Genomic DNA, 286,644 nt, shown 5'->3' with positions numbered 1-286,644 from the left:
AATGAATATATTCAGGAAAAAACGCATACGCCCTTTTTGGCCAACCGCATCATTGTCCACGTTCTGGCGCTTTTCATGTGCTATCGGGGCGATTCCGATGTACCCGTTGACATCCGTTTCCTGCAATTCTGCCTTGCGTTCAACGCCTCTTCGTAGCCTGACCTCAATATATTTTGGGGCGATAGTTATCGTTTAGAACTCTGCAGGTTTGGGAAGTGCAGTGCCCCTGAGCTCCATTTCCCAAGTCGCTTTTTTGTGAGTGGGTCGCATCACGGCTGGATGGCTTCACGCCCTATTGTCGATCCGCGGTGGCAGGCTGAACCGCTGGTGAATTCTTCTTCGTGATGGGAAATGAGAGTGACATGTGCCCGACCAAACACCTCCAGCGAGTCTCTCATTGGTCCCCCCTCTTGCAGTTCATCCTGCGGACAAATTGCAGACGGTACGAAAGAGGCATGGAAAGGCGCCGAGTCTCCAAGTGGGGAGATTGTTAGTAAGGGGGCCTGAATGGAGAACACGAGCACCAGGAGATGAAAACTGAGGTGAGTTTCAGAAAGCTTTCCCGATCCCACGGTGTAGCATCCGCTGGGTTTCCAATGAGTGCTTTCGCTGTCGGAAGATTGCGTTGAACCTGGAGAGTTGGGACCCATGGAATGGGGAGCACGCAGGATTCCTTTCAAGGGTCTGCATTTGCTTTCCCAACCTCACCAATCGTCTCAGCCCCAAGAGTGTCCAGCCTTATGTCTTCTGCCGCTGGGGCTGTAGATGTGGTCAATCCTGGTTGCATGCCAGTCCCTGAACGCATTTTGGAAGAATTTCTCTCTGTTTTGCCCTGCTTGTTTCTTCTTTATGTTGGAAATGTATCCTCAGAATGGGTCTGAGCTGATTTTCCCTGCTGGTTTTAGGCCGCTTTACACACACTTGATGCACTTACACAGAGATATCAAGACTTAGCTTTTAAGATGCTTACTAGTCGGATAGATACTTGTGCGATGAACAGGGTCTGGTGAGTCCAGTTGATTGAGCAAGGAGTAGGTCGTGTCCATTCCATATTCGGTTTTCGGAAGGGTATCTGTGCTCATTTCAAACTCGAGTTTTATGCGTCACCCCACCTCACCTTTCCCCTGAAGCAGGCATAAGTGTGTTTTCTAAAAGCGTGACTCTGTTCTGTTTGGGGATTCCGTTCATGGGGAGCGATTTTTACATTCCCTCGATAAGTGATATCATAAGTTTCTTTTTGTGTGGGACTTATTTCACTGAGGATGATCGTACCTAAATCCACTCAGGATGCTGCTACCAGCCTCATAACGTGGATTTCATGGCTGAGTGAAACTCCATTGGACCTACGTAGCACCACTTGTCCACTTGTCGTTGTCCACTTGTCCACTCGTCTTTGTCCACTTGGCTCTTTCCTGGGATATGAAACGTGTACCGGAGTGGAGGTTCTTGTCAAGACAGGAGCCCTCAACTTTGGGGTCCCTGTGTCTGGTTGATTTTTTCATTTTCCCAAGGTCAACGCCCATGTGTGGAAGTGCCCTATGCTCTGTGGTTCTGTGTTTTCCATGGTTTGGGAAAGAGGATACACTTGTGAAGATTGGCTGTTGGCCATTGACATCCCGCCCATCAGCTTAACAAGGTTCCCTTGACTCCGTGGGCTGTCCTGCCTTTCTGGTTTTTAGACTTTTTTCGCCTGGCCCTTTTGCCCCGGGCGGGGGCGAGAGATTTCTTTGTAGTGCTGATTTGCTCTCCCAGGTTGCTTGGTTGGCCAAAAAGGGCATATGCGTTTTTTCCTGAATATATTCAGGAAAAAACGCATACGCCCTTTTTGGCCAACCGCATCATTGTCCACGTTCTGGCGCTTTTCATGTGCTATCGGGGCGATTCCGATGTACCCGTTGACATCCGTTTCCTGCAATTCTGCCTTGCGTTCAACGCCTCTTCGTAGCCTGACCTCAATATATTTTGGGGCGATAGTTATCGTTTAGAACTCTGCAGGTTTGGGAAGTGCAGTGCCCCTGAGCTCCATTTCCCAAGTCGCTTTTTTGTGAGTGGGTCGCATCACGGCTGGATGGCTTCACGCCCTATTGTCGATCCGCGGTGGCAGGCTGAACCGCTGGTGAATTCTTCTTCGTGATGGGAAATGAGAGTGACATGTGCCCGACCAAACACCTCCAGCGAGTCTCTCATTGGTCCCCCCTCTTGCAGTTCATCCTGCGGACAAATTGCAGACGGTACGAAAGAGGCATGGAAAGGCGCCGAGTCTCCAAGTGGGGAGATTGTTAGTAAGGGGGCCTGAATGGAGAACACGAGCACCAGGAGATGAAAACTGAGGTGAGTTTCAGAAAGCTTTCCCGATCCCACGGTGTAGCATCCGCTGGGTTTCCAATGAGTGCTTTCGCTGTCGGAAGATTGCGTTGAACCTGGAGAGTTGGGACCCATGGAATGGGGAGCACGCAGGATTCCTTTCAAGGGTCTGCATTTGCTTTCCCAACCTCACCAATCGTCTCAGCCCCAAGAGTGTCCAGCCTTATGTCTTCTGCCGCTGGGGCTGTAGATGTGGTCAATCCTGGTTGCATGCCAGTCCCTGAACGCATTTTGGAAGAATTTCTCTCTGTTTTGCCCTGCTTGTTTCTTCTTTATGTTGGAAATGTATCCTCAGAATGGGTCTGAGCTGATTTTCCCTGCTGGTTTTAGGCCGCTTTACACACACTTGATGCACTTACACAGAGATATCAAGACTTAGCTTTGAAGATGCTTACTAGTCGGATAGATACTTGTGCGATGAACAGGGTCTGGTGAGTCCAGTTGATTGAGCAAGGAGTAGGTCGTGTCCATTCCATATTCGGTTTTCGGAAGGGTATCTGTGCTCATTTCAAACTCGAGTTTTATGCGTCACCCCACCTCACCTTTCCCCTGAAGCAGGCATAAGTGTGTTTTCTAAAAGCGTGACTCTGTTCTGTTTGGGGATTCCGTTCATGGGGAGCGATTTTTACATTCCCTCGATAAGTGATATCATAAGTTTCTTTTTGTGTGGGACTTATTTCACTGAGGATGATCGTACCTAAATCCACTCAGGATGCTGCTACCAGCCTCATGACGTGGATTTCATGGCTGAGTGACACTCCATTGGACCTACGTAGCACCACTTGTCCACTTGTCGTTGTCCACTTGTCCACTCGTCTTTGTCCACTTGGCTCTTTCCTGGGATATGAAACGTGTACCGGAGTGGAGGTTCTTGTCAAGACAGCAGCCCTCAACTTTGGGGTCCCTGTGTCTGGTTGATTTTTTCATTTTCCCAAGGTCAACGCCCATGTGTGGAAGTGCCCTATGCTCTGTGGTTCTGTGTTTTCCATGGTTTGGGAAAGAGGATACACTTGTGAAGATTGGCTGTTGGCCATTGACATCCCGCCCATCAGTTTAACAAGGCTCCCTTGACTCCGTGGCCTCTACTGCCTTTCTGGTTTTTAGACTTTTTTCGCCTGGCCCTTTTGCCCCGGGGGGGGGGGCCGAGAGATTTCTTTGTAGTGCTTATTTGCTCTCCCAGGTTGCTTGGTTGGCCAAAAAGGGCGTATGCGTTTTTTCCTGAATATATTCAGGAAAAAACGCATACGCCCTTTTTGGCCAACCGCATCATTGTCCACGTTCTGGCGCTTTTCATGTGCTATCGGGGCCATTCCGATGTACCCGTTGACATCCGTTTCCTGCAGTTCTGCCTTGCGTTCAGCGCCTCTTCGTAGCCTGACCTCAATATATTTTGGGGCGATAGTTATCGTTTAGAACTCTGTAGGTTTGGGAAGTGCAGTGCCCCTGAGCTCCATTTCCCAAGTCGCTTTTTTGTGAGTGGGACGCAACACGGCTGGATGGCTTCACGCCCTATTGTCGATCCGGGGTGGCAGGCTGAACCTCTGGTGAATTCTTCTTCGTGATGGGAAATGAGAGTGACATGTGCCCGACCAAACACCTCCAGCGAGTCTCTCATTGGTTCCCCCTCTTGCAGTTCATCCTGCGGACAAATTGCAGACGGTAAGAAAGAGGCATGGAAAGGCGCCGAGTCTCCAAGTGGGGAGATTGTTAGTAAGGGGGCCTGAATGGAGAACACGAGCACCAGGAGATGAAAACTGAGGTGAGTTTCAGAAAGCTTTCCCGATCCCACGGTGTAGCATCCGCTGGGTTTCCAATGAGTGCTTTCGCTGTCGGAAGATTGCGTTGAACCTGGAGAGTTGGGACCCATGGAATGGGGAGCACGCAGGATTCCTTTCAAGGGTCTGCATTTGCTTTCCCAACCTCACCAATCGTCTCAGCCCCAAGAGTGTCCAGCCTTATGTCTTCTGCCGCTGGGGCTGTAGATGTGGTCAATCCTGGTTGCATGCCAGTCCCTGAACGCATTTTGGAAGAATTTCTCTCTGTTTTGCCCTGCTTGTTTCTTCTTTATGTTGGAAATGTATCCTAAGAATGGGTCTGAGCTGATTTTCCCTGCTGGTTTTAGGCCGCTTTACACACACTTGATGCACTTACACAGAGATATCAAGACTTAGTTTTAAGATGCTTACTAGTCGGATAGATACTTGTGCGATGAACAGGGTCTGGTGAGTCCAGTTGATTGAGCAAGGAGTAGGTCGTGTCCATTCCATATTCGGTTTTCGGAAAGGTACCTGTGCTCATTTCAAACTGGAGTTTTATGCGTCACCCCACCTCACCTTTCCCCTGAAGCAGGCATAAATGTGTTTTCTAAAAGCGTGACTCTGTTCTGTTTGGGGATTCCGTTCATGGGGAGCGATTTTTACATTCCCTCGATAAGTGATATCATAAGTTTCTTTTTTTGTGGGACTTATTTCACTGAGGATGATCGTACCTAAATCCACTCAGGATGCTGCTACCAGCCTCATGACGTGGATTTCATGGCTGAGTGACACTCCATTGGACCTACGTAGCACCACTTGTCCACTTGTCCACTTGTCTTTGTCCACTTGTCCACTTGGCTCTTTCCTGGGATATGAAACGTCTACTGGTGTGGAGGTTCTTGTCAAGACAGCAGCCCTCAACTTTGGGGTCCCTGTGTCTGGTTGATTTTTTCATTTTCCCAAGGTCAACGCCCATGTGTGGAAGTGCCCTATGCTCTGTGGTTCTGTGTCTTACATGGTTTGGGAAAGAGGATACACTTGTGAAGATTGGCTGTTGGCCATTGACATCCCGCCCATCAGCTTAACAAGGCTCCCTTGACTCCGTGGGCTGTCCTGCCTTTCTGGTTTTTAGACTTTTTTCGCCTGGCCCTTTTGCCCCGGGGGGGGGGGGGGCGAGAGATTTCTTTGTAGTGCTGATTTGCTCTCCCAGGTTGCTTGGTTGGCCAAAAAGGGCGTATGCGTTTTTTCCTGAATATATTCAGGATAAAACGCATACGCCCTTTTTGGCCAACCGCATCATTGTCCACGTTCTGGCGCTTTTCATGTGCTATCGGGGCCATTCCGATGTACCCGTTGACATCCGTTTCCTGCAGTTCTGCCTTGCCTTCAGCGCCTCTTCGTAGCCTGACCTCAATATATTTTGGGGCGATAGTTATCGTTTAGAACTCTGCAGGTTTGGGAAGTGCAGTGCCTCTGAGCTCCATTTCCCAAGTCGCTTTTTTGTGAGTGGGACGCAACACGGCTGGATGGCTTCACGCCCTATTGTCGATCCTCGGTGGCAGGCTGAACCTCTGGTGAATTCTTCTTCGTGATGGGAAATGAGAGTGACATGTGCTCGACCAAACACCTCCAGCGAGTCTCTCATTGGTTCCCCCTCTTGCAGTTCATCCTGCGGACAAATTGCAGACGGTACGAAAGAGGCATGGAAAGGCGCCGAGTCTCCAAGTGGGGAGATTGTTAGTAAGGGGGCCTGAATGGAGAACACGAGCACCAGGAGATGAAAACTGAGGTGAGTTTCAGAAAGCTTTCCCGATCCCACGGTGTAGCATCCGCTGGGTTTCCAATGAGTGCATTCGCTGTCGGAAGATTGCGTTGAACCTGGAGAGTTGGGACCCATGGAATGGGGAGCACGCAGGATTTCTTTCAGGGGTCTGCATTTGCTTTCCCAACCTCACCAATCGTCTCAGCCCCAAGAGTGTCCAGCCTTATGTCTTCTGCCACTGGGGCTGTAGATGTGGTCAATCCTGGTTGCATGCCAGTCCCTGAACGCATTTTGGAAGAATTTCTCTCTGTTTTGCCCTGCTTGTTTCTTCTTTATGTTGGAAATGTATCCTCAGAATGGGTCTGAGCTGATTTTCCCTGCTGGTTTTAGGCCGCTTTACACACACTTGATGCACTTACACAGAGATATCAAGACTTAGCTTTGAAGATGCTTACTAGTCGGATAGATACTTGTGCGATGAACAGGGTCTGGTGAGTCCAGTTGATTGAGCAAGGAGTAGGTCGTGTCCATTCCATATTCGGTTTTCGGAAGGGTATCTGTGCTCATTTTAAACTCGAGTTTTATGCGTCACCCCACCTCACCTTTCCCCTGAAGCAGGCATAAGTGTGTTTTCTAAAAGCGTGACTCTGTTCTGTTTGGGGATTCCGTTCATGGGGAGCGATTTTTACATTCCCTCGATAAGTGATATCATAAGTTTCTTTTTTTGTGGGACTTATTTCACTGAGGATGATCGTACCTAAATCCACTCAGGATGCTGCTACCAGCCTCATGACGTGGATTTCATGGCTGAGTGACACTCCATTGGACCTACGTAGCACCACTTGTCCACTTGTCCACTTGTCTTTGTCCACTTGTCCACTCGTCTTTGTCCACTTGGCTCTTTCCTGGGATATGAAACGTGTACCGGAGTGGAGGTTCTTGTCAAGACAGCAGCCCTCAACTTTGGGGTCCCTGTGTCTGGTTGATTTTTTCATTTTCCCAAGGTCAACGCCCATGTGTGGAAGTGCCCTATGCTCTGTGGTTCTGTGTTTTCCATGGTTTGGGAAAGAGGATACACTTGTGAAGATTGGCTGTTGGCCATTGACATCCCGCCCATCAGCTTAACAAGGCTCCCTTGACTCCGTGGGCTGTCCTGCCTTTCTGGTTTTTAGACTTTTTTCGCCTGGCCCTTTTGCCCCCGGGGGGGGGGGCGAGAGATTTCTTTGTAGTGCTGATTTGCTCTCCCAGGTTGCTTGGTTGGCCAAAAAGGGCGTATGCGTTTTTTCCTGAATATATTCAGGAAAAAACGCATACGCCCTTTTTGGCCAACCGCATCATTGTCCACGTTCTGGCGCTTTTCATGTGCTATCGGGGCGATTCCGATGTACCCGTTGACATCCGTTTCCTGCAATTCTGCCTTGCGTTCAACGCCTCTTCGTAGCCTGACCTCAATATATTTTGGGGCGATAGTTATCGTTTAGAACTCTGCAGGTTTGGGAAGTGCAGTGCCCCTGAGCTCCATTTCCCAAGTCGCTTTTTTGTGAGTGGGTCGCATCACGGCTGGATGGCTTCACGCCCTATTGTCGATCCGGGGTGGCAGGCTGAACCGCTGGTGAATTCTTCTTCGTGATGGGAAATGAGAGTGACATGTGCCCGACCAAACACCTCCAGCGAGTCTCTCATTGTTCCCCCGTCTTGCAGTTCATCCTGCGGACAAATTGCAGACGGTACGAAAGAGGCATGGAAAGGCGCCGAGTCTCCAAGTGGGGAGATTGTTAGTAAGGGGGCCTGAATGGAGAACACGAGCACCAGGAGATGAAAACTGAGGTGAGTTTCAGAAAGCTTTCCCGATCCCACGGTGTAGCATCCGCTGGGTTTCCAATGAGTGCTTTCGCTGTCGGAAGATTGCGTTGAACCTGGAGAGTTGGGACCCATGGAATGGGGAGCACGCAGGATTCCTTTCAAGGGTCTGCATTTGCTTTCCCAACCTCACCAATCGTCTCAGCCCCAAGAGTGTCCAGCCTTATGTCTTCTGCCGCTGGGGCTGTAGATGTGGTCAATCCTGGTTGCATGCCAGTCCCTGAACGCATTTTGGAAGAATTTCTCTCTGTTTTGCCCTGCTTGTTTCTTCTTTATGTTGGAAATGTATCCTCAGAATGGGTCTGAGCTGATTTTCCCTGCTGGTTTTAGGCCGCTTTACACACACTTGATGCACTTACACAGAGATATCAAGACTTAGCTTTTAAGATGCTTACTAGTCGGATAGATACTTGTGCGATGAACAGGGTCTGGTGAGTCCAGTTGATTGAGCAAGGAGTAGGTCGTGTCCATTCCATATTCGGTTTTCGGAAGGGTATCTGTGCTCATTTCAAACTCGAGTTTTATGCGTCACCCCACCTCACCTTTCCCCTGAAGCAGGCATAAGTGTGTTTTCTAAAAGCGTGACTCTGTTCTGTTTGGGGATTCCGTTCATGGGGAGCGATTTTTACATTCCCTCGATAAGTGATATCATAAGTTTCTTTTTGTGTGGGACTTATTTCACTGAGGATGATCGTACCTAAATCCACTCAGGATGCTGCTACCAGCCTCATGACGTGGATTTCATGGCTGAGTGACACTCCATTGGACCTACGTAGCACCACTTGTCCACTTGTCGTTGTCCACTTGTCCACTCGTCTTTGTCCACTTGGCTCTTTCCTGGGATATGAAACGTGTACCGGAGTGGAGGTTCTTGTCAAGACAGAAGCCCTCAACTTTGGGGTCCCTGTGTCTGGTTGATTTTTTCATTTTCCCAAGGTCAACGCCCATGTGTGGAAGTGCCCTATGCTCTGTGGTTCTGTGTTTTACATGGTTTGGGAAAGAGGATACACTTGTGAAGATTGGCTGTTGGCCATTGACATCCCGCCCATCAGCTTAACAAGGCTCCCTTGACTCCGTGGCCTCTACTGCCTTTCTGGTTTTTAGACTTTTTTCGCCTGGCCCTTTTGCCCCGGGGGGGGGGGCGAGAGATTTCTTTGTAGTGCTGATTTGCTCTCCCAGGTTGCTTGGTTGGCCAAAAAGGGCGTATGCGTTTTTTCCTGAATATATTCAGGAAAAAACGCATACGCCCTTTTTGGCCAACCGCATCATTGTCCACGTTCTGGCGCTTTTCATGTGCTATCGAGGCCATTCCGATGTACCCGTTGACATCCGTTTCCTGCAGTTCTGCCTTGCGTTCAGCGCCTCTTCGTAGCCTGACCTCAATATATTTTGGGGCGATAGTTTTCGTTTAGAACTCTGCAGGTTTGGGAAGTGCAGGGCCCCTGAGCTCCATTTCCCAAGTCGCTTTTTTGTGAGTGGGACGCAACACGGCTGGATGGCTTCACGCCCTATTGTCGATCCGGGGTGGCAGGCTGAACCGCTGGTGAATTCTTCTTCGTGATGGGAAATGAGAGTGACATGTGCCCGACCAAACACCTCCAGCGAGTCTCTCATTGGTTCCCCCTCTTGCAGTTCATCCTGTGGACAAATTGCAGACGGTACGAAAGAGGCATGGAAAGGCGCCGAGTCTCCAAGTGGGGAGATTGTTAGTAAGGGGGCCTGAATGGAGAACACGAGCACCAGGAGATGAAAACTGAGGTGAGTTTCAGAAAGCTTTCCCGATCCCAGGGTGTAGCATCCGCTGGGTTTCCAATGAGTGCTTTCGCTGTCGGAAGATTGCGTTGAACCTGGAGAGTTGGGACCCATGGAATGGGGAGCACGCAGGATTCCTTTCAAGGGTCTGCATTTGCTTTCCCAACCTCACCAATCGTCTCAGCCCCAAGAGTGTCCAGCCTTATGTCTTCTGCCGCTGGGGCTGTAGATGTGGTCAATCCTGGTTGCATGCCAGTCCCTGAACGCATTTTGGAAGAATTTCTCTCTGTTTTGCCCTGCTTGTTTCTTCTTTATGTTGGAAATGTATCCTCAGAATGGGTCTGAGCTGATTTTCCCTGCTGGTTTTAGGCCGCTTTACACACACTTGATGCACTTACACAGAGATATCAAGACTTAGCTTTGAAGATGCTTACTAGTCGGATAGATACTTGTGCGATGAACAGGGTCTGGTGAGTCCAGTTGATTGAGCAAGGAGTAGGTCGTGTCCATTCCATATTCGGTTTTCGGAAGGGTATGTGTGCTCATTTCAAACTCGAGTTTTATGCGTCACCCCACCTCACCTTTCCCCTGAAGCAGGCATAAGTGTGTTTTCTAAAAGCGTGACTCTGTTCTGTTTGGGGATTCAGTGCATGGGGAGCGATTTTTACATTCCCTCGATAAGTGATATCATAAGTTTCTTTTTTTGTGGGACTTATTTCACTGAGGATGATCGTACCTAAATCCACTCAGGATGCTGCTACCAGCCTCATGACGTGGATTTCATGGCTGAGTGACACTCCATTGGACCTACGTAGCACCACTTGTCCACTTGTCTTTGTCCACTTGTCCACTCGTCTTTGTCCACTTGGCTCTTTCCTGGGATATGAAACGTGTACCGGAGTGGAGGTTCTTGTCAAGACAGCAGCCCTCAACTTTGGGGTCCCTGTGTCTGGTTGATTTTTTCATTTTCCCAAGGTCAACGCCCATGTGTGGAAGTGCCCTATGCTCTGTGGTTCTGTGTTTTCCATGGTTTGGGAAAGAGGATACACTTGTGAAGATTGGCTGTTGGCCATTGACATCCCGCCCATCAGCTTAACAAGGCTCCCTTGACTCCGTGGCCTCTACTGCCTTTCTGGTTTTTAGACTTTTTTCGCCTGGCCCTTTTGCCCCGGGTGGCGGGGCGAGAGATTTCTTTGTAGTGCTGATTTGCTCTCCCAGGTTGCTTGGTTGGCCAAAAAGGGCGTATGCGTTTTTTCCTGAATATATTCAGGAAAAAACGCATACGCCCTTTTTGGCCAACCGCATCATTGTCCACGTTCTGGCGCTTTTCATGTGCTATCGGGGCCATTCCGATGTACCCGTTGACATCCGTTTCCTGCAGTTCTGCCTTGCGTTCAGCGCCTCTTCGTAGCCTGACCTCAATATATTTTGGGGCGATAGTTATCGTTTAGAACTCTGCAGGTTTGGGAAGTGCAGTGCCCCTGAGCTCCATTTCCCAAGTCGCTTTTTTGTGAGTGGGACGCAACACGGCTGGATGGCTTCACGCCCTATTGTCGATCCGGGGTGGCAGGCTGAACCGCTGGTGAATTCTTCTTCGTGATGGGAAATGAGAGTGACATGTGCCCGACCAAACACCTCCAGCGAGTCTCTCATTGGTTCCCCCTCTTGCAGTTCATCCTGCGGACAAATTGCAGACGGTACGAAAGAGGCATGGAAAGGCGCCGAGTCTCCAAGTGGGGAGATTGTTAGTAAGGGGGCCTGAATGGAGAACACGAGCACCAGGAGATGAAAACTGAGGTGAGTTTCAGAAAGCTTTCCCGATCCCAGGGTGTAGCATCCGCTGGGTTTCCAATGAGTGCTTTCGCTGTCGGAAGATTGCGTTGAACCTGGAGAGTTGGGACCCATGGAATGGGGAGCACGCAGGATTCCTTTCAAGGGTCTGCATTTGCTTTCCCAACCTCACCAATCGTCTCAGCCCCAAGAGTGTCCAGCCTTATGTCTTCTGCCGCTGGGGCTGTAGATGTGGTCAATCCTGGTTGCATGCCAGTCCCTGAACGCATTTTGGAAGAATTTCTCTCTGTTTTGCCCTGCTTGTTTCTTCTTTATGTTGGAAATGTATCCTCAGAATGGGTCTGAGCTGATTTTCCCTGCTGGTTTTAGGCCGCTTTACACACACTTGATGCACTTACACAGAGATATCAAGACTTAGCTTTGAAGATGCTTACTAGTCGGATAGATACTTGTGCGATGAACAGGGTCTGGTGAGTCCAGTTGATTGAGCAAGGAGTAGGTCGTGTCCATTCCATATTCGGTTTTCGGAAGGGTATGTGTGCTCATTTCAAACTCGAGTTTTATGCGTCACCCCACCTCACCTTTCCCCTGAAGCAGGCATAAGTGTGTTTTCTAAAAGCGTGACTCTGTTCTGTTTGGGGATTCAGTGCATGGGGAGCGATTTTTACATTCCCTCGATAAGTGATATCATAAGTTTCTTTTTTTGTGGGACTTATTTCACTGAGGATGATCGTACCTAAATCCACTCAGGATGCTGCTACCAGCCTCATGACGTGGATTTCATGGCTGAGTGACACTCCATTGGACCTACGTAGCACCACTTGTCCACTTGTCTTTGTCCACTTGTCCACTCGTCTTTGTCCACTTGGCTCTTTCCTGGGATATGAAACGTGTACCGGAGTGGAGGTTCTTGTCAAGACAGCAGCCCTCAACTTTGGGGTCCCTGTGTCTGGTTGATTTTTTCATTTTCCCAAGGTCAACGCCCATGTGTGGAAGTGCCCTATGCTCTGTGGTTCTGTGTTTTCCATGGTTTGGGAAAGAGGATACACTTGTGAAGATTGGCTGTTGGCCATTGACATCCCGCCCATCAGCTTAACAAGGCTCCCTTGACTCCGTGGCCTCTACTGCCTTTCTGGTTTTTAGACTTTTTTCGCCTGGCCCTTTTGCCCCGGGTGGCGGGGCGAGAGATTTCTTTGTAGTGCTTATTTGCTCTCCCAGGTTGCTTGGTTGGCCAAAAAGGGCGTATGCGTTTTTTCCTGAATATATTCAGGAAAAAACGCATACGCCCTTTTTGGCCAACCGCATCATTGTCCACGTTCTGGCGCTTTTCATGTGCTATCGGGGCCATTCCGATGTACCCGTTGACATCCGTTTCCTGCAGTTCTGCCTTGCGTTCAGCGCCTCTTCGTAGCCTGACCTCAATATATTTTGGGGCGATAGTTATCGTTTAGAACTCTGCAGGTTTGGGAAGTGCAGTGCCCCTGAGCTCCATTTCCCAAGTCGCTTTTTTGTGAGTGGGACGCAACACGGCTGGATGGCTTCACGCCCTATTGTCGATCCGGGGTGGCAGGCTGAACCGCTGGTGAATTCTTCTTCGTGATGGGAAATGAGAGTGACATGTGCCCGACCAAACACCTCCAGCGAGTCTCTCATTGGTTCCCCCTCTTGCAGTTCATCCTGCGGACAAATTGCAGACGGTACGAAAGAGGCATGGAAAGGCGCCGAGTCTCCAAGTGGGGAGATTGTTAGTAAGGGGGCCTGAATGGAGAACACGAGCACCAGGAGATGAAAACTGAGGTGAGTTTCAGAAAGCTTTCCCGATCCCACGGTGTAGCATCCGCTGGGTTTCCAATGAGTGCTTTCGCTGTCGGAAGATTGCGTTGAACCTGGAGAGTTGGGACCCATGGAATGGGGAGCACGCAGGATTCCTTTCAAGGGTCTGCATTTGCTTTCCCAACCTCACCAATCGTCTCAGCCCCAAGAGTGTCCAGCCTTATGTCTTCTGCCGCTGGGGCTGTAGATGTGGTCAATCCTGGTTGCATGCCAGTCCCTGAACGCATTTTGGAAGAATTTCTCTCTGTTTTGCCCTGCTTGTTTCTTCTTTATGTTGGAAATGTATCCTCAGAATGGGTCTGAGCTGATTTTCCCTGCTGGTTTTAGGCCGCTTTACACACACTTGATGCACTTACACAGAGATATCAAGACTTAGTTTTAAGATGCTTACTAGTCGGATAGATACTTGTGCGATGAACAGGGTCTGGTGAGTCCAGTTGATTGAGCAAGGAGTAGGTCGTGTCCATTCCATATTCGGTTTTCGGAAAGGTATCTGTGCTCATTTCAAACTCGAGTTTTATGCGTCACCCCACCTCACCTTTCCCCTGAAGCAGGCATAAATGTGTTTTCTAAAAGCGTGACTCTGTTCTGTTTGGGGATTCCGTTCATGGGGAGCGATTTTTACATTCCCTCGATAAGTGATATCATAAGTTTCTTTTTTTGTGGGACTTATTTCACTGAGGATGATCGTACCTAAATCCACTCAGGATGCTGCTACCAGCCTCATGACGTGGATTTCATGGCTGAGTGACACTCCATTGGACCTACGTAGCACCACTTGTCCACTTGTCCACTTGCCTTTGTCCACTTGTCCACTTGGCTCTTTCCTGGGATATGAAACGTGTACCGGTGTGGAGGTTCTTGTCAAGACAGCAGCCCTCAACTTTGGGGTCCCTGTGTCTGGTTGATTTTTTCATTTTCCCAAGGTCAACGCCCATGTGTGGAAGTGCCCTATGCTCTGTGGTTCTGTGTCTTACATGGTTTGGGAAAGAGGATACACTTGTGAAGATTGGCTGTTGGCCATTGACATCCCGCCCATCAGCTTAACAAGGCTCCCTTGACTCCGTGGGCTGTCCTGCCTTTCTGGTTTTTAGACTTTTTTCGCCTGGCCCTTTTGCCCCGGGGGGGGGGGGGGCGAGAGATTTCTTTGTAGTGCTGATTTGCTCTCCCAGGTTGCTTGGTTGGCCAAAAAGGGCGTATGCGTTTTTTCCTGAATATATTCAGGATAAAACGCATACGCCCTTTTTGGCCAACCGCATCATTGTCCACGTTCTGGCGCTTTTCATGTGCTATCGGGGCCATTCCGATGTACCCGTTGACATCCGTTTCCTGCAGTTCTGCCTTGCCTTCAGCGCCTCTTCGTAGCCTGACCTCAATATATTTTGGGGCGATAGTTATCGTTTAGAACTCTGCAGGTTTGGGAAGTGCAGTGCCCCTGAGCTCCATTTCCCAAGTCGCTTTTTTGTGAGTGGGACGCAACACGGCTGGATGGCTTCACGCCCTATTGTCGATCCGGGGTGGCAGGCTGAACCTCTGGTGAATTCTTCTTCGTGATGGGAAATGAGAGTGACATGTGCCCGACCAAACACCTCCAGCGAGTCTCTCATTGGTTCCCCCTCTTGCAGTTCATCCTGCGGACAAATTGCAGACGGTACGAAAGAGGCATGGAAAGGCGCCGAGTCTCCAAGTGGGGAGATTGTTAGTAAGGGGGCCTGAATGGAGAACACGAGCACCAGGAGATGAAAACTGAGGTGAGTTTCAGAAAGCTTTCCCGATCCCACGGTGTAGCATCCGCTGGGTTTCCAATGAGTGCATTCGCTGTCGGAAGATTGCGTTGAACCTGGAGAGTTGGGACCCATGGAATGGGGAGCACGCAGGATTTCTTTCAGGGGTCTGCATTTGCTTTCCCAACCTCACCAATCGTCTCAGCCCCAAGAGTGTCCAGCCTTATGTCTTCTGCCGCTGGGGCTGTAGATGTGGTCAATCCTGGTTGCATGCCAGTCCCTGAACGCATTTTGGAAGAATTTCTCTCTGTTTTGCCCTGCTTGTTTCTTCTTTATGTTGGAAATGTATCCTCAGAATGGGTCTGAGCTGATTTTCCCTGCTGGTTTTAGGCCGCTTTACACACACTTGATGCACTTACACAGAGATATCAAGACTTAGTTTTAAGATGCTTATTAGTCGGATAGATACTTGTGCGATGAACAGGGTCTGGTGAGTCCAGTTGATTGAGCAAGGAGTAGGTCGTGTCCATTCCATATTCGGTTTTCGGAAGGGTATCTGTGCTCATTTCAAACTCGAGTTTTATGCGTCACCCCACCTCACCTTTCCCCTGAAGCAGGCATAAGTGTGTTTTCTAAAAGCGTGACTCTGTTCTGTTTGGGGATTCAGTGCATGGGGAGCGATTTTTACATTCCCTCGATAAGTGATATCATAAGTTTCTTTTTTTGTGGGACTTATTTCACTGAGGATGATCGTACCTAGATCCACTCAGGATGCTGCTACCAGCCTCATGACGTGGATTTCATGGCTGAGTGACACTCCATTGGACCTACGTAGCACCCCTTGTCCACTTGTCCACTTGTCTTTGTCCACTTGTCCACTTGGCTCTTTCCTGGGATATGAAACGTGTACCGGTGTGGAGGTTCTTGTCAAGACAGCAGCCCTCAACTTTGGGGTCCCTGTGTCTGGTTGATTTTCTCATTTTCCCAAGGTCAACGCCCATGTGTGGAAGTGCCCTATGCTCTGTGGTTCTGTGTTTTCCATGGTTTGGGAAAGAGGATACACTTGTGAAGATTGGCTGTTGGCCATTGACACCCCGCCCATCAGCTTAACAAGGCTCCCTTGACTCCGTGGGCTGTCCTGCCTTTCTGGTTTTTAGACTTTTTTCGCCTGGCCCTTTTGCCCCGGGGGGGGGGGCGAGAGATTTCTTTGTAGTGCTGATTTGCTCTCCCAGGTTGCTTGGTTGGCCAAAAAGGGCGTATGCGTTTTTTCCTGAATATATTCAGGAAAAAACGCATACGCCCTTTTTGGCCAACCGCATCATTGTCCACGTTCTGGCGCTTTTCATGTGCTATCGGGGCCATTCCGATGTACCCGTTGACATCCGTTTCCTGCAGTTCTGCCTTGCGTTCAGCGCCTCTTCGTAGCCTGACCTCAATATATTTGGGGGCGATAGTTATCGTTTAGAACTCTGCAGGTTTGGGAAGTGCAGTGCCCCTGAGCTCCATTTCCCAAGTCGCTTTTTTGTGAGTGGGTCGCAACACGGCTGGATGGCTTCACGCCCTATTGTCGATCCGCGGTGGCAGGCTGAACCGCTGGTGAATTCTTCTTCGTGATGGGAAATGAGAGTGACATGTGCCCGACCAAACACCTCCAGCGAGTCTCTCATTGGTTCCCCCTCTTGCAGTTCATCCTGCGGACAAATTGCAGACGGTACGAAAGAGGCATGGAAAGGCGCCGAGTCTCCAAGTGGGGAGATTGTTAGTAAGGGGGCCTGAATGGAGAACACGAGCACCAGGAGATGAAAACTGAGGTGAGTTTCAGAAAGCTTTCCCGATCCCACGGTGTAGCATCCGCTGGGTTTCCAATGAGTGCTTTCACTGTCGGAAGATTGCGTTGAACCTGGAGAGTTGGGACCAATGGAATGGGGAGCACGCAGGATTTCTTTCAAGGGTCTGCATTTGCTTTCCCAACCTCACCAATCGTCTCAGCCCCAAGAGTGTCCAGCCTTATGTCTTCTGCCGCTGGGGCTGTAGATGTGGTCAATCCTGGTTGCTTGCCAGTCCCTGAACGCATTTTGGAAGAATTTCTCTCTGTTTTGCCCTGCTTGTTTCTTCTTTATGTTGGAAATGTATCCTCAGAATGGGTCTGAGCTGATTTTCCCTGCTGGTTTTAGGCCGCTTTACACACACTTGATGCACTTACACAGAGATATCAAGACTTAGCTTTGAAGATGCTTACTAGTCGGATAGATACTTGTGCGATGAACAGGGTCTGGTGAGTCCAGTTGATTGAGCAAGGAGTAGGTCGTGTCCATTCCATATTCGGTTTTCGGAAGGGTATCTGTGCTCATTTCAAACTCGAGTTTTATGCGTCACCCCACCTCACCTTTCCCCTGAAGCAGGCATAAGTGTGTTTTCTAAAAGCGTGACTCTGTTCTGTTTGGGGATTCCGTTCATGGGGAGCGATTTTTACATTCCCTCGATAAGTGATATCATAAGTTTCTTTTTTTGTGGGACTTATTTCACTGAGGATGATCGTACCTAAATCCACTCAGGATGCTGCTACCAGCCTCATGACGTGGATTTCATGGCTGAGTGACACTCCATTGGACCTATGTAGCACCACTTGTCCACTTGTCCACTTGTCTTTGTCCACTTGTCCACTCGTCTTTGTCCACTTGGCTCTTTCCTGGGATATGAAACGTGTACCGGAGTGGAGGTTCTTGTCAAGACAGCAGCCCTCAACTTTGGGGTCCCTGTGTCTGGTTGATTTTTTCATTTTCCCAAGGTCAACGCCCATGTGTGGAAGTGCCCTATGCTCTGTGGTTCTGTGTTTTACATGGTTTGGGAAAGAGGATACACTTGTGAAGATTGGCTGTTGGCCATTGACATCCCGCCCATCAGCTTAACAAGGCTCCCTTGACTCCGTGGGCTGTCCTGCCTTTCTGGTTTTTAGACTTTTTTCGCCTGGCCCTTTTGCCCCGGGGGGGGGGGCGAGAGATTTCTTTGTAGTGCTGATTTGCTCTCCCAGGTTGCTTGGTTGGCCAAAAAGGGCGTATGCGTTTTTTCCTGAATATATTCAGGAAAAAACGCATACGCCCTTTTTGGCCAACCGCATCATTGTCCACGTTCTGGCGCTTTTCATGTGCTATCGGGGCCATTCCGATGTACCCGTTGACATCCGTTTCCTGCAATTCCGCCTTGCGTTCAACGCCTCTTCGTAGCCTGACCTCAATATATTTTGGGGCGATAGTTATCTTTTAGAGCTCTGCAGGTTTGGGAAGTGCAGTGCCCCTGAGCTCCATTTCCCAAGTCGCTTTTTTGTGAGTGGGTCGCAACACGGCTGGATGGCTTCACGCCCTATTGTCGATCCGCGGTGGCAGGCTGAACCGCTGGTGAATTCTTCTTCGTGATGGGAAATGAGAGTGACATGTGCCCGACCAAACACCTCCAGCGAGTCTCTCATTGGTTCCCCCTCTTGCAGTTCATCCTGCGGACAAATTGCAGACGGTACGAAAGAGGCATGGAAAGGCGCCGAGTCTCCAAGTGGGGAGATTGTTAGTAAGGGGGCCTGAATGGAGAACACGAGCACCAGGAGATGAAAACTGAGGTGAGTTTCAGAAAGCTTTCCCGATCCCACGGTGTAGAATCCGCTGGGTTTCCAATGCGTGCATTCGCTGTCGGAAGATCGCGTTGAACCTGGAGAGTTGGGACCCATGGAATGGGGAGCACGCAGGATTTCTTTCAGGGGTCTGCATTTGCTTTCCCAACCTCACCAATCGTCTCAGCCCCAAGAGTGTCCAGCCTTATGTCTTCCGCCGCTGGGGCTGTAGATGTGGTCAATCCCGGTTGCATGCCAGTCCCTGAACGCATTTTGGAAGAATTTCTCTCTGTTTTGCCCTGCTTGTTTCTTCTTTGTGTTGGAAATGTATCCTCAGAATGGGTCTGAGCTGATTTTCCCTGCTGGTTTTAGGCCGCTTTACACACACTTGATGCACTTACACAGAGATATCAAGACTTAGTTTTAAGATTCTTACTAGTCGGATAGATACTTGTGCGATGAACAGGGTCTGGTGAGTCCAGTTGATTGAGCAAGGAGTATGTCGTGTCCATTCCATATTCGGTTTTCGGAAAGGTATCTGTGCTCATTTCAAACTGGAGTTTTATGCGTCACCCCACCTCACCTTTCCCCTGAAGCAGGCATAAGTGTGTTTTCTAAAAGCGTGACTCTGTTCTGTTTGGGGATTCCGTTCATGGGGAGCGATTTTTACATTCCCTCGATAAGTGATATCATAAGTTAATTTTTTTGTGGGACTTATTTCACTGAGGATGATCGTACCTAAATCCACTCAGGATGCTGCTACCAGCCTCATGACGTGGATTTCATGGCTGAGTGACACTCCATTGGACCTACGTAGCACCACTTGTCCACTTGTCCACTTGTCTTTGTCCACTTGTCCACTTGGCTCTTTCCTGGGATATGAAACGTGTACCGGTGTGGAGGTTCTTGTCAAGACAGCAGCCCTCAACTTTGGGGTCCCTGTGTCTGGTTGATTTTTTCATTTTCCCAAGGTCAACGCCCATGTGTGGAAGTGCCCTATGCTCTGTGGTTCTGTGTTTTCCATGGTTTGGGAAAGAGGATACACTTGTGAAGATTGGCTGTTGGCCATTGACATCCCGCCCATCAGCTTAACAAGGCTCCCTTGACTCCGTGGCCTGTCCTGCCTTTCTGGTTTTTAGACTTTTTTCGCCTGGCGCTTTTGCCCCAGGGGGGGGGGGGCGAGAGATTTCTTTGTAGTGCTGATTTGCTCTCCCAGGTTGCTTGGTTGGCCAAAAAGGGCGTATGCGTTTTTTCCTGAATATATTCAGGAAAAAACGCATACGCCCTTTTTGGCCAACCGCATCATTGTCCACGTTCTGGCGCTTTTCATGTGCTATCGGGGCGATTCCGATGTACCCGTTGACATCCGTTTCCTGCAATTCTGCCTTGCGTTCAACGCCTCTTCGTAGCCTGACCTCAATATATTTTGGGGCGATAGTTATCGTTTAGAACTCTGAAGGTTTGGGAAGTGCAGTGCCCCTGAGCTCCATTTCCCAAGTCGCTTTTTTGTGAGTGGGTCGCAACACGGCTGGATGGCTTCACGCCCTATTGTTGATCCGCGGTGGCAGGCTGAACCGCTGGTGAATTCTTCTTCGTGATGGGAAATGAGAGTGACATGTGCCCGACCAAACACCTCCAGCGAGTCTCTCATTGGTTCCCCCTCTTGCAGTTCATCCTGCGGACAAATTGCAGACGGTACGAAAGAGGCATGGAAAGGCGCCGAGTCTCCAAGTGGGGAGATTGTTAGTAAGGGGGCCTGAATGGAGAACACGAGCACCAGGAGATGAAAACTGAGGTGAGTTTCAGAAAGCTTTCCCGATCCCACGGTGTAGCATCCGCTGGGTTTCCAATGAGTGCTTTCGCTGTCGGAAGATTGCGTTGAACCTGGAGAGTTGGGACCCATGGAATGGGGAGCACGCAGGATTCCTTTCAAGGGTCTGCATTTGCTTTCCCAACCTCACCAATCGTCTCAGCCCCAAGAGTGTCCAGCCTTATGTCTTCTGCCGCTGGGGCTGTAGATGTGGTCAATCCTGGTTGCATGCCAGTCCCTGAACGCATTTTGGAAGAATTTCTCTCTGTTTTGCCCTGCTTGTTTCTTCTTTATGTTGGAAATGTATCCTCAGAATGGGTCTGAGCTGATTTTCCCTGCTGGTTTTAGGCCGCTTTACACACACTTGATGCACTTACACAGAGATATCAAGACTTAGCTTTGAAGATGCTTACTAGTCGGATAGATACTTGTGCGATGAACAGGGTCTGGTGAGTCCAGTTGATTGAGCAAGGAGTAGGTCGTGTCCATTCCATATTCGGTTTTCGGAAGGGTATCTGTGCTCATTTCAAACTCGAGTTTTATGCGTCACCCCACCTCACCTTTCCCCTGAAGCAGGCATAAGTGTGTTTTCTAAAAGCGTGACTCTGTTCTGTTTGGGGATTCAGTGCATGGGGAGCGATTTTTACATTCCCTCGATAAGTGATATCATAAGTTTCTTTTTTTGTGGGACTTATTTCACTGAGGATGATCGTACCTAAATCCACTCAGGATGCTGCTACCAGCCTCATGACGTGGATTTCATGGCTGAGTGACACTCCATTAGACCTACGTAGCACCACTTCTGCACTTGTCCACTTGTCCACTCGTCTTTGTCCACTTGGCTCTTTCCTGGGATATGAAACGTGTACCGGAGTGGAGGTTCTTGTCAAGACAGCAGCCCTCAACTTTGGGGTCCCTGTGTCTGGTTGATTTTTTCATTTTCCCAAGGTCAACGCCCATGTGTGGAAGTGCCCTATGCTCTGTGGTTCTGTGTTTTCCATGGTTTGGGAAAGAGGATACACTTGTGAAGATTGGCTGTTGGCCATTGACATCCCGCCCATCAGCTTAACAAGGCTCCCTTGACTCCGTGGGCTGTCCTGCCTTTCTGGTTTTTAGACTTTTTTCGCCTGGCCCTTTTGCCCCGGGGGGGGGGGGGGCGAGAGATTTCTTTGTAGTGCTGATTTGCTCTCCCAGGTTGCTTGGTTGGCCAAAAAGGGCGTATGCGTTTTTTCCTGAATATATTCAGGAAAAAACGCATACGCCCTTTTTGGCCAACCGCATCATTGTCCACGTTCTGGCGCTTTTCATGTGCTATCGGGGCCATTCCGATGTACCCGTTGACATCCGTTTCCTGCAGTTCTGCCTTGCGTTCAGCGCCTCTTCGTAGCCTGACCTCAATATATTTTGGGGCGATAGTTATCGTTTAGAACTCTGCAGGTTTGGGAAGTGCAGTGCCCCTGAGCTCCATTTCCCAAGTCGCTTTTTTGTGAGTGGGTCGCAACACGGCTGGATGGCTTCACGCCCTATTGTCGATCCGCGGTGGCAGGCTGAACCGCTGGTGAATTCTTCTTCGTGATGGGAAATGAGAGTGACATGTGCCCGACCAAACACCTCCAGCGAGTCCCTCATTGGTTCCCCCTCTTGCAGTTCATCCTGCGGACAAATTGCAGACGGTACGAAAGAGGCATGGAAAGGCGCCGAGTCTCCAAGTGGGGAGATTGTTAGTAAGGGGGCCTGAATGGAGAACACGAGCACCAGGAGATGAAAACTGAGGTGAGTTTCAGAAAGCTTTCCCGATCCCACGGTGTAGCATCCGCTGGGTTTCCAATGAGTGCTTTCGCTGTCGGAAGATTGCGTTGAACCTGGAGAGTTGGGACCCATGGAATGGGGAGCACGCAGGATTCCTTTCAAGGGTCTGCATTTGCTTTCCCAACCTCACCAATCGTCTCAGCCCCAAGAGTGTCCAGCCTTATGTCTTCTGCCGCTGGGGCTGTAGATGTGGTCAATCCTGGTTGCATGCCAGTCCCTGAACGCATTTTGGAAGAATTTCTCTCTGTTTTGCCCTGCTTGTTTCTTCTTTATGTTGGAAATGTATCCTCAGAATGGGTCTGAGCTGATTTTCCCTGCTGGTTTTAGGCCGCTTTACACACACTTGATGCACTTACACAGAGATATCAAGACTTAGCTTTGAAGATGCTTACTAGTCGGATAGATACTTGTGCGATGAACAGGGTCTGGTGAGTCCAGTTGATTGAGCAAGGAGTAGGTCGTGTCCATTCCATATTCGGTTTTCGGAAGGGTATCTGTGCTCATTTCAAACTCGAGTTTTCTGCATCACCCCACCTCACCTTTCCCCTGAAGCAGGCATAAGTGTGTTTTCTAAAAGCGTGACTCTGTTCTGTTTGGGGATTCAGTGCATGGGGAGCGATTTTTACATTCCCTCGATAAGTGATATCATAAGTTTCTTTTTTTGTGGGACTTATTTCACTGAGGATGATCGTACCTAAATCCACTCAGGATGCTGCTACCAGCCTCATGACGTGGATTTCATGGCTGAGTGATACTCCATTGGACCTACGTAGCACCACTTGTCCACTTGTCCACTTGTCGTTGTCCACTTGTCCACTCGTCTTTGTCCACTTGGCTCTTTCCTGGGATATGAAACGTGTACCGGAGTGGAGGTTCTTGTCAAGACAGCAGCCCTCAACTTTGGGGTCCCTGTGTCTGGTTGATTTTTTCATTTTCCCAAGGTCAACGCCCATGTGTGGAAGTGCCCTATGCTCTGTGGTTCTGTGTTTTCCATGGTTTGGGAAAGAGGATACACTTGTGAAGATTGGCTGTTGGCCATTGACATCCCGCCCATCAGCTTAACAAGGCTCCCTTGACTCCGTGGGCTGTCCTGCCTTTCTGGTTTTTAGACTTTTTTCGCCTGGACCTTTTGCCCCGGGGGGCGGCGAGAGATTTCTTTGTAGTGCTGATTTGCTCTCCCAGGTTGCTTGGTTGGCCAAAAAGGGCGTATGCGTTTTTTCCTGAGGAAAAAACGCATACGCCCTTTTTGGCCAACCGCATCATTGTCCACGTTCTGGCGCTTTTCATGTGCTATCGGGGCGATTCCGATGTACCCGTTGACATCCGTTTCCTGCAATTCTGCCTTGCGTTCAACGCCTCTTCGTAGCCTGACCTCAATATATTTTGGGGCGATAGTTATCGTTTAGAACTCTGCAGGTTTGGGAAGTGCAGTGCCCCTGAGCTCCATTTCCCAAGTCGCTTTTTTGTGAGTGGGTCGCAACACGGCTGGATGGCTTCACGCCCTATTGTCGATCCGCGGTGGCAGGCTGAACCGCTGGTGAATTCTTCTTCGTGATGGGAAATGAGAGTGACATGTGCCCGACCAAACACCTCCAGCGAGTCCCTCATTGGTTCCCCCTCTTGCAGTTCATCCTGCGGACAAATTGCAGACGGTACGAAAGAGGCATGGAAAGGCGCCGAGTCTCCAAGTGGGGAGATTGTTAGTAAGGGGGCCTGAATGGAGAACACGAGCACCAGGAGATGAAAACTGAGGTGAGTTTCAGAAAGCTTTCCCGATCCCACGGTGTAGCATCCGCTGGGTTTCCAATGAGTGCTTTCGCTGTCGGAAGATTGCGTTGAACCTGGAGAGTTGGGACCCATGGAATGGGGAGCACGCAGGATTCCTTTCAAGGGTCTGCATTTGCTTTCCCAACCTCACCAATCGTCTCAGCCCCAAGAGTGTCCAGCCTTATGTCTTCTGCCGCTGGGGCTGTAGATGTGGTCAATCCTGGTTGCATGCCAGTCCCTGAACGCATTTTGGAAGAATTTCTCTCTGTTTTGCCCTGCTTGTTTCTTCTTTATGTTGGAAATGTATCCTCAGAATGGGTCTGAGCTGATTTTCCCTGCTGGTTTTAGGCCGCTTTACACACACTTGATGCACTTACACAGAGATATCAAGACTTAGCTTTGAAGATGCTTACTAGTCGGATAGATACTTGTGCGATGAACAGGGTCTGGTGAGTCCAGTTGATTGAGCAAGGAGTAGGTCGTGTCCATTCCATATTCGGTTTTCGGAAGGGTATCTGTGCTCATTTCAAACTCGAGTTTTCTGCATCACCCCACCTCACCTTTCCCCTGAAGCAGGCATAAGTGTGTTTTCTAAAAGCGTGACTCTGTTCTGTTTGGGGATTCAGTGCATGGGGAGCGATTTTTACATTCCCTCGATAAGTGATATCATAAGTTTCTTTTTTTGTGGGACTTATTTCACTGAGGATGATCGTACCTAAATCCACTCAGGATGCTGCTACCAGCCTCATGACGTGGATTTCATGGCTGAGTGATACTCCATTGGACCTACGTAGCACCACTTGTCCACTTGTCCACTTGTCGTTGTCCACTTGTCCACTCGTCTTTGTCCACTTGGCTCTTTCCTGGGATATGAAACGTGTACCGGAGTGGAGGTTCTTGTCAAGACAGCAGCCCTCAACTTTGGGGTCCCTGTGTCTGGTTGATTTTTTCATTTTCCCAAGGTCAACGCCCATGTGTGGAAGTGCCCTATGCTCTGTGGTTCTGTGTTTTCCATGGTTTGGGAAAGAGGATACACTTGTGAAGATTGGCTGTTGGCCATTGACATCCCGCCCATCAGCTTAACAAGGCTCCCTTGACTCCGTGGGCTGTCCTGCCTTTCTGGTTTTTAGACTTTTTTCGCCTGGACCTTTTGCCCCGGGGGGCGGCGAGAGATTTCTTTGTAGTGCTGATTTGCTCTCCCAGGTTGCTTGGTTGGCCAAAAAGGGCGTATGCGTTTTTTCCTGAGGAAAAAACGCATACGCCCTTTTTGGCCAACCGCATCATTGTCCACGTTCTGGCGCTTTTCATGTGCTATCGGGGCGATTCCGATGTACCCGTTGACATCCGTTTCCTGCAATTCTGCCTTGCGTTCAACGCCTCTTCGTAGCCTGACCTCAATATATTTTGGGGCGATAGTTATCGTTTAGAACTCTGCAGGTTTGGGAAGTGCAGTGCCCCTGAGCTCCATTTCCCAAGTCGCTTTTTTGTGAGTGGGTCGCAACACGGCTGGATGGCTTCACGCCCTATTGTCGATCCGCGGTGGCAGGCTGAACCGCTGGTGAATTCTTCTTCGTGATGGGAAATGAGAGTGACATGTGCCCGACCAAACACCTCCAGCGAGTCTCTCATTGGTTCCCCCTCTTGCAGTTCATCCTGCGGACAAATTGCAGACGGTACGAAAGAGGCATGGAAAGGCGCCGAGTCTCCAAGTGGGGAGATTGTTAGTAAGGGGGCCTGAATGGAGAACACGAGCACCAGGAGATGAAAACTGAGGTGAGTTTCAGAAAGCTTTCCCGATCCCACGGTGTAGCATCCGCTGGGTTTCCAATGAGTGCTTTCGCTGTCGGAAGATTGCGTTGAACCTGGAGAGTTGGGACCCATGGAATGGGGAGCACGCAGGATTCCTTTCAAGGGTCTGCATTTGCTTTCCCAACCTCACCAATCGTCTCAGCCCCAAGAGTGTCCAGCCTTATGTCTTCTGCCGCTGGGGCTGTAGATGTGGTCAATCCTGGTTGCATGCCAGTCCCTGAACGCATTTTGGAAGAATTTCTCTCTGTTTTGCCCTGCTTGTTTCTTCTTTATGTTGGAAATGTATCCTCAGAATGGGTCTGAGCTGATTTTCCCTGCTGGTTTTAGGCCGCTTTACACACACTTGATGCACTTACACAGAGATATCAAGACTTAGCTTTTAAGATGCTTACTAGTCGGATAGATACTTGTGCGATGAACAGGGTCTGGTGAGTCCAGTTGATTGAGTAAGTAGTAGGTCGTGTCCATTCCATATTCGGTTTTCGGAAGGGTATCTGTGCTCATTTCAAACTCGAGTTTTATGCGTCACCCCACCTCACCTTTCCCCTGAAGCAGGCATAAGTGTGTTTTCTAAAAGCGTGACTCTGTTCTGTTTGGGGATTCAGTGCATGGGGAGCGATTTTTACATTCCCTCGATAAGTGATATCATAAGTTTCTTTTTTTGTGGGACTTATTTCACTGAGGATGATCGTACCTAAATCCACTCAGGATGCTGCTACGAGCCTCATGACGTGGATTTCATGGCTGAGTGACACTCCATTGGACCTACGTAGCACCACTTGTCCACTTGTCCACTTGTCGTTGTCCACTTGTCCTCTGATCTTTGTCCACTTGGTTCTTTCCTAGGATATGAAACGTGTACCGGAGTGGAGGTTCTTGTCAAGACAGCAGCCCTCAACTTTGGGGTCCCTGTGTCTGGTTGATTTTTTCATTTTCCCAAGGTCAACGCCCATGTGTGGAAGTGCCCTATGCTCTGTGGTTCTGTGTTTTCCATGGTTTGGGAAAGAGGATACACTTGTGAAGATTGGCTGTTGGCCATTGACATCCCGCCCATCAGCTTAACAAGGTTCCCTTGACTCCGTGGGCTGTCCTGCCTTTCTGGTTTTTAGACTTTTTTCGCCTGGCCCTTTTGCCCCGGGGGGGGGCGAGAGATTTCTTTGTAGTGCTGATTTGCTCTCCCAGGTTGCTTGGTTGGCCAAAAAGGGCGTATGCGTTTTTTCCTGAATGAATATATTCAGGAAAAAACGCATACGCCCTTTTTGGCCAACCGCATCATTGTCCACGTTCTGGCGCTTTTCATGTGCTATCGGGGCGATTCCGATGTACCCGTTGACATCCGTTTCCTGCAATTCTGCCTTGCGTTCAACGCCTCTTCGTAGCCTGACCTCAATATATTTTGGGGCGATAGTTATCGTTTAGAACTCTGCAGGTTTGGGAAGTGCAGTGCCCCTGAGCTCCATTTCCCAAGTCGCTTTTTTGTGAGTGGGTCGCATCACGGCTGGATGGCTTCACGCCCTATTGTCGATCCGCGGTGGCAGGCTGAACCGCTGGTGAATTCTTCTTCGTGATGGGAAATGAGAGTGACATGTGCCCGACCAAACACCTCCAGCGAGTCTCTCATTGGTTCCCCCTCTTGCAGTTCATCCTGTGGACAAATTGCAGACGGTACGAAAGAGGCATGGAAAGGCGCCGAGTCTCCAAGTGGGGAGATTGTTAGTAAGGGGGCCTGAATGGAGAACACGAGCACCAGGAGATGAAAACTGAGGTGAGTTTCAGAAAGCTTTCCCGATCCCACGGTGTAGCATCCGCTGGGTTTCCAATGAGTGCTTTCGCTGTCGGAAGATTGCGTTGAACCTGGAGAGTTGGGACCCATGGAATGGGGAGCACGCAGGATTCCTTTCAAGGGTCTGCATTTGCTTTCCCAACCTCACCAATCGTCTCAGCCCCAAGAGTGTCCAGCCTTATGTCTTCTGCCGCTGGGGCTGTAGATGTGGTCAATCCTGGTTGCATGCCAGTCCCTGAACGCATTTTGGAAGAATTTCTCTCTGTTTTGCCCTGCTTGTTTCTTCTTTATGTTGGAAATGTATCCTCAGAATGGGTCTGAGCTGATTTTCCCTGCTGGTTTTAGGCCGCTTTACACACACTTGATGCACTTACACAGAGATATCAAGACTTAGCTTTGAAGATGCTTACTAGTCGGATAGATACTTGTGCGATGAACAGGGTCTGGTGAGTCCAGTTGATTGAGCAAGGAGTAGGTCGTGTCCATTCCATATTCGGTTTTCGGAAGGGTATGTGTGCTCATTTCAAACTCGAGTTTTATGCGTCACCCCACCTCACCTTTCCCCTGAAGCAGGCATAAGTGTGTTTTCTAAAAGCGTGACTCTGTTCTGTTTGGGGATTCAGTGCATGGGGAGCGATTTTTACATTCCCTCGATAAGTGATATCATAAGTTTCTTTTTTTGTGGGACTTATTTCACTGAGGATGATCGTACCTAAATCCACTCAGGATGCTGCTACCAGCCTCATGACGTGGATTTCATGGCTGAGTGACACTCCATTGGACCTACGTAGCACCACTTGTCCACTTGTCTTTGTCCATTTGTCCACTCGTCTTTGTCCACTTGGCTCTTTCCTGGGATATGAAACGTGTACCGGAGTGGAGGTTCTTGTCAAGACAGCAGCCCTCAACTTTGGGGTCCCTGTGTCTGGTTGATTTTTTCATTTTCCCAAGGTCAACGCCCATGTGTGGAAGTGCCCTATGCTCTGTGGTTCTGTGTTTTCCATGGTTTGGGAAAGAGGATACACTTGTGAAGATTGGCTGTTGGCCATTGACATCCCGCCCATCAGCTTAACAAGGCTCCCTTGACTCCGTGGCCTCTACTGCCTTTCTGGTTTTTAGACTTTTTTCGCCTGGCCCTTTTGCCCCGGGTGGCGGGGCGAGAGATTTCTTTGTAGTGCTGATTTGCTCTCCCAGGTTGCTTGGTTGGCCAAAAAGGGCGTATGCGTTTTTTCCTGAATATATTCAGGAAAAAACGCATACGCCCTTTTTGGCCAACCGCATCATTGTCCACGTTCTGGCGCTTTTCATGTGCTATCGGGGCCATTCCGATGTACCCGTTGACATCCGTTTCCTGCAGTTCTGCCTTGCGTTCAGCGCCTCTTCGTAGCCTGACCTCAATATATTTTGGGGCGATAGTTATCGTTTAGAACTCTGCAGGTTTGGGAAGTGCAGTGCCCCTGAGCTCCATTTCCCAAGTCGCTTTTTTGTGAGTGGGACGCAACACGGCTGGATGGCTTCACGCCCTATTGTCGATCCGCGGTGGCAGGCTGAACCGCTGGTGAATTCTTCTTCGTGATGGGAAATGAGAGTGACATGTGCCCGACCAAACACCTCCAGCGAGTCTCTCATTGGTTCCCCCTCTTGCAGTTCATCCTGCGGACAAATTGCAGACGGTACGAAAGAGGCATGGAAAGGCGCCGAGTCTCCAAGTGGGGAGATTGTTAGTAAGGGGGCCTGAATGGAGAACACGAGCACCAGGAGATGAAAACTGAGGTGAGTTTCAGAAAGCTTTCCCGATCCCACGGTGTAGCATCCGCTGGGTTTCCAATGAGTGCTTTCGCTGTCGGAAGATTGCGTTGAACCTGGAGAGTTGGGACCCATGGAATGGGGAGCACGCAGGATTCCTTTCAAGGGTCTGCATTTGCTTTCCCAACCTCACCAATCGTCTCAGCCCCAAGAGTGTCCAGCCTTATGTCTTCTGCCGCTGGGGCTGTAGATGTGGTCAATCCTGGTTGCATGCCAGTCCCTGAACGCATTTTGGAAGAATTTCTCTCTGTTTTGCCCTGCTTGTTTCTTCTTTATGTTGGAAATGTATCCTCAGAATGGGTCTGAGCTGATTTTCCCTGCTGGTTTTAGGCCGCTTTACACACACTTGATGCACTTACACAGAGATATCAAGACTTAGTTTTAAGATGCTTACTAGTCGGATAGATACTTGTGCGATGAACAGGGTCTGGTGAGTCCAGTTGATTGAGCAAGGAGTAGGTCGTGTCCATTCCATATTCGGTTTTCGGAAAGGTATCTGTGCTCATTTCAAACTCGAGTTTTATGCGTCACCCCACCTCACCTTTCCCCTGAAGCAGGCATAAATGTGTTTTCTAAAAGCGTGACTATGTTCTGTTTGGGGATTCCGTTCATGGGGAGCGATTTTTACATTCCCTCGATAAGTGATATCATAAGTTTCTTTTTTTGTGGGACTTATTTCACTGAGGATGATCGTACCTAAATCCACTCAGGATGCTGCTACCAGCCTCATGACGTGGATTTCATGGCTGAGTGACACTCCATTGGACCTACGTAGCACCACTTGTCCACTTGTCCACTTGCCTTTGTCCACTTGTCCACTTGGCTCTTTCCTGGGATATGAAACGTGTACCGGTGTGGAGGTTCTTGTCAAGACAGCAGCCCTCAACTTTGGGGTCCCTGTGTCTGGTTGATTTTTTCATTTTCCCAAGGTCAACGCCCATGTGTGGAAGTGCCCTATGCTCTGTGGTTCTGTGTCTTACATGGTTTGGGAAAGAGGATACACTTGTGAAGATTGGCTGTTGGCCATTGACATCCCGCCCATCAGCTTAACAAGGCTCCCTTGACTCCGTGGGCTGTCCTGCCTTTCTGGTTTTTAGACTTTTTTCGCCTGGCCCTTTTGCCCCGGGGGGGGGGGCGAGAGATTTCTTTGTAGTGCTGATTTCCTCTCCCAGGTTGCTTGGTTGGCCAAAAAGGGCGTATGCGTTTTTTCCTGAATATATTCAGGAAAAAACGCATACGCCCTTTTTGGCCAACCGCATCATTGTCCACGTTCTGGCGCTTTTCATGTGCTATCGGGGCCATTCCGATGTACCCGTTGACATCCGTTTCCTGCAGTTCTGCCTTGCGTTCAGCGCCTCTTCGTAGCCTGACCTCAATATATTTGGGGGCGATAGTTATCGTTTAGAACTCTGCAGGTTTGGGAAGTGCAGTGCCCCTGAGCTCCATTTCCCAAGTCGCTTTTTTGTGAGTGGGACGCAACACGGCTGGATGGCTTCACGCCCTATTGTCGATCCGGGGTGGCAGGCTGAACCGCTGGTGAATTCTTCTTCGTGATGGGAAATGAGAGTGACATGTGCCCGACCAAACACCTCCAGCGAGTCTCTCATTGGTTCCCCCTCTTGCAGTTCATCCTGCGGACAAATTGCAGACGGTACGAAAGAGGCATGGAAAGGCGCCGAGTCTCCAAGTGGGGAGATTGTTAGTAAGGGGGCCTGAATGGAGAACACGAGCACCAGGAGATGAAAACTGAGGTGAGTTTCAGAAAGCTTTCCCGATCCCACGGTGTAGCATCCGCTGGGTTTCCAATCAGTGCTTTCACTGTCGGAAGATTGCGTTGAACCTGGAGAGTTGGGACCCATGGAATGGGGAGCACGCAGGATTTCTTTCAAGGGTCTGCATTTGCTTTCCCAACCTCACCAATCGTCTCAGCCCCAAGAGTGTCCAGCCTTATGTCTTCTGCCGCTGGGGCTGTAGATGTGGTCAATCCTGGTTGCTTGCCAGTCCCTGAACGCATTTTGGAAGAATTTCTCTCTGTTTTGCCCTGCTTGTTTCTTCTTTATGTTGGAAATGTATCCTCAGAATGGGTCTGAGCTGATTTTCCCTGCTGGTTTTAGGCCGCTTTACACACACTTGATGCACTTACACAGAGATATCAAGACTTAGCTTTGAAGATGCTTACTAGTCGGATAGATACTTGTGCGATGAACAGGGTCTGGTGAGTCCAGTTGATTGAGCAAGGAGTAGGTCGTGTCCATTCCATATTCGGTTTTCGGAAGGGTATCTGTGCTCATTTCAAACTCGAGTTTTATGCGTCACCCCACCTCACCTTTCCCCTGAAGCAGGCATAAGTGTGTTTTCTAAAAGCGTGACTCTGTTCTGTTTGGGGATTCCGTTCATGGGGAGCGATTTTTACATTCCCTCGATAAGTGATATCATAAGTTTCTTTTTTTGTGGGACTTATTTCACTGAGGATGATCGTACCTAAATCCACTCAGGATGCTGCTACCAGCCTCATGACGTGGATTTCATGGCTGAGTGACACTCCATTGGACCTACGTAGCACCACTTGTCCACTTGTCCACTTGTCTTTGTCCACTTGTCCACTTGGCTCTTTCCTGGGATATGAAACGTGTACCGGAGTGGAGGTTCTTGTCAAGACAGCAGCCCTCAACTTTGGGGTCCCTGTGTCTGGTTGATTTTTTCATTTTCCCAAGGTCAACGCCCATGTGTGGAAGTGCCCTATGCTCTGTGGTTCTGTGTTTTACATGGTTTGGGAAAGAGGATACACTTGTGAAGATTGGCTGTTGGCCATTGACATCCCGCCCATCAGCTTAACAAGGCTCCCTTGACTCCGTGGGCTGTCCTGCCTTTCTGGTTTTTAGACTTTTTTCGCCTGGCCCTTTTGCCCCGGGGGGGGGGGGGCGAGAGATTTCTTTGTAGTGCTGATTTGCTCTCCCAGGTTGCTTGGTTGGCCAAAAAGGGCGTATGCGTTTTTTCCTGAATATATTCAGGAAAAAACGCATACGCCCTTTTTGGCCAACCGCATCATTGTCCACGTTCTGGCGCTTTTCATGTGCTATCGGGGCCATTCCGATGTACCCGTTGACATCCGTTTCCTGCAATTCCGCCTTGCGTTCAACGCCTCTTCGTAGCCTGACCTCAATATATTTTGGGGCGATAGTTATCTTTTAGAACTCTGCAGGTTTGGGAAGTGCAGTGCCCCTGAGCTCCATTTCCCAAGTCGCTTTTTTGTGAGTGGGTCGCAACACGGCTGGATGGCTTCACGCCCTATTGTCGATCCGCGGTGGCAGGCTGAACCGCTGGTGAATTCTTCTTCGTGATGGGAAATGAGAGTGACATGTGCCCGACCAAACACCTCCAGCGAGTCTCTCATTGGTTCCCCCTCTTGCAGTTCATCCTGCGGACAAATTGCAGACGGTACGAAAGAGGCATGGAAAGGCGCCGAGTCTCCAAGTGGGGAGATTGTTAGTAAGGGGGCCTGAATGGAGAACACGAGCACCAGGAGATGAAAACTGAGGTGAGTTTCAGAAAGCTTTCCCGATCCCACGGTGTAGAATCCGCTGGGTTTCCAATGCGTGCATTCGCTGTCGGAAGATCGCGTTGAACCTGGAGAGTTGGGACCCATGGAATGGGGAGCACGCAGGATTTCTTTCAGGGGTCTGCATTTGCTTTCCCAACCTCACCAATCGTCTCAGCCCCAAGAGTGTCCAGCCTTATGTCTTCCGCCGCTGGGGCTGTAGATGTGGTCAATCCTGGTTGCATGCCAGTCCCTGAACGCATTTTGGAAGAATTTCTCTCTGTTTTGCCCTGCTTGTTTCTTCTTTGTGTTGGAAATGTATCCTCAGAATGGGTCTGAGCTGATTTTCCCTGCTGGTTTTAGGCCGCTTTACACACACTTGATGCACTTACACAGAGATATCAAGACTTAGTTTTAAGATTCTTACTAGTCGGATAGATACTTGTGCGATGAACAGGGTCTGGTGAGTCCAGTTGATTGAGCAAGGAGTAGGTCGTGTCCATTCCATATTCGGTTTTCGGAAAGGTATCTGTGCTCATTTCAAACTGGAGTTTTATGCGTCAACCCACCTCACCTTTCCCCTGAAGCAGGCATAAGTGTGTTTTCTAAAAGCGTGACTCTGTTCTGTTTGGGGATTCCGTTCATGGGGAGCGATTTTTACATTCCCTCGATAAGTGATATCATAAGTTAATTTTTTTGTGGGACTTATTTCACTGAGGATGATCGTACCTAAATCCACTCAGGATGCTGCTACCAGCCTCATGACGTGGATTTCATGGCTGAGTGACACTCCATTGGACCTACGTAGCACCACTTGTCCACTTGTCCACTTGTCTTTGTCCACTTGTCCACTTGGCTCTTTCCTGGGATATGAAACGTGTACCGGTGTGGAGGTTCTTGTCAAGACAGCAGCCCTCAACTTTGGGGTCCCTGTGTCTGGTTGATTTTTTCATTTTCCCAAGGTCAACGCCCATGTGTGGAAGTGCCCTATGCTCTGTGGTTCTGTGTTTTCCATGGTTTGGGAAAGAGGATACACTTGTGAAGATTGGCTGTTGGCCATTGACATCCCGCCCATCAGCTTAACAAGGCTCCCTTGACTCCGAGGGCTGTCCTGCCTTTCTGGTTTTTAGACTTTTTTCGCCTGGCCCTTTTGCCCCGTGGGGGGGGGCGAGAGATTTCTTTGTAGTGCTGATTTGCTCTCCCAGGTTGCTTGGTTGGCCAAAAAGGGCGTATGCGTTTTTTCCTGAATATATTCAGGAAAAAACGCATACGCCCTTTTTGGCCAACCGCATCATTGTCCACGTTCTGGCGCTTTTCATGTGCTATCGGGGCCATTCCGATGTACCCTTTTGACATCCGTTTCCTGCAGTTCTGCCTTGCGTTCAGCGCCTCTTCGTAGCCTGACCTCAATATATTTTGGGGCGATAGTTATCGTTTAGAACTCTGCAGGTTTGGGAAGTGCAGTGCCCCTGAGCTCCATTTCCCAAGTCGCTTTTTTGTGAGTGGGACGCAACACGGCTGGATGGCTTCACGCCCTATTGTCGATCCGCGGTGGCAGGCTGAACCTCTGGTGAATTCTTCTTCGTGATGGGAAATGAGAGTGACATGTGCTCGACCAAACACCTCCAGCGAGTCTCTCATTGGTTCCCCCTCTTGCAGTTCATCCTGCGGACAAATTGCAGACGGTACGAAAGAGGCATGGAAAGGCGCCGAGTCTCCAAGTGGGGAGATTGTTAGTAAGGGGGCCTGAATGGAGAACACGAGCACCAGGAGATGAAAACTGAGGTGAGTTTCAGAAAGCTTTCCCGATCCCACGGTGTAGCATCCGCTGGGTTTCCAATGAGTGCTTTCGCTGTCGGAAGATTGCGTTGAACCTGGAGAGTTGGGACCCATGGAATGGGGAGCACGCAGGATTCCTTTCAAGGGTCTGCATTTGCTTTCCCAACCTCACCAATCGTCTCAGCCCCAAGAGTGTCCAGCCTTATGTCTTCTGCCACTGGGGCTGTAGATGTGGTCAATCCTGGTTGCATGCCAGTCCCTGAACGCATTTTGGAAGAATTTCTCTCTGTTTTGCCCTGCTTGTTTCTTCTTTATGTTGGAAATGTATCCTCAGAATGGGTCTGAGCTGATTTTCCCTGCTGGTTTTAGGCCGCTTTACACACACTTGATGCACTTACACAGAGATATCAAGACTTAGCTTTGAAGATGCTTACTAGTCGGATAGATACTTGTGCGATGAACAGGGTCTGGTGAGTCCAGTTGATTGAGCAAGGAGTAGGTCGTGTCCATTCCATATTCGGTTTTCGGAAGGGTATCTGTGCTCATTTCAAACTCGAGTTTTATGCGTCACCCCACCTCACCTTTCCCCTGAAGCAGGCATAAGTGTGTTTTCTAAAAGCGTGACTCTGTTCTGTTTGGGGATTCAGTGCATGGGGAGCGATTTTTACATTCCCTCGATAAGTGATATCATAAGTTTCTTTTTTTGTGGGACTTATTTCACCGAGGATGATCGTACCTAGATCCACTCAGGATGCTGCTACCAGCCTCATGACGTGGATTTCATGGCTGAGTGACACTCCATTGGACCTACGTAGCACCACTTGTCCACTTGTCCACTTGTCTTTGTCCACTTGTCCACTCGTCTTTGTCCACTTGGCTCTTTCCTGGGATATGAAACGTGTACCGGAGTGGAGGTTCTTGTCAAGACAGCAGCCCTCAACTTTGGGGTCCCTGTGTCTGGTTGATTTTTTGATTTTCCCAAGGTCAACGCCCATGTGTGGAAGTGCCCTATGCTCTGTGGTTCTGTGTTTTACATGGTTTGGGAAAGAGGATACACTTGTGAAGATTGGCTGTTGGCCATTGACATCCCGCCCATCAGCTTAACAAGGCTCCCTTGACTCCGTGGGCTGTCCTGCCTTTCTGGTTTTTAGACTTTTTTCGCCTGGCCCTTTTGCCCCGGGGGGGGGGGGGGCGAGAGATTTCTTTGTAGTGCTGATTTGCTCTCCCAGGTTGCTTGGTTGGCCAAAAAGGGCGTATGCGTTTTTTCCTGAATATATTCAGGAAAAAACGCATACGCCCTTTTTGGCCAACCGCATCATTGTCCACGTTCTGGCGCTTTTCATGTGCTATCGGGGCCATTCCGATGTACCCGTTGACATCCGTTTCCTGCAGTTCTGCCTTGCGTTCAGCGCCTCTCCGTAGCCTGACCTCAATATATTTTGGGGCGATAGATATCGTTTAGAACTCTGCAGGTTTGGGAAGTGCAGTGCCCCTGAGCTCCATTTCCCAAGTCGCTTTTTTGTGAGTGGGACGCAACACGGCTGGATGGCTTCACGCCCTATTGTCGATCCGCGGTGGCAGGCTGAACCGCTGGTGAATTCTTCTTCGTGATGGGAAATGAGAGTGACATGTGCCCGACCAAACACCTCCAGCGAGTCTCTCATTGGTTCCCCCTCTTGCAGTTCATCCTGCGGACAAATTGCAGACGGTACGAAAGAGGCATGGAAAGGCGCCGAGTCTCCAAGTGGGGAGATTGTTAGTAAGGGGGCCTGAATGGAGAACACGAGCACCAGGAGATGAAAACTGAGGTGAGTTTCAGAAAGCTTTCCCGATCCCACGGTGTAGCATCCGCTGGGTTTCCAATGAGTGCTTTCGCTGTCGGAAGATTGCGTTGAACCTGGAGAGTTGGGACCCATGGAATGGGGAGCACGCAGGATTCCTTTCAAGGGTCTGCATTTGCTTTCCCAACCTCACCAATCGTCTCAGCCCCAAGAGTGTCCAGCCTTATGTCTTCTGCCGCTGGGGCTGTAGATGTGGTCAATCCTGGTTGCATGCCAGTCCCTGAACGCATTTTGGAAGAATTTCTCTCTGTTTTGCCCTGCTTGTTTCTTCTTTATGTTGGAAATGTATCCTCAGAATGGGTCTGAGCTGATTTTCCCTGCTGGTTTTAGGCCGCTTTACACACACTTGATGCACTTACACAGAGATATCAAGACTTAGCTTTTAAGCTTACTAGTCGGATAGATACTTGTGCGATGAACAGGGTCTTGTGAGTCCAGTTGATTGAGCAAGGAGTAGGTCGTGTCCATTCCATATTCGGTTTTCGGAAGGGTATCTGTTCTCATTTCAAACTCGAGTTTTATGCGTCACCCCACCTCACCTTTCCCCTGAAGCAGGCATAAGTGTGTTTTCTAAAAGCGTGACTCTGTTCTGTTTGGGGATTCAGTGCATGGGGAGCGATTTTTACATTCCCTCGATAAGTGATATCATAAGTTTCTTTTTTTGTGGGACTTATTTCACTGAGGATGATCGTACCTAAATCCACTCAGGATGCTGCTACCAGCCTCATGACGTGGATTTCATGGCTGAGTGACACTCCATTGGACCTACGTAGCACCACTTGTCCACTTGTCCACTTGTCTTTGTCCACTTGTCCACTCGTCTTTGTCCACTTGGCTCTTTCCTGGGATATGAAACGTGTACCGGAGTGGAGGTTCTTGTCAAGACAGCAGCCCTCAACTTTGGGGTCCCTGTGTCTGGTTGATTTTTTCATTTTCCCAAGGTCAACGCCCATGGGTGGAAGTGCCCTATGCTCTGTGGTTCTGTGTTTTCCATGGTTTGGGAAAGAGGATACACTTGTGAAGATTGGCTGTTGGCCATTGACACCCCGCCCATCAGCTTAACAAGGCTCCCTTGACTCCGTGGGCTGTCCTGCCTTTCTGGTTTTTAGACTTTTTTCGCCTGGCCCTTTTGCCCCGGGGGGGGGGCGAGAGATTTCTTTGTAGTGCTGATTTGCTCTCCCAGGTTGCTTGGTTGGCCAAAAAGGGCGTATGCGTTTTTTCCTGAATATATTCAGGAAAAAACGCATACGCCCTTTTTGGCCAACCGCATCATTGTCCACGTTCTGGCGCTTTTCATGTGCTATCGGGGCCATTCCGATGTACCCGTTGACATCCGTTTCCTGCAGTTCTGCCTTGCGTTCAGCGCCTCTTCGTAGCCTGACCTCAATATATTTGGGGGCGATAGTTATCGTTTAGAACTCTGCAGGTTTGGGAAGTGCAGTGCCCCTGAGCTCCATTTCCCAAGTCGCTTTTTTGTGAGTGGGACGCAACACGGCTGGATGGCTTCACGCCCTATTGTCGATCCGGGGTGGCAGGCTGAACCGCTGGTGAATTCTTCTTCGTGATGGGAAATGAGAGTGACATGTGCCCGACCAAACACCTCCAGCGAGTCTCTCATTGGTTCCCCCTCTTGCAGTTCATCCTGCGGACAAATTGCAGACGGTACGAAAGAGGCATGGAAAGGCGCCGAGTCTCCAAGTGGGGAGATTGTTAGTAAGGGGGCCTGAATGGAGAACACGAGCACCAGGAGATGAAAACTGAGGTGAGTTTCAGAAAGCTTTCCCGATCCCACGGTGTAGCATCCGCTGGGTTTCCAATCAGTGCTTTCACTGTCGGAAGATTGCGTTGAACCTGGAGAGTTGGGACCAATGGAATGGGGAGCACGCAGGATTTCTTTCAAGGGTCTGCATTTGCTTTCCCAACCTCACCAATCGTCTCAGCCCCAAGAGTGTCCAGCCTTATGTCTTCTGCCGCTGGGGCTGTAGATGTGGTCAATCCTGGTTGCTTGCCAGTCCCTGAACGCATTTTGGAAGAATTTCTCTCTGTTTTGCCCTGCTTGTTTCTTCTTTATGTTGGAAATGTATCCTCAGAATGGGTCTGAGCTGATTTTCCCTGCTGGTTTTAGGCCGCTTTACACACACTTGATGCACTTACACAGAGATATCAAGACTTAGCTTTGAAGATGCTTACTAGTCGGATAGATACTTGTGCGATGAACAGGGTCTGGTGAGTCCAGTTGATTGAGCAAGGAGTAGGTCGTGTCCATTCCATATTCGGTTTTCGGAAGGGTATCTGTGCTCATTTCAAACTCGAGTTTTATGCGTCACCCCACCTCACCTTTCCCCTGAAGCAGGCATAAGTGTGTTTTCTAAAAGCGTGACTCTGTTCTGTTTGGGGATTCCGTTCATGGGGAGCGATTTTTACATTCCCTCGATAAGTGATATCATAAGTTTCTTTTTTTGTGGGACTTATTTCACTGAGGATGATCGTACCTAAATCCACTCAGGATGCTGCTACCAGCCTCATGACGTGGATTTCATGGCTGAGTGACACTCCATTGGACCTACGTAGCACCACTTGTCCACTTGTCCACTTGTCTTTGTCCACTTGTCCACTTGGCTCTTTCCTGGGATATGAAACGTGTACCGGAGTGGAGGTTCTTGTCAAGACAGCAGCCCTCAACTTTGGGGTCCCTGTGTCTGGTTGATTTTTTCATTTTCCCAAGGTCAACGCCCATGTGTGGAAGTGCCCTATGCTCTGTGGTTCTGTGTTTTACATGGTTTGGGAAAGAGGATACACTTGTGAAGATTGGCTGTTGGCCATTGACATCCCGCCCATCAGCTTAACAAGGCTCCCTTGACTCCGTGGGCTGTCCTGCCTTTCTGGTTTTTAGACTTTTTTCGCCTGGCCCTTTTGCCCCGGGGGGGGGGGGGCGAGAGATTTCTTTGTAGTGCTGATTTGCTCTCCCAGGTTGCTTGGTTGGCCAAAAAGGGCGTATGCGTTTTTTCCTGAATATATTCAGGAAAAAACGCATACGCCCTTTTTGGCCAACCGCATCATTGTCCACGTTCTGGCGCTTTTCATGTGCTATCGGGGCCATTCCGATCTACCCGTTGACATCCGTTTCCTGCAATTCCGCCTTGCGTTCAACGCCTCTTCGTAGCCTGACCTCAATATATTTTGGGGCGATAGTTATCTTTTAGAACTCTGCAGGTTTGGGAAGTGCAGTGCCCCTGAGCTCCATTTCCCAAGTCGCTTTTTTGTGAGTGGGTCGCAACACGGCTGGATGGCTTCACGCCCTATTGTCGATCCGCGGTGGCAGGCTGAACCGCTGGTGAATTCTTCTTCGTGATGGGAAATGAGAGTGACATGTGCCCGACCAAACACCTCCAGCGAGTCTCTCATTGGTTCCCCCTCTTGCAGTTCATCCTGCGGACAAATTGCAGACGGTACGAAAGAGGCATGGAAAGGCGCCGAGTCTCCAAGTGGGGAGATTGTTAGTAAGGGGGCCTGAATGGAGAACACGAGCACCAGGAGATGAAAACTGAGGTGAGTTTCAGAAAGCTTTCCCGATCCCACGGTGTAGCATCCGCTGGGTTTCCAATGCGTGCATTCGCTGTCGGAAGATCGCGTTGAACCTGGAGAGTTGGGACCCATGGAATGGGGAGCACGCAGGATTTCTTTCAGGGGTCTGCATTTGCTTTCCCAACCTCACCAATCGTCTCAGCCCCAAGAGTGTCCAGCCTTATGTCTTCCGCCGCTGGGGCTGTAGATGTGGTCAATCCTGGTTGCATGCCAGTCCCTGAACGCATTTTGGAAGAATTTCTCTCTGTTTTGCCCTGCTTGTTTCTTCTTTGTGTTGGAAATGTATCCTCAGAATGGGTCTGAGCTGATTTTCCCTGCTGGTTTTAGGCCGCTTTACACACACTTGATGCACTTACACAGAGATATCAAGACTTAGTTTTAAGATTCTTACTAGTCGGATAGATACTTCTGCGATGAACAGGGTCTGGTGAGTCCAGTTGATTGAGCAAGGAGTAGGTCGTGTCCATTCCATATTCGGTTTTCGGAAAGGTATCTGTGCTCATTTCAAACTGGAGTTTTATGCGTCAACCCACCTCACCTTTCCCCTGAAGCAGGCATAAGTGTGTTTTCTAAAAGCGTGACTCTGTTCTGTTTGGGGATTCCGTTCATGGGGAGCGATTTTTACATTCCCTCGATAAGTGATATCATAAGTTAATTTTTTTGTGGGACTTATTTCACTGAGGATGATCGTACCTAAATCCACTCAGGATGCTGCTACCAGCCTCATGACGTGGATTTCATGGCTGAGTGACACTCCATTGGACCTACGTAGCACCACTTGTCCACTTGTCCACTTGTCTTTGTCCACTTGTCCACTTGGCTCTTTCCTGGGATATGAAACGTGTACCGGTGTGGAGGTTCTTGTCAAGACAGCAGCCCTCAACTTTGGGGTCCCTGTGTCTGGTTGATTTTTTCATTTTCCCAAGGTCAACGCCCATGTGTGGAAGTGCCCTATGCTCTGTGATTCTGTGTTTTACATGGTTTGGGAAAGAGGATACACTTGTGAAGATTGGCTGTTGGCCATTGACATCCCGCCCATCAGCTTAACAAGGCTCCCTTGACTCCGAGGGCTGTCCTGCCTTTCTGGTTTTTAGACTTTTTTCGCCTGGCCCTTTTGCCCCGTGGGGGGGGGCGAGAGATTTCTTTGTAGTGCTGATTTGCTCTCCCAGGTTGCTTGGTTGGCCAAAAAGGGCGTATGCGTTTTTTCCTGAATATATTCAGGAAAAAACGCATACGCCCTTTTTGGCCAACCGCATCATTGTCCACGTTCTGGCGCTTTTCATGTGCTATCGGGGCCATTCCGATGTACCCTTTTGACATCCGTTTCCTGCAGTTCTGCCTTGCGTTCAGCGCCTCTTCGTAGCCTGACCTCAATATATTTTGGGGCGATAGTTATCGTTTAGAACTCTGCAGGTTTGGGAAGTGCAGTGCCCCTGAGCTCCATTTCCCAAGTCGCTTTTTTGTGAGTGGGACGCAACACGGCTGGATGGCTTCACGCCCTATTGTCGATCCGCGGTGGCAGGCTGAACCTCTGGTGAATTCTTCTTCGTGATGGGAAATGAGAGTGACATGTGCTCGACCAAACACCTCCAGCGAGTCTCTCATTGGTTCCCCCTCTTGCAGTTCATCCTGCGGACAAATTGCAGACGGTACGAAAGAGGCATGGAAAGGCGCCGAGTCTCCAAGTGGGGAGATTGTTAGTAAGGGGGCCTGAATGGAGAACACGAGCACCAGGAGATGAAAACTGAGGTGAGTTTCAGAAAGCTTTCCCGATCCCACGGTGTAGCATCCGCTGGGTTTCCAATGAGTGCTTTCGCTGTCGGAAGATTGCGTTGAACCTGGAGAGTTGGGACCCATGGAATGGGGAGCACGCAGGATTCCTTTCAAGGGTCTGCATTTGCTTTCCCAACCTCACCAATCGTCTCAGCCCCAAGAGTGTCCAGCCTTATGTCTTCTGCCACTGGGGCTGTAGATGTGGTCAATCCTGGTTGCATGCCAGTCCCTGAACGCATTTTGGAAGAATTTCTCTCTGTTTTGCCCTGCTTGTTTCTTCTTTATGTTGGAAATGTATCCTCAGAATGGGTCTGAGCTGATTTTCCCTGCTGGTTTTAGGCCGCTTGACACACACTTGATGCACTTACACAGAGATATCAAGACTTAGCTTTGAAGATGCTTACTAGTCGGATAGATACTTGTGCGATGAACAGGGTCTGGTGAGTCCAGTTGATTGAGCAAGGAGTAGGTCGTGTCCATTCCATATTCGGTTTTCGGAAGGGTATCTGTGCTCATTTCAAACTCGAGTTTTATGCGTCACCCCACCTCACCTTTCCCCTGAAGCAGGCATAAGTGTGTTTTCTAAAAGCGTGACTCTGTTCTGTTTGGGGATTCAGTGCATGGGGAGCGATTTTTACATTCCCTCGATAAGTGATATCATAAGTTTCTTTTTTTGTGGGACTTATTTCACCGAGGATGATCGTACCTAGATCCACTCAGGATGCTGCTACCAGCCTCATGACGTGGATTTCATGGCTGAGTGACACTCCATTGGACCTACGTAGCACCACTTGTCCACTTGTCCACTTGTCTTTGTCCACTTGTCCACTCGTCTTTGTCCACTTGGCTCTTTCCTGGGATATGAAACGTGTACCGGAGTGGAGGTTCTTGTCAAGACAGCAGCCCTCAACTTTGGGGTCCCTGTGTCTGGTTGATTTTTTGATTTTCCCAAGGTCAACGCCCATGTGTGGAAGTGCCCTATGCTCTGTGGTTCTGTGTTTTACATGGTTTGGGAAAGAGGATACACTTGTGAAGATTGGCTGTTGGCCATTGACATCCCGCCCATCAGCTTAACAAGGCTCCCTTGACTCCGTGGGCTGTCCTGCCTTTCTGGTTTTTAGACTTTTTTCGCCTGGCCCTTTTGCCCCGGGGGGGGGGGCGAGAGATTTCTTTGTAGTGCTGATTTGCTCTCCCAGGTTGCTTGGTTGGCCAAAAAGGGCGTATGCGTTTTTTCCTGAATATATTCAGGAAAAAACGCATACGCCCTTTTTGGCCAACCGCATCATTGTCCACGTTCTGGCGCTTTTCATGTGCTATCGGGGCCATTCCGATGTACCCGTTGACATCCGTTTCCTGCAGTTCTGCCTTGCGTTCAGCGCCTCTCCGTAGCCTGACCTCAATATATTTTGGGGCGATAGATATCGTTTAGAACTCTGCAGGTTTGGGAAGTGCAGTGCCCCTGAGCTCCATTTCCCAAGTCGCTTTTTTGTGAGTGGGACGCAACACGGCTGGATGGCTTCACGCCCTATTGTCGATCCGCGGTGGCAGGCTGAACCGCTGGTGAATTCTTCTTCGTTATGGGAAATGAGAGTGACATGTGCCCGACCAAACACCTCCAGCGAGTCTCTCATTGGTTCCCCCTCTTGCAGTTCATCCTGCGGACAAATTGCAGACGGTACGAAAGAGGCATGGAAAGGCGCCGAGTCTCCAAGTGGGGAGATTGTTAGTAAGGGGGCCTGAATGGAGAACACGAGCACCAGGAGATGAAAACTGAGGTGAGTTTCAGAAAGCTTTCCCGATCCCACGGTGTAGCATCCGCTGGGTTTCCAATGAGTGCTTTCGCTGTCGGAAGATTGCGTTGAACCTGGAGAGTTGGGACCCATGGAATGGGGAGCACGCAGGATTCCTTTCAAGGGTCTGCATTTGCTTTCCCAACCTCACCAATCGTCTCAGCCCCAAGAGTGTCCAGCCTTATGTCTTCTGCCGCTGGGGCTGTAGATGTGGTCAATCCTGGTTGCATGCCAGTCCCTGAACGCATTTTGGAAGAATTTCTCTCTGTTTTGCCCTGCTTGTTTCTTCTTTATGTTGGAAATGTATCCTCAGAATGGGTCTGAGCTGATTTTCCCTGCTGGTTTTAGGCCGCTTTACACACACTTGATGCACTTACACAGAGATATCAAGACTTAGCTTTTAAGCTTACTAGTCGGATAGATACTTGTGCGATGAACAGGGTCTTGTGAGTCCAGTTGATTGAGCAAGGAGTAGGTCGTGTCCATTCCATATTCGGTTTTCGGAAGGGTATCTGTGCTCATTTCAAACTCGAGTTTTATGCGTCACCCCACCTCACCTTTCCCCTGAAGCAGGCATAAGTGTGTTTTCTAAAAGCGTGACTCTGTTCTGTTTGGGGATTCAGTGCATGGGGAGCGATTTTTACATTCCCTCGATAAGTGATATCATAAGTTTCTTTTTTTGTGGGACTTATTTCACTGAGGATGATCGTACCTAAATCCACTCAGGATGCTGCTACCAGCCTCATGACGTGGATTTCATGGCTGAGTGACACTCCATTGGACCTACGTAGCACCACTTGTCCACTTGTCCACTTGTCTTTGTCCACTTGTCCACTCGTCTTTGTCCACTTGGCTCTTTCCTGGGATATGAAACGTGTACCGGAGTGGAGGTTCTTGTCAAGACAGCAGCCCTCAACTTTGGGGTCCCTGTGTCTGGTTGATTTTTTCATTTTCCCAAGGTCAACGCCCATGTGTGGCAGTGCCCTATGCTCTGTGGTTCTGTGTTTTACATGGTTTGGGAAAGAGGATACACTTGTGAAGATTGGCTGTTGGCCATTGACATCCCGCCCATCAGCTTAAGAAGGCTCCCTTGACTCCGTGGCCTGTCCTGCCTTTCTGGTTTTTAGACTTTTTTCGCCTGGCCCTTTTGCCCCGGGGGGGGCGAGAGATTTCTTTGTAGTGCTGATTTGCTCTCCCAGGTTGCTTGGTTGGCCAAAAAGGGCGTATGCGTTTTTTCCTGAATATATTCAGGAAAAAACGCATACGGCCTTTTTGGCCAACCGCATCATTGTCCACGTTCTGGCGCTTTTCATGTGCTATCGGGGCCATTCCGATGTACCCGTTGACATCCGTTTCCTGCAGTTCTGCCTTGCGTTCAGCGCCTCTTCGTAGCCTGACCTCAATATATTTTGGGGCGATAGTTATCATTTAGAACTCTGCAGGTTTGGGAAGTGCAGTGCCCCTGAGCTCCATTTCCCAAGTCGCATTTTTGTGAGTGGGACGCAACACGGCTGGATGGCTTCACGCCCTATTGTCGATCCGCGGTGGCAGGCTGAACCGCTGGTGAATTCTTCTTCGTGATGGGAAATGAGAGTGACATGTACCCGACCAAACACCTCCAGCGAGTCTCTCATTGGTTCCCCCTCTTGCAGTTCATCCTGCGGACAAATTGCAGACGGTACGAAAGAGGCATGGAAAGGCGCCGAGTCTCCAAGTGGGGAGATTGTTAGTAAGGGGGCCTGAATGGAGAACACGAGCACCAGGAGATGAAAACTGAGGTGAGTTTCAGAAAGCTTTCCCGATCCCACGGTGTAGCATCCGCTGGGTTTCCAATGAGTGCTTTCGCTGTCGGAAGATTGCGTTGAACCTGGAGAGTTGGGACCCATGGAATGGGGAGCACGCAGGATTCCTTTCAAGGGTCTGCATTTGCTTTCCCAACCTCACCAATCGTCTCAGCCCCAAGAGTGTCCAGCCTTATGTCTTCTGCCGCTGGGGCTGTAGATGTGGTCAATCCTGGTTGCATGCCAGTCCCTGAACGCATTTTGGAAGAATTTCTCTCTGTTTTGCCCTGCTTGTTTCTTCTTTATGTTGGAAATGTATCCTCAGAATGGGTCTGAGCTGATTTTCCCTGCTGGTTTTAGGCCGCTTTACACACACTTGATGCACTTACACAGAGATATCAAGACTTAGCTTTGAAGATGCTTACTAGTCGGATAGATACTTGTGCGATGAACAGGGTCTGGTGAGTCCAGTTGATTGAGCAAGGAGTAGGTCGTGTCCATTCCATATTCGGTTTTCGGAAGGGTATCTGTGCTCATTTCAAACTCGAGTTTTATGCGTCACCCCACCTCACCTTTCCCCTGAAGCAGGCATAAGTGTGTTTTCTAAAAGCGTGACTCTGTTCTGTTTGGGGATTCAGTGCATGGGGAGCGATTTTTACATTCCCTCGATAAGTGATATCATAAGTTTCTTTTTTTGTGGGACTTATTTCACTGAGGATGATCGTACCTAAATCCACTCAGGATGCTGCTACCAGCCTCATGACGTGGATTTCATGGCTGAGTGACACTCCATTGGACCTACGTTGCACCACTTGTACACTTGTCCACTTGTCTTTGTCCACTTGTCCACTTGGCTCTTTCCTGGGATATGAAACGTGTACCGGAGTGGAGGTTCTTGTCAAGACAGCAGCCCTCAACTTTGGGGTCCCTGTGTCTGGTTGATTTTTTCATTTTCCCAAGGTCAACGCCCATGGGTGGAAGTGCCCTATGCTCTGTGGTTCTGTGTTTTACATGGTTTGGGAAAGAGGATACACTTGTGAAGATTGGCTGTTGGCCATTGACATCCCGCCCATCAGCTTAACAAGGCTCCCTTGACTCCGTGGGCTGTCCTGCCTTTGTGGTTTTTAGACTTTTTTCGCCTGGCCCTTTTGCCCCCGGGGGGGGGCGAGAGATTTCTTTGTAGTGCTGATTTGCTCTCCCAGGTTGCTTGGTTGGCCAAAAAGGGCGTATGCGTTTTTTCCTGAATATATTCAGGAAAAAACGCATACGCCCTTTTTGGCCAACCGCATCATTGTCCACGTTCTGGCGCTTTTCATGTGCTATCGGGGCCATTCCGATGTACCCTTTTGACATCCGTTTCCTGCAGTTCTGCCTTGCGTTCAGCGCCTCTTCGTAGCCTAACCTCAATATATTTTGGGGCGATAGTTATCGTTTAGAACTCTGCAGGTTTGGGAAGTGCAGGGCCCCTGAGCTCCATTTCCCAAGTCGCTTTTTTGTGAGTGGGACGCAACACGGCTGGATGGCTTCACGCCCTATTGTCGATCCGGGGTGGCAGGCTGAACCGCTGGTGAATTCTTCTTCGTGATGGGAAATGAGAGTGACATGTGCCCGACCAAACACCTCCAGCGAGTCTCTCATTGGTTCCCCCTCTTGCAGTTCATCCTGCGGACAAATTGCAGACGGTACGAAAGAGGCATGGAAAGGCGCCGAGTCTCCAAGTGGGGAGATTGTTAGTAAGGGGGCCTGAATGGAGAACACGAGCACCAGGAGATGAAAACTGAGGTGAGTTTCAGAAAGCTTTCCCGATCCCACGGTGTAGCATCCGCTGGGTTTCCAATGAGTGCTTTCGCTGTCGGAAGATTGCGTTGAACCTGGAGAGTTGGGACCCATGGAATGGGGAGCACGCAGGATTCCTTTCAAGGGTCTGCATTTGCTTTCCCAACCTCACCAATCGTCTCAGCCCCAAGAGTGTCCAGCCTTATGTCTTCTGCCGCTGGGGCTGTAGATGTGGTCAATCCTGGTTGCATGCCAGTCCCTGAACGCATTTTGGAAGAATTTCTCTCTGTTTTGCCCTGCTTGTTTCTTCTTTATGTTGGAAATGTATCCTCAGAATGGGTCTGAGCTGATTTTCCCTGCTGGTTTTAGGCCGCTTTACACACACTTGATGCACTTACACAGAGATATCAAGACTTAGCTTTGAAGATGCTTACTAGTCGGATAGATACTTGTGCGATGAACAGGGTCTGGTGAGTCCAGTTGATTGAGCAAGGAGTAGGTCGTGTCCATTCCATATTCGGTTTTCGGAAGGGTATCTGTGCTCATTTCAAACTCGAGTTTTATGCGTCACCCCACCTCACCTTTCCCCTGAAGCAGGCATAAGTGTGTTTTCTAAAAGCGTGACTCTGTTCTGTTTGGGGATTCAGTGCATGGGGAGCGATTTTTACATTCCCTCGATAAGTGATATCATAAGTTTCTTTTTTTGTGGGACTTATTTCACTGAGGATGATCGTACCTAAATCCACTCAGGATGCTGCTACCAGCCTCATGACGTGGATTTCATGGCTGAGTGACACTCCATTGGACCTACGTTGCACCACTTGTACACTTGTCCACTTGTCTTTGTCCACTTGTCCACTCGTCTTTGTCCACTTGGCTCTTTCCTGGGATATGAAACGTGTACCGGAGTGGAGGTTCTTGTCAAGACAGCAGCCCTCAACTTTGGGGTCCCTGTGTCTGGTTGATTTTTTCATTTTCCCAAGGTCAACGCCCATGTGTGGAAGTGCCCTATGCTCTGTGGTTCTGTGTTTTACATGGTTTGGGAAAGAGGATACACTTGTGAAGATTGGCTGTTGGCCATTGACATCCCGCCCATCAGCTTAACAAGGCTCCCTTGACTCCGTGGGCTGTCCTGCCTTTCTGGTTTTTAGACTTTTTTCGCCTGGCCCTTTTGCCCCGGGGGGGGGGGGCGAGAGATTTCTTTGTAGTGCTGATTTGCTCTCCCAGGTTGCTTGGTTGGCCAAAAAGGGCGTATGCGTTTTTTCCTGAATATATTCAGGAAAAAACGCATACGCCCTTTTTGGCCAACCGCATCATTGTCCACGTTCTGGCGCTTTTCATGTGCTATCGGGGCCATTCCGATCTACCCGTTGACATCCGTTTCCTGCAGTTCTGCCTTGCGTTCAGCGCCTCTTCGTAGCCTGACCTCAATATATTTTGGGGCGATAGTTATCGTTTAGAACTCTGCAGGTTTGGGAAGTGCAGGGCCCCTGAGCTCCATTTCCCAAGTCGCTTTTTTGTGAGTGGGACGCAACACGGCTGGATGGCTTCACGCCCTATTGTCGATCCGGGGTGGCAGGCTGAACCGCTGGTGAATTCTTCTTCGTGATGGGAAATGAGAGTGACATGTGCCCGACCAAACACCTCCAGCGAGTCTCTCATTGGTTCCCCCTCTTGCAGTTCATCCTGCGGACAAATTGCAGACGGTACGAAAGAGGCATGGAAAGGCGCCGAGTCTCCAAGTGGGGAGATTGTTAGTAAGGGGGCCTGAATGGAGAACACGAGCACCAGGAGATGAAAACTGAGGTGAGTTTCAGAAAGCTTTCCCGATCCCACGGTGTAGCATCCGCTGGGTTTCCAATGAGTGCTTTCGCTGTCGGAAGATTGCGTTGAACCTGGAGAGTTGGGACCCATGGAATGGGGAGCACGCAGGATTCCTTTCAAGGGTCTGCATTTGCTTTCCCAACCTCACCAATCGTCTCAGCCCCAAGAGTGTCCAGCCTTATGTCTTCTGCCGCTGGGGCTGTAGATGTGGTCAATCCTGGTTGCATGCCAGTCCCTGAACGCATTTTGGAAGAATTTCTCTCTGTTTTGCCCTGCTTGTTTCTTCTTTATGTTGGAAATGTATCCTCAGAATGGGTCTGAGCTGATTTTCCCTGCTGGTTTTAGGCCGCTTTACACACACTTGATGCACTTACACAGAGATATCAAGACTTAGCTTTGAAGATGCTTACTAGTCGGATAGATACTTGTGCGATGAACAGGGTCTGGTGAGTCCAGTTGATTGAGCAAGGAGTAGGTCGTGTCCATTCCATATTCGGTTTTCGGAAGGGTATCTGTGCTCATTTCAAACTCGAGTTTTATGCGTCACCCCACCTCACCTTTCCCCTGAAGCAGGCATAAGTGTGTTTTCTAAAAGCGTGACTCTGTTCTGTTTGGGGATTCAGTGCATGGGGACCGATTTTTACATTCCCTCGATAAGTGATATCATAAGTTTCTTTTTTTGTGGGACTTATTTCACTGAGGATGATCGTACCTAAATCCACTCAGGATGCTGCTACCAGCCTCATGACGTGGATTTCATGGCTGAGTGACACTCCATTGGACCTACGTTGCACCACTTGTACACTTGTCCACTTGTCTTTGTCCACTTGTCCACTTGGCTCTTTCCTGGGATATGAAACGTGTACCGGAGTGGAGGTTCTTGTCAAGACAGCAGCCCTCAACTTTGGGGTCCCTGTGTCTGGTTGATTTTTTCATTTTCCCAAGGTCAACGCCCATGGGTGGAAGTGCCCTATGCTCTGTGGTTCTGTGTTTTACATGGTTTGGGAAAGAGGATACACTTGTGAAGATTGGCTGTTGGCCATTGACATCCCGCCCATCAGCTTAACAAGGCTCCCTTGACTCCGTGGGCTGTCCTGCCTTTGTGGTTTTTAGACTTTTTTCGCCTGGCCCTTTTGCCCCCGGGGGGGGGCGAGAGATTTCTTTGTAGTGCTGATTTGCTCTCCCAGGTTGCTTGGTTGGCCAAAAAGGGCGTATGCGTTTTTTCCTGAATATATTCAGGAAAAAACGCATACGCCCTTTTTGGCCAACCGCATCATTGTCCACGTTCTGGCGCTTTTCATGTGCTATCGGGGCCATTCCGATGTACCCTTTTGACATCCGTTTCCTGCAGTTCTGCCTTGCGTTCAGCGCCTCTTCGTAGCCTAACCTCAATATATTTTGGGGCGATAGTTATCGTTTAGAACTCTGCAGGTTTGGGAAGTGCAGGGCCCCTGAGCTCCATTTCCCAAGTCGCTTTTTTGTGAGTGGGACGCAACACGGCTGGATGGCTTCACGCCCTATTGTCGATCCGGGGTGGCAGGCTGAACCGCTGGTGAATTCTTCTTCGTGATGGGAAATGAGAGTGACATGTGCCCGACCAAACACCTCCAGCGAGTCTCTCATTGGTTCCCCCTCTTGCAGTTCATCCTGCGGACAAATTGCAGACGGTACGAAAGAGGCATGGAAAGGCGCCGAGTCTCCAAGTGGGGAGATTGTTAGTAAGGGGGCCTGAATGGAGAACACGAGCACCAGGAGATGAAAACTGAGGTGAGTTTCAGAAAGCTTTCCCGATCCCACGGTGTAGCATCCGCTGGGTTTCCAATGAGTGCTTTCGCTGTCGGAAGATTGCGTTGAACCTGGAGAGTTGGGACCCATGGAATGGGGAGCACGCAGGATTCCTTTCAAGGGTCTGCATTTGCTTTCCCAACCTCACCAATCGTCTCAGCCCCAAGAGTGTCCAGCCTTATGTCTTCTGCCGCTGGGGCTGTAGATGTGGTCAATCCTGGTTGCATGCCAGTCCCTGAACGCATTTTGGAAGAATTTCTCTCTGTTTTGCCCTGCTTGTTTCTTCTTTATGTTGGAAATGTATCCTCAGAATGGGTCTGAGCTGATTTTCCCTGCTGGTTTTAGGCCGCTTTACACACACTTGATGCACTTACACAGAGATATCAAGACTTAGCTTTGAAGATGCTTACTAGTCGGATAGATACTTGTGCGATGAACAGGGTCTGGTGAGTCCAGTTGATTGAGCAAGGAGTAGGTCGTGTCCATTCCATATTCGGTTTTCGGAAGGGTATCTGTGCTCATTTCAAACTCGAGTTTTATGCGTCACCCCACCTCACCTTTCCCCTGAAGCAGGCATAAGTGTGTTTTCTAAAAGCGTGACTCTGTTCTGTTTGGGGATTCAGTGCATGGGGAGCGATTTTTACATTCCCTCGATAAGTGATATCATAAGTTTCTTTTTTTGTGGGACTTATTTCACTGAGGATGATCGTACCTAAATCCACTCAGGATGCTGCTACCAGCCTCATGACGTGGATTTCATGGCTGAGTGACACTCCATTGGACCTACGTTGCACCACTTGTACACTTGTCCACTTGTCTTTGTCCACTTGTCCACTCGTCTTTGTCCACTTGGCTCTTTCCTGGGATATGAAACGTGTACCGGAGTGGAGGTTCTTGTCAAGACAGCAGCCCTCAACTTTGGGGTCCCTGTGTCTGGTTGATTTTTTCATTTTCCCAAGGTCAACGCCCATGTGTGGAAGTGCCCTATGCTCTGTGGTTCTGTGTTTTACATGGTTTGGGAAAGAGGATACACTTGTGAAGATTGGCTGTTGGCCATTGACATCCCGCCCATCAGCTTAACAAGGCTCCCTTGACTCCGTGGGCTGTCCTGCCTTTCTGGTTTTTAGACTTTTTTCGCCTGGCCCTTTTGCCCCGGGGGGGGGGGGCGAGAGATTTCTTTGTAGTGCTGATTTGCTCTCCCAGGTTGCTTGGTTGGCCAAAAAGGGCGTATGCGTTTTTTCCTGAATATATTCAGGAAAAAACGCATACGCCCTTTTTGGCCAACCGCATCATTGTCCACGTTCTGGCGCTTTTCATGTGCTATCGGGGCCATTCCGATCTACCCGTTGACATCCGTTTCCTGCAGTTCTGCCTTGCGTTCAGCGCCTCTTCGTAGCCTGACCTCAATATATTTTGGGGCGATAGTTATCGTTTAGAACTCTGCAGGTTTGGGAAGTGCAGGGCCCCTGAGCTCCATTTCCCAAGTCGCTTTTTTGTGAGTGGGACGCAACACGGCTGGATGGCTTCACGCCCTATTGTCGATCCGGGGTGGCAGGCTGAACCGCTGGTGAATTCTTCTTCGTGATGGGAAATGAGAGTGACATGTGCCCGACCAAACACCTCCAGCGAGTCTCTCATTGGTTCCCCCTCTTGCAGTTCATCCTGCGGACAAATTGCAGACGGTACGAAAGAGGCATGGAAAGGCGCCGAGTCTCCAAGTGGGGAGATTGTTAGTAAGGGGGCCTGAATGGAGAACACGAGCACCAGGAGATGAAAACTGAGGTGAGTTTCAGAAAGCTTTCCCGATCCCACGGTGTAGCATCCGCTGGGTTTCCAATGAGTGCTTTCGCTGTCGGAAGATTGCGTTGAACCTGGAGAGTTGGGACCCATGGAATGGGGAGCACGCAGGATTCCTTTCAAGGGTCTGCATTTGCTTTCCCAACCTCACCAATCGTCTCAGCCCCAAGAGTGTCCAGCCTTATGTCTTCTGCCGCTGGGGCTGTAGATGTGGTCAATCCTGGTTGCATGCCAGTCCCTGAACGCATTTTGGAAGAATTTCTCTCTGTTTTGCCCTGCTTGTTTCTTCTTTATGTTGGAAATGTATCCTCAGAATGGGTCTGAGCTGATTTTCCCTGCTGGTTTTAGGCCGCTTTACACACACTTGATGCACTTACACAGAGATATCAAGACTTAGCTTTGAAGATGCTTACTAGTCGGATAGATACTTGTGCGATGAACAGGGTCTGGTGAGTCCAGTTGATTGAGCAAGGAGTAGGTCGTGTCCATTCCATATTCGGTTTTCGGAAGGGTATCTGTGCTCATTTCAAACTCGAGTTTTATGCGTCACCCCACCTCACCTTTCCCCTGAAGCAGGCATAAGTGTGTTTTCTAAAAGCGTGACTCTGTTCTGTTTGGGGATTCAGTGCATGGGGAGCGATTTTTACATTCCCTCGATAAGTGATATCATAAGTTTCTTTTTTTGTGGGACTTATTTCACTGAGGATGATCGTACCTAAATCCACTCAGGATGCTGCTACCAGCCTCATGACGTGGATTTCATGGCTGAGTGACACTCCATTGGACCTACGTAGCACCACTTGTCCACTTGTCCACTTGTCTTTGTCCACTTGTCCACTTGGCTCTTTCCTGGGATATGAAACGTGTACCGGAGTGGAGGTTCTTGTCAAGACAGCAGCCCTCAACTTTGGGGTCCCTGTGTCTGGTTGATTTTTTCATTTTCCCAAGGTCAACGCCCATGTGTGGAAGTGCCCTATGCTCTGTGGTTCTGTGTTTTACATGGTTTGGGAAAGAGGATACACTTGTGAAGATTGGCTGTTGGCCATTGACATCCCGCCCATCAGCTTAACAAGGCTCCCTTGACTCCGTGGGCTGTCCTGCCTTTCTGGTTTTTAGACTTTTTTCGCCTGGCCCTTTTGCCCCGGGTTGGGGGGGGCGAGAGATTTCTTTGTAGTGCTGATTTGCTCTCCCAGGTTGCTTGGTTGGCCAAAAAGGGCGTATGCGTTTTTTCCTGAATATATTCAGGAAAAAACGCATACGCCCTTTTTGGCCAACCGCATCATTGTCCACGTTCTGGCGCTTTTCATGTGCTATCGGGGCCATTCCGATGTACCCGTTGACATCCGTTTCCTGCAGTTCTGCCTTGCGTTCAGCGCCTCTTCGTAGCCTGACCTCAATATATTTGGGGGCGATAGTTATCGTTTAGAACTCTGCAGGTTTGGGAAGTGCAGTGCCCCTGAGCTCCATTTCCCAAGTCGCTTTTTTGTGAGTGGGACGCAACACGGCTGGATGGCTTCACGCCCTATTGTCGATCCGGGGTGGCAGGCTGAACCGCTGGTGAATTCTTCTTCGTGATGGGAAATGAGAGTGACATGTGCCCGACCAAACACCTCCAGCGAGTCTCTCATTGGTTCCCCCTCTTGCAGTTCATCCTGCGGACAAATTGCAGACGGTACGAAAGAGGCATGGAAAGGCGCCGAGTCTCCAAGTGGGGAGATTGTTAGTAAGGGGGCCTGAATGGAGAACACGAGCACCAGGAGATGAAAACTGAGGTGAGTTTCAGAAAGCTTTCCCGATCCCACGGTGTAGCATCCGCTGGGTTTCCAATGAGTGCTTTCGCTGTCGGAAGATTGCGTTGAACCTGGAGAGTTGGGACCCATGGAATGGGGAGCACGCAGGATTCCTTTCAAGGGTCTGCATTTGCTTTCCCAACCTCACCAATCGTCTCAGCCCCAAGAGTGTCCAGCCTTATGTCTTCTGCCGCTGGGGCTGTAGATGTGGTCAATCCTGGTTGCATGCCAGTCCCTGAACGCATTTTGGAAGAATTTCTCTCTGTTTTGCCCTGCTTGTTTCTTCTTTATGTTGGAAATGTATCCTCAGAATGGGTCTGAGCTGATTTTCCCTGCTGGTTTTAGGCCGCTTTACACACACTTGATGCACTTACACAGAGATATCAAGACTTAGCTTTGAAGATGCTTACTAGTCGGATAGATACTTGTGCGATGAACAGGGTCTGGTGAGTCCAGTTGATTGAGCAAGGAGTAGGTCGTGTCCATTCCATATTCGGTTTTCGGAAGGGTATCTGTGCTCATTTCAAACTCGAGTTTTATGCGTCACCCCACCTCACCTTTCCCCTGAAGCAGGCATAAGTGTGTTTTCTAAAAGCGTGACTCTGTTCTGTTTGGGGATTCAGTGCATGGGGAGCGATTTTTACATTCCCTCGATAAGTGATATCATAAGTTTCTTTTTTTGTGGGACTTATTTCACTGAGGATGATCGTACCTAAATCCACTCAGGATGCTGCTACCAGCCTCATGACGTGGATTTCATGGCTGAGTGACACTCCATTGGACCTACGTTGCACCACTTGTACACTTGTCCACTTGTCTTTGTCCACTTGTCCACTTGGCTCTTTCCTGGGATATGAAACGTGTACCGGAGTGGAGGTTCTTGTCAAGACAGCAGCCCTCAACTTTGGGGTCCCTGTGTCTGGTTGATTTTTTGATTTTCCCAAGGTCAACGCCCATGTGTGGAAGTGCCCTATGCTCTGTGGTTCTGTGTTTTACATGGTTTGGGAAAGAGGATACACTTGTGAAGATTGGCTGTTGGCCATTGACATCCCGCCCATCAGCTTAACAAGGCTCCCTTGACTCCGTGGGCTCTCCTGCCTTTCTGGTTTTTAGACTTTTTTCGCCTGGCCCTTTTGCCCCGGGGGGGGGCGAGAGATTTCTTTGTAGTGCTGATTTGCTCTCCCAGGTTGCTTGGTTGGCCAAAAAGGGCGTATGCGTTTTTTCAGGAAAAAACGCATACGCCCTTTTTGGCCAACCGCATCATTGTCCACGTTCTGGCGCTTTTCATGTGCTATCGGGGCGATTCCGATGTACCCGTTGACATCCGTTTCCTGCAGTTCTGCCTTGCGTTCAGCGCCTCTTCGTAGCCTGACCTCAATATATTTTGGGGGGATAGTTATCGTTTAGAACTCTGCAGGTTTGGGAAGTGCAGTGCCCCTGAGCTCCATTTCCCAAGTCGCTTTTTTGTGAGTGGGACGCAACACGGCTGGATGGCTTCACGCCCTATTGTCGATCCGGGGTGGCAGGCTGAACCGCTGGTGAATTCTTCTTCGTGATGGGAAATGAGAGTGACATGTGCCCGACCAAACACCTCCAGCGAGTCTCTCATTGGTTCCCCCTCTTGCAGTTCATCCTGCGGACAAATTGCAGACGGTACGAAAGAGGCATGGAAAGGCGCCGAGTCTCCAAGTGGGGAGATTGTTAGTAAGGGGGCCTGAATGGAGAACACGAGCACCAGGAGATGAAAACTGAGGTGAGTTTCAGAAAGCTTTCCCGATCCCACGGTGTAGCATCCGCTGGGTTTCCAATGAGTGCTTTCGCTGTCGGAAGATTGCGTTGAACCTGGAGAGTTGGGACCCATGGAATGGGGAGCACGCAGGATTCCTTTCAAGGGTCTGCATTTGCTTTCCCAACCTCACCAATCGTCTCAGCCCCAAGAGTGTCCAGCCTTATGTCTTCTGCCGCTGGGGCTGTAGATGTGGTCAATCCTGGTTGCATGCCAGTCCCTGAACGCATTTTGGAAGAATTTCTCTCTGTTTTGCCCTGCTTGTTTCTTCTTTATGTTGGAAATGTATCCTCAGAATGGGTCTGAGCTGATTTTCCCTGCTGGTTTTAGGCCGCTTTACACACACTTGATGCACTTACACAGAGATATCAAGACTTAGCTTTGAAGATGCTTACTAGTCGGATAGATACTTGTGCGATGAACAGGGTCTGGTGAGTCCAGTTGATTGAGCAAGGAGTAGGTCGTGTCCATTCCATATTCGGTTTTCGGAAGGGTATCTGTGCTCATTTCAAACTCGAGTTTTATGCGTCACCCCACCTCACCTTTCCCCTGAAGCAGGCATAAGTGTGTTTTCTAAAAGCGTGACTCTGTTCTGTTTGGGGATTCAGTGCATGGGGAGCGATTTTTACATTCCCTCGATAAGTGATATCATAAGTTTCTTTTTTTGTGGGACTTATTTCACTGAGGATGATCGTACCTAAATCCACTCAGGATGCTGCTACCAGCCTCATGACGTGGATTTCATGGCTGAGTGACACTCCATTGGACCTACGTAGCACCACTTCTGCACTTGTCCACTTGTCTTTGTCCACTTGTCCACTCGTCTTTGTCCACTTGGCTCTTTCCTGGGATATGAAACGTGTACCGGAGTGGAGGTTCTTGTCAAGACAGCAGCCCTCAACTTTGGGGTCCCTGTGTCTGGTTGATTTTTTGATTTTCCCAAGGTCAACGCCCATGTGTGGAAGTGCCCTATCCTCTGTGGTTCTGTGTTTTACATGGTTTGGGAAAGAGGATACACTTGTGAAGATTGGCTGTTGGCCATTGACATCCCGCCCATCAGCTTAACAAGGCTCCCTTGACTCCGTGGGCTGTCCTGCCTTTGTGGTTTTTAGACTTTTTTCGCCTGGCCCTTTTGCCCCGGGGGGGGGGGCGAGAGATTTCTTTGTAGTGCTGATTTGCTCTCCCAGGTTGCTTGGTTGGCCAAAAAGGGCGTATGCGTTTTTTCCTGAATATATTCAGGAAAAAACGCATACGCCCTTTTTGGCCAACCGCATCATTGTCCACGTTCTGGCGCTTTTCATGTGCTATCGGGGCCATTCCGATGTACCCTTTTGACATCCGTTTCCTGCAGTTCTGCCTTGCGTTCAGCGCCTCTTCGTAGCCTAACCTCAATATATTTTGGGGCGATAGTTATCGTTTAGAACTCTGCAGGTTTGGGAAGTGCAGTGCCCCTGAGCTCCATTTCCCAAGTCGCTTTTTTGTGAGTGGGACGCAACACGGCTGGATGGCTTCACGCCCTATTGTCGATCCGGGGTGGCAGGCTGAACCGCTGGTGAATTCTTCTTCGTGATGGGAAATGAGAGTGACATGTGCCCGACCAAACACCTCCAGCGAGTCTCTCATTGGTTCCCCCTCTTGCAGTTCATCCTGCGGACAAATTGCAGACGGTACGAAAGAGGCATGGAAAGGCGCCGAGTCTCCAAGTGGGGAGATTGTTAGTAAGGGGGCCTGAATGGAGAACACGAGCACCAGGAGATGAAAACTGAGGTGAGTTTCAGAAAGCTTTCCCGATCCCACGGTGTAGCATCCGCTGGGTTTCCAATGAGTGCTTTCGCTGTCGGAAGATTGCGTTGAACCTGGAGAGTTGGGACCCATGGAATGGGGAGCACGCAGGATTCCTTTAAAGGGTCTGCATTTGCTTTCCCAACCTCACCAATCGTCTCAGCCCCAAGAGTGTCCAGCCTTATGTCTTCTGCCGCTGGGGCTGTAGATGTGGTCAATCCTGGTTGCATGCCAGTCCCTGAACGCATTTTGGAAGAATTTCTCTCTGTTTTGCCCTGCTTGTTTCTTCTTTATGTTGGAAATGTATCCTCAGAATGGGTCTGAGCTAATTTTCCCTGCTGGTTTTAGGCCGCTTTACACACACTTGATGCACTTACACAGAGATATCAAGACTTAGCTTTTAAGATGCTTACTAGTCGGATAGATACTTGTGCGATGAAGAGGGTCTGGTGAGTCCAGTTGATTGAGCAAGGAGTAGGTCGTGTCCATTCCATATTCGGTTTTCGGAAGGGTATCTGTGCTCATTTCAAACTCGAGTTTTATGCGTCACCCCACCTCACCTTTCCCCTGAAGCAGGCATAAGTGTGTTTTCTAAAAGCGTGACTCTGTTCTGTTTGGGGATTCAGTGCATGGGGAGCGATTTTTACATTCCCTCGATAAGTGATATCATAAGTTTCTTTTTTTGTGGGACTTATTTCACTGAGGATGATCGTACCTAAATCCACTCAGGATGCTGCTACCAGCCTCATGACGTGGATTTCATGGCTGAGTGACACTCCATTGGACCTACGTTGCACCACTTGTACACTTGTCCACTTGTCTTTGTCCACTTGTCCACTCGTCTTTGTCCACTTGGCTCTTTCCTGGGATATGAAACGTGTACCGGAGTGGAGGTTCTTGTCAAGACAGCAGCCCTCAACTTTGGGGTCCCTGTGTCTGGTTGATTTTTTCATTTTCCCAAGGTCAACGCCCATGGGTGGAAGTGCCCTATGCTCTGTGGTTCTGTGTTTTCCATGGTTTGGGAAAGAGGATACACTTGTGAAGATTGGCTGTTGGCCATTGACATCCCGCCCATCAGCTTAACAAGGCTCCCTTGACTCCGTGGGCTGTCCTGCCTTTCTGGTTTTTAGACTTTTTTCGCCTGGCCCTTTTGCCCCGGGGGGGGGGCGAGAGATTTCTTTGTAGTGCTGATTTGCTCTCCCAGGTTGCTTGGTTGGCCAAAAAGGGCGTATGCGTTTTTTCCTGAATATATTCAGGAAAAAACGCATACGCCCTTTTTGGCCAACCGCATCATTGTCCACGTTCTGGCGCTTTTCATGTGCTATCGGGGCCATTCCGATCTACCCGTTGACATCCGTTTCCTGCAGTTCTGCCTTGCGTTCAGCGCCTCTTCGTAGCCTGACCTCAATATATTTTGGGGCGATAGTTATCGTTTAGAACTCTGCAGGTTTGGGAAGTGCAGGGCCCCTGAGCTCCATTTCCCAAGTCGCTTTTTTGTGAGTGGGACGCAACACGGCTGGATGGCTTCACGCCCTATTGTCGATCCGGGGTGGCAGGCTGAACCGCTGGTGAATTCTTCTTCGTGATGGGAAATGAGAGTGACATGTGCCCGACCAAACACCTCCAGCGAGTCTCTCATTGGTTCCCCCTCTTGCAGTTCATCCTGCGGACAAATTGCAGACGGTACGAAAGAGGCATGGAAAGGCGCCGAGTCTCCAAGTGGGGAGATTGTTAGTAAGGGGGCCTGAATGGAGAACACGAGCACCAGGAGATGAAAACTGAGGTGAGTTTCAGAAAGCTTTCCCGATCCCACGGTGTAGCATCCGCTGGGTTTCCAATGAGTGCTTTCGCTGTCGGAAGATTGCGTTGAACCTGGAGAGTTGGGACCCATGGAATGGGGAGCACGCAGGATTCCTTTCAAGGGTCTGCATTTGCTTTCCCAACCTCACCAATCGTCTCAGCCCCAAGAGTGTCCAGCCTTATGTCTTCTGCCGCTGGGGCTGTAGATGTGGTCAATCCTGGTTGCATGCCAGTCCCTGAACGCATTTTGGAAGAATTTCTCTCTGTTTTGCCCTGCTTGTTTCTTCTTTATGTTGGAAATGTATCCTCAGAATGGGTCTGAGCTGATTTTCCCTGCTGGTTTTAGGCCGCTTTACACACACTTGATGCACTTACACAGAGATATCAAGACTTAGCTTTGAAGATGCTTACTAGTCGGATAGATACTTGTGCGATGAACAGGGTCTGGTGAGTCCAGTTGATTGAGCAAGGAGTAGGTCGTGTCCATTCCATATTCGGTTTTCGGAAGGGTATCTGTGCTCATTTCAAACTCGAGTTTTATGCGTCACCCCACCTCACCTTTCCCCTGAAGCAGGCATAAGTGTGTTTTCTAAAAGCGTGACTCTGTTCTGTTTGGGGATTCAGTGCATGGGGAGCGATTTTTACATTCCCTCGATAAGTGATATCATAAGTTTCTTTTTTTGTGGGACTTATTTCACTGAGGATGATCGTACCTAAATCCACTCAGGATGCTGCTACCAGCCTCATGACGTGGATTTCATGGCTGAGTGACACTCCATTGGACCTACGTAGCACCACTTGTCCACTTGTCCACTTGTCTTTGTCCACTTGTCCACTTGGCTCTTTCCTGGGATATGAAACGTGTACCGGAGTGGAGGTTCTTGTCAAGACAGCAGCCCTCAACTTTGAGGTCCCTGTGTCTGGTTGATTTTTTCATTTTCCCAAGGTCAACGCCCATGTGTGGAAGTGCCCTATGCTCTGTGGTTCTGTGTTTTCCATGGTTTGGGAAAGAGGATACACTTGTGAAGATTGGCTGTTGGCCATTGACATCCCGCCCATCAGCTTAACAAGGCTCCCTTGACTCCGTGGGCTGTCCTGCCTTTCTGGTTTTTAGACTTTTTTCGCCTGGCCCTTTTGCCCCGGGTTGGGGGGGGCGAGAGATTTCTTTGTAGTGCTGATTTGCTCTCCCAGGTTGCTTGGTTGGCCAAAAAGGGCGTATGCGTTTTTTCCTGAATATATTCAGGAAAAAACGCATACGCCCTTTTTGGCCAACCGCATCATTGTCCACGTTCTGGTGCTTTTCATGTGCTATCGGGGCCATTCCGATGTACCCGTTGACATCCGTTTCCTGCAGTTCTGCCTTGCGTTCAGCGCCTCTTCGTAGCCTGACCTCAATATATTTGGGGGCGATAGTTATCGTTTAGAACTCTGCAGGTTTGGGAAGTGCAGTGCCCCTGAGCTCCATTTCCCAAGTCGCTTTTTTGTGAGTGGGACGCAACACGGCTGGATGGCTTCACGCCCTATTGTCGATCCGGGGTGGCAGGCTGAACCGCTGGTGAATTCTTCTTCGTGATGGGAAATGAGAGTGACATGTGCCCGACCAAACACCTCCAGCGAGTCTCTCATTGGTTCCCCCTCTTGCAGTTCATCCTGCGGACAAATTGCAGACGGTACGAAAGAGGCATGGAAAGGCGCCGAGTCTCCAAGTGGGGAGATTGTTAGTAAGGGGGCCTGAATGGAGAACACGAGCACCAGGAGATGAAAACTGAGGTGAGTTTCAGAAAGCTTTCCCGATCCCACGGTGTAGCATCCGCTGGGTTTCCAATGAGTGCTTTCGCTGTCGGAAGATTGCGTTGAACCTGGAGAGTTGGGACCCATGGAATGGGGAGCACGCAGGATTCCTTTCAAGGGTCTGCATTTGCTTTCCCAACCTCACCAATCGTCTCAGCCCCAAGAGTGTCCAGCCTTATGTCTTCTGCCGCTGGGGCTGTAGATGTGGTCAATCCTGGTTGCATGCCAGTCCCTGAACGCATTTTGGAAGAATTTCTCTCTGTTTTGCCCTGCTTGTTTCTTCTTTATGTTGGAAATGTATCCTCAGAATGGGTCTGAGCTGATTTTCCCTGCTGGTTTTAGGCCGCTTTACACACACTTGATGCACTTACACAGAGATATCAAGACTTAGCTTTGAAGATGCTTACTAGTCGGATAGATACTTGTGCGATGAACAGGGTCTGGTGAGTCCAGTTGATTGAGCAAGGAGTAGGTCGTGTCCATTCCATATTCGGTTTTCGGAAGGGTATCTGTGCTCATTTCAAACTCGAGTTTTATGCGTCACCCCACCTCACCTTTCCCCTGAAGCAGGCATAAGTGTGTTTTCTAAAAGCGTGACTCTGTTCTGTTTGGGGATTCAGTGCATGGGGAGCGATTTTTACATTCCCTCGATAAGTGATATCATAAGTTTCTTTTTTTGTGGGACTTATTTCACTGAGGATGATCGTACCTAAATCCACTCAGGATGCTGCTACCAGCCTCATGACGTGGATTTCATGGCTGAGTGACACTCCATTGGACCTACGTTGCACCACTTGTACACTTGTCCACTTGTCTTTGTCCACTTGTCCACTTGGCTCTTTCCTGGGATATGAAACGTGTACCGGAGTGGAGGTTCTTGTCAAGACAGCAGCCCTCAACTTTGGGGTCCCTGTGTCTGGTTGATTTTTTCATTTTCCCAAGGTCAACGCCCATGTGTGGAAGTGCCCTATGCTCTGTGGTTCTGTGTTTTACATGGTTTGGGAAAGAGGATACACTTGTGAAGATTGGCTGTTGGCCATTGACATCCCGCCCATCAGCTTAACAAGGCTCCCTTGACTCCGTGGGCTCTCCTGCCTTTCTGGTTTTTAGACTTTTTTCGCCTGGCCCTTTTGCCCCGGGGGGGGGCGAGAGATTTCTTTGTAGTGCTGATTTGCTCTCCCAGGTTGCTTGGTTGGCCAAAAAGGGCGTATGCGTTTTTTCAGGAAAAAACGCATACGCCCTTTTTGGCCAACCGCATCATTGTCCACGTTCTGGCGCTTTTCATGTGCTATCGGGGCGATTCCGATGTACCCGTTGACATCCGTTTCCTGCAGTTCTGCCTTGCGTTCAGCGCCTCTTCGTAGCCTGACCTCAATATATTTTGGGGGGATAGTTATCGTTTAGAACTCTGCAGGTTTGGGAAGTGCAGTGCCCCTGAGCTCCATTTCCCAAGTCGCTTTTTTGTGAGTGGGACGCAACACGGCTGGATGGCTTCACGCCCTATTGTCGATCCGGGGTGGCAGGCTGAACCGCTGGTGAATTCTTCTTCGTGATGGGAAATGAGAGTGACATGTGCCCGACCAAACACCTCCAGCGAGTCTCTCATTGGTTCCCCCTCTTGCAGTTCATCCTGCGGACAAATTGCAGACGGTACGAAAGAGGCATGGAAAGGCGCCGAGTCTCCAAGTGGGGAGATTGTTAGTAAGGGGGCCTGAATGGAGAACACGAGCACCAGGAGATGAAAACTGAGGTGAGTTTCAGAAAGCTTTCCCGATCCCACGGTGTAGCATCCGCTGGGTTTCCAATGAGTGCTTTCGCTGTCGGAAGATTGCGTTGAACCTGGAGAGTTGGGACCCATGGAATGGGGAGCACGCAGGATTCCTTTCAAGGGTCTGCATTTGCTTTCCCAACCTCACCAATCGTCTCAGCCCCAAGAGTGTCCAGCCTTATGTCTTCTGCCGCTGGGGCTGTAGATGTGGTCAATCCTGGTTGCATGCCAGTCCCTGAACGCATTTTGGAAGAATTTCTCTCTGTTTTGCCCTGCTTGTTTCTTCTTTATGTTGGAAATGTATCCTCAGAATGGGTCTGAGCTGATTTTCCCTGCTGGTTTTAGGCCGCTTTACACACACTTGATGCACTTACACAGAGATATCAAGACTTAGCTTTGAAGATGCTTACTAGTCGGATAGATACTTGTGCGATGAACAGGGTCTGGTGAGTCCAGTTGATTGAGCAAGGAGTAGGTCGTGTCCATTCCATATTCGGTTTTCGGAAGGGTATCTGTGCTCATTTCAAACTCGAGTTTTATGCGTCACCCCACCTCACCTTTCCCCTGAAGCAGGCATAAGTGTGTTTTCTAAAAGCGTGACTCTGTTCTGTTTGGGGATTCAGTGCATGGGGAGCGATTTTTACATTCCCTCGATAAGTGATATCATAAGTTTCTTTTTTTGTGGGACTTATTTCACTGAGGATGATCGTACCTAAATCCACTCAGGATGCTGCTACCAGCCTCATGACGTGGATTTCATGGCTGAGTGACACTCCATTGGACCTACGTAGCACCACTTCTGCACTTGTCCACTTGTCTTTGTCCACTTGTCCACTCGTCTTTGTCCACTTGGCTCTTTCCTGGGATATGAAACGTGTACCGGAGTGGAGGTTCTTGTCAAGACAGCAGCCCTCAACTTTGGGGTCCCTGTGTCTGGTTGATTTTTTGATTTTCCCAAGGTCAACGCCCATGTGTGGAAGTGCCCTATGCTCTGTGGTTCTGTGTTTTCCATGGTTTGGGAAAGAGGATACACTTGTGAAGATTGGCTGTTGGCCATTGACATCCCGCCCATCAGCTTAACAAGGCTCCCTTGACTCCGTGGGCTGTCCTGCCTTTGTGGTTTTTAGACTTTTTTCGCCTGGCCCTTTTGCCCCGGGGGGGGGGGCGAGAGATTTCTTTGTAGTGCTGATTTGCTCTCCCAGGTTGCTTGGTTGGCCAAAAAGGGCGTATGCGTTTTTTCCTGAATATATTCAGGAAAAAACGCATACGCCCTTTTTGGCCAACCGCATCATTGTCCACGTTCTGGCGCTTTTCATGTGCTATCGGGGCGATTCCGATGTACCCGTTGACATCCGTTTCCTGCAATTCTGCCTTGCGTTCAACGCCTCTTCGTAGCCTGACCTCAATATATTTTGGGGCGATAGTTATCGTTTAGAACTCTGAAGGTTTGGGAAGTGCAGTGCCCCTGAGCTCCATTTCCCAAGTCGCTTTTTTGTGAGTGGGTCGCAACACGGCTGGATGGCTTCACGCCCTATTGTCGATCCGCGGTGGCAGGCTGAACCGCTGGTGAATTCTTCTTCGTGATGGGAAATGAGAGTGACATGTGCCCGACCAAACACCTCCAGCGAGTCTCTCATTGGTTCCCCCTCTTGCAGTTCATCCTGCGGACAAATTGCAGACGGTAAGAAAGAGGCATGGAAAGGCGCCGAGTCTCCAAGTGGGGAGATTGTTAGTAAGGGGGCCTGAATGGAGAACACGAGCACCAGGAGATGAAAACTGAGGTGAGTTTCAGAAAGCTTTCCCGATCCCACGGTGTAGCAACCGCTGGGTTTCCAATGAGTGCTTTCGCTGTCGGAAGATTGCGTTGAACCTGGAGAGTTGGGACCCATGGAATGGGGAGCACGCAGGATTCCTTTCAAGGGTCTGCATTTGCTTTCCCAACCTCACCAATCGTCTCAGCCCCAAGAGTGTCCAGCCTTATGTCTTCTGCCGCTGGGGCTGTAGATGTGGTCAATCCTGGTTGCATGCCAGTCCCTGAACGCATTTTGGAAGAATTTCTCTCTGTTTTGCCCTGCTTGTTTCTTCTTTATGTTGGAAATGTATCCTCAGAATGGGTCTGAGCTGATTTTCCCTGCTGGTTTTAGGCCACTTTACACACGCTTGATGCACTTACACAGAGATATCAAGACTTAGCTTTTAAGATGCTTACTAGTCGGATAGATACTTGTGCGATGAACAGGGTCTGGTGAGTCCAGTTGATTGAGCAAGGAGTAGGTCGTGTCCATTCCATATTCGGTTTTCGGAAGGGTATCTGTGCTCATTTCAAACTCGAGTTTTATGCGTCACCCCACCTCACCTTTCCCCTGAAGCAGGCATAAGTGTGTTTTCTAAAAGCGTGACTCTGTTCTGTTTGGGGATTCAGTGCATGGGGAGCGATTTTTACATTCCCTCGATAAGTGATATCATAAGTTTCTTTTTTTGTGGGACTTATTTCACTGAGGATGATCGTACCTAAATCCACTCAGGATGCTGCTACCAGCCTCATGACGTGGATTTCATGGCTGAGTGACACTCCATTAGACCTACGTAGCACCACTTCTGCACTTGTCCACTTGTCCACTCGTCTTTGTCCACTTGGCTCTTTCCTGGGATATGAAACGTGTACCGGAGTGGAGGTTCTTGTCAAGACAGCAGCCCTCAACTTTGGGGTCCCTGTGTCTGGTTGATTTTTTCATTTTCCCAAGGTCAACGCCCATGTGTGGAAGTGCCCTATGCTCTGTGGTTCTGTGTTTTACATGGTTTGGGAAAGAGGATACACTTGTGAAGATTGGCTGTTGGCCATTGACATCCCGCCCATCAGCTTAACAAGGCTCCCTTGACTCCGTGGGCTGTCCTGCCTTTCTGGTTTTTAGACTTTTTTCGCCTGGCCCTTTTGCCCCGGGGGGGGGGGGCGAAAGATTTCTTTGTAGTGCTGATTTGCTCTCCCAGGTTGCTTGGTTGGCCAAAAAGGGCGTATGCGTTTTTTCCTGAATATATTCAGGAAAAAACGCATACGCCCTTTTTGGCCAACCGCATCATTGTCCACGTTCTGGCGCTTTTCATGTGCTATCGGGGCCATTCCGATGTACCCGTTGACATCCGTTTCCTGCAGTTCTGCCTTGCGTTCAGCGCCTCTTCGTAGCCTGACCTCAATATATTTTGGGGCGATAGTTATCGTTTAGAACTCTGCAGGTTTGGGAAGTGCAGTGCCCCTGAGCTCCATTTCCCAAGTCGCTTTTTTGTGAGTGGGACGCAACACGGCTGGATGGCTTCACGCCCTATTGTCGATCCGGGGTGGCAGGCTGAACCGCTGGTGAATTCTTCTTCGTGATGGGAAATGAGAGTGACATGTGCCCGACCAAACACCTCCAGCGAGTCTCTCATTGGTTCCCCCTCTTGCAGTTCATCCTGCGGACAAATTGCAGACGGTACGAAAGAGGCATGGAAAGGCGCCGAGTCTCCAAGTGGGGAGATTGTTAGTAAGGGGGCCTGAATGGAGAACACGAGCACCAGGAGATGAAAACTGAGGTGAGTTTCAGAAAGCTTTCCCGATCCCACGGTGTAGCATCCGCTGGGTTTCCAATGAGTGCTTTCGCTGTCGGAAGATTGCGTTGAACCTGGAGAGTTGGGACCCATGGAATGGGGAGCACGCAGGATTCCTTTCAAGGGTCTGCATTTGCTTTCCCAACCTCACCAATCGTCTCAGCCCCAAGAGTGTCCAGCCTTATGTCTTCTGCCGCTGGGGCTGTAGATGTGGTCAATCCTGGTTGCATGCCAGTCCCTGAACGCATTTTGGAAGAATTTCTCTCTGTTTTGCCCTGCTTGTTTCTTCTTTATGTTGGAAATGTATCCTCAGAATGGGTCTGAGCTGATTTTCCCTGCTGGTTTTAGGCCGCTTTACACACACTTGATGCACTTACACAGAGATATCAAGACTTAGCTTTGAAGATGCTTACTAGTCGGATAGATACTTGTGCGATGAACAGGGTCTGGTGAGTCCAGTTGATTGAGCAAGGAGTAGGTCGTGTCCATTCCATATTCGGTTTTCGGAAGGGAATCTGTGCTCATTTCAAACTCGAGTTTTATGCGTCACCCCACCTCACCTTTCCCCTGAAGCAGGCATAAGTGTGTTTTCTAAAAGCGTGACTCTGTTCTGTTTGGGGATTCCGTTCATGGGGAGCGATTTTTACATTCCCTCGATAAGTGATATCATAAGTTTCTTTTTTTGTGGGACTTATTTCACTGAGGATGATCGTACCTAAATCCACTCAGGATGCTGCTACCAGCCTCATGACGTGGATTTCATGGCTGAGTGATACTCCATTGGACCTACGTAGCACCACTTGTCCACTTGTCCACTTGTCGTTGTCCACTTGTCCACTCGTCTTTGTCCACTTGGCTCTTTCCTGGGATATGAAACGTGTACCGGAGTGGAGGTTCTTGTCAAGACAGCAGCCCTCAACTTTGGGGTCCCTGTGTCTGGTTGATTTTTTCATTTTCCCAAGGTCAACGCCCATGTGTGGAAGTGCCCTATGCTCTGTGGTTCTGTGTTTTCCATGGTTTGGGAAAGAGGATACACTTGTGAAGATTGGCTGTTGGCCATTGACATCCCGCCCATCAGCTTAACAAGGCTCCCTTGACTCCGTGGGCTGTCCTGCCTTTCTGGTTTTTAGACTTTTTTCGCCTGGACCTTTTGCCCCGGGGGGCGGCGAGAGATTTCTTTGTAGTGCTGATTTGCTCTCCCAGGTTGCTTGGTTGGCCAAAAAGGGCGTATGCGTTTTTTCCTGAATATATTCAGGAAAAAACGCATACGCCCTTTTTGGCCAACCGCATCATTGTCCACGTTCTGGCGCTTTTCATGTGCTATCGGGGCGATTCCGATGTACCCGTTGACATCCGTTTCCTGCAATTCTGCCTTGCGTTCAACGCCTCTTCGTAGCCTGACCTCAATATATTTTGGGGCGATAGTTATCGTTTAGAACTCTGCAGGTTTGGGAAGTGCAGTGCCCCTGAGCTCCATTTCCCAAGTCGCTTTTTTGTGAGTGGGTCGCAACACGGCTGGATGGCTTCACGCCCTATTGTCGATCCGCGGTGGCAGGCTGAACCGCTGGTGAATTCTTCTTCGTGATGGGAAATGAGAGTGACATGTGCCCGACCAAACACCTCCAGCGAGTCTCTCATTGGTTCCCCCTCTTGCAGTTCATCCTGCGGACAAATTGCAGACGGTAAGAAAGAGGCATGGAAAGGCGCCGAGTCTCCAAGTGGGGAGATTGTTAGTAAGGGGGCCTGAATGGAGAACACGAGCACCAGGAGATGAAAACTGAGGTGAGTTTCAGAAAGCTTTCCCGATCCCACGGTGTAGCATCCGCTGGGTTTCCAATGAGTGCTTTCGCTGTCGGAAGATTGCGTTGAACCTGGAGAGTTGGGACCCATGGAATGGGGAGCACGCAGGATTCCTTTCAAGGGTCTGCATTTGCTTTCCCAACCTCACCAATCGTCTCAGCCCCAAGAGTGTCCAGCCTTATGTCTTCTGCCGCTGGGGCTGTAGATGTGGTCAATCCTGGTTGCATGCCAGTCCCTGAACGCATTTTGGAAGAATTTCTCTCTGTTTTGCCCTGCTTGTTTCTTCTTTATGTTGGAAATGTATCCTCAGAATGGGTCTGAGCTGATTTTCCCTGCTGGTTTTAGGCCGCTTTACACACACTTGATGCACTTACACAGAGATATCAAGACTTAGCTTTGAAGATGCTTACTAGTCGGATAGATACTTGTGCGATGAACAGGGTCTGGTGAGTCCAGTTGATTGAGCAAGGAGTAGGTCGTGTCCATTCCATATTCGGTTTTCGGAAGGGTATCTGTGCTCATTTCAAACTCGAGTTTTATGCGTCACCCCACCTCACCTTTCCCCTGAAGCAGGCATAAGTGTGTTTTCTAAAAGCGTGACTCTGTTCTGTTTGGGGATTCAGTGCATGGGGAGCGATTTTTACATTCCCTCGATAAGTGATATCATAAGTTTCTTTTTTTGTGGGACTTATTTCACTGAGGATGATCGTACCTAAATCCACTCAGGATGCTGCTACCAGCCTCATGACGTGGATTTCATGGCTGAGTGACACTCCATTGGACCTACGTAGCACCACTTGTCCACTTGTCCACTTGTCTTTGTCCACTTGTCCACTCGTCTCTGTCCTCTTGGCTCTTTCCTGGGATATGAAACGTGTACCGGAGTGGAGGTTCTTGTCAAGACAGCAGCCCTCAACTTTGGGGTCCCTGTGTCTGGTTGATTTTTTCATTTTCCCAAGGTCAACGCCCATGTGTGGAAGTGCCCTATGCTCTGTGGTTCTGTGTTTTACATGGTTTGGGAAAGAGGATACACTTGTGAAGATTGGCTTTTGGCCATTGACACCCCGCCCATCAGCTTAACAAGGCTCCCTTGACTCCGTGGGCTGTCCTGCCTTTCTGGTTTTTAGACTTTTTTCGCCTGGCCCTTTTGCCCCGGGGGGGGGGGGCGAGAGATTTCTTTGTAGTGCTGATTTGCTCTCCCAGGTTGCTTGGTTGGCCAAAAAGGGCGTATGCGTTTTTTCCTGAATATATTCAGGAAAAAACGCATACGCCCTTTTTGGCCAACCGCATCATTGTCCACGTTCTGGCGCTTTTCATGTGCTATCGGGGCCATTCCGATGTACCCGTTGACATCCGTTTCCTGCAGTTCTGCCTTGCGTTCAGCGCCTCTTCGTAGCCTGACCTCAATATATTTGGGGGCGATAGTTATCGTTTAGAACTCTGCAGGTTTGGGAAGTGCAGTGCCCCTGAGCTCCATTTCCCAAGTCGCTTTTTTGTGAGTGGGACGCAACACGGCTGGATGGCTTCACGCCCTATTGTCGATCCGGGGTGGCAGGCTGAACCGCTGGTGAATTCTTCTTCGTGATGGGAAATGAGAGTGACATGTGCCCGACCAAACACCTCCAGCGAGTCTCTCATTGGTTCCCCCTCTTGCAGTTCATCCTGCGGACAAATTGCAGACGGTACGAAAGAGGCATGGAAAGGCGCCGAGTCTCCAAGTGGGGAGATTGTTAGTAAGGGGGCCTGAATGGAGAACACGAGCACCAGGAGATGAAAACTGAGGTGAGTTTCAGAAAGCTTTCCCGATCCCACGGTGTAGCATCCGCTGGGTTTCCAATGAGTGCTTTCGCTGTCGGAAGATTGCGTTGAACCTGGAGAGTTGGGACCCATGGAATGGGGAGCACGCAGGATTCCTTTCAAGGGTCTGCATTTGCTTTCCCAACCTCACCAATCGTCTCAGCCCCAAGAGTGTCCAGCCTTATGTCTTCTGCCGCTGGGGCTGTAGATGTGGTCAATCCTGGTTGCATGCCAGTCCCTGAACGCATTTTGGAAGAATTTCTCTCTGTTTTGCCCTGCTTGTTTCTTCTTTATGTTGGAAATGTATCCTCAGAATGGGTCTGAGCTGATTTTCCCTGCTGGTTTTAGGCCGCTTTACACACACTTGATGCACTTACACAGAGATATCAAGACTTAGCTTTGAAGATGCTTACTAGTCGGATAGATACTTGTGCGATGAACAGGGTCTGGTGAGTCCAGTTGATTGAGCAAGGAGTAGGTCGTGTCCATTCCATATTCGGTTTTCGGAAGGGTATCTGTGCTCATTTCAAACTCGAGTTTTATGCGTCACCCCACCTCACCTTTCCCCTGAAGCAGGCATAAGTGTGTTTTCTAAAAGCGTGACTCTGTTCTGTTTGGGGATTCAGTGCATGGGGAGCGATTTTTACATTCCCTCGATAAGTGATATCATAAGTTTCTTTTTTTGTGGGACTTATTTCACTGAGGATGATCGTACCTAAATCCACTCAGGATGCTGCTACCAGCCTCATGACGTGGATTTCATGGCTGAGTGACACTCCATTGGACCTACGTTGCACCACTTGTACACTTGTCCACTTGTCTTTGTCCACTTGTCCACTTGGCTCTTTCCTGGGATATGAAACGTGTACCGGAGTGGAGGTTCTTGTCAAGACAGCAGCCCTCAACTTTGGGGTCCCTGTGTCTGGTTGATTTTTTCATTTTCCCAAGGTCAACGCCCATGTGTGGAAGTGCCCTATGCTCTGTGGTTCTGTGTTTTACATGGTTTGGGAAAGAGGATACACTTGTGAAGATTGGCTGTTGGCCATTGACATCCCGCCCATCAGCTTAACAAGGCTCCCTTGACTCCGTGGGCTCTCCTGCCTTTCTGGTTTTTAGACTTTTTTCGCCTGGCCCTTTTGCCCCGGGGGGGGGCGAGAGATTTCTTTGTAGTGCTGATTTGCTCTCCCAGGTTGCTTGGTTGGCCAAAAAGGGCGTATGCGTTTTTTCAGGAAAAAACGCATACGCCCTTTTTGGCCAACCGCATCATTGTCCACGTTCTGGCGCTTTTCATGTGCTATCGGGGCGATTCCGATGTACCCGTTGACATCCGTTTCCTGCAGTTCTGCCTTGCGTTCAGCGCCTCTTCGTAGCCTGACCTCAATATATTTTGGGGGGATAGTTATCGTTTAGAACTCTGCAGGTTTGGGAAGTGCAGTGCCCCTGAGCTCCATTTCCCAAGTCGCTTTTTTGTGAGTGGGACGCAACACGGCTGGATGGCTTCACGCCCTATTGTCGATCCGGGGTGGCAGGCTGAACCGCTGGTGAATTCTTCTTCGTGATGGGAAATGAGAGTGACATGTGCCCGACCAAACACCTCCAGCGAGTCTCTCATTGGTTCCCCCTCTTGCAGTTCATCCTGCGGACAAATTGCAGACGGTACGAAAGAGGCATGGAAAGGCGCCGAGTCTCCAAGTGGGGAGATTGTTAGTAAGGGGGCCTGAATGGAGAACACGAGCACCAGGAGATGAAAACTGAGGTGAGTTTCAGAAAGCTTTCCCGATCCCACGGTGTAGCATCCGCTGGGTTTCCAATGAGTGCTTTCGCTGTCGGAAGATTGCGTTGAACCTGGAGAGTTGGGACCCATGGAATGGGGAGCACGCAGGATTCCTTTCAAGGGTCTGCATTTGCTTTCCCAACCTCACCAATCGTCTCAGCCCCAAGAGTGTCCAGCCTTATGTCTTCTGCCGCTGGGGCTGTAGATGTGGTCAATCCTGGTTGCATGCCAGTCCCTGAACGCATTTTGGAAGAATTTCTCTCTGTTTTGCCCTGCTTGTTTCTTCTTTATGTTGGAAATGTATCCTCAGAATGGGTCTGAGCTGATTTTCCCTGCTGGTTTTAGGCCGCTTTACACACACTTGATGCACTTACACAGAGATATCAAGACTTAGCTTTGAAGATGCTTACTAGTCGGATAGATACTTGTGCGATGAACAGGGTCTGGTGAGTCCAGTTGATTGAGCAAGGAGTAGGTCGTGTCCATTCCATATTCGGTTTTCGGAAGGGTATCTGTGCTCATTTCAAACTCGAGTTTTATGCGTCACCCCACCTCACCTTTCCCCTGAAGCAGGCATAAGTGTGTTTTCTAAAAGCGTGACTCTGTTCTGTTTGGGGATTCAGTGCATGGGGAGCGATTTTTACATTCCCTCGATAAGTGATATCATAAGTTTCTTTTTTTGTGGGACTTATTTCACTGAGGATGATCGTACCTAAATCCACTCAGGATGCTGCTACCAGCCTCATGACGTGGATTTCATGGCTGAGTGACACTCCATTGGACCTACGTAGCACCACTTCTGCACTTGTCCACTTGTCTTTGTCCACTTGTCCACTCGTCTTTGTCCACTTGGCTCTTTCCTGGGATATGAAACGTGTACCGGAGTGGAGGTTCTTGTCAAGACAGCAGCCCTCAACTTTGGGGTCCCTGTGTCTGGTTGATTTTTTGATTTTCCCAAGGTCAACGCCCATGTGTGGAAGTGCCCTATGCTCTGTGGTTCTGTGTTTTCCATGGTTTGGGAAAGAGGATACACTTGTGAAGATTGGCTGTTGGCCATTGACATCCCGCCCATCAGCTTAACAAGGCTCCCTTGACTCCGTGGGCTGTCCTGCCTTTGTGGTTTTTAGACTTTTTTCGCCTGGCCCTTTTGCCCCGGGGGGGGGGGCGAGAGATTTCTTTGTAGTGCTGATTTGCTCTCCCAGGTTGCTTGGTTGGCCAAAAAGGGCGTATGCGTTTTTTCCTGAATATATTCAGGAAAAAACGCATACGCCCTTTTTGGCCAACCGCATCATTGTCCACGTTCTGGCGCTTTTCATGTGCTATCGGGGCGATTCCGATGTACCCGTTGACATCCGTTTCCTGCAATTCTGCCTTGCGTTCAACGCCTCTTCGTAGCCTGACCTCAATATATTTTGGGGCGATAGTTATCGTTTAGAACTCTGAAGGTTTGGGAAGTGCAGTGCCCCTGAGCTCCATTTCCCAAGTCGCTTTTTTGTGAGTGGGTCGCAACACGGCTGGATGGCTTCACGCCCTATTGTCGATCCGCGGTGGCAGGCTGAACCGCTGGTGAATTCTTCTTCGTGATGGGAAATGAGAGTGACATGTGCCCGACCAAACACCTCCAGCGAGTCTCTCATTGGTTCCCCCTCTTGCAGTTCATCCTGCGGACAAATTGCAGACGGTAAGAAAGAGGCATGGAAAGGCGCCGAGTCTCCAAGTGGGGAGATTGTTAGTAAGGGGGCCTGAATGGAGAACACGAGCACCAGGAGATGAAAACTGAGGTGAGTTTCAGAAAGCTTTCCCGATCCCACGGTGTAGCAACCGCTGGGTTTCCAATGAGTGCTTTCGCTGTCGGAAGATTGCGTTGAACCTGGAGAGTTGGGACCCATGGAATGGGGAGCACGCAGGATTCCTTTCAAGGGTCTGCATTTGCTTTCCCAACCTCACCAATCGTCTCAGCCCCAAGAGTGTCCAGCCTTATGTCTTCTGCCGCTGGGGCTGTAGATGTGGTCAATCCTGGTTGCATGCCAGTCCCTGAACGCATTTTGGAAGAATTTCTCTCTGTTTTGCCCTGCTTGTTTCTTCTTTATGTTGGAAATGTATCCTCAGAATGGGTCTGAGCTGATTTTCCCTGCTGGTTTTAGGCCACTTTACACACGCTTGATGCACTTACACAGAGATATCAAGACTTAGCTTTTAAGATGCTTACTAGTCGGATAGATACTTGTGCGATGAACAGGGTCTGGTGAGTCCAGTTGATTGAGCAAGGAGTAGGTCGTGTCCATTCCATATTCGGTTTTCGGAAGGGTATCTGTGCTCATTTCAAACTCGAGTTTTATGCGTCACCCCACCTCACCTTTCCCCTGAAGCAGGCATAAGTGTGTTTTCTAAAAGCGTGACTCTGTTCTGTTTGGGGATTCAGTGCATGGGGAGCGATTTTTACATTCCCTCGATAAGTGATATCATAAGTTTCTTTTTTTGTGGGACTTATTTCACTGAGGATGATCGTACCTAAATCCACTCAGGATGCTGCTACCAGCCTCATGACGTGGATTTCATGGCTGAGTGACACTCCATTAGACCTACGTAGCACCACTTCTGCACTTGTCCACTTGTCCACTCGTCTTTGTCCACTTGGCTCTTTCCTGGGATATGAAACGTGTACCGGAGTGGAGGTTCTTGTCAAGACAGCAGCCCTCAACTTTGGGGTCCCTGTGTCTGGTTGATTTTTTCATTTTCCCAAGGTCAACGCCCATGTGTGGAAGTGCCCTATGCTCTGTGGTTCTGTGTTTTACATGGTTTGGGAAAGAGGATACACTTGTGAAGATTGGCTGTTGGCCATTGACATCCCGCCCATCAGCTTAACAAGGCTCCCTTGACTCCGTGGGCTGTCCTGCCTTTCTGGTTTTTAGACTTTTTTCGCCTGGCCCTTTTGCCCCGGGGGGGGGGGGCGAAAGATTTCTTTGTAGTGCTGATTTGCTCTCCCAGGTTGCTTGGTTGGCCAAAAAGGGCGTATGCGTTTTTTCCTGAATATATTCAGGAAAAAACGCATACGCCCTTTTTGGCCAACCGCATCATTGTCCACGTTCTGGCGCTTTTCATGTGCTATCGGGGCCATTCCGATGTACCCGTTGACATCCGTTTCCTGCAGTTCTGCCTTGCGTTCAGCGCCTCTTCGTAGCCTGACCTCAATATATTTTGGGGCGATAGTTATCGTTTAGAACTCTGCAGGTTTGGGAAGTGCAGTGCCCCTGAGCTCCATTTTCCAAGTCGCTTTTTTGTGAGTGGGACGCAACACGGCTGGATGGCTTCACGCCCTATTGTCGATCCGGGGTGGCAGGCTGAACCGCTGGTGAATTCTTCTTCGTGATGGGAAATGAGAGTGACATGTGCCCGACCAAACACCTCCAGCGAGTCTCTCATTGGTTCCCCCTCTTGCAGTTCATCCTGCGGACAAATTGCAGACGGTACGAAAGAGGCATGGAAAGGCGCCGAGTCTCCAAGTGGGGAGATTGTTAGTAAGGGGGCCTGAATGGAGAACACGAGCACCAGGAGATGAAAACTGAGGTGAGTTTCAGAAAGCTTTCCCGATCCCACGGTGTAGCATCCGCTGGGTTTCCAATGAGTGCTTTCGCTGTCGGAAGATTGCGTTGAACCTGGAGAGTTGGGACCCATGGAATGGGGAGCACGCAGGATTCCTTTCAAGGGTCTGCATTTGCTTTCCCAACCTCACCAATCGTCTCAGCCCCAAGAGTGTCCAGCCTTATGTCTTCTGCCGCTGGGGCTGTAGATGTGGTCAATCCTGGTTGCATGCCAGTCCCTGAACGCATTTTGGAAGAATTTCTCTCTGTTTTGCCCTGCTTGTTTCTTCTTTATGTTGGAAATGTATCCTCAGAATGGGTCTGAGCTGATTTTCCCTGCTGGTTTTAGGCCGCTTTACACACACTTGATGCACTTACACAGAGATATCAAGACTTAGCTTTGAAGATGCTTACTAGTCGGATAGATACTTGTGCGATGAACAGGGTCTGGTGAGTCCAGTTGATTGAGCAAGGAGTAGGTCGTGTCCATTCCATATTCGGTTTTCGGAAGGGAATCTGTGCTCATTTCAAACTCGAGTTTTATGCGTCACCCCACCTCACCTTTCCCCTGAAGCAGGCATAAGTGTGTTTTCTAAAAGCGTGACTCTGTTCTGTTTGGGGATTCCGTTCATGGGGAGCGATTTTTACATTCCCTCGATAAGTGATATCATAAGTTTCTTTTTTTGTGGGACTTATTTCACTGAGGATGATCGTACCTAAATCCACTCAGGATGCTGCTACCAGCCTCATGACGTGGATTTCATGGCTGAGTGATACTCCATTGGACCTACGTAGCACCACTTGTCCACTTGTCCACTTGTCGTTGTCCACTTGTCCACTCGTCTTTGTCCACTTGGCTCTTTCCTGGGATATGAAACGTGTACCGGACTGGAGGTTCTTGTCAAGACAGCAGCCCTCAACTTTGGGGTCCCTGTGTCTGGTTGATTTTTTCATTTTCCCAAGGTCAACGCCCATGTGTGGAAGTGCCCTATGCTCTGTGGTTCTGTGTTTTCCATGGTTTGGGAAAGAGGATACACTTGTGAAGATTGGCTGTTGGCCATTGACATCCCGCCCATCAGCTTAACAAGGCTCCCTTGACTCCGTGGGCTGTCCTGCCTTTCTGGTTTTTAGACTTTTTTCGCCTGGACCTTTTGCCCCGGGGGGCGGCGAGAGATTTCTTTGTAGTGCTGATTTGCTCTCCCAGGTTGCTTGGTTGGCCAAAAAGGGCGTATGCGTTTTTTCCTGAATATATTCAGGAAAAAACGCATACGCCCTTTTTGGCCAACCGCATCATTGTCCACGTTCTGGCGCTTTTCATGTGCTATCGGGGCGATTCCGATGTACCCGTTGACATCCGTTTCCTGCAATTCTGCCTTGCGTTCAACGCCTCTTCGTAGCCTGACCTCAATATATTTTGGGGCGATAGTTATCGTTTAGAACTCTGCAGGTTTGGGAAGTGCAGTGCCCCTGAGCTCCATTTCCCAAGTCGCTTTTTTGTGAGTGGGTCGCAACACGGCTGGATGGCTTCACGCCCTATTGTCGATCCGCGGTGGCAGGCTGAACCGCTGGTGAATTCTTCTTCGTGATGGGAAATGAGAGTGACATGTGCCCGACCAAACACCTCCAGCGAGTCTCTCATTGGTTCCCCCTCTTGCAGTTCATCCTGCGGACAAATTGCAGACGGTAAGAAAGAGGCATGGAAAGGCGCCGAGTCTCCAAGTGGGGAGATTGTTAGTAAGGGGGCCTGAATGGAGAACACGAGCACCAGGAGATGAAAACTGAGGTGAGTTTCAGAAAGCTTTCCCGATCCCACGGTGTAGCATCCGCTGGGTTTCCAATGAGTGCTTTCGCTGTCGGAAGATTGCGTTGAACCTGGAGAGTTGGGACCCATGGAATGGGGAGCACGCAGGATTCCTTTCAAGGGTCTGCATTTGCTTTCCCAACCTCACCAATCGTCTCAGCCCCAAGAGTGTCCAGCCTTATGTCTTCTGCCGCTGGGGCTGTAGATGTGGTCAATCCTGGTTGCATGCCAGTCCCTGAACGCATTTTGGAAGAATTTCTCTCTGTTTTGCCCTGCTTGTTTCTTCTTTATGTTGGAAATGTATCCTCAGAATGGGTCTGAGCTGATTTTCCCTGCTGGTTTTAGGCCGCTTTACACACACTTGATGCACTTACACAGAGATATCAAGACTTAGCTTTGAAGATGCTTACTAGTCGGATAGATACTTGTGCGATGAACAGGGTCTGGTGAGTCCAGTTGATTGAGCAAGGAGTAGGTCGTGTCCATTCCATATTCGGTTTTCGGAAGGGTATCTGTGCTCATTTCAAACTCGAGTTTTATGCGTCACCCCACCTCACCTTTCCCCTGAAGCAGGCATAAGTGTGTTTTCTAAAAGCGTGACTCTGTTCTGTTTGGGGATTCAGTGCATGGGGAGCGATTTTTACATTCCCTCGATAAGTGATATCATAAGTTTCTTTTTTTGTGGGACTTATTTCACTGAGGATGATCGTACCTAAATCCACTCAGGATGCTGCTACCAGCCTCATGACGTGGATTTCATGGCTGAGTGACACTCCATTGGACCTACGTAGCACCACTTGTCCACTTGTCCACTTGTCTTTGTCCACTTGTCCACTCGTCTCTGTCCTCTTGGCTCTTTCCTGGGATATGAAACGTGTACCGGAGTGGAGGTTCTTGTCAAGACAGCAGCCCTCAACTTTGGGGTCCCTGTGTCTGGTTGATTTTTTCATTTTCCCAAGGTCAACGCCCATGTGTGGAAGTGCCCTATGCTCTGTGGTTCTGTGTTTTACATGGTTTGGGAAAGAGGATACACTTGTGAAGATTGGCTTTTGGCCATTGACACCCCGCCCATCAGCTTAACAAGGCTCCCTTGACTCCGTGGGCTGTCCTGCCTTTCTGGTTTTTAGACTTTTTTCGCCTGGCCCTTTTGCCCCGGGGGGGGGGGGCGAGAGATTTCTTTGTAGTGCTGATTTGCTCTCCCAGGTTGCTTGGTTGGCCAAAAAGGGCGTATGCGTTTTTTCCTGAATATATTCAGGAAAAAACGCATACGCCCTTTTTGGCCAACCGCATCATTGTCCACGTTCTGGCGCTTTTCATGTGCTATCGGGGCCATTCCTATGTACCCGTTGACATACGTTTCCTGCAGTTCTGCCTTGCGTTCAGCGCCTCTTCGTAGCCTGACCTCAATATATTTTGGGGCGATAGTTATCGTTTAGAACTCTGCAGGTTTGGGAAGTGCAGTGCCCCTGAGCTCCATTTCCCAAGTCACTTTTTTGTGAGTGGGACGCAACACGGCTGGATGGCTTCACGCCCTATTGTCGATCCGCGGTGGCAGGCTGAACCGCTGGTGAATTCTTCTTCGTGATGGGAAATGAGAGTGACATGTGCCCGACCAAACACCTCCAGCGAGTCTCTCATTGGTCCCCCCTCTTGCAGTTCATCCTGCGGACAAATTGCAGACGGTACGAAAGAGGCATGGAAAGGCGCCGAGTCTCCAAGTGGGGAGATTGTTAGTAAGGGGGCCTGAATGGAGAACACGAGCACCAGGAGATGAAAACTGAGGTGAGTTTCAGAAAGCTTTCCCGATCCCACGGTGTAGCATCCGCTGGGTTTCCAATGAGTGCTTTCGCTGTCGGAAGATTGCGTTGAACCTGGAGAGTTGGGACCCATGGAATGGGGAGCACGCAGGATTCCTTTCAAGGGTCTGCATTTGCTTTCCCAACCTCACCAATCGTCTCAGCCCCAAGAGTGTCCAGCCTTATGTCTTCTGCCGCTGGGGCTGTAGATGTGGTCAATCCTGGTTGCATGCCAGTCCCTGAACGCATTTTGGAAGAATTTCTCTCTGTTTTGCCCTGCTTGTTTCTTCTTTATGTTGGAAATGTATCCTCAGAATGGGTCTGAGCTGATTTTCCCTGCTGGTTTTAGGCCGCTTTACACACACTTGATGCACTTACACAGAGATATCAAGACTTAGCTTTGAAGATGCTTACTAGTCGGATAGATACTTGTGCGATGAACAGGGTCTGGTGAGTCCAGTTGATTGAGCAAGGAGTAGGTCGTGTCCATTCCATATTCGGTTTTCGGAAGGGTATCTGTGCTCATTTCAAACTCGAGTTTTATGCGTCACCCCACCTCACCTTTCCCCTGAAGCAGGCATAAGTGTGTTTTCTAAAAGCGTGACTCTGTTCTGTTTGGGGATTCCGTTCATGGGGAGCGATTTTTACATTCCCTCGATAAGTGATATCATAAGTTTCTTTTTTTGTGGGACTTATTTCACTGAGGATGATCGTACGTAAATCCACTCAGGATGCTGCTACCAGCCTCATGACGTGGATTTCATGGCTGAGTGAAACTCCATTGGACCTACGTAGCACCACTTGTCCACTTGTCGTTGTCCACTTGTCCACTCGTCTTTGTCCACTTGGCTCTTTCCTGGGATATGAAACGTGTACCGGAGTGGAGGTTCTTGTCAAGACAGCAGCCCTCAACTTTGGGGTCCCTGTGTCTGGTTGATTTTTTCATTTTCCCAAGGTCAACGCCCATGTGTGGAAGTGCCCTATGCTCTGTGGTTCTGTGTTTTCCATGGTTTGGGAAAGAGGATACACTTGTGAAGATTGGCTGTTGGCCATTGACATCCCGCCCATCAGCTTAACAAGGTTCCCTTGACTCCGTGGGCTGTCCTGCCTTTCTGGTTTTTAGACTTTTTTCGCCTGGCCCTTTTGCCCCGGGGGGGGGGGGCGAGAGATTTCTTTGTAGTGCTGATTTGCTCTCCCAGGTTGCTTGGTTGGCCAAAAAGGGCGTATGCGTTTTTTCCTGAATATATTCAGGAAAAAACGCATACGCCCTTTTTGGCCAACCGCATCATTGTCCACGTTCTGGCGCTTTTCATGTGCTATCGGGGCCATTCCGATGTACCCGTTGACATCCGTTTCCTGCAATTCTGCCTTGCGTTCAACGCCTCTTCGTAGCCTGACCTCAATATATTTTGGGGCGATAGTTGTCGTTTAGAACTCTGCAGGTTTGGGAAGTGCAGTGCCCCTGAGCTCCATTTCCCAAGTCGCTTTTTTGTGAGTGGGTCGCATCACGGCTGGATGGCTTCACGCCCTATTGTCGATCCGCGGTGGCAGGCTGAACCGCTGGTGAATTCTTCTTCGTGATGGGAAATGAGAGTGACATGTGCCCGACCAAACACCTCCAGCGAGTCTCTCATTGGTCCCCCCTCTTGCAGTTCACCCTGCGGACAAATTGCAGACGGTACGAAAGAGGCATGGAAAGGCGCCGAGTCTCCAAGTGGGGAGATTGTTAGTAAGGGGGCCTGAATGGAGAACACGAGCACCAGGAGATGAAAACTGAGGTGAGTTTCAGAAAGCTTTCCCGATCCCACGGTGTAGCATCCGCTGGGTTTCCAATGAGTGCTTTCGCTCTCGGAAGATTGCGTTGAACCTGGAGAGTTGGGACCCATGGAATGGGGAGCACGCAGGATTCCTTTCAAGGGTCTGCATTTGCTTTCCCAACCTCACCAATCGTCTCAGCCCCAAGAGTGTCCAGCCTTATGTCTTCTGCCGCTGGGGCTGTAGATGTGGTCAATCCTGGTTGCATGCCAGTCCCTGAACGCATTTTGGAAGAATTTCTCTCTGTTTTGCCCTGCTTGTTTCTTCTTTATGTTGGAAATGTATCCTCAGAATGGGTCTGAGCTGATTTTCCCTGCTGGTTTTAGGCCGCTTTACACACACTTGATGCACTTACACAGAGATATCAAGACTTAGCTTTGAAGATGCTTACTAGTCGGATAGATACTTGTGCGATGAACAGGGTCTGGTGAGTCCAGTTGATTGAGCAAGGAGTAGGTCGTGTCCATTCCATATTCGGTTTTCGGAAGGGTATCTGTGCTCATTTCAAACTCGAGTTTTATGCGTCACCCCACCTCACCTTTCCCCTGAAGCAGGCATAAGTGTGTTTTCTAAAAGCGTGACTCTGTTCTGTTTGGGGATTCCGTTCATGGGGAGCGATTTTTACATTCCCTCGATAAGTGATATCATAAGTTTCTTTTTGTGTGGGACTTATTTCACTGAGGATGATCGTACCTAAATCCACTCAGGATGCTGCTACCAGCCTCATGACGTGGATTTCATGGCTGAGTGACACTCCATTGGACCTACGTAGCACCACTTGTCCACTTGTCCACTTGTCTTTGTCCACTTGTCCACTCGTCTTTATCCACTTGGCTCTTTCCTGGGATATGAAACGTGTACCGGAGTGGAGGTTCTTGTCAAGACAGCAGCCCTCAACTTTGGGGTCCCTGTGTCTGGTTGATTTTTTCATTTTCCCAAGGTCAACGCCCATGTGTGGAAGTGCCCTATGCTCTGTGGTTCTGTGTTTTACATGGTTTGGGAAAGAGGATACACTTGTGAAGATTGGCTGTTGGCCATTGACATCCCGCCCATCAGCTTAACAAGGCTCCCTTGACTCCGTGGCCTCTACTGCCTTTCTGGTTTTTAGACTTTTTTCGCCTGGCCCTTTTGCCCCGGGGGGGGGGGCGAGAGATTTCTTTGTAGTGCTGATTTGCTCTCCCAGGTTGCTTGGTTGGCCAAAAAGGGCGTATGCGTTTTTTCCTGAATATATTCAGGAAAAAACGCATACGCCCTTTTTGGCCAACCGCATCATTGTCCACGTTCTGGCGCTTTTCATGTGCTATCGGGGCCATTCCGATGTAGCCGTTGACATCCGTTTCCTGCAGTTCTGCCTTGCGTTCAGCGCCTCTTCGTAGCCTGACCTCAATATATTTTGGGGCGATAGTTATCGTTTAGAACTCTGCAGGTTTGGGAAGTGCAGTGCCCCTGAGCTCCATTTCCCAAGTCGCTTTTTTGTGAGTGGGACGCAACACGGCTGGATGGCTTCACGCCCTATTGTCGATCCGGGGTGGCAGGCTGAACCGCTGGTGAATTCTTCTTCGTGATGGGAAATGAGAGTGACATGTGCCCGACCAAACACCTCCAGCGAGTCTCTCATTGGTTCCCCCTCTTGCAGTTCATCCTGTGGACAAATTGCAGACGGTACGAAAGAGGCATGGAAAGGCGCCGAGTCTCCAAGTGGGGAGATTGTTAGTAAGGGGGCCTGAATGGAGAACACGAGCACCAGGAGATGAAAACTGAGGTGAGTTTCAGAAAGCTTTCCCGATCCCAGGGTGTAGCATCCGCTGGGTTTCCAATGAGTGCTTTCGCTGTCGGAAGATTGCGTTGAACCTGGAGAGTTGGGACCCATGGAATGGGCAGCACGCAGGATTCCTTTCAAGGGTCTGCATTTGCTTTCCCAACCTCACCAATCGTCTCAGCCCCAAGAGTGTCCAGCCTTATGTCTTCTGCCGCTGGGGCTGTAGATGTGGTCAATCCTGGTTGCATGCCAGTCCCTGAACGCATTTTGGAAGAATTTCTCTCTGTTTTGCCCTGCTTGTTTCTTCTTTATGTTGGAAATGTATCCTCAGAATGGGTCTGAGCTGATTTTCCCTGCTGGTTTTAGGCCGCTTTACACACACTTGATGCACTTACACAGAGATATCAAGACTTAGCTTTGAAGATGCTTACTAGTCGGATAGATACTTGTGCGATGAAGAGGGTCTGGTGAGTCCAGTTGATTGAGCAAGGAGTAGGTCGTGTCCATTCCATATTCGGTTTTCGGAAGGGTATCTGTGCTCATTTCAAACTCGAGTTTTATGCGTCACCCCACCTCACCTTTCCCCTGAAGCAGGCATAAGTGTGTTTTCTAAAAGCGTGACTCTGTTCTGTTTGGGGATTCAGTGCATGGGGAGCGATTTTTACATTCCCTCGATAAGTGATATCATAAGTTTCTTTTTTTGTGGGACTTATTTCACTGAGGATGATCGTACCTAAATCCACTCAGGATGCTGCTACCAGCCTCATGACGTGGATTTCATGGCTGAGTGACACTCCATTGGACCTACGTAGCACCACTTCTGCACTTGTCCACTTGTCCACTCGTCTTTGTCCACTTGGCTCTTTCCTGGGATATGAAACGTGTACCGGAGTGGAGGTTCTTGTCAAGACAGCAGCCCTCAACTTTGGGGTCCCTGTGTCTGGTTGATTTTTTCATTTTCCCAAGGTCAACGCCCATGTGTGGAAGTGCCCTATGCTCTGTGGTTCTGTGTTTTCCATGGTTTGGGAAAGAGGATACACTTGTGAAGATTGGCTGTTGGCCATTGACATCCCGCCCATCAGCTTAACAAGGCTCCCTTGACTCCGTGGCCTGTCCTGCCTTTCTGGTTTTTAGACTTTTTTCGCCTGGCCCTTTTGCCCCGGGGGGGGGGGGCGAGAGATTTCTTTGTAGTGCTGATTTGCTCTCCCAGGTTGCTTGGTTGGCCAAAAAGGGCGTATGCGTTTTTTCCTGAATATATTCAGGAAAAAACACATACGCCCTTTTTGGCCAACCGCATCATTGTCCACGTTCTGGCGCTTTTCATGTGCTATCGGGGCGATTCCGATGTACCCGTTGACATCCGTTTCCTGCAATTCTGCCTTGCGTTCAACGCCTCTTCGTAGCCTGACCTCAATATATTTTGGGGCGATAGTTATCGTTTAGAACTCTGAAGGTTTGGGAAGTGCAGTGCCCCTGAGCTCCATTTCCCAAGTCGCTTTTTTGTGAGTGGGTCGCAACACGGCTGGATGGCTTCACGCCCTATTGTCGATCCGCGGTGGCAGGCTGAACCGCTGGTGAATTCTTCTTCGTGATGGGAAATGAGAGTGACATGTGCCCGACCAAACACCTCCAGCGAGTCTCTCATTGGTTCCCCCTCTTGCAGTTCATCCTGCGGACAAATTGCAGACGGTACGAAAGAGGCATGGAAAGGCGCCGAGTCTCCAAGTGGGGAGATTGTTAGTAAGGGGGCCTGAATGGAGAACACGAGCACCAGGAGATGAAAACTGAGGTGAGTTTCAGAAAGCTTTCCCGATCCCACGGTGTAGCAACCGCTGGGTTTCCAATGAGTGCTTTCGCTGTCGGAAGATTGCGTTGAACCTGGAGAGTTGGGACCCATGGAATGGGGAGCACGCAGGATTCCTTTCAAGGGTCTGCATTTGCTTTCCCAACCTCACCAATCGTCTCAGCCCCAAGAGTGTCCAGCCTTATGTCTTCTGCCGCTGGGGCTGTAGATGTGGTCAATCCTGGTTGCATGCCAGTCCCTGAACGCATTTTGGAAGAATTTCTCTCTGTTTTGCCCTGCTTGTTTCTTCTTTATGTTGGAAATGTATCCTCAGAATGGGTCTGAGCTGATTTTCCCTGCTGGTTTTAGGCCACTTTACACACGCTTGATGCACTTACACAGAGATATCAAGACTTAGCTTTTAAGATGCTTACTAGTCGGATAGATACTTGTGCGATGAACAGGGTCTGGTGAGTCCAGTTGATTGAGCAAGGAGTAGGTCGTGTCCATTCCATATTCGGTTTTCGGAAGGGTATCTGTGCTCATTTCAAACTCGAGTTTTATGCGTCACCCCACCTCACCTTTCCCCTGAAGCAGGCATAAGTGTGTTTTCTAAAAGCGTGACTCTGTTCTGTTTGGGGATTCAGTGCATGGGGAGCGATTTTTACATTCCCTCGATAAGTGATATCATAAGTTTCTTTTTTTGTGGGACTTATTTCACTGAGGATGATCGTACCTAAATCCACTCAGGATGCTGCTACCAGCCTCATGACGTGGATTTCATGGCTGAGTGACACTCCATTAGACCTACGTAGCACCACTTCTGCACTTGTCCACTTGTCCACTCGTCTTTGTCCACTTGGCTCTTTCCTGGGATATGAAACGTGTACCGGAGTGGAGGTTCTTGTCAAGACAGCAGCCCTCAACTTTGGGGTCCCTGTGTCTGGTTGATTTTTTCATTTTCCCAAGGTCAACGCCCATGTGTGGAAGTGCCCTATGCTCTGTGGTTCTGTGTTTTCCATGGTTTGGGAAAGAGGATACACTTGTGAAGATTGGCTGTTGGCCATTGACATCCCGCCCATCAGCTTAACAAGGCTCCCTTGACTCCGTGGGCTGTCCTGCCTTTCTGGTTTTTAGACTTTTTTCGCCTGGCCCTTTTGCCCCGGGGGGGGGGGGCGAAAGATTTCTTTGTAGTGCTGATTTGCTCTCCCAGGTTGCTTGGTTGGCCAAAAAGGGCGTATGCGTTTTTTCCTGAATATATTCAGGAAAAAACGCATACGCCCTTTTTGGCCAACCGCATCATTGTCCACGTTCTGGCGCTTTTCATGTGCTATCGGGGCCATTCCGATGTACCCGTTGACATCCGTTTCCTGCAATTCTGCCTTGCGTTCAACGCCTCTTCGTAGCCTGACCTCAATATATTTTGGGGCGATAGTTATCGTTTAGAACTCTGAAGGTTTGGGAAGTGCAGTGCCCCTGAGCTCCATTTCCCAAGTCGCTTTTTTGTGAGTGGGTCGCAACACGGCTGGATGGCTTCACGCCCTATTGTCGATCCGCGGTGGCAGGCTGAACCGCTGGTGAATTCTTCTTCGCGATGGGAAATGAGAGTGACATGTGCCCGACCAAACACCTCCAGCGAGTCTCTCATTGGTTCCCCCTCTTGCAGTTCATCCTGTGGACAAATTGCAGACGGTACGAAAGAGGCATGGAAAGGCGCCGAGTCTCCAAGTGGGGAGATTGTTAGTAAGGGGGCCTGAATGGAGAACACGAGCACCAGGAGATGAAAACTGAGGTGAGTTTCAGAAAGCTTTCCCGATCCCACGGTGTAGCATCCGCTGGGTTTCCAATGAGTGCTTTCGCTGTCGGAAGATTGCGTTGAACCTGGAGAGTTGGGACCCATGGAATGGGGAGCACGCAGGATTCCTTTCAAGGGTCTGCATTTGCTTTCCCAACCTCACCAATCGTCTCAGCCCCAAGAGTGTCCAGCCTTATGTCTTCTGCCGCTGGGGCTGTAGATGTGGTCAATCCTGGTTGCATGCCAGTCCCTGAACGCATTTTGGAAGAATTTCTCTCTGTTTTGCCCTGCTTGTTTCTTCTTTATGTTGGAAATGTATCCTCAGAATGGGTCTGAGCTGATTTTCCCTGCTGGTTTTAGGCCGCTTTACACACACTTGATGCACTTACACAGAGATATCAAGACTTAGCTTTGAAGATGCTTACTAGTCGGATAGATACTTGTGCGATGAAGAGGGTCTGGTGAGTCCAGTTGATTGAGCAAGGAGTAGGTCGTGTCCATTCCATATTCGGTTTTCGGAAGGGTATCTGTGCTCATTTCAAACTCGAGTTTTATGCGTCACCCCACCTCACCTTTCCCCTGAAGCAGGCATAAGTGTGTTTTCTAAAAGCGTGACTCTGTTCTGTTTGGGGATTCAGTGCATGGGGAGCGATTTTTACATTCCCTCGATAAGTGATATCATAAGTTTCTTTTTTTGTGGGACTTATTTCACTGAGGATGATCGTACCTAAATCCACTCAGGATGCTGCTACCAGCCTCATGACGTGGATTTCATGGCTGAGTGACACTCCATTGGACCTACGTAGCACCACTTCTGCACTTGTCCACTTGTCCACTCGTCTTTGTCCACTTGGCTCTTTCCTGGGATATGAAACGTGTACCGGAGTGGAGGTTCTTGTCAAGACAGCAGCCCTCAACTTTGGGGTCCCTGTGTCTGGTTGATTTTTTCATTTTCCCAAGGTCAACGCCCATGTGTGGAAGTGCCCTATGCTCTGTGGTTCTGTGTTTTCCATGGTTTGGGAAAGAGGATACACTTGTGAAGATTGGCTGTTGGCCATTGACATCCCGCCCATCAGCTTAACAAGGCTCCCTTGACTCCGTGGCCTGTCCTGCCTTTCTGGTTTTTAGACTTTTTTCGCCTGGCCCTTTTGCCCCGGGGGGGGGGGGCGAGAGATTTCTTTGTAGTGCTGATTTGCTCTCCCAGGTTGCTTGGTTGGCCAAAAAGGGCGTATGCGTTTTTTCCTGAATATATTCAGGAAAAAACGCATACGCCCTTTTTGGCCAACCGCATCATTGTCCACGTTCTGGCGCTTTTCATGTGCTATCGGGGCGATTCCGATGTACCCGTTGACATCCGTTTCCTGCAGTTCTGCCTTGCGTTCAACGCCTCTTCGTAGCCTGACCTCAATATATTTTGGGGCGATAGTTATCGTTTAGAACTCTGAAGGTTTGGGAAGTGCAGTGCCCCTGAGCTCCATTTCCCAAGTCGCTTTTTTGTGAGTGGGTCGCAACACGGCTGGATGGCTTCACGCCCTATTGTCGATCCGCGGTGGCAGGCTGAACCGCTGGTGAATTCTTCTTCGTGATGGGAAATGAGAGTGACATGTGCCCGACCAAACACCTCCAGCGAGTCTCTCATTGGTTCCCCCTCTTGCAGTTCATCCTGCGGACAAATTGCAGACGGTACGAAAGAGGCATGGAAAGGCGCCGAGTCTCCAAGTGGGGAGATTGTTAGTAAGGGGGCCTGAATGGAGAACACGAGCACCAGGAGATGAAAACTGAGGTGAGTTTCAGAAAGCTTTCCCGATCCCACGGTGTAGCAACCGCTGGGTTTCCAATGAGTGCTTTCGCTGTCGGAAGATTGCGTTGAACCTGGAGAGTTGGGACCCATGGAATGGGGAGCACGCAGGATTCCTTTCAAGGGTCTGCATTTGCTTTCCCAACCTCACCAATCGTCTCAGCCCCAAGAGTGTCCAGCCTTATGTCTTCTGCCGCTGGGGCTGTAGATGTGGTCAATCCTGGTTGCATGCCAGTCCCTGAACGCATTTTGGAAGAATTTCTCTCTGTTTTGCCCTGCTTGTTTCTTCTTTATGTTGGAAATGTATCCTCAGAATGGGTCTGAGCTGATTTTCCCTGCTGGTTTTAGGCCACTTTACACACGCTTGATGCACTTACACAGAGATATCAAGACTTAGCTTTTAAGATGCTTACTAGTCGGATAGATACTTGTGCGATGAACAGGGTCTGGTGAGTCCAGTTGATTGAGCAAGGAGTAGGTCGTGTCCATTCCATATTCGGTTTTCGGAAGGGTATCTGTGCTCATTTCAAACTCGAGTTTTATGCGTCACCCCACCTCACCTTTCCCCTGAAGCAGGCATAAGTGTGTTTTCTAAAAGCGTGACTCTGTTCTGTTTGGGGATTCAGTGCATGGGGAGCGATTTTTACATTCCCTCGATAAGTGATATCATAAGTTTCTTTTTTTGTGGGACTTATTTCACTGAGGATGATCGTACCTAAATCCACTCAGGATGCTGCTACCAGCCTCATGACGTGGATTTCATGGCTGAGTGACACTCCATTAGACCTACGTAGCACCACTTCTGCACTTGTCCACTTGTCCACTCGTCTTTGTCCACTTGGCTCTTTCCTGGGATATGAAACGTGTACCGGAGTGGAGGTTCTTGTCAAGACAGCAGCCCTCAACTTTGGGGTCCCTGTGTCTGGTTGATTTTTTCATTTTCCCAAGGTCAACGCCCATGTGTGGAAGTGCCCTATGCTCTGTGGTTCTGTGTTTTCCATGGTTTGGGAAAGAGGATACACTTGTGAAGATTGGCTGTTGGCCATTGACATCCCGCCCATCAGCTTAACAAGGCTCCCTTGACTCCGTGGGCTGTCCTGCCTTTCTGGTTTTTAGACTTTTTTCGCCTGGCCCTTTTGCCCCGGGGGGGGGGGGGCGAAAGATTTCTTTGTAGTGCTGATTTGCTCTCCCAGGTTGCTTGGTTGGCCAAAAAGGGCGTATGCGTTTTTTCCTGAATATATTCAGGAAAAAACGCATACGCCCTTTTTGGCCAACCGCATCATTGTCCACGTTCTGGCGCTTTTCATGTGCTATCGGGGCCATTCCGATGTACCCGTTGACATCCGTTTCCTGCAGTTCTGCCTTGCGTTCAGCGCCTCTTCGTAGCCTGACCTCAATATATTTTGGGGCGATAGTTATCGTTTAGAACTCTGCAGGTTTGGGAAGTGCAGTGCCCCTGAGCTCCATTTCCCAAGTCGCTTTTTTGTGAGTGGGTCGCAACACGGCTGGATGGCTTCACGCCCTATTGTCGATCCGCGGTGGCAGGCTGAACCGCTGGTGAATTCTTCTTCGTGATGGGAAATGAGAGTGACATGTGCCCGACCAAACACCTCCAGCGAGTCTCTCATTGGTTCCCCCTCTTGCAGTTCATCCTGTGGACAAATTGCAGACGGTACGAAAGAGGCATGGAAAGGCGCCGAGTCTCCAAGTGGGGAGATTGTTAGTAAGGGGGCCTGAATGGAGAACACGAGCACCAGGAGATGAAAACTGAGGTGAGTTTCAGAAAGCTTTCCCGATCCCACGGTGTAGCATCCGCTGGGTTTCCAATGAGTGCTTTCGCTGTCGGAAGATTGCGTTGAACCTGGAGAGTTGGGACCCATGGAATGGGGAGCACGCAGGATTCCTTTCAAGGGTCTGCATTTGCTTTCCCAACCTCACCAATCGTCTCAGCCCCAAGAGTGTCCAGCCTTATGTCTTCTGCCGCTGGGGCTGTAGATGTGGTCAATCCTGGTTGCATGCCAGTCCCTGAACGCATTTTGGAAGAATTTCTCTCTGTTTTGCCCTGCTTGTTTCTTCTTTATGTTGGAAATGTATCCTCAGAATGGGTCTGAGCTGATTTTCCCTGCTGGTTTTAGGCCGCTTTACACACACTTGATGCACTTACACAGAGATATCAAGACTTAGCTTTGAAGATGCTTACTAGTCGGATAGATACTTGTGCGATGAACAGGGTCTGGTGAGTCCAGTTGATTGAGCAAGGAGTAGGTCGTGTCCATTCCATATTCGGTTTTCGGAAGGGTATCTGTGCTCATTTCAAACTCGAGTTTTATGCGTCACCCCACCTCACCTTTCCCCTGAAGCAGGCATAAGTGTGTTTTCTAAAAGCGTGACTCTGTTCTGTTTGGGGATTCAGTGCATGGGGAGCGATTTTTACATTCCCTCGATAAGAGATATCATAAGTTTCTTTTTTTGTGGGACTTATTTCACTGAGGATGATCGTACCTAAATCCACTCAGGATGCTGCTACCAGCCTCATGACGTGGATTTCAAGGCTGAGTGACACTCCATTGGACCTACGTAGCACCACTTGTCCACTTGTCCACTTGTCTTTGTCCACTTGTCCACTCGTCTTTGTCCACTTGGCTCTTTCCTGGGATATGAAACGTGTACCGGAGTGGAGGTTCTTGTCAAGACAGCAGCCCTCAACTTTGGGGTCCCTGTGTCTGGTTGATTTTTTCATTTTCCCAAGGTCAACGCCCATGTGTGGAAGTGCCCTATGCTCTGTGGTTCTGTGTTTTACATGGTTTGGGAAAGAGGATACACTTGTGAAGATTGGCTGTTGGCCATTGACATCCCGCCCATCAGCTTAACAAGGCTCCCTTAACTCCGTGGGCTGTCCTGCCTTTCTGGTTTTTAGACTTTTTTCGCCTGGCCCTTTTGCCCCGGGGGGGGCGAGAGATTTCTTTGTAGTGCTGATTTGCTCTCCCAGGTTGCTTGGTTGGCCAAAAAGGGCGTATGCGTTTTTTCCTGAATATATTCAGGAAAAAACGCATACGCCCTTTTTGGCCAACCGCATCATTGTCCACGTTCTGGCGCTTTTCATGTGCTATCGGGGCCATTCCGATGTACCCTTTTGACATCCGTTTCCTGCAGTTCTGCCTTGCGTTCAGCGCCTCTTCGTAGCCTAACCTCAATATATTTTGGGGCGATAGTTATCGTTTAGAACTCTGCAGGTTTGGGAAGTGCAGTGCCCCTGAGCTCCATTTCCCAAGTCGCTTTTTTGTGAGTGGGACGCAACACGGCTGGATGGCTTCACGCCCTATTGTCGATCCGGGGTGGCAGGCTGAACCGCTGGTGAATTCTTCTTCGTGATGGGAAATGAGAGTGACATGTGCCCGACCAAACACCTCCAGCGAGTCTCTCATTGGTTCCCCCTCTTGCAGTTCATCCTGCGGACAAATTGCAGACGGTACGAAAGAGGCATGGAAAGGCGCCGAGTCTCCAAGTGGGGAGATTGTTAGTAAGGGGGCCTGAATGGAGAACACGAGCACCAGGAGATGAAAACTGAGGTGAGTTTCAGAAAGCTTTCCCGATCCCACGGTGTAGCATCCGCTGTGTTTCCAATGAGTGCTTTCGCTGTCGGAAGATTGCGTTGAACCTGGAGAGTTGGGACCCATGGAATGGGGAGCACGCAGGATTCCTTTCAAGGGTCTGCATTTGCTTTCCCAACCTCACCAATCGTCTCAGCCCCAAGAGTGTCCAGCCTTATGTCTTCTGCCGCTGGGGCTGTAGATGTGGTCAATCCTGGTTGCATGCCAGTCCCTGAACGCATTATGGAAGAATTTCTCTCTGTTTTGCCCTGCTTGTTTCTTCTTTATGTTGGAAATGTATCCTCAGAATGGGTCTGAGCTAATTTTCCCTGCTGGTTTTAGGCCGCTTTACACACACTTGATGCACTTACACAGAGATATCAAGACTTAGCTTTTAAGATGCTTACTAGTCGGATAGATACTTGTGCGATGAACAGGGTCTGGTGAGTCCAGTTGATTGAGCAAGGAGTAGGTCGTGTCCATTCCATATTCGGTTTTCGGAAGGGTATCTGTGCTCATTTCAAACTCGAGTTTTATGCGTCACCCCACCTCACCTTTCCCCTGAAGCAGGCATAAGTGTGTTTTCTAAAAGCGTGACTCTGTTCTGTTTGGGGATTCAGTGCATGGGGAGCGATTTTTACATTCCCTCGATAAGTGATATCATAAGTTTCTTTTTTTGTGGGACTTATTTCACTGAGGATGATCGTACCTAAATCCACTCAGGATGCTGCTACCAGCCTCATGACGTGGATTTCATGGCTGAGTGACACTCCATTGGACCTACGTTGCACCACTTGTACACTTGTCAACTTGTCTTTGTCCACTTGTCCACTCGTCTTTGTCCACTTGGCTCTTTCCTGGGATATGAAACGTGTACTGGAGTGGAGGTTCTTGTCAAGACAGCAGCCCTCAACTTTGGGGTCCCTGTGTCTGGTTGATTTTTTCATTTTCCCAAGGTCAACGCCCATGGGTGGAAGTGCCCTATGCTCTGTGGTTCTGTGTTTTCCATGGTTTGGGAAAGAGGATACACTTGTGAAGATTGGCTGTTGGCCATTGACATCCCGCCCATCAGCTTAACAAGGCTCCCTTGACTCCGTGGGCTGTCCTGCCTTTCTGGTTTTTAGACTTTTTTCGCCTGGCCCTTTTGCCCCGGGGGGGGGGCGAGAGATTTCTTTGTAGTGCTGATTTGCTCTCCCAGGTTGCTTGGTTGGCCAAAAAGGGCGTATGCGTTTTTTCCTGAATATATTCAGGAAAAAACGCATACGCCCTTTTTGGCCAACCGCATCATTGTCCACGTTCTGGCGCTTTTCATGTGCTATCGGGGCCATTCCGATGTACCCGTTGACATCCGTTTCCTGCAGTTCTGCCTTGCGTTCAGCGCCTCTTCGTAGCCTGACCTCAATATATTTTGGGGGGATAGTTATCGTTTAGAACTCTGCAGGTTTAGGAAGTGCAGTGCCCCTGAGCTCCATTTCCCAAGTCGCTTTTTTGTGAGTGGGACGCAACACGGCTGGATGGCTTCACGCCCTATTGTCGATCCGGGGTGGCAGGCTGAACCGCTGGTGAATTCTTCTTCGTGATGGGAAATGAGAGTGACATGTGCCCGACCAAACACCTCCAGCGAGTCTCTCATTGGTTCCCCCTCTTGCAGTTCATCCTGCGGACAAATTGCAGACGGTACGAAAGAGGCATGGAAAGGCGCCGAGTCTCCAAGTGGGGAGATTGTTAGTAAGGGGGCCTGAATGGAGAACACGAGCACCAGGAGATGAAAACTGAGGTGAGTTTCAGAAAGCTTTCCCGATCCCACGGTGTAGCATCCGCTGGGTTTCCAATGAGTGCTTTCGCTGTCGGAAGATTGCGTTGAACCTGGAGAGTTGGGACCCATGGAATGGGGAGCACGCAGGATTCCTTTCAAGGGTCTGCATTTGCTTTCCCAACCTCACCAATCGTCTCAGCCCCAAGAGTGTCCAGCCTTATGTCTTCTGCCGCTGGGGCTGTAGATGTGGTCAATCCTGGTTGCATGCCAGTCCCTGAACGCATTTTGGAAGAATTTCTCTCTGTTTTGCCCTGCTTGTTTCTTCTTTATGTTGGAAATGTATCCTCAGAATGGGTCTGAGCTGATTTTCCCTGCTGGTTTTAGGCCGCTTTACACACGCTTGATGCACTTACACAGAGATATCAAGACTTAGCTTTGAAGATGCTTACTAGTCGGATAGATACTTGTGCGATGAACAGGGTCTGGTGAGTCCAGTTGATTGAGCAAGGAGTAGGTCGTGTCCATTCCATATTCGGTTTTCGGAAGGGTATCTGTGCTCATTTCAAACTCGAGTTTTATGCGTCACCCCACCTCACCTTTCCCCTGAAGCAGGCATAAGTGTGTTTTCTAAAAGCGTGACTCTGTTCTGTTTGGGGATTCAGTGCATGGGGAGCGATTTTTACATTCCCTCGATAAGTGATATCATAAGTTTCTTTTTTTGTGGGACTTATTTCACTGAGGATGATCGTACCTAAATCCACTCAGGATGCTGCTACCAGCCTCATGACGTGGATTTCATGGCTGAGTGACACTCCATTGGACCTACGTAGCACCACTTCTGCACTTGTCCACTTGTCCACTCGTCTTTGTCCACTTGGCTCTTTCCTGGGATATGAAACGTGTACCGGAGTGGAGGTTCTTGTCAAGACAGCAGCCCTCAACTTTGGGGTCCCTGTGTCTGGTTGATTTTTTCATTTTCCCAAGGTCAACGCCCATGTGTGGAAGTGCCCTATGCTCTGTGGTTCTGTGTTTTCCATGGTTTGGGAAAGAGGATACACTTGTGAAGATTGGCTGTTGGCCATTGACATCCCGCCCATCAGCTTAACAAGGCTCCCTTGACTCCGTGGCCTGTCCTGCCTTTCTGGTTTTTAGACTTTTTTCGCCTGGCCCTTTTGCCCCGGGGGGGGGGGGCGAGAGATTTCTTTGTAGTGCTGATTTGCTCTCCCAGGTTGCTTGGTTGGCCAAAAAGGGCGTATGCGTTTTTTCCTGAATATATTCAGGAAAAAACGCATACGCCCTTTTTGGCCAACCGCATCATTGTCCACGTTCTGGCGCTTTTCATGTGCTATCGGGGCCATTCCGATGTACCCGTTGACATCCGTTTCCTGCAATTCTGCCTTGCGTTCAACGCCTCTTCGTAGCCTGACCTCAATATATTTTGGGGCGATAGTTATCGTTTAGAACTCTGCAGGTTTGGGAAGTGCAGTGCCCCTGAGCTCCATTTCCCAAGTCGCTTTTTTGTGAGTGGGTCGCAACACGGCTGGATGGCTTCACGCCCTATTGTCGATCCGCGGTGGCAGGCTGAACCGCTGGTGAATTCTTCTTCGTGATGGGAAATGAGAGTGACATGTGCCCGACCAAACACCTCCAGCGAGTCTCTCATTGGTTCCCCCTCTTGCAGTTCATCCTGCGGACAAATTGCAGACGGTACGAAAGAGGCATGGAAAGGCGCCGAGTCTCCAAGTGGGGAGATTGTTAGTAAGGGGGCCTGAATGGAGAACACGAGCACCAGGAGATGAAAACTGAGGTGAGTTTCAGAAAGCTTTCCCGATCCCACGGTGTAGCATCCGCTGGGTTTCCAATGAGTGCTTTCGCTGTCGGAAGATTGCGTTGAACCTGGAGAGTTGGGACCCATGGAATGGGGAGCACGCAGGATTCCTTTCAAGGGTCTGCATTTGCTTTCCCAACCTCACCAATCGTCTCAGCCCCAAGAGTGTCCAGCCTTATGTCTTCTGCCGCTGGGGCTGTAGATGTGGTCAATCCTGGTTGCATGCCAGTCCCTGAACGCATTTTGGAAGAATTTCTCTCTGTTTTGCCCTGCTTGTTTCTTCTTTATGTTGGAAATGTATCCTCAGAATGGGTCTGAGCTGATTTTCCCTGCTGGTTTTAGGCCGCTTTACACACACTTGATGCACTTACACAGAGATATCAAGACTTAGCTTTGAAGATGCTTACTTGTCGGATAGATACTTGTGCGATGAACAGGGTCTGGTGAGTCCAGTTGATTGAGCAAGGAGTAGGTCGTGTCCATTCCATATTCGGTTTTCGGAAGGGTATCTGTGCTCATTTCAAACTCGAGTTTTATGCGTCACCCCACCTCACCTTTCCCCTGAAGCAGGCATAAGTGTGTTTTCTAAAAGCGTGACTCTGTTCTGTTTGGGGATTCCGTTCATGGGGAGCGATTTTTACATTCCCTCGATAAGTGATATCATAAGTTTCTTTTTGTGTGGGACTTATTTCACTGAGGATGATCGTACCTAAATCCACTCAGGATGCTGCTACCAGCCTCATGACGTGGATTTCATGGCTGAGTGACACTCCATTGGACCTACGTAGCACCACTTGTCCACTTGTCCACTTGTCTTTGTCCACTTGTCCACTCGTCTCTGTCCTCTTGGCTCTTTCCTGGGATATGAAACGTGTACCGGAGTGGAGGTTCTTGTCAAGACAGCAGCCCTCAACTTTGGGGTCCCTGTGTCTGGTTGATTTTTTCATTTTCCCAAGGTCAACGCCCATGTGTGGAAGTGCCCTATGCTCTGTGGTTCTGTGTTTTACATGGTTTGGGAAAGAGGATACACTTGTGAAGATTGGCTGTTGGCCATTGACATCCCGCCCATCAGCTTAACAAGGCTCCCTTGACTCCGTGGGCTGTCCTGCCTTTCTGGTTTTTAGACTTTTTTCGCCTGGCCCTTTTGCCCCGGGGTGGGGGGGGCGAGAGATTTCTTTGTAGTGCTGATTTGCTCTCCCAGGTTGCTTGGTTGGCCAAAAAGGGCGTATGCGTTTTTTCCTGAATATATTCAGGAAAAAACGCATACGCCCTTTTTGGCCAACCGCATCATTGTCCACGTTCTGGCGCTTTTCATGTGCTATCGGGGCCATTCCGATGTACCCGTTGACATCCGTTTCCTGCAGTTCTGCCTTGCGTTCAGCGCCTCTTCGTAGCCTGACCTCAATATATTTTGGGGCGATAGTTATCGTTTAGAACTCTGCAGGTTTGGGAAGTGCAGTGCCCCTGAGCTCCATTTCCCAAGTCGCTTTTTTGTGAGTGGGACGCAACACGGCTGGATGGCTTCACGCCCTATTGTCGATCCGGGGTGGCAGGCTGAACCGCTGGTGAATTCTTCTTCGTGATGGGAAATGAGAGTGACATGTGCCCGACCAAACACCTCCAGCGAGTCTCTCATTGGTTCCCCCTCTTGCAGTTCATCCTGCGGACAAATTGCAGACGGTACGAAAGAGGCATGGAAAGGCGCCGAGTCTCCAAGTGGGGAGATTGTTAGTAAGGGGGCCTGAATGGAGAACACGAGCACCAGGAGATGAAAACTGAGGTGAGTTTCAGAAAGCTTTCCCGATCCCACGGTGTAGCATCCGCTGGGTTTCCAATGAGTGCTTTCGCTGTCGGAAGATTGCGTTGAACCTGGAGAGTTGGGACCCATGGAATGGGGAGCACGCAGGATTCCTTTCAAGGGTCTGCATTTGCTTTCCCAACCTCACCAATCGTCTCAGCCCCAAGAGTGTCCAGCCTTATGTCTTCTGCCGCTGGGGCTGTAGATGTGGTCAATCCTGGTTGCATGCCAGTCCCTGAACGCATTTTGGAAGAATTTCTCTCTGTTTTGCCCTGCTTGTTTCTTCTTTATGTTGGAAATGTATCCTCAGAATGGGTCTGAGCTGATTTTCCCTGCTGGTTTTAGGCCGCTTTACACACACTTGATGCACTTACACAGAGATATCAAGACTTAGCTTTGAAGATGCTTACTAGTCGGATAGATACTTGTGCGATGAACAGGGTCTGGTGAGTCCAGTTGATTGAGCAAGGAGTAGGTCGTGTCCATTCCATATTCGGTTTTCGGAAGGGTATCTGTGCTCATTTCAAACTCGAGTTTTATGCGTCACCCCACCTCACCTTTCCCCTGAAGCAGGCATAAGTGTGTTTTCTAAAAGCGTGACTCTGTTCTGTTTGGGGATTCAGTGCATGGGGAGCGATTTTTACATTCCCTCGATAAGTGATATCATAAGTTTCTTTTTTTGTGGGACTTATTTCACTGAGGATGATCGTACCTAAATCCACTCAGGATGCTGCTACCAGCCTCATGACGTGGATTTCATGGCTGAGTGACACTCCATTGGACCTACGTAGCACCACTTGTCCACTTGTCCACTTGTCGTTGTCCACTTGTCCACTGATCTTTGTCCACTTGGCTCTTTCCTAGGATATGAAACGTGTACCGGAGTGGAGGTTCTTGTCAAGACAGCAGCCCTCAACTTTGGGGTCCCTGTGTCTGGTTGATTTTTTCATTTTCCCAAGGTCAACGCCCATGTGTGGAAGTGCCCTATGCTCTGTGGTTCTGTGTTTTCCATGGTTTGGGAAAGAGGATACACTTGTGAAGATTGGCTGTTGGCCATTGACATCCCGCCCATCAGCTTAACAAGGTTCCCTTGACTCCGTGGGCTGTCCTGCCTTTCTGGTTTTTAGACTTTTTTCGCCTGGCCCTTTTGCCCCGGGGGGGGGCGAGAGATTTCTTTGTAGTGCTGATTTGCTCTCCCAGGTTGCTTGGTTGGCCAAAAAGGGCGTATGCGTTTTTTCCTGAATGAATATATTCAGGAAAAAACGCATACGCCCTTTTTGGCCAACCGCATCATTGTCCACGTTCTGGCGCTTTTCATGTGCTATCGGGGCGATTCCGATGTACCCGTTGACATCCGTTTCCTGCAATTCTGCCTTGCGTTCAACGCCTCTTCGTAGCCTGACCTCAATATATTTTGGGGCGATAGTTATCGTTTAGAACTCTGCAGGTTTGGGAAGTGCAGTGCCCCTGAGCTCCATTTCCCAAGTCGCTTTTTTGTGAGTGGGTCGCATCACGGCTGGATGGCTTCACGCCCTATTGTCGATCCGCGGTGGCAGGCTGAACCGCTGGTGAATTCTTCTTCGTGATGGGAAATGAGAGTGACATGTGCCCGACCAAACACCTCCAGCGAGTCTCTCATTGGTCCCCCCTCTTGCAGTTCATCCTGCGGACAAATTGCAGACGGTACGAAAGAGGCATGGAAAGGCGCCGAGTCTCCAAGTGGGGAGATTGTTAGTAAGGGGGCCTGAATGGAGAACACGAGCACCAGGAGATGAAAACTGAGGTGAGTTTCAGAAAGCTTTCCCGATCCCACGGTGTAGCATCCGCTGGGTTTCCAATGAGTGCTTTCGCTGTCGGAAGATTGCGTTGAACCTGGAGAGTTGGGACCCATGGAATGGGGAGCACGCAGGATTCCTTTCAAGGGTCTGCATTTGCTTTCCCAACCTCACCAATCGTCTCAGCCCCAAGAGTGTCCAGCCTTATGTCTTCTGCCGCTGGGGCTGTAGATGTGGTCAATCCTGGTTGCATGCCAGTCCCTGAACGCATTTTGGAAGAATTTCTCTCTGTTTTGCCCTGCTTGTTTCTTCTTTATGTTGGAAATGTATCCTCAGAATGGGTCTGAGCTGATTTTCCCTGCTGGTTTTAGGCCGCTTTACACACACTTGATGCACTTACACAGAGATATCAAGACTTAGCTTTTAAGCTTACTAGTCGGATAGATACTTGTGCGATGAACAGGGTCTTGTGAGTCCAGTTGATTGAGCAAGGAGTAGGTCGTGTCCATTCCATATTCGGTTTTCGGAAGGGTATCTGTTCTCATTTCAAACTCGAGTTTTATGCGTCACCCCACCTCACCTTTCCCCTGAAGCAGGCATAAGTGTGTTTTCTAAAAGCGTGACTCTGTTCTGTTTGGGGATTCAGTGCATGGGGAGCGATTTTTACATTCCCTCGATAAGTGATATCATAAGTTTCTTTTTTTGTGGGACTTATTTCACTGAGGATGATCGTACCTAAATCCACTCAGGATGCTGCTACCAGCCTCATGACGTGGATTTCATGGCTGAGTGACACTCCATTGGACCTACGTAGCACCACTTGTCCACTTGTCCACTTGTCTTTGTCCACTTGTCCACTCGTCTTTGTCCACTTGGCTCTTTCCTGGGATATGAAACGTGTACCGGAGTGGAGGTTCTTGTCAAGACAGCAGCCCTCAACTTTGGGGTCCCTGTGTCTGGTTGATTTTTTCATTTTCCCAAGGTCAACGCCCATGTGTGGAAGTGCCCTATGCTCTGTGGTTCTGTGTTTTCCATGGTTTGGGAAAGAGGATACACTTGTGAAGATTGGCTGTTGGCCATTGACATCCCGCCCATCAGCTTAACAAGGCTCCCTTGACTCCGTGGCCTGTCCTGCCTTTCTGGTTTTTAGACTTTTTTCGCCTGGCCCTTTTGCCCCGGGGGGGGGGGGCGAGAGATTTCTTTGTAGTGCTGATTTGCTCTCCCAGGTTGCTTGGTTGGCCAAAAAGGGCGTATGCGTTTTTTCCTGAATATATTCAGGAAAAAACGCATACGCCCTTTTTGGCCAACCGCATCATTGTCCACGTTCTGGCGCTTTTCATGTGCTATCGGGGCGATTCCGATGTACCCGTTGACATCCGTTTCCTGCAGTTCTGCCTTGCGTTCAACGCCTCTTCGTAGCCTGACCTCAATATATTTTGGGGCGATAGTTATCGTTTAGAACTCTGAAGGTTTGGGAAGTGCAGTGCCCCTGAGCTCCATTTCCCAAGTCGCTTTTTTGTGAGTGGGTCGCAACACGGCTGGATGGCTTCACGCCCTATTGTCGATCCGCGGTGGCAGGCTGAACCGCTGGTGAATTCTTCTTCGTGATGGGAAATGAGAGTGACATGTGCCCGACCAAACACCTCCAGCGAGTCTCTCATTGGTTCCCCCTCTTGCAGTTCATCCTGCGGACAAATTGCAGACGGTACGAAAGAGGCATGGAAAGGCGCCGAGTCTCCAAGTGGGGAGATTGTTAGTAAGGGGGCCTGAATGGAGAACACGAGCACCAGGAGATGAAAACTGAGGTGAGTTTCAGAAAGCTTTCCCGATCCCACGGTGTAGCAACCGCTGGGTTTCCAATGAGTGCTTTCGCTGTCGGAAGATTGCGTTGAACCTGGAGAGTTGGGACCCATGGAATGGGGAGCACGCAGGATTCCTTTCAAGGGTCTGCATTTGCTTTCCCAACCTCACCAATCGTCTCAGCCCCAAGAGTGTCCAGCCTTATGTCTTCTGCCGCTGGGGCTGTAGATGTGGTCAATCCTGGTTGCATGCCAGTCCCTGAACGCATTTTGGAAGAATTTCTCTCTGTTTTGCCCTGCTTGTTTCTTCTTTATGTTGGAAATGTATCCTCAGAATGGGTCTGAGCTGATTTTCCCTGCTGGTTTTAGGCCACTTTACACACGCTTGATGCACTTACACAGAGATATCAAGACTTAGCTTTTAAGATGCTTACTAGTCGGATAGATACTTGTGCGATGAACAGGGTCTGGTGAGTCCAGTTGATTGAGCAAGGAGTAGGTCGTGTCCATTCCATATTCGGTTTTCGGAAGGGTATCTGTGCTCATTTCAAACTCGAGTTTTATGCGTCACCCCACCTCACCTTTCCCCTGAAGCAGGCATAAGTGTGTTTTCTAAAAGCGTGACTCTGTTCTGTTTGGGGATTCAGTGCATGGGGAGCGATTTTTACATTCCCTCGATAAGTGATATCATAAGTTTCTTTTTTTGTGGGACTTATTTCACTGAGGATGATCGTACCTAAATCCACTCAGGATGCTGCTACCAGCCTCATGACGTGGATTTCATGGCTGAGTGACACTCCATTAGACCTACGTAGCACCACTTCTGCACTTGTCCACTTGTCCACTCGTCTTTGTCCACTTGGCTCTTTCCTGGGATATGAAACGTGTACCGGAGTGGAGGTTCTTGTCAAGACAGCAGCCCTCAACTTTGGGGTCCCTGTGTCTGGTTGATTTTTTCATTTTCCCAAGGTCAACGCCCATGTGTGGAAGTGCCCTATGCTCTGTGGTTCTGTGTTTTCCATGGTTTGGGAAAGAGGATACACTTGTGAAGATTGGCTGTTGGCCATTGACATCCCGCCCATCAGCTTAACAAGGCTCCCTTGACTCCGTGGGCTGTCCTGCCTTTCTGGTTTTTAGACTTTTTTCGCCTGGCCCTTTTGCCCCGGGGGGGGGGGGGCGAAAGATTTCTTTGTAGTGCTGATTTGCTCTCCCAGGTTGCTTGGTTGGCCAAAAAGGGCGTATGCGTTTTTTCCTGAATATATTCAGGAAAAAACGCATACGCCCTTTTTGGCCAACCGCATCATTGTCCACGTTCTGGCGCTTTTCATGTGCTATCGGGGCCATTCCGATGTACCCGTTGACATCCGTTTCCTGCAGTTCTGCCTTGCGTTCAGCGCCTCTTCGTAGCCTGACCTCAATATATTTTGGGGCGATAGTTATCGTTTAGAACTCTGCAGGTTTGGGAAGTGCAGTGCCCCTGAGCTCCATTTCCCAAGTCGCTTTTTTGTGAGTGGGTCGCAACACGGCTGGATGGCTTCACGCCCTATTGTCGATCCGCGGTGGCAGGCTGAACCGCTGGTGAATTCTTCTTCGTGATGGGAAATGAGAGTGACATGTGCCCGACCAAACACCTCCAGCGAGTCTCTCATTGGTTCCCCCTCTTGCAGTTCATCCTGTGGACAAATTGCAGACGGTACGAAAGAGGCATGGAAAGGCGCCGAGTCTCCAAGTGGGGAGATTGTTAGTAAGGGGGCCTGAATGGAGAACACGAGCACCAGGAGATGAAAACTGAGGTGAGTTTCAGAAAGCTTTCCCGATCCCACGGTGTAGCATCCGCTGGGTTTCCAATGAGTGCTTTCGCTGTCGGAAGATTGCGTTGAACCTGGAGAGTTGGGACCCATGGAATGGGGAGCACGCAGGATTCCTTTCAAGGGTCTGCATTTGCTTTCCCAACCTCACCAATCGTCTCAGCCCCAAGAGTGTCCAGCCTTATGTCTTCTGCCGCTGGGGCTGTAGATGTGGTCAATCCTGGTTGCATGCCAGTCCCTGAACGCATTTTGGAAGAATTTCTCTCTGTTTTGCCCTGCTTGTTTCTTCTTTATGTTGGAAATGTATCCTCAGAATGGGTCTGAGCTGATTTTCCCTGCTGGTTTTAGGCCGCTTTACACACACTTGATGCACTTACACAGAGATATCAAGACTTAGCTTTGAAGATGCTTACTAGTCGGATAGATACTTGTGCGATGAACAGGGTCTGGTGAGTCCAGTTGATTGAGCAAGGAGTAGGTCGTGTCCATTCCATATTCGGTTTTCGGAAGGGTATCTGTGCTCATTTCAAACTCGAGTTTTATGCGTCACCCCACCTCACCTTTCCCCTGAAGCAGGCATAAGTGTGTTTTCTAAAAGCGTGACTCTGTTCTGTTTGGGGATTCAGTGCATGGGGAGCGATTTTTACATTCCCTCGATAAGAGATATCATAAGTTTCTTTTTTTGTGGGACTTATTTCACTGAGGATGATCGTACCTAAATCCACTCAGGATGCTGCTACCAGCCTCATGACGTGGATTTCAAGGCTGAGTGACACTCCATTGGACCTACGTAGCACCACTTGTCCACTTGTCCACTTGTCTTTGTCCACTTGTCCACTCGTCTTTGTCCACTTGGCTCTTTCCTGGGATATGAAACGTGTACCGGAGTGGAGGTTCTTGTCAAGACAGCAGCCCTCAACTTTGGGGTCCCTGTGTCTGGTTGATTTTTTCATTTTCCCAAGGTCAACGCCCATGTGTGGAAGTGCCCTATGCTCTGTGGTTCTGTGTTTTACATGGTTTGGGAAAGAGGATACACTTGTGAAGATTGGCTGTTGGCCATTGACATCCCGCCCATCAGCTTAACAAGGCTCCCTTAACTCCGTGGGCTGTCCTGCCTTTCTGGTTTTTAGACTTTTTTCGCCTGGCCCTTTTGCCCCGGGGGGGGCGAGAGATTTCTTTGTAGTGCTGATTTGCTCTCCCAGGTTGCTTGGTTGGCCAAAAAGGGCGTATGCGTTTTTTCCTGAATATATTCAGGAAAAAACGCATACGCCCTTTTTGGCCAACCGCATCATTGTCCACGTTCTGGCGCTTTTCATGTGCTATCGGGGCCATTCCGATGTACCCTTTTGACATCCGTTTCCTGCAGTTCTGCCTTGCGTTCAGCGCCTCTTCGTAGCCTAACCTCAATATATTTTGGGGCGATAGTTATCGTTTAGAACTCTGCAGGTTTGGGAAGTGCAGTGCCCCTGAGCTCCATTTCCCAAGTCGCTTTTTTGTGAGTGGGACGCAACACGGCTGGATGGCTTCACGCCCTATTGTCGATCCGGGGTGGCAGGCTGAACCGCTGGTGAATTCTTCTTCGTGATGGGAAATGAGAGTGACATGTGCCCGACCAAACACCTCCAGCGAGTCTCTCATTGGTTCCCCCTCTTGCAGTTCATCCTGCGGACAAATTGCAGACGGTACGAAAGAGGCATGGAAAGGCGCCGAGTCTCCAAGTGGGGAGATTGTTAGTAAGGGGGCCTGAATGGAGAACACGAGCACCAGGAGATGAAAACTGAGGTGAGTTTCAGAAAGCTTTCCCGATCCCACGGTGTAGCATCCGCTGTGTTTCCAATGAGTGCTTTCGCTGTCGGAAGATTGCGTTGAACCTGGAGAGTTGGGACCCATGGAATGGGGAGCACGCAGGATTCCTTTCAAGGGTCTGCATTTGCTTTCCCAACCTCACCAATCGTCTCAGCCCCAAGAGTGTCCAGCCTTATGTCTTCTGCCGCTGGGGCTGTAGATGTGGTCAATCCTGGTTGCATGCCAGTCCCTGAACGCATTATGGAAGAATTTCTCTCTGTTTTGCCCTGCTTGTTTCTTCTTTATGTTGGAAATGTATCCTCAGAATGGGTCTGAGCTAATTTTCCCTGCTGGTTTTAGGCCGCTTTACACACACTTGATGCACTTACACAGAGATATCAAGACTTAGCTTTTAAGATGCTTACTAGTCGGATAGATACTTGTGCGATGAACAGGGTCTGGTGAGTCCAGTTGATTGAGCAAGGAGTAGGTCGTGTCCATTCCATATTCGGTTTTCGGAAGGGTATCTGTGCTCATTTCAAACTCGAGTTTTATGCGTCACCCCACCTCACCTTTCCCCTGAAGCAGGCATAAGTGTGTTTTCTAAAAGCGTGACTCTGTTCTGTTTGGGGATTCAGTGCATGGGGAGCGATTTTTACATTCCCTCGATAAGTGATATCATAAGTTTCTTTTTTTGTGGGACTTATTTCACTGAGGATGATCGTACCTAAATCCACTCAGGATGCTGCTACCAGCCTCATGACGTGGATTTCATGGCTGAGTGACACTCCATTGGACCTACGTTGCACCACTTGTACACTTGTCAACTTGTCTTTGTCCACTTGTCCACTCGTCTTTGTCCACTTGGCTCTTTCCTGGGATATGAAACGTGTACTGGAGTGGAGGTTCTTGTCAAGACAGCAGCCCTCAACTTTGGGGTCCCTGTGTCTGGTTGATTTTTTCATTTTCCCAAGGTCAACGCCCATGGGTGGAAGTGCCCTATGCTCTGTGGTTCTGTGTTTTCCATGGTTTGGGAAAGAGGATACACTTGTGAAGATTGGCTGTTGGCCATTGACATCCCGCCCATCAGCTTAACAAGGCTCCCTTGACTCCGTGGGCTGTCCTGCCTTTCTGGTTTTTAGACTTTTTTCGCCTGGCCCTTTTGCCCCGGGGGGGGGGCGAGAGATTTCTTTGTAGTGCTGATTTGCTCTCCCAGGTTGCTTGGTTGGCCAAAAAGGGCGTATGCGTTTTTTCCTGAATATATTCAGGAAAAAACGCATACGCCCTTTTTGGCCAACCGCATCATTGTCCACGTTCTGGCGCTTTTCATGTGCTATCGGGGCCATTCCGATGTACCCGTTGACATCCGTTTCCTGCAGTTCTGCCTTGCGTTCAGCGCCTCTTCGTAGCCTGACCTCAATATATTTTGGGGGGATAGTTATCGTTTAGAACTCTGCAGGTTTAGGAAGTGCAGTGCCCCTGAGCTCCATTTCCCAAGTCGCTTTTTTGTGAGTGGGACGCAACACGGCTGGATGGCTTCACGCCCTATTGTCGATCCGGGGTGGCAGGCTGAACCGCTGGTGAATTCTTCTTCGTGATGGGAAATGAGAGTGACATGTGCCCGACCAAACACCTCCAGCGAGTCTCTCATTGGTTCCCCCTCTTGCAGTTCATCCTGCGGACAAATTGCAGACGGTACGAAAGAGGCATGGAAAGGCGCCGAGTCTCCAAGTGGGGAGATTGTTAGTAAGGGGGCCTGAATGGAGAACACGAGCACCAGGAGATGAAAACTGAGGTGAGTTTCAGAAAGCTTTCCCGATCCCACGGTGTAGCATCCGCTGGGTTTCCAATGAGTGCTTTCGCTGTCGGAAGATTGCGTTGAACCTGGAGAGTTGGGACCCATGGAATGGGGAGCACGCAGGATTCCTTTCAAGGGTCTGCATTTGCTTTCCCAACCTCACCAATCGTCTCAGCCCCAAGAGTGTCCAGCCTTATGTCTTCTGCCGCTGGGGCTGTAGATGTGGTCAATCCTGGTTGCATGCCAGTCCCTGAACGCATTTTGGAAGAATTTCTCTCTGTTTTGCCCTGCTTGTTTCTTCTTTATGTTGGAAATGTATCCTCAGAATGGGTCTGAGCTGATTTTCCCTGCTGGTTTTAGGCCGCTTTACACACGCTTGATGCACTTACACAGAGATATCAAGACTTAGCTTTGAAGATGCTTACTAGTCGGATAGATACTTGTGCGATGAACAGGGTCTGGTGAGTCCAGTTGATTGAGCAAGGAGTAGGTCGTGTCCATTCCATATTCGGTTTTCGGAAGGGTATCTGTGCTCATTTCAAACTCGAGTTTTATGCGTCACCCCACCTCACCTTTCCCCTGAAGCAGGCATAAGTGTGTTTTCTAAAAGCGTGACTCTGTTCTGTTTGGGGATTCAGTGCATGGGGAGCGATTTTTACATTCCCTCGATAAGTGATATCATAAGTTTCTTTTTTTGTGGGACTTATTTCACTGAGGATGATCGTACCTAAATCCACTCAGGATGCTGCTACCAGCCTCATGACGTGGATTTCATGGCTGAGTGACACTCCATTGGACCTACGTAGCACCACTTCTGCACTTGTCCACTTGTCCACTCGTCTTTGTCCACTTGGCTCTTTCCTGGGATATGAAACGTGTACCGGAGTGGAGGTTCTTGTCAAGACAGCAGCCCTCAACTTTGGGGTCCCTGTGTCTGGTTGATTTTTTCATTTTCCCAAGGTCAACGCCCATGTGTGGAAGTGCCCTATGCTCTGTGGTTCTGTGTTTTCCATGGTTTGGGAAAGAGGATACACTTGTGAAGATTGGCTGTTGGCCATTGACATCCCGCCCATCAGCTTAACAAGGCTCCCTTGACTCCGTGGCCTGTCCTGCCTTTCTGGTTTTTAGACTTTTTTCGCCTGGCCCTTTTGCCCCGGGGGGGGGGGGCGAGAGATTTCTTTGTAGTGCTGATTTGCTCTCCCAGGTTGCTTGGTTGGCCAAAAAGGGCGTATGCGTTTTTTCCTGAATATATTCAGGAAAAAACGCATACGCCCTTTTTGGCCAACCGCATCATTGTCCACGTTCTGGCGCTTTTCATGTGCTATCGGGGCCATTCCGATGTACCCGTTGACATCCGTTTCCTGCAATTCTGCCTTGCGTTCAACGCCTCTTCGTAGCCTGACCTCAATATATTTTGGGGCGATAGTTATCGTTTAGAACTCTGCAGGTTTGGGAAGTGCAGTGCCCCTGAGCTCCATTTCCCAAGTCGCTTTTTTGTGAGTGGGTCGCAACACGGCTGGATGGCTTCACGCCCTATTGTCGATCCGCGGTGGCAGGCTGAACCGCTGGTGAATTCTTCTTCGTGATGGGAAATGAGAGTGACATGTGCCCGACCAAACACCTCCAGCGAGTCTCTCATTGGTTCCCCCTCTTGCAGTTCATCCTGCGGACAAATTGCAGACGGTACGAAAGAGGCATGGAAAGGCGCCGAGTCTCCAAGTGGGGAGATTGTTAGTAAGGGGGCCTGAATGGAGAACACGAGCACCAGGAGATGAAAACTGAGGTGAGTTTCAGAAAGCTTTCCCGATCCCACGGTGTAGCATCCGCTGGGTTTCCAATGAGTGCTTTCGCTGTCGGAAGATTGCGTTGAACCTGGAGAGTTGGGACCCATGGAATGGGGAGCACGCAGGATTCCTTTCAAGGGTCTGCATTTGCTTTCCCAACCTCACCAATCGTCTCAGCCCCAAGAGTGTCCAGCCTTATGTCTTCTGCCGCTGGGGCTGTAGATGTGGTCAATCCTGGTTGCATGCCAGTCCCTGAACGCATTTTGGAAGAATTTCTCTCTGTTTTGCCCTGCTTGTTTCTTCTTTATGTTGGAAATGTATCCTCAGAATGGGTCTGAGCTGATTTTCCCTGCTGGTTTTAGGCCGCTTTACACACACTTGATGCACTTACACAGAGATATCAAGACTTAGCTTTGAAGATGCTTACTTGTCGGATAGATACTTGTGCGATGAACAGGGTCTGGTGAGTCCAGTTGATTGAGCAAGGAGTAGGTCGTGTCCATTCCATATTCGGTTTTCGGAAGGGTATCTGTGCTCATTTCAAACTCGAGTTTTATGCGTCACCCCACCTCACCTTTCCCCTGAAGCAGGCATAAGTGTGTTTTCTAAAAGCGTGACTCTGTTCTGTTTGGGGATTCCGTTCATGGGGAGCGATTTTTACATTCCCTCGATAAGTGATATCATAAGTTTCTTTTTGTGTGGGACTTATTTCACTGAGGATGATCGTACCTAAATCCACTCAGGATGCTGCTACCAGCCTCATGACGTGGATTTCATGGCTGAGTGACACTCCATTGGACCTACGTAGCACCACTTGTCCACTTGTCCACTTGTCTTTGTCCACTTGTCCACTCGTCTCTGTCCTCTTGGCTCTTTCCTGGGATATGAAACGTGTACCGGAGTGGAGGTTCTTGTCAAGACAGCAGCCCTCAACTTTGGGGTCCCTGTGTCTGGTTGATTTTTTCATTTTCCCAAGGTCAACGCCCATGTGTGGAAGTGCCCTATGCTCTGTGGTTCTGTGTTTTACATGGTTTGGGAAAGAGGATACACTTGTGAAGATTGGCTGTTGGCCATTGACATCCCGCCCATCAGCTTAACAAGGCTCCCTTGACTCCGTGGGCTGTCCTGCCTTTCTGGTTTTTAGACTTTTTTCGCCTGGCCCTTTTGCCCCGGGGTGGGGGGGGCGAGAGATTTCTTTGTAGTGCTGATTTGCTCTCCCAGGTTGCTTGGTTGGCCAAAAAGGGCGTATGCGTTTTTTCCTGAATATATTCAGGAAAAAACGCATACGCCCTTTTTGGCCAACCGCATCATTGTCCACGTTCTGGCGCTTTTCATGTGCTATCGGGGCCATTCCGATGTACCCGTTGACATCCGTTTCCTGCAGTTCTGCCTTGCGTTCAGCGCCTCTTCGTAGCCTGACCTCAATATATTTTGGGGCGATAGTTATCGTTTAGAACTCTGCAGGTTTGGGAAGTGCAGTGCCCCTGAGCTCCATTTCCCAAGTCGCTTTTTTGTGAGTGGGACGCAACACGGCTGGATGGCTTCACGCCCTATTGTCGATCCGGGGTGGCAGGCTGAACCGCTGGTGAATTCTTCTTCGTGATGGGAAATGAGAGTGACATGTGCCCGACCAAACACCTCCAGCGAGTCTCTCATTGGTTCCCCCTCTTGCAGTTCATCCTGCGGACAAATTGCAGACGGTACGAAAGAGGCATGGAAAGGCGCCGAGTCTCCAAGTGGGGAGATTGTTAGTAAGGGGGCCTGAATGGAGAACACGAGCACCAGGAGATGAAAACTGAGGTGAGTTTCAGAAAGCTTTCCCGATCCCACGGTGTAGCATCCGCTGGGTTTCCAATGAGTGCTTTCGCTGTCGGAAGATTGCGTTGAACCTGGAGAGTTGGGACCCATGGAATGGGGAGCACGCAGGATTCCTTTCAAGGGTCTGCATTTGCTTTCCCAACCTCACCAATCGTCTCAGCCCCAAGAGTGTCCAGCCTTATGTCTTCTGCCGCTGGGGCTGTAGATGTGGTCAATCCTGGTTGCATGCCAGTCCCTGAACGCATTTTGGAAGAATTTCTCTCTGTTTTGCCCTGCTTGTTTCTTCTTTATGTTGGAAATGTATCCTCAGAATGGGTCTGAGCTGATTTTCCCTGCTGGTTTTAGGCCGCTTTACACACACTTGATGCACTTACACAGAGATATCAAGACTTAGCTTTGAAGATGCTTACTAGTCGGATAGATACTTGTGCGATGAACAGGGTCTGGTGAGTCCAGTTGATTGAGCAAGGAGTAGGTCGTGTCCATTCCATATTCGGTTTTCGGAAGGGTATCTGTGCTCATTTCAAACTCGAGTTTTATGCGTCACCCCACCTCACCTTTCCCCTGAAGCAGGCATAAGTGTGTTTTCTAAAAGCGTGACTCTGTTCTGTTTGGGGATTCAGTGCATGGGGAGCGATTTTTACATTCCCTCGATAAGTGATATCATAAGTTTCTTTTTTTGTGGGACTTATTTCACTGAGGATGATCGTACCTAAATCCACTCAGGATGCTGCTACCAGCCTCATGACGTGGATTTCATGGCTGAGTGACACTCCATTGGACCTACGTAGCACCACTTGTCCACTTGTCCACTTGTCGTTGTCCACTTGTCCACTGATCTTTGTCCACTTGGCTCTTTCCTAGGATATGAAACGTGTACCGGAGTGGAGGTTCTTGTCAAGACAGCAGCCCTCAACTTTGGGGTCCCTGTGTCTGGTTGATTTTTTCATTTTCCCAAGGTCAACGCCCATGTGTGGAAGTGCCCTATGCTCTGTGGTTCTGTGTTTTCCATGGTTTGGGAAAGAGGATACACTTGTGAAGATTGGCTGTTGGCCATTGACATCCCGCCCATCAGCTTAACAAGGTTCCCTTGACTCCGTGGGCTGTCCTGCCTTTCTGGTTTTTAGACTTTTTTCGCCTGGCCCTTTTGCCCCGGGGGGGGGCGAGAGATTTCTTTGTAGTGCTGATTTGCTCTCCCAGGTTGCTTGGTTGGCCAAAAAGGGCGTATGCGTTTTTTCCTGAATGAATATATTCAGGAAAAAACGCATACGCCCTTTTTGGCCAACCGCATCATTGTCCACGTTCTGGCGCTTTTCATGTGCTATCGGGGCGATTCCGATGTACCCGTTGACATCCGTTTCCTGCAATTCTGCCTTGCGTTCAACGCCTCTTCGTAGCCTGACCTCAATATATTTTGGGGCGATAGTTATCGTTTAGAACTCTGCAGGTTTGGGAAGTGCAGTGCCCCTGAGCTCCATTTCCCAAGTCGCTTTTTTGTGAGTGGGTCGCATCACGGCTGGATGGCTTCACGCCCTATTGTCGATCCGCGGTGGCAGGCTGAACCGCTGGTGAATTCTTCTTCGTGATGGGAAATGAGAGTGACATGTGCCCGACCAAACACCTCCAGCGAGTCTCTCATTGGTCCCCCCTCTTGCAGTTCATCCTGCGGACAAATTGCAGACGGTACGAAAGAGGCATGGAAAGGCGCCGAGTCTCCAAGTGGGGAGATTGTTAGTAAGGGGGCCTGAATGGAGAACACGAGCACCAGGAGATGAAAACTGAGGTGAGTTTCAGAAAGCTTTCCCGATCCCACGGTGTAGCATCCGCTGGGTTTCCAATGAGTGCTTTCGCTGTCGGAAGATTGCGTTGAACCTGGAGAGTTGGGACCCATGGAATGGGGAGCACGCAGGATTCCTTTCAAGGGTCTGCATTTGCTTTCCCAACCTCACCAATCGTCTCAGCCCCAAGAGTGTCCAGCCTTATGTCTTCTGCCGCTGGGGCTGTAGATGTGGTCAATCCTGGTTGCATGCCAGTCCCTGAACGCATTTTGGAAGAATTTCTCTCTGTTTTGCCCTGCTTGTTTCTTCTTTATGTTGGAAATGTATCCTCAGAATGGGTCTGAGCTGATTTTCCCTGCTGGTTTTAGGCCGCTTTACACACACTTGATGCACTTACACAGAGATATCAAGACTTAGCTTTGAAGATGCTTACTAGTCGGATAGATACTTGTGCGATGAACAGGGTCTGGTGAGTCCAGTTGATTGAGCAAGGAGTAGGTCGTGTCCATTCCATATTCGGTTTTCGGAAGGGTATCTGTGCTCATTTCAAACTCGAGTTTTATGCGTCACCCCACCTCACCTTTCCCCTGAAGCAGGCATAAGTGTGTTTTCTAAAAGCGTGACTCTGTTCTGTTTGGGGATTCCGTTCATGGGGAGCGATTTTTACATTCCCTCGATAAGTGATATCATAAGTTTCTTTTTTTGTGGGACTTATTTCACTGAGGATGATCGTACCTAAATCCACTCAGGATGCTGCTACCAGCCTCATGACGTGGATTTCATGGCTGAGTGAAACTCCATTGGACCTACGTAGCACCACTTGTCCACTTGTCGTTGTCCACTTGTCCACTCGTCTTTGTCCACTTGGCTCTTTCCTGGGATATGAAACGTGTACCGGAGTGGAGGTTCTTGTCAAGACAGCAGCCCTCAACTTTGGGGTCCCTGTGTCTGGTTGATTTTTTCATTTTCCCAAGGTCAACGCCCATGTGTGGAAGTGCCCTATGCTCTGTGGTTCTGTGTTTTACATGGTTTGGGAAAGAGGATACACTTGTGAAGATTGGCTGTTGGCCATTGACATCCCGCCCATCAGCTTAACAAGGTTCCCTTGACTCCGTGGGCTGTCCTGCCTTTCTGGTTTTTAGACTTTTTTCGCCTGGCCCTTTTGCCCCGGGCGGGGGCGAGAGATTTCTTTGTAGTGCTGATTTGCTCTCCCAGGTTGCTTGGTTGGCCAAAAAGGGCGTATGCGTTTTTTCCTGAATATATTCAGGAAAAAACGCATACGCCCTTTTTGGCCAACCGCATCATTGTCCACGTTCTGGCGCTTTTCATGTGCTATCGGGGCGATTCCGATGTACCCGTTGACATCCGTTTCCTGCAATTCTGCCTTGCGTTCAACGCCTCTTCGTAGCCTGACCTCAATATATTTTGGGGCGATAGTTGTCGTTTAGAACTCTGCAGGTTTGGGAAGTGCAGTGCCCCTGAGCTCCATTTCCCAAGTCGCTTTTTTGTGAGTGGGTCGCATCACGGCTGGATGGCTTCACGCCCTATTGTCGATCCGCGGTGGCAGGCTGAACCGCTGGTGAATTCTTCTTCGTGATGGGAAATGAGAGTGACATGTGCCCGACCAAACACCTCCAGCGAGTCTCTCATTGGTCCCCCCTCTTGCAGTTCACCCTGCGGACAAATTGCAGACGGTACGAAAGAGGCATGGAAAGGCGCCGAGTCTCCAAGTGGGGAGATTGTTAGTAAGGGGGCCTGAATGGAGAACACGAGCACCAGGAGATGAAAACTGAGGTGAGTTTCAGAAAGCTTTCCCGATCCCACGGTGTAGCATCCGCTGGGTTTCCAATGAGTGCTTTCGCTGTCGGAAGATTGCGTTGAACCTGGAGAGTTGGGACCCATGGAATGGGGAGCACGCAGGATTCCTTTCAAGGGTCTGCATTTGCTTTCCCAACCTCACCAATCGTCTCAGCCCCAAGAGTGTCCAGCCTTATGTCTTCTGCCGCTGGGGCTGTAGATGTGGTCAATCCTGGTTGCATGCCAGTCCCTGAACGCATTTTGGAAGAATTTCTCTCTGTTTTGCCCTGCTTGTTTCTTCTTTATGTTGGAAATGTATCCTCAGAATGGGTCTGAGCTGATTTTCCCTGCTGGTTTTAGGCCGCTTTACACACACTTGATGCACTTACACAGAGATATCAAGACTTAGCTTTGAAGATGCTTACTAGTCGGATAGATACTTGTGCGATGAACAGGGTCTGGTGAGTCCAGTTGATTGAGCAAGGAGTAGGTCGTGTCCATTCCATATTCGGTTTTCGGAAGGGTATCTGTGCTCATTTCAAACTCGAGTTTTATGCGTCACCCCACCTCACCTTTCCCCTGAAGCAGGCATAAGTGTGTTTTCTAAAAGCGTGACTCTGTTCTGTTTGGGGATTCAGTGCATGGGGAGCGATTTTTACATTCCCTCGATAAGTGATATCATAAGTTTCTTTTTTTGTGGGACTTATTTCACTGAGGATGATCGTACCTAAATCCACTCAGGATGCTGCTACCAGCCTCATGACGTGGATTTCATGGCTGAGTGACACTCCATTGGACCTACGTAGCACCACTTGTCCACTTGTCCACTTGTCTTTGTCCACTTGTCCACTCGTCTCTGTCCTCTTGGCTCTTTCCTGGGATATGAAACGTGTACCGGAGTGGAGGTTCTTGTCAAGACAGCAGCCCTCAACTTTGGGGTCCCTGTGTCTGGTTGATTTTTTCATTTTCCCAAGGTCAACGCCCATGTGTGGAAGTGCCCTATGCTCTGTGGTTCTGTGTTTTACATGGTTTGGGAAAGAGGATACACTTGTGAAGATTGGCTGTTGGCCATTGACACCCCGCCCATCAGCTTAACAAGGCTCCCTTGACTCCGTGGGCTGTCCTGCCTTTCTGGTTTTTAGACTTTTTTCGCCTGGCCCTTTTGCCCCGGGGGGGGGGGGGCGAGAGATTTCTTTGTAGTGCTGATTTGCTCTCCCAGGTTGCTTGGTTGGCCAAAAAGGGCGTATGCGTTTTTTCCTGAATATATTCAGGAAAAAACGCATACGCCCTTTTTGGCCAACCGCATCATTGTCCACGTTCTGGCGCTTTTCATGTGCTATCGGGGCCATTCCTATGTACCCGTTGACATACGTTTCCTGCAGTTCTGCCTTGCGTTCAGCGCCTCTTCGTAGCCTGACCTCAATATATTTTGGGGCGATAGTTATCGTTTAGAACTCTGCAGGTTTGGGAAGTGCAGTGCCCCTGAGCTCCATTTCCCAAGTCACTTTTTTGTGAGTGGGACGCAACACGGCTGGATGGCTTCACGCCCTATTGTCGATCCGGGGTGGCAGGCTGAACCGCTGGTGAATTCTTCTTCGTGATGGGAAATGAGAGTGACATGTGCCCGACCAAACACCTCCAGCGAGTCTCTCATTGGTTCCCCCTCTTGCAGTTCATCCTGCGGACAAATTGCAGACGGTACGAAAGAGGCATGGAAAGGCGCCGAGTCTCCAAGTGGGGAGATTGTTAGTAAGGGGGCCTGAATGGAGAACACGAGCACCAGGAGATGAAAACTGAGGTGAGTTTCAGAAAGCTTTCCCGATCCCACGGTGTAGCATCCGCTGGGTTTCCAATGAGTGCTTTCGCTGTCGGAATATTGCGTTGAACCTGGAGAGTTGGGACCCATGGAATGGGGAGCACGCAGGATTCCTTTCAAGGGTCTGCATTTGCTTTCCCAACCTCACCAATCGTCTCAGCCCCAAGAGTGTCCAGCCTTATGTCTTCTGCCGCTGGGGCTGTAGATGTGGTCAATCCTGGTTGCATGCCAGTCCCTGAACGCATTTTGGAAGAATTTCTCTCTGTTTTGCCCTGCTTGTTTCTTCTTTATGTTGGAAATGTATCCTCAGAATGGGTCTGAGCTGATTTTCCCTGCTGGTTTTAGGCCGCTTTACACACACTTGATGCACTTACACAGAGATATCAAGACTTAGCTTTGAAGATGCTTACTAGTCGGATAGATACTTGTGCGATGAACAGGGTCTGGTGAGTCCAGTTGATTGAGCAAGGAGTAGGTCGTGTCCATTCCATATTCGGTTTTCGGAAGGGTATCTGTGCTCATTTCAAACTCGAGTTTTATGCGTCACCCCACCTCACCTTTCCCCTGAAGCAGGCATAAGTGTGTTTTCTAAAAGCGTGACTCTGTTCTGTTTGGGGATTCAGTGCATGGGGAGCGATTTTTACATTCCCTCGATAAGTGATATCATAAGTTTCTTTTTTTGTGGGACTTATTTCACTGAGGATGATCGTACCTAAATCCACTCAGGATGCTGCTACCAGCCTCATGACGTGGATTTCATGGCTGAGTGACACTCCATTGGACCTACGTAGCACCACTTGTCCACTTGTCCACTTGTCGTTGTCCACTTGTCCACTGATCTTTGTCCACTTGGCTCTTTCCTAGGATATGAAACGTGTACCGGAGTGGAGGTTCTTGTCAAGACAGCAGCCCTCAACTTTGGGGTCCCTGTGTCTGGTTGATTTTTTCATTTTCCCAAGGTCAACGCCCATGTGTGGAAGTGCCCTATGCTCTGTGGTTCTGTGTTTTCCATGGTTTGGGAAAGAGGATACACTTGTGAAGATTGGCTGTTGGCCATTGACATCCCGCCCATCAGCTTAACAAGGTTCCCTTGACTCCGTGGGCTGTCCTGCCTTTCTGGTTTTTAGACTTTTTTCGCCTGGCCCTTTTGCCCCGGGGGGGGGCGAGAGATTTCTTTGTAGTGCTGATTTGCTCTCCCAGGTTGCTTGGTTGGCCAAAAAGGGCGTATGCGTTTTTTCCTGAATGAATATATTCAGGAAAAAACGCATACGCCCTTTTTGGCCAACCGCATCATTGTCCACGTTCTGGCGCTTTTCATGTGCTATCGGGGCGATTCCGATGTACCCGTTGACATCCGTTTCCTGCAATTCTGCCTTGCGTTCAACGCCTCTTCGTAGCCTGACCTCAATATATTTTGGGGCGATAGTTATCGTTTAGAACTCTGCAGGTTTGGGAAGTGCAGTGCCCCTGAGCTCCATTTCCCAAGTCGCTTTTTTGTGAGTGGGTCGCATCACGGCTGGATGGCTTCACGCCCTATTGTCGATCCGCGGTGGCAGGCTGAACCGCTGGTGAATTCTTCTTCGTGATGGGAAATGAGAGTGACATGTGCCCGACCAAACACCTCCAGCGAGTCTCTCATTGGTCCCCCCTCTTGCAGTTCACCCTGCGGACAAATTGCAGACGGTACGAAAGAGGCATGGAAAGGCGCCGAGTCTCCAAGTGGGGAGATTGTTAGTAAGGGGGCCTGAATGGAGAACACGAGCACCAGGAGATGAAAACTGAGGTGAGTTTCAGAAAGCTTTCCCGATCCCACGGTGTAGCATCCGCTGGGTTTCCAATGAGTGCTTTCGCTGTCGGAAGATTGCGTTGAACCTGGAGAGTTGGGACCCATGGAATGGGGAGCACGCAGGATTCCTTTCAAGGGTCTGCATTTGCTTTCCCAACCTCACCAATCGTCTCAGCCCCAAGAGTGTCCAGCCTTATGTCTTCTGCCGCTGGGGCTGTAGATGTGGTCAATCCTGGTTGCATGCCAGTCCCTGAACGCATTTTGGAAGAATTTCTCTCTGTTTTGCCCTGCTTGTTTCTTCTTTATGTTGGAAATGTATCCTCAGAATGGGTCTGAGCTGATTTTCCCTGCTGGTTTTAGGCCGCTTTACACACACTTGATGCACTTACACAGAGATATCAAGACTTAGCTTTGAAGATGCTTACTAGTCGGATAGATACTTGTGCGATGAACAGGGTCTGGTGAGTCCAGTTGATTGAGCAAGGAGTAGGTCGTGTCCATTCCATATTCGGTTTTCGGAAGGGTATCTGTGCTCATTTCAAACTCGAGTTTTATGCGTCACCCCACCTCACCTTTCCCCTGAAGCAGGCATAAGTGTGTTTTCTAAAAGCGTGACTCTGTTCTGTTTGGGGATTCCGTTCATGGGGAGCGATTTTTACATTCCCTCGATAAGTGATATCATAAGTTTCTTTTTGTGTGGGACTTATTTCACTGAGGATGATCGTACCTAAATCCACTCAGGATGCTGCTACCAGCCTCATGACGTGGATTTCATGGCTGAGTGACACTCCATTGGACCTACGTAGCACCACTTGTCCACTTGTCCACTTGTCTTTGTCCACTTGTCCACTCGTCTCTGTCCTCTTGGCTCTTTCCTGGGATATGAAACGTGTACCGGAGTGGAGGTTCTTGTCAAGACAGCAGCCCTCAACTTTGGGGTCCCTGTGTCTGGTTGATTTTTTCATTTTCCCAAGGTCAACGCCCATGTGTGGAAGTGCCCTATGCTCTGTGGTTCTGTGTTTTACATGGTTTGGGAAAGAGGATACACTTGTGAAGATTGGCTGTTGGCCATTGACATCCCGCCCATCAGCTTAACAAGGCTCCCTTGACTCCGTGGGCTGTCCTGCCTTTCTGGTTTTTAGACTTTTTTCGCCTGGCCCTTTTGCCCCGGGGGGGGCCGAGAGATTTCTTTGTAGTGCTCATTTGCTCTCCCAGGTTGCTTGGTTGGCCAAAAAGGGCGTATGCGTTTTTTCCTGAATATATTCAGGAAAAAACGCATACGCCCTTTTTGGCCAACCGCATCATTGTCCACGTTCTGGCGCTTTTCATGTGCTATCGGGGCCATTCCTATGTACCCGTTGACATACGTTTCCTGCAGTTCTGCCTTGCGTTCAGCGCCTCTTCGTAGCCTGACCTCAATATATTTTGGGGCGATAGTTATCGTTTAGAACTCTGCAGGTTTGGGAAGTGCAGTGCCCCTGAGCTCCATTTCCCAAGTCACTTTTTTGTGAGTGGGACGCAACACGGCTGGATGGCTTCACGCCCTATTGTCGATCCGGGGTGGCAGGCTGAACCGCTGGTGAATTCTTCTTCGTGATGGGAAATGAGAGTGACATGTGCCCGACCAAACACCTCCAGCGAGTCTCTCATTGGTTCCCCCTCTTGCAGTTCATCCTGCGGACAAATTGCAGACGGTACGAAAGAGGCATGGAAAGGCGCCGAGTCTCCAAGTGGGGAGATTGTTAGTAAGGGGGCCTGAATGGAGAACACGAGCACCAGGAGATGAAAACTGAGGTGAGTTTCAGAAAGCTTTCCCGATCCCACGGTGTAGCATCCGCTGGGTTTCCAATGAGTGCTTTCGCTGTCGGAATATTGCGTTGAACCTGGAGAGTTGGGACCCATGGAATGGGGAGCACGCAGGATTCCTTTCAAGGGTCTGCATTTGCTTTCCCAACCTCACCAATCGTCTCAGCCCCAAGAGTGTCCAGCCTTATGTCTTCTGCCGCTGGGGCTGTAGATGTGGTCAATCCTGGTTGCATGCCAGTCCCTGAACGCATTTTGGAAGAATTTCTCTCTGTTTTGCCCTGCTTGTTTCTTCTTTATGTTGGAAATGTATCCTCAGAATGGGTCTGAGCTGATTTTCCCTGCTGGTTTTAGGCCGCTTTACACACACTTGATGCACTTACACAGAGATATCAAGACTTAGCTTTGAAGATGCTTACTAGTCGGATAGATACTTGTGCGATGAACAGGGTCTGGTGAGTCCAGTTGATTGAGCAAGGAGTAGGTCGTGTCCATTCCATATTCGGTTTTCGGAAGGGTATCTGTGCTCATTTCAAACTCGAGTTTTATGCGTCACCCCACCTCACCTTTCCCCTGAAGCAGGCATAAGTGTGTTTTCTAAAAGCGTGACTCTGTTCTGTTTGGGGATTCAGTGCATGGGGAGCGATTTTTACATTCCCTCGATAAGTGATATCATAAGTTTCTTTTTTTGTGGGACTTATTTCACTGAGGATGATCGTACCTAAATCCACTCAGGATGCTGCTACCAGCCTCATGACGTGGATTTCATGGCTGAGTGACACTCCATTGGACCTACGTAGCACCACTTGTCCACTTGTCCACTTGTCGTTGTCCACTTGTCCACTGATCTTTGTCCACTTGGCTCTTTCCTAGGATATGAAACGTGTACCGGAGTGGAGGTTCTTGTCAAGACAGCAGCCCTCAACTTTGGGGTCCCTGTGTCTGGTTGATTTTTTCATTTTCCCAAGGTCAACGCCCATGTGTGGAAGTGCCCTATGCTCTGTGGTTCTGTGTTTTCCATGGTTTGGGAAAGAGGATACACTTGTGAAGATTGGCTGTTGGCCATTGACATCCCGCCCATCAGCTTAACAAGGTTCCCTTGACTCCGTGGGCTGTCCTGCCTTTCTGGTTTTTAGACTTTTTTCGCCTGGCCCTTTTGCCCCGGGGGGGGGCGAGAGATTTCTTTGTAGTGCTGATTTGCTCTCCCAGGTTGCTTGGTTGGCCAAAAAGGGCGTATGCGTTTTTTCCTGAATGAATATATTCAGGAAAAAACGCATACGCCCTTTTTGGCCAACCGCATCATTGTCCACGTTCTGGCGCTTTTCATGTGCTATCGGGGCGATTCCGATGTACCCGTTGACATCCGTTTCCTGCAATTCTGCCTTGCGTTCAACGCCTCTTCGTAGCCTGACCTCAATATATTTTGGGGCGATAGTTATCGTTTAGAACTCTGCAGGTTTGGGAAGTGCAGTGCCCCTGAGCTCCATTTCCCAAGTCGCTTTTTTGTGAGTGGGTCGCATCACGGCTGGATGGCTTCACGCCCTATTGTCGATCCGCGGTGGCAGGCTGAACCGCTGGTGAATTCTTCTTCGTGATGGGAAATGAGAGTGACATGTGCCCGACCAAACACCTCCAGCGAGTCTCTCATTGGTCCCCCCTCTTGCAGTTCATCCTGCGGACAAATTGCAGACGGTACGAAAGAGGCATGGAAAGGCGCCGAGTCTCCAAGTGGGGAGATTGTTAGTAAGGGGGCCTGAATGGAGAACACGAGCACCAGGAGATGAAAACTGAGGTGAGTTTCAGAAAGCTTTCCCGATCCCACGGTGTAGCATCCGCTGGGTTTCCAATGAGTGCTTTCGCTGTCGGAAGATTGCGTTGAACCTGGAGAGTTGGGACCCATGGAATGGGGAGCACGCAGGATTCCTTTCAAGGGTCTGCATTTGCTTTCCCAACCTCACCAATCGTCTCAGCCCCAAGAGTGTCCAGCCTTATGTCTTCTGCCGCTGGGGCTGTAGATGTGGTCAATCCTGGTTGCATGCCAGTCCCTGAACGCATTTTGGAAGAATTTCTCTCTGTTTTGCCCTGCTTGTTTCTTCTTTATGTTGGAAATGTATCCTCAGAATGGGTCTGAGCTGATTTTCCCTGCTGGTTTTAGGCCGCTTTACACACACTTGATGCACTTACACAGAGATATCAAGACTTAGCTTTGAAGATGCTTACTAGTCGGATAGATACTTGTGCGATGAACAGGGTCTGGTGAGTCCAGTTGATTGAGCAAGGAGTAGGTCGTGTCCATTCCATATTCGGTTTTCGGAAGGGTATCTGTGCTCATTTCAAACTCGAGTTTTATGCGTCACCCCACCTCACCTTTCCCCTGAAGCAGGCATAAGTGTGTTTTCTAAAAGCGTGACTCTGTTCTGTTTGGGGATTCCGTTCATGGGGAGCGATTTTTACATTCCCTCGATAAGTGATATCATAAGTTTCTTTTTTTGTGGGACTTATTTCACTGAGGATGATCGTACCTAAATCCACTCAGGATGCTGCTACCAGCCTCATGACGTGGATTTCATGGCTGAGTGAAACTCCATTGGACCTACGTAGCACCACTTGTCCACTTGTCGTTGTCCACTTGTCCACTCGTCTTTGTCCACTTGGCTCTTTCCTGGGATATGAAACGTGTACCGGAGTGGAGGTTCTTGTCAAGACAGCAGCCCTCAACTTTGGGGTCCCTGTGTCTGGTTGATTTTTTCATTTTCCCAAGGTCAACGCCCATGTGTGGAAGTGCCCTATGCTCTGTGGTTCTGTGTTTTACATGGTTTGGGAAAGAGGATACACTTGTGAAGATTGGCTGTTGGCCATTGACATCCCGCCCATCAGCTTAACAAGGTTCCCTTGACTCCGTGGGCTGTCCTGCCTTTCTGGTTTTTAGACTTTTTTCGCCTGGCCCTTTTGCCCCGGGCGGGGGCGAGAGATTTCTTTGTAGTGCTGATTTGCTCTCCCAGGTTGCTTGGTTGGCCAAAAAGGGCGTATGCGTTTTTTCCTGAATATATTCAGGAAAAAACGCATACGCCCTTTTTGGCCAACCGCATCATTGTCCACGTTCTGGCGCTTTTCATGTGCTATCGGGGCGATTCCGATGTACCCGTTGACATCCGTTTCCTGCAATTCTGCCTTGCGTTCAACGCCTCTTCGTAGCCTGACCTCAATATATTTTGGGGCGATAGTTGTCGTTTAGAACTCTGCAGGTTTGGGAAGTGCAGTGCCCCTGAGCTCCATTTCCCAAGTCGCTTTTTTGTGAGTGGGTCGCATCACGGCTGGATGGCTTCACGCCCTATTGTCGATCCGGGGTGGCAGGCTGAACCGCTGGTGAATTCTTCTTCGTGATGGGAAATGAGAGTGACATGTGCCCGACCAAACACCTCCAGCGAGTCTCTCATTGGTCCCCCCTCTTGCAGTTCACCCTGCGGACAAATTGCAGACGGTACGAAAGAGGCATGGAAAGGCGCCGAGTCTCCAAGTGGGGAGATTGTTAGTAAGGGGGCCTGAATGGAGAACACGAGCACCAGGAGATGAAAACTGAGGTGAGTTTCAGAAAGCTTTCCCGATCCCACGGTGTAGCATCCGCTGGGTTTCCAATGAGTGCTTTCGCTGTCGGAAGATTGCGTTGAACCTGGAGAGTTGGGACCCATGGAATGGGGAGCACGCAGGATTCCTTTCAAGGGTCTGCATTTGCTTTCCCAACCTCACCAATCGTCTCAGCCCCAAGAGTGTCCAGCCTTATGTCTTCTGCCGCTGGGGCTGTAGATGTGGTCAATCCTGGTTGCATGCCAGTCCCTGAACGCATTTTGGAAGAATTTCTCTCTGTTTTGCCCTGCTTGTTTCTTCTTTATGTTGGAAATGTATCCTCAGAATGGGTCTGAGCTGATTTTCCCTGCTGGTTTTAGGCCGCTTTACACACACTTGATGCACTTACACAGAGATATCAAGACTTAGCTTTGAAGATGCTTACTAGTCGGATAGATACTTGTGCGATGAACAGGGTCTGGTGAGTCCAGTTGATTGAGCAAGGAGTAGGTCGTGTCCATTCCATATTCGGTTTTCGGAAGGGTATCTGTGCTCATTTCAAACTCGAGTTTTATGCGTCACCCCACCTCACCTTTCCCCTGAAGCAGGCATAAGTGTGTTTTCTAAAAGCGTGACTCTGTTCTGTTTGGGGATTCCGTTCATGGGGAGCGATTTTTACATTCCCTCGATAAGTGATATCATAAGTTTCTTTTTGTGTGGGACTTATTTCACTGAGGATGATCGTACCTAAATCCACTCAGGATGCTGCTACCAGCCTCATGACGTGGATTTCATGGCTGAGTGACACTCCATTGGACCTACGTAGCACCACTTGTCCACTTGTCCACTTGTCTTTGTCCACTTGTCCACTCGTCTTTGTCCACTTGGCTCTTTCCTGGGATATGAAACGTGTACCGGAGTGGAGGTTCTTGTCAAGACAGCAGCCCTCAACTTTGGGGTCCCTGTGTCTGGTTGATTTTTTCATTTTCCCAAGGTCAACGCCCATGTGTGGAAGTGCCCTATGCTCTGTGGTTCTGTGTTTTACATGGTTTGGGAAAGAGGATACACTTGTGAAGATTGGCTGTTGGCCATTGACATCCCGCCCATCAGCTTAACAAGGCTCCCTTGACTCCGTGGCCTCTACTGCCTTTCTGGTTTTTAGACTTTTTTCGCCTGGCCCTTTTGCCCCGGGGGGGGGGGCGAGAGATTTCTTTGTAGTGCTGATTTGCTCTCCCAGGTTGCTTGGTTGGCCAAAAAGGGCGTATGCGTTTTTTCCTGAATATATTCAGGAAAAAACGCATACGCCCTTTTTGGCCAACCGCATCATTGTCCACGTTCTGGCGCTTTTCATGTGCTATCGGGGCCATTCCGATGTAGCCGTTGACATCCGTTTCCTGCAGTTCTGCCTTGCGTTCAGCGCCTCTTCGTAGCCTGACCTCAATATATTTTGGGGCGATAGTTATCGTTTAGAACTCTGCAGGTTTGGGAAGTGCAGTGCCCCTGAGCTCCATTTCCCAAGTCGCTTTTTTGTGAGTGGGACGCAACACGGCTGGATGGCTTCACGCCCTATTGTCGATCCGGGGTGGCAGGCTGAACCGCTGGTGAATTCTTCTTCGTGATGGGAAATGAGAGTGACATGTGCCCGACCAAACACCTCCAGCGAGTCTCTCATTGGTTCCCCCTCTTGCAGTTCATCCTGTGGACAAATTGCAGACGGTACGAAAGAGGCATGGAAAGGCGCCGAGTCTCCAAGTGGGGAGATTGTTAGTAAGGGGGCCTGAATGGAGAACACGAGCACCAGGAGATGAAAACTGAGGTGAGTTTCAGAAAGCTTTCCCGATCCCAGGGTGTAGCATCCGCTGGGTTTCCAATGAGTGCTTTCGCTGTCGGAAGATTGCGTTGAACCTGGAGAGTTGGGACCCATGGAATGGGCAGCACGCAGGATTCCTTTCAAGGGTCTGCATTTGCTTTCCCAACCTCACCAATCGTCTCAGCCCCAAGAGTGTCCAGCCTTATGTCTTCTGCCGCTGGGGCTGTAGATGTGGTCAATCCTGGTTGCATGCCAGTCCCTGAACGCATTTTGGAAGAATTTCTCTCTGTTTTGCCCTGCTTGTTTCTTCTTTATGTTGGAAATGTATCCTCAGAATGGGTCTGAGCTGATTTTCCCTGCTGGTTTTAGGCCGCTTTACACACACTTGATGCACTTACACAGAGATATCAAGACTTAGCTTTGAAGATGCTTACTAGTCGGATAGATACTTGTGCGATGAACAGGGTCTGGTGAGTCCAGTTGATTGAGCAAGGAGTAGGTCGTGTCCATTCCATATTCGGTTTTCGGAAGGGTATGTGTGCTCATTTCAAACTCGAGTTTTATGCGTCACCCCACCTCACCTTTCCCCTGAAGCAGGCATAAGTGTGTTTTCTAAAAGCGTGACTCTGTTCTGTTTGGGGATTCAGTGCATGGGGAGCGATTTTTACATTCCCTCGATAAGTGATATCATAAGTTTCTTTTTTTGTGGGACTTATTTCACTGAGGATGATCGTACCTAAATCCACTCAGGATGCTGCTACCAGCCTCATGACGTGGATTTCATGGCTGAGTGACACTCCATTGGACCTACGTAGCACCACTTGTCCACTTGTCTTTGTCCACTTGTCCACTCGTCTTTGTCCACTTGGCTCTTTCCTGGGATATGAAACGTGTACCGGAGTGGAGGTTCTTGTCAAGACAGCAGCCCTCAACTTTGGGGTCCCTGTGTCTGGTTGATTTTTTCAATTTCCCAAGGTCAACGCCCATGTGTGGAAGTGCCCTATGCTCTGTGGTTCTGTGTTTTCCATGGTTTGGGAAAGAGGATACACTTGTGAAGATTGGCTGTTGGCCATTGACATCCCGCCCATCAGCTTAACAAGGCTCCCTTGACTCCGTGGCCTCTACTGCCTTTCTGGTTTTTAGACTTTTTTCGCCTGGCCCTATTGCCCCGGGGGGGGGGCGAGAGATTTCTTTGTAGTGCTTATTTGCTCTCCCAGGTTGCTTGGTTGGCCAAAAAGGGCGTATGCGTTTTTTCCTGAATATATTCAGGAAAAAACGCATACTCCCTTTTTGGCCAACCGCATCATTGTCCACGTTCTGGCGCTTTTCATGTGCTATCGGGGCCATTCCGATGTACCCGTTGACATCCGTTTCCTGCAGTTCTGCCTTGCGTTCAGCGCCTCTTCGTAGCCTGACCTCAATATATTTTGGGGCGATAGTTATCGTTTAGAACTCTGCAGGTTTGGGAAGTGCAGTGCCCCTGAGCTCCATTTCCCAAGTCGCTTTTTTGTGAGTGGGACGCAACACGGCTGGATGGCTTCACGCCCTATTGTCGATCCGGGGTGGCAGGCTGAACCGCTGGTGAATTCTTCTTCGTGATGGGAAATGAGAGTGACATGTGCCCGACCAAACACCTCCAGCGAGTCTCTCATTGGTTCCCCCTCTTGCAGTTCATCCTGCGGACAAATTGCAGACGGTACGAAAGAGGCATGGAAAGGCGCCGAGTCTCCAAGTGGGGAGATTGTTAGTAAGGGGGCCTGAATGGAGAACACGAGCACCAGGAGATGAAAACTGAGGTGAGTTTCAGAAAGCTTTCCCGATCCCACGGTGTAGCATCCGCTGGGTTTCCAATGAGTGCTTTCGCTGTCGGAAGATTGCGTTGAACCTGGAGAGTTGGGACCCATGGAATGGGGAGCACGCAGGATTCCTTTCAAGGGTCTGCATTTGCTTTCCCAACCTCACCAATCGTCTCAGCCCCAAGAGTGTCCAGCCTTATGTCTTCTGCCGCTGGGGCTGTAGATGTGGTCAATCCTGGTTGCATGCCAGTCCCTGAACGCATTTTGGAAGAATTTCTCTCTGTTTTGCCCTGCTTGTTTCTTCTTTATGTTGGAAATGTATCCTCAGAATGGGTCTGAGCTGATTTTCCCTGCTGGTTTTAGGCCGCTTTACACACACTTGATGCACTTACACAGAGATATCAAGACTTAGCTTTGAAGATGCTTACTAGTCGGATAGATACTTGTGCGATGAACAGGGTCTGGTGAGTCCAGTTGATTGAGCAAGGAGTAGGTCGTGTCCATTCCATATTCGGTTTTCGGAAGGGTATCTGTGCTCATTTCAAACTCGAGTTTTATGCGTCACCCCACCTCACCTTTCCCCTGAAGCAGGCATAAGTGTGTTTTCTAAAAGCGTGACTCTGTTCTGTTTGGGGATTCCGTTCATGGGGAGCGATTTTTACATTCCCTCGATAAGTGATATCATAAGTTTCTTTTTTTGTGGGACTTATTTCACTGAGGATGATCGTACCTAAATCCACTCAGGATGCTGCTACCAGCCTCATGACGTGGATTTCATGGCTGAGTGAAACTCCATTGGACCTACGTAGCACCACTTGTCCACTTGTCGTTGTCCACTTGTCCACTCGTCTTTGTCCACTTGGCTCTTTCCTGGGATATGAAACGTGTACCGGAGTGGAGGTTCTTGTCAAGACAGCAGCCCTCAACTTTGGGGTCCCTGTGTCTGGTTGATTTTTTCATTTTCCCAAGGTCAACGCCCATGTGTGGAAGTGCCCTATGCTCTGTGGTTCTGTGTTTTACATGGTTTGGGAAAGAGGATACACTTGTGAAGATTGGCTGTTGGCCATTGACATCCCGCCCATCAGCTTAACAAGGTTCCCTTGACTCCGTGGGCTGTCCTGCCTTTCTGGTTTTTAGACTTTTTTCGCCTGGCCCTTTTGCCCCGGGCGGGGGCGAGAGATTTCTTTGTAGTGCTGATTTGCTCTCCCAGGTTGCTTGGTTGGCCAAAAAGGGCGTATGCGTTTTTTCCTGAATATATTCAGGAAAAAACGCATACGCCCTTTTTGGCCAACCGCATCATTGTCCACGTTCTGGCGCTTTTCATGTGCTATCGGGGCGATTCCGATGTACCCGTTGACATCCGTTTCCTGCAATTCTGCCTTGCGTTCAACGCCTCTTCGTAGCCTGACCTCAATATATTTTGGGGCGATAGTTGTCGTTTAGAACTCTGCAGGTTTGGGAAGTGCAGTGCCCCTGAGCTCCATTTCCCAAGTCCCTTTTTTGTGAGTGGGTCGCATCACGGCTGGATGGCTTCACGCCCTATTGTCGATCCGCGGTGGCAGGCTGAACCGCTGGTGAATTCTTCTTCGTGATGGGAAATGAGAGTGACATGTGCCCGACCAAACACCTCCAGCGAGTCTCTCATTGGTCCCCCCTCTTGCAGTTCACCCTGCGGACAAATTGCAGACGGTACGAAAGAGGCATGGAAAGGCGCCGAGTCTCCAAGTGGGGAGATTGTTAGTAAGGGGGCCTGAATGGAGAACACGAGCACCAGGAGATGAAAACTGAGGTGAGTTTCAGAAAGCTTTCCCGATCCCACGGTGTAGCATCCGCTGGGTTTCCAATGAGTGCTTTCGCTGTCGGAAGATTGCGTTGAACCTGGAGAGTTGGGACCCATGGAATGGGGAGCACGCAGGATTCCTTTCAAGGGTCTGCATTTGCTTTCCCAACCTCACCAATCGTCTCAGCCCCAAGAGTGTCCAGCCTTATGTCTTCTGCCGCTGGGGCTGTAGATGTGGTCAATCCTGGTTGCATGCCAGTCCCTGAACGCATTTTGGAAGAATTTCTCTCTGTTTTGCCCTGCTTGTTTCTTCTTTATGTTGGAAATGTATCCTCAGAATGGGTCTGAGCTGATTTTCCCTGCTGGTTTTAGGCCGCTTTACACACACTTGATGCACTTACACAGAGATATCAAGACTTAGCTTTGAAGATGCTTACTAGTCGGATAGATACTTGTGCGATGAACAGGGTCTGGTGAGTCCAGTTGATTGAGCAAGGAGTAGGTCGTGTCCATTCCATATTCGGTTTTCGGAAGGGTATCTGTGCTCATTTCAAACTCGAGTTTTATGCGTCACCCCACCTCACCTTTCCCCTGAAGCAGGCATAAGTGTGTTTTCTAAAAGCGTGACTCTGTTCTGTTTGGGGATTCAGTGCATGGGGAGCGATTTTTACATTCCCTCGATAAGTGATATCATAAGTTTCTTTTTTTGTGGGACTTATTTCACTGAGGATGATCGTACCTAAATCCACTCAGGATGCTGCTACCAGCCTCATGACGTGGATTTCATGGCTGAGTGACACTCCATTGGACCTACGTAGCACCACTTGTCCACTTGTCCACTTGTCTTTGTCCACTTGTCCACTCGTCTCTGTCCTCTTGGCTCTTTCCTGGGATATGAAACGTGTACCGGAGTGGAGGTTCTTGTCAAGACAGCAGCCCTCAACTTTGGGGTCCCTGTGTCTGGTTGATTTTTTCATTTTCCCAAGGTCAACGCCCATGTGTGGAAGTGCCCTATGCTCTGTGGTTCTGTGTTTTACATGGTTTGGGAAAGAGGATACACTTGTGAAGATTGGCTGTTGGCCATTGACACCCCGCCCATCAGCTTAACAAGGCTCCCTTGACTCCGTGGGCTGTCCTGCCTTTCTGGTTTTTAGACTTTTTTCGCCTGGCCCTTTTGCCCCGGGGGGGGGGGCGAGAGATTTCTTTGTAGTGCTGATTTGCTCTCCCAGGTTGCTTGGTTGGCCAAAAAGGGCGTATGAGTTTTTTCCTGAATATATTCAGGAAAAAACGCATACGCCCTTTTTGGCCAACCGCATCATTGTCCACGTTCTGGCGCTTTTCATGTGCTATCGGGGCCATTCCTATGTACCCGTTGACATACGTTTCCTGCAGTTCTGCCTTGCGTTCAGCGCCTCTTCGTAGCCTGACCTCAATATATTTTGGGGCGATAGTTATCGTTTAGAACTCTGCAGGTTTGGGAAGTGCAGTGCCCCTGAGCTCCATTTCCCAAGTCACTTTTTTGTGAGTGGGACGCAACACGGCTGGATGGCTTCACGCCCTATTGTCGATCCGGGGTGGCAGGCTGAACCGCTGGTGAATTCTTCTTCGTGATGGGAAATGAGAGTGACATGTGCCCGACCAAACACCTCCAGCGAGTCTCTCATTGGTTCCCCCTCTTGCAGTTCATCCTGCGGACAAATTGCAGACGGTACGAAAGAGGCATGGAAAGGCGCCGAGTCTCCAAGTGGGGAGATTGTTAGTAAGGGGGCCTGAATGGAGAACACGAGCACCAGGAGATGAAAACTGAGGTGAGTTTCAGAAAGCTTTCCCGATCCCACGGTGTAGCATCCGCTGGGTTTCCAATGAGTGCTTTCGCTGTCGGAATATTGCGTTGAACCTGGAGAGTTGGGACCCATGGAATGGGGAGCACGCAGGATTCCTTTCAAGGGTCTGCATTTGCTTTCCCAACCTCACCAATCGTCTCAGCCCCAAGAGTGTCCAGCCTTATGTCTTCTGCCGCTGGGGCTGTAGATGTGGTCAATCCTGGTTGCATGCCAGTCCCTGAACGCATTTTGGAAGAATTTCTCTCTGTTTTGCCCTGCTTGTTTCTTCTTTATGTTGGAAATGTATCCTCAGAATGGGTCTGAGCTGATTTTCCCTGCTGGTTTTAGGTCGCTTTACACACACTTGATGCACTTACACAGAGATATCAAGACTTAGCTTTGAAGATGCTTACTAGTCGGATAGATACTTGTGCGATGAACAGGGTCTGGTGAGTCCAGTTGATTGAGCAAGGAGTAGGTCGTGTCCATTCCATATTCGGTTTTCGGAAGGGTATCTGTGCTCATTTCAAACTCGAGTTTTATGCGTCACCCCACCTCACCTTTCCCCTGAAGCAGGCATAAGTGTGTTTTCTAAAAGCGTGACTCTGTTCTGTTTGGGGATTCAGTGCATGGGGAGCGATTTTTACATTCCCTCGATAAGTGATATCATAAGTTTCTTTTTTTGTGGGACTTATTTCACTGAGGATGATCGTACCTAAATCCACTCAGGATGCTGCTACCAGCCTCATGACGTGGATTTCATGGCTGAGTGACACTCCATTGGACCTACGTAGCACCACTTGTCCACTTGTCCACTTGTCGTTGTCCACTTGTCCACTGATCTTTGTCCACTTGGCTCTTTCCTAGGATATGAAACGTGTACCGGAGTGGAGGTTCTTGTCAAGACAGCAGCCCTCAACTTTGGGGTCCCTGTGTCTGGTTGATTTTTTCATTTTCCCAAGGTCAACGCCCATGTGTGGAAGTGCCCTATGCTCTGTGGTTCTGTGTTTTCCATGGTTTGGGAAAGAGGATACACTTGTGAAGATTGGCTGTTGGCCATTGACATCCCGCCCATCAGCTTAACAAGGTTCCCTTGACTCCGTGGGCTGTCCTGCCTTTCTGGTTTTTAGACTTTTTTCGCCTGGCCCTTTTGCCCCGGGGGGGGGCGAGAGATTTCTTTGTAGTGCTGATTTGCTCTCCCAGGTTGCTTGGTTGGCCAAAAAGGGCGTATGCGTTTTTTCCTGAATGAATATATTCAGGAAAAAACGCATACGCCCTTTTTGGCCAACCGCATCATTGTCCACGTTCTGGCGCTTTTCATGTGCTATCGGGGCGATTCCGATGTACCCGTTGACATCCGTTTCCTGCAATTCTGCCTTGCGTTCAACGCCTCTTCGTAGCCTGACCTCAATATATTTTGGGGCGATAGTTATCGTTTAGAACTCTGCAGGTTTGGGAAGTGCAGTGCCCCTGAGCTCCATTTCCCAAGTCGCTTTTTTGTGAGTGGGTCGCATCACGGCTGGATGGCTTCACGCCCTATTGTCGATCCGCGGTGGCAGGCTGAACCGCTGGTGAATTCTTCTTCGTGATGGGAAATGAGAGTGACATGTGCCCGACCAAACACCTCCAGCGAGTCTCTCATTGGTCCCCCCTCTTGCAGTTCATCCTGCGGACAAATTGCAGACGGTACGAAAGAGGCATGGAAAGGCGCCGAGTCTCCAAGTGGGGAGATTGTTAGTAAGGGGGCCTGAATGGAGAACACGAGCACCAGGAGATGAAAACTGAGGTGAGTTTCAGAAAGCTTTCCCGATCCCACGGTGTAGCATCCGCTGGGTTTCCAATGAGTGCTTTCGCTGTCGGAAGATTGCGTTGAACCTGGAGAGTTGGGACCCATGGAATGGGGAGCACGCAGGATTCCTTTCAAGGGTCTGCATTTGCTTTCCCAACCTCACCAATCGTCTCAGCCCCAAGAGTGTCCAGCCTTATGTCTTCTGCCGCTGGGGCTGTAGATGTGGTCAATCCTGGTTGCATGCCAGTCCCTGAACGCATTTTGGAAGAATTTCTCTCTGTTTTGCCCTGCTTGTTTCTTCTTTATGTTGGAAATGTATCCTCAGAATGGGTCTGAGCTGATTTTCCCTGCTGGTTTTAGGCCGCTTTACACACACTTGATGCACTTACACAGAGATATCAAGACTTAGCTTTGAAGATGCTTACTAGTCGGATAGATACTTGTGCGATGAACAGGGTCTGGTGAGTCCAGTTGATTGAGCAAGGAGTAGGTCGTGTCCATTCCATATTCGGTTTTCGGAAGGGTATCTGTGCTCATTTCAAACTCGAGTTTTATGCGTCACCCCACCTCACCTTTCCCCCGAAGCAGGCATAAGTGTGTTTTCTAAAAGCGTGACTCTGTTCTGTTTGGGGATTCCGTTCATGGGGAGCGATTTTTACATTCCCTCGATAAGTGATATCATAAGTTTCTTTTTTTGTGGGACTTATTTCACTGAGGATGATCGTACCTAAATCCACTCAGGATGCTGCTACCAGCCTCATGACGTGGATTTCATGGCTGAGTGAAACTCCATTGGACCTACGTAGCACCACTTGTCCACTTGTCGTTGTCCACTTGTCCACTCGTCTTTGTCCACTTGGCTCTTTCCTGGGATATGAAACGTGTACCGGAGTGGAGGTTCTTGTCAAGACAGCAGCCCTCAACTTTGGGGTCCCTGTGTCTGGTTGATTTTTTCATTTTCCCAAGGTCAACGCCCATGTGTGGAAGTGCCCTATGCTCTGTGGTTCTGTGTTTTCCATGGTTTGGGAAAGAGGATACACTTGTGAAGATTGGCTGTTGGCCATTGACATCCCGCCCATCAGCTTAACAAGGTTCCCTTGACTCCGTGGGCTGTCCTGCCTTTCTGGTTTTTAGACTTTTTTCGCCTGGCCCTTTTGCCCCGGGCGGGGGCGAGAGATTTCTTTGTAGTGCTGATTTGCTCTCCCAGGTTGCTTGGTTGGCCAAAAAGGGCGTATGCGTTTTTTCCTGAATATATTCAGGAAAAAACGCATACGCCCTTTTTGGCCAACCGCATCATTGTCCACGTTCTGGCGCTTTTCATGTGCTATCGGGGCGATTCCGATGTACCCGTTGACATCCGTTTCCTGCAATTCTGCCTTGCGTTCAACGCCTCTTCGTAGCCTGACCTCAATATATTTTGGGGCGATAGTTGTCGTTTAGAACTCTGCAGGTTTGGGAAGTGCAGTGCCCCTGAGCTCCATTTCCCAAGTCGCTTTTTTGTGAGTGGGTCGCATCACGGCTGGATGGCTTCACGCCCTATTGTCGATCCGGGGTGGCAGGCTGAACCGCTGGTGAATTCTTCTTCGTGATGGGAAATGAGAGTGACATGTGCCCGACCAAACACCTCCAGCGAGTCTCTCATTGGTCCCCCCTCTTGCAGTTCACCCTGCGGACAAATTGCAGACGGTACGAAAGAGGCATGGAAAGGCGCCGAGTCTCCAAGTGGGGAGATTGTTAGTAAGGGGGCCTGAATGGAGAACACGAGCACCAGGAGATGAAAACTGAGGTGAGTTTCAGAAAGCTTTCCCGATCCCACGGTGTAGCATCCGCTGGGTTTCCAATGAGTGCTTTCGCTGTCGGAAGATTGCGTTGAACCTGGAGAGTTGGGACCCATGGAATGGGGAGCACGCAGGATTCCTTTCAAGGGTCTGCATTTGCTTTCCCAACCTCACCAATCGTCTCAGCCCCAAGAGTGTCCAGCCTTATGTCTTCCGCCGCTGGGGCTGTAGATGTGGTCAATCCTGGTTGCATGCCAGTCCCTGAACGCATTTTGGAAGAATTTCTCTCTGTTTTGCCCTGCTTGTTTCTTCTTTGTGTTGGAAATGTATCCTCAGAATGGGTCTGAGCTGATTTTCCCTGCTGGTTTTAGGCCGCTTTACACACACTTGATGCACTTACACAGAGATATCAAGACTTAGCTTTGAAGATGCTTACTAGTCGGATAGATACTTGTGCGATGAACAGGGTCTGGTGAGTCCAGTTGATTGAGCAAGGAGTAGGTCGTGTCCATTCCATATTCGGTTTTCGGAAGGGTATCTGTGCTCATTTCAAACTCGAGTTTTATGCGTCACCCCACCTCACCTTTCCCCTGAAGCAGGCATAAGTGTGTTTTCTAAAAGCGTGACTCTGTTCTGTTTGGGGATTCAGTGCATGGGGAGCGATTTTTACATTCCCTCGATAAGTGATATCATAAGTTTCTTTTTTTGTGGGACTTATTTCACTGAGGATGATCGTACCTAAATCCACTCAGGATGCTGCTACCAGCCTCATGACGTGGATTTCATGGCTGAGTGACACTCCATTGGACCTACGTAGCACCACTTGTCCACTTGTCCACTTGTCGTTGTCCACTTGTCCACTGATCTTTGTCCACTTGGCTCTTTCCTAGGATATGAAACGTGTACCGGAGTGGAGGTTCTTGTCAAGACAGCAGCCCTCAACTTTGGGGTCCCTGTGTCTGGTTGATTTTTTCATTTTCCCAAGGTCAACGCCCATGTGTGGAAGTGCCCTATGCTCTGTGGTTCTGTGTTTTCCATGGTTTGGGAAAGAGGATACACTTGTGAAGATTGGCTGTTGGCCATTGACATCCCGCCCATCAGCTTAACAAGGTTCCCTTGACTCCGTGGGCTGTCCTGCCTTTCTGGTTTTTAGACTTTTTTCGCCTGGCCCTTTTGCCCCGGGGGGGGGCGAGAGATTTCTTTGTAGTGCTGATTTGCTCTCCCAGGTTGCTTGGTTGGCCAAAAAGGGCGTATGCGTTTTTTCCTGAATGAATATATTCAGGAAAAAACGCATACGCCCTTTTTGGCCAACCGCATCATTGTCCACGTTCTGGCGCTTTTCATGTGCTATCGGGGCGATTCCGATGTACCCGTTGACATCCGTTTCCTGCAATTCTGCCTTGCGTTCAACGCCTCTTCGTAGCCTGACCTCAATATATTTTGGGGCGATAGTTATCGTTTAGAACTCTGCAGGTTTGGGAAGTGCAGTGCCCCTGAGCTCCATTTCCCAAGTCGCTTTTTTGTGAGTGGGTCGCATCACGGCTGGATGGCTTCACGCCCTATTGTCGATCCGCGGTGGCAGGCTGAACCGCTGGTGAATTCTTCTTCGTGATGGGAAATGAGAGTGACATGTGCCCGACCAAACACCTCCAGCGAGTCTCTCATTGGTCCCCCCTCTTGCAGTTCATCCTGCGGACAAATTGCAGACGGTACGAAAGAGGCATGGAAAGGCGCCGAGTCTCCAAGTGGGGAGATTGTTAGTAAGGGGGCCTGAATGGAGAACACGAGCACCAGGAGATGAAAACTGAGGTGAGTTTCAGAAAGCTTTCCCGATCCCACGGTGTAGCATCCGCTGGGTTTCCAATGAGTGCTTTCGCTGTCGGAAGATTGCGTTGAACCTGGAGAGTTGGGACCCATGGAATGGGGAGCACGCAGGATTCCTTTCAAGGGTCTGCATTTGCTTTCCCAACCTCACCAATCGTCTCAGCCCCAAGAGTGTCCAGCCTTATGTCTTCTGCCGCTGGGGCTGTAGATGTGGTCAATCCTGGTTGCATGCCAGTCCCTGAACGCATTTTGGAAGAATTTCTCTCTGTTTTGCCCTGCTTGTTTCTTCTTTATGTTGGAAATGTATCCTCAGAATGGGTCTGAGCTGATTTTCCCTGCTGGTTTTAGGCCGCTTTACACACACTTGATGCACTTACACAGAGATATCAAGACTTAGCTTTGAAGATGCTTACTAGTCGGATAGATACTTGTGCGATGAACAGGGTCTGGTGAGTCCAGTTGATTGAGCAAGGAGTAGGTCGTGTCCATTCCATATTCGGTTTTCGGAAGGGTATCTGTGCTCATTTCAAACTCGAGTTTTATGCGTCACCCCACCTCACCTTTCCCCTGAAGCAGGCATAAGTGTGTTTTCTAAAAGCGTGACTCTGTTCTGTTTGGGGATTCCGTTCATGGGGAGCGATTTTTACATTCCCTCGATAAGTGATATCATAAGTTTCTTTTTTTGTGGGACTTATTTCACTGAGGATGATCGTACCTAAATCCACTCAGGATGCTGCTACCAGCCTCATGACGTGGATTTCATGGCTGAGTGAAACTCCATTGGACCTACGTAGCACCACTTGTCCACTTGTCGTTGTCCACTTGTCCACTCGTCTTTGTCCACTTGGCTCTTTCCTGGGATATGAAACGTGTACCGGAGTGGAGGTTCTTGTCAAGACAGCAGCCCTCAACTTTGGGGTCCCTGTGTCTGGTTGATTTTTTCATTTTCCCAAGGTCAACGCCCATGTGTGGAAGTGCCCTATGCTCTGTGGTTCTGTGTTTTCCATGGTTTGGGAAAGAGGATACACTTGTGAAGATTGGCTGTTGGCCATTGACATCCCGCCCATCAGCTTAACAAGGTTCCCTTGACTCCGTGGGCTGTCCTGCCTTTCTGGTTTTTAGACTTTTTTCGCCTGGCCCTTTTGCCCCGGGCGGGGGCGAGAGATTTCTTTGTAGTGCTGATTTGCTCTCCCAGGTTGCTTGGTTGGCCAAAAAGGGCGTATGCGTTTTTTCCTGAATATATTCAGGAAAAAACGCATACGCCCTTTTTGGCCAACCGCATCATTGTCCACGTTCTGGCGCTTTTCATGTGCTATCGGGGCGATTCCGATGTACCCGTTGACATCCGTTTCCTGCAATTCTGCCTTGCGTTCAACGCCTCTTCGTAGCCTGACCTCAATATATTTTGGGGCGATAGTTGTCGTTTAGAACTCTGCAGGTTTGGGAAGTGCAGTGCCCCTGAGCTCCATTTCCCAAGTCGCTTTTTTGTGAGTGGGTCGCATCACGGCTGGATGGCTTCACGCCCTATTGTCGATCCGGGGTGGCAGGCTGAACCGCTGGTGAATTCTTCTTCGTGATGGGAAATGAGAGTGACATGTGCCCGACCAAACACCTCCAGCGAGTCTCTCATTGGTCCCCCCTCTTGCAGTTCACCCTGCGGACAAATTGCAGACGGTACGAAAGAGGCATGGAAAGGCGCCGAGTCTCCAAGTGGGGAGATTGTTAGTAAGGGGGCCTGAATGGAGAACACGAGCACCAGGAGATGAAAACTGAGGTGAGTTTCAGAAAGCTTTCCCGATCCCACGGTGTAGCATCCGCTGGGTTTCCAATGAGTGCTTTCGCTGTCGGAAGATTGCGTTGAACCTGGAGAGTTGGGACCCATGGAATGGGGAGCACGCAGGATTCCTTTCAAGGGTCTGCATTTGCTTTCCCAACCTCACCAATCGTCTCAGCCCCAAGAGTGTCCAGCCTTATGTCTTCTGCCGCTGGGGCTGTAGATGTGGTCAATCCTGGTTGCATGCCAGTCCCTGAACGCATTTTGGAAGAATTTCTCTCTGTTTTGCCCTGCTTGTTTCTTCTTTATGTTGGAAATGTATCCTCAGAATGGGTCTGAGCTGATTTTCCCTGCTGGTTTTAGGCCGCTTTACACACACTTGATGCACTTACACAGAGATATCAAGACTTAGCTTTGAAGATGCTTACTAGTCGGATAGATACTTGTGCGATGAACAGGGTCTGGTGAGTCCAGTTGATTGAGCAAGGAGTAGGTCGTGTCCATTCCATATTCGGTTTTCGGAAGGGTATCTGTGCTCATTTCAAACTCGAGTTTTATGCGTCACCCCACCTCACCTTTCCCCTGAAGCAGGCATAAGTGTGTTTTCTAAAAGCGTGACTCTGTTCTGTTTGGGGATTCCGTTCATGGGGAGCGATTTTTACATTCCCTCGATAAGTGATATCATAAGTTTCTTTTTGTGTGGGACTTATTTCACTGAGGATGATCGTACCTAAATCCACTCAGGATGCTGCTACCAGCCTCATGACGTGGATTTCATGGCTGAGTGACACTCCATTGGACCTACGTAGCACCACTTGTCCACTTGTCCACTTGTCTTTGTCCACTTGTCCACTCGTCTTTGTCCACTTGGCTCTTTCCTGGGATATGAAACGTGTACCGGAGTGGAGGTTCTTGTCAAGACAGCAGCCCTCAACTTTGGGGTCCCTGTGTCTGGTTGATTTTTTCATTTTCCCAAGGTCAACGCCCATGTGTGGAAGTGCCCTATGCTCTGTGGTTCTGTGTTTTACATGGTTTGGGAAAGAGGATACACTTGTGAAGATTGGCTGTTGGCCATTGACATCCCGCCCATCAGCTTAACAAGGCTCCCTTGACTCCGTGGCCTCTACTGCCTTTCTGGTTTTTAGACTTTTTTCGCCTGGCCCTTTTGCCCCGGGGGGGGGGCGAGAGATTTCTTTGTAGTGCTGATTTGCTCTCCCAGGTTGCTTGGTTGGCCAAAAAGGGCGTATGCGTTTTTTCCTGAATATATTCAGGAAAAAACGCATACGCCCTTTTTGGCCAACCGCATCATTGTCCACGTTCTGGCGCTTTTCATGTGCTATCGGGGCCATTCCGATGTAGCCGTTGACATCCGTTTCCTGCAGTTCTGCCTTGCGTTCAGCGCCTCTTCGTAGCCTGACCTCAATATATTTTGGGGCGATAGTTATCGTTTAGAACTCTGCAGGTTTGGGAAGTGCAGTGCCCCTGAGCTCCATTTCCCAAGTCGCTTTTTTGTGAGTGGGACGCAACACGGCTGGATGGCTTCACGCCCTATTGTCGATCCGGGGTGGCAGGCTGAACCGCTGGTGAATTCTTCTTCGTGATGGGAAATGAGAGTGACATGTGCCCGACCAAACACCTCCAGCGAGTCTCTCATTGGTTCCCCCTCTTGCAGTTCATCCTGTGGACAAATTGCAGACGGTACGAAAGAGGCATGGAAAGGCGCCGAGTCTCCAAGTGGGGAGATTGTTAGTAAGGGGGCCTGAATGGAGAACACGAGCACCAGGAGATGAAAACTGAGGTGAGTTTCAGAAAGCTTTCCCGATCCCAGGGTGTAGCATCCGCTGGGTTTCCAATGAGTGCTTTCGCTGTCGGAAGATTGCGTTGAACCTGGAGAGTTGGGACCCATGGAATGGGCAGCACGCAGGATTCCTTTCAAGGGTCTGCATTTGCTTTCCCAACCTCACCAATCGTCTCAGCCCCAAGAGTGTCCAGCCTTATGTCTTCTGCCGCTGGGGCTGTAGATGTGGTCAATCCTGGTTGCATGCCAGTCCCTGAACGCATTTTGGAAGAATTTCTCTCTGTTTTGCCCTGCTTGTTTCTTCTTTATGTTGGAAATGTATCCTCAGAATGGGTCTGAGCTGATTTTCCCTGCTGGTTTTAGGCCGCTTTACACACACTTGATGCACTTACACAGAGATATCAAGACTTAGCTTTGAAGATGCTTACTAGTCGGATAGATACTTGTGCGATGAACAGGGTCTGGTGAGTCCAGTTGATTGAGCAAGGAGTAGGTCGTGTCCATTCCATATTCGGTTTTCGGAAGGGTATGTGTGCTCATTTCAAACTCGAGTTTTATGCGTCACCCCACCTCACCTTTCCCCTGAAGCAGGCATAAGTGTGTTTTCTAAAAGCGTGACTCTGTTCTGTTTGGGGATTCAGTGCATGGGGAGCGATTTTTACATTCCCTCGATAAGTGATATCATAAGTTTCTTTTTTTGTGGGACTTATTTCACTGAGGATGATCGTACCTAAATCCACTCAGGATGCTGCTACCAGCCTCATGACGTGGATTTCATGGCTGAGTGACACTCCATTGGACCTACGTAGCACCACTTGTCCACTTGTCTTTGTCCACTTGTCCACTCGTCTTTGTCCACTTGGCTCTTTCCTGGGATATGAAACGTGTACCGGAGTGGAGGTTCTTGTCAAGACAGCAGCCCTCAACTTTGGGGTCCCTGTGTCTGGTTGATTTTTTCAATTTCCCAAGGTCAACGCCCATGTGTGGAAGTGCCCTATGCTCTGTGGTTCTGTGTTTTCCATGGTTTGGGAAAGAGGATACACTTGTGAAGATTGGCTGTTGGCCATTGACATCCCGCCCATCAGCTTAACAAGGCTCCCTTGACTCCGTGGCCTCTACTGCCTTTCTGGTTTTTAGACTTTTTTCGCCTGGCCCTATTGCCCCGGGGGGGGGGCGAGAGATTTCTTTGTAGTGCTTATTTGCTCTCCCAGGTTGCTTGGTTGGCCAAAAAGGGCGTATGCGTTTTTTCCTGAATATATTCAGGAAAAAACGCATACGCCCTTTTTGGCCAACCGCATCATTGTCCACGTTCTGGCGCTTTTCATGTGCTATCGGGGCCATTCCGATGTACCCGTTGACATCCGTTTCCTGCAGTTCTGCCTTGCGTTCAGCGCCTCTTCGTAGCCTGACCTCAATATATTTTGGGGCGATAGTTATCGTTTAGAACTCTGCAGGTTTGGGAAGTGCAGGGCCCCTGAGCTCCATTTCCCAAGTCGCTTTTTTGTGAGTGGGACGCAACACGGCTGGATGGCTTCACGCCCTATTGTCGATCCGGGGTGGCAGGCTGAACCGCTGGTGAATTCTTCTTCGTGATGGGAAATGAGAGTGACATGTGCCCGACCAAACACCTCCAGCGAGTCTCTCATTGGTTCCCCCTCTTGCAGTTCATCCTGCGGACAAATTGCAGACGGTACGAAAGAGGCATGGAAAGGCGCCGAGTCTCCAAGTGGGGAGATTGTTAGTAAGGGGGCCTGAATGGAGAACACGAGCACCAGGAGATGAAAACTGAGGTGAGTTTCAGAAAGCTTTCCCGATCCCACGGTGTAGCATCCGCTGGGTTTCCAATGAGTGCTTTCGCTGTCGGAAGATTGCGTTGAACCTGGAGAGTTGGGACCCATGGAATGGGGAGCACGCAGGATTCCTTTCAAGGGTCTGCATTTGCTTTCCCAACCTCACCAATCGTCTCAGCCCCAAGAGTGTCCAGCCTTATGTCTTCTGCCGCTGGGGCTGTAGATGTGGTCAATCCTGGTTGCATGCCAGTCCCTGAACGCATTTTGGAAGAATTTCTCTCTGTTTTGCCCTGCTTGTTTCTTCTTTATGTTGGAAATGTATCCTCAGAATGGGTCTGAGCTGATTTTCCCTGCTGGTTTTAGGCCGCTTTACACACACTTGATGCACTTACACAGAGATATCAAGACTTAGCTTTGAAGATGCTTACTAGTCGGATAGATACTTGTGCGATGAACAGGGTCTGGTGAGTCCAGTTGATTGAGCAAGGAGTAGGTCGTGTCCATTCCATATTCGGTTTTCGGAAGGGTATCTGTGCTCATTTCAAACTCGAGTTTTATGCGTCACCCCACCTCACCTTTCCCCTGAAGCAGGCATAAGTGTGTTTTCTAAAAGCGTGACTCTGTTCTGTTTGGGGATTCCGTTCATGGGGAGCGATTTTTACATTCCCTCGATAAGTGATATCATAAGTTTCTTTTTTTGTGGGACTTATTTCACTGAGGATGATCGTACCTAAATCCACTCAGGATGCTGCTACCAGCCTCATGACGTGGATTTCATGGCTGAGTGAAACTCCATTGGACCTACGTAGCACCACTTGTCCACTTGTCGTTGTCCACTTGTCCACTCGTCTTTGTCCACTTGGCTCTTTCCTGGGATATGAAACGTGTACCGGAGTGGAGGTTCTTGTCAAGACAGCAGCCCTCAACTTTGGGGTCCCTGTGTCTGGTTGATTTTTTCATTTTCCCAAGGTCAACGCCCATGTGTGGAAGTGCCCTATGCTCTGTGGTTCTGTGTTTTCCATGGTTTGGGAAAGAGGATACACTTGTGAAGATTGGCTGTTGGCCATTGACATCCCGCCCATCAGCTTAACAAGGTTCCCTTGACTCCGTGGGCTGTCCTGCCTTTCTGGTTTTTAGACTTTTTTCGCCTGGCCCTTTTGCCCCGGGCGGGGGCGAGAGATTTCTTTGTAGTGCTGATTTGCTCTCCCAGGTTGCTTGGTTGGCCAAAAAGGGCGTATGCGTTTTTTCCTGAATATATTCAGGAAAAAACGCATACGCCCTTTTTGGCCAACCGCATCATTGTCCACGTTCTGGCGCTTTTCATGTGCTATCGGGGCGATTCCGATGTACCCGTTGACATCCGTTTCCTGCAATTCTGCCTTGCGTTCAACGCCTCTTCGTAGCCTGACCTCAATATATTTTGGGGCGATAGTTGTCGTTTAGAACTCTGCAGGTTTGGGAAGTGCAGTGCCCCTGAGCTCCATTTCCCAAGTCGCTTTTTTGTGAGTGGGTCGCATCACGGCTGGATGGCTTCACGCCCTATTGTCGATCCGCGGTGGCAGGCTGAACCGCTGGTGAATTCTTCTTCGTGATGGGAAATGAGAGTGACATGTGCCCGACCAAACACCTCCAGCGAGTCTCTCATTGGTCCCCCCTCTTGCAGTTCACCCTGCGGACAAATTGCAGACGGTACGAAAGAGGCATGGAAAGGCGCCGAGTCTCCAAGTGGGGAGATTGTTAGTAAGGGGGCCTGAATGGAGAACACGAGCACCAGGAGATGAAAACTGAGGTGAGTTTCAGAAAGCTTTCCCGATCCCACGGTGTAGCATCCGCTGGGTTTCCAATGAGTGCTTTCGCTGTCGGAAGATTGCGTTGAACCTGGAGAGTTGGGACCCATGGAATGGGGAGCACGCAGGATTCCTTTCAAGGGTCTGCATTTGCTTTCCCAACCTCACCAATCGTCTCAGCCCCAAGAGTGTCCAGCCTTATGTCTTCTGCCGCTGGGGCTGTAGATGTGGTCAATCCTGGTTGCATGCCAGTCCCTGAACGCATTTTGGAAGAATTTCTCTCTGTTTTGCCCTGCTTGTTTCTTCTTTATGTTGGAAATGTATCCTCAGAATGGGTCTGAGCTGATTTTCCCTGCTGGTTTTAGGCCGCTTTACACACACTTGATGCACTTACACAGAGATATCAAGACTTAGCTTTGAAGATGCTTACTAGTCGGATAGATACTTGTGCGATGAACAGGGTCTGGTGAGTCCAGTTGATTGAGCAAGGAGTAGGTCGTGTCCATTCCATATTCGGTTTTCGGAAGGGTATCTGTGCTCATTTCAAACTCGAGTTTTATGCGTCACCCCACCTCACCTTTCCCCTGAAGCAGGCATAAGTGTGTTTTCTAAAAGCGTGACTCTGTTCTGTTTGGGGATTCCGTTCATGGGGAGCGATTTTTACATTCCCTCGATAAGTGATATCATAAGTTTCTTTTTGTGTGGGACTTATTTCACTGAGGATGATCGTACCTAAATCCACTCAGGATGCTGCTACCAGCCTCATGACGTGGATTTCATGGCTGAGTGACACTCCATTGGACCTACGTAGCACCACTTGTCCACTTGTCCACTTGTCTTTGTCCACTTGTCCACTCGTCTTTGTCCACTTGGCTCTTTCCTGGGATATGAAACGTGTACCGGAGTGGAGGTTCTTGTCAAGACAGCAGCCCTCAACTTTGGGGTCCCTGTGTCTGGTTGATTTTTTCATTTTCCCAAGGTCAACGCCCATGTGTGGAAGTGCCCTATGCTCTGTGGTTCTGTGTTTTACATGGTTTGGGAAAGAGGATACACTTGTGAAGATTGGCTGTTGGCCATTGACATCCCGCCCATCAGCTTAACAAGGTTCCCTTGACTCCGTGGGCTGTCCTGCCTTTCTGGTTTTTAGACTTTTTTCGGCTGGCCCTTTTGCCCCGGGCGGGGGCGAGAGATTTCTTTGTAGTGCTGATTTGCTCTCCCAGGTTGCTTGGTTGGCCAAAAAGGGCGTATGCGTTTTTTCCTGAATATATTCAGGAAAAAACGCATACGCCCTTTTTGGCCAACCGCATCATTGTCCACGTTCTGGCGCTTTTCATGTGCTATCGGGGCGATTCCGATGTACCCGTTGACATCCGTTTCCTGCAATTCTGCCTTGCGTTCAACGCCTCTTCGTAGCCTGACCTCAATATATTTTGGGGCGATAGTTGTCGTTTAGAACTCTGCAGGTTTGGGAAGTGCAGTGCCCCTGAGCTCCATTTCCCAAGTCGCTTTTTTGTGAGTGGGTCGCATCACGGCTGGATGGCTTCACGCCCTATTGTCGATCCGCGGTGGCAGGCTGAACCGCTGGTGAATTCTTCTTCGTGATGGGAAATGAGAGTGACATGTGCCCGACCAAACACCTCCAGCGAGTCTCTCATTGGTCCCCCCTCTTGCAGTTCACCCTGCGGACAAATTGCAGACGGTACGAAAGAGGCATGGAAAGGCGCCGAGTCTCCAAGTGGGGAGATTGTTAGTAAGGGGGCCTGAATGGAGAACACGAGCACCAGGAGATGAAAACTGAGGTGAGTTTCAGAAAGCTTTCCCGATCCCACGGTGTAGCATCCGCTGGGTTTCCAATGAGTGCTTTCGCTGTCGGAAGATTGCGTTGAACCTGGAGAGTTGGGACCCATGGAATGGGGAGCACGCAGGATTCCTTTCAAGGGTCTGCATTTGCTTTCCCAACCTCACCAATCGTCTCAGCCCCAAGAGTGTCCAGCCTTATGTCTTCTGCCACTGGGGCTGTAGATGTGGTCAATCCTGGTTGCATGCCAGTCCCTGAACGCATTTTGGAAGAATTTCTCTCTGTTTTGCCCTGCTTGTTTCTTCTTTATGTTGGAAATGTATCCTCAGAATGGGTCTGAGCTGATTTTCCCTGCTGGTTTTAGGCCGCTTTACACACACTTGATGCACTTACACAGAGATATCAAGACTTAGCTTTGAAGATGCTTACTAGTCGGATAGATACTTGTGCGATGAACAGGGTCTGGTGAGTCCAGTTGATTGAGCAAGGAGTAGGTCGTGTCCATTCCATATTCGGTTTTCGGAAGGGTATCTGTGCTCATTTCAAACTCGAGTTTTATGCGTCACCCCACCTCACCTTTCCCCTGAAGCAGGCATAAGTGTGTTTTCTAAAAGCGTGACTCTGTTCTGTTTGGGGATTCCGTTCATGGGGAGCGATTTTTACATTCCCTCGATAAGTGATATCATAAGTTTCTTTTTGTGTGGGACTTATTTCACTGAGGATGATCGTACCTAAATCCACTCAGGATGCTGCTACCAGCCTCATGACGTGGATTTCATGGCTGAGTGACACTCCATTGGACCTACGTAGCACCACTTGTCCACTTGTCCACTTGTCTTTGTCCACTTGTCCACTCGTCTTTGTCCACTTGGCTCTTTCCTGGGATATGAAACGTGTACCGGAGTGGAGGTTCTTGTCAAGACAGCAGCCCTCAACTTTGGGGTCCCTGTGTCTGGTTGATTTTTTCATTTTCCCAAGGTCAACGCCCATGTGTGGAAGTGCCCTATGCTCTGTGGTTCTGTGTTTTACATGGTTTGGGAAAGAGGATACACTTGTGAAGATTGGCTGTTGGCCATTGACATCCCGCCCATCAGCTTAACAAGGCTCCCTTGACTCCGTGGCCTCTACTGCCTTTCTGGTTTTTAGACTTTTTTCGCCTGGCCCTTTTGCCCCGGGGGGGGGGGGCGAGAGATTTCTTTGTAGTGCTGATTTGCTCTCCCAGGTTGCTTGGTTGGCCAAAAAGGGCGTATGCGTTTTTTCCTGAATATATTCAGGAAAAAACGCATACGCCCTTTTTGGCCAACCGCATCATTGTCCACGTTCTGGCGCTTTTCATGTGCTATCGGGGCCATTCCGATGTAGCCGTTGACATCCGTTTCCTGCAGTTCTGCCTTGCGTTCAGCGCCTCTTCGTAGCCTGACCTCAATATATTTTGGGGCGATAGTTATCGTTTAGAACTCTGCAGGTTTGGGAAGTGCAGGGCCCCTGAGCTCCATTTCCCAAGTCGCTTTTTTGTGAGTGGGACGCAACACGGCTGGATGGCTTCACGCCCTATTGTCGATCCGGGGTGGCAGGCTGAACCGCTGGTGAATTCTTCTTCGTGATGGGAAATGAGAGTGACATGTGCCCGACCAAACACCTCCAGCGAGTCTCTCATTGGTTCCCCATCTTGCAGTTCATCCTGTGGACAAATTGCAGACGGTACGAAAGAGGCATGGAAAGGCGCCGAGTCTCCAAGTGGGGAGATTGTTAGTAAGGGGGCCTGAATGGAGAACACGAGCACCAGGAGATGAAAACTGAGGTGAGTTTCAGAAAGCTTTCCCGATCCCAGGGTGTAGCATCCGCTGGGTTTCCAATGAGTGCTTTCGCTGTCGGAAGATTGCGTTGAACCTGGAGAGTTGGGACCCATGGAATGGGCAGCACGCAGGATTCCTTTCAAGGGTCTGCATTTGCTTTCCCAACCTCACCAATCGTCTCAGCCCCAAGAGTGTCCAGCCTTATGTCTTCTGCCGCTGGGGCTGTAGATGTGGTCAATCCTGGTTGCATGCCAGTCCCTGAACGCATTTTGGAAGAATTTCTCTCTGTTTTGCCCTGCTTGTTTCTTCTTTATGTTGGAAATGTATCCTCAGAATGGGTCTGAGCTGATTTTCCCTGCTGGTTTTAGGCCGCTTTACACACACTTGATGCACTTACACAGAGATATCAAGACTTAGCTTTGAAGATGCTTACTAGTCGGATAGATACTTGTGCGATGAACAGGGTCTGGTGAGTCCAGTTGATTGAGCAAGGAGTAGGTCGTGTCCATTCCATATTCGGTTTTCGGAAGGGTATGTGTGCTCATTTCAAACTCGAGTTTTATGCGTCACCCCACCTCACCTTTCCCCTGAAGCAGGCATAAGTGTGTTTTCTAAAAGCGTGACTCTGTTCTGTTTGGGGATTCAGTGCATGGGGAGCGATTTTTACATTCCCTCGATAAGTGATATCATAAGTTTCTTTTTTTGTGGGACTTATTTCACTGAGGATGATCGTACCTAAATCCACTCAGGATGCTGCTACCAGCCTCATGACGTGGATTTCATGGCTGAGTGACACTCCATTGGACCTACGTAGCACCACTTGTCCACTTGTCTTTGTCCACTTGTCCACTCGTCTTTGTCCACTTGGCTCTTTCCTGGGATATGAAACGTGTACCGGAGTGGAGGTTCTTGTCAAGACAGCAGCCCTCAACTTTGGGGTCCCTGTGTCTGGTTGATTTTTTCAATTTCCCAAGGTCAACGCCCATGTGTGGAAGTGCCCTATGCTCTGTGGTTCTGTGTTTTCCATGGTTTGGGAAAGAGGATACACTTGTGAAGATTGGCTGTTGGCCATTGACATCCCGCCCATCAGCTTAACAAGGCTCCCTTGACTCCGTGGCCTCTACTGCCTTTCTGGTTTTTAGACTTTTTTCGCCTGGCCCTATTGCCCCGGGGGGGGGGGGCGAGAGATTTCTTTGTAGTGCTTATTTGCTCTCCCAGGTTGCTTGGTTGGCCAAAAAGGGCGTATGCGTTTTTTCCTGAATATATTCAGGAAAAAACGCATACGCCCTTTTTGGCCAACCGCATCATTGTCCACGTTCTGGCGCTTTTCATGTGCTATCGGGGCCATTCCGATGTACCCGTTGACATCCGTTTCCTGCAGTTCTGCCTTGCGTTCAGCGCCTCTTCGTAGCCTGACCTCAATATATTTTGGGGCGATAGTTATCGTTTAGAACTCTGCAGGTTTGGGAAGTGCAGTGCCCCTGAGCTCCATTTCCCAAGTCGCTTTTTTGTGAGTGGGACGCAACACGGCTGGATGGCTTCACGCCCTATTGTCGATCCGCGGTGGCAGGCTGAACCGCTGGTGAATTCTTCTTCGTGATGGGAAATGAGAGTGACATGTGCCCGACCAAACACCTCCAGCGAGTCTCTCATTGGTTCCCCCTCTTGCAGTTCATCCTGCGGACAAATTGCAGACGGTACGAAAGAGGCATGGAAAGGCGCCGAGTCTCCAAGTGGGGAGATTGTTAGTAAGGGGGCCTGAATGGAGAACACGAGCACCAGGAGATGAAAACTGAGGTGAGTTTCAGAAAGCTTTCCCGATCCCAGGGTGTAGCATCCGCTGGGTTTCCAATGAGTGCTTTCGCTGTCGGAAGATTGCGTTGAACCTGGAGAGTTGGGACCCATGGAATGGGGAGCACGCAGGATTCCTTTCAAGGGTCTGCATTTGCTTTCCCAACCTCACCAATCGTCTCAGCCCCAAGAGTGTCCAGCCTTATGTCTTCTGCCGCTGGGGCTGTAGATGTGGTCAATCCTGGTTGCATGCCAGTCCCTGAACGCATTTTGGAAGAATTTCTCTCTGTTTTGCCCTGCTTGTTTCTTCTTTATGTTGGAAATGTATCCTCAGAATGGGTCTGAGCTGATTTTCCCTGCTGGTTTTAGGCCGCTTTACACACACTTGATGCACTTACACAGAGATATCAAGACTTAGTTTTAAGATGCTTACTAGTCGGATAGATACTTGTGCGATGAACAGGGTCTGGTGAGTCCAGTTGATTGAGCAAGGAGTAGGTCGTGTCCATTCCATATTCGGTTTTCGGAAAGGTATCTGTGCTCATTTCAAACTGGAGTTTTATGCGTCACCCCACCTCACCTTTCCCCTGAAGCAGGCATAAATGTGTTTTCTAAAAGCGTGACTCTGTTCTGTTTGGGGATTCCGTTCATGGGGAGCGATTTTTACATTCCCTCGATAAGTGATATCATAAGTTTCTTTTTTTGTGGGACTTATTTCACTGAGGATGATCGTACCTAAATCCACTCAGGATGCTGCTACCAGCCTCATGACGTGGATTTCATGGCTGAGTGACACTCCATTGGACCTACGTAGCACCACTTGTCCACTTGTCCACTTGTCTTTGTCCACTTGTCCACTTGGCTCTTTCCTGGGATATGAAACGTGTACCGGTGTGGAGGTTCTTGTCAAGACAGCAGCCCTCAACTTTGGGGTCCCTGTGTCTGGTTGATTTTTTCATTTTCCCAAGGTCAACGCCCATGTGTGGAAGTGCCCTATGCTCTGTGGTTCTGTGTCTTACATGGTTTGGGAAAGAGGATACACTTGTGAAGATTGGCGGTTGGCCATTGACATCCCGCCCATCAGCTTAACAAGGCTCCCTTGACTCCGTGGGCTGTCCTGCCTTTCTGGTTTTTAGACTTTTTTCGCCTGGCCCTTTTGCCCCGGGGGGGGGGGGCGAGAGATTTCTTTGTAGTGCTGATTTGCTCTCCCAGGTTGCTTGGTTGGCCAAAAAGGGCGTATGCGTTTTTTCCTGAATATATTCAGGATAAAACGCATACGCCCTTTTTGGCCAACCGCATCATTGTCCACGTTCTGGCGCTTTTCATGTGCTATCGGGGCCATTCCGATGTACCCGTTGACATCCGTTTCCTGCAGTTCTGCCTTGCCTTCAGCGCCTCTTCGTAGCCTGACCTCAATATATTTTGGGGCGATAGTTATCGTTTAGAACTCTGCAGGTTTGGGAAGTGCAGTGCCCCTGAGCTCCATTTCCCAAGTCGCTTTTTTGTGAGTGGGACGCAACACGGCTGGATGGCTTCACGCCCTATTGTCGATCCGGGGTGGCAGGCTGAACCTCTGGTGAATTCTTCTTCGTGATGGGAAATGAGAGTGACATGTGCCCGACCAAACACGTCCAGCGAGTCTCTCATTGGTTCCCCCTCTTGCAGTTCATCCTGCGGACAAATTGCAGACGGTACGAAAGAGGCATGGAAAGGCGCCGAGTCTCCAAGTGGGGAGATTGTTAGTAAGGGGGCCTGAATGGAGAACACGAGCACCAGGAGATGAAAACTGAGGTGAGTTTCAGAAAGCTTTCCCGATCCCACGGTGTAGCATCCGCTGGGTTTCCAATGAGTGCTTTCGCTGTCGGAAGATTGCGTTGAACCTGGAGAGTTGGGACCCATGGAATGGGGAGCACGCAGGATTTCTTTCAGGGGTCTGCATTTGCTTTCCCAACCTCACCAATCGTCTCAGCCCCAAGAGTGTCCAGCCTTATGTCTTCTGCCGCTGGGGCTGTAGATGTGGTCAATCCTGGTTGCATGCCAGTCCCTGAACGCATTTTGGAAGAATTTCTCTCTGTTTTGCCCTGCTTGTTTCTTCTTTATGTTGGAAATGTATCCTCAGAATGGGTCTGAGCTGATTTTCCCTGCTGGTTTTAGGCCGCTTTACACACACTTGATGCACTTACACAGAGATATCAAGACTTAGCTTTGAAGATGCTTACTAGTCGGATAGATACTTGTGCGATGAACAGGGTCTGGTGAGTCCAGTTGATTGAGCAAGGAGTAGGTCGTGTCCATTCCATATTCGGTTTTCGGAAGGGTATCTGTGCTCATTTCAAACTCGAGTTTTATGCGTCACCCCACCTCACCTTTCCCCTGAAGCAGGCATAAGTGTGTTTTCTAAAAGCGTGACTCTGTTCTGTTTGGGGATTCCGTTCATGGGGAGCGATTTTTACATTCCCTCGATAAGTGATATCATAAGTTTCTTTTTGTGTGGGACTTATTTCACTGAGGATGATCGTACCTAAATCCACTCAGGATGCTGCTACCAGCCTCATGACGTGGATTTCATGGCTGAGTGACACTCCATTGGACCTACGTAGCACCACTTGTCCACTTGTCGTTGTCCACTTGTCCACTCGTCTTTGTCCACTTGGCTCTTTCCTGGGATATGAAACGTGTACCGGAGTGGAGGTTCTTGTCAAGACAGCAGCCCTCAACTTTGGGGTCCCTGTGTCTGGTTGATTTTTTCATTTTCCCAAGGTCAACGCCCATGTGTGGAAGTGCCCTATGCTCTGTGGTTCTGTGTTTTCCATGGTTTGGGAAAGAGGATACACTTGTGAAGATTGGCTGTTGGCCATTGACATCCCGCCCATCAGCTTAACAAGGTTCCCTTGACTCCGTGGGCTGTCCTGCCTTTCTGGTTTTTAGACTTTTTTCGCCTGGCCCTTTTGCCCCGGGCGGGGGCGAGAGATTTCTTTGTAGTGCTGATTTGCTCTCCCAGGTTGCTTGGTTGGCCAAAAAGGGCGTATGCGTTTTTTCCTGAATATATTCAGGAAAAAACGCATACGCCCTTTTTGGCCAACCGCATCATTGTCCACGTTCTGGCGCTTTTCATGTGCTATCGGGGCGATTCCGATGTACCCGTTGACATCCGTTTCCTGCAATTCTGCCTTGCGTTCAACGCCTCTTCGTAGCCTGACCTCAATATATTTTGGGGCGATAGTTATCGTTTAGAACTCTGCAGGTTTGGGAAGTGCAGTGCCCCTGAGCTCCATTTCCCAAGTCGCTTTTTTGTGAGTGGGTCGCATCACGGCTGGATGGCTTCACGCCCTATTGTCGATCCGCGGTGGCAGGCTGAACCGCTGGTGAATTCTTCTTCGTGATGGGAAATGAGAGTGACATGTGCCCGACCAAACACCTCCAGCGAGTCTCTCATTGGTCCCCCCTCTTGCAGTTCATCCTGCGGACAAATTGCAGACGGTACGAAAGAGGCATGGAAAGGCGCCGAGTCTCCAAGTGGGGAGATTGTTAGTAAGGGGGCCTGAATGGAGAACACGAGCACCAGGAGATGAAAACTGAGGTGAGTTTCAGAAAGCTTTCCCGATCCCACGGTGTAGCATCCGCTGGGTTTCCAATGAGTGCTTTCGCTGTCGGAAGATTGCGTTGAACCTGGAGAGTTGGGACCCATGGAATGGGGAGCACGCAGGATTCCTTTCAAGGGTCTGCATTTGCTTTCCCAACCTCACCAATCGTCTCAGCCCCAAGAGTGTCCAGCCTTATGTCTTCTGCCGCTGGGGCTGTAGATGTGGTCAATCCTGGTTGCATGCCAGTCCCTGAACGCATTTTGGAAGAATTTCTCTCTGTTTTGCCCTGCTTGTTTCTTCTTTATGTTGGAAATGTATCCTCAGAATGGGTCTGAGCTGATTTTCCCTGCTGGTTTTAGGCCGCTTTACACACACTTGATGCACTTACACAGAGATATCAAGACTTAGCTTTGAAGATGCTTACTAGTCGGATAGATACTTGTGCGATGAACAGGGTCTGGTGAGTCCAGTTGATTGAGCAAGGAGTAGGTCGTGTCCATTCCATATTCGGTTTTCGGAAGGGTATCTGTGCTCATTTCAAACTCGAGTTTTATGCGTCACCCCACTTCACCTTTCCCCTGAAGCAGGCATAAGTGTGTTTTCTAAAAGCGTGACTCTGTTCTGTTTGGGGATTCCGTTCATGGGGAGCGATTTTTACATTCCCTCGATAAGTGATATCATAAGTTTCTTTTTTTGTGGGACTTATTTCACTGAGGATGATCGTACCTAAATCCACTCAGGATGCTGCTACCAGCCTCATGACGTGGATTTCATGGCTGAGTGACACTCCATTGGACCTACGTAGCACCACTTGTCCACTTGTCTTTGTCCACTTGTCCACTCGTCTTTGTCCACTTGGCTCTTTCCTGGGATATGAAACGTGTACCGGAGTGGAGGTTCTTGTCAAGACAGCAGCCCTCAACTTTGGGGTCCCTGTGTCTGGTTGATTTTTTCATTTTCCCAAGGTCAACGCCCATGTGTGGAAGTGCCCTATGCTCTGTGGTTCTGTGTTTTCCATGGTTTGGGAAAGAGGATACACTTGTGAAGATTGGCTGTTGGCCATTGACATCCCGCCCATCAGCTTAACAAGGCTCCCTTGACTCCGTGGCCTCTACTGCCTTTCTGGTTTTTAGACTTTTTTCGCCTGGCCCTTTTGCCCCGGGGGGGGGGGGGCGAGAGATTTCTTTGTAGTGCTTATTTGCTCTCCCAGGTTGCTTGGTTGGCCAAAAAGGGCGTATGCGTTTTTTCCTGAATATATTCAGGAAAAAACGCATACGCCCTTTTTGGCCAACCGCATCATTGTCCACGTTCTGGCGCTTTTCATGTGCTATCGGGGCCATTCCGATGTACCCGTTGACATCCGTTTCCTGCAGTTCTGCCTTGCGTTCAGCGCCTCTTCGTAGCCTGACCTCAATATATTTTGGGGCGATAGTTATCGTTTAGAACTCTGCAGGTTTGGGAAGTGCAGTGCCCCTGAGCTCCATTTCCCAAGTCGCTTTTTTGTGAGTGGGACGCAACACGGCTGGATGGCTTCACGCCCTATTGTCGATCCGGGGTGGCAGGCTGAACCGCTGGTGAATTCTTCTTCGTGATGGGAAATGAGAGTGACATGTGCCCGACCAAACACCTCCAGCGAGTCTCTCATTGGTTCCCCCTCTTGCAGTTCATCCTGCGGACAAATTGCAGACGGTAAGAAAGAGGCATGGAAAGGCGCCGAGTCTCCAAGTGGGGAGATTGTTAGTAAGGGGGCCTGAATGGAGAACACGAGCACCAGGAGATGAAAACTGAGGTGAGTTTCAGAAAGCTTTCCCGATCCCAGGGTGTAGCATCCGCTGGGTTTCCAATGAGTGCTTTCGCTGTCGGAAGATTGCGTTGAACCTGGAGAGTTGGGACCCATGGAATGGGGAGCACGCAGGATTCCTTTCAAGGGTCTGCATTTGCTTTCCCAACCTCACCAATCGTCTCAGCCCCAAGAGTGTCCAGCCTTATGTCTTCTGCCGCTGGGGCTGTAGATGTGGTCAATCCTGGTTGCATGCCAGTCCCTGAACGCATTTTGGAAGAATTTCTCTCTGTTTTGCCCTGCTTGTTTCTTCTTTATGTTGGAAATATATCCTCAGAATGGGTCTGAGCTGATTTTCCCTGCTGGTTTTAGGCCGCTTTACACACACTTAATGCACTTACACAGAGATATCAAGAGTTAGTTTTAAGATGCTTACTAGTCGGATAGATACTTGTGCGATGAACAGGGTCTGGTGAGTCCAGTTGATTGAGCAAGGAGTAGGTCGTGTCCATTCCATATTCGGTTTTCGGAAAGGTATCTGTGCTCATTTCAAACTGGAGTTTTATGCGTCACCCCACCTCACCTTTCCCCTGAAGCAGGCATAAATGTGTTTTCTAAAAGCGTGACTCTGTTCTGTTTGGGGATTCCGTTCATGGGGAGCGATTTTTACATTCCCCCGATAAGTGATATCATAAGTTTCTTTTTGTGTGGGACTTATTTCACTGAGGATGATCGTACCTAAATCCACTCAGGATGCTGCTACCAGCCTCATGACGTGGATTTCATGGCTGAGTGACACTCCATTGGACCTACGTAGCACCACTTGTCCACTTGTCCACTTGTCTTTGTCCACTTGTCCACTTGGCTCTTTCCTGGGATATGAAACGTGTACCGGTGTGGAGGTTCTTGTCAAGACAGCAGCCCTCAACTTTGGGGTCCCTGTGTCTGGTTGATTTTTTCATTTTCCCAAGGTCAACGCCCATGTGTGGAAGTGCCCTATGCTCTGTGGTTCTGTGTCTTACATGGTTTGGGAAAGAGGATACACTTGTGAAGATTGGCTGTTGGCCATTGACATCCCGCCCATCAGCTTAACAAGGCTCCCTTGACTCCGTGGGCTGTCCTGCCTTTCTGGTTTTTAGACTTTTTTCGCCTGGCCCTTTTGCCCCGGGGGGTGGGGCGAGAGATTTCTTTGTAGTGCTGATTTGCTCTCCCAGGTTGCTTGGTTGGCCAAAAAGGGCGTATGCGTTTTTTCCTGAATATATTCAGGATAAAACGCATACGCCCTTTGTGTCCAACCGCATCATTGTCCACGTTCTGGCGCTTTTCATGTGCTATCGGGGCCATTCCGATGTACCCGTTGACATCCGTTTCCTGCAGTTCTGCCTTGCCTTCAGCGCCTCTTCGTAGCCTGACCTCAATATATTTTGGGGCGATAGTTATCGTTTAGAACTCTGCAGGTTTGGGAAGTGCAGTGCCCCTGAGCTCCATTTCCCAAGTCGCTTTTTTGTGAGTGGGACGCAACACGGCTGGATGGCTTCACGCCCTATTGTCGATCCGCGGTGGCAGGCTGAACCGCTGGTGAATTCTTCTTCGTGATGGGAAATGAGAGTGACATGTGCCCGACCAAACACCTCCAGCGAGTCTCTCATTGGTTCCCCCTCTTGCAGTTCATCCTGCGGACAAATTGCAGACGGTACGAAAGAGGCATGGAAAGGCGCCGAGTCTCCAAGTGGGGAGATTGTTAGTAAGGGGGCCTGAATGGAGAACACGAGCACCAGGAGATGAAAACTGAGGTGAGTTTCAGAAAGCTTTCCCGATCCCACGGTGTAGCATCCGCTGGGTTTCCAATGAGTGCATTCGCTGTCGGAAGATTGCGTTGAACCTGGAGAGTTGGGACCCATGGAATGGGGAGCACGCAGGATTTCTTTCAGGGGTCTGCATTTGCTTTCCCAACCTCACCAATCGTCTCAGCCCCAAGAGTGTCCAGCCTTATGTCTTCTGCCGCTGGGGCTGTAGATGTGGTCAATCCTGGTTGCATGCCAGTCCCTGAACGCATTTTGGAAGAATTTCTCTCTGTTTTGCCCTGCTTGTTTCTTCTTTATGTTGGAAATGTATCCTCAGAATGGGTCTGAGCTGATTTTCCTGCTGGTTTTAGGCCGCTTTACACACACTTGATGCACTTACACAGAGATATCAAGACTTAGTTTTAAGATGCTTATTAGTCGGATAGATACTTGTGCGATGAACAGGGTCTGGTGAGTCCAGTTGATTGAGCAAGGAGTAGGTCGTGTCCATTCCATATTCGGTTTTCGGAAGGGTATCTGTGCTCATTTCAAACTCGAGTTTTATGCGTCACCCCACCTCACCTTTCCCCTGAAGCAGGCATAAGTGTGTTTTCTAAAAGCGTGACTCTGTTCTGTTTGGGGATTCAGTGCATGGGGAGCGATTTTTACATTCCCTCGATAAGTGATATCATATGTTTCTTTTTTTGTGGGACTTATTTCACTGAGGATGATCGTACCTAGATCCACTCAGGATGCTGCTACCAGCCTCATGACGTGGATTTCATGGCTGAGTGACACTCCATTGGACCTACGTAGCACCCCTTGTCCACTTGTCCACTTGTCTTTGTCCACTTGTCCACTTGGCTCTTTCCTGGGATATGAAACGTGTACCGGAGTGGAGGTTCTTGTCAAGACAGCAGCCCTCAACTTTGGGGTCCCTGTGTCTGGTTGATTTTTTCATTTTCCCAAGGTCAACGCCCATGTGTGGAAGTGCCCTATGCTCTGTGGTTCTGTGTTTTCCATGGTTTGGGAAAGAGGATACACTTGTGAAGATTGGCTGTTGGCCATTGACACCCCGCCCATCAGCTTAACAAGGCTCCCTTGACTCCGTGGGCTGTCCTGCCTTTCTGGTTTTTAGACTTTTTTCGCCTGGCCCTTTTGCCCCGGGGGGGGGGGGCGAGAGATTTCTTTGTAGTGCTGATTTGCTCTCCCAGGTTGCTTGGTTGGCCAAAAAGGGCGTATGCCTTTTTTCCTGAATATATTCAGGAAAAAACGCATACGCCCTTTTTGGCCAACCGCATCATTGTCCACGTTCTGGCGCTTTTCATGTGCTATCGGGGCCATTCCGATGTACCCGTTGACATCCGTTTCCTGCAGTTCTGCCTTGCGTTCAGCGCCTCTTCGTAGCCTGACCTCAATATATTTTGGGGCGATAGTTATCGTTTAGAACTCTGCAGGTTTGGGAAGTGCAGTGCCCCTGAGCTCCATTTCCCAAGTCGCTTTTTTGTGAGTGGGACGCAACACGGCTGGATGGCTTCACGCCCTATTGTCGATCCGGGGTGGCAGGCTGAACCGCTGGTGAATTCTTCTTCGTGATGGGAAATGAGAGTGACATGTGCCCGACCAAACACCTCCAGCGAGTCTCTCATTGGTTCCCCCTCTTGCAGTTCATCCTGCGGACAAATTGCAGACGGTACGAAAGAGGCATGGAAAGGCGCCGAGTCTCCAAGTGGGGAGATTGTTAGTAAGGGGGCCTGAATGGAGAACACGAGCACCAGGAGATGAAAACTGAGGTGAGTTTCAGAAAGCTTTCCCGATCCCACGGTGTAGCATCCGCTGGGTTTCCAATGAGTGCTTTCGCTGTCGGAAGATTGCGTTGAACCTGGAGAGTTGGGACCCATGGAATGGGGAGCACGCAGGATTCCTTTCAAGGGTCTGCATTTGCTTTCCCAACCTCACCAATCGTCTCAGCCCCAAGAGTGTCCAGCCTTATGTCTTCCGCCGCTGGGGCTGTAGATGTGGTCAATCCTGGTTGCATGCCAGTCCCTGAACGCATTTTGGAAGAATTTCTCTCTGTTTTGCCCTGCTTGTTTCTTCTTTGTGTTGGAAATGTATCCTCAGAATGGGTCTGAGCTGATTTTCCCTGCTGGTTTTAGGCCGCTTTACACACACTTGATGCACTTACACAGAGATATCAAGACTTAGCTTTTAAGATGCTTACTAGTCGGATAGATACTTGTGCGATGAACAGGGTCTGGTGAGTCCAGTTGATTGAGCAAGGAGTAGGTCGTGTCCATTCCATATTCGGTTTTCGGAAGGGTATCTGTGCTCATTTCAAACTGGAGTTTTATGCGTCACCCCACCTCACCTTTCCCCTGAAGCAGGCATAAGTGTGTTTTCTAAAAGCGTGACTCTGTTCTGTTTGGGGATTCAGTGCATGGGGAGCGATTTTTACATTCCCTCGATAAGTGATATCATAAGTTTCTTTTTTTGTGGGACTTATTTCACTGAGGATGATCGTACCTAAATCCACTCAGGATGCTGCTACCAGCCTCATGACGTGGATTTCATGGCTGAGTGACACTCCATTGGACCTACGTAGCACCACTTGTCCACTTGTCCACTTGTCTTTGTCCACTTGTCCACTCGTCTCTGTCCACTTGGCTCTTTCCTGGGATATGAAACGTGTACCGGAGTGGAGGTTCTTGTCAAGACAGCAGCCCTCAACTTTGGGGTCCCTGTGTCTGGTTGATTTTTTCATTTTCCCAAGGTCAACGCCCATGTGTGGAAGTGCCCTATGCTCTGTGGTTCTGTGTTTTCCATGGTTTGGGAAAGAGGATACACTTGTGAAGATTGGCTGTTGGCCATTGACACCCCGCCCATCAGCTTAACAAGGCTCCCTTGACTCCGTGGGCTGTCCTGCCTTTCTGGTTTTTAGACTTTTTTCGCCTGGCCCTTTTGCCCCGGGGGGGGGGGCGAGAGATTTCTTTGTAGTGCTGATTTGCTCTCCCAGGTTGCTTGGTTGGCCAAAAAGGGCGTATGCGTTTTTTCCTGAATATATTCAGGAAAAAACGCATACGCCCTTTTTGGCCAACCGCATCATTGTCCACGTTCTGGCGCTTTTCATGTGCTATCGGGGCCATTCCTATGTACCCGTTGACATACGTTTCCTGCAGTTATGCCTTGCGTTCAGCGCCTCTTCGTAGCCTGACCTCAATATATTTTGGGGCGATAGTTATCGTTTAGAACTCTGCAGGTTTGGGAAGTGCAGTGCCCCTGAGCTCCATTTCCCAAGTCGCTTTTTTGTGAGTGGGACGCAACACGGCTGGATGGCTTCACGCCCTATTGTCGATCCGCGGTGGCAGGCTGAACCTCTGGTGAATTCTTCTTCGTGATGGGAAATGAGAGTGACATGTGCCCAACCAAACACCTCCAGCGAGTCTCTCATTGGTTCCCCCTCTTGCAGTTCATCCTGTGGACAAATTGCAGACGGTACGAAAGAGGCATGGAAAGGCGCCGAGTCTCCAAGTGGGGAGATTGTTAGTAAGGGGGCCTGAATGGAGAACACGAGCACCAGGAGATGAAAACTGAGGTGAGTTTCAGAAAGCTTTCCCGATCCCAGGGTGTAGCATCCGCTGGGTTTCCAATGAGTGCTTTCGCTGTCGGAAGATTGCGTTGAACCTGGAGAGTTGGGACCCATGGAATGGGGAGCACGCAGGATTCCTTTCAAGGGTCTGCATTTGCTTTCCCAACCTCACCAATCGTCTCAGCCCCAAGAGTGTCCAGCCTTATGTCTTCTGCCGCTGGGGCTGTAGATGTGGTCAATCCTGGTTGCATGCCAGTCCCTGAACGCATTTTGGAAGAATTTCTCTCTGTTTTGCCCTGCTTGTTTCTTCTTTATGTTGGAAATGTATCCTCAGAATGGGTCTGAGCTGATTTTCCCTGCTGGTTTTAGGCCGCTTTACACACACTTGATGCACTTACACAGAGATATCAAGACTTAGTTTTAAGATGCTTACTAGTCGGATAGATACTTGTGCGATGAACAGGGTCTGGTGAGTCCAGTTGATTGAGCAAGGAGTAGGTCGTGTCCATTCCATATTCGGTTTTCGGAAAGGTATCTGTGCTCATTTCAAACTGGAGTTTTATGCGTCACCCCACCTCACCTTTCCCCTGAAGCAGGCATAAATGTGTTTTCTAAAAGCGTGACTCTGTTCTGTTTGGGGATTCCGTTCATGGGGAGCGATATTTACATTCCCTCGATAAGTGATATCATAAGTTTCTTTTTTTGTGGGACTTATTTCACTGAGGATGATCGTACCTAAATCCACTCAGGATGCTGCTACCAGCCTCATGACGTGGATTTCATGGCTGAGTGACACTCCATTGGACCTACGTAGCACCACTTGTCCACTTGTCCACTTGTCTTTGTCCACTTGTCCACTTGGCTCTTTCCTGGGATATGAAACGTGTACCGGTGTGGAGGTTCTTGTCAAGACAGCAGCCCTCAACTTTGGGGTCCCTGTGTCTGGTTGATTTTTTCATTTTCCCAAGGTCAACGCCCATGTGTGGAAGTGCCCTATGCTCTGTGGTTCTGTGTCTTACATGGTTTGGGAAAGAGGATACACTTGTGAAGATTGGCTGTTGGCCATTGACATCCCGCCCATCAGCTTAACAAGGCTCCCTTGACTCCGTGGGCTGTCCTGCCTTTCTGGTTTTTGGACTTTTTTCGCCTGGCCCTTTTGCCCCGGGGGGGGGGGGGGCGAGAGATTTCTTTGTAGTGCTGATTTGCTCTCCCAGGTTGCTTGGTTGGCCAAAAAGGGCGTATGCGTTTTTTCCTGAATATATTCAGGATAAAACGCATACGCCCTTTGTGGCCAACCGCATCATTGTCCACGTTCTGGCGCTTTTCATGTGCTATCGGGGCCATTCCGATGTACCCGTTGACATCCGTTTCCTGCAGTTCTGCCTTGCCTTCAGCGCCTCTTCGTAGCCTGACCTCAATATATTTTGGGGCGATAGTTATCGTTTAGAACTCTGCAGGTTTGGGAAGTGCAGTGCCCCTGAGCTCCATTTCCCAAGTCGCTTTTTTGTGAGTGGGACGCAACACGGCTGGATGGCTTCACGCCCTATTGTCGATCCGGGGTGGCAGGCTGAACCTCTGGTGAATTCTTCTTCGTGATGGGAAATGAGAGTGACATGTGCCCGACCAAACACCTCCAGCGAGTCTCTCATTGGTTCCCCCTCTTGCAGTTCATCCTGCGGACAAATTGCAGACGGTACGAAAGAGGCATGGAAAGGCGCCGAGTCTCCAAGTGGGGAGATTGTTAGTAAGGGGGCCTGAATGGAGAACACGAGCACCAGGAGATGAAAACTGAGGTGAGTTTCAGAAAGCTTTCCCGATCCCACGGTGTAGCATCCGCTGGGTTTCCAATGAGTGCATTCGCTGTCGGAAGATTGCGTTGAACCTGGAGAGTTGGGACCCATGGAATGGGGAGCACGCAGGATTTCTTTCAGGGGTCTGCATTTGCTTTCCCAACCTCACCAATCGTCTCAGCCCCAAGAGTGTCCAGCCTTATGTCTTCTGCCGCTGGGGCTGTAGATGTGGTCAATCCTGGTTGCATGCCAGTCCCTGAACGCATTTTGGAAGAATTTCTCTCTGTTTTGCCCTGCTTGTTTCTTCTTTATGTTGGAAATGTATCCTCAGAATGGGTCTGAGCTGATTTTCCCTGCTGGTTTTAGGCCGCTTTACACACACTTGATGCACTTACACAGAGATATCAAGACTTAGTTTTAAGATGCTTATTAGTCGGATAGATACTTGTGCGATGAACAGGGTCTGGTGAGTCCAGTTGATTGAGCAAGGAGTAGGTCGTGTCCATTCCATATTCGGTTTTCGGAAGGGTATCTGTGCTCATTTCAAACTCGAGTTTTATGCGTCACCCCACCTCACCTTTCCCCTGAAGCAGGCATAAGTGTGTTTTCTAAAAGCGTGACTCTGTTCTGTTTGGGGATTCAGTGCATGGGGAGCGATTTTTACATTCCCTCGATAAGTGATATCATAAGTTTCTTTTTTTGTGGGACTTATTTCACTGAGGATGATCGTACCTAGATCCACTCAGGATGCTGCTACCAGCCTCATGACGTGGATTTCATGGCTGAGTGACACTCCATTGGACCTACGTAGCACCCCTTGTCCACTTGTCCACTTGTCTTTGTCCACTTGTCCACTTGGCTCTTTCCTGGGATATGAAACGTGTACCGGTGTGGAGGTTCTTGTCAAGACAGCAGCCCTCAACTTTGGGGTCCCTGTGTCTGGTTGATTTTTTCATTTTCCCAAGGTCAACGCCCATGTGTGGAAGTGCCCTATGCTCTGTGGTTCTGTGTTTTCTATGGTTTGGGAAAGAGGATACACTTGTGAAGATTGGCTGTTGGCCATTGACATCCCGCCCATCAGCTTAACAAGGTTCCCTTGACTCCGTGGGCTGTCCTGCCTTTCTGGTTTTTAGACTTTTTTCGCCTGGCCCTTTTGCCCCGGGCGGGGGCGAGAGATTTCTTTGTAGTGCTGATTTGCTCTCCCAGGTTGCTTGGTTGGCCAAAAAGGGCGTATGCGTTTTTTCCTGAATATATTCAGGAAAAAACGCATACGCCCTTTTTGGCCAACCGCATCATTGTCCACGTTCTGGCGCTTTTCATGTGCTATCGGGGCCATTCCGATGTACCCGTTGACATCCGTTTCCTGCAATTCTGCCTTGCGTTCAACGCCTCTTCGTAGCCTGACCTCAATATATTTTGGGGCGATAGTTATCGTTTAGAACTCTGCAGGTTTGGGAAGTGCAGTGCCCCTGAGCTCCATTTCCCAAGTCGCTTTTTTGTGAGTGGGTCGCATCACGGCTGGATGGCTTCACGCCCTATTGTCGATCCGCGGTGGCAGGCTGAACCGCTGGTGAATTCTTCTTCGTGATGGGAAATGAGAGTGACATGTGCCCGACCAAACACCTCCAGCGAGTCTCTCATTGGTCCCCCCTCTTGCAGTTCATCCTGCGGACAAATTGCAGACGGTACGAAAGAGGCATGGAAAGGCGCCGAGTCTCCAAGTGGGGAGATTGTTAGTAAGGGGGCCTGAATGGAGAACACGAGCACCAGGAGATGAAAACTGAGGTGAGTTTCAGAAAGCTTTCCCGATCCCACGGTGTAGCATCCGCTGGGTTTCCAATGAGTGCTTTCGCTGTCGGAAGATTGCGTTGAACCTGGAGAGTTGGGACCCATGGAATGGGGAGCACGCAGGATTCCTTTCAAGGGTCTGCATTTGCTTTCCCAACCTCACCAATCGTCTCAGCCCCAAGAGTGTCCAGCCTTATGTCTTCTGCCGCTGGGGCTGTAGATGTGGTCAATCCTGGTTGCATGCCAGTCCCTGAACGCATTTTGGAAGAATTTCTCTCTGTTTTGCCCTGCTTGTTTCTTCTTTATGTTGGAAATGTATCCTCAGAATGGGTCTGAGCTGATTTTCCCTGCTGGTTTTAGGCCGCTTTACACACACTTGATGCACTTACACAGAGATATCAAGACTTAGCTTTGAAGATGCTTACTAGTCGGATAGATACTTGTGCGATGAACAGGGTCTGGTGAGTCCAGTTGATTGAGCAAGGAGTAGGTCGTGTCCATTCCATATTCGGTTTTCGGAAGGGTATCTGTGCTCATTTCAAACTCGAGTTTTATGCGTCACCCCACTTCACCTTTCCCCTGAAGCAGGCATAAGTGTGTTTTCTAAAAGCGTGACTCTGTTCTGTTTGGGGATTCCGTTCATGGGGAGCGATTTTTACATTCCCTCGATAAGTGATATCATAAGTTTCTTTTTTTGTGGGACTTATTTCACTGAGGATGATCGTACCTAAATCCACTCAGGATGCTGCTACCAGCCTCATGACGTGGATTTCATGGCTGAGTGACACTCCATTGGACCTACGTAGCACCACTTGTCCACTTGTCTTTGTCCACTTGTCCACTCGTCTTTGTCCACTTGGCTCTTTCCTGGGATATGAAACGTGTACCGGAGTGGAGGTTCTTGTCAAGACAGCAGCCCTCAAATTTGGGGTCCCTGTGTCTGGTTGATTTTTTCATTTTCCCAAGGTCAACGCCCATGTGTGGAAGTGCCCTATGCTCTGTGGTTCTGTGTTTTCCATGGTTTGGGAAAGAGGATACACTTGTGAAGATTGGCTGTTGGCCATTGACATCCCGCCCATCAGCTTAACAAGGCTCCCTTGACTCCGTGGCCTCTACTGCCTTTCTGGTTTTTAGACTTTTTTCGCCTGGCCCTTTTGCCCCGGGGGGGGGGGGGGGGGGAGAGATTTCTTTGTAGTGCTTATTTGCTCTCCCAGGTTGCTTGGTTGGCCAAAAAGGGCGTATGCGTTTTTTCCTGAATATATTCAGGAAAAAACGCATACGCCCTTTTTGGCCAACCGCATCATTGTCCACGTTCTGGCGCTTTTCATGTGCTATCGGGGCCATTCCGATGTACCCGTTGACATCCGTTTCCTGCAGTTCTGCCTTGCGTTCAGCGCCTCTTCGTAGCCTGACCTCAATATATTTTGGGGCGATAGTTATCGTTTAGAACTCTGCAGGTTTGGGAAGTGCAGTGCCCCTGAGCTCCATTTCCCAAGTCGCTTTTTTGTGAGTGGGACGCAACACGGCTGGATGGCTTCACGCCCTATTGTCGATCCGGGGTGGCAGGCTGAACCGCTGGTGAATTCTTCTTCGTGATGGGAAATGAGAGTGACATGTGCCCGACCAAACACCTCCAGCGAGTCTCTCATTGGTTCCCCCTCTTGCAGTTCATCCTGCGGACAAATTGCAGACGGTAAGAAAGAGGCATGGAAAGGCGCCGAGTCTCCAAGTGGGGAGATTGTTAGTAAGGGGGCCTGAATGGAGAACACGAGCACCAGGAGATGAAAACTGAGGTGAGTTTCAGAAAGCTTTCCCGATCCCAGGGTGTAGCATCCGCTGGGTTTCCAATGAGTGCTTTCGCTGTCGGAAGATTGCGTTGAACCTGGAGAGTTGGGACCCATGGAATGGGGAGCACGCAGGATTCCTTTCAAGGGTCTGCATTTGCTTTCCCAACCTCACCAATCGTCTCAGCCCCAAGAGTGTCCAGCCTTATGTCTTCTGCCGCTGGGGCTGTAGATGTGGTCAATCCTGGTTGCATGCCAGTCCCTGAACGCATTTTGGAAGAATTTCTCTCTGTTTTGCCCTGCTTGTTTCTTCTTTATGTTGGAAATATATCCTCAGAATGGGTCTGAGCTGATTTTCCCTGCTGGTTTTAGGCCGCTTTACACACACTTAATGCACTTACACAGAGATATCAAGACTTAGTTTTAAGATGCTTACTAGTCGGATAGATACTTGTGCGATGAACAGGGTCTGGTGAGTCCAGTTGATTGAGCAAGGAGTAGGTCGTGTCCATTCCATATTCGGTTTTCGGAAAGGTATCTGTGCTCATTTCAAACTGGAGTTTTATGCGTCACCCCACCTCACCTTTCCCCTGAAGCAGGCATAAATGTGTTTTCTAAAAGCGTGACTCTGTTCTGTTTGGGGATTCCGTTCATGGGGAGCGATTTTTACATTCCCCCGATAAGTGATATCATAAGTTTCTTTTTGTGTGGGACTTATTTCACTGAGGATGATCGTACCTAAATCCACTCAGGATGCTGCTACCAGCCTCATGACGTGGATTTCATGGCTGAGTGACACTCCATTGGACCTACGTAGCACCACTTGTCCACTTGTCCACTTGTCTTTGTCCACTTGTCCACTTGGCTCTTTCCTGGGATATGAAACGTGTACCGGTGTGGAGGTTCTTGTCAAGACAGCAGCCCTCAACTTTGGGGTCCCTGTGTCTGGTTGATTTTTTCATTTTCCCAAGGTCAACGCCCATGTGTGGAAGTGCCCTATGCTCTGTGGTTCTGTGTCTTACATGGTTTGGGAAAGAGGATACACTTGTGAAGATTGGCTGTTGGCCATTGACATCCCGCCCATCAGCTTAACAAGGCTCCCTTGACTCCGTGGGCTGTCCTGCCTTTCTGGTTTTTAGACTTTTTTCGCCTGGCCCTTTTGCCCCGGGGGGTGGGGCGAGAGATTTCTTTGTAGTGCTGATTTGCTCTCCCAGGTTGCTTGGTTGGCCAAAAAGGGCGTATGCGTTTTTTCCTGAATATATTCAGGATAAAACGCATACGCCCTTTGTGTCCAACCGCATCATTGTCCACGTTCTGGCGCTTTTCATGTGCTATCGGGGCCATTCCGATGTACCCGTTGACATCCGTTTCCTGCAGTTCTGCCTTGCCTTCAGCGCCTCTTCGTAGCCTGACCTCAATATATTTTGGGGCGATAGTTATCGTTTAGAACTCTGCAGGTTTGGGAAGTGCAGTGCCCCTGAGCTCCATTTCCCAAGTCGCTTTTTTGTGAGTGGGACGCAACACGGCTGGATGGCTTCACGCCCTATTGTCGATCCGCGGTGGCAGGCTGAACCGCTGGTGAATTCTTCTTCGTGATGGGAAATGAGAGTGACATGTGCCCGACCAAACACCTCCAGCGAGTCTCTCATTGGTTCCCCCTCTTGCAGTTCATCCTGCGGACAAATTGCAGACGGTACGAAAGAGGCATGGAAAGGCGCCGAGTCTCCAAGTGGGGAGATTGTTAGTAAGGGGGCCTGAATGGAGAACACGAGCACCAGGAGATGAAAACTGAGGTGAGTTTCAGAAAGCTTTCCCGATCCCACGGTGTAGCATCCGCTGGGTTTCCAATGAGTGCATTCGCTGTCGGAAGATTGCGTTGAACCTGGAGAGTTGGGACCCATGGAATGGGGAGCACGCAGGATTTCTTTCAGGGGTCTGCATTTGCTTTCCCAACCTCACCAATCGTCTCAGCCCCAAGAGTGTCCAGCCTTATGTCTTCTGCCGCTGGGGCTGTAGATGTGGTCAATCCTGGTTGCATGCCAGTCCCTGAACGCATTTTGGAAGAATTTCTCTCTGTTTTGCCCTGCTTGTTTCTTCTTTATGTTGGAAATGTATCCTCAGAATGGGTCTGAGCTGATTTTCCTGCTGGTTTTAGGCCGCTTTACACACACTTGATGCACTTACACAGAGATATCAAGACTTAGTTTTAAGATGCTTATTAGTCGGATAGATACTTGTGCGATGAACAGGGTCTGGTGAGTCCAGTTGATTGAGCAAGGAGTAGGTCGTGTCCATTCCATATTCGGTTTTCGGAAGGGTATCTGTGCTCATTTCAAACTCGAGTTTTATGCGTCACCCCACCTCACCTTTCCCCTGAAGCAGGCATAAGTGTGTTTTCTAAAAGCGTGACTCTGTTCTGTTTGGGGATTCAGTGCATGGGGAGCGATTTTTACATTCCCTCGATAAGTGATATCATATGTTTCTTTTTTTGTGGGACTTATTTCACTGAGGATGATCGTACCTAGATCCACTCAGGATGCTGCTACCAGCCTCATGACGTGGATTTCATGGCTGAGTGACACTCCATTGGACCTACGTAGCACCCCTTGTCCACTTGTCCACTTGTCTTTGTCCACTTGTCCACTTGGCTCTTTCCTGGGATATGAAACGTGTACCGGAGTGGAGGTTCTTGTCAAGACAGCAGCCCTCAACTTTGGGGTCCCTGTGTCTGGTTGATTTTTTCATTTTCCCAAGGTCAACGCCCATGTGTGGAAGTGCCCTATGCTCTGTGGTTCTGTGTTTTCCATGGTTTGGGAAAGAGGATACACTTGTGAAGATTGGCTGTTGGCCATTGACACCCCGCCCATCAGCTTAACAAGGCTCCCTTGACTCCGTGGGCTGTCCTGCCTTTCTGGTTTTTAGACTTTTTTCGCCTGGCCCTTTTGCCCCGGGGGGGGGGGCGAGAGATTTCTTTGTAGTGCTGATTTGCTCTCCCAGGTTGCTTGGTTGGCCAAAAAGGGCGTATGCGTTTTTTCCTGAATATATTCAGGAAAAAACGCATACGCCCTTTTTGGCCAACCGCATCATTGTCCACGTTCTGGCGCTTTTCATGTGCTATCGGGGCCATTCCGATGTACCCGTTGACATCCGTTTCCTGCAGTTCTGCCTTGCGTTCAGCGCCTCTTCGTAGCCTGACCTCAATATATTTTGGGGCGATAGTTATCGTTTAGAACTCTGCAGGTTTGGGAAGTGCAGTGCCCCTGAGCTCCATTTCCCAAGTCGCTTTTTTGTGAGTGGGACGCAACACGGCTGGATGGCTTCACGCCCTATTGTCGATCCGGGGTGGCAGGCTGAACCAATGGTGAATTCTTCTTCGTGATGGGAAATGAGAGTGACATGTGCCCGACCAAACACCTCCAGCGAGTCTCTCATTGGTTCCCCCTCTTGCAGTTCATCCTGCGGACAAATTGCAGACGGTACGAAAGAGGCATGGAAAGGCGCCGAGTCTCCAAGTGGGGAGATTGTTAGTAAGGGGGCCTGAATGGAGAACACGAGCACCAGGAGATGAAAACTGAGGTGAGTTTCAGAAAGCTTTCCCGATCCCACGGTGTAGCATCCGCTGGGTTTCCAATGAGTGCTTTCGCTGTCGGAAGATTGCGTTGAACCTGGAGAGTTGGGACCCATGGAATGGGGAGCACGCAGGATTCCTTTCAAGGGTCTGCATTTGCTTTCCCAACCTCACCAATCGTCTCAGCCCCAAGAGTGTCCAGCCTTATGTCTTCCGCCGCTGGGGCTGTAGATGTGGTCAATCCTGGTTGCATGCCAGTCCCTGAACGCATTTTGGAAGAATTTCTCTCTGTTTTGCCCTGCTTGTTTCTTCTTTGTGTTGGAAATGTATCCTCAGAATGGGTCTGAGCTGATTTTCCCTGCTGGTTTTAGGCCGCTTTACACACACTTGATGCACTTACACAGAGATATCAAGACTTAGCTTTTAAGATGCTTACTAGTCGGATAGATACTTGTGCGATGAACAGGGTCTGGTGAGTCCAGTTGATTGAGCAAGGAGTAGGTCGTGTCCATTCCATATTCGGTTTTCGGAAGGGTATCTGTGCTCATTTCAAACTGGAGTTTTATGCGTCACCCCACCTCACCTTTCCCCTGAAGCAGGCATAAGTGTGTTTTCTAAAAGCGTGACTCTGTTCTGTTTGGGGATTCAGTGCATGGGGAGCGATTTTTACATTCCCTCGATAAGTGATATCATAAGTTTCTTTTTTTGTGGGACTTATTTCACTGAGGATGATCGTACCTAAATCCACTCAGGATGCTGCTACCAGCCTCATGACGTGGATTTCATGGCTGAGTGACACTCCATTGGACCTACGTAGCACCACTTGTCCACTTGTCCACTTGTCTTTGTCCACTTGTCCACTCGTCTCTGTCCACTTGGCTCTTTCCTGGGATATGAAACGTGTACCGGAGTGGAGGTTCTTGTCAAGACAGCAGCCCTCAACTTTGGGGTCCCTGTGTCTGGTTGATTTTTTCATTTTCCCAAGGTCAACGCCCATGTGTGGAAGTGCCCTATGCTCTGTGGTTCTGTGTTTTCCATGGTTTGGGAAAGAGGATACACTTGTGAAGATTGGCTGTTGGCCATTGACACCCCGCCCATCAGCTTAACAAGGCTCCCTTGACTCCGTGGGCTGTCCTGCCTTTCTGGTTTTTAGACTTTTTTCGCCTGGCCCTTTTGCCCCGGGGGGGGGGCGAGAGATTTCTTTGTAGTGCTGATTTGCTCTCCCAGGTTGCTTGGTTGGCCAAAAAGGGCGTATGCGTTTTTTCCTGAATATATTCAGGAAAAAACGCATACGCCCTTTTTGGCCAACCGCATCATTGTCCACGTTCTGGCGCTTTTCATGTGCTATCGGGGCCATTCCTATGTACCCGTTGACATACGTTTCCTGCAGTTATGCCTTGCGTTCAGCGCCTCTTCGTAGCCTGACCTCAATATATTTTGGGGCGATAGTTATCGTTTAGAACTCTGCAGGTTTGGGAAGTGCAGTGCCCCTGAGCTCCATTTCCCAAGTCGCTTTTTTGTGAGTGGGACGCAACACGGCTGGATGGCTTCACGCCCTATTGTCGATCCGCGGTGGCAGGCTGAACCTCTGGTGAATTCTTCTTCGTGATGGGAAATGAGAGTGACATGTGCCCAACCAAACACCTCCAGCGAGTCTCTCATTGGTTCCCCCTCTTGCAGTTCATCCTGTGGACAAATTGCAGACGGTACGAAAGAGGCATGGAAAGGCGCCGAGTCTCCAAGTGGGGAGATTGTTAGTAAGGGGGCCTGAATGGAGAACACGAGCACCAGGAGATGAAAACTGAGGTGAGTTTCAGAAAGCTTTCCCGATCCCAGGGTGTAGCATCCGCTGGGTTTCCAATGAGTGCTTTCGCTGTCGGAAGATTGCGTTGAACCTGGAGAGTTGGGACCCATGGAATGGGGAGCACGCAGGATTCCTTTCAAGGGTCTGCATTTGCTTTCCCAACCTCACCAATCGTCTCAGCCCCAAGAGTGTCCAGCCTTATGTCTTCTGCCGCTGGGGCTGTAGATGTGGTCAATCCTGGTTGCATGCCAGTCCCTGAACGCATTTTGGAAGAATTTCTCTCTGTTTTGCCCTGCTTGTTTCTTCTTTATGTTGGAAATGTATCCTCAGAATGGGTCTGAGCTGATTTTCCCTGCTGGTTTTAGGCCGCTTTACACACACTTGATGCACTTACACAGAGATATCAAGACTTAGTTTTAAGATGCTTACTAGTCGGATAGATACTTGTGCGATGAACAGGGTCTGGTGAGTCCAGTTGATTGAGCAAGGAGTAGGTCGTGTCCATTCCATATTCGGTTTTCGGAAAGGTATCTGTGCTCATTTCAAACTGGAGTTTTATGCGTCACCCCACCTCACCTTTCCCCTGAAGCAGGCATAAATGTGTTTTCTAAAAGCGTGACTCTGTTCTGTTTGGGGATTCCGTTCATGGGGAGCGATATTTACATTCCCTCGATAAGTGATATCATAAGTTTCTTTTTTTGTGGGACTTATTTCACTGAGGATGATCGTACCTAAATCCACTCAGGATGCTGCTACCAGCCTCATGACGTGGATTTCATGGCTGAGTGACACTCCATTGGACCTACGTAGCACCACTTGTCCACTTGTCCACTTGTCTTTGTCCACTTGTCCACTTGGCTCTTTCCTGGGATATGAAACGTGTACCGGTGTGGAGGTTCTTGTCAAGACAGCAGCCCTCAACTTTGGGGTCCCTGTGTCTGGTTGATTTTTTCATTTTCCCAAGGTCAACGCCCATGTGTGGAAGTGCCCTATGCTCTGTGGTTCTGTGTCTTACATGGTTTGGGAAAGAGGATACACTTGTGAAGATTGGCTGTTGGCCATTGACATCCCGCCCATCAGCTTAACAAGGCTCCCTTGACTCCGTGGGCTGTCCTGCCTTTCTGGTTTTTAGACTTTTTTCGCCTGGCCCTTTTGCCCCGGGGGGGGGGGGGGGCGAGAGATTTCTTTGTAGTGCTGATTTGCTCTCCCAGGTTGCTTGGTTGGCCAAAAAGGGCGTATGCGTTTTTTCCTGAATATATTCAGGATAAAACGCATACGCCCTTTGTGGCCAACCGCATCATTGTCCACGTTCTGGCGCTTTTCATGTGCTATCGGGGCCATTCCGATGTACCCGTTGACATCCGTTTCCTGCAGTTCTGCCTTGCCTTCAGCGCCTCTTCGTAGCCTGACCTCAATATATTTTGGGGCGATAGTTATCGTTTAGAACTCTGCAGGTTTGGGAAGTGCAGTGCCCCTGAGCTCCATTTCCCAAGTCGCTTTTTTGTGAGTGGGACGCAACACGGCTGGATGGCTTCACGCCCTATTGTCGATCCGGGGTGGCAGGCTGAACCTCTGGTGAATTCTTCTTCGTGATGGGAAATGAGAGTGACATGTGCCCGACCAAACACCTCCAGCGAGTCTCTCATTGGTTCCCCCTCTTGCAGTTCATCCTGCGGACAAATTGCAGACGGTACGAAAGAGGCATGGAAAGGCGCCGAGTCTCCAAGTGGGGAGATTGTTAGTAAGGGGGCCTGAATGGAGAACACGAGCACCAGGAGATGAAAACTGAGGTGAGTTTCAGAAAGCTTTCCCGATCCCACGGTGTAGCATCCGCTGGGTTTCCAATGAGTGCATTCGCTGTCGGAAGATTGCGTTGAACCTGGAGAGTTGGGACCCATGGAATGGGGAGCACGCAGGATTTCTTTCAGGGGTCTGCATTTGCTTTCCCAACCTCACCAATCGTCTCAGCCCCAAGAGTGTCCAGCCTTATGTCTTCTGCCGCTGGGGCTGTAGATGTGGTCAATCCTGGTTGCATGCCAGTCCCTGAACGCATTTTGGAAGAATTTCTCTCTGTTTTGCCCTGCTTGTTTCTTCTTTATGTTGGAAATGTATCCTCAGAATGGGTCTGAGCTGATTTTCCCTGCTGGTTTTAGGCCGCTTTACACACACTTGATGCACTTACACAGAGATATCAAGACTTAGTTTTAAGATGCTTATTAGTCGGATAGATACTTGTGCGATGAACAGGGTCTGGTGAGTCCAGTTGATTGAGCAAGGAGTAGGTCGTGTCCATTCCATATTCGGTTTTCGGAAGGGTATCTGTGCTCATTTCAAACTCGAGTTTTATGCGTCACCCCACCTCACCTTTCCCCTGAAGCAGGCATAAGTGTGTTTTCTAAAAGCGTGACTCTGTTCTGTTTGGGGATTCAGTGCATGGGGAGCGATTTTTACATTCCCTCGATAAGTGATATCATAAGTTTCTTTTTTTGTGGGACTTATTTCACTGAGGATGATCGTACCTAGATCCACTCAGGATGCTGCTACCAGCCTCATGACGTGGATTTCATGGCTGAGTGACACTCCATTGGACCTACGTAGCACCCCTTGTCCACTTGTCCACTTGTCTTTGTCCACTTGTCCACTTGGCTCTTTCCTGGGATATGAAACGTGTACCGGTGTGGAGGTTCTTGTCAAGACAGCAGCCCTCAACTTTGGGGTCCCTGTGTCTGGTTGATTTTTTCATTTTCCCAAGGTCAACGCCCATGTGTGGAAGTGCCCTATGCTCTGTGGTTCTGTGTTTTCCATGGTTTGGGAAAGAGGATACACTTGTGAAGATTGGCTGTTAGCCATTGACACCCCGCCCATCAGCTTAACAAGGCTCCCTTGACTCCGTGGGCTGTCCTGCCTTTCTGGTTTTTAGACTTTTTTCGCCTGGCCCTTTTGCCCCGGGGGGGGGGGGCGAGAGATTTCTTTGTAGTGCTGATTTGCTCTCCCAGGTTGCTTGGTTGGCCAAAAAGGGCGTATGCGTTTTTTCCTGAATATATTCAGGAAAAAACGCATACGCCCTTTTTGGCCAACCGCATCATTGTCCACGTTCTGGCGCTTTTCATGTGCTATCGGGGCCATTCCGATGTACCCGTTGACATCCGTTTCCTGCAGTTCTGCCTTGCGTTCAGCGCCTCTTCGTAGCCTGACCTCAATATATTTTGGGGCGATAGTTATCGTTTAGAACTCTGCAGGTTTGGGAAGTGCAGTGCCCCTGAGCTCCATTTCCCAAGTCGCTTTTTTGTGAGTGGGACGCAACACGGCTGGATGGCTTCACGCCCTATTGTCGATCCGGGGTGGCAGGCTGAACCTCTGGTGAATTCTTCTTCGTGATGGGAAATGAGAGTGACATGTGCCCAACCAAACACCTCCAGCGAGTCTCTCATTGGTTCCCCCTCTTGCAGTTCATCCTGTGGACAAATTGCAGACGGTACGAAAGAGGCATGGAAAGGCGCCGAGTCTCCAAGTGGGGAGATTGTTAGTAAGGGGGCCTGAATGGAGAACACGAGCACCAGGAGATGAAAACTGAGGTGAGTTTCAGAAAGCTTTCCCGATCCCAGGGTGTAGCATCCGCTGGGTTTCCAATGAGTGCTTTCGCTGTCGGAAGATTGCGTTGAACCTGGAGAGTTGGGACCCATGGAATGGGGAGTACGCAGGATTCCTTTCAAGGGTCTGCATTTGCTTTCCCAACCTCACCAATCGTCTCAGCCCCAAGAGTGTCCAGCCTTATGTCTTCTGCCGCTGGGGCTGTAGATGTGGTCAATCCTGGTTGCATGCCAGTCCCTGAACGCATTTTGGAAGAATTTCTCTCTGTTTTGCCCTGCTTGTTTCTTCTTTGTGTTGGAAATGTATCCTCAGAATGGGTCTGAGCTGATTTTCCCTGCTGGTTTTAGGCCGCTTTACAAACACTTGATGCACTTACACAGAGATATCAAGACTTAGCTTTTAAGATGCTTACTAGTCGGATAGATACTTGTGCGATGAACAGGGTCTGGTGAGTCCAGTTGATTGAGCAAGGAGTAGGTCGTGTCCATTCCATATTCGGTTTTCGGAAAGGTATCTGTGCTCATTTCAAACTGGAGTTTTATGCGTCACCCCACCTCACCTTTCCCCTGAAGCAGGCATAAATGTGTTTTCTAAAAGCGTGACTCTGTTCTGTTTGGGGATTCCGTTCATGGGGAGCGATTTTTACATTCCCCCGATAAGTGATATCATAAGTTTCTTTTTGTGTGGGACTTATTTCACTGAGGATGATCGTACCTAAATCCACTCAGGATGCTGCTACCAGCCTCATGACGTGGATTTCATGGCTGAGTGACACTCCATTGGACCTACGTAGCACCACTTGTCCACTTGTCCACTTGTCTTTGTCCACTTGTCCACTTGGCTCTTTCCTGGGATATGAAACGTGTACCGGTGTGGAGGTTCTTGTCAAGACAGCAGCCCTCAACTTTGGGGTCCCTGTGTCTGGTTGATTTTTTCATTTTCCCAAGGTCAACGCCCATGTGTGGAAGTGCCCTATGCTCTGTGGTTCTGTGTCTTACATGGTTTGGGAAAGAGGATACACTTGTGAAGATTGGCTGTTGGCCATTGACATCCCGCCCATCAGCTTAACAAGGCTCCCTTGACTCCGTGGGCTGTCCTGCCTTTCTGGTTTTTAGACTTTTTTCGCCTGGCCCTTTTGCCCCGGGGGGTGGGGCGAGAGATTTCTTTGTAGTGCTGATTTGCTCTCCCAGGTTGCTTGGTTGGCCAAAAAGGGCGTATGCGTTTTTTCCTGAATATATTCAGGATAAAACGCATACGCCCTTTGTGTCCAACCGCATCATTGTCCACGTTCTGGCGCTTTTCATGTGCTATCGGGGCCATTCCGATGTACCCGTTGACATCCGTTTCCTGCAGTTCTGCCTTGCCTTCAGCGCCTCTTCGTAGCCTGACCTCAATATATTTTGGGGCGATAGTTATCGTTTAGAACTCTGCAGGTTTGGGAAGTGCAGTGCCCCTGAGCTCCATTTCCCAAGTCGCTTTTTTGTGAGTGGGACGCAACACGGCTGGATGGCTTCACGCCCTATTGTCGATCCGCGGTGGCAGGCTGAACCGCTGGTGAATTCTTCTTCGTGATGGGAAATGAGAGTGACATGTGCCCGACCAAACACCTCCAGCGAGTCTCTCATTGGTTCCCCCTCTTGCAGTTCATCCTGCGGACAAATTGCAGACGGTACGAAAGAGGCATGGAAAGGCGCCGAGTCTCCAAGTGGGGAGATTGTTAGTAAGGGGGCCTGAATGGAGAACACGAGCACCAGGAGATGAAAACTGAGGTGAGTTTCAGAAAGCTTTCCCGATCCCACGGTGTAGCATCCGCTGGGTTTCCAATGAGTGCATTCGCTGTCGGAAGATTGCGTTGAACCTGGAGAGTTGGGACCCATGGAATGGGGAGCACGCAGGATTTCTTTCAGGGGTCTGCATTTGCTTTCCCAACCTCACCAATCGTCTCAGCCCCAAGAGTGTCCAGCCTTATGTCTTCTGCCGCTGGGGCTGTAGATGTGGTCAATCCTGGTTGCATGCCAGTCCCTGAACGCATTTTGGAAGAATTTCTCTCTGTTTTGCCCTGCTTGTTTCTTCTTTATGTTGGAAATGTATCCTCAGAATGGGTCTGAGCTGATTTTCCTGCTGGTTTTAGGCCGCTTTACACACACTTGATGCACTTACACAGAGATATCAAGACTTAGTTTTAAGATGCTTATTAGTCGGATAGATACTTGTGCGATGAACAGGGTCTGGTGAGTCCAGTTGATTGAGCAAGGAGTAGGTCGTGTCCATTCCATATTCGGTTTTCGGAAGGGTATCTGTGCTCATTTCAAACTCGAGTTTTATGCGTCACCCCACCTCACCTTTCCCCTGAAGCAGGCATAAGTGTGTTTTCTAAAAGCGTGACTCTGTTCTGTTTGGGGATTCAGTGCATGGGGAGCGATTTTTACATTCCCTCGATAAGTGATATCATATGTTTCTTTTTTTGTGGGACTTATTTCACTGAGGATGATCGTACCTAGATCCACTCAGGATGCTGCTACCAGCCTCATGACGTGGATTTCATGGCTGAGTGACACTCCATTGGACCTACGTAGCACCCCTTGTCCACTTGTCCACTTGTCTTTGTCCACTTGTCCACTTGGCTCTTTCCTGGGATATGAAACGTGTACCGGAGTGGAGGTTCTTGTCAAGACAGCAGCCCTCAACTTTGGGGTCCCTGTGTCTGGTTGATTTTTTCATTTTCCCAAGGTCAACGCCCATGTGTGGAAGTGCCCTATGCTCTGTGGTTCTGTGTTTTCCATGGTTTGGGAAAGAGGATACACTTGTGAAGATTGGCTGTTGGCCATTGACACCCCGCCCATCAGCTTAACAAGGCTCCCTTGACTCCGTGGGCTGTCCTGCCTTTCTGGTTTTTAGACTTTTTTCGCCTGGCCCTTTTGCCCCGGGGGGGGGGGGCGAGAGATTTCTTTGTAGTGCTGATTTGCTCTCCCAGGTTGCTTGGTTGGCCAAAAAGGGCGTATGCGTTTTTTCCTGAATATATTCAGGAAAAAACGCATACGCCCTTTTTGGCCAACCGCATCATTGTCCACGTTCTGGCGCTTTTCATGTGCTATCGGGGCCATTCCGATGTACCCGTTGACATCCGTTTCCTGCAGTTCTGCCTTGCGTTCAGCGCCTCTTCGTAGCCTGACCTCAATATATTTTGGGGCGATAGTTATCGTTTAGAACTCTGCAGGTTTGGGAAGTGCAGTGCCCCTGAGCTCCATTTCCCAAGTCGCTTTTTTGTGAGTGGGACGCAACACGGCTGGATGGCTTCACGCCCTATTGTCGATCCGGGGTGGCAGGCTGAACCAATGGTGAATTCTTCTTCGTGATGGGAAATGAGAGTGACATGTGCCCGACCAAACACCTCCAGCGAGTCTCTCATTGGTTCCCCCTCTTGCAGTTCATCCTGCGGACAAATTGCAGACGGTACGAAAGAGGCATGGAAAGGCGCCGAGTCTCCAAGTGGGGAGATTGTTAGTAAGGGGGCCTGAATGGAGAACACGAGCACCAGGAGATGAAAACTGAGGTGAGTTTCAGAAAGCTTTCCCGATCCCACGGTGTAGCATCCGCTGGGTTTCCAATGAGTGCTTTCGCTGTCGGAAGATTGCGTTGAACCTGGAGAGTTGGGACCCATGGAATGGGGAGCACGCAGGATTCCTTTCAAGGGTCTGCATTTGCTTTCCCAACCTCACCAATCGTCTCAGCCCCAAGAGTGTCCAGCCTTATGTCTTCCGCCGCTGGGGCTGTAGATGTGGTCAATCCTGGTTGCATGCCAGTCCCTGAACGCATTTTGGAAGAATTTCTCTCTGTTTTGCCCTGCTTGTTTCTTCTTTGTGTTGGAAATGTATCCTCAGAATGGGTCTGAGCTGATTTTCCCTGCTGGTTTTAGGCCGCTTTACACACACTTGATGCACTTACACAGAGATATCAAGACTTAGCTTTTAAGATGCTTACTAGTCGGATAGATACTTGTGCGATGAACAGGGTCTGGTGAGTCCAGTTGATTGAGCAAGGAGTAGGTCGTGTCCATTCCATATTCGGTTTTCGGAAGGGTATCTGTGCTCATTTCAAACTGGAGTTTTATGCGTCACCCCACCTCACCTTTCCCCTGAAGCAGGCATAAGTGTGTTTTCTAAAAGCGTGACTCTGTTCTGTTTGGGGATTCAGTGCATGGGGAGCGATTTTTACATTCCCTCGATAAGTGATATCATAAGTTTCTTTTTTTGTGGGACTTATTTCACTGAGGATGATCGTACCTAAATCCACTCAGGATGCTGCTACCAGCCTCATGACGTGGATTTCATGGCTGAGTGACACTCCATTGGACCTACGTAGCACCACTTGTCCACTTGTCCACTTGTCTTTGTCCACTTGTCCACTCGTCTCTGTCCACTTGGCTCTTTCCTGGGATATGAAACGTGTACCGGAGTGGAGGTTCTTGTCAAGACAGCAGCCCTCAACTTTGGGGTCCCTGTGTCTGGTTGATTTTTTCATTTTCCCAAGGTCAACGCCCATGTGTGGAAGTGCCCTATGCTCTGTGGTTCTGTGTTTTCCATGGTTTGGGAAAGAGGATACACTTGTGAAGATTGGCTGTTGGCCATTGACACCCCGCCCATCAGCTTAACAAGGCTCCCTTGACTCCGTGGGCTGTCCTGCCTTTCTGGTTTTTAGACTTTTTTCGCCTGGCCCTTTTGCCCCGGGGGGGGGGCGAGAGATTTCTTTGTAGTGCTGATTTGCTCTCCCAGGTTGCTTGGTTGGCCAAAAAGGGCGTATGCGTTTTTTCCTGAATATATTCAGGAAAAAACGCATACGCCCTTTTTGGCCAACCGCATCATTGTCCACGTTCTGGCGCTTTTCATGTGCTATCGGGGCCATTCCTATGTACCCGTTGACATACGTTTCCTGCAGTTATGCCTTGCGTTCAGCGCCTCTTCGTAGCCTGACCTCAATATATTTTGGGGCGATAGTTATCGTTTAGAACTCTGCAGGTTTGGGAAGTGCAGTGCCCCTGAGCTCCATTTCCCAAGTCGCTTTTTTGTGAGTGGGACGCAACACGGCTGGATGGCTTCACGCCCTATTGTCGATCCGCGGTGGCAGGCTGAACCTCTGGTGAATTCTTCTTCGTGATGGGAAATGAGAGTGACATGTGCCCAACCAAACACCTCCAGCGAGTCTCTCATTGGTTCCCCCTCTTGCAGTTCATCCTGTGGACAAATTGCAGACGGTACGAAAGAGGCATGGAAAGGCGCCGAGTCTCCAAGTGGGGAGATTGTTAGTAAGGGGGCCTGAATGGAGAACACGAGCACCAGGAGATGAAAACTGAGGTGAGTTTCAGAAAGCTTTCCCGATCCCAGGGTGTAGCATCCGCTGGGTTTCCAATGAGTGCTTTCGCTGTCGGAAGATTGCGTTGAACCTGGAGAGTTGGGACCCATGGAATGGGGAGCACGCAGGATTCCTTTCAAGGGTCTGCATTTGCTTTCCCAACCTCACCAATCGTCTCAGCCCCAAGAGTGTCCAGCCTTATGTCTTCTGCCGCTGGGGCTGTAGATGTGGTCAATCCTGGTTGCATGCCAGTCCCTGAACGCATTTTGGAAGAATTTCTCTCTGTTTTGCCCTGCTTGTTTCTTCTTTATGTTGGAAATGTATCCTCAGAATGGGTCTGAGCTGATTTTCCCTGCTGGTTTTAGGCCGCTTTACACACACTTGATGCACTTACACAGAGATATCAAGACTTAGTTTTAAGATGCTTACTAGTCGGATAGATACTTGTGCGATGAACAGGGTCTGGTGAGTCCAGTTGATTGAGCAAGGAGTAGGTCGTGTCCATTCCATATTCGGTTTTCGGAAAGGTATCTGTGCTCATTTCAAACTGGAGTTTTATGCGTCACCCCACCTCACCTTTCCCCTGAAGCAGGCATAAATGTGTTTTCTAAAAGCGTGACTCTGTTCTGTTTGGGGATTCCGTTCATGGGGAGCGATATTTACATTCCCTCGATAAGTGATATCATAAGTTTCTTTTTTTGTGGGACTTATTTCACTGAGGATGATCGTACCTAAATCCACTCAGGATGCTGCTACCAGCCTCATGACGTGGATTTCATGGCTGAGTGACACTCCATTGGACCTACGTAGCACCACTTGTCCACTTGTCCACTTGTCTTTGTCCACTTGTCCACTTGGCTCTTTCCTGGGATATGAAACGTGTACCGGTGTGGAGGTTCTTGTCAAGACAGCAGCCCTCAACTTTGGGGTCCCTGTGTCTGGTTGATTTTTTCATTTTCCCAAGGTCAACGCCCATGTGTGGAAGTGCCCTATGCTCTGTGGTTCTGTGTCTTACATGGTTTGGGAAAGAGGATACACTTGTGAAGATTGGCTGTTGGCCATTGATATCCCGCCCATCAGCTTAACAAGGCTCCCTTGACTCCGTGGCCTGTCCTGCCTTTCTGGTTTTTAGACTTTTTTCGCCTGGCCCTTTTGCCCCGGGGGGGGGGGGGGCGAGAGATTTCTTTGTAGTGCTGATTTGCTCTCCCAGGTTGCTTGGTTGGCCAAAAAGGGCGTATGCGTTTTTTCCTGAATATATTCAGGATAAAACGCATACGCCCTTTGTGGCCAACCGCATCATTGTCCACGTTCTGGCGCTTTTCATGTGCTATCGGGGCCATTCCGATGTACCCGTTGACATCCGTTTCCTGCAGTTCTGCCTTGCCTTCAGCGCCTCTTCGTAGCCTGACCTCAATATATTTTGGGGCGATAGTTATCGTTTAGAACTCTGCAGGTTTGGGAAGTGCAGTGCCCCTGAGCTCCATTTCCCAAGTCGCTTTTTTGTGAGTGGGACGCAACACGGCTGGATGGCTTCACGCCCTATTGTCGATCCGGGGTGGCAGGCTGAACCTCTGGTGAATTCTTCTTCGTGATGGGAAATGAGAGTGACATGTGCCCGACCAAACACCTCCAGCGAGTCTCTCATTGGTTCCCCCTCTTGCAGTTCATCCTGCGGACAAATTGCAGACGGTACGAAAGAGGCATGGAAAGGCGCCGAGTCTCCAAGTGGGGAGATTGTTAGTAAGGGGGCCTGAATGGAGAACACGAGCACCAGGAGATGAAAACTGAGGTGAGTTTCAGAAAGCTTTCCCGATCCCACGGTGTAGCATCCGCTGGGTTTCCAATGAGTGCATTCGCTGTCGGAAGATTGCGTTGAACCTGGAGAGTTGGGACCCATGGAATGGGGAGCACGCAGGATTTCTTTCAGGGGTCTGCATTTGCTTTCCCAACCTCACCAATCGTCTCAGCCCCAAGAGTGTCCAGCCTTATGTCTTCTGCCGCTGGGGCTGTAGATGTGGTCAATCCTGGTTGCATGCCAGTCCCTGAACGCATTTTGGAAGAATTTCTCTCTGTTTTGCCCTGCTTGTTTCTTCTTTATGTTGGAAATGTATCCTCAGAATGGGTCTGAGCTGATTTTCCCTGCTGGTTTTAGGCCGCTTTACACACACTTGATGCACTTACACAGAGATATCAAGACTTAGTTTTAAGATGCTTATTAGTCGGATAGATACTTGTGCGATGAACAGGGTCTGGTGAGTCCAGTTGATTGAGCAAGGAGTAGGTCGTGTCCATTCCATATTCGGTTTTCGGAAGGGTATCTGTGCTCATTTCAAACTCGAGTTTTATGCGTCACCCCACCTCACCTTTCCCCTGAAGCAGGCATAAGTGTGTTTTCTAAAAGCGTGACTCTGTTCTGTTTGGGGATTCAGTGCATGGGGAGCGATTTTTACATTCCCTCGATAAGTGATATCATAAGTTTCTTTTTTTGTGGGACTTATTTCACTGAGGATGATCGTACCTAGATCCACTCAGGATGCTGCTACCAGCCTCATGACGTGGATTTCATGGCTGAGTGACACTCCATTGGACCTACGTAGCACCCCTTGTCCACTTGTCCACTTGTCTTTGTCCACTTGTCCACTTGGCTCTTTCCTGGGATATGAAACGTGTACCGGTGTGGAGGTTCTTGTCAAGACAGCAGCCCTCAACTTTGGGGTCCCTGTGTCTGGTTGATTTTTTCATTTTCCCAAGGTCAACGCCCATGTGTGGAAGTGCCCTATGCTCTGTGGTTCTGTGTTTTCCATGGTTTGGGAAAGAGGATACACTTGTGAAGATTGGCTGTTAGCCATTGACACCCCGCCCATCAGCTTAACAAGGCTCCCTTGACTCCGTGGGCTGTCCTGCCTTTCTGGTTTTTAGACTTTTTTCGCCTGGCCCTTTTGCCCCGGGGGGGGGGCGAGAGATTTCTTTGTAGTGCTGATTTGCTCTCCCAGGTTGCTTGGTTGGCCAAAAAGGGCGTATGCGTTTTTTCCTGAATATATTCAGGAAAAAACGCATACGCCCTTTTTGGCCAACCGCATCATTGTCCACGTTCTGGCGCTTTTCATGTGCTATCGGGGCCATTCCGATGTACCCGTTGACATCCGTTTCCTGCAGTTCTGCCTTGCGTTCAGCGCCTCTTCGTAGCCTGACCTCAATATATTTTGGGGCGATAGTTATCGTTTAGAACTCTGCAGGTTTGGGAAGTGCAGTGCCCCTGAGCTCCATTTCCCAAGTCGCTTTTTTGTGAGTGGGACGCAACACGGCTGGATGGCTTCACGCCCTATTGTCGATCCGGGGTGGCAGGCTGAACCTCTGGTGAATTCTTCTTCGTGATGGGAAATGAGAGTGACATGTGCCCAACCAAACACCTCCAGCGAGTCTCTCATTGGTTCCCCCTCTTGCAGTTCATCCTGTGGACAAATTGCAGACGGTACGAAAGAGGCATGGAAAGGCGCCGAGTCTCCAAGTGGGGAGATTGTTAGTAAGGGGGCCTGAATGGAGAACACGAGCACCAGGAGATGAAAACTGAGGTGAGTTTCAGAAAGCTTTCCCGATCCCAGGGTGTAGCATCCGCTGGGTTTCCAATGAGTGCTTTCGCTGTCGGAAGATTGCGTTGAACCTGGAGAGTTGGGACCCATGGAATGGGGAGTACGCAGGATTCCTTTCAAGGGTCTGCATTTGCTTTCCCAACCTCACCAATCGTCTCAGCCCCAAGAGTGTCCAGCCTTATGTCTTCTGCCGCTGGGGCTGTAGATGTGGTCAATCCTGGTTGCATGCCAGTCCCTGAACGCATTTTGGAAGAATTTCTCTCTGTTTTGCCCTGCTTGTTTCTTCTTTGTGTTGGAAATGTATCCTCAGAATGGGTCTGAGCTGATTTTCCCTGCTGGTTTTAGGCCGCTTTACAAACACTTGATGCACTTACACAGAGATATCAAGACTTAGCTTTTAAGATGCTTACTAGTCGGATAGATACTTGTGCGATGAACAGGGTCTGGTGAGTCCAGTTGATTGAGCAAGGAGTAGGTCGTGTCCATTCCATATTCGGTTTTCGGAAGGGTATCTGTGCTCATTTCAAACTGGAGTTTTATGCGTCACCCCACCTCACCTTTCCCCTGAAGCAGGCATAAGTGTGTTTTCTAAAAGCGTGACTCTGTTCTGTTTGGGGATTCAGTGCATGGGGAGCGATTTTTACATTCCCTCGATAAGTGATATCATAAGTTTCTTTTTTTGTGGGACTTATTTCACTGAGGATGATCGTACCTAAATCCACTCAGGATGCTGCTACCAGCCTCATGACGTGGATTTCATGGCTGAGTGACACTCCATTGGACCTACGTAGCACCACTTGTCCACTTGTCTTTGTCCACTTGTCCACTCGTCTTTGTCCACTTGGCTCTTTCCTGGGATATGAAACGTGTACCGGAGTGGAGGTTCTTGTCAAGACAGCAGCCCTCAACTTTGGGGTCCCTGTGTCTGGTTGATTTTTTGATTTTCCCAAGGTCAACGCCCATGTGTGGAAGTGCCCTATGCTCTGTGGTTCTGTGTTTTACATGGTTTGGGAAAGAGGATACACTTGTGAAGATTGGCTGTTGGCCATTGACATCCCGCCCATCAGCTTAACAAGGCTCCCTTGACTCCGTGGGCTGTCCTGCCTTTGTGGTTTTTAGACTTTTTTCGCCTGGCCCTTTTGCCCCGGGGGGGGGGGGCGAGAGATTTCTTTGTAGTGCTGATTTGCTCTCCCAGGTTGCTTGGTTGGCCAAAAAGGGCGTATGCGTTTTTTCCTGAATACATTCAGGAAAAAACGCATACGCCCTTTTTGGCCAACCGCATCATTGTCCACGTTCTGGCGCTTTTCATGTGCTATCGGGGCCATTCCGATGTACCCGTTGACATCCGTTTCCTGCAGTTCTGCCTTGCGTTCAGCGCCTCTTCCTAGCCTGACCTCAATATATTTTGGGGCGATAGTTATCGTTTAGAACTCTGCAGGTTTGGGAAGTGCAGTGCCCCTGAGCTCCATTTCCCAAGTCGCTTTTTTGTGAGTGGGACGCAACACGGCTGGATGGCTTCACGCCCTATTGTCGATCCGCGGTGGCAGGCTGAACCTCTGGTGAATTCTTCTTCGTGATGGGAAATGAGAGTGACATGTGCCCAACCAAACACCTCCAGCGAGTCTCTCATTGGTTCCCCCTCTTGCAGTTCATCCTGTGGACAAATTGCAGACGGTACGAAAGAGGCATGGAAAGGCGCCGAGTCTCCAAGTGGGGAGATTGTTAGTAAGGGGGCCTGAATGGAGAACACGAGCACCAGGAGATGAAAACTGAGGTGAGTTTCAGAAAGCTTTCCCGATCCCAGGGTGTAGCATCCGCTGGGTTTCCAATGAGTGCTTTCGCTGTCGGAAGATTGCGTTGAACCTGGAGAGTTGGGACCCATGGAATGGGGAGTACGCAGGATTCCTTTCAAGGGTCTGCATTTGCTTTCCCAACCTCACCAATCGTCTCAGCCCCAAGAGTGTCCAGCCTTATGTCTTCTGCCGCTGGGGCTGTAGATGTGGTCAATCCTGGTTGCATGCCAGTCCCTGAACGCATTTTGGAAGAATTTCTCTCTGTTTTGCCCTGCTTGTTTCTTCTTTGTGTTGGAAATGTATCCTCAGAATGGGTCTGAGCTGATTTTCCCTGCTGGTTTTAGGCCGCTTTACAAACACTTGATGCACTTACACAGAGATATCAAGACTTAGCTTTTAAGATGCTTACTAGTCGGATAGATACTTGTGCGATGAACAGGGTCTGGTGAGTCCAGTTGATTGAGCAAGGAGTAGGTCGTGTCCATTCCATATTCGGTTTTCGGAAGGGTATCTGTGCTCCTTTCAAACTGGAGTTTTATGCGTCACCCCACCTCACCTTTCCCCTGAAGCAGGCATAAGTGTGTTTTCTAAAAGCGTGACTCTGTTCTGTTTGGGGATTCAGTGCATGGGGAGCGATTTTTACATTCCCTCGATAAGTGATATCATAAGTTTCTTTTTTTGTGGGACTTATTTCACTGAGGATGATCGTACCTAAATCCACTCAGGATGCTGCTACCAGCCTCATGACGTGGATTTCATGGCTGAGTGACACTCCATTGGACCTACGTAGCACCACTTGTCCACTTGTCTTTGTCCACTTGTCCACTCGTCTTTGTCCACTTGGCTCTTTCCTGGGATATGAAACGTGTACCGGAGTGGAGGTTCTTGTCAAGACAGCAGCCCTCAACTTTGGGGTCCCTGTGTCTGGTTGATTTTTTGATTTTCCCAAGGTCAACGCCCATGTGTGGAAGTGCCCTATGCTCTGTGGTTCTGTGTTTTACATGGTTTGGGAAAGAGGATACACTTGTGAAGATTGGCTGTTGGCCATTGACATCCCGCCCATCAGCTTAACAAGGCTCCCTTGACTCCGTGGGCTGTCCTGCCTTTGTGGTTTTTAGACTTTTTTCGCCTGGCCCTTTTGCCCCGGGGGGGGGGGGCGAGAGATTTCTTTGTAGTGCTGATTTGCTCTCCCAGGTTGCTTGGTTGGCCAAAAAGGGCGTATGCGTTTTTTCCTGAATACATTCAGGAAAAAACGCATACGCCCTTTTTGGCCAACCGCATCATTGTCCACGTTCTGGCGCTTTTCATGTGCTATCGGGGCCATTCCGATGTACCCGTTGACATCCGTTTCCTGCAGTTCTGCCTTGCGTTCAGCGCCTCTTCCTAGCCTGACCTCAATATATTTTGGGGCGATAGTTATCGTTTAGAACTCTGCAGGTTTGGGAAGTGCAGTGCCCCTGAGCTCCATTTCCCAAGTCGCTTTTTTGTGAGTGGGACGCAACACGGCTGGATGGCTTCACGCCCTATTGTCGATCCGGGGTGGCAGGCTGAACCGCTGGTGAATTCTTCTTCGTGATGGGAAATGAGAGTGACATGTGCCCGACCAAACACGTCCAGCGAGTCTCTCATTGGTTCCCCCTCTTGCAGTTCATCCTGCGGACAAATTGCAGACGGTACGAAAGAGGCATGGAAAGGCGCCGAGTCTCCAAGTGGGGAGATTGTTAGTAAGGGGGCCTGAATGGAGAACACGAGCACCAGGAGATGAAAACTGAGGTGAGTTTCAGAAAGCTTTCCCGATCCCACGGTGTAGCATCCGCTGGGTTTCCAATCAGTGCTTTCACTGTCGGAAGATTGCGTTGAACCTGGAGAGTTGGGACCCATGGAATGGGGAGCACGCAGGATTTCTTTCAAGGGTCTGCATTTGCTTTCCCAACCTCACCAATCGTCTCAGCCCCAAGAGTGTCCAGCCTTATGTGTTCTGCCGCTGGGGCTGTAGATGTGGTCAATCCTGGTTGCATGCCAGTCCCTGAACGCATTTTGGAAGAATTTCTCTCTGTTTTGCCCTGCTTGTTTCTTCTTTATGTTGGAAATGTATCCTCAGAATGGGTCTGAGCTGATTTTCCCTGCTGGTTTTAGGCCGCTTTACACACACTTGATGCACTTACACAGAGATATCAAGACTTAGCTTTTAAGATGCTTACTAGTCGGATAGATACTTGTGCGATGAACAGGGTCTGGTGAGTCCAGTTGATTGAGCAAGGAGTAGGTCGTGTCCATTCCATATTCGGTTTTCGGAAGGGTATCTGTGCTCATTTCAAACTCGAGTTTTATGCGTCACCCCACCTCACCTTTCCCCTGAAGCAGGCATAAGTGTGTTTTCTAAAAGCGTGACTCTGTTCTGTTTGGTGATTCAGTGCATGGGGAGCGATTTTTACATTCCCTCGATAAGTGATATCATAAGTTTCTTTTTTTGTGGGACTTATTTCACTGAGGATGATCGTACCTAAATCCACTCAGGATGCTGCTACCAGCCTCATGACGTGGATTTCATGGCTGAGTGACACTCCATTGGACCTACGTAGCACCACTTGTCCACTTGTCCACTTGTCTTTGTCCACTTGTCCACTCGTCTTTGTCCACTTGGCTCTTTCCTGGGATATGAAACGTGTACCGGAGTGGAGGTTCTTGTCAAGACAGCAGCCCTCAACTTTGGGGTCCCTGTGTCTGGTTGATTTTTTCATTTTCCCAAGGTCAACGCCCATGTGTGGAAGTGCCCTATGCTCTGTGGTTCTGTGTTTTACATGGTTTGGGAAAGAGGATACACTTGTGAAGATTGGCTGTTGGCCATTGACATCCCGCCCATCAGCTTAACAAGGCTCCCTTGACTCCGTGGCCTGTCCTGCCTTTCTGGTTTTTAGACTTTTTTCGCCTGGCCCTTTTGCCCCGGGGGGGGGGGCGAGAGATTTCTTTGTAGTGCTGATTTGCTCTCCCAGGTTGCTTGGTTGGCCAAAAAGGGCGTATGCGTTTTTTCCTGAATATATTCAGGAAAAAACGCATACGCCCTTTTTGGCCAACCGCATCATTGTCCACGTTCTGGCGCTTTTCATGTGCTATCGGGGCCATTCCGATGTACCCGTTGACATCCGTTTCCTGCAATTCCGCCTTTTGTTCAACGCCTCTTCGTAGCCTGACCTCAATATATTTTGGGGCGATAGTTATCTTTTAGAACTCTGCAGGTTTGGGAAGTGCAGTGCCCCTGAGCTCCATTTCCCAAGTCGCTTTTTTGTGAGTGGGTCGCAACACGGCTGGATGGCTTCACGCCCTATTGTCGATCCGCGGTGGCAGGCTGAACCGCTGGTGAATTCTTCTTCGTGATGGGAAATGAGAGTGACATGTGCCCGACCAAACACCTCCAGCGAGTCTCTCATTGGTTCCCCCTCTTGCAGTTCATCCTGCGGACAAATTGCAGACGGTACGAAAGAGGCATGGAAAGGCGCCGAGTCTCCAAGTGGGGAGATTGTTAGTAAGGGGGCTTGAATGGAGAACACGAGCACCAGGAGATGAAAACTGAGGTGAGTTTCAGAAAGCTTTCCCGATCCCACGGTGTAGAATCCGCTGGGTTTCCAATGCGTGCATTCGCTGTCGGAAGATTGCGTTGAACCTGGAGAGTTGGGACCCATGGAATGGGGAGCACGCAGGATTTCTTTCAGGGGTCTGCATTTGCTTTCCCAACCTCACCAATCGTCTCAGCCCCAAGAGTGTCCAGCCTTATGTCTTCTGCCGCTGGGGCTGTAGATGTGGTCAATCCTGGTTGCATGCCAGTCCCTGAACGCATTTTGGAAGAATTTCTCTCTGTTTTGCCCTGCTTGTTTCTTCTTTGTGTTGGAAATGTATCCTCAGAATGGGTCTGAGCTGATTTTCCCTGCTGGTTTTAGGCCGCTTTACACACACTTGATGCACTTACACAGAGATATCAAGACTTAGTTTTAAGATTCTTACTAGTCGGATAGATACTTGTGCGATGAACAGGGTCTGGTGAGTCCAGTTGATTGAGCAAGGAGTAGGTCGTGTCCATTCCATATTCGGTTTTCGGAAAGGTATCTGTGCTCATTTCAAACTGGAGTTTTATGCGTCAACCCACCTCACCTTTCCCCTGAAGCAGGCATAAGTGTGTTTTCTAAAAGCGTGACTCTGTTCTGTTTGGGGATTCCGTTCATGGGGAGCGATTTTTACATTCCCTCGATAAGTGATATCATAAGTTTCTTTTTTTGTGGGACTTATTTCACTGAGGATGATCGTACCTAAATCCACTCAGGATGCTGCTACCAGCCTCATGACGTGGATTTCATGGCTGAGTGACACTCCATTGGACCTACGTAGCACCACTTGTCCACTTGTCCACTTGTCTTTGTCCACTTGTCCACTTGGCTCTTTCCTGGGATATGAAACGTGTACCGGTGTGGAGGTTCTTGTCAAGACAGCAGCCCTCAACTTTGGGGTCCCTGTGTCTGGTTGATTTTTTCATTTTCCCAAGGTCAACGCCCATGTGTGGAAGTGCCCTATGCTCTGTGGTTCTGTGTTTTACATGGTTTGGGAAAGAGGATACACTTGTGAAGATTGGCTGTTGGCCATTGACATCCCGCCCATCAGCTTAACAAGGCTCCCTTGACTCCGAGGGCTGTCCTGCCTTTCTGGTTTTTAGACTTTTTTCGCCTGGCCCTTTTGCCCCGTGGGGGGGGGCGAGAGATTTCTTTGTAGTGCTGATTTGCTCTCCCAGGTTGCTTGGTTGGCCAAAAAGGGCGTATGCGTTTTTTCCTGAATATATTCAGGAAAAAACGCATACGCCCTTTTTGGCCAACCGCATCATTGTCCACGTTCTGGCGCTTTTCATGTGCTATCGGGGCCATTCCGATGTACCCGTTGACATCCGTTTCCTGCAGTTCTGCCTTGCGTTCAGCGCCTCTCCGTAGCCTGACCTCAATATATTTTGGGGCGATAGATATCGTTTAGAACTCTGCAGGTTTGGGAAGTGCAGTGCCCCTGAGCTCCATTTCCCAAGTCGCTTTTTTGTGAGTGGGACGCAACACGGCTGGATGGCTTCACGCCCTATTGTCGATCCGCGGTGGCAGGCTGAACCGCTGGTGAATTCTTCTTCGTGATGGGAAATTAGAGTGACATGTGCCCGACCAAACACCTCCAGCGAGTCTCTCATTGGTTCCCCCTCTTGCAGTTCATCCTGCGGACAAATTGCAGACGGTACGAAAGAGGCATGGAAAGGCGCCGAGTCTCCAAGTGGGGAGATTGTTAGTAAGGGGGCCTGAATGGAGAACACGAGCACCAGGAGATGAAAACTGAGGTGAGTTTCAGAAAGCTTTCCCGATCCCACGGTGTAGCATCCGCTGGGTTTCCAATGAGTGCTTTCGCTGTCGGAAGATTGCGTTGAACCTGGAGAGTTGGGACCCATGGAATGGGGAGCACGCAGGATTCCTTTCAAGGGTCTGCATTTGCTTTCCCAACCTCACCAATCGTCTCAGCCCCAAGAGTGTCCAGCCTTATGTCTTCTGCCGCTGGGGCTGTAGATGTGGTCAATCCTGGTTGCATGCCAGTCCCTGAACGCATTTTGGAAGAATTTCTCTCTGTTTTGCCCTGCTTGTTTCTTCTTTGTGTTGGAAATGTATCCTCAGAATGGGTCTGAGCTGATTTTCCCTGCTGGTTTTAGGCCGCTTTACACACACTTGATGCACTTACACAGAGATATCAAGACTTAGCTTTGAAGATGCTTACTAGTCGGATAGATACTTGTGCGATGAACAGGGTCTGGTGAGTCCAGTTGATTGAGCAAGGAGTAGGTCGTGTCCATTCCATATTCGGTTTTCGGAAGGGTATCTGTGCTCATTTCAAACTCGAGTTTTATGCGTCACCCCACCTCACCTTTCCCCTGAAGCAGGCATAAGTGTGTTTTCTAAAAGCGTGACTCTGTTCTGTTTGGGGATTCAGTGCATGGGGAGCGATTTTTACATTCCCTCGATAAGTGATATCATAAGTTTCTTTTTTTGTGGGACTTATTTCACTGAGGATGATCGTACCTAAATCCACTCAGGATGCTGCTACCAGCCTCATGACGTGGATTTCATGGCTGAGTGACACTCCATTGGACCTACGTAGCACCACTTGTCCACTTGTCCACTTGTCTTTGTCCACTTGTCCACTCGTCTTTGTCCACTTGGCTCTTTCCTGGGATATGAAACGTGTACCGGAGTGGAGGTTCTTGTCAAGACAGCAGCCCTCAACTTTGGGGTCCCTGTGTCTGGTTGATTTTTTCATTTTCCCAAGGTCAACGCCCATGTGTGGCAGTGCCCTATGCTCTGTGGTTCTGTGTTTTACATGGTTTGGGAAAGAGGATACACTTGTGAAGATTGGCTGTTGGCCATTGACATCCCGCCCATCAGCTTAAGAAGGCTCCCTTGACTCCGTGGCCTGTCCTGCCTTTCTGGTTTTTAGACTTTTTTCGCCTGGCCCTTTTGCCCCGGGGGGGGCGAGAGATTTCTTTGTAGTGCTGATTTGCTCTCCCAGGTTGCTTGGTTGGCCAAAAAGGGCGTATGCGTTTTTTCCTGAATATATTCAGGAAAAAACGCATACGCCCTTTTTGGCCAACCGCATCATTGTCCACGTTCTGGCGCTTTTCATGTGCTATCGGGGCCATTCCGATGTACCCGTTGACATCCGTTTCCTGCAGTTCTGCCTTGCGTTCAGCGCCTCTTCGTAGCCTGACCTCAATATATTTTGGGGCGATAGTTATCGTTTAGAACTCTGCAGGTTTGGGAAGTGCAGTGCCCCTGAGCTCCATTTCCCAAGTCGCTTTTTTGTGAGTGGGACGCAACACGGCTGGATGGCTTCACGCCCTATTGTCGATCCGGGGTGGCAGGCTGAACCGCTGGTGAATTCTTCTTCGTGATGGGAAATGAGAGTGACATGTGCCCGACCAAACACCTCCAGCGAGTCTCTCATTGGTTCCCCCTCTTGCAGTTCATCCTGCGGACAAATTGCAGACGGTACGAAAGAGGCATGGAAAGGTGCCGAGTCTCCAAGTGGGGAGATTGTTAGTAAGGGGGCCTGAATGGAGAACACGAGCACCAGGAGATGAAAACTGAGGTGAGTTTCAGAAAGCTTTCCCGATCCCACGGTGTAGCATCCGCTGGGTTTCCAATGAGTGCTTTCGCTGTCGGAAGATTGCGTTGAACCTGGAGAGTTGGGACCCATGGAATGGGGAGCACGCAGGATTCCTTTCAAGGGTCTGCATTTGCTTTCCCAACCTCACCAATCGTCTCAGCCCCAAGAGTGTCCAGCCTTATGTCTTCTGCCGCTGGGGCTGTAGATGTGGTCAATCCTGGTTGCATGCCAGTCCCTGAACGCATTTTGGAAGAATTTCTCTCTGTTTTGCCCTGCTTGTTTCTTCTTTACGTTGGAAATGTATCCTCAGAATGGGTCTGAGCTGATTTTCCCTGCTGGTTTTAGGCCGCTTTACACACACTTGATGCACTTACACAGAGATATCAAGACTTAGCTTTGAAGATGCTTACTAGTCGGATAGATACTTGTGCGATGAACAGGGTCTGGTGAGTCCAGTTGATTGAGCAAGGAGTTGGTCGTGTCCATTCCATATTCGGTTTTCGGAAGGGTATGTGTGCTCATTTCAAACTCGAGTTTTATGCGTCACCCCACCTCACCTTTCCCCTGAAGCAGGCATAAGTGTGTTTTCTAAAAGCGTGACTCTGTTCTGTTTGGGGATTCAGTGCATGGGGAGCGATTTTTACATTCCCTCGATAAGTGATATCATAAGTTTATTTTTTTGTGGGACTTATTTCACTGAGGATGATCGTACCTAAATCCACTCAGGATGCTGCTACCAGCCTCATGACGTGGATTTCATGGCTGAGTGACACTCCATTGGACCTACGTAGCACCACTTGTCCACTTGTCCACTTGTCTTTGTCCACTTGTCCACTCGTCTTTGTCCACTTGGCTCTTTCCTGGGATATGAAACGTGTACCGGAGTGGAGGTTCTTGTCAAGACAGCAGCCCTCAACTTTGGGGTCCCTGTGTCTGGTTGATTTTTTCATTTTCCCAAGGTCAACGCCCATGTGTGGCACTGCCCTATGCTCTGTGGTTCTGTGTTTTACATGGTTTGGGAAAGAGGATACACTTGTGAAGATTGGCTGTTGGCCATTGACATCCCGCCCATCAGCTTAAGAAGGCTCCCTGGACTCCGTGGCCTGTCCTGCCTTTCTGGTTTTTAGACTTTTTTCGCCTGGCCCTTTTGCCCCGGGGGGGGCGAGAGATTTCTTTGTAGTGCTGATTTGCTCTCCCAGGTTGCTTGGTTGGCCAAAAAGGGCGTATGCGTTTTTTCCTGAATATATTCAGGAAAAAACGCATACGCCCTTTTTGGCCAACCGCATCATTGTCCACGTTCTGGCGCTTTTCATGTGCTATCGGGGCCATTCCGATGTACCCGTTGACATCCGTTTCCTGCAGTTCTGCCTTGCGTTCAGCGCCTCTTCGTAGCCTGACCTCAATATATTTGGGGGCGATAGTTATCGTTTAGAACTCTGCAGGTTTGGGAAGTGCAGTGCCCCTGAGCTCCATTTCCCAAGTCGCTTTTTTGTGAGTGGGACGCAACACGGCTGGATGGCTTCACGCCCTATTGTCGATCCGGGGTGGCAGGCTGAACCGCTGGTGAATTCTTCTTCGTGATGGGAAATGAGAGTGACATGTGCCCGACCAAACACCTCCAGCGAGTCTCTCATTGGTTCCCCCTCTTGCAGTTCATCCTGCGGACAAATTGCAGACGGTACGAAAGAGGCATGGAAAGGCGCCGAGTCTCCAAGTGGGGAGATTGTTAGTAAGGGGGCCTGAATGGAGAACACGAGCACCAGGAGATGAAAACTGAGGTGAGTTTCAGAAAGCTTTCCCGATCCCACGGTGTAGCATCCGCTGGGTTTCCAATGAGTGCTTTCGCTGTCGGAAGATTGCGTTGAACCTGGAGAGTTGGGACCCATGGAATGGGGAGCACGCAGGATTCCTTTCAAGGGTCTGCATTTGCTTTCCCAACCTCACCAATCGTCTCAGCCCCAAGAGTGTCCAGCCTTATGTCTTCTGCCGCTGGGGCTGTAGATGTGGTCAATCCTGGTTGCATGCCAGTCCCTGAACGCATTTTGGAAGAATTTCTCTCTGTTTTGCCCTGCTTGTTTCTTCTTTATGTTGGAAATGTATCCTCAGAATGGGTCTGAGCTGATTTTCCCTGCTGGTTTTAGGCCGCTTTACACACACTTGATGCACTTACACAGAGATATCAAGACTTAGCTTTGAAGATGCTTACTAGTCGGATAGATACTTGTGCGATGAACAGGGTCTGGTGAGTCCAGTTGATTGAGCAAGGAGTAGGTCGTGTCCATTCCATATTCGGTTTTCGGAAGGGTATCTGTGCTCATTTCAAACTCGAGTTTTATGCGTCACCCCACCTCACCTTTCCCCTGAAGCAGGCATAAGTGTGTTTTCTAAAAGCGTGACTCTGTTCTGTTTGGGGATTCAGTGCATGGGGAGCGATTTTTACATTCCCTCGATAAGTGATATCATAAGTTTCTTTTTTTGTGGGACTTATTTCACTGAGGATGATCGTACCTAAATCCACTCAGGATGCTGCTACCAGCCTCATGACGTGGATTTCATGGCTGAGTGACACTCCATTGGACCTACGTTGCACCACTTGTACACTTGTCCACTTGTCTTTGTCCACTTGTCCACTTGGCTCTTTCCTGGGATATGAAACGTGTACCGGAGTGGAGGTTCTTGTCAAGACAGCAGCCCTCAACTTTGGGGTCCCTGTGTCTGGTTGATTTTTTCACTTTCCCAAGGTCAACGCCCATGTGTGGAAGTGCCCTATGCTCTGTGGTTCTGTGTTTTACATGGTTTGGGAAAGAGGATACACTTGTGAAGATTGGCTGTTGGCCATTGACATCCCGCCCATCAGCTTAACAAGGCTCCCTTGACTCCGTGGCCTGTCCTGCCTTTCTGGTTTTTAGACTTTTTTCGCCTGGCCCTTTTGCCCCGGGGGGGGGGGGCGAGAGATTTCTTTGTAGTGCTGATTTGCTCTCCCAGGTTGCTTGGTTGGCCAAAAAGGGCGTATGCGTTTTTTCCTGAATATATTCAGGAAAAAACGCATACGCCCTTTTTGGCCAACCGCATCATTGTCCACGTTCTGGCGCTTTTCATGTGCTATCGGGGCCATTCCGATGTACCCGTTGACATCCGTTTCCTGCAGTTCTGCCTTGCGTTCAGCGCCTCTTCGTAGCCTGACCTCAATATATTTTGGGGGGATAGTTATCGTTTAGAACTCTGCAGGTTTGGGAAGTGCAGTGCCCCTGAGCTCCATTTCCCAAGTCGCTTTTTTGTGAGTGGGACGCAACACGGCTGGATGGCTTCACGCCCTATTGTCGATCCGCGGTGGCAGGCTGAACCTGTGGTGAATTCTTCTTCGTGATGGGAAATGAGAGTGACATGTACCCGACCAAACACCTCCAGCGAGTCTCTCATTGGTTCCCCCTCTTGCAGTTCATCCTGCGGACAAATTGCAGACGGTACGAAAGAGGCATGGAAAGGCGCCGAGTCTCCAAGTGGGGAGATTGTTAGTAAGGGGGCCTGAATGGAGAACACGAGCACCAGGAGATGAAAACTGAGGTGAGTTTCAGAAAGCTTTCCCGATCCCACGGTGTAGCATCCGCTGGGTTTCCAATGAGTGCTTTCGCTGTCGGAAGATTGCGTTGAACCTGGAGAGTTGGGACCCATGGAATGGGGAGCACGCAGGATTCCTTTCAAGGGTCTGCATTTGCTTTCCCAACCTCACCAATCGTCTCAGCCCCAAGAGTGTCCAGCCTTATGTCTTCTGCCGCTGGGGCTGTAGATGTGGTCAATCCTGGTTGCATGCCAGTCCCTGAACGCATTTTGGAAGAATTTCTCTCTGTTTTGCCCTGCTTGTTTCTTCTTTATGTTGGAAATGTATCCTCAGAATGGGTCTGAGCTGATTTTCCCTGCTGGTTTTAGGCCGCTTTACACACACTTGATGCACTTACACAGAGATATCAAGACTTAGTTTTAAGATGCTTACTAGTCGGATAGATACTTGTGCGATGAACAGGGTCTGGTGAGTCCAGTTGATTGAGCAAGGAGTAGGTCGTGTCCATTCCATATTCGGTTTTCGGAAAGGTATCTGTGCTCATTTCAAACTGGAGTTTTATGCGTCACCCCACCTCACCTTTCCCCTGAAGCAGGCATAAATGTGTTTTCTAAAAGCGTGACTCTGTTCTGTTTGGGGATTCCGTTCATGGGGAGCGATATTTACATTCCCTCGATAAGTGATATCATAAGTTTCTTTTTTTGTGGGACTTATTTCACTGAGGATGATCGTACCTAAATCCACTCAGGATGCTGCTACCAGCCTCATGACGTGGATTTCATGGCTGAGTGACACTCCATTGGACCTACGTAGCACCACTTGTCCACTTGTCCACTTGTCTTTGTCCACTTGTCCACTTGGCTCTTTCCTGGGATATGAAACGTGTACCGGTGTGGAGGTTCTTGTCAAGACAGCAGCCCTCAACTTTGGGGTCCCTGTGTCTGGTTGATTTTTTCATTTTCCCAAGGTCAACGCCCATGTGTGGAAGTGCCCTATGCTCTGTGGTTCTGTGTCTTACATGGTTTGGGAAAGAGGATACACTTGTGAAGATTGGCTGTTGGCCATTGATATCCCGCCCATCAGCTTAACAAGGCTCCCTTGACTCCGTGGGCTGTCCTGCCTTTCTGGTTTTTAGACTTTTTTCGCCTGGCCCTTTTGCCCCGGGGGGGGGGGGGCGAGAGATTTCTTTGTAGTGCTGATTTGCTCTCCCAGGTTGCTTGGTTGGCCAAAAAGGGCGTATGCGTTTTTTCCTGAATATATTCAGGATAAAACGCATACGCCCTTTGTGGCCAACCGCATCATTGTCCACGTTCTGGCGCTTTTCATGTGCTATCGGGGCCATTCCGATGTACCCGTTGACATCCGTTTCCTGCAGTTCTGCCTTGCCTTCAGCGCCTCTTCGTAGCCTGACCTCAATATATTTTGGGGCGATAGTTATCGTTTAGAACTCTGCAGGTTTGGGAAGTGCAGTGCCCCTGAGCTCCATTTCCCAAGTCGCTTTTTTGTGAGTGGGACGCAACACGGCTGGATGGCTTCACGCCCTATTGTCGATCCGGGGTGGCAGGCTGAACCTCTGGTGAATTCTTCTTCGTGATGGGAAATGAGAGTGACATGTGCCCGACCAAACACCTCCAGCGAGTCTCTCATTGGTTCCCCCTCTTGCAGTTCATCCTGCGGACAAATTGCAGACGGTACGAAAGAGGCATGGAAAGGCGCCGAGTCTCCAAGTGGGGAGATTGTTAGTAAGGGGGCCTGAATGGAGAACACGAGCACCAGGAGATGAAAACTGAGGTGAGTTTCAGAAAGCTTTCCCGATCCCACGGTGTAGCATCCGCTGGGTTTCCAATGAGTGCATTCGCTGTCGGAAGATTGCGTTGAACCTGGAGAGTTGGGACCCATGGAATGGGGAGCACGCAGGATTTCTTTCAGGGGTCTGCATTTGCTTTCCCAACCTCACCAATCGTCTCAGCCCCAAGAGTGTCCAGCCTTATGTCTTCTGCCGCTGGGGCTGTAGATGTGGTCAATCCTGGTTGCATGCCAGTCCCTGAACGCATTTTGGAAGAATTTCTCTCTGTTTTGCCCTGCTTGTTTCTTCTTTATGTTGGAAATGTATCCTCAGAATGGGTCTGAGCTGATTTTCCCTGCTGGTTTTAGGCCGCTTTACACACACTTGATGCACTTACACAGAGATATCAAGACTTAGTTTTAAGATGCTTATTAGTCGGATAGATACTTGTGCGATGAACAGGGTCTGGTGAGTCCAGTTGATTGAGCAAGGAGTAGGTCGTGTCCATTCCATATTCGGTTTTCGGAAGGGTATCTGTGCTCATTTCAAACTCGAGTTTTATGCGTCACCCCACCTCACCTTTCCCCTGAAGCAGGCATAAGTGTGTTTTCTAAAAGCGTGACTCTGTTCTGTTTGGGGATTCAGTGCATGGGGAGCGATTTTTACATTCCCTCGATAAGTGATATCATAAGTTTCTTTTTTTGTGGGACTTATTTCACTGAGGATGATCGTACCTAGATCCACTCAGGATGCTGCTACCAGCCTCATGACGTGGATTTCATGGCTGAGTGACACTCCATTGGACCTACGTAGCACCCCTTGTCCACTTGTCCACTTGTCTTTGTCCACTTGTCCACTTGGCTCTTTCCTGGGATATGAAACGTGTACCGGTGTGGAGGTTCTTGTCAAGACAGCAGCCCTCAACTTTGGGGTCCCTGTGTCTGGTTGATTTTTTCATTTTCCCAAGGTCAACGCCCATGTGTGGAAGTGCCCTATGCTCTGTGGTTCTGTGTTTTCCATGGTTTGGGAAAGAGGATACACTTGTGAAGATTGGCTGTTAGCCATTGACACCCCGCCCATCAGCTTAACAAGGCTCCCTTGACTCCGTGGGCTGTCCTGCCTTTCTGGTTTTTAGACTTTTTTCGCCTGGCCCTTTTGCCCCGGGGGGGGGGCGAGAGATTTCTTTGTAGTGCTGATTTGCTCTCCCAGGTTGCTTGGTTGGCCAAAAAGGGCGTATGCGTTTTTTCCTGAATATATTCAGGAAAAAACGCATACGCCCTTTTTGGCCAACCGCATCATTGTCCACGTTCTGGCGCTTTTCATGTGCTATCGGGGCCATTCCGATGTACCCGTTGACATCCGTTTCCTGCAGTTCTGCCTTGCGTTCAGCGCCTCTTCGTAGCCTGACCTCAATATATTTTGGGGCGATAGTTATCGTTTAGAACTCTGCAGGTTTGGGAAGTGCAGTGCCCCTGAGCTCCATTTCCCAAGTCGCTTTTTTGTGAGTGGGACGCAACACGGCTGGATGGCTTCACGCCCTATTGTCGATCCGGGGTGGCAGGCTGAACCTCTGGTGAATTCTTCTTCGTGATGGGAAATGAGAGTGACATGTGCCCAACCAAACACCTCCAGCGAGTCTCTCATTGGTTCCCCCTCTTGCAGTTCATCCTGTGGACAAATTGCAGACGGTACGAAAGAGGCATGGAAAGGCGCCGAGTCTCCAAGTGGGGAGATTGTTAGTAAGGGGGCCTGAATGGAGAACACGAGCACCAGGAGATGAAAACTGAGGTGAGTTTCAGAAAGCTTTCCCGATCCCAGGGTGTAGCATCCGCTGGGTTTCCAATGAGTGCTTTCGCTGTCGGAAGATTGCGTTGAACCTGGAGAGTTGGGACCCATGGAATGGGGAGTACGCAGGATTCCTTTCAAGGGTCTGCATTTGCTTTCCCAACCTCACCAATCGTCTCAGCCCCAAGAGTGTCCAGCCTTATGTCTTCTGCCGCTGGGGCTGTAGATGTGGTCAATCCTGGTTGCATGCCAGTCCCTGAACGCATTTTGGAAGAATTTCTCTCTGTTTTGCCCTGCTTGTTTCTTCTTTGTGTTGGAAATGTATCCTCAGAATGGGTCTGAGCTGATTTTCCCTGCTGGTTTTAGGCCGCTTTACAAACACTTGATGCACTTACACAGAGATATCAAGACTTAGCTTTTAAGATGCTTACTAGTCGGATAGATACTTGTGCGATGAACAGGGTCTGGTGAGTCCAGTTGATTGAGCAAGGAGTAGGTCGTGTCCATTCCATATTCGGTTTTCGGAAGGGTATCTGTGCTCATTTCAAACTGGAGTTTTATGCGTCACCCCACCTCACCATTCCCCTGAAGCAGGCATAAGTGTGTTTTCTAAAAGCGTGACTCTGTTCTGTTTGGGGATTCAGTGCATGGGGAGCGATTTTTACATTCCCTCGATAAGTGATATCATAAGTTTCTTTTTTTGTGGGACTTATTTCACTGAGGATGATCGTACCTAAATCCACTCAGGATGCTGCTACCAGCCTCATGACGTGGATTTCATGGCTGAGTGACACTCCATTGGACCTACGTAGCACCACTTGTCCACTTGTCTTTGTCCACTTGTCCACTCGTCTTTGTCCACTTGGCTCTTTCCTGGGATATGAAACGTGTACCGGAGTGGAGGTTCTTGTCAAGACAGCAGCCCTCAACTTTGGGGTCCCTGTGTCTGGTTGATTTTTTGATTTTCCCAAGGTCAACGCCCATGTGTGGAAGTGCCCTATGCTCTGTGGTTCTGTGTTTTACATGGTTTGGGAAAGAGGATACACTTGTGAAGATTGGCTGTTGGCCATTGACATCCCGCCCATCAGCTTAACAAGGCTCCCTTGACTCCGTGGGCTGTCCTGCCTTTGTGGTTTTTAGACTTTTTTCGCCTGGCCCTTTTGCCCCGGGGGGGGGGGGCGAGAGATTTCTTTGTAGTGCTGATTTGCTCTCCCAGGTTGCTTGGTTGGCCAAAAAGGGCGTATGCGTTTTTTCCTGAATACATTCAGGAAAAAACGCATACGCCCTTTTTGGCCAACCGCATCATTGTCCACGTTCTGGCGCTTTTCATGTGCTATCGGGGCCATTCCGATGTACCCGTTGACATCCGTTTCCTGCAGTTCTGCCTTGCGTTCAGCGCCTCTTCCTAGCCTGACCTCAATATATTTTGGGGCGATAGTTATCGTTTAGAACTCTGCAGGTTTGGGAAGTGCAGTGCCCCTGAGCTCCATTTCCCAAGTCGCTTTTTTGTGAGTGGGACGCAACACGGCTGGATGGCTTCACGCCCTATTGTCGATCCGCGGTGGCAGGCTGAACCTCTGGTGAATTCTTCTTCGTGATGGGAAATGAGAGTGACATGTGCCCAACCAAACACCTCCAGCGAGTCTCTCATTGGTTCCCCCTCTTGCAGTTCATCCTGTGGACAAATTGCAGACGGTACGAAAGAGGCATGGAAAGGCGCCGAGTCTCCAAGTGGGGAGATTGTTAGTAAGGGGGCCTGAATGGAGAACACGAGCACCAGGAGATGAAAACTGAGGTGAGTTTCAGAAAGCTTTCCCGATCCCAGGGTGTAGCATCCGCTGGGTTTCCAATGAGTGCTTTCGCTGTCGGAAGATTGCGTTGAACCTGGAGAGTTGGGACCCATGGAATGGGGAGTACGCAGGATTCCTTTCAAGGGTCTGCATTTGCTTTCCCAACCTCACCAATCGTCTCAGCCCCAAGAGTGTCCAGCCTTATGTCTTCTGCCGCTGGGGCTGTAGATGTGGTCAATCCTGGTTGCATGCCAGTCCCTGAACGCATTTTGGAAGAATTTCTCTCTGTTTTGCCCTGCTTGTTTCTTCTTTGTGTTGGAAATGTATCCTCAGAATGGGTCTGAGCTGATTTTCCCTGCTGGTTTTAGGCCGCTTTACAAACACTTGATGCACTTACACAGAGATATCAAGACTTAGCTTTTAAGATGCTTACTAGTCGGATAGATACTTGTGCGATGAACAGGGTCTGGTGAGTCCAGTTGATTGAGCAAGGAGTAGGTCGTGTCCATTCCATATTCGGTTTTCGGAAGGGTATCTGTGCTCATTTCAAACTGGAGTTTTATGCGTCACCCCACCTCACCTTTCCCCTGAAGCAGGCATAAGTGTGTTTTCTAAAAGCGTGACTCTGTTCTGTTTGGGGATTCAGTGCATGGGGAGCGATTTTTACATTCCCTCGATAAGTGATATCATAAGTTTCTTTTTTTGTGGGACTTATTTCACTGAGGATGATCGTACCTAAATCCACTCAGGATGCTGCTACCAGCCTCATGACGTGGATTTCATGGCTGAGTGACACTCCATTGGACCTACGTAGCACCACTTGTCCACTTGTCTTTGTCCACTTGTCCACTCGTCTTTGTCCACTTGGCTCTTTCCTGGGATATGAAACGTGTACCGGAGTGGAGGTTCTTGTCAAGACAGCAGCCCTCAACTTTGGGGTCCCTGTGTCTGGTTGATTTTTTGATTTTCCCAAGGTCAACGCCCATGTGTGGAAGTGCCCTATGCTCTGTGGTTCTGTGTTTTACATGGTTTGGGAAAGAGGATACACTTGTGAAGATTGGCTGTTGGCCATTGACATCCCGCCCATCAGCTTAACAAGGCTCCCTTGACTCCGTGGGCTGTCCTGCCTTTGTGGTTTTTAGACTTTTTTCGCCTGGCCCTTTTGCCCCGGGGGGGGGGGGCGAGAGATTTCTTTGTAGTGCTGATTTGCTCTCCCAGGTTGCTTGGTTGGCCAAAAAGGGCGTATGCGTTTTTTCCTGAATACATTCAGGAAAAAACGCATACGCCCTTTTTGGCCAACCGCATCATTGTCCACGTTCTGGCGCTTTTCATGTGCTATCGGGGCGATTCCGATGTACCCGTTGACATCCGTTTCCTGCAGTTCTGCCTTGCGTTCAGCGCCTCTTCGTAGCCTGACCTCAATATATTTTGAGGCGATAGTTATCGTTTAGAACTCTGCAGGTTTGGGAAGTGCAGTGCCCCTGAGCTCCATTTCCCAAGTCGCTTTTTTGTGAGTGGGACGCAACACGGCTGGATGGCTTCACGCCCTATTGTCGATCCGGGGTGGCAGGCTGAACCGCTGGTGAATTCTTCTTCGTGATGGGAAATGAGAGTGACATGTGCCCGACCAAACACGTCCAGCGAGTCTCTCATTGGTTCCCCCTCTTGCAGTTCATCCTGCGGACAAATTGCAGACGGTACGAAAGAGGCATGGAAAGGCGCCGAGTCTCCAAGTGGGGAGATTGTTAGTAAGGGGGCCTGAATGGAGAACACGAGCACCAGGAGATGAAAACTGAGGTGAGTTTCAGAAAGCTTTCCCGATCCCACGGTGTAGCATCCGCTGGGTTTCCAATCAGTGCTTTCACTGTCGGAAGATTGCATTGAACCTGGAGAGTTGGGACCCATGGAATGGGGAGCACGCAGGATTTCTTTCAAGGGTCTGCATTTGCTTTCCCAACCTCACCAATCGTCTCAGCCCCAAGAGTGTCCAGCCTTATGTGTTCTGCCGCTGGGGCTGTAGATGTGGTCAATCCTGGTTGCATGCCAGTCCCTGAACGCATTTTGGAAGAATTTCTCTCTGTTTTGCCCTGCTTGTTTCTTCTTTATGTTGGAAATGTATCCTCAGAATGGGTCTGAGCTGATTTTCCCTGCTGGTTTTAGGCCGCTTTACACACACTTGATGCACTTACACAGAGATATCAAGACTTAGCTTTTAAGATGCTTACTAGTCGGATAGATACTTGTGCGATGAACAGGGTCTGGTGAGTCCAGTTGATTGAGCAAGGAGTAGGTCGTGTCCATTCCATATTCGGTTTTCGGAAGGGTATCTGTGCTCATTTCAAACTCGAGTTTTATGCGTCACCCCACCTCACCTTTCCCCTGAAGCAGGCATAAGTGTGTTTTCTAAAAGCGTGACTCTGTTCTGTTTGGTGATTCAGTGCATGGGGAGCGATTTTTACATTCCCTCGATAAGTGATATCATAAGTTTCTTTTTTTGTGGGACTTATTTCACTGAGGATGATCGTACCTAAATCCACTCAGGATGCTGCTACCAGCCTCATGACGTGGATTTCATGGCTGAGTGACACTCCATTGGACCTACGTAGCACCACTTGTCCACTTGTCCACTTGTCTTTGTCCACTTGTCCACTCGTCTTTGTCCACTTGGCTCTTTCCTGGGATATGAAACGTGTACCGGAGTGGAGGTTCTTGTCAAGACAGCAGCCCTCAACTTTGGGGTCCCTGTGTCTGGTTGATTTTTTCATTTTCCCAAGGTCAACGCCCATGTGTGGAAGTGCCCTATGCTCTGTGGTTCTGTGTTTTACATGGTTTGGGAAAGAGGATACACTTGTGAAGATTGGCTGTTGGCCATTGACATCCCGCCCATCAGCTTAACAAGGCTCCCTTGACTCCGTGGCCTGTCCTGCCTTTCTGGTTTTTAGACTTTTTTCGCCTGGCCCTTTTGCCCCGGGGGGGGGGGGCGAGAGATTTCTTTGTAGTGCTGATTTGCTCTCCCAGGTTGCTTGGTTGGCCAAAAAGGGCGTATGCGTTTTTTCCTGAATATATTCAGGAAAAAACGCATACGCCCTTTTTGGCCAACCGCATCATTGTCCACGTTCTGGCGCTTTTCATGTGCTATCGGGGCCATTCCGATGTACCCGTTGACATCCGTTTCCTGCAATTCCGCCTTTTGTTCAACGCCTCTTCGTAGCCTGACCTCAATATATTTTGGGGCGATAGTTATCTTTTAGAACTCTGCAGGTTTGGGAAGTGCAGTGCCCCTGAGCTCCATTTCCCAAGTCGCTTTTTTGTGAGTGGGTCGCAACACGGCTGGATGGCTTCACGCCCTATTGTCGATCCGCGGTGGCAGGCTGAACCGCTGGTGAATTCTTCTTCGTGATGGGAAATGAGAGTGACATGTGCCCGACCAAACACCTCCAGCGAGTCTCTCATTGGTTCCCCCTCTTGCAGTTCATCCTGCGGACAAATTGCAGACGGTACGAAAGAGGCATGGAAAGGCGCCGAGTCTCCAAGTGGGGAGATTGTTAGTAAGGGGGCTTGAATGGAGAACACGAGCACCAGGAGATGAAAACTGAGGTGAGTTTCAGAAAGCTTTCCCGATCCCACGGTGTAGAATCCGCTGGGTTTCCAATGCGTGCATTCGCTGTCGGAAGATTGCGTTGAACCTGGAGAGTTGGGACCCATGGAATGGGGAGCACGCAGGATTTCTTTCAGGGGTCTGCATTTGCTTTCCCAACCTCACCAATCGTCTCAGCCCCAAGAGTGTCCAGCCTTATGTCTTCTGCCGCTGGGGCTGTAGATGTGGTCAATCCTGGTTGCATGCCAGTCCCTGAACGCATTTTGGAAGAATTTCTCTCTGTTTTGCCCTGCTTGTTTCTTCTTTGTGTTGGAAATGTATCCTCAGAATGGGTCTGAGCTGATTTTCCCTGCTGGTTTTAGGCCGCTTTACACACACTTGATGCACTTACACAGAGATATCAAGACTTAGTTTTAAGATTCTTACTAGTCGGATAGATACTTGTGCGATGAACAGGGTCTGGTGAGTCCAGTTGATTGAGCAAGGAGTAGGTCGTGTCCATTCCATATTCGGTTTTCGGAAAGGTATCTGTGCTCATTTCAAACTGGAGTTTTATGCGTCAACCCACCTCACCTTTCCCCTGAAGCAGGCATAAGTGTGTTTTCTAAAAGCGTGACTCTGTTCTGTTTGGGGATTCCGTTCATGGGGAGCGATTTTTACATTCCCTCGATAAGTGATATCATAAGTTTCTTTTTTTGTGGGACTTATTTCACTGAGGATGATCGTACCTAAATCCACTCAGGATGCTGCTACCAGCCTCATGACGTGGATTTCATGGCTGAGTGACACTCCATTGGACCTACGTAGCACCACTTGTCCACTTGTCCACTTGTCTTTGTCCACTTGTCCACTTGGCTCTTTCCTGGGATATGAAACGTGTACCGGTGTGGAGGTTCTTGTCAAGACAGCAGCCCTCAACTTTGGGGTCCCTGTGTCTGGTTGATTTTTTCATTTTCCCAAGGTCAACGCCCATGTGTGGAAGTGCCCTATGCTCTGTGGTTCTGTGTTTTACATGGTTTGGGAAAGAGGATACACTTGTGAAGATTGGCTGTTGGCCATTGACATCCCGCCCATCAGCTTAACAAGGCTCCCTTGACTCCGAGGGCTGTCCTGCCTTTCTGGTTTTTAGACTTTTTTCGCCTGGCCCTTTTGCCCCGTGGGGGGGGGCGAGAGATTTCTTTGTAGTGCTGATTTGCTCTCCCAGGTTGCTTGGTTGGCCAAAAAGGGCGTATGCGTTTTTTCCTGAATATATTCAGGAAAAAACGCATACGCCCTTTTTGGCCAACCGCATCATTGTCCACGTTCTGGCGCTTTTCATGTGCTATCGGGGCCATTCCGATGTACCCGTTGACATCCGTTTCCTGCAGTTCTGCCTTGCGTTCAGCGCCTCTCCGTAGCCTGACCTCAATATATTTTGGGGCGATAGATATCGTTTAGAACTCTGCAGGTTTGGGAAGTGCAGTGCCCCTGAGCTCCATTTCCCAAGTCGCTTTTTTGTGAGTGGGACGCAACACGGCTGGATGGCTTCACGCCCTATTGTCGATCCGCGGTGGCAGGCTGAACCGCTGGTGAATTCTTCTTCGTGATGGGAAATTAGAGTGACATGTGCCCGACCAAACACCTCCAGCGAGTCTCTCATTGGTTCCCCCTCTTGCAGTTCATCCTGCGGACAAATTGCAGACGGTACGAAAGAGGCATGGAAAGGCGCCGAGTCTCCAAGTGGGGAGATTGTTAGTAAGGGGGCCTGAATGGAGAACACGAGCACCAGGAGATGAAAACTGAGGTGAGTTTCAGAAAGCTTTCCCGATCCCACGGTGTAGCATCCGCTGGGTTTCCAATGAGTGCTTTCGCTGTCGGAAGATTGCGTTGAACCTGGAGAGTTGGGACCCATGGAATGGGGAGCACGCAGGATTCCTTTCAAGGGTCTGCATTTGCTTTCCCAACCTCACCAATCGTCTCAGCCCCAAGAGTGTCCAGCCTTATGTCTTCTGCCGCTGGGGCTGTAGATGTGGTCAATCCTGGTTGCATGCCAGTCCCTGAACGCATTTTGGAAGAATTTCTCTCTGTTTTGCCCTGCTTGTTTCTTCTTTGTGTTGGAAATGTATCCTCAGAATGGGTCTGAGCTGATTTTCCCTGCTGGTTTTAGGCCGCTTTACACACACTTGATGCACTTACACAGAGATATCAAGACTTAGCTTTGAAGATGCTTACTAGTCGGATAGATACTTGTGCGATGAACAGGGTCTGGTGAGTCCAGTTGATTGAGCAAGGAGTAGGTCGTGTCCATTCCATATTCGGTTTTCGGAAGGGTATCTGTGCTCATTTCAAACTCGAGTTTTATGCGTCACCCCACCTCACCTTTCCCCTGAAGCAGGCATAAGTGTGTTTTCTAAAAGCGTGACTCTGTTCTGTTTGGGGATTCAGTGCATGGGGAGCGATTTTTACATTCCCTCGATAAGTGATATCATAAGTTTCTTTTTTTGTGGGACTTATTTCACTGAGGATGATCGTACCTAAATCCACTCAGGATGCTGCTACCAGCCTCATGACGTGGATTTCATGGCTGAGTGACACTCCATTGGACCTACGTAGCACCACTTGTCCACTTGTCCACTTGTCTTTGTCCACTTGTCCACTCGTCTTTGTCCACTTGGCTCTTTCCTGGGATATGAAACGTGTACCGGAGTGGAGGTTCTTGTCAAGACAGCAGCCCTCAACTTTGGGGTCCCTGTGTCTGGTTGATTTTTTCATTTTCCCAAGGTCAACGCCCATGTGTGGCAGTGCCCTATGCTCTGTGGTTCTGTGTTTTACATGGTTTGGGAAAGAGGATACACTTGTGAAGATTGGCTGTTGGCCATTGACATCCCGCCCATCAGCTTAAGAAGGCTCCCTTGACTCCGTGGCCTGTCCTGCCTTTCTGGTTTTTAGACTTTTTTCGCCTGGCCCTTTTGCCCCGGGGGGGGCGAGAGATTTCTTTGTAGTGCTGATTTGCTCTCCCAGGTTGCTTGGTTGGCCAAAAAGGGCGTATGCGTTTTTTCCTGAATATATTCAGGAAAAAACGCATACGCCCTTTTTGGCCAACCGCATCATTGTCCACGTTCTGGCGCTTTTCATGTGCTATCGGGGCCATTCCGATGTACCCGTTGACATCCGTTTCCTGCAGTTCTGCCTTGCGTTCAGCGCCTCTTCGTAGCCTGACCTCAATATATTTTGGGGCGATAGTTATCGTTTAGAACTCTGCAGGTTTGGGAAGTGCAGTGCCCCTGAGCTCCATTTCCCAAGTCGCTTTTTTGTGAGTGGGACGCAACACGGCTGGATGGCTTCACGCCCTATTGTCGATCCGGGGTGGCAGGCTGAACCGCTGGTGAATTCTTCTTCGTGATGGGAAATGAGAGTGACATGTGCCCGACCAAACACCTCCAGCGAGTCTCTCATTGGTTCCCCCTCTTGCAGTTCATCCTGCGGACAAATTGCAGACGGTACGAAAGAGGCATGGAAAGGTGCCGAGTCTCCAAGTGGGGAGATTGTTAGTAAGGGGGCCTGAATGGAGAACACGAGCACCAGGAGATGAAAACTGAGGTGAGTTTCAGAAAGCTTTCCCGATCCCACGGTGTAGCATCCGCTGGGTTTCCAATGAGTGCTTTCGCTGTCGGAAGATTGCGTTGAACCTGGAGAGTTGGGACCCATGGAATGGGGAGCACGCAGGATTCCTTTCAAGGGTCTGCATTTGCTTTCCCAACCTCACCAATCGTCTCAGCCCCAAGAGTGTCCAGCCTTATGTCTTCTGCCGCTGGGGCTGTAGATGTGGTCAATCCTGGTTGCATGCCAGTCCCTGAACGCATTTTGGAAGAATTTCTCTCTGTTTTGCCCTGCTTGTTTCTTCTTTACGTTGGAAATGTATCCTCAGAATGGGTCTGAGCTGATTTTCCCTGCTGGTTTTAGGCCGCTTTACACACACTTGATGCACTTACACAGAGATATCAAGACTTAGCTTTGAAGATGCTTACTAGTCGGATAGATACTTGTGCGATGAACAGGGTCTGGTGAGTCCAGTTGATTGAGCAAGGAGTTGGTCGTGTCCATTCCATATTCGGTTTTCGGAAGGGTATGTGTGCTCATTTCAAACTCGAGTTTTATGCGTCACCCCACCTCACCTTTCCCCTGAAGCAGGCATAAGTGTGTTTTCTAAAAGCGTGACTCTGTTCTGTTTGGGGATTCAGTGCATGGGGAGCGATTTTTACATTCCCTCGATAAGTGATATCATAAGTTTATTTTTTTGTGGGACTTATTTCACTGAGGATGATCGTACCTAAATCCACTCAGGATGCTGCTACCAGCCTCATGACGTGGATTTCATGGCTGAGTGACACTCCATTGGACCTACGTAGCACCACTTGTCCACTTGTCCACTTGTCTTTGTCCACTTGTCCACTCGTCTTTGTCCACTTGGCTCTTTCCTGGGATATGAAACGTGTACCGGAGTGGAGGTTCTTGTCAAGACAGCAGCCCTCAACTTTGGGGTCCCTGTGTCTGGTTGATTTTTTCATTTTCCCAAGGTCAACGCCCATGTGTGGAAGTGCCCTATGCTCTGTGGTTCTGTGTTTTACATGGTTTGGGAAAGAGGATACACTTGTGAAGATTGGCTGTTGGCCATTGACATCCCGCCCATCAGCTTAAGAAGGCTCCCTGGACTCCGTGGCCTGTCCTGCCTTTCTGGTTTTTAGACTTTTTTCGCCTGGCCCTTTTGCCCCGGGGGGGGCGAGAGATTTCTTTGTAGTGCTGATTTGCTCTCCCAGGTTGCTTGGTTGGCCAAAAAGGGCGTATGCGTTTTTTCCTGAATATATTCAGGAAAAAACGCATACGCCCTTTTTGGCCAACCGCATCATTGTCCACGTTCTGGCGCTTTTCATGTGCTATCGGGGCCATTCCGATGTACCCGTTGACATCCGTTTCCTGCAGTTCTGCCTTGCGTTCAGCGCCTCTTCGTAGCCTGACCTCAATATATTTGGGGGCGATAGTTATCGTTTAGAACTCTGCAGGTTTGGGAAGTGCAGTGCCCCTGAGCTCCATTTCCCAAGTCGCTTTTTTGTGAGTGGGACGCAACACGGCTGGATGGCTTCACGCCCTATTGTCGATCCGGGGTGGCAGGCTGAACCGCTGGTGAATTCTTCTTCGTGATGGGAAATGAGAGTGACATGTGCCCGACCAAACACCTCCAGCGAGTCTCTCATTGGTTCCCCCTCTTGCAGTTCATCCTGCGGACAAATTGCAGACGGTACGAAAGAGGCATGGAAAGGCGCCGAGTCTCCAAGTGGGGAGATTGTTAGTAAGGGGGCCTGAATGGAGAACACGAGCACCAGGAGATGAAAACTGAGGTGAGTTTCAGAAAGCTTTCCCGATCCCACGGTGTAGCATCCGCTGGGTTTCCAATGAGTGCTTTCGCTGTCGGAAGATTGCGTTGAACCTGGAGAGTTGGGACCCATGGAATGGGGAGCACGCAGGATTCCTTTCAAGGGTCTGCATTTGCTTTCCCAACCTCACCAATCGTCTCAGCCCCAAGAGTGTCCAGCCTTATGTCTTCTGCCGCTGGGGCTGTAGATGTGGTCAATCCTGGTTGCATGCCAGTCCCTGAACGCATTTTGGAAGAATTTCTCTCTGTTTTGCCCTGCTTGTTTCTTCTTTATGTTGGAAATGTATCCTCAGAATGGGTCTGAGCTGATTTTCCCTGCTGGTTTTAGGCCGCTTTACACACACTTGATGCACTTACACAGAGATATCAAGACTTAGCTTTGAAGATGCTTACTAGTCGGATAGATACTTGTGCGATGAACAGGGTCTGGTGAGTCCAGTTGATTGAGCAAGGAGTAGGTCGTGTCCATTCCATATTCGGTTTTCGGAAGGGTATCTGTGCTCATTTCAAACTCGAGTTTTATGCGTCACCCCACCTCACCTTTCCCCTGAAGCAGGCATAAGTGTGTTTTCTAAAAGCGTGACTCTGTTCTGTTTGGGGATTCAGTGCATGGGGAGCGATTTTTACATTCCCTCGATAAGTGATATCATAAGTTTCTTTTTTTGTGGGACTTATTTCACTGAGGATGATCGTACCTAAATCCACTCAGGATGCTGCTACCAGCCTCATGACGTGGATTTCATGGCTGAGTGACACTCCATTGGACCTACGTTGCACCACTTGTACACTTGTCCACTTGTCTTTGTCCACTTGTCCACTTGGCTCTTTCCTGGGATATGAAACGTGTACCGGAGTGGAGGTTCTTGTCAAGACAGCAGCCCTCAACTTTGGGGTCCCTGTGTCTGGTTGATTTTTTCACTTTCCCAAGGTCAACGCCCATGTGTGGAAGTGCCCTATGCTCTGTGGTTCTGTGTTTTACATGGTTTGGGAAAGAGGATACACTTGTGAAGATTGGCTGTTGGCCATTGACATCCCGCCCATCAGCTTAACAAGGCTCCCTTGACTCCGTGGCCTGTCCTGCCTTTCTGGTTTTTAGACTTTTTTCGCCTGGCCCTTTTGCCCCGGGGGGGGGGGGGCGAGAGATTTCTTTGTAGTGCTGATTTGCTCTCCCAGGTTGCTTGGTTGGCCAAAAAGGGCGTATGCGTTTTTTCCTGAATATATTCAGGAAAAAACGCATACGCCCTTTTTGGCCAACCGCATCATTGTCCACGTTCTGGCGCTTTTCATGTGCTATCGGGGCCATTCCGATGTACCCGTTGACATCCGTTTCCTGCAGTTCTGCCTTGCGTTCAGCGCCTCTTCGTAGCCTGACCTCAATATATTTTGGGGGGATAGTTATCGTTTAGAACTCTGCAGGTTTGGGAAGTGCAGTGCCCCTGAGCTCCATTTCCCAAGTCGCTTTTTTGTGAGTGGGACGCAACACGGCTGGATGGCTTCACGCCCTATTGTCGATCCGCGGTGGCAGGCTGAACCTGTGGTGAATTCTTCTTCGTGATGGGAAATGAGAGTGACATGTACCCGACCAAACACCTCCAGCGAGTCTCTCATTGGTTCCCCCTCTTGCAGTTCATCCTGCGGACAAATTGCAGACGGTACGAAAGAGGCATGGAAAGGCGCCGAGTCTCCAAGTGGGGAGATTGTTAGTAAGGGGGCCTGAATGGAGAACACGAGCACCAGGAGATGAAAACTGAGGTGAGTTTCAGAAAGCTTTCCCGATCCCACGGTGTAGCATCCGCTGGGTTTCCAATGAGTGCTTTCGCTGTCGGAAGATTGCGTTGAACCTGGAGAGTTGGGACCCATGGAATGGGGAGCACGCAGGATTCCTTTCAAGGGTCTGCATTTGCTTTCCCAACCTCACCAATCGTCTCAGCCCCAAGAGTGTCCAGCCTTATGTCTTCTGCCGCTGGGGCTGTAGATGTGGTCAATCCTGGTTGCATGCCAGTCCCTGAACGCATTTTGGAAGAATTTCTCTCTGTTTTGCCCTGCTTGTTTCTTCTTTATGTTGGAAATGTATCCTCAGAATGGGTCTGAGCTGATTTTCCCTGCTGGTTTTAGGCCGCTTTACACACACTTGATGCACTTACACAGAGATATCAAGACTTAGCTTTGAAGATGCTTACTAGTCGGATAGATACTTGTGCGATGAACAGGGTCTGGTGAGTCCAGTTGATTGAGCAAGGAGTAGGTCGTGTCCATTCCATATTCGGTTTTCGGAAGGGTATCTGTGCTCATTTCAAACTCGAGTTTTATGCGTCACCCCACCTCACCTTTCCCCTGAAGCAGGCATAAGTGTGTTTTCTAAAAGCGTGACTCTGTTCTGTTTGGGGATTCAGTGCATGGGGAGCGATTTTTACATTCCCTCGATAAGTGATATCATAAGTTTCTTTTTTTGTGGGACTTATTTCACTGAGGATGATCGTACCTAAATCCACTCAGGATGCTGCTACCAGCCTCATGACGTGGATTTCATGGCTGAGTGACACTCCATTGGACCTACGTTGCACCACTTGTACACTTGTCCACTTGTCTTTGTCCACTTGTCCACTTGGCTCTTTCCTGGGATATGAAACGTGTACCGGAGTGGAGGTTCTTGTCAAGACAGCAGCCCTCAACTTTGGGGTCCCTGTGTCTGGTTGATTTTTTCATTTTCCCAAGGTCAACGCCCATGTGTGGAAGTGCCCTATGCTCTGTGGTTCTGTGTTTTACATGGTTTGGGAAAGAGGATACACTTGTGAAGATTGGCTGTTGGCCATTGACATCCCGCCCATCAGCTTAACAAGGCTCCCTTGACTCCGTGGGCTGTCCTGCCTTTGTGGTTTTTAGACTTTTTTCGCCTGGCCCTTTTGCCCCCGGGGGGGGGCGAGAGATTTCTTTGTAGTGCTGATTTGCTCTCCCAGGTTGCTTGGTTGGCCAAAAAGGGCGTATGCGTTTTTTCCTGAATATATTCAGGAAAAAACGCATACGCCCTTTTTGGCCAACCGCATCATTGTCCACGTTCTGGCGCTTTTCATGTGCTATCGGGGCCATTCCGATGTACCCTTTTGACATCCGATTCCTGCAGTTCTGCCTTGCGTTCAGCGCCTCTTCGTAGCCTAACCTCAATATATTTTGGGGCGATAGTTATCGTTTAGAACTCTGCAGGTTTGGGAAGTGCAGTGCCCCTGAGCTCCATTTCCCAAGTCGCTTTTTTGTGAGTGGGACGCAACACGGCTGGATGGCTTCACGCCCTATTGTCGATCCGGGGTGGCAGGCTGAACCGCTGGTGAATTCTTCTTCGTGATGGGAAATGAGAGTGACATGTGCCCGACCAAACACCTCCAGCGAGTCTCTCATTGGTTCCCCCTCTTGCAGTTCATCCTGCGGACAAATTGCAGACGGTACGAAAGAGGCATGGAAAGGCGCCGAGTCTCCAAGTGGGGAGATTGTTAGTAAGGGGGCCTGAATGGAGAACACGAGCACCAGGAGATGAAAACTGAGGTGAGTTTCAGAAAGCTTTCCCGATCCCACGGTGTAGCATCCGCTGGGTTTCCAATGAGTGCTTTCGCTGTCGGAAGATTGCGTTGAACCTGGAGAGTTGGGACCCATGGAATGGGGAGCACGCAGGATTCCTTTCAAGGGTCTGCATTTGCTTTCCCAACCTCACCAATCGTCTCAGCCCCAAGAGTGTCCAGCCTTATGTCTTCTGCCGCTGGGGCTGTAGATGTGGTCAATCCTGGTTGCATGCCAGTCCCTGAACGCATTTTGGAAGAATTTCTCTCTGTTTTGCCCTGCTTGTTTCTTCTTTATGTTGGAAATGTATCCTCAGAATGGGTCTGAGCTGATTTTCCCTGCTGGTTTTAGGCCGCTTTACACACACTTGATGCACTTACACAGAGATATCAAGACTTAGCTTTGAAGATGCTTACTAGTCGGATAGATACTTGTGCGATGAACAGGGTCTGGTGAGTCCAGTTGATTGAGCAAGGAGTAGGTCGTGTCCATTCCATATTCGGTTTTCGGAAGGGTATCTGTGCTCATTTCAAACTCGAGTTTTATGCGTCACCCCACCTCACCTTTCCCCTGAAGCAGGCATAAGTGTGTTTTCTAAAAGCGTGACTCTGTTCTGTTTGGGGATTCAGTGCATGGGGAGCGATTTTTACATTCCCTCGATAAGTGATATCATAAGTTTCTTTTTTTGTGGGACTTATTTCACTGAGGATGATCGTACCTAAATCCACTCAGGATGCTGCTACCAGCCTCATGACGTGGATTTCATGGCTGAGTGACACTCCATTGGACCTACGTTGCACCACTTGTACACTTGTCCACTTGTCTTTGTCCACTTGTCCACTCGTCTTTGTCCACTTGGCTCTTTCCTGGGATATGAAACGTGTACCGGAGTGGAGGTTCTTGTCAAGACAGCAGCCCTCAACTTTGGGGTCCCTGTGTCTGGTTGATTTTTTCATTTTCCCAAGGTCAACGCCCATGTGTGGAAGTGCCCTATGCTCTGTGGTTCTGTGTTTTACATGGTTTGGGAAAGAGGATACACTTGTGAAGATTGGCTGTTGGCCATTGACATCCCGCCCATCAGCTTAACAAGGCTCCCTTGACTCCGTGGGCTCTCCTGCCTTTCTGGTTTTTAGACTTTTTTCGCCTGGCCCTTTTGCCCCAGGGGGGGGGGGGGGGCGAGAGATTTCTTTGTAGTGCTGATTTGCTCTCCCAGGTTGCTTGGTTGGCCAAAAAGGGCGTATGCGTTTTTTCCTGAATATATTCAGGAAAAAACGCATACGCCCTTTTTGGCCAACCGCATCATTGTCCACGTTCTGGCGCTTTTCATGTGCTATCGGGGCCATTCCGATCTACCCGTTGACATCCGTTTCCTGCAGTTCTGCCTTGCGTTCAGCGCCTCTTCGTAGCCTGACCTCAATATATTTTGGGGCGATAGTTATCGTTTAGAACTCTGCAGGTTTGGGAAGTGCAGGGCCCCTGAGCTCCATTTCCCAAGTCGCTTTTTTGTGAGTGGGACGCAACACGGCTGGATGGCTTCACGCCCTATTGTCGATCCGGGGTGGCAGGCTGAACCGCTGGTGAATTCTTCTTCGTGATGGGAAATGAGAGTGACATGTGCCCGACCAAACACCTCCAGCGAGTCTCTCATTGGTTCCCCCTCTTGCAGTTCATCCTGCGGACAAATTGCAGACGGTACGAAAGAGGCATGGAAAGGCGCCGAGTCTCCAAGTGGGGAGATTGTTAGTAAGGGGGCCTGAATGGAGAACACGAGCACCAGGAGATGAAAACTGAGGTGAGTTTCAGAAAGCTTTCCCGATCCCACGGTGTAGCATCCGCTGGGTTTCCAATGAGTGCTTTCGCTGTCGGAAGATTGCGTTGAACCTGGAGAGTTGGGACCCATGGAATGGGGAGCACGCAGGATTCCTTTCAAGGGTCTGCATTTGCTTTCCCAACCTCACCAATCGTCTCAGCCCCAAGAGTGTCCAGCCTTATGTCTTCTGCCGCTGGGGCTGTAGATGTGGTCAATCCTGGTTGCATGCCAGTCCCTGAACGCATTTTGGAAGAATTTCTCTCTGTTTTGCCCTGCTTGTTTCTTCTTTATGTTGGAAATGTATCCTCAGAATGGGTCTGAGCTGATTTTCCCTGCTGGTTTTAGGCCGCTTTACACACACTTGATGCACTTACACAGAGATATCAAGACTTAGCTTTGAAGATGCTTACTAGTCGGATAGATACTTGTGCGATGAACAGGGTCTGGTGAGTCCAGTTGATTGAGCAAGGAGTAGGTCGTGTCCATTCCATATTCGGTTTTCGGAAGGGTATCTGTGCTCATTTCAAACTCGAGTTTTATGCGTCACCCCACCTCACCTTTCCCCTGAAGCAGGCATAAGTGTGTTTTCTAAAAGCGTGACTCTGTTCTGTTTGGGGATTCAGTGCATGGGGAGCGATTTTTACATTCCCTCGATAAGTGATATCATAAGTTTCTTTTTTTGTGGGACTTATTTCACTGAGGATGATCGTACCTAAATCCACTCAGGATGCTGCTACCAGCCTCATGACGTGGATTTCCTGGCTGAGTGACACTCCGTTGGACCTACGTAGCACCACTTGTCAACTTGTCCACTTGTCTTTGTCCACTTGGCTCTTTCCTGGGATATGAAACGTGTACCGGAGTGGAGGTTCTTGTCAAGACAGCAGCCCTCAACTTTGGGGTCCCTGTGTCTGGTTGATTTTTTCATTTTCCCAAGGTCAACGCCCATGTGTGGAAGTGCCCTATGCTCTGTGGTTCTGTGTTTTACATGGTTTGGGAAAGAGGATACACTTGTGAAGATTGGCTGTTGGCCATTGACATCCCGCCCATCAGCTTAACAAGGCTCCTATGACTCCGTGGGCTGTCCTGCCTTTCTGGTTTTTAGACTTTTTTCGCCTGGCCCTTTTGCCCCGGGCGGGGGGCGAGAGATTTCTTTGTAGTGCTGATTTGCTCTCCCAGGTTGCTTGGTTGGCCAAAAAGGGCGTATGCGTTTTTTCCTGAATATATTCAGGAAAAAACGCATACGCCCTTTTTGGCCAACCGCATCATTGTCCACGTTCTGGCGCTTTTCATGTGCTATCGGGGCCATTCCGATGTACCCGTTGACATCCGTTTCCTGCAGTTCTGCCTTGCGTTCAACGCCTCTTCGTAGCCTGACCTCAATATATTTTGGGGCGATAGTTATCGTTTAGAACTCTGCAGGTTTGGGAAGTGCAGGGCCCCTGAGCTCCATTTCCCAAGTCGCTTTTTTGTGAGTGGGACGCAACACGGCTGGATGGCTTCACGCCCTATTGTCGATCCGGGGTGGCAGGCTGAACCGCTGGTGAATTCTTCTTCGTGATGGGAAATGAGAGTGACATGTGCCCGACCAAACACCTCCAGCGAGTCTCTCATTGGTTCCCCCTCTTGCAGTTCATCCTGCGGACAAATTGCAGACGGTAAGAAAGAGGCATGGAAAGGCGCCGAGTCTCCAAGTGGGGAGATTGTTAGTAAGGGGGCCTGAATGGAGAACACGAGCACCAGGAGATGAAAACTGAGGTGAGTTTCAGAAAGCTTTCCCGATCCCACGGTGTAGCATCCGCTGGGTTTCCAATGAGTGCTTTCGCTGTCGGAAGATTGCGTTGAACCTGGAGAGTTGGGACCCATGGAATGGGGAGCACGCAGGATTCCTTTCAAGGGTCTGCATTTGCTTTCCCAACCTCACCAATCGTCTCAGCCCCAAGAGTGTCCAGCCTTATGTCTTCTGCCGCTGGGGCTGTAGATGTGGTCAATCCTGGTTGCATGCCAGTCCCTGAACGCATTTTGGAAGAATTTCTCTCTGTTTTGCTCTGCTTGTTTCTTCTTTATGTTGGAAATGTATCCTCAGAATGGGTCTGAGCTGATTTTCCCTGCTGGTTTTAGGCCGCTTTACACACACTTGATGCACTTACACAGAGATATCAAGACTTAGCTTTTAAGATGCTTACTAGTCGGATAGATACTTGTGCGATGAACAGGGTCTGGTGAGTCCAGTTGATTGAGCAAGGAGTAGGTCGTGTCCATTCCATATTCGGTTTTCGGAAGGGTATGTGTGCTCATTTCAAACTCGAGTTTTATGCGTCACCCCACCTCACCTTTCCCCTGAAGCAGGCATAAGTGTGTTTTCTAAAAGCGTGACTCTGTTCTGTTTGGGGATTCAGTGCATGGGGAGCGATTTTTACATTCCCTCGATAAGTGATATCATAAGTTTCTTTTTTGTGGGACTTATTTCACTGAGGATGATCGTACCTAAATCCACTCAGGATGCTGCTACCAGCCTCATGACGAGGATTTCATGGCTGAGTGACACTCCATTGGACCTACGTAGCACCACTTGTCCACTTGTCCACTTGTCTTTGTCCACTTGTCCACTTGGCTCTTTCCTGGGATATGAAACGTGTACCGGAGTGGAGGTTCTTGTCAAGACAGCAGCCCTCAACTTTGGGGTCCCTGTGTCTGGTTGATTTTTTCATTTTCCCAAGGTCAACGCCCATGTGTGGAAGTGCCCTATGCTCTGTGGTTCTGTGTTTTACATGGTTTGGGAAAGAGGATACACTTGTGAAGATTGGCTGTTGGCCATTGACATCCCGCCCATCAGCTTAACAAGGCTCCCTTGACTCCGTGGGCTGTCCTGCCTTTCTGGTTTTTAGACTTTTTTCGCCTGGCCCTTTTGCCCCGGGGGGGGCCGAGAGATTTCTTTGTAGTGCTCATTTGCTCTCCCAGGTTGCTTGGTTGGCCAAAAAGGGCGTATGCGTTTTTTCCTGAATATATTCAGGAAAAAACGCATACGCCCTTTTTGGCCAACCGCATCATTGTCCACGTTCTGGCGCTTTTCATGTGCTATCGGGGCCATTCCGATGTACCCGTTGACATCCGTTTCCTGCAGTTCTGCCTTGCGTTCAGCGCCTCTTCGTAGCCTGACCTCAATATATTTTGGGGCGATAGTTATCGTTTAGAACTCTGCAGGTTTGGGAAGTGCAGGGCCCCTGAGCTCCATTTCCCAAGTCGCTTTTTTGTGAGTGGGACGCAACACGGCTGGATGGCTTCACGCCCTATTGTCGATCCGGGGTGGCAGGCTGAACCGCTGGTGAATTCTTCTTCGTGATGGGAAATGAGAGTGACATGTGCCCGACCAAACACCTCCAGCGAGTCTCTCATTGGTTCCCCCTCTTGCAGTTCATCCTGCGGACCAATTGCAGACGGTATGAAAGAGGCATGGAAAGGCGCCGAGTCTCCAAGTGGGGAGATTGTTAGTAAGGGGGCCTGAATGGAGAACACGAGCACCAGGAGATGAAAACTGAGGTGAGTTTCAGAAAGCTTTCCCAATCCCACGGTGTAGCATCCGCTGGGTTTCCAATGAGTGCTTTCGCTGTCGGAAGATTGCGTTGAACCTGGAGAGTTGGGACCCATGGAATGGGGAGCACGCAGGATTCCTTTCAAGGGTCTGCATTTGCTTTCCCAACCTCACCAATCGTCTCAGCCCCAAGAGTGTCCAGCCTTATGTCTTCTGCCGCTGGGGCTGTAGATGTGGTCAATCCTGGTTGCATGCCAGTCCCTGAACGCATTTTGGAAGAATTTCTCTCTGTTTTGCCCTGCTTGTTTCTTCTTTATGTTGGAAATGTATCCTCAGAATGGGTCTGAGCTGATTTTCCCTGCTGGTTTTAGGCCGCTTTACACACACTTGATGCACTTACACAGAGATATCAAGACTTAGCTTTGAAGATGCTTACTAGTCGGATAGATACTTGTGCGATGAACAGGGTCTGGTGAGTCCAGTTGATTGAGCAAGGAGTAGGTCGTGTCCATTCCATATTCGGTTTTCGGAAGGGTATCTGTGCTCATTTCAAACTCGAGTTTTATGCGTCACCCCACCTCACCTTTCCCCTGAAGCAGGCATAAGTGTGTTTTCTAAAAGCGTGACTCTGTTCTGTTTGGGGATTCAGTGCATGGGGAGCGATTTTTACATTCCCTCGATAAGTGATATCATAAGTTTCTTTTTTTGTGGGACTTATTTCACTGAGGATGATCGTACCTAAATCCACTCAGGATGCTGCTACCAGCCTCATGACGTGGATTTCATGGCTGAGTGACACTCCATTGGACCTACGTAGCACCACTTGTCCACTTGTCCACTTGTCTTTGTCCACTTGTCCACTCGTCTTTGTCCACTTGGCTCTTTCCTGGGATATGAAACGTGTACCGGAGTGGAGGTTCTTGTCAAGACAGCAGCCCTCAACTTTGGGGTCCCTGTGTCTGGTTGATTTTTTCATTTTCCCAAGGTCAACGCCCATGTGTGGAAGTGCCCTATGCTCTGTGGTTCTGTGTTTTACATGGTTTGGGAAAGAGGATACACTTGTGAAGATTGGCTGTTGGCCATTGACATCCCGCCCATCAGCTTAACAAGGCTCCCTTGACTCCGTGCGCTGTCCTGCCTTTCTGGTTTTTAGACTTTTTTCGCCTGGCCCTTTTGCCCCGGGGGGGGGCGAGAGATTTCTTTGTAGTGCTGATTTGCTCTCCCAGGTTGCTTGGTTGGCCAAAAAGGGCGTATGCGTTTTTTCCTGAATATATTCAGGAAAAAACGCATACGCCCTTTTTGGCCAACCGCATCATTGTCCACGTTCTGGCGCTTTTCATGTGCTATCGGGGCCATTCCGATGTACCCGTTGACATCCGTTTCCTGCAGTTCTGCCTTGCGTTCAGCGCCTCTTCGTAGCCTGACCTCAATATATTTTGGGGCGATAGTTATCGTTTAGAACTCTGCAGGTTTGGGAAGTACAGGGCCCCTGAGCTCCATTTCCCAAGTCGCTTTTTTGTGAGTGGGACGCAACACGGCTGGATGGCTTCACGCCCTATTGTCGATCCGGGGTGGCAGGCTGAACCGCTGGTGAATTCTTCTTCGTGATGGGAAATGAGAGTGACATGTGCCCGACCAAACACCTCCAGCGAGTCTCTCATTGGTTCCCCCTCTTGCAGTTCATCCTGCGGACAAATTGCAGACGGTACGAAAGAGGCATGGAAAGGCGCCGAGTCTCCAAGTGGGGAGATTGTTAGTAAGGGGGCCTGAATGGAGAACACGAGCACCAGGAGATGAAAACTGAGGTGAGTTTCAGAAAGCTTTCCCGATCCCACGGTGTAGCATCCGCTGGGTTTCCAATGAGTGCTTTCGCTGTCGGAAGATTGCGTTGAACCTGGAGAGTTGGGACCCATGGAATGGGGAGCACGCAGGATTCCTTTCAAGGGTCTGCATTTGCTTTCCCAACCTCACCAATCGTCTCAGCCCCAAGAGTGTCCAGCCTTATGTCTTCTGCCGCTGGGGCTGTAGATGTGGTCAATCCTGGTTGCATGCCAGTCCCTGAACGCATTTTGGAAGAATTTCTCTCTGTTTTGCCCTGCTTGTTTCTTCTTTATGTTGGAAATGTATCCTCAGAATGGGTCTGAGCTGATTTTCCCTGCTGGTTTTAGGCCGCTTTACACACACTTGATGCACTTACACAGAGATATCAAGACTTAGCTTTTAAGATGCTTACTAGTCGGATAGATACTTGTGCGATGAACAGGGTCTGGTGAGTCCAGTTGATTGAGCAAGGAGTAGGTCGTGTCCATTCCATATTCGGTTTTCGGAAGGGTATCTGTGCTCATTTCAAACTCGAGTTTTATGCGTCACCCCACCTCACCTTTCCCCTGAAGCAGGCATAAGTGTGTTTTCTAAAAGCGTGACTCTGTTCTGTTTGGGGATTCAGTGCATGGGGAGCGATTTTTACATTCCCTCGATAAGTGATATCATAAGTTTCTTTTTTTGTGGGACTTATTTCACTGAGGATGATCGTACCTAAATCCACTCAGGATGCTGCTACCAGCCTCATGACGAGGATTTCATGGCTGAGTGACACTCCATTGGACCTACGTAGCACCACTTGTCCACTTGTCCACTTGTCTTTGTCCACTTGTCCACTTGGCTCTTTCCTGGGATATGAAACGTGTACCGGAGTGGAGGTTCTTGTCAAGACAGCAGCCCTCAACTTTGGGGTCCCTGTGTCTGGTTGATTTTTTCATTTTCCCAAGGTCAACGCCCATGTGTGGAAGTGCCCTATGCTCTGTGGTTCTGTGTTTTACATGGTTTGGGAAAGAGGATACACTTGTGAAGATTGGCTGTTGGCCATTGACATCCCGCCCATCAGCTTAACAAGGCTCCCTTGACTCCGTGGGCTGTCCTGCCTTTCTGGTTTTTAGACTTTTTTCGCCTGGCCCTTTTGCCCCGGGGGGGGGGGGGCGAGAGATTTCTTTGTAGTGCTGATTTGCTCTCCCAGGTTGCTTGGTTGGCCAAAAAGGGCGTATGCGTTTTTTCCTGAATATATTCAGGAAAAAACGCATACGCCCTTTTTGGCCAACCGCATCATTGTCCACGTTCTGGCGCTTTTCATGTGCTATCGGGGCCATTCCGATCTACCCGTTGACATCCGTTTCCTGCAGTTCTGCCTTGCGTTCAGCGCCTCTTCGTAGCCTGACCTCAATATATTTTGGGGCGATAGTTATCGTTTAGAACTCTGCAGGTTTGGGAAGTGCAGGGCCCCTGAGCTCCATTTCCCAAGTCGCTTTTTTGTGAGTGGGACGCAACACGGCTGGATGGCTTCACGCCCTATTGTCGATCCGGGGTGGCAGGCTGAACCGCTGGTGAATTCTTCTTCGTGATGGGAAATGAGAGTGACATGTGCCCGACCAAACACCTCCAGCGAGTCTCTCATTGGTTCCCCCTCTTGCAGTTCATCCTGCGGACAAATTGCAGACGGTACGAAAGAGGCATGGAAAGGCGCCGAGTCTCCAAGTGGGGAGATTGTTAGTAAGGGGGCCTGAATGGAGAACACGAGCACCAGGAGATGAAAACTGAGGTGAGTTTCAGAAAGCTTTCCCGATCCCACGGTGTAGCATCCGCTGGGTTTCCAATGAGTGCTTTCGCTGTCGGAAGATTGCGTTGAACCTGGAGAGTTGGGACCCATGGAATGGGGAGCACGCAGGATTCCTTTCAAGGGTCTGCATTTGCTTTCCCAACCTCACCAATCGTCTCAGCCCCAAGAGTGTCCAGCCTTATGTCTTCTGCCGCTGGGGCTGTAGATGTGGTCAATCCTGGTTGCATGCCAGTCCCTGAACGCATTTTGGAAGAATTTCTCTCTGTTTTGCCCTGCTTGTTTCTTCTTTATGTTGGAAATGTATCCTCAGAATGGGTCTGAGCTGATTTTCCCTGCTGGTTTTAGGCCGCTTTACACACACTTGATGCACTTACACAGAGATATCAAGACTTAGCTTTGAAGATGCTTACTAGTCGGATAGATACTTGTGCGATGAACAGGGTCTGGTGAGTCCAGTTGATTGAGCAAGGAGTAGGTCGTGTCCACTCCATATTCGGTTTTCGGAAGGGTATCTGTGCTCATTTCAAACTCGAGTTTTATGCGTCACCCCACCTCACCTTTCCCCTGAAGCAGGCATAAGTGTGTTTTCTAAAAGCGTGACTCTGTTCTGTTTGGGGATTCAGTGCATGGGGAGCGATTTTTACATTCCCTCGATAAGTGATATCATAAGTTTCTTTTTTTGTGGGACTTATTTCACTGAGGATGATCGTACCTAAATCCACTCAGGATGCTGCTACCAGCCTCATGACGTGGATTTCCTGGCTGAGTGACACTCCGTTGGACCTACGTAGCACCACTTGTCAACTTGTCCACTTGTCTTTGTCCACTTGGCTCTTTCCTGGGATATGAAACGTGTACCGGAGTGGAGGTTCTTGTCAAGACAGCAGCCCTCAACTTTGGGGTCCCTGTGTCTGGTTGATTTTTTCATTTTCCCAAGGTCAACGCCCATGTGTGGAAGTGCCCTATGCTCTGTGGTTCTGTGTTTTACATGGTTTGGGAAAGAGGATACACTTGTGAAGATTGGCTGTTGGCCATTGACATCCCGCCCATCAGCTTAACAAGGCTCCTATGACTCCGTGGGCTGTCCTGCCTTTCTGGTTTTTAGACTTTTTTCGCCTGGCCCTTTTGCCCCGGGCGGGGGGCGAGAGATTTCTTTGTAGTGCTGATTTGCTCTCCCAGGCTGCTTGGTTGGCCAAAAAGGGCGTATGCGTTTTTTCCTGAATATATTCAGGAAAAAACGCATACGCCCTTTTTGGCCAACCGCATCATTGTCCACGTTCTGGCGCTTTTCATGTGCTATCGGGGCCATTCCGATGTACCCGTTGACATCCGTTTCCTGCAGTTCTGCCTTGCGTTCAACGCCTCTTCGTAGCCTGACCTCAATATATTTTGGGGCGATAGTTATCGTTTAGAACTCTGCAGGTTTGGGAAGTGCAGGGCCCCTGAGCTCCATTTCCCAAGTCGCTTTTTTGTGAGTGGGACGCAACACGGCTGGATGGCTTCACGCCCTATTGTCGATCCGGGGTGGCAGGCTGAACCGCTGGTGAATTCTTCTTCGTGATGGGAAATGAGAGTGACATGTGCCCGACCAAACACCTCCAGCGAGTCTCTCATTGGTTCCCCCTCTTGCAGTTCATCCTGCGGACAAATTGCAGACGGTAAGAAAGAGGCATGGAAAGGCGCCGAGTCTCCAAGTGGGGAGATTGTTAGTAAGGGGGCCTGAATGGAGAACACGAGCACCAGGAGATGAAAACTGAGGTGAGTTTCAGAAAGCTTTCCCGATCCCACGGTGTAGCATCCGCTGGGTTTCCAATGAGTGCTTTCGCTGTCGGAAGATTGCGTTGAACCTGGAGAGTTGGGACCCATGGAATGGGGAGCACGCAGGATTCCTTTCAAGGGTCTGCATTTGCTTTCCCAACCTCACCAATCGTCTCAGCCCCAAGAGTGTCCAGCCTTATGTCTTCTGCCGCTGGGGCTGTAGATGTGGTCAATCCTGGTTGCATGCCAGTCCCTGAACGCATTTTGGAAGAATTTCTCTCTGTTTTGCTCTGCTTGTTTCTTCTTTATGTTGGAAATGTATCCTCAGAATGGGTCTGAGCTGATTTTCCCTGCTGGTTTTAGGCCGCTTTACACACACTTGATGCACTTACACAGAGATATCAAGACTTAGCTTTTAAGATGCTTACTAGTCGGATAGATACTTGTGCGATGAACAGGGTCTGGTGAGTCCAGTTGATTGAGCAAGGAGTAGGTCGTGTCCATTCCATATTCGGTTTTCGGAAGGGTATGTGTGCTCATTTCAAACTCGAGTTTTATGCGTCACCCCACCTCACCTTTCCCCTGAAGCAGGCATAAGTGTGTTTTCTAAAAGCGTGACTCTGTTCTGTTTGGGGATTCAGTGCATGGGGAGCGATTTTTACATTCCCTCGATAAGTGATATCATAAGTTTCTTTTTTTGTGGGACTTATTTCACTGAGGATGATCGTACCTAAATCCACTCAGGATGCTGCTACCAGCCTCATGACGAGGATTTCATGGCTGAGTGACACTCCATTGGACCTACGTAGCACCACTTGTCCACTTGTCCACTTGTCTTTGTCCACTTGTCCACTTGGCTCTTTCCTGGGATATGAAACGTGTACCGGAGTGGAGGTTCTTGTCAAGACAGCAGCCCTCAACTTTGGGGTCCCTGTGTCTGGTTGATTTTTTCATTTTCCCAAGGTCAACGCCCATGTGTGGAAGTGCCCTATGCTCTGTGGTTCTGTGTTTTACATGGTTTGGGAAAGAGGATACACTTGTGAAGATTGGCTGTTGGCCATTGACATCCCGCCCATCAGCTTAACAAGGCTCCCTTGACTCCGTGGGCTGTCCTGCCTTTCTGGTTTTTAGACTTTTTTCGCCTGGCCCTTTTGCCCCGGGGGGGGCCGAGAGATTTCTTTGTAGTGCTCATTTGCTCTCCCAGGTTGCTTGGTTGGCCAAAAAGGGCGTATGCGTTTTTTCCTGAATATATTCAGGAAAAAACGCATACGCCCTTTTTGGCCAACCGCATCATTGTCCACGTTCTGGCGCTTTTCATGTGCTATCGGGGCCATTCCGATGTACCCGTTGACATCCGTTTCCTGCAGTTCTGCCTTGCGTTCAGCGCCTCTTCGTAGCCTGACCTCAATATATTTTGGGGCGATAGTTATCGTTTAGAACTCTGCAGGTTTGGGAAGTGCAGGGCCCCTGAGCTCCATTTCCCAAGTCGCTTTTTTGTGAGTGGGACGCAACACGGCTGGATGGCTTCACGCCCTATTGTCGATCCGGGGTGGCAGGCTGAACCGCTGGTGAATTCTTCTTCGTGATGGGAAATGAGAGTGACATGTGCCCGACCAAACACCTCCAGCGAGTCTCTCATTGGTTCCCCCTCTTGCAGTTCATCCTGCGGACCAATTGCAGACGGTATGAAAGAGGCATGGAAAGGCGCCGAGTCTCCAAGTGGGGAGATTGTTAGTAAGGGGGCCTGAATGGAGAACACGAGCACCAGGAGATGAAAACTGAGGTGAGTTTCAGAAAGCTTTCCCAATCCCATGGTGTAGCATCCGCTGGGTTTCCAATGAGTGCTTTCGCTGTCGGAAGATTGCGTTGAACCTGGAGAGTTGGGACCCATGGAATGGGGAGCACGCAGGATTCCTTTCAAGGGTCTGCATTTGCTTTCCCAACCTCACCAATCGTCTCAGCCCCAAGAGTGTCCAGCCTTATGTCTTCTGCCGCTGGGGCTGTAGATGTGGTCAATCCTGGTTGCATGCCAGTCCCTGAACGCATTTTGGAAGAATTTCTCTCTGTTTTGCCCTGCTTGTTTCTTCTTTATGTTGGAAATGTATCCTCAGAATGGGTCTGAGCTGATTTTCCCTGCTGGTTTTAGGCCGCTTTACACACACTTGATGCACTTACACAGAGATATCAAGACTTAGCTTTGAAGATGCTTACTAGTCGGATAGATACTTGTGCGATGAACAGGGTCTGGTGAGTCCAGTTGATTGAGCAAGGAGTAGGTCGTGTCCATTCCATATTCGGTTTTCGGAAGGGTATCTGTGCTCATTTCAAACTCGAGTTTTATGCGTCACCCCACCTCACCTTTCCCCTGAAGCAGGCATAAGTGTGTTTTCTAAAAGCGTGACTCTGTTCTGTTTGGGGATTCAGTGCATGGGGAGCGATTTTTACATTCCCTCGATAAGTGATATCATAAGTTTCTTTTTTTGTGGGACTTATTTCACTGAGGATGATCGTACCTAAATCCACTCAGGATGCTGCTACCAGCCTCATGACGTGGATTTCATGGCTGAGTGACACTCCATTGGACCTACGTAGCACCACTTGTCCACTTGTCCACTTGTCTTTGTCCACTTGTCCACTCGTCTTTGTCCACTTGGCTCTTTCCTGGGATATGAAACGTGTACCGGAGTGGAGGTTCTTGTCAAGACAGCAGCCCTCAACTTTGGGGTCCCTGTGTCTGGTTGATTTTTTCATTTTCCCAAGGTCAACGCCCATGTGTGGAAGTGCCCTATGCTCTGTGGTTCTGTGTTTTACATGGTTTGGGAAAGAGGATACACTTGTGAAGATTGGCTGTTGGCCATTGACATCCCGCCCATCAGCTTAACAAGGCTCCCTTGACTCCGTGGGCTGTCCTGCCTTTCTGGTTTTTAGACTTTTTTCGCCTGGCCCTTTTGCCCCGGGGGGGGGCGAGAGATTTCTTTGTAGTGCTGATTTGCTCTCCCAGGTTGCTTGGTTGGCCAAAAAGGGCGTATGCGTTTTTTCCTGAATATATTCAGGAAAAAACGCATACGCCCTTTTTGGCCAACCGCATCATTGTCCACGTTCTGGCGCTTTTCATGTGCTATCGGGGCCATTCCGATGTACCCGTTGACATCCGTTTCCTGCAGTTCTGCCTTGCGTTCAGCGCCTCTTCGTAGCCTGACCTCAATATATTTTGGGGCGATAGTTATCGTTTAGAACTCTGCAGGTTTGGGAAGTACAGGGCCCCTGAGCTCCATTTCCCAAGTCGCTTTTTTGTGAGTGGGACGCAACACGGCTGGATGGCTTCACGCCCTATTGTCGATCCGGGGTGGCAGGCTGAACCGCTGGTGAATTCTTCTTCGTGATGGGAAATGAGAGTGACATGTGCCCGACCAAACACCTCCAGCGAGTCTCTCATTGGTTCCCCCTCTTGCAGTTCATCCTGCGGACAAATTGCAGACGGTACGAAAGAGGCATGGAAAGGCGCCGAGTCTCCAAGTGGGGAGATTGTTAGTAAGGGGGCCTGAATGGAGAACACGAGCACCAGGAGATGAAAACTGAGGTGAGTTTCAGAAAGCTTTCCCGATCCCACGGTGTAGCATCCGCTGGGTTTCCAATGAGTGCTTTCGCTGTCGGAAGATTGCGTTGAACCTGGAGAGTTGGGACCCATGGAATGGGGAGCACGCAGGATTCCTTTCAAGGGTCTGCATTTGCTTTCCCAACCTCACCAATCGTCTCAGCCCCAAGAGTGTCCAGCCTTATGTCTTCTGCCGCTGGGGCTGTAGATGTGGTCAATCCTGGTTGCATGCCAGTCCCTGAACGCATTTTGGAAGAATTTCTCTCTGTTTTGCCCTGCTTGTTTCTTCTTTATGTTGGAAATGTATCCTCAGAATGGGTCTGAGCTGATTTTCCCTGCTGGTTTTAGGCCGCTTTACACACACTTGATGCACTTACACAGAGATATCAAGACTTAGCTTTGAAGATGCTTACTAGTCGGATAGATACTTGTGCGATGAACAGGGTCTGGTGAGTCCAGTTGATTGAGCAAGGAGTAGGTCGTGTCCATTCCATATTCGGTTTTCGGAAGGGTATCTGTGCTCATTTCAAACTCGAGTTTTATGCGTCACCCCACCTCACCTTTCCCCTGAAGCAGGCATAAGTGTGTTTTCTAAAAGCGTGACTCTGTTCTGTTTGGGGATTCCGTTCATGGGGAGCGATTTTTACATTCCCTCGATAAGTGATATCATAAGTTTCTTTTTTTGTGGGACTTATTTCACTGAGGATGATCGTACCTAAATCCACTCAGGATGCTGCTACCAGCCTCATGACGTGGATTTCATGGCTGAGTGAAACTCCATTGGACCTACGTAGCACCACTTGTCCACTTGTCGTTGTCCACTTGTCCACTCGTCTTTGTCCACTTGGCTCTTTCCTGGGATATGAAACGTGTACCGGAGTGGAGGTTCTTGTCAAGACAGCAGCCCTCAACTTTGGGGTCCCTGTGTCTGGTTGATTTTTTCATTTTCCCAAGGTCAACGCCCATGTGTGGAAGTGCCCTATGCTCTGTGGTTCTGTGTTTTACATGGTTTGGGAAAGAGGATACACTTGTGAAGATTGGCTGTTGGCCATTGACATCCCGCCCATCAGCTTAACAAGGTTCCCTTGACTCCGTGGGCTGTCCTGCCTTTCTGGTTTTTAGACTTTTTTCGGCTGGCCCTTTTGCCCCGGGCGGGGGCGAGAGATTTCTTTGTAGTGCTGATTTGCTCTCCCAGGTTGCTTGGTTGGCCAAAAAGGGCGTATGCGTTTTTTCCTGAATATATTCAGGAAAAAACGCATACGCCCTTTTTGGCCAACCGCATCATTGTCCACGTTCTGGCGCTTTTCATGTGCTATCGGGGCGATTCCGATGTACCCGTTGACATCCGTTTCCTGCAATTCTGCCTTGCGTTCAACGCCTCTTCGTAGCCTGACCTCAATATATTTTGGGGCGATAGTTGTCGTTTAGAACTCTGCAGGTTTGGGAAGTGCAGTGCCCCTGAGCTCCATTTCCCAAGTCGCTTTTTTGTGAGTGGGTCGCATCACGGCTGGATGGCTTCACGCCCTATTGTCGATCCGCGGTGGCAGGCTGAACCGCTGGTGAATTCTTCTTCGTGATGGGAAATGAGAGTGACATGTGCCCGACCAAACACCTCCAGCGAGTCTCTCATTGGTCCCCCCTCTTGCAGTTCACCCTGCGGACAAATTGCAGACGGTACGAAAGAGGCATGGAAAGGCGCCGAGTCTCCAAGTGGGGAGATTGTTAGTAAGGGGGCCTGAATGGAGAACACGAGCACCAGGAGATGAAAACTGAGGTGAGTTTCAGAAAGCTTTCCCGATCCCACGGTGTAGCATCCGCTGGGTTTCCAATGAGTGCTTTCGCTGTCGGAAGATTGCGTTGAACCTGGAGAGTTGGGACCCATGGAATGGGGAGCACGCAGGATTCCTTTCAAGGGTCTGCATTTGCTTTCCCAACCTCACCAATCGTCTCAGCCCCAAGAGTGTCCAGCCTTATGTCTTCTGCCACTGGGGCTGTAGATGTGGTCAATCCTGGTTGCATGCCAGTCCCTGAACGCATTTTGGAAGAATTTCTCTCTGTTTTGCCCTGCTTGTTTCTTCTTTATGTTGGAAATGTATCCTCAGAATGGGTCTGAGCTGATTTTCCCTGCTGGTTTTAGGCCGCTTTACACACACTTGATGCACTTACACAGAGATATCAAGACTTAGCTTTTAAGATGCTTACTAGTCGGATAGATACTTGTGCGATGAACAGGGTCTGGTGAGTCCAGTTGATTGAGCAAGGAGTAGGTCGTGTCCATTCCATATTCGGTTTTCGGAAGGGTATCTGTGCTCATTTCAAACTCGAGTTTTATGCGTCACCCCACCTCACCTTTCCCCTGAAGCAGGCATAAGTGTGTTTTCTAAAAGCGTGACTCTGTTCTGTTTGGGGATTTCGTTCATGGGGAGCGATTTTTACATTCCCTCGATAAGTGATATCATAAGTTTCTTTTTGTGTGGGACTTATTTCACTGAGGATGATCGTACCTAAATCCACTCAGGATGCTGCTACCAGCCTCATGACGTGGATTTCATGGCTGAGTGACACTCCATTGGACCTACGTAGCACCACTTGTCCACTTGTCCACTTGTCTTTGTCCACTTGTCCACTCGTCTTTGTCCACTTGGCTCTTTCCTGGGATATGAAACGTGTACCGGAGTGGAGGTTCTTGTCAAGACAGCAGCCCTCAACTTTGGGGTCCCTGTGTCTGGTTGATTTTTTCATTTTCCCAAGGTCAACGCCCATGTGTGGAAGTGCCCTATGCTCTGTGGTTCTGTGTTTTACATGGTTTGGGAAAGAGGATACACTTGTGAAGATTGGCTGTTGGCCATTGACATCCCGCCCATCAGCTTAACAAGGCTCCCTTGACTCCGTGGCCTCTACTGCCTTTCTGGTTTTTAGACTTTTTTCGCCTGGCCCTTTTGCCCCGGGGGTGGGGGGCGAGAGATTTCTTTGTAGTGCTGATTTGCTCTCCCAGGTTGCTTGGTTGGCCAAAAAGGGCGTATGCGTTTTTTCCTGAATATATTCAGGAAAAAACGCATACGCCCTTTTTGGCCAACCGCATCATTGTCCACGTTCTGGCGCTTTTCATGTGCTATCGGGGCCATTCCGATGTAGCCGTTGACATCCGTTTCCTGCAGTTCTGCCTTGCGTTCAGCGCCTCTTCGTAGCCTGACCTCAATATATTTTGGGGCGATAGTTATCGTTTAGAACTCTGCAGGTTTGGGAAGTGCAGGGCCCCTGAGCTCCATTTCCCAAGTCGCTTTTTTGTGAGTGGGACGCAACACGGCTGGATGGCTTCACGCCCTATTGTCGATCCGGGGTGGCAGGCTGAACCGCTGGTGAATTCTTCTTCGTGATGGGAAATGAGAGTGACATGTGCCCGACCAAACACCTCCAGCGAGTCTCTCATTGGTTCCCCATCTTGCAGTTCATCCTGTGGACAAATTGCAGACGGTACGAAAGAGGCATGGAAAGGCGCCGAGTCTCCAAGTGGGGAGATTGTTAGTAAGGGGGCCTGAATGGAGAACACGAGCACCAGGAGATGAAAACTGAGGTGAGTTTCAGAAAGCTTTCCCGATCCCAGGGTGTAGCATCCGCTGGGTTTCCAATGAGTGCTTTCGCTGTCGGAAGATTGCGTTGAACCTGGAGAGTTGGGACCCATGGAATGGGCAGCACGCAGGATTCCTTTCAAGGGTCTGCATTTGCTTTCCCAACCTCACCAATCGTCTCAGCCCCAAGAGTGTCCAGCCTTATGTCTTCTGCCGCTGGGGCTGTAGATGTGGTCAATCCTGGTTGCATGCCAGTCCCTGAACGCATTTTGGAAGAATTTCTCTCTGTTTTGCCCTGCTTGTTTCTTCTTTATGTTGGAAATGTATCCTCAGAATGGGTCTGAGCTGATTTTCCCTGCTGGTTTTAGGCCGCTTTACACACACTTGATGCACTTACACAGAGATATCAAGACTTAGCTTTGAAGATGCTTACTAGTCGGATAGATACTTGTGCGATGAACAGGGTCTGGTGAGTCCAGTTGATTGAGCAAGGAGTAGGTCGTGTCCATTCCATATTCGGTTTTCGGAAGGGTATGTGTGCTCATTTCAAACTCGAGTTTTATGCGTCACCCCACCTCACCTTTCCCCTGAAGCAGGCATAAGTGTGTTTTCTAAAAGCGTGACTCTGTTCTGTTTGGGGATTCAGTGCATGGGGAGCGATTTTTACATTCCCTCGATAAGTGATATCATAAGTTTCTTTTTTTGTGGGACTTATTTCACTGAGGATGATCGTACCTAAATCCACTCAGGATGCTGCTACCAGCCTCATGACGTGGATTTCATGGCTGAGTGACACTCCATTGGACCTACGTAGCACCACTTGTCCACTTGTCTTTGTCCACTTGTCCACTCGTCTTTGTCCACTTGGCTCTTTCCTGGGATATGAAACGTGTACCGGAGTGGAGGTTCTTGTCAAGACAGCAGCCCTCAACTTTGGGGTCCCTGTGTCTGGTTGATTTTTTCAATTTCCCAAGGTCAACGCCCATGTGTGGAAGTGCCCTATGCTCTGTGGTTCTGTGTTTTCCATGGTTTGGGAAAGAGGATACACTTGTGAAGATTGGCTGTTGGCCATTGACATCCCGCCCATCAGCTTAACAAGGCTCCCTTGACTCCGTGGCCTCTACTGCCTTTCTGGTTTTTAGACTTTTTTCGCCTGGCCCTATTGCCCCGGGGGGGGGGGGCGAGAGATTTCTTTGTAGTGCTTATTTGCTCTCCCAGGTTGCTTGGTTGGCCAAAAAGGGCGTATGCGTTTTTTCCTGAATATATTCAGGAAAAAACGCATACGCCCTTTTTGGCCAACCGCATCATTGTCCACGTTCTGGCGCTTTTCATGTGCTATCGGGGCCATTCCGATGTACCCGTTGACATCCGTTTCCTGCAGTTCTGCCTTGCGTTCAGCGCCTCTTCGTAGCCTGACCTCAATATATTTTGGGGCGATAGTTATCGTTTAGAACTCTGCAGGTTTGGGAAGTGCAGTGCCCCTGAGCTCCATTTCCCAAGTCGCTTTTTTGTGAGTGGGACGCAACACGGCTGGATGGCTTCACGCCCTATTGTCGATCCGGGGTGGCAGGCTGAACCGCTGGTGAATTCTTCTTCGTGATGGGAAATGAGAGTGACATGTGCCCGACCAAACACCTCCAGCGAGTCTCTCATTGGTTCCCCCTCTTGCAGTTCATCCTGCGGACCAATTGCAGACGGTACGAAAGAGGCATGGAAAGGCGCCGAGTCTCCAAGTGGGGAGATTGTTAGTAAGGGGGCCTGAATGGAGAACACGAGCACCAGGAGATGAAAACTGAGGTGAGTTTCAGAAAGCTTTCCCGATCCCAGGGTGTAGCATCCGCTGGGTTTCCAATGAGTGCTTTCGCTGTCGGAAGATTGCGTTGAACCTGGAGAGTTGGGACCCATGGAATGGGGAGCACGCAGGATTCCTTTCAAGGGTCTGCATTTGCTTTCCCAACCTCACCAATCGTCTCAGCCCCAAGAGTGTCCAGCCTTATGTCTTCTGCCGCTGGGGCTGTAGATGTGGTCAATCCTGGTTGCATGCCAGTCCCTGAACGCATTTTGGAAGAATTTCTCTCTGTTTTGCCCTGCTTGTTTCTTCTTTATGTTGGAAATGTATCCTCAGAATGGGTCTGAGCTGATTTTCCCTGCTGGTTTTAGGCCGCTTTACACACACTTGATGCACTTACACAGAGATATCAAGACTTAGTTTTAAGATGCTTACTAGTCGGATAGATACTTGTGCGATGAACAGGGTCTGGTGAGTCCAGTTGATTGAGCAAGGAGTAGGTCGTGTCCATTCCATATTCGGTTTTCGGAAAGGTATCTGTGCTCATTTCAAACTGGAGTTTTATGCGTCACCCCACCTCACCTTTCCCCTGAAGCAGGCATAAATGTGTTTTCTAAAAGCGTGACTCTGTTCTGTTTGGGGATTCCGTTCATGGGGAGCGATTTTTACATTCCCTCGATAAGTGATATCATAAGTTTCTTTTTTTGTGGGACTTATTTCACTGAGGATGATCGTACCTAAATCCACTCAGGATGCTGCTACCAGCCTCATGACGTGGATTTCATGGCTGAGTGACACTCCATTGGACCTACGTAGCACCACTTGTCCACTTGTCCACTTGTCTTTGTCCACTTGTCCACTTGGCTCTTTCCTGGGATATGAAACGTGTACCGGTGTGGAGGTTCTTGTCAAGACAGCAGCCCTCAACTTTGGGGTCCCTGTGTCTGGTTGATTTTTTCATTTTCCCAAGGTCAACGCCCATGTGTGGAAGTGCCCTATGCTCTGTGGTTCTGTGTCTTACATGGTTTGGGAAAGAGGATACACTTGTGAAGATTGGCGGTTGGCCATTGACATCTCGCCCATCAGCTTAACAAGGCTCCCTTGACTCCGTGGGCTGTCCTGCCTTTCTGGTTTTTAGACTTTTTTCGCCTGGCCCTTTTGCCCCGGGGGGGGGGGCGAGAGATTTCTTTGTAGTGCTGATTTGCTCTCCCAGGTTGCTTGGTTGGCCAAAAAGGGCGTATGCGTTTTTTCCTGAATATATTCAGGATAAAACGCATACGCCCTTTTTGGCCAACCGCATCATTGTCCACGTTCTGGCGCTTTTCATGTGCTATCGGGGCCATTCCGATGTACCCGTTGACATCCGTTTCCTGCAGTTCTGCCTTGCCTTCAGCGCCTCTTCGTAGCCTGACCTCAATATATTTTGGGGCGATAGTTATCGTTTAGAACTCTGCAGGTTTGGGAAGTGCAGTGCCCCTGAGCTCCATTTCCCAAGTCGCTTTTTTGTGAGTGGGACGCAACACGGCTGGATGGCTTCACGCCCTATTGTCGATCCGGGGTGGCAGGCTGAACCTCTGGTGAATTCTTCTTCGTGATGGGAAATGAGAGTGACATGTGCCCGACCAAACACGTCCAGCGAGTCTCTCATTGGTTCCCCCTCTTGCAGTTCATCCTGCGGACAAATTGCAGACGGTACGAAAGAGGCATGGAAAGGCGCCGAGTCTCCAAGTGGGGAGATTGTTAGTAAGGGGGCCTGAATGGAGAACACGAGCACCAGGAGATGAAAACTGAGGTGAGTTTCAGAAAGCTTTCCCGATCCCACGGTGTAGCATCCGCTGGGTTTCCAATGAGTGCTTTCGCTGTCGGAAGATTGCGTTGAACCTGGAGAGTTGGGACCCATGGAATGGGGAGCACGCAGGATTTCTTTCAGGGGTCTGCATTTGCTTTCCCAACCTCACCAATCGTCTCAGCCCCAAGAGTGTCCAGCCTTATGTCTTCTGCCGCTGGGGCTGTAGATGTGGTCAATCCTGGTTGCATGCCAGTCCCTGAACGCATTTTGGAAGAATTTCTCTCTGTTTTGCCCTGCTTGTTTCTTCTTTATGTTGGAAATGTATCCTCAGAATGGGTCTGAGCTGATTTTCCCTGCTGGTTTTAGGCCGCTTTACACACACTTGATGCACTTACACAGAGATATCAAGACTTAGCTTTGAAGATGCTTACTAGTCGGATAGATACTTGTGCGATGAACAGGGTCTGGTGAGTCCAGTTGATTGAGCAAGGAGTAGGTCGTGTCCATTCCATATTCGGTTTTCGGAAGGGTATCTGTGCTCATTTCAAACTCGAGTTTTATGCGTCACCCCACCTCACCTTTCCCCTGAAGCAGGCATAAGTGTGTTTTCTAAAAGCGTGACTCTGTTCTGTTTGGGGATTCCGTTCATGGGGAGCGATTTTTACATTCCCTCGATAAGTGATATCATAAGTTTCTTTTTGTGTGGGACTTATTTCACTGAGGATGATCGTACCTAAATCCACTCAGGATGCTGCTACCAGCCTCATGACGTGGATTTCATGGCTGAGTGACACTCCATTGGACCTACGTAGCACCACTTGTCCACTTGTCGTTGTCCACTTGTCCACTCGTCTTTGTCCACTTGGCTCTTTCCTGGGATATGAAACGTGTACCGGAGTGGAGGTTCTTGTCAAGACAGCAGCCCTCAACTTTGGGGTCCCTGTGTCTGGTTGATTTTTTCATTTTCCGAAGGTCAACGCCCATGTGTGGAAGTGCCCTATGCTCTGTGGTTCTGTGTTTTCCATGGTTTGGGAAAGAGGATACACTTGTGAAGATTGGCTGTTGGCCATTGACATCCCGCCCATCAGCTTAACAAGGTTCCCTTGACTCCGTGGGCTGTCCTGCCTTTCTGGTTTTTAGACTTTTTTCGCCTGGCCCTTTTGCCCCGGGCGGGGGCGAGAGATTTCTTTGTAGTGCTGATTTGCTCTCCCAGGTTGCTTGGTTGGCCAAAAAGGGCGTATGCGTTTTTTCCTGAATATATTCAGGAAAAAACGCATACGCCCTTTTTGGCCAACCGCATCATTGTCCACGTTCTGGCGCTTTTCATGTGCTATCGGGGCCATTCCGATGTACCCGTTGACATCCGTTTCCTGCAATTCTGCCTTGCGTTCAACGCCTCTTCGTAGCCTGACCTCAATATATTTTGGGGCGATAGTTATCGTTTAGAACTCTGCAGGTTTGGGAAGTGCAGTGCCCCTGAGCTCCATTTCCCAAGTCGCTTTTTTGTGAGTGGGTCGCATCACGGCTGGATGGCTTCACGCCCTATTGTCGATCCGCGGTGGCAGGCTGAACCGCTGGTGAATTCTTCTTCGTGATGGGAAATGAGAGTGACATGTGCCCGACCAAACACCTCCAGCGAGTCTCTCATTGGTCCCCCCTCTTGCAGTTCATCCTGCGGACAAATTGCAGACGGTACGAAAGAGGCATGGAAAGGCGCCGAGTCTCCAAGTGGGGAGATTGTTAGTAAGGGGGCCTGAATGGAGAACACGAGCACCAGGAGATGAAAACTGAGGTGAGTTTCAGAAAGCTTTCCCGATCCCACGGTGTAGCATCCGCTGGGTTTCCAATGAGTGCTTTCGCTGTCGGAAGATTGCGTTGAACCTGGAGAGTTGGGACCCATGGAATGGGGAGCACGCAGGATTCCTTTCAAGGGTCTGCATTTGCTTTCCCAACCTCACCAATCGTCTCAGCCCCAAGAGTGTCCAGCCTTATGTCTTCTGCCGCTGGGGCTGTAGATGTGGTCAATCCTGGTTGCATGCCAGTCCCTGAACGCATTTTGGAAGAATTTCTCTCTGTTTTGCCCTGCTTGTTTCTTCTTTATGTTGGAAATGTATCCTCAGAATGGGTCTGAGCTGATTTTCCCTGCTGGTTTTAGGCCGCTTTACACACACTTGATGCACTTACACAGAGATATCAAGACTTAGCTTTGAAGATGCTTACTAGTCGGATAGATACTTGTGCGATGAACAGGGTCTGGTGAGTCCAGTTGATTGAGCAAGGAGTAGGTCGTGTCCATTCCATATTCGGTTTTCGGAAGGGTATCTGTGCTCATTTCAAACTCGAGTTTTATGCGTCACCCCACTTCACCTTTCCCCTGAAGCAGGCATAAGTGTGTTTTCTAAAAGCGTGACTCTGTTCTGTTTGGGGATTCCGTTCATGGGGAGCGATTTTTACATTCCCTCGATAAGTGATATCATAAGTTTCTTTTTTTGTGGGACTTATTTCACTGAGGATGATCGTACCTAAATCCACTCAGGATGCTGCTACCAGCCTCATGACGTGGATTTCATGGCTGAGTGACACTCCATTGGACCTACGTAGCACCACTTGTCCACTTGTCTTTGTCCACTTGTCCACTCGTCTTTGTCCACTTGGCTCTTTCCTGGGATATGAAACGTGTACCGGAGTGGAGGTTCTTGTCAAGACAGCAGCCCTCAACTTTGGGGTCCCTGTGTCTGGTTGATTTTTTCATTTTCCCAAGGTCAACGCCCATGTGTGGAAGTGCCCTATGCTCTGTGGTTCTGTGTTTTACATGGTTTGGGAAAGAGGATACACTTGTGAAGATTGGCTGTTGGCCATTGACATCCCGCCCATCAGCTTAACAAGGCTCCCTTGACTCCGTGGCCTCTACTGCCTTTCTGGTTTTTAGACTTTTTTCGCCTGGCCCTTTTGCCCCGGGGGGGGGGGCGAGAGATTTCTTTGTAGTGCTTATTTGCTCTCCCAGGTTGCTTGGTTGGCCAAAAAGGGCGTATGCGTTTTTTCCTGAATATATTCAGGAAAAAACGCATACGCCCTTTTTGGCCAACCGCATCATTGTCCACGTTCTGGCGCTTTTCATGTGCTATCGGGGCCATTCCGATGTACCCGTTGACATCCGTTTCCTGCAGTTCTGCCTTGCGTTCAGCGCCTCTTCGTAGCCTGACCTCAATATATTTTGGGGCGATAGTTATCGTTTAGAACTCTGCAGGTTTGGGAAGTGCAGTGCCCCTGAGCTCCATTTCCCAAGTCGCTTTTTTGTGAGTGGGACGCAACACGGCTGGATGGCTTCACGCCCTATTGTCGATCCGGGGTGGCAGGCTGAACCGCTGGTGAATTCTTCTTCGTGATGGGAAATGAGAGTGACATGTGCCCGACCAAACACCTCCAGCGAGTCTCTCATTGGTTCCCCCTCTTGCAGTTCATCCTGCGGACAAATTGCAGACGGTAAGAAAGAGGCATGGAAAGGCGCCGAGTCTCCAAGTGGGGAGATTGTTAGTAAGGGGGCCTGAATGGAGAACACGAGCACCAGGAGATGAAAACTGAGGTGAGTTTCAGAAAGCTTTCCCGATCCCAGGGTGTAGCATCCGCTGGGTTTCCAATGAGTGCTTTCGCTGTCGGAAGATTGCGTTGAACCTGGAGAGTTGGGACCCATGGAATGGGGAGCACGCAGGATTCCTTTCAAGGGTCTGCATTTGCTTTCCCAACCTCACCAATCGTCTCAGCCCCAAGAGTGTCCAGCCTTATGTCTTCTGCCGCTGGGGCTGTAGATGTGGTCAATCCTGGTTGCATGCCAGTCCCTGAACGCATTTTGGAAGAATTTCTCTCTGTTTTGCCCTGCTTGTTTCTTCTTTATGTTGGAAATATATCCTCAGAATGGGTCTGAGCTGATTTTCCCTGCTGGTTTTAGGCCGCTTTACACACACTTAATGCACTTACACAGAGATATCAAGACTTAGTTTTAAGATGCTTACTAGTCGGATAGATACTTGTGCGATGAACAGGGTCTGGTGAGTCCAGTTGATTGAGCAAGGAGTAGGTCGTGTCCATTCCATATTCGGTTTTCGGAAAGGTATCTGTGCTCATTTCAAACTGGAGTTTTATGCGTCACCCCACCTCACCTTTCCCCTGAAGCAGGCATAAATGTGTTTTCTAAAAGCGTGACTCTGTTCTGTTTGGGGATTCCGTTCATGGGGAGCGATTTTTACATTCCCCCGATAAGTGATATCATAAGTTTCTTTTTGTGTGGGACTTATTTCACTGAGGATGATCGTACCTAAATCCACTCAGGATGCTGCTACCAGCCTCATGACGTGGATTTCATGGCTGAGTGACACTCCATTGGACCTACGTAGCACCACTTGTCCACTTGTCCACTTGTCTTTGTCCACTTGTCCACTTGGCTCTTTCCTGGGATATGAAACGTGTACCGGTGTGGAGGTTCTTGTCAAGACAGCAGCCCTCAACTTTGGGGTCCCTGTGTCTGGTTGATTTTTTCATTTTCCCAAGGTCAACGCCCATGTGTGGAAGTGCCCTATGCTCTGTGGTTCTGTGTCTTACATGGTTTGGGAAAGAGGATACACTTGTGAAGATTGGCTGTTGGCCATTGACATCCCGCCCATCAGCTTAACAAGGCTCCCTTGACTCCGTGGGCTGTCCTGCCTTTCTGGTTTTTAGACTTTTTTCGCCTGGCCCTTTTGCCCCGGGGGGTGGGGCGAGAGATTTCTTTGTAGTGCTGATTTGCTCTCCCAGGTTGCTTGGTTGGCCAAAAAGGGCGTATGCGTTTTTTCCTGAATATATTCAGGATAAAACGCATACGCCCTTTGTGTCCAACCGCATCATTGTCCACGTTCTGGCGCTTTTCATGTGCTATCGGGGCCATTCCGATGTACCCGTTGACATCCGTTTCCTGCAGTTCTGCCTTGCCTTCAGCGCCTCTTCGTAGCCTGACCTCAATATATTTTGGGGCGATAGTTATCGTTTAGAACTCTGCAGGTTTGGGAAGTGCAGTGCCCCTGAGCTCCATTTCCCAAGTCGCTTTTTTGTGAGTGGGACGCAACACGGCTGGATGGCTTCACGCCCTATTGTCGATCCGCGGTGGCAGGCTGAACCGCTGGTGAATTCTTCTTCGTGATGGGAAATGAGAGTGACATGTGCCCGACCAAACACCTCCAGCGAGTCTCTCATTGGTTCCCCCTCTTGCAGTTCATCCTGCGGACAAATTGCAGACGGTACGAAAGAGGCATGGAAAGGCGCCGAGTCTCCAAGTGGGGAGATTGTTAGTAAGGGGGCCTGAATGGAGAACACGAGCACCAGGAGATGAAAACTGAGGTGAGTTTCAGAAAGCTTTCCCGATCCCACGGTGTAGCATCCGCTGGGTTTCCAATGAGTGCATTCGCTGTCGGAAGATTGCGTTGAACCTGGAGAGTTGGGACCCATGGAATGGGGAGCACGCAGGATTTCTTTCAGGGGTCTGCATTTGCTTTCCCAACCTCACCAATCGTCTCAGCCCCAAGAGTGTCCAGCCTTATGTCTTCTGCCGCTGGGGCTGTAGATGTGGTCAATCCTGGTTGCATGCCAGTCCCTGAACGCATTTTGGAAGAATTTCTCTCTGTTTTGCCCTGCTTGTTTCTTCTTTATGTTGGAAATGTATCCTCAGAATGGGTCTGAGCTGATTTTCCTGCTGGTTTTAGGCCGCTTTACACACACTTGATGCACTTACACAGAGATATCAAGACTTAGTTTTAAGATGCTTATTAGTCGGATAGATACTTGTGCGATGAACAGGGTCTGGTGAGTCCAGTTGATTGAGCAAGGAGTAGGTCGTGTCCATTCCATATTCGGTTTTCGGAAGGGTATCTGTGCTCATTTCAAACTCGAGTTTTATGCGTCACCCCACCTCACCTTTCCCCTGAAGCAGGCATAAGTGTGTTTTCTAAAAGCGTGACTCTGTTCTGTTTGGGGATTCAGTGCATGGGGAGCGATTTTTACATTCCCTCGATAAGTGATATCATATGTTTCTTTTTTTGTGGGACTTATTTCACTGAGGATGATCGTACCTAGATCCACTCAGGATGCTGCTACCAGCCTCATGACGTGGATTTCATGGCTGAGTGACACTCCATTGGACCTACGTAGCACCCCTTGTCCACTTGTCCACTTGTCTTTGTCCACTTGTCCACTTGGCTCTTTCCTGGGATATGAAACGTGTACCGGAGTGGAGGTTCTTGTCAAGACAGCAGCCCTCAACTTTGGGGTCCCTGTGTCTGGTTGATTTTTTCATTTTCCCAAGGTCAACGCCCATGTGTGGAAGTGCCCTATGCTCTGTGGTTCTGTGTTTTCCATGGTTTGGGAAAGAGGATACACTTGTGAAGATTGGCTGTTGGCCATTGACACCCCGCCCATCAGCTTAACAAGGCTCCCTTGACTCCGTGGGCTGTCCTGCCTTTCTGGTTTTTAGACTTTTTTCGCCTGGCCCTTTTGCCCCGGGGGGGGGGGCGAGAGATTTCTTTGTAGTGCTGATTTGCTCTCCCAGGTTGCTTGGTTGGCCAAAAAGGGCGTATGCGTTTTTTCCTGAATATATTCAGGAAAAAACGCATACGCCCTTTTTGGCCAACCGCATCATTGTCCACGTTCTGGCGCTTTTCATGTGCTATCGGGGCCATTCCGATGTACCCGTTGACATCCGTTTCCTGCAGTTCTGCCTTGCGTTCAGCGCCTCTTCGTAGCCTGACCTCAATATATTTTGGGGCGATAGTTATCGTTTAGAACTCTGCAGGTTTGGGAAGTGCAGTGCCCCTGAGCTCCATTTCCCAAGTCGCTTTTTTGTGAGTGGGACGCAACACGGCTGGATGGCTTCACGCCCTATTGTCGATCCGGGGTGGCAGGCTGAACCGCTGGTGAATTCTTCTTCGTGATGGGAAATGAGAGTGACATGTGCCCGACCAAACACCTCCAGCGAGTCTCTCATTGGTTCCCCCTCTTGCAGTTCATCCTGCGGACAAATTGCAGACGGTACGAAAGAGGCATGGAAAGGCGCCGAGTCTCCAAGTGGGGAGATTGTTAGTAAGGGGGCCTGAATGGAGAACACGAGCACCAGGAGATGAAAACTGAGGTGAGTTTCAGAAAGCTTTCCCGATCCCACGGTGTAGCATCCGCTGGGTTTCCAATGAGTGCTTTCGCTGTCGGAAGATTGCGTTGAACCTGGAGAGTTGGGACCCATGGAATGGGGAGCACGCAGGATTCCTTTCAAGGGTCTGCATTTGCTTTCCCAACCTCACCAATCGTCTCAGCCCCAAGAGTGTCCAGCCTTATGTCTTCCGCCGCTGGGGCTGTAGATGTGGTCAATCCTGGTTGCATGCCAGTCCCTGAACGCATTTTGGAAGAATTTCTCTCTGTTTTGCCCTGCTTGTTTCTTCTTTGTGTTGGAAATGTATCCTCAGAATGGGTCTGAGCTGATTTTCCCTGCTGGTTTTAGGCCGCTTTACACACACTTGATGCACTTACACAGAGATATCAAGACTTAGCTTTTAAGATGCTTACTAGTCGGATAGATACTTGTGCGATGAACAGGGTCTGGTGAGTCCAGTTGATTGAGCAAGGAGTAGGTCGTGTCCATTCCATATTCGGTTTTCGGAAGGGTATCTGTGCTCATTTCAAACTGGAGTTTTATGCGTCACCCCACCTCACCTTTCCCCTGAAGCAGGCATAAGTGTGTTTTCTAAAAGCGTGACTCTGTTCTGTTTGGGGATTCAGTGCATGGGGAGCGATTTTTACATTCCCTCGATAAGTGATATCATAAGTTTCTTTTTTTGTGGGACTTATTTCACTGAGGATGATCGTACCTAAATCCACTCAGGATGCTGCTACCAGCCTCATGACGTGGATTTCATGGCTGAGTGACACTCCATTGGACCTACGTAGCACCACTTGTCCACTTGTCCACTTGTCTTTGTCCACTTGTCCACTCGTCTCTGTCCACTTGGCTCTTTCCTGGGATATGAAACGTGTACCGGAGTGGAGGTTCTTGTCAAGACAGCAGCCCTCAACTTTGGGGTCCCTGTGTCTGGTTGATTTTTTCATTTTCCCAAGGTCAACGCCCATGTGTGGAAGTGCCCTATGCTCTGTGGTTCTGTGTTTTCCATGGTTTGGGAAAGAGGATACACTTGTGAAGATTGGCTGTTGGCCATTGACACCCCGCCCATCAGCTTAACAAGGCTCCCTTGACTCCGTGGGCTGTCCTGCCTTTCTGGTTTTTAGACTTTTTTCGCCTGGCCCTTTTGCCCCGGGGGGGGGGCGAGAGATTTCTTTGTAGTGCTGATTTGCTCTCCCAGGTTGCTTGGTTGGCCAAAAAGGGCGTATGCGTTTTTTCCTGAATATATTCAGGAAAAAACGCATACGCCCTTTTTGGCCAACCGCATCATTGTCCACGTTCTGGCGCTTTTCATGTGCTATCGGGGCCATTCCTATGTACCCGTTGACATACGTTTCCTGCAGTTATGCCTTGCGTTCAGCGCCTCTTCGTAGCCTGACCTCAATATATTTTGGGGCGATAGTTATCGTTTAGAACTCTGCAGGTTTGGGAAGTGCAGTGCCCCTGAGCTCCATTTCCCAAGTCGCTTTTTTGTGAGTGGGACGCAACACGGCTGGATGGCTTCACGCCCTATTGTCGATCCGCGGTGGCAGGCTGAACCTCTGGTGAATTCTTCTTCGTGATGGGAAATGAGAGTGACATGTGCCCAACCAAACACCTCCAGCGAGTCTCTCATTGGTTCCCCCTCTTGCAGTTCATCCTGCGGACAAATTGCAGACGGTACGAAAGAGGCATGGAAAGGCGCCGAGTCTCCAAGTGGGGAGATTGTTAGTAAGGGGGCCTGAATGGAGAACACGAGCACCAGGAGATGAAAACTGAGGTGAGTTTCAGAAAGCTTTCCCGATCCCAGGGTGTAGCATCCGCTGGGTTTCCAATGAGTGCTTTCGCTGTCGGAAGATTGCGTTGAACCTGGAGAGTTGGGACCCATGGAATGGGGAGCACGCAGGATTCCTTTCAAGGGTCTGCATTTGCTTTCCCAACCTCACCAATCGTCTCAGCCCCAAGAGTGTCCAGCCTTATGTCTTCTGCCGCTGGGGCTGTAGATGTGGTCAATCCTGGTTGCATGCCAGTCCCTGAACGCATTTTGGAAGAATTTCTCTCTGTTTTGCCCTGCTTGTTTCTTCTTTATGTTGGAAATGTATCCTCAGAATGGGTCTGAGCTGATTTTCCCTGCTGGTTTTAGGCCGCTTTACACACACTTGATGCACTTACACAGAGATATCAAGACTTAGTTTTAAGATGCTTACTAGTCGGATAGATACTTGTGCGATGAACAGGGTCTGGTGAGTCCAGTTGATTGAGCAAGGAGTAGGTCGTGTCCATTCCATATTCGGTTTTCGGAAAGGTATCTGTGCTCATTTCAAACTGGAGTTTTATGCGTCACCCCACCTCACCTTTCCCCTGAAGCAGGCATAAATGTGTTTTCTAAAAGCGTGACTCTGTTCTGTTTGGGGATTCCGTTCATGGGGAGCGATATTTACATTCCCTCGATAAGTGATATCATAAGTTTCTTTTTTTGTGGGACTTATTTCACTGAGGATGATCGTACCTAAATCCACTCAGGATGCTGCTACCAGCCTCATGACGTGGATTTCATGGCTGAGTGACACTCCATTGGACCTACGTAGCACCACTTGTCCACTTGTCCACTTGTCTTTGTCCACTTGTCCACTTGGCTCTTTCCTGGGATATGAAACGTGTACCGGTGTGGAGGTTCTTGTCAAGACAGCAGCCCTCAACTTTGGGGTCCCTGTGTCTGGTTGATTTTTTCATTTTCCCAAGGTCAACGCCCATGTGTGGAAGTGCCCTATGCTCTGTGGTTCTGTGTCTTACATGGTTTGGGAAAGAGGATACACTTGTGAAGATTGGCTGTTGGCCATTGACATCCCGCCCATCAGCTTAACAAGGCTCCCTTGACTCCGTGGGCTGTCCTGCCTTTCTGGTTTTTAGACTTTTTTCGCCTGGCCCTTTTGCCCCGGGGGGGGGGGGGCGAGAGATTTCTTTGTAGTGCTGATTTGCTCTCCCAGGTTGCTTGGTTGGCCAAAAAGGGCGTATGCGTTTTTTCCTGAATATATTCAGGATAAAACGCATACGCCCTTTGTGGCCAACCGCATCATTGTCCACGTTCTGGCGCTTTTCATGTGCTATCGGGGCCATTCCGATGTACCCGTTGACATCCGTTTCCTGCAGTTCTGCCTTGCCTTCAGCGCCTCTTCGTAGCCTGACCTCAATATATTTTGGGGCGATAGTTATCGTTTAGAACTCTGCAGGTTTGGGAAGTGCAGTGCCCCTGAGCTCCATTTCCCAAGTCGCTTTTTTGTGAGTGGGACGCAACACGGCTGGATGGCTTCACGCCCTATTGTCGATCCGGGGTGGCAGGCTGAACCTCTGGTGAATTCTTCTTCGTGATGGGAAATGAGAGTGACATGTGCCCGACCAAACACCTCCAGCGAGTCTCTCATTGGTTCCCCCTCTTGCAGTTCATCCTGCGGACAAATTGCAGACGGTACGAAAGAGGCATGGAAAGGCGCCGAGTCTCCAAGTGGGGAGATTGTTAGTAAGGGGGCCTGAATGGAGAACACGAGCACCAGGAGATGAAAACTGAGGTGAGTTTCAGAAAGCTTTCCCGATCCCACGGTGTAGCATCCGCTGGGTTTCCAATGAGTGCATTCGCTGTCGGAAGATTGCGTTGAACCTGGAGAGTTGGGACCCATGGAATGGGGAGCACGCAGGATTTCTTTCAGGGGTCTGCATTTGCTTTCCCAACCTCACCAATCGTCTCAGCCCCAAGAGTGTCCAGCCTTATGTCTTCTGCCGCTGGGGCTGTAGATGTGGTCAATCCTGGTTGCATGCCAGTCCCTGAACGCATTTTGGAAGAATTTCTCTCTGTTTTGCCCTGCTTGTTTCTTCTTTATGTTGGAAATGTATCCTCAGAATGGGTCTGAGCTGATTTTCCCTGCTGGTTTTAGGCCGCTTTACACACACTTGATGCACTTACACAGAGATATCAAGACTTAGTTTTAAGATGCTTATTAGTCGGATAGATACTTGTGCGATGAACAGGGTCTGGTGAGTCCAGTTGATTGAGCAAGGAGTAGGTCGTGTCCATTCCATATTCGGTTTTCGGAAGGGTATCTGTGCTCATTTCAAACTCGAGTTTTATGCGTCACCCCACCTCACCTTTCCCCTGAAGCAGGCATAAGTGTGTTTTCTAAAAGCGTGACTCTGTTCTGTTTGGGGATTCAGTGCATGGGGAGCGATTTTTACATTCCCTCGATAAGTGATATCATAAGTTTCTTTTTTTGTGGGACTTATTTCACTGAGGATGATCGTACCTAGATCCACTCAGGATGCTGCTACCAGCCTCATGACGTGGATTTCATGGCTGAGTGACACTCCATTGGACCTACGTAGCACCCCTTGTCCACTTGTCCACTTGTCTTTGTCCACTTGTCCACTTGGCTCTTTCCTGGGATATGAAACGTGTACCGGTGTGGAGGTTCTTGTCAAGACAGCAGCCCTCAACTTTGGGGTCCCTGTGTCTGGTTGATTTTTTCATTTTCCCAAGGTCAACGCCCATGTGTGGAAGTGCCCTATGCTCTGTGGTTCTGTGTTTTCCATGGTTTGGGAAAGAGGATACACTTGTGAAGATTGGCTGTTGGCCATTGACATCCCGCCCATCAGCTTAACAAGGTTCCCTTGACTCCGTGGGCTGTCCTGCCTTTCTGGTTTTTAGACTTTTTTCGCCTGGCCCTTTTGCCCCGGGCGGGGGCGAGAGATTTCTTTGTAGTGCTGATTTGCTCTCCCAGGTTGCTTGGTTGGCCAAAAAGGGCGTATGCGTTTTTTCCTGAATATATTCAGGAAAAAACGCATACGCCCTTTTTGGCCAACCGCATCATTGTCCACGTTCTGGCGCTTTTCATGTGCTATCGGGGCCATTCCGATGTACCCGTTGACATCCGTTTCCTGCAATTCTGCCTTGCGTTCAACGCCTCTTCGTAGCCTGACCTCAATATCTTTTGGGGCGATAGTTATCGTTTAGAACTCTGCAGGTTTGGGAAGTGCAGTGCCCCTGAGCTCCATTTCCCAAGTCGCTTTTTTGTGAGTGGGTCGCATCACGGCTGGATGGCTTCACGCCCTATTGTCGATCCGCGGTGGCAGGCTGAACCGCTGGTGAATTCTTCTTCGTGATGGGAAATGAGAGTGACATGTGCCCGACCAAACACCTCCAGCGAGTCTCTCATTGGTCCCCCCTCTTGCAGTTCATCCTGCGGAGAAATTGCAGACGGTACGAAAGAGGCATGGAAAGGCGCCGAGTCTCCAAGTGGGGAGATTGTTAGTAAGGGGGCCTGAATGGAGAACACGAGCACCAGGAGATGAAAACTGAGGTGAGTTTCAGAAAGCTTTCCCGATCCCACGGTGTAGCATCCGCTGGGTTTCCAATGAGTGCTTTCGCTGTCGGAAGATTGCGTTGAACCTGGAGAGTTGGGACCCATGGAATGGGGAGCACGCAGGATTCCTTTCAAGGGTCTGCATTTGCTTTCCCAACCTCACCAATCGTCTCAGCCCCAAGAGTGTCCAGCCTTATGTCTTCTGCCGCTGGGGCTGTAGATGTGGTCAATCCTGGTTGCATGCCAGTCCCTGAACGCATTTTGGAAGAATTTCTCTCTGTTTTGCCCTGCTTGTTTCTTCTTTATGTTGGAAATGTATCCTCAGAATGGGTCTGAGCTGATTTTCCCTGCTGGTTTTAGGCCGCTTTACACACACTTGATGCACTTACACAGAGATATCAAGACTTAGCTTTTAAGATGCTTACTAGTCGGATAGATACTTGTGCGATGAACAGGGTCTGGTGAGTCCAGTTGATTGAGCAAGGAGTAGGTCGTGTCCATTCCATATTCGGTTTTCGGAAGGGTATCTGTGCTCATTTCAAACTCGAGTTTTATGCGTCACCCCACTTCACCTTTCCCCTGAAGCAGGCATAAGTGTGTTTTCTAAAAGCGTGACTCTGTTCTGTTTGGGGATTCCGTTCATGGGGAGCGATTTTTACATTCCCTCGATAAGTGATATCATAAGTTTCTTTTTTTGTGGGACTTATTTCACTGAGGATGATCGTACCTAAATCCACTCAGGATGCTGCTACCAGCCTCATGACGTGGATTTCATGGCTGAGTGACACTCCATTGGACCTACGTAGCACCACTTGTCCACTTGTCTTTGTCCACTTGTCCACTCGTCTTTGTCCACTTGGCTCTTTCCTGGGATATGAAACGTGTACCGGAGTGCAGGTTCTTGTCAAGACAGCAGCCCTCAACTTTGGGGTCCCTGTGTCTGGTTGATTTTTTCATTTTCCCAAGGTCAACGCCCATGTGTGGAAGTGCCCTATGCTCTGTGGTTCTGTGTTTTCCATGGTTTGGGAAAGAGGATACACTTGTGAAGATTGGCTGTTGGCCATTGACATCCCGCCCATCAGCTTAACAAGGCTCCCTTGACTCCGTGGCCTCTACTGCCTTTCTGGTTTTTAGACTTTTTTCGCCTGGCCCTTTTGCCCCGGGGGGGGGGGGCGAGAGATTTCTTTGTAGTGCTTATTTGCTCTCCCAGGTTGCTTGGTTGGCCAAAAAGGGCGTATGCGTTTTTTCCTGAATATATTCAGGAAAAAACGCATACGCCCTTTTTGGCCAACCGCATCATTGTCCACGTTCTGGCGCTTTTCATGTGCTATCGGGGCCATTCCGATGTACCCGTTGACATCCGTTTCCTGCAGTTCTGCCTTGCGTTCAGCGCCTCTTCGTAGCCTGACCTCAATATATTTTGGGGCGATAGTTATCGTTTAGAACTCTGCAGGTTTGGGAAGTGCAGTGCCCCTGAGCTCCATTTCCCAAGTCGCTTTTTTGTGAGTGGGACGCAACACGGCTGGATGGCTTCACGCCCTATTGTCGATCCGGGGTGGCAGGCTGAACCGCTGGTGAATTCTTCTTCGTGATGGGAAATGAGAGTGACATGTGCCCGACCAAACACCTCCAGCGAGTCTCTCATTGGTTCCCCCTCTTGCAGTTCATCCTGCGGACAAATTGCAGACGGTAAGAAAGAGGCATGGAAAGGCGCCGAGTCTCCAAGTGGGGAGATTGTTAGTAAGGGGGCCTGAATGGAGAACACGAGCACCAGGAGATGAAAACTGAGGTGAGTTTCAGAAAGCTTTCCCGATCCCAGGGTGTAGCATCCGCTGGGTTTCCAATGAGTGCTTTCGCTGTCGGAAGATTGCGTTGAACCTGGAGAGTTGGGACCCATGGAATGGGGAGCACGCAGGATTCCTTTCAAGGGTCTGCATTTGCTTTCCCAACCTCACCAATCGTCTCAGCCCCAAGAGTGTCCAGCCTTATGTCTTCTGCCGCTGGGGCTGTAGATGTGGTCAATCCTGGTTGCATGCCAGTCCCTGAACGCATTTTGGAAGAATTTCTCTCTGTTTTGCCCTGCTTGTTTCTTCTTTATGTTGGAAATATATCCTCAGAATGGGTCTGAGCTGATTTTCCCTGCTGGTTTTAGGCCGCTTTACACACACTTAATGCACTTACACAGAGATATCAAGACTTAGTTTTAAGATGCTTACTAGTCGGATAGATACTTGTGCGATGAACAGGGTCTGGTGAGTCCAGTTGATTGAGCAAGGAGTAGGTCGTGTCCATTCCATATTCGGTTTTCGGAAAGGTATCTGTGCTCATTTCAAACTGGAGTTTTATGCGTCACCCCACCTCACCTTTCCCCTGAAGCAGGCATAAATGTGTTTTCTAAAAGCGTGACTCTGTTCTGTTTGGGGATTCCGTTCATGGGGAGCGATTTTTACATTCCCCCGATAAGTGATATCATAAGTTTCTTTTTGTGTGGGACTTATTTCACTGAGGATGATCGTACCTAAATCCACTCAGGATGCTGCTACCAGCCTCATGACGTGGATTTCATGGCTGAGTGACACTCCATTGGACCTACGTAGCACCACTTGTCCACTTGTCCACTTGTCTTTGTCCACTTGTCCACTTGGCTCTTTCCTGGGATATGAAACGTGTACCGGTGTGGAGGTTCTTGTCAAGACAGCAGCCCTCAACTTTGGGGTCCCTGTGTCTGGTTGATTTTTTCATTTTCCCAAGGTCAACGCCCATGTGTGGAAGTGCCCTATGCTCTGTGGTTCTGTGTCTTACATGGTTTGGGAAAGAGGATACACTTGTGAAGATTGGCTGTTGGCCATTGACATCCCGCCCATCAGCTTAACAAGGCTCCCTTGACTCCGTGGGCTGTCCTGCCTTTCTGGTTTTTAGACTTTTTTCGCCTGGCCCTTTTGCCCCGGGGGGTGGGGCGAGAGATTTCTTTGTAGTGCTGATTTGCTCTCCCAGGTTGCTTGGTTGGCCAAAAAGGGCGTATGCGTTTTTTCCTGAATATATTCAGGATAAAACGCATACGCCCTTTGTGTCCAACCGCATCATTGTCCACGTTCTGGCGCTTTTCATGTGCTATCGGGGCCATTCCGATGTACCCGTTGACATCCGTTTCCTGCAGTTCTGCCTTGCCTTCAGCGCCTCTTCGTAGCCTGACCTCAATATATTTTGGGGCGATAGTTATCGTTTAGAACTCTGCAGGTTTGGGAAGTGCAGTGCCCCTGAGCTCCATTTCCCAAGTCGCTTTTTTGTGAGTGGGACGCAACACGGCTGGATGGCTTCACGCCCTATTGTCGATCCGCGGTGGCAGGCTGAACCGCTGGTGAATTCTTCTTCGTGATGGGAAATGAGAGTGACATGTGCCCGACCAAACACCTCCAGCGAGTCTCTCATTGGTTCCCCCTCTTGCAGTTCATCCTGCGGACAAATTGCAGACGGTACGAAAGAGGCATGGAAAGGCGCCGAGTCTCCAAGTGGGGAGATTGTTAGTAAGGGGGCCTGAATGGAGAACACGAGCACCAGGAGATGAAAACTGAGGTGAGTTTCAGAAAGCTTTCCCGATCCCACGGTGTAGCATCCGCTGGGTTTCCAATGAGTGCATTCGCTGTCGGAAGATTGCGTTGAACCTGGAGAGTTGGGACCCATGGAATGGGGAGCACGCAGGATTTCTTTCAGGGGTCTGCATTTGCTTTCCCAACCTCACCAATCGTCTCAGCCCCAAGAGTGTCCAGCCTTATGTCTTCTGCCGCTGGGGCTGTAGATGTGGTCAATCCTGGTTGCATGCCAGTCCCTGAACGCATTTTGGAAGAATTTCTCTCTGTTTTGCCCTGCTTGTTTCTTCTTTATGTTGGAAATGTATCCTCAGAATGGGTCTGAGCTGATTTTCCTGCTGGTTTTAGGCCGCTTTACACACACTTGATGCACTTACACAGAGATATCAAGACTTAGTTTTAAGATGCTTATTAGTCGGATAGATACTTGTGCGATGAACAGGGTCTGGTGAGTCCAGTTGATTGAGCAAGGAGTAGGTCGTGTCCATTCCATATTCGGTTTTCGGAAGGGTATCTGTGCTCATTTCAAACTCGAGTTTTATGCGTCACCCCACCTCACCTTTCCCCTGAAGCAGGCATAAGTGTGTTTTCTAAAAGCGTGACTCTGTTCTGTTTGGGGATTCAGTGCATGGGGAGCGATTTTTACATTCCCTCGATAAGTGATATCATATGTTTCTTTTTTTGTGGGACTTATTTCACTGAGGATGATCGTACCTAGATCCACTCAGGATGCTGCTACCAGCCTCATGACGTGGATTTCATGGCTGAGTGACACTCCATTGGACCTACGTAGCACCCCTTGTCCACTTGTCCACTTGTCTTTGTCCACTTGTCCACTTGGCTCTTTCCTGGGATATGAAACGTGTACCGGAGTGGAGGTTCTTGTCAAGACAGCAGCCCTCAACTTTGGGGTCCCTGTGTCTGGTTGATTTTTTCATTTTCCCAAGGTCAACGCCCATGTGTGGAAGTGCCCTATGCTCTGTGGTTCTGTGTTTTCCATGGTTTGGGAAAGAGGATACACTTGTGAAGATTGGCTGTTGGCCATTGACACCCCGCCCATCAGCTTAACAAGGCTCCCTTGACTCCGTGGGCTGTCCTGCCTTTCTGGTTTTTAGACTTTTTTCGCCTGGCCCTTTTGCCCCGGGGGGGGGGGCGAGAGATTTCTTTGTAGTGCTGATTTGCTCTCCCAGGTTGCTTGGTTGGCCAAAAAGGGCGTATGCGTTTTTTCCTGAATATATTCAGGAAAAAACGCATACGCCCTTTTTGGCCAACCGCATCATTGTCCACGTTCTGGCGCTTTTCATGTGCTATCGGGGCCATTCCGATGTACCCGTTGACATCCGTTTCCTGCAGTTCTGCCTTGCGTTCAGCGCCTCTTCGTAGCCTGACCTCAATATATTTTGGGGCGATAGTTATCGTTTAGAACTCTGCAGGTTTGGGAAGTGCAGTGCCCCTGAGGTCCATTTCCCAAGTCGCTTTTTTGTGAGTGGGACGCAACACGGCTGGATGGCTTCACGCCCTATTGTCGATCCGGGGTGGCAGGCTGAACCGCTGGTGAATTCTTCTTCGTGATGGGAAATGAGAGTGACATGTGCCCGACCAAACACCTCCAGCGAGTCTCTCATTGGTTCCCCCTCTTGCAGTTCATCCTGCGGACAAATTGCAGACGGTACGAAAGAGGCATGGAAAGGCGCCGAGTCTCCAAGTGGGGAGATTGTTAGTAAGGGGGCCTGAATGGAGAACACGAGCACCAGGAGATGAAAACTGAGGTGAGTTTCAGAAAGCTTTCCCGATCCCACGGTGTAGCATCCGCTGGGTTTCCAATGAGTGCTTTCGCTGTCGGAAGATTGCGTTGAACCTGGAGAGTTGGGACCCATGGAATGGGGAGCACGCAGGATTCCTTTCAAGGGTCTGCATTTGCTTTCCCAACCTCACCAATCGTCTCAGCCCCAAGAGTGTCCAGCCTTATGTCTTCCGCCGCTGGGGCTGTAGATGTGGTCAATCCTGGTTGCATGCCAGTCCCTGAACGCATTTTGGAAGAATTTCTCTCTGTTTTGCCCTGCTTGTTTCTTCTTTGTGTTGGAAATGTATCCTCAGAATGGGTCTGAGCTGATTTTCCCTGCTGGTTTTAGGCCGCTTTACACACACTTGATGCACTTACACAGAGATATCAAGACTTAGCTTTTAAGATGCTTACTAGTCGGATAGATACTTGTGCGATGAACAGGGTCTGGTGAGTCCAGTTGATTGAGCAAGGAGTAGGTCGTGTCCATTCCATATTCGGTTTTCGGAAGGGTATCTGTGCTCATTTCAAACTGGAGTTTTATGCGTCACCCCACCTCACCTTTCCCCTGAAGCAGGCATAAGTGTGTTTTCTAAAAGCGTGACTCTGTTCTGTTTGGGGATTCAGTGCATGGGGAGCGATTTTTACATTCCCTCGATAAGTGATATCATAAGTTTCTTTTTTTGTGGGACTTATTTCACTGAGGATGATCGTACCTAAATCCACTCAGGATGCTGCTACCAGCCTCATGACGTGGATTTCATGGCTGAGTGACACTCCATTGGACCTACGTAGCACCACTTGTCCACTTGTCCACTTGTCTTTGTCCACTTGTCCACTCGTCTCTGTCCACTTGGCTCTTTCCTGGGATATGAAACGTGTACCGGAGTGGAGGTTCTTGTCAAGACAGCAGCCCTCAACTTTGGGGTCCCTGTGTCTGGTTGATTTTTTCATTTTCCCAAGGTCAACGCCCATGTGTGGAAGTGCCCTATGCTCTGTGGTTCTGTGTTTTCCATGGTTTGGGAAAGAGGATACACTTGTGAAGATTGGCTGTTGGCCATTGACACCCCGCCCATCAGCTTAACAAGGCTCCCTTGACTCCGTGGGCTGTCCTGCCTTTCTGGTTTTTAGACTTTTTTCGCCTGGCCCTTTTGCCCCGGGGGGGGGCGAGAGATTTCTTTGTAGTGCTGATTTGCTCTCCCAGGTTGCTTGGTTGGCCAAAAAGGGCGTATGCGTTTTTTCCTGAATATATTCAGGAAAAAACGCATACGCCCTTTTTGGCCAACCGCATCATTGTCCACGTTCTGGCGCTTTTCATGTGCTATCGGGGCCATTCCTATGTACCCGTTGACATACGTTTCCTGCAGTTATGCCTTGCGTTCAGCGCCTCTTCGTAGCCTGACCTCAATATATTTTGGGGCGATAGTTATCGTTTAGAACTCTGCAGGTTTGGGAAGTGCAGTGCCCCTGAGCTCCATTTCCCAAGTCGCTTTTTTGTGAGTGGGACGCAACACGGCTGGATGGCTTCACGCCCTATTGTCGATCCGCGGTGGCAGGCTGAACCTCTGGTGAATTCTTCTTCGTGATGGGAAATGAGAGTGACATGTGCCCAACCAAACACCTCCAGCGAGTCTCTCATTGGTTCCCCCTCTTGCAGTTCATCCTGTGGACAAATTGCAGACGGTACGAAAGAGGCATGGAAAGGCGCCGAGTCTCCAAGTGGGGAGATTGTTAGTAAGGGGGCCTGAATGGAGAACACGAGCACCAGGAGATGAAAACTGAGGTGAGTTTCAGAAAGCTTTCCCGATCCCAGGGTGTAGCATCCGCTGGGTTTCCAATGAGTGCTTTCGCTGTCGGAAGATTGCGTTGAACCTGGAGAGTTGGGACCCATGGAATGGGGAGCACGCAGGATTCCTTTCAAGGGTCTGCATTTGCTTTCCCAACCTCACCAATCGTCTCAGCCCCAAGAGTGTCCAGCCTTATGTCTTCTGCCGCTGGGGCTGTAGATGTGGTCAATCCTGGTTGCATGCCAGTCCCTGAACGCATTTTGGAAGAATTTCTCTCTGTTTTGCCCTGCTTGTTTCTTCTTTATGTTGGAAATGTATCCTCAGAATGGGTCTGAGCTGATTTTCCCTGCTGGTTTTAGGCCGCTTTACACACACTTGATGCACTTACACAGAGATATCAAGACTTAGTTTTAAGATGCTTACTAGTCGGATAGATACTTGTGCGATGAACAGGGTCTGGTGAGTCCAGTTGATTGAGCAAGGAGTAGGTCGTGTCCATTCCATATTCGGTTTTCGGAAAGGTATCTGTGCTCATTTCAAACTGGAGTTTTATGCGTCACCCCACCTCACCTTTCCCCTGAAGCAGGCATAAATGTGTTTTCTAAAAGCGTGACTCTGTTCTGTTTGGGGATTCCGTTCATGGGGAGCGATATTTACATTCCCTCGATAAGTGATATCATAAGTTTCTTTTTTTGTGGGACTTATTTCACTGAGGATGATCGTACCTAAATCCACTCAGGATGCTGCTACCAGCCTCATGACGTGGATTTCATGGCTGAGTGACACTCCATTGGACCTACGTAGCACCACTTGTCCACTTGTCCACTTGTCTTTGTCCACTTGTCCACTTGGCTCTTTCCTGGGATATGAAACGTGTACCGGTGTGGAGGTTCTTGTCAAGACAGCAGCCCTCAACTTTGGGGTCCCTGTGTCTGGTTGATTTTTTCATTTTCCCAAGGTCAACGCCCATGTGTGGAAGTGCCCTATGCTCTGTGGTTCTGTGTCTTACATGGTTTGGGAAAGAGGATACACTTGTGAAGATTGGCTGTTGGCCATTGACATCCCGCCCATCAGCTTAACAAGGCTCCCTTGACTCCGTGGGCTGTCCTGCCTTTCTGGTTTTTAGACTTTTTTCGCCTGGCCCTTTTGCCCCGGGGGGGGGGGGCGAGAGATTTCTTTGTAGTGCTGATTTGCTCTCCCAGGTTGCTTGGTTGGCCAAAAAGGGCGTATGCGTTTTTTCCTGAATATATTCAGGATAAAACGCATACGCCCTTTGTGGCCAACCGCATCATTGTCCACGTTCTGGCGCTTTTCATGTGCTATCGGGGCCATTCCGATGTACCCGTTGACATCCGTTTCCTGCAGTTCTGCCTTGCCTTCAGCGCCTCTTCGTAGCCTGACCTCAATATATTTTGGGGCGATAGTTATCGTTTAGAACTCTGCAGGTTTGGGAAGTGCAGTGCCCCTGAGCTCCATTTCCCAAGTCGCTTTTTTGTGAGTGGGACGCAACACGGCTGGATGGCTTCACGCCCTATTGTCGATCCGGGGTGGCAGGCTGAACCTCTGGTGAATTCTTCTTCGTGATGGGAAATGAGAGTGACATGTGCCCGACCAAACACCTCCAGCGAGTCTCTCATTGGTTCCCCCTCTTGCAGTTCATCCTGCGGACAAATTGCAGACGGTACGAAAGAGGCATGGAAAGGCGCCGAGTCTCCAAGTGGGGAGATTGTTAGTAAGGGGGCCTGAATGGAGAACACGAGCACCAGGAGATGAAAACTGAGGTGAGTTTCAGAAAGCTTTCCCGATCCCACGGTGTAGCATCCGCTGGGTTTCCAATGAGTGCATTCGCTGTCGGAAGATTGCGTTGAACCTGGAGAGTTGGGACCCATGGAATGGGGAGCACGCAGGATTTCTTTCAGGGGTCTGCATTTGCTTTCCCAACCTCACCAATCGTCTCAGCCCCAAGAGTGTCCAGCCTTATGTCTTCTGCCGCTGGGGCTGTAGATGTGGTCAATCCTGGTTGCATGCCAGTCCCTGAACGCATTTTGGAAGAATTTCTCTCTGTTTTGCCCTGCTTGTTTCTTCTTTATGTTGGAAATGTATCCTCAGAATGGGTCTGAGCTGATTTTCCCTGCTGGTTTTAGGCCGCTTTACACACACTTGATGCACTTACACAGAGATATCAAGACTTAGTTTTAAGATGCTTATTAGTCGGATAGATACTTGTGCGATGAACAGGGTCTGGTGAGTCCAGTTGATTGAGCAAGGAGTAGGTCGTGTCCATTCCATATTCGGTTTTCGGAAGGGTATCTGTGCTCATTTCAAACTCGAGTTTTATGCGTCACCCCACCTCACCTTTCCCCTGAAGCAGGCATAAGTGTGTTTTCTAAAAGCGTGACTCTGTTCTGTTTGGGGATTCAGTGCATGGGGAGCGATTTTTACATTCCCTCGATAAGTGATATCATAAGTTTCTTTTTTTGTGGGACTTATTTCACTGAGGATGATCGTACCTAGATCCACTCAGGATGCTGCTACCAGCCTCATGACGTGGATTTCATGGCTGAGTGACACTCCATTGGACCTACGTAGCACCCCTTGTCCACTTGTCCACTTGTCTTTGTCCACTTGTCCACTTGGCTCTTTCCTGGGATATGAAACGTGTACCGGTGTGGAGGTTCTTGTCAAGACAGCAGCCCTCAACTTTGGGGTCCCTGTGTCTGGTTGATTTTTTCATTTTCCCAAGGTCAACGCCCATGTGTGGAAGTGCCCTATGCTCTGTGGTTCTGTGTTTTCCATGGTTTGGGAAAGAGGATACACTTGTGAAGATTGGCTGTTAGCCATTGACACCCCGCCCATCAGCTTAACAAGGCTCCCTTGACTCCGTGGGCTGTCCTGCCTTTCTGGTTTTTAGACTTTTTTCGCCTGGCCCTTTTGCCCCGGGGGGGGGGCGAGAGATTTCTTTGTAGTGCTGATTTGCTCTCCCAGGTTGCTTGGTTGGCCAAAAAGGGCGTATGCGTTTTTTCCTGAATATATTCAGGAAAAAACGCATACGCCCTTTTTGGCCAACCGCATCATTGTCCACGTTCTGGCGCTTTTCATGTGCTATCGGGGCCATTCCGATGTACCCGTTGACATCCGTTTCCTGCAGTTCTGCCTTGCGTTCAGCGCCTCTTCGTAGCCTGACCTCAATATATTTTGGGGCGATAGTTATCGTTTAGAACTCTGCAGGTTTGGGAAGTGCAGTGCCCCTGAGCTCCATTTCCCAAGTCGCTTTTTTGTGAGTGGGACGCAACACGGCTGGATGGCTTCACGCCCTATTGTCGATCCGGGGTGGCAGGCTGAACCTCTGGTGAATTCTTCTTCGTGATGGGAAATGAGAGTGACATGTGCCCAACCAAACACCTCCAGCGAGTCTCTCATTGGTTCCCCCTCTTGCAGTTCATCCTGTGGACAAATTGCAGACGGTACGAAAGAGGCATGGAAAGGCGCCGAGTCTCCAAGTGGGGAGATTGTTAGTAAGGGGGCCTGAATGGAGAACACGAGCACCAGGAGATGAAAACTGAGGTGAGTTTCAGAAAGCTTTCCCGATCCCAGGGTGTAGCATCCGCTGGGTTTCCAATGAGTGCTTTCGCTGTCGGAAGATTGCGTTGAACCTGGAGAGTTGGGACCCATGGAATGGGGAGCACGCAGGATTCCTTTCAAGGGTCTGCATTTGCTTTCCCAACCTCACCAATCGTCTCAGCCCCAAGAGTGTCCAGCCTTATGTCTTCTGCCGCTGGGGCTGTAGATGTGGTCAATCCTGGTTGCATGCCAGTCCCTGAACGCATTTTGGAAGAATTTCTCTCTGTTTTGCCCTGCTTGTTTCTTCTTTATGTTGGAAATGTATCCTCAGAATGGGTCTGAGCTGATTTTCCCTGCTGGTTTTAGGCCGCTTTACACACACTTGATGCACTTACACAGAGATATCAAGACTTAGTTTTAAGATGCTTACTAGTCGGATAGATACTTGTGCGATGAACAGGGTCTGGTGAGTCCAGTTGATTGAGCAAGGAGTAGGTCGTGTCCATTCCATATTCGGTTTTCGGAAAGGTATCTGTGCTCATTTCAAACTGGAGTTTTATGCGTCACCCCACCTCACCTTTCCCCTGAAGCAGGCATAAATGTGTTTTCTAAAAGCGTGACTCTGTTCTGTTTGGGGATTCCGTTCATGGGGAGCGATATTTACATTCCCTCGATAAGTGATATCATAAGTTTCTTTTTTTGTGGGACTTATTTCACTGAGGATGATCGTACCTAAATCCACTCAGGATGCTGCTACCAGCCTCATGACGTGGATTTCATGGCTGAGTGACACTCCATTGGACCTACGTAGCACCACTTGTCCACTTGTCCACTTGTCTTTGTCCACTTGTCCACTTGGCTCTTTCCTGGGATATGAAACGTGTACCGGTGTGGAGGTTCTTGTCAAGACAGCAGCCCTCAACTTTGGGGTCCCTGTGTCTGGTTGATTTTTTCATTTTCCCAAGGTCAACGCCCATGTGTGGAAGTGCCCTATGCTCTGTGGTTCTGTGTCTTACATGGTTTGGGAAAGAGGATACACTTGTGAAGATTGGCTGTTGGCCATTGACATCCCGCCCATCAGCTTAACAAGGCTCCCTTGACTCCGTGGGCTGTCCTGCCTTTCTGGTTTTTAGACTTTTTTCGCCTGGCCCTTTTGCCCCGGGGGGGGGGGGGCGAGAGATTTCTTTGTAGTGCTGATTTGCTCTCCCAGGTTGCTTGGTTGGCCAAAAAGGGCGTATGCGTTTTTTCCTGAATATATTCAGGATAAAACGCATACGCCCTTTGTGGCCAACCGCATCATTGTCCACGTTCTGGCGCTTTTCATGTGCTATCGGGGCCATTCCGATGTACCCGTTGACATCCGTTTCCTGCAGTTCTGCCTTGCCTTCAGCGCCTCTTCGTAGCCTGACCTCAATATATTTTGGGGCGATAGTTATCGTTTAGAACTCTGCAGGTTTGGGAAGTGCAGTGCCCCTGAGCTCCATTTCCCAAGTCGCTTTTTTGTGAGTGGGACGCAACACGGCTGGATGGCTTCACGCCCTATTGTCGATCCGGGGTGGCAGGCTGAACCTCTGGTGAATTCTTCTTCGTGATGGGAAATGAGAGTGACATGTGCCCGACCAAACACCTCCAGCGAGTCTCTCATTGGTTCCCCCTCTTGCAGTTCATCCTGCGGACAAATTGCAGACGGTACGAAAGAGGCATGGAAAGGCGCCGAGTCTCCAAGTGGGGAGATTGTTAGTAAGGGGGCCTGAATGGAGAACACGAGCACCAGGAGATGAAAACTGAGGTGAGTTTCAGAAAGCTTTCCCGATCCCACGGTGTAGCATCCGCTGGGTTTCCAATGAGTGCATTCGCTGTCGGAAGATTGCGTTGAACCTGGAGAGTTGGGACCCATGGAATGGGGAGCACGCAGGATTTCTTTCAGGGGTCTGCATTTGCTTTCCCAACCTCACCAATCGTCTCAGCCCCAAGAGTGTCCAGCCTTATGTCTTCTGCCGCTGGGGCTGTAGATGTGGTCAATCCTGGTTGCATGCCAGTCCCTGAACGCATTTTGGAAGAATTTCTCTGTTTTGCCCTGCTTGTTTCTTCTTTATGTTGGAAATGTATCCTCAGAATGGGTCTGAGCTGATTTTCCCTGCTGGTTTTAGGCCGCTTTACACACACTTGATGCACTTACACAGAGATATCAAGACTTAGTTTTAAGATGCTTATTAGTCGGATAGATACTTGTGCGATGAACAGGGTCTGGTGAGTCCAGTTGATTGAGCAAGGAGTAGGTCGTGTCCATTCCATATTCGGTTTTCGGAAGGGTATCTGTGCTCATTTCAAACTCGAGTTTTATGCGTCACCCCACCTCACCTTTCCCCTGAAGCAGGCATAAGTGTGTTTTCTAAAAGCGTGACTCTGTTCTGTTTGGGGATTCAGTGCATGGGGAGCGATTTTTACATTCCCTCGATAAGTGATATCATAAGTTTCTTTTTTTGTGGGACTTATTTCACTGAGGATGATCGTACCTAGATCCACTCAGGATGCTGCTACCAGCCTCATGACGTGGATTTCATGGCTGAGTGACACTCCATTGGACCTACGTAGCACCCCTTGTCCACTTGTCCACTTGTCTTTGTCCACTTGTCCACTTGGCTCTTTCCTGGGATATGAAACGTGTACCGGTGTGGAGGTTCTTGTCAAGACAGCAGCCCTCAACTTTGGGGTCCCTGTGTCTGGTTGATTTTTTCATTTTCCCAAGGTCAACGCCCATGTGTGGAAGTGCCCTATGCTCTGTGGTTCTGTGTTTTCCATGGTTTGGGAAAGAGGATACACTTGTGAAGATTGGCTGTTAGCCATTGACACCCCGCCCATCAGCTTAACAAGGCTCCCTTGACTCCGTGGGCTGTCCTGCCTTTCTGGTTTTTAGACTTTTTTCGCCTGGCCCTTTTGCCCCGGGGGGGGGGCGAGAGATTTCTTTGTAGTGCTGATTTGCTCTCCCAGGTTGCTTGGTTGGCCAAAAAGGGCGTATGCGTTTTTTCCTGAATATATTCAGGAAAAAACGCATACGCCCTTTTTGGCCAACCGCATCATTGTCCACGTTCTGGCGCTTTTCATGTGCTATCGGGGCCATTCCGATGTACCCGTTGACATCCGTTTCCTGCAGTTCTGCCTTGCGTTCAGCGCCTCTTCGTAGCCTGACCTCAATATATTTTGGGGCGATAGTTATCGTTTAGAACTCTGCAGGTTTGGGAAGTGCAGTGCCCCTGAGCTCCATTTCCCAAGTCGCTTTTTTGTGAGTGGGACGCAACACGGCTGGATGGCTTCACGCCCTATTGTCGATCCGGGGTGGCAGGCTGAACCTCTGGTGAATTCTTCTTCGTGATGGGAAATGAGAGTGACATGTGCCCAACCAAACACCTCCAGCGAGTCTCTCATTGGTTCCCCCTCTTGCAGTTCATCCTGTGGACAAATTGCAGACGGTACGAAAGAGGCATGGAAAGGCGCCGAGTCTCCAAGTGGGGAGATTGTTAGTAAGGGGGCCTGAATGGAGAACACGAGCACCAGGAGATGAAAACTGAGGTGAGTTTCAGAAAGCTTTCCCGATCCCAGGGTGTAGCATCCGCTGGGTTTCCAATGAGTGCTTTCGCTGTCGGAAGATTGCGTTGAACCTGGAGAGTTGGGACCCATGGAATGGGGAGTACGCAGGATTCCTTTCAAGGGTCTGCATTTGCTTTCCCAACCTCACCAATCGTCTCAGCCCCAAGAGTGTCCAGCCTTATGTCTTCTGCCGCTGGGGCTGTAGATGTGGTCAATCCTGGTTGCATGCCAGTCCCTGAACGCATTTTGGAAGAATTTCTCTCTGTTTTGCCCTGCTTGTTTCTTCTTTGTGTTGGAAATGTATCCTCAGAATGGGTCTGAGCTGATTTTCCCTGCTGGTTTTAGGCCGCTTTACAAACACTTGATGCACTTACACAGAGATATCAAGACTTAGCTTTTAAGATGCTTACTAGTCGGATAGATACTTGTGCGATGAACAGGGTCTGGTGAGTCCAGTTGATTGAGCAAGGAGTAGGTCGTGTCCATTCCATATTCGGTTTTCGGAAGGGTATCTGTGCTCATTTCAAACTGGAGTTTTATGCGTCACCCCACCTCACCTTTCCCCTGAAGCAGGCATAAGTGTGTTTTCTAAAAGCGTGACTCTGTTCTGTTTGGGGATTCCGTTCATGGGGAGCGATATTTACATTCCCTCGATAAGTGATATCATAAGTTTCTTTTTTTGTGGGACTTATTTCACTGAGGATGATCGTACCTAAATCCACTCAGGATGCTGCTACCAGCCTCATGACGTGGATTTCATGGCTGAGTGACACTCCATTGGACCTACGTAGCACCACTTGTCCACTTGTCCACTTGTCTTTGTCCACTTGTCCACTTGGCTCTTTCCTGGGATATGAAACGTGTACCGGTGTGGAGGTTCTTGTCAAGACAGCAGCCCTCAACTTTGGGGTCCCTGTGTCTGGTTGATTTTTTCATTTTCCCAAGGTCAACGCCCATGTGTGGAAGTGCCCTATGCTCTGTGGTTCTGTGTCTTACATGGTTTGGGAAAGAGGATACACTTGTGAAGATTGGCTGTTGGCCATTGACATCCCGCCCATCAGCTTAACAAGGCTCCCTTGACTCCGTGGGCTGTCCTGCCTTTCTGGTTTTTAGACTTTTTTCGCCTGGCCCTTTTGCCCCGGGGGGGGGGGGGGCGAGAGATTTCTTTGTAGTGCTGATTTGCTCTCCCAGGTTGCTTGGTTGGCCAAAAAGGGCGTATGCGTTTTTTCCTGAATATATTCAGGATAAAACGCATACGCCCTTTGTGGCCAACCGCATCATTGTCCACGTTCTGGCGCTTTTCATGTGCTATCGGGGCCATTCCGATGTACCCGTTGACATCCGTTTCCTGCAGTTCTGCCTTGCCTTCAGCGCCTCTTCGTAGCCTGACCTCAATATATTTTGGGGCGATAGTTATCGTTTAGAACTCTGCAGGTTTGGGAAGTGCAGTGCCCCTGAGCTCCATTTCCCAAGTCGCTTTTTTGTGAGTGGGACGCAACACGGCTGGATGGCTTCACGCCCTATTGTCGATCCGGGGTGGCAGGCTGAACCTCTGGTGAATTCTTCTTCGTGATGGGAAATGAGAGTGACATGTGCCCGACCAAACACCTCCAGCGAGTCTCTCATTGGTTCCCCCTCTTGCAGTTCATCCTGCGGACAAATTGCAGACGGTACGAAAGAGGCATGGAAAGGCGCCGAGTCTCCAAGTGGGGAGATTGTTAGTAAGGGGGCCTGAATGGAGAACACGAGCACCAGGAGATGAAAACTGAGGTGAGTTTCAGAAAGCTTTCCCGATCCCACGGTGTAGCATCCGCTGGGTTTCCAATGAGTGCATTCGCTGTCGGAAGATTGCGTTGAACCTGGAGAGTTGGGACCCATGGAATGGGGAGCACGCAGGATTTCTTTCAGGGGTCTGCATTTGCTTTCCCAACCTCACCAATCGTCTCAGCCCCAAGAGTGTCCAGCCTTATGTCTTCTGCCGCTGGGGCTGTAGATGTGGTCAATCCTGGTTGCATGCCAGTCCCTGAACGCATTTTGGAAGAATTTCTCTGTTTTGCCCTGCTTGTTTCTTCTTTATGTTGGAAATGTATCCTCAGAATGGGTCTGAGCTGATTTTCCCTGCTGGTTTTAGGCCGCTTTACACACACTTGATGCACTTACACAGAGATATCAAGACTTAGTTTTAAGATGCTTATTAGTCGGATAGATACTTGTGCGATGAACAGGGTCTGGTGAGTCCAGTTGATTGAGCAAGGAGTAGGTCGTGTCCATTCCATATTCGGTTTTCGGAAGGGTATCTGTGCTCATTTCAAACTCGAGTTTTATGCGTCACCCCACCTCACCTTTCCCCTGAAGCAGGCATAAGTGTGTTTTCTAAAAGCGTGACTCTGTTCTGTTTGGGGATTCAGTGCATGGGGAGCGATTTTTACATTCCCTCGATAAGTGATATCATAAGTTTCTTTTTTTGTGGGACTTATTTCACTGAGGATGATCGTACCTAGATCCACTCAGGATGCTGCTACCAGCCTCATGACGTGGATTTCATGGCTGAGTGACACTCCATTGGACCTACGTAGCACCCCTTGTCCACTTGTCCACTTGTCTTTGTCCACTTGTCCACTTGGCTCTTTCCTGGGATATGAAACGTGTACCGGTGTGGAGGTTCTTGTCAAGACAGCAGCCCTCAACTTTGGGGTCCCTGTGTCTGGTTGATTTTTTCATTTTCCCAAGGTCAACGCCCATGTGTGGAAGTGCCCTATGCTCTGTGGTTCTGTGTTTTCCATGGTTTGGGAAAGAGGATACACTTGTGAAGATTGGCTGTTAGCCATTGACACCCCGCCCATCAGCTTAACAAGGCTCCCTTGACTCCGTGGGCTGTCCTGCCTTTCTGGTTTTTAGACTTTTTTCGCCTGGCCCTTTTGCCCCGGGGGGGGGGGCGAGAGATTTCTTTGTAGTGCTGATTTGCTCTCCCAGGTTGCTTGGTTGGCCAAAAAGGGCGTATGCGTTTTTTCCTGAATATATTCAGGAAAAAACGCATACGCCCTTTTTGGCCAACCGCATCATTGTCCACGTTCTGGCGCTTTTCATGTGCTATCGGGGCCATTCCGATGTACCCGTTGACATCCGTTTCCTGCAGTTCTGCCTTGCGTTCAGCGCCTCTTCGTAGCCTGACCTCAATATATTTTGGGGCGATAGTTATCGTTTAGAACTCTGCAGGTTTGGGAAGTGCAGTGCCCCTGAGCTCCATTTCCCAAGTCGCTTTTTTGTGAGTGGGACGCAACACGGCTGGATGGCTTCACGCCCTATTGTCGATCCGGGGTGGCAGGCTGAACCTCTGGTGAATTCTTCTTCGTGATGGGAAATGAGAGTGACATGTGCCCAACCAAACACCTCCAGCGAGTCTCTCATTGGTTCCCCCTCTTGCAGTTCATCCTGTGGACAAATTGCAGACGGTACGAAAGAGGCATGGAAAGGCGCCGAGTCTCCAAGTGGGGAGATTGTTAGTAAGGGGGCCTGAATGGAGAACACGAGCACCAGGAGATGAAAACTGAGGTGAGTTTCAGAAAGCTTTCCCGATCCCAGGGTGTAGCATCCGCTGGGTTTCCAATGAGTGCTTTCGCTGTCGGAAGATTGCGTTGAACCTGGAGAGTTGGGACCCATGGAATGGGGAGTACGCAGGATTCCTTTCAAGGGTCTGCATTTGCTTTCCCAACCTCACCAATCGTCTCAGCCCCAAGAGTGTCCAGCCTTATGTCTTCTGCCGCTGGGGCTGTAGATGTGGTCAATCCTGGTTGCATGCCAGTCCCTGAACGCATTTTGGAAGAATTTCTCTCTGTTTTGCCCTGCTTGTTTCTTCTTTGTGTTGGAAATGTATCCTCAGAATGGGTCTGAGCTGATTTTCCCTGCTGGTTTTAGGCCGCTTTACAAACACTTGATGCACTTACACAGAGATATCAAGACTTAGCTTTTAAGATGCTTACTAGTCGGATAGATACTTGTGCGATGAACAGGGTCTGGTGAGTCCAGTTGATTGAGCAAGGAGTAGGTCGTGTCCATTCCATATTCGGTTTTCGGAAGGGTATCTGTGCTCATTTCAAACTGGAGTTTTATGCGTCACCCCACCTCACCTTTCCCCTGAAGCAGGCATAAGTGTGTTTTCTAAAAGCGTGACTCTGTTCTGTTTGGGGATTCAGTGCATGGGGAGCGATTTTTACATTCCCTCGATAAGTGATATCATAAGTTTCTTTTTTTGTGGGACTTATTTCACTGAGGATGATCGTACCTAAATCCACTCAGGATGCTGCTACCAGCCTCATGACGTGGATTTCATGGCTGAGTGACACTCCATTGGACCTACGTAGCACCACTTGTCCACTTGTCTTTGTCCACTTGTCCACTCGTCTTTGTCCACTTGGCTCTTTCCTGGGATATGAAACGTGTACCGGAGTGGAGGTTCTTGTCAAGACAGCAGCCCTCAACTTTGGGGTCCCTGTGTCTGGTTGATTTTTTGATTTTCCCAAGGTCAACGCCCATGTGTGGAAGTGCCCTATGCTCTGTGGTTCTGTGTTTTACATGGTTTGGGAAAGAGGATACACTTGTGAAGATTGGCTGTTGGCCATTGACATCCCGCCCATCAGCTTAACAAGGCTCCCTTGACTCCGTGGGCTGTCCTGCCTTTGTGGTTTTTAGACTTTTTTCGCCTGGCCCTTTTGCCCCGGGGGGGGGGGCGAGAGATTTCTTTGTAGTGCTGATTTGCTCTCCCAGGTTGCTTGGTTGGCCAAAAAGGGCGTATGCGTTTTTTCCTGAATACATTCAGGAAAAAACGCATACGCCCTTTTTGGCCAACCGCATCATTGTCCACGTTCTGGCGCTTTTCATGTGCTATCGGGGCCATTCCGATGTACCCGTTGACATCCGTTTCCTGCAGTTCTGCCTTGCGTTCAGCGCCTCTTCGTAGCCTGACCTCAATATATTTTGGGGCGATAGTTATCGTTTAGAACTCTGCAGGTTTGGGAAGTGCAGTGCCCCTGAGCTCCATTTCCCAAGTCGCTTTTTTGTGAGTGGGACGCAACACGGCTGGATGGCTTCACGCCCTATTGTCGATCCGCGGTGGCAGGCTGAACCTCTGGTGAATTCTTCTTCGTGATGGGAAATGAGAGTGACATGTGCCCAACCAAACACCTCCAGCGAGTCTCTCATTGGTTCCCCCTCTTGCAGTTCATCCTGTGGACAAATTGCAGACGGTACGAAAGAGGCATGGAAAGGCGCCGAGTCTCCAAGTGGGGAGATTGTTAGTAAGGGGGCCTGAATGGAGAACACGAGCACCAGGAGATGAAAACTGAGGTGAGTTTCAGAAAGCTTTCCCGATCCCAGGGTGTAGCATCCGCTGGGTTTCCAATGAGTGCTTTCGCTGTCGGAAGATTGCGTTGAACCTGGAGAGTTGGGACCCATGGAATGGGGAGTACGCAGGATTCCTTTCAAGGGTCTGCATTTGCTTTCCCAACCTCACCAATCGTCTCAGCCCCAAGAGTGTCCAGCCTTATGTCTTCTGCCGCTGGGGCTGTAGATGTGGTCAATCCTGGTTGCATGCCAGTCCCTGAACGCATTTTGGAAGAATTTCTCTCTGTTTTGCCCTGCTTGTTTCTTCTTTGTGTTGGAAATGTATCCTCAGAATGGGTCTGAGCTGATTTTCCCTGCTGGTTTTAGGCCGCTTTACAAACACTTGATGCACTTACACAGAGATATCAAGACTTAGCTTTTAAGATGCTTACTAGTCGGATAGATACTTGTGCGATGAACAGGGTCTGGTGAGTCCAGTTGATTGAGCAAGGAGTAGGTCGTGTCCATTCCATATTCGGTTTTCGGAAGGGTATCTGTGCTCATTTCAAACTGGAGTTTTATGCGTCACCCCACCTCACCTTTCCCCTGAAGCAGGCATAAGTGTGTTTTCTAAAAGCGTGACTCTGTTCTGTTTGGGGATTCAGTGCATGGGGAGCGATTTTTACATTCCCTCGATAAGTGATATCATAAGTTTCTTTTTTTGTGGGACTTATTTCACTGAGGATGATCGTACCTAAATCCACTCAGGATGCTGCTACCAGCCTCATGACGTGGATTTCATGGCTGAGTGACACTCCATTGGACCTACGTAGCACCACTTGTCCACTTGTCTTTGTCCACTTGTCCACTCGTCTTTGTCCACTTGGCTCTTTCCTGGGATATGAAACGTGTACCGGAGTGGAGGTTCTTGTCAAGACAGCAGCCCTCAACTTTGGGGTCCCTGTGTCTGGTTGATTTTTTGATTTTCCCAAGGTCAACGCCCATGTGTGGAAGTGCCCTATGCTCTGTGGTTCTGTGTTTTACATGGTTTGGGAAAGAGGATACACTTGTGAAGATTGGCTGTTGGCCATTGACATCCCGCCCATCAGCTTAACAAGGCTCCCTTGACTCCGTGGGCTGTCCTGCCTTTGTGGTTTTTAGACTTTTTTCGCCTGGCCCTTTTGCCCCGGGGGGGGGGGCGAGAGATTTCTTTGTAGTGCTGATTTGCTCTCCCAGGTTGCTTGGTTGGCCAAAAAGGGCGTATGCGTTTTTTCCTGAATACATTCAGGAAAAAACGCATACGCCCTTTTTGGCCAACCGCATCATTGTCCACGTTCTGGCGCTTTTCATGTGCTATCGGGGCGATTCCGATGTACCCGTTGACATCCGTTTCCTGCAGTTCTGCCTTGCGTTCAGCGCCTCTTCGTAGCCTGACCTCAATATATTTTGAGGCGATAGTTATCGTTTAGAACTCTGCAGGTTTGGGAAGTGCAGTGCCCCTGAGCTCCATTTCCCAAGTCGCTTTTTTGTGAGTGGGACGCAACACGGCTGGATGGCTTCACGCCCTATTGTCGATCCGGGGTGGCAGGCTGAACCGCTGGTGAATTCTTCTTCGTGATGGGAAATGAGAGTGACATGTGCCCGACCAAACACGTCCAGCGAGTCTCTCATTGGTTCCCCCTCTTGCAGTTCATCCTGCGGACAAATTGCAGACGGTACGAAAGAGGCATGGAAAGGCGCCGAGTCTCCAAGTGGGGAGATTGTTAGTAAGGGGGCCTGAATGGAGAACACGAGCACCAGGAGATGAAAACTGAGGTGAGTTTCAGAAAGCTTTCCCGATCCCACGGTGTAGCATCCGCTGGGTTTCCAATCAGTGCTTTCACTGTCGGAAGATTGCGTTGAACCTGGAGAGTTGGGACCCATGGAATGGGGAGCACGCAGGATTTCTTTCAAGGGTCTGCATTTGCTTTCCCAACCTCACCAATCGTCTCAGCCCCAAGAGTGTCCAGCCTTATGTGTTCTGCCGCTGGGGCTGTAGATGTGGTCAATCCTGGTTGCATGCCAGTCCCTGAACGCATTTTGGAAGAATTTCTCTCTGTTTTGCCCTGCTTGTTTCTTCTTTATGTTGGAAATGTATCCTCAGAATGGGTCTGAGCTGATTTTCCCTGCTGGTTTTAGGCCGCTTTACACACACTTGATGCACTTACACAGAGATATCAAGACTTAGCTTTTAAGATGCTTACTAGTCGGATAGATACTTGTGCGATGAACAGGGTCTGGTGAGTCCAGTTGATTGAGCAAGGAGTAGGTCGTGTCCATTCCATATTCGGTTTTCGGAAGGGTATCTGTGCTCATTTCAAACTCGAGTTTTATGCGTCACCCCACCTCACCTTTCCCCTGAAGCAGGCATAAGTGTGTTTTCTAAAAGCGTGACTCTGTTCTGTTTGGTGATTCAGTGCATGGGGAGCGATTTTTACATTCCCTCGATAAGTGATATCATAAGTTTCTTTTTTTGTGGGACTTATTTCACTGAGGATGATCGTACCTAAATCCACTCAGGATGCTGCTACCAGCCTCATGACGTGGATTTCATGGCTGAGTGACACTCCATTGGACCTACGTAGCACCACTTGTCCACTTGTCCACTTGTCTTTGTCCACTTGTCCACTCGTCTTTGTCCACTTGGCTCTTTCCTGGGATATGAAACGTGTACCGGAGTGGAGGTTCTTGTCAAGACAGCAGCCCTCAACTTTGGGGTCCCTGTGTCTGGTTGATTTTTTCATTTTCCCAAGGTCAACGCCCATGTGTGGAAGTGCCCTATGCTCTGTGGTTCTGTGTTTTACATGGTTTGGGAAAGAGGATACACTTGTGAAGATTGGCTGTTGGCCATTGACATCCCGCCCATCAGCTTAACAAGGCTCCCTTGACTCCGTGGCCTGTCCTGCCTTTCTGGTTTTTAGACTTTTTTCGCCTGGCCCTTTTGCCCCGGGGGGGGGGGGCGAGAGATTTCTTTGTAGTGCTGATTTGCTCTCCCAGGTTGCTTGGTTGGCCAAAAAGGGCGTATGCGTTTTTTCCTGAATATATTCAGGAAAAAACGCATACGCCCTTTTTGGCCAACCGCATCATTGTCCACGTTCTGGCGCTTTTCATGTGCTATCGGGGCCATTCCGATGTACCCGTTGACATCCGTTTCCTGCAATTCCGCCTTTTGTTCAACGCCTCTTCGTAGCCTGACCTCAATATATTTTGGGGCGATAGTTATCTTTTAGAACTCTGCAGGTTTGGGAAGTGCAGTGCCCCTGAGCTCCATTTCCCAAGTCGCTTTTTTGTGAGTGGGTCGCAACACGGCTGGATGGCTTCACGCCCTATTGTCGATCCGCGGTGGCAGGCTGAACCGCTGGTGAATTCTTCTTCGTGATGGGAAATGAGAGTGACATGTGCCCGACCAAACACCTCCAGCGAGTCTCTCATTGGTTCCCCCTCTTGCAGTTCATCCTGCGGACAAATTGCAGACGGTACGAAAGAGGCATGGAAAGGCGCCGAGTCTCCAAGTGGGGAGATTGTTAGTAAGGGGGCTTGAATGGAGAACACGAGCACCAGGAGATGAAAACTGAGGTGAGTTTCAGAAAGCTTTCCCGATCCCACGGTGTAGAATCCGCTGGGTTTCCAATGCGTGCATTCGCTGTCGGAAGATTGCGTTGAACCTGGAGAGTTGGGACCCATGGAATGGGGAGCACGCAGGATTTCTTTCAGGGGTCTGCATTTGCTTTCCCAACCTCACCAATCGTCTCAGCCCCAAGAGTGTCCAGCCTTATGTCTTCTGCCGCTGGGGCTGTAGATGTGGTCAATCCTGGTTGCATGCCAGTCCCTGAACGCATTTTGGAAGAATTTCTCTCTGTTTTGCCCTGCTTGTTTCTTCTTTGTGTTGGAAATGTATCCTCAGAATGGGTCTGAGCTGATTTTCCCTGCTGGTTTTAGGCCGCTTTACACACACTTGATGCACTTACACAGAGATATCAAGACTTAGTTTTAAGATTCTTACTAGTCGGATAGATACTTGTGCGATGAACAGGGTCTGGTGAGTCCAGTTGATTGAGCAAGGAGTAGGTCGTGTCCATTCCATATTCGGTTTTCGGAAAGGTATCTGTGCTCATTTCAAACTGGAGTTTTATGCGTCAACCCACCTCACCTTTCCCCTGAAGCAGGCATAAGTGTGTTTTCTAAAAGCGTGACTCTGTTCTGTTTGGGGATTCCGTTCATGGGGAGCGATTTTTACATTCCCTCGATAAGTGATATCATAAGTTAATTTTTTTGTGGGACTTATTTCACTGAGGATGATCGTACCTAAATCCACTCAGGATGCTGCTACCAGCCTCATGACGTGGATTTCATGGCTGAGTGACACTCCATTGGACCTACGTAGCACCACTTGTCCACTTGTCCACTTGTCTTTGTCCACTTGTCCACTTGGCTCTTTCCTGGGATATGAAACGTGTACCGGTGTGGAGGTTCTTGTCAAGACAGCAGCCCTCAACTTTGGGGTCCCTGTGTCTGGTTGATTTTTTCATTTTCCCAAGGTCAACGCCCATGTGTGGAAGTGCCCTATGCTCTGTGGTTCTGTGTTTTACATGGTTTGGGAAAGAGGATACACTTGTGAAGATTGGCTGTTGGCCATTGACATCCCGCCCATCAGCTTAACAAGGCTCCCTTGACTCCGAGGGCTGTCCTGCCTTTCTGGTTTTTAGACTTTTTTCGCCTGGCCCTTTTGCCCCGTGGGGGGGGGCGAGAGATTTCTTTGTAGTGCTGATTTGCTCTCCCAGGTTGCTTGGTTGGCCAAAAAGGGCGTATGCGTTTTTTCCTGAATATATTCAGGAAAAAACGCATACGCCCTTTTTGGCCAACCGCATCATTGTCCACGTTCTGGCGCTTTTCATGTGCTATCGGGGCCATTCCGATGTACCCGTTGACATCCGTTTCCTGCAGTTCTGCCTTGCGTTCAGCGCCTCTCCGTAGCCTGACCTCAATATATTTTGGGGCGATAGATATCGTTTAGAACTCTGCAGGTTTGGGAAGTGCAGTGCCCCTGAGCTCCATTTCCCAAGTCGCTTTTTTGTGAGTGGGACGCAACACGGCTGGATGGCTTCACGCCCTATTGTCGATCCGCGGTGGCAGGCTGAACCGCTGGTGAATTCTTCTTCGTGATGGGAAATGAGAGTGACATGTGCCCGACCAAACACCTCCAGCGAGTCTCTCATTGGTTCCCCCTCTTGCAGTTCATCCTGCGGACAAATTGCAGACGGTACGAAAGAGGCATGGAAAGGCGCCGAGTCTCCAAGTGGGGAGATTGTTAGTAAGGGGGCCTGAATGGAGAACACGAGCACCAGGAGATGAAAACTGAGGTGAGTTTCAGAAAGCTTTCCCGATCCCACGGTGTAGCATCCGCTGGGTTTCCAATGAGTGCTTTCGCTGTCGGAAGATTGCGTTGAACCTGGAGAGTTGGGACCCATGGAATGGGGAGCACGCAGGATTCCTTTCAAGGGTCTGCATTTGCTTTCCCAACCTCACCAATCGTCTCAGCCCCAAGAGTGTCCAGCCTTATGTCTTCTGCCGCTGGGGCTGTAGATGTGGTCAATCCTGGTTGCATGCCAGTCCCTGAACGCATTTTGGAAGAATTTCTCTCTGTTTTGCCCTGCTTGTTTCTTCTTTATGTTGGAAATGTATCCTCAGAATGGGTCTGAGCTGATTTTCCCTGCTGGTTTTAGGCCGCTTTACACACACTTGATGCACTTACACAGAGATATCAAGACTTAGCTTTTAAGATGCTTACTAGTCGGATAGATACTTGTGCGATGAACAGGGTCTGGTGAGTCCAGTTGATTGAGCAAGGAGTAGGTCGTGTCCATTCCATATTCGGTTTTCGGAAGGGTATCTGTGCTCATTTCAAACTCGAGTTTTATGCGTCACCCCACCTCACCTTTCCCCTGAAGCAGGCATAAGTGTGTTTTCTAAAAGCGTGACTCTGTTCTGTTTGGGGATTCAGTGCATGGGGAGCGATTTTTACATTCCCTCGATAAGTGATATCATAAGTTTCTTTTTTTGTGGGACTTATTTCACTGAGGATGATCGTACCTAAATCCACTCAGGATGCTGCTACCAGCCTCATGACGTGGATTTCATGGCTGAGTGACACTCCATTGGACCTACGTAGCACCACTTGTCCACTTGTCCACTTGTCTTTGTCCACTTGTCCACTCGTCTTTGTCCACTTGGCTCTTTCCTGGGATATGAAACGTGTACCGGAGTGGAGGTTCTTGTCAAGACAGCAGCCCTCAACTTTGGGGTCCCTGTGTCTGGTTGATTTTTTCATTTTCCCAAGGTCAACGCCCATGTGTGGCAGTGCCCTATGCTCTGTGGTTCTGTGTTTTACATGGTTTGGGAAAGAGGATACACTTGTGAAGATTGGCTGTTGGCCATTGACATCCCGCCCATCAGCTTAAGAAGGCTCCCTTGACTCCGTGGCCTGTCCTGCCTTTCTGGTTTTTAGACTTTTTTCGCCTGGCCCTTTTGCCCCGGGGGGGGCGAGAGATTTCTTTGTAGTGCTGATTTGCTCTCCCAGGTTGCTTGGTTGGCCAAAAAGGGCGTATGCGTTTTTTCCTGAATATATTCAGGAAAAAACGCATACGCCCTTTTTGGCCAACCGCATCATTGTCCACGTTCTGGCGCTTTTCATGTGCTATCGGGGCCATTCCGATGTACCCGTTGACATCCGTTTCCTGCAGTTCTGCCTTGCGTTCAGCGCCTCTTCGTAGCCTGACCTCAATATATTTTGGGGCGATAGTTATCGTTTAGAACTCTGCAGGTTTGGGAAGTGCAGTGCCCCTGAGCTCCATTTCCCAAGTCGCTTTTTTGTGAGTGGGACGCAACACGGCTGGATGGCTTCACGCCCTATTGTCGATCCGGGGTGGCAGGCTGAACCGCTGGTGAATTCTTCTTCGTGATGGGAAATGAGAGTGACATGTGCCCGACCAAACACCTCCAGCGAGTCTCTCATTGGTTCCCCCTCTTGCAGTTCATCCTGCGGACAAATTGCAGACGGTACGAAAGAGGCATGGAAAGGTGCCGAGTCTCCAAGTGGGGAGATTGTTAGTAAGGGGGCCTGAATGGAGAACACGAGCACCAGGAGATGAAAACTGAGGTGAGTTTCAGAAAGCTTTCCCGATCCCACGGTGTAGCATCCGCTGGGTTTCCAATGAGTGCTTTCGCTGTCGGAAGATTGCGTTGAACCTGGAGAGTTGGGACCCATGGAATGGGGAGCACGCAGGATTCCTTTCAAGGGTCTGCATTTGCTTTCCCAACCTCACCAATCGTCTCAGCCCCAAGAGTGTCCAGCCTTATGTCTTCTGCCGCTGGGGCTGTAGATGTGGTCAATCCTGGTTGCATGCCAGTCCCTGAACGCATTTTGGAAGAATTTCTCTCTGTTTTGCCCTGCTTGTTTCTTCTTTACGTTGGAAATGTATCCTCAGAATGGGTCTGAGCTGATTTTCCCTGCTGGTTTTAGGCCGCTTTACACACACTTGATGCACTTACACAGAGATATCAAGACTTAGCTTTGAAGATGCTTACTAGTCGGATAGATACTTGTGCGATGAACAGGGTCTGGTGAGTCCAGTTGATTGAGCAAGGAGTTGGTCGTGTCCATTCCATATTCGGTTTTCGGAAGGGTATGTGTGCTCATTTCAAACTCGAGTTTTATGCGTCACCCCACCTCACCTTTCCCCTGAAGCAGGCATAAGTGTGTTTTCTAAAAGCGTGACTCTGTTCTGTTTGGGGATTCAGTGCATGGGGAGCGATTTTTACATTCCCTCGATAAGTGATATCATAAGTTTCTTTTTTTGTGGGACTTATTTCACTGAGGATGATCGTACCTAAATCCACTCAGGATGCTGCTACCAGCCTCATGACGTGGATTTCATGGCTGAGTGACACTCCATTGGACCTACGTAGCACCACTTGTCCACTTGTCCACTTGTCTTTGTCCACTTGTCCACTCGTCTTTGTCCACTTGGCTCTTTCCTGGGATATGAAACGTGTACCGGAGTGGAGGTTCTTGTCAAGACAGCAGCCCTCAACTTTGGGGTCCCTGTGTCTGGTTGATTTTTTCATTTTCCCAAGGTCAACGCCCATGTGTGGCACTGCCCTATGCTCTGTGGTTCTGTGTTTTACATGGTTTGGGAAAGAGGATACACTTGTGAAGATTGGCTGTTGGCCATTGACATCCCGCCCATCAGCTTAAGAAGGCTCCCTGGACTCCGTGGCCTGTCCTGCCTTTCTGGTTTTTAGACTTTTTTCGCCTGGCCCTTTTGCCCCGGGGGGGGCGAGAGATTTCTTTGTAGTGCTGATTTGCTCTCCCAGGTTGCTTGGTTGGCCAAAAAGGGCGTATGCGTTTTTTCCTGAATATATTCAGGAAAAAACGCATACGCCCTTTTTGGCCAACCGCATCATTGTCCACGTTCTGGCGCTTTTCATGTGCTATCGGGGCCATTCCGATGTACCCGTTGACATCCGTTTCCTGCAGTTCTGCCTTGCGTTCAGCGCCTCTTCGTAGCCTGACCTCAATATATTTTGGGGCGATAGTTATCGTTTAGAACTCTGCAGGTTTGGGAAGTGCAGTGCCCCTGAGCTCCATTTCCCAAGTCGCTTTTTTGTGAGTGGGACGCAACACGGCTGGATGGCTTCACGCCCTATTGTCGATCCGGGGTGGCAGGCTGAACCGCTGGTGAATTCTTCTTCGTGATGGGAAATGAGAGTGACATGTGCCCGACCAAACACGTCCAGCGAGTCTCTCATTGGTTCCCCCTCTTGCAGTTCATCCTGCGGACAAATTGCAGACAGTACGAAAGAGGCATGGAAAGGCGCCGAGTCTCCAAGTGGGGAGATTGTTAGTAAGGGGGCCTGAATGGAGAACACGAGCACCAGGAGATGAAAACTGAGGTGAGTTTCAGAAAGCTTTCCCGATCCCACGGTGTAGCATCCGCTGGGTTTCCAATGAGTGCTTTCGCTGTCGGAAGATTGCGTTGAACCTGGAGAGTTGGGACCCATGGAATGGGGAGCACGCAGGATTCCTTTCAAGGGTCTGCATTTGCTTTCCCAACCTCACCAATCGTCTCAGCCCCAAGAGTGTCCAGCCTTATGTCTTCTGCCGCTGGGGCTGTAGATGTGGTCAATCCTGGTTGCATGCCAGTCCCTGAACGCATTTTGGAAGAATTTCTCTCTGTTTTGCCCTGCTTGTTTCTTCTTTGTGTTGGAAATGTATCCTCAGAATGGGTCTGAGCTGATTTTCCCTGCTGGTTTTAGGCCGCTTTACACACACTTGATGCACTTACACAGAGATATCAAGACTTAGCTTTTAAGATGCTTACTAGTCGGATAGATACTTGTGCGATGAACAGGGTCTGGTGAGTCCAGTTGATTGAGCAAGGAGTAGGTCGTGTCCATTCCATATTCGGTTTTCGGAAGGGTATCTGTGCTCATTTCAAACTCGAGTTTTATGCGTCACCCCACCTCACCTTTCCCCTGAAGCAGGCATAAGTGTGTTTTCTAAAAGCGTGACTCTGTTCTGTTTGGGGATTCAGTGCATGGGGAGCGATTTTTACATTCCCTCGATAAGTGATATCATAAGTTTCTTTTTTTGTGGGACTTATTTCACTGAGGATGATCGTACCTAAATCCACTCAGGATGCTGCTACCAGCCTCATGACGTGGATTTCATGGCTGAGTGACACTCCATTGGACCTACGTAGCACCACTTGTCCACTTGTCCACTTGTCTTTGTCCACATGTCCACTCGTCTTTGTCCACTTGGCTCTTTCCTGGGATATGAAACGTGTACCGGAGTGGAGGTTCTTGTCAAGACAGCAGCCCTCAACTTTGGGGTCCCTGTGTCTGGTTGATTTTTTCATTTTCCCAAGGTCAACGCCCATGTGTGGAAGTGCCCTATGCTCTGTGGTTCTGTGTTTTACATGGTTTGGGAAAGAGGATACACTTGTGAAGATTGGCTGTTGGCCATTGACATCCCGCCCATCAGCTTAACAAGGCTCCCTTGACTCCGTGGGCTGTCCTGCCTTTCTGGTTTTTAGACTTTTTTCGCCTGGCCCTTTTGCCCCGGGGGGGGGGGCGAGAGATTTCTTTGTAGTGCTGATTTGCTCTCCCAGGTTGCTTGGTTGGCCAAAAAGGGCGTATGCGTTTTTTCCTGAATATATTCAGGAAAAAACGCATACGCCCTTTTTGGCCAACCGCATCATTGTCCACGTTCTGGCGCTTTTCATGTGCTATCGGGGCCATTCCGATGTACCCGTTGACATCCGTTTCCTGCAGTTCTGCCTTGCGTTCAGCGCCTCTTCGTAGCCTGACCTCAATATATTTGGGGGCGATAGTTATCGTTTAGAACTCTGCAGGTTTGGGAAGTGCAGTGCCCCTGAGCTCCATTTCCCAAGTCGCTTTTTTGTGAGTGGGACGCAACACGGCTGGATGGCTTCACGCCCTATTGTCGATCCGGGGTGGCAGGCTGAACCGCTGGTGAATTCTTCTTCGTGATGGGAAATGAGAGTGACATGTGCCCGACCAAACACCTCCAGCGAGTCTCTCATTGGTTCCCCCTCTTGCAGTTCATCCTGCGGACAAATTGCAGACGGTACGAAAGAGGCATGGAAAGGCGCCGAGTCTCCAAGTGGGGAGATTGTTAGTAAGGGGGCCTGAATGGAGAACACGAGCACCAGGAGATGAAAACTGAGGTGAGTTTCAGAAAGCTTTCCCGATCCCACGGTGTAGCATCCGCTGGGTTTCCAATGAGTGCTTTCGCTGTCGGAAGATTGCGTTGAACCTGGAGAGTTGGGACCCATGGAATGGGGAGCACGCAGGATTCCTTTCAAGGGTCTGCATTTGCTTTCCCAACCTCACCAATCGTCTCAGCCCCAAGAGTGTCCAGCCTTATGTCTTCTGCCGCTGGGGCTGTAGATGTGGTCAATCCTGGTTGCATGCCAGTCCCTGAACGCATTTTGGAAGAATTTCTCTCTGTTTTGCCCTGCTTGTTTCTTCTTTATGTTGGAAATGTATCCTCAGAATGGGTCTGAGCTGATTTTCCCTGCTGGTTTTAGGCCGCTTTACACACACTTGATGCACTTACACAGAGATATCAAGACTTAGCTTTGAAGATGCTTACTAGTCGGATAGATACTTGTGCGATGAACAGGGTCTGGTGAGTCCAGTTGATTGAGCAAGGAGTAGGTCGTGTCCATTCCATATTCGGTTTTCGGAAGGGTATCTGTGCTCATTTCAAACTCGAGTTTTATGCGTCACCCCACCTCACCTTTCCCCTGAAGCAGGCATAAGTGTGTTTTCTAAAAGCGTGACTCTGTTCTGTTTGGGGATTCAGTGCATGGGGAGCGATTTTTACATTCCCTCGATAAGTGATATCATAAGTTTCTTTTTTTGTGGGACTTATTTCACTGAGGATGATCGTACCTAAATCCACTCAGGATGCTGCTACCAGCCTCATGACGTGGATTTCATGGCTGAGTGACACTCCATTGGACCTACGTTGCACCACTTGTACACTTGTCCACTTGTCTTTGTCCACTTGTCCACTTGGCTCTTTCCTGGGATATGAAACGTGTACCGGAGTGGAGGTTCTTGTCAAGACAGCAGCCCTCAACTTTGGGGTCCCTGTGTCTGGTTGATTTTTTCACTTTCCCAAGGTCAACGCCCATGTGTGGAAGTGCCCTATGCTCTGTGGTTCTGTGTTTTACATGGTTTGGGAAAGAGGATACACTTGTGAAGATTGGCTGTTGGCCATTGACATCCCGCCCATCAGCTTAACAAGGCTCCCTTGACTCCGTGGCCTGTCCTGCCTTTCTGGTTTTTAGACTTTTTTCGCCTGGCCCTTTTGCCCCGGGGGGGGGGGGCGAGAGATTTCTTTGTAGTGCTGATTTGCTCTCCCAGGTTGCTTGGTTGGCCAAAAAGGGCGTATGCGTTTTTTCCTGAATATATTCAGGAAAAAACGCATACGCCCTTTTTGGCCAACCGCATCATTGTCCACGTTCTGGCGCTTTTCATGTGCTATCGGGGCCATTCCGATGTACCCGTTGACATCCGTTTCCTGCAGTTCTGCCTTGCGTTCAGCGCCTCTTCGTAGCCTGACCTCAATATATTTTGGGGGGATAGTTATCGTTTAGAACTCTGCAGGTTTGGGAAGTGCAGTGCCCCTGAGCTCCATTTCCCAAGTCGCTTTTTTGTGAGTGGGACGCAACACGGCTGGATGGCTTCACGCCCTATTGTCGATCCGCGGTGGCAGGCTGAACCTGTGGTGAATTCTTCTTCGTGATGGGAAATGAGAGTGACATGTACCCGACCAAACACCTCCAGCGAGTCTCTCATTGGTTCCCCCTCTTGCAGTTCATCCTGCGGACAAATTGCAGACGGTACGAAAGAGGCATGGAAAGGCGCCGAGTCTCCAAGTGGGGAGATTGTTAGTAAGGGGGCCTGAATGGAGAACACGAGCACCAGGAGATGAAAACTGAGGTGAGTTTCAGAAAGCTTTCCCGATCCCACGGTGTAGCATCCGCTGGGTTTCCAATGAGTGCTTTCGCTGTCGGAAGATTGCGTTGAACCTGGAGAGTTGGGACCCATGGAATGGGGAGCACGCAGGATTCCTTTCAAGGGTCTGCATTTGCTTTCCCAACCTCACCAATCGTCTCAGCCCCAAGAGTGTCCAGCCTTATGTCTTCTGCCGCTGGGGCTGTAGATGTGGTCAATCCTGGTTGCATGCCAGTCCCTGAACGCATTTTGGAAGAATTTCTCTCTGTTTTGCCCTGCTTGTTTCTTCTTTATGTTGGAAATGTATCCTCAGAATGGGTCTGAGCTGATTTTCCCTGCTGGTTTTAGGCCGCTTTACACACACTTGATGCACTTACACAGAGATATCAAGACTTAGCTTTGAAGATGCTTACTAGTCGGATAGATACTTGTGCGATGAACAGGGTCTGGTGAGTCCAGTTGATTGAGCAAGGAGTAGGTCGTGTCCATTCCATATTCGGTTTTCGGAAGGGTATCTGTGCTCATTTCAAACTCGAGTTTTATGCGTCACCCCACCTCACCTTTCCCCTGAAGCAGGCATAAGTGTGTTTTCTAAAAGCGTGACTCTGTTCTGTTTGGGGATTCAGTGCATGGGGAGCGATTTTTACATTCCCTCGATAAGTGATATCATAAGTTTCTTTTTTTGTGGGACTTATTTCACTGAGGATGATCGTACCTAAATCCACTCAGGATGCTGCTACCAGCCTCATGACGTGGATTTCATGGCTGAGTGACACTCCATTGGACCTACGTTGCACCACTTGTACACTTGTCCACTTGTCTTTGTCCACTTGTCCACTTGGCTCTTTCCTGGGATATGAAACGTGTACCGGAGTGGAGGTTCTTGTCAAGACAGCAGCCCTCAACTTTGGGGTCCCTGTGTCTGGTTGATTTTTTCATTTTCCCAAGGTCAACGCCCATGTGTGGAAGTGCCCTATGCTCTGTGGTTCTGTGTTTTACATGGTTTGGGAAAGAGGATACACTTGTGAAGATTGGCTGTTGGCCATTGACATCCCGCCCATCAGCTTAACAAGGCTCCCTTGACTCCGTGGGCTGTCCTGCCTTTGTGGTTTTTAGACTTTTTTCGCCTGGCCCTTTTGCCCCCGGGGGGGGGCGAGAGATTTCTTTGTAGTGCTGATTTGCTCTCCCAGGTTGCTTGGTTGGCCAAAAAGGGCGTATGCGTTTTTTCCTGAATATATTCAGGAAAAAACGCATACGCCCTTTTTGGCCAACCGCATCATTGTCCACGTTCTGGCGCTTTTCATGTGCTATCGGGGCCATTCCGATGTACCCTTTTGACATCCGATTCCTGCAGTTCTGCCTTGCGTTCAGCGCCTCTTCGTAGCCTAACCTCAATATATTTTGGGGCGATAGTTATCGTTTAGAACTCTGCAGGTTTGGGAAGTGCAGTGCCCCTGAGCTCCATTTCCCAAGTCGCTTTTTTGTGAGTGGGACGCAACACGGCTGGATGGCTTCACGCCCTATTGTCGATCCGGGGTGGCAGGCTGAACCGCTGGTGAATTCTTCTTCGTGATGGGAAATGAGAGTGACATGTGCCCGACCAAACACCTCCAGCGAGTCTCTCATTGGTTCCCCCTCTTGCAGTTCATCCTGCGGACAAATTGCAGACGGTACGAAAGAGGCATGGAAAGGCGCCGAGTCTCCAAGTGGGGAGATTGTTAGTAAGGGGGCCTGAATGGAGAACACGAGCACCAGGAGATGAAAACTGAGGTGAGTTTCAGAAAGCTTTCCCGATCCCACGGTGTAGCATCCGCTGGGTTTCCAATGAGTGCTTTCGCTGTCGGAAGATTGCGTTGAACCTGGAGAGTTGGGACCCATGGAATGGGGAGCACGCAGGATTCCTTTCAAGGGTCTGCATTTGCTTTCCCAACCTCACCAATCGTCTCAGCCCCAAGAGTGTCCAGCCTTATGTCTTCTGCCGCTGGGGCTGTAGATGTGGTCAATCCTGGTTGCATGCCAGTCCCTGAACGCATTTTGGAAGAATTTCTCTCTGTTTTGCCCTGCTTGTTTCTTCTTTATGTTGGAAATGTATCCTCAGAATGGGTCTGAGCTGATTTTCCCTGCTGGTTTTAGGCCGCTTTACACACACTTGATGCACTTACACAGAGATATCAAGACTTAGCTTTGAAGATGCTTACTAGTCGGATAGATACTTGTGCGATGAACAGGGTCTGGTGAGTCCAGTTGATTGAGCAAGGAGTAGGTCGTGTCCATTCCATATTCGGTTTTCGGAAGGGTATCTGTGCTCATTTCAAACTCGAGTTTTATGCGTCACCCCACCTCACCTTTCCCCTGAAGCAGGCATAAGTGTGTTTTCTAAAAGCGTGACTCTGTTCTGTTTGGGGATTCAGTGCATGGGGAGCGATTTTTACATTCCCTCGATAAGTGATATCATAAGTTTCTTTTTTTGTGGGACTTATTTCACTGAGGATGATCGTACCTAAATCCACTCAGGATGCTGCTACCAGCCTCATGACGTGGATTTCATGGCTGAGTGACACTCCATTGGACCTACGTTGCACCACTTGTACACTTGTCCACTTGTCTTTGTCCACTTGTCCACTCGTCTTTGTCCACTTGGCTCTTTCCTGGGATATGAAACGTGTACCGGAGTGGAGGTTCTTGTCAAGACAGCAGCCCTCAACTTTGGGGTCCCTGTGTCTGGTTGATTTTTTCATTTTCCCAAGGTCAACGCCCATGTGTGGAAGTGCCCTATGCTCTGTGGTTCTGTGTTTTACATGGTTTGGGAAAGAGGATACACTTGTGAAGATTGGCTGTTGGCCATTGACATCCCGCCCATCAGCTTAACAAGGCTCCCTTGACTCCGTGGGCTGTCCTGCCTTTCTGGTTTTTAGACTTTTTTCGCCTGGCCCTTTTGCCCCGGGGGGGGGGGGGCGAGAGATTTCTTTGTAGTGCTGATTTGCTCTCCCAGGTTGCTTGGTTGGCCAAAAAGGGCGTATGCGTTTTTTCCTGAATATATTCAGGAAAAAACGCATACGCCCTTTTTGGCCAACCGCATCATTGTCCACGTTCTGGCGCTTTTCATGTGCTATCGGGGCCATTCCGATCTACCCGTTGACATCCGTTTCCTGCAGTTCTGCCTTGCGTTCAGCGCCTCTTCGTAGCCTGACCTCAATATATTTTGGGGCGATAGTTATCGTTTAGAACTCTGCAGGTTTGGGAAGTGCAGGGCCCCTGAGCTCCATTTCCCAAGTCGCTTTTTTGTGAGTGGGACGCAACACGGCTGGATGGCTTCACGCCCTATTGTCGATCCGGGGTGGCAGGCTGAACCGCTGGTGAATTCTTCTTCGTGATGGGAAATGAGAGTGACATGTGCCCGACCAAACACCTCCAGCGAGTCTCTCATTGGTTCCCCCTCTTGCAGTTCATCCTGCGGACAAATTGCAGACGGTACGAAAGAGGCATGGAAAGGCGCCGAGTCTCCAAGTGGGGAGATTGTTAGTAAGGGGGCCTGAATGGAGAACACGAGCACCAGGAGATGAAAACTGAGGTGAGTTTCAGAAAGCTTTCCCGATCCCACGGTGTAGCATCCGCTGGGTTTCCAATGAGTGCTTTCGCTGTCGGAAGATTGCGTTGAACCTGGAGAGTTGGGACCCATGGAATGGGGAGCACGCAGGATTCCTTTCAAGGGTCTGCATTTGCTTTCCCAACCTCACCAATCGTCTCAGCCCCAAGAGTGTCCAGCCTTATGTCTTCTGCCGCTGGGGCTGTAGATGTGGTCAATCCTGGTTGCATGCCAGTCCCTGAACGCATTTTGGAAGAATTTCTCTCTGTTTTGCCCTGCTTGTTTCTTCTTTATGTTGGAAATGTATCCTCAGAATGGGTCTGAGCTGATTTTCCCTGCTGGTTTTAGGCCGCTTTACACACACTTGATGCACTTACACAGAGATATCAAGACTTAGCTTTGAAGATGCTTACTAGTCGGATAGATACTTGTGCGATGAACAGGGTCTGGTGAGTCCAGTTGATTGAGCAAGGAGTAGGTCGTGTCCATTCCATATTCGGTTTTCGGAAGGGTATCTGTGCTCATTTCAAACTCGAGTTTTATGCGTCACCCCACCTCACCTTTCCCCTGAAGCAGGCATAAGTGTGTTTTCTAAAAGCGTGACTCTGTTCTGTTTGGGGATTCAGTGCATGGGGAGCGATTTTTACATTCCCTCGATAAGTGATATCATAAGTTTCTTTTTTTGTGGGACTTATTTCACTGAGGATGATCGTACCTAAATCCACTCAGGATGCTGCTACCAGCCTCATGACGTGGATTTCCTGGCTGAGTGACACTCCGTTGGACCTACGTAGCACCACTTGTCAACTTGTCCACTTGTCTTTGTCCACTTGGCTCTTTCCTGGGATATGAAACGTGTACCGGAGTGGAGGTTCTTGTCAAGACAGCAGCCCTCAACTTTGGGGTCCCTGTGTCTGGTTGATTTTTTCATTTTCCCAAGGTCAACGCCCATGTGTGGAAGTGCCCTATGCTCTGTGGTTCTGTGTTTTACATGGTTTGGGAAAGAGGATACACTTGTGAAGATTGGCTGTTGGCCATTGACATCCCGCCCATCAGCTTAACAAGGCTCCTATGACTCCGTGGGCTGTCCTGCCTTTCTGGTTTTTAGACTTTTTTCGCCTGGCCCTTTTGCCCCGGGCGGGGGGCGAGAGATTTCTTTGTAGTGCTGATTTGCTCTCCCAGGTTGCTTGGTTGGCCAAAAAGGGCGTATGCGTTTTTTCCTGAATATATTCAGGAAAAAACGCATACGCCCTTTTTGGCCAACCGCATCATTGTCCACGTTCTGGCGCTTTTCATGTGCTATCGGGGCCATTCCGATGTACCCGTTGACATCCGTTTCCTGCAGTTCTGCCTTGCGTTCAACGCCTCTTCGTAGCCTGACCTCAATATATTTTGGGGCGATAGTTATCGTTTAGAACTCTGCAGGTTTGGGAAGTGCAGGGCCCCTGAGCTCCATTTCCCAAGTCGCTTTTTTGTGAGTGGGACGCAACACGGCTGGATGGCTTCACGCCCTATTGTCGATCCGGGGTGGCAGGCTGAACCGCTGGTGAATTCTTCTTCGTGATGGGAAATGAGAGTGACATGTGCCCGACCAAACACCTCCAGCGAGTCTCTCATTGGTTCCCCCTCTTGCAGTTCATCCTGCGGACAAATTGCAGACGGTAAGAAAGAGGCATGGAAAGGCGCCGAGTCTCCAAGTGGGGAGATTGTTAGTAAGGGGGCCTGAATGGAGAACACGAGCACCAGGAGATGAAAACTGAGGTGAGTTTCAGAAAGCTTTCCCGATCCCACGGTGTAGCATCCGCTGGGTTTCCAATGAGTGCTTTCGCTGTCGGAAGATTGCGTTGAACCTGGAGAGTTGGGACCCATGGAATGGGGAGCACGCAGGATTCCTTTCAAGGGTCTGCATTTGCTTTCCCAACCTCACCAATCGTCTCAGCCCCAAGAGTGTCCAGCCTTATGTCTTCTGCCGCTGGGGCTGTAGATGTGGTCAATCCTGGTTGCATGCCAGTCCCTGAACGCATTTTGGAAGAATTTCTCTCTGTTTTGCTCTGCTTGTTTCTTCTTTATGTTGGAAATGTATCCTCAGAATGGGTCTGAGCTGATTTTCCCTGCTGGTTTTAGGCCGCTTTACACACACTTGATGCACTTACACAGAGATATCAAGACTTAGCTTTTAAGATGCTTACTAGTCGGATAGATACTTGTGCGATGAACAGGGTCTGGTGAGTCCAGTTGATTGAGCAAGGAGTAGGTCGTGTCCATTCCATATTCGGTTTTCGGAAGGGTATGTGTGCTCATTTCAAACTCGAGTTTTATGCGTCACCCCACCTCACCTTTCCCCTGAAGCAGGCATAAGTGTGTTTTCTAAAAGCGTGACTCTGTTCTGTTTGGGGATTCAGTGCATGGGGAGCGATTTTTACATTCCCTCGATAAGTGATATCATAAGTTTCTTTTTTTGTGGGACTTATTTCACTGAGGATGATCGTACCTAAATCCACTCAGGATGCTGCTACCAGCCTCATGACGAGGATTTCATGGCTGAGTGACACTCCATTGGACCTACGTAGCACCACTTGTCCACTTGTCCACTTGTCTTTGTCCACTTGTCCACTTGGCTCTTTCCTGGGATATGAAACGTGTACCGGAGTGGAGGTTCTTGTCAAGACAGCAGCCCTCAACTTTGGGGTCCCTGTGTCTGGTTGATTTTTTCATTTTCCCAAGGTCAACGCCCATGTGTGGAAGTGCCCTATGCTCTGTGGTTCTGTGTTTTACATGGTTTGGGAAAGAGGATACACTTGTGAAGATTGGCTGTTGGCCATTGACATCCCGCCCATCAGCTTAACAAGGCTCCCTTGACTCCGTGGGCTGTCCTGCCTTTCTGGTTTTTAGACTTTTTTCGCCTGGCCCTTTTGCCCCGGGGGGGGCCGAGAGATTTCTTTGTAGTGCTCATTTGCTCTCCCAGGTTGCTTGGTTGGCCAAAAAGGGCGTATGCGTTTTTTCCTGAATATATTCAGGAAAAAACGCATACGCCCTTTTTGGCCAACCGCATCATTGTCCACGTTCTGGCGCTTTTCATGTGCTATCGGGGCCATTCCGATGTACCCGTTGACATCCGTTTCCTGCAGTTCTGCCTTGCGTTCAGCGCCTCTTCGTAGCCTGACCTCAATATATTTTGGGGCGATAGTTATCGTTTAGAACTCTGCAGGTTTGGGAAGTGCAGGGCCCCTGAGCTCCATTTCCCAAGTCGCTTTTTTGTGAGTGGGACGCAACACGGCTGGATGGCTTCACGCCCTATTGTCGATCCGGGGTGGCAGGCTGAACCGCTGGTGAATTCTTCTTCGTGATGGGAAATGAGAGTGACATGTGCCCGACCAAACACCTCCAGCGAGTCTCTCATTGGTTCCCCCTCTTGCAGTTCATCCTGCGGACCAATTGCAGACGGTATGAAAGAGGCATGGAAAGGCGCCGAGTCTCCAAGTGGGGAGATTGTTAGTAAGGGGGCCTGAATGGAGAACACGAGCACCAGGAGATGAAAACTGAGGTGAGTTTCAGAAAGCTTTCCCAATCCCACGGTGTAGCATCCGCTGGGTTTCCAATGAGTGCTTTCGCTGTCGGAAGATTGCGTTGAACCTGGAGAGTTGGGACCCATGGAATGGGGAGCACGCAGGATTCCTTTCAAGGGTCTGCATTTGCTTTCCCAACCTCACCAATCGTCTCAGCCCCAAGAGTGTCCAGCCTTATGTCTTCTGCCGCTGGGGCTGTAGATGTGGTCAATCCTGGTTGCATGCCAGTCCCTGAACGCATTTTGGAAGAATTTCTCTCTGTTTTGCCCTGCTTGTTTCTTCTTTATGTTGGAAATGTATCCTCAGAATGGGTCTGAGCTGATTTTCCCTGCTGGTTTTAGGCCGCTTTACACACACTTGATGCACTTACACAGAGATATCAAGACTTAGCTTTGAAGATGCTTACTAGTCGGATAGATACTTGTGCGATGAACAGGGTCTGGTGAGTCCAGTTGATTGAGCAAGGAGTAGGTCGTGTCCATTCCATATTCGGTTTTCGGAAGGGTATCTGTGCTCATTTCAAACTCGAGTTTTATGCGTCACCCCACCTCACCTTTCCCCTGAAGCAGGCATAAGTGTGTTTTCTAAAAGCGTGACTCTGTTCTGTTTGGGGATTCAGTGCATGGGGAGCGATTTTTACATTCCCTCGATAAGTGATATCATAAGTTTCTTTTTTTGTGGGACTTATTTCACTGAGGATGATCGTACCTAAATCCACTCAGGATGCTGCTACCAGCCTCATGACGTGGATTTCATGGCTGAGTGACACTCCATTGGACCTACGTAGCACCACTTGTCCACTTGTCCACTTGTCTTTGTCCACTTGTCCACTCGTCTTTGTCCACTTGGCTCTTTCCTGGGATATGAAACGTGTACCGGAGTGGAGGTTCTTGTCAAGACAGCAGCCCTCAACTTTGGGGTCCCTGTGTCTGGTTGATTTTTTCATTTTCCCAAGGTCAACGCCCATGTGTGGAAGTGCCCTATGCTCTGTGGTTCTGTGTTTTACATGGTTTGGGAAAGAGGATACACTTGTGAAGATTGGCTGTTGGCCATTGACATCCCGCCCATCAGCTTAACAAGGCTCCCTTGACTCCGTGGGCTGTCCTGCCTTTCTGGTTTTTAGACTTTTTTCGCCTGGCCCTTTTGCCCCGGGGGGGGGCGAGAGATTTCTTTGTAGTGCTGATTTGCTCTCCCAGGTTGCTTGGTTGGCCAAAAAGGGCGTATGCGTTTTTTCCTGAATATATTCAGGAAAAAACGCATACGCCCTTTTTGGCCAACCGCATCATTGTCCACGTTCTGGCGCTTTTCATGTGCTATCGGGGCCATTCCGATGTACCCGTTGACATCCGTTTCCT

Source organism: Kogia breviceps, chromosome 6 (assembly GCF_026419965.1).
Source record: "Kogia breviceps isolate mKogBre1 chromosome 6, mKogBre1 haplotype 1, whole genome shotgun sequence".
Lineage (NCBI taxonomy): Eukaryota > Metazoa > Chordata > Mammalia > Artiodactyla > Physeteridae > Kogia > Kogia breviceps.
This window is presented reverse-complemented; position numbering follows the sequence as displayed.